Here is a 288358-nt window from a genome sequence, read left to right on the forward strand (position 1 = left end):
CCCTGTTCTTCTTTGGATAAATTCTAAATTTTTTAGCATAGATTTAAAGCTCTTTAAAGATCACTAACCTTGACTCATTCCTTAAAATTCCCATCTTCCCATTTTCCAGCCAGAAACTTCAATGTGCCATGCTTTTTCAAACTTCCAAACCTTGTTCCTTCTCAACTTCACTCACACTCATGGCTTTAATGAACAATATTATAAGAATGATACCATATATAGATCATCAGCATGGACCTCTCTTCTGAACTCAGGATCCACGTATGTGGAATATGGTCTACTGCCATCTTCACTTTTTAGTGTATCTCTATGAACTCATGATATACCAGTCTCCATGCTATGTTAAAAATATCATCATTTGGAAACTTGGTGGCCCACAGGTCCCAACTAAACTTCTGGTGTATGCTTTGTTTGCCATCACAATGTCTTAATTTTTAAAAATTGGATGCTAATATTAAAAATGTGGAAAATTACATATTGAAGTCCAGATTTCCATTTTTTCTTAAAAAGCTAGAAGACCTGGCCACATTGAACCCTCTCTCCTTTATGGCAGTAATCAGCTGGGTTTGAGTGCTGACTGTCCTCTTTAGATGGCATGTGTATGCCAGTCTTGTTTCCACCACTCTTACCTTTTGGGGTCTGCCTGCCTGAATTCTTTAGCCACTTGTGTTTGCAACCCCTAGTCTGCTGTGATTTTGCCTGCCTCTCCTTTCACCTTCATGGAATCATACTTTCTGAGGTTTCACTATGCTTCAGTGACACTATTTTTAGTCCCTTGAACACCTTTTCCTCCCTATTTTAGGGTCTTCACACGTGTCATTCCCTCTGCCAGGAAAGCTCTTCCTCCTCCTCACCCCAACCCCAACAACACAGACACCTGGACAATGCCTACCCTCCTTCTCCACTGGGCTTAGAGTTATTTTCTGAAAAAAAGTGTTCCTGACACCCTTCGCTAGTTTAGTTCTCCATACTGTACACTCTCATGGCACTCCATACATTTCCTTATTACATTATATAATTTGATAAGTACTTCCTGAGTATCAGATATGTCATAATTGTAGTTATCTAAATTCTTGCTTAGTTATAGTAGTTTAATGGTTCTTTCTACTCTACCTCCCAAGCATCTATATATATAAAAAGCCAGTGGCCAGAACGCCGGAATGCAGGAATGACTAAATGACCGGTCACCAGGAGGTGCATTGATGGGTCCCGCCCGCAGCGGAGCAGCAGAGTCTGGTGTCCCACGGCGATGTGGTGGAGTCTGGGGTCCCACTGGTGCGGAGGGTCTGGGTCTCGCGTGATTTTGCATGTGGGGCCTCTAGTAATTACATAATTGCTTAAATTCATGCAGCTTAATGTGGGTATGGTATGACTCCCTGATGGGTGGCCCTCCCACTAAAGTTAAGAAAGATACAAGACCATGGGAATTATGTGTATTTTCTTCATTGCTCTATTCCTGGTGCCTAATATACCCATCAGGTGCTCAGTAAATAAATTTTGAGTACATGAATTAATGAAAGTAGAACATAGGATGCAGTGATTAGACATAAAGAGTAAGTAGGGTTCTAGCCCGTTTGGCTCAGAGGATAGAGCATGGGCCTGTGGACTGAAAGGTCCCAGATTTGATTCCGGTCAAGGGCACATTCCCGGGTTGCAAGCTCGACCCCCAGTAGGGGACATACAGGAGGCAGCCAATCAATGATTCTCTCTCATCATTGATGTTTCTATTTCTCTCTCCCTCTCCCTTCCTCTCTGAAATCAATAGAAATAAATTTTTTTAAAAAAGAGTAAGTAGGGAGCCAGGCCATGTTGCTCAGTGGTTGAGCATTAACCCATGCACTAAGAGTTCGCCAGTTTGATTCCCAGTTAGGGCATATGCCCAGTTGTGGACCTGCACTCAGGCGGGGAGCATGCAAGAGGCAGCCAATCAATGTTTCCCTCTCATCAATGTTTCTATCTCTCTCTCCTTCTCCTTTCCTCTCTCTGTAAAATTCAATTTTAAAAAAAATCTTAAAAAAAAAAAAAAAAAGTATGGACCCTGGAAACCAAGATGGTAATACTTACCGCCTCCCACAATCACATTAAACTTACAACTGAAATACAGAACAGCCATCATTCAGAACAACCATCATTTAGAACCACCTGAAATCTGGCTGAATGGAAGTCCTGCAACTAGAAAAGTAAAGAAGAAAGCACACTGAGACTAGTAGGAGGGATGGAGGGGTAGAATGGGGTGGTCTAACACCCACGTGTGCTATTTTTTAAATCAGGAGGGATATCTTGGCTATGGAGGCTTCCTATGAGGAACAAGGGGTCCCAGTCCCACACCAGGCCCCCAGCCCAGGGTTCCAGAGCTGGGAAGAGAAGTCCACGTAACTTCAGGCTGTAAAAAACCAGTGGGGATTGTGGCTGAGTGACAGACTGCTGGAGATCCAGGCAGTTCCTCTTAAAGGGCCAGTGCATGAATTTACTTGGACTCACTCCCTCTGAGCTCCAGTGCTGGGAGAACACCTTTAGGGGATCCAGGGACATATGAGGAGGAACTGGATTGTCTGGCATCAGAGCAAGAACTCTGGGATGGCTTTCTCCCAGGCAGGGGTGCTTGTAGGGATCATTGTTGCTATGCTGAGACCTCCCCTGTTGCAGAGCTGACTGGAAGCCATATCTAAGTTTCCATCAGCCTGGTTCACACTGTTTACTCCACCCTGGTGATTCCCTGAGACCCCGCTCCATCCAATTTGCCACCCCACCTAAGCTGTTTGCAGCAGCCTTTCTATATGAATGGCCTGTCCTGGCTCAAGCTTCAGACTTTCCTAAAATCTCTCAAACAAGCAGCATCTGGCATCAGTGTGCCTCATACTTATCAATAAGAGGCCCAAGACAGCTTGGCCTCCTCTGGGCATTTCACAAGTAGCAGTCATCTGCAGATCACTCTGTGGCTCCTGTAGAGTGGACCCAGGCAGTGACTGACTTTGCACCTCCAGGTAGGCCCAGTGGACAGCTTCAGACCATACCAGATTACAACTTTACACATCCACAAGAGACACGCTCAAGGGGCAGACTCAGTGAGCACCAAAGCCCCAATGAAGCAAGTCCTGCTCCATAGGGGTATCTCTTGCACAGCAGTTCTTCCACTCACAGCTGATCCCCATAGCCAATTGGCCTGGAGGTCGATTCCTCCCAGTGACACCAACAGCAATCAAGGCTCAACTACAATAAGACTGTGTATACAGCCCACACAGGGATGCACCTACAGTGCCACCTCAGATGAATGGGGAGTCTGAGCCAGTGAGCCCTATAGGACACCTATTACAGAAGGCCACTCTACCAATTCCAGGAGATATAGCAGTTTACCTAATATATAGAAACAACACAAGGAAGCAGCCAGAATGTGGAGACAAAAGAAATATGTCACAAATGAAAGAAGAAATCTCAAAAAAAAAAAATAAATGAACTAAATGAAGTGGAAGCAAGCAAACTATTACAGAGTTCAAAACAGCCTTAACCAGTTTGGTTCAGTGGTTAGAGCATCAACCCATGGACTGAAGGGTCTCGGGTTTGATTTCTGGTCAAGGGCATGAACTTCAGTTGCAGTTTCCCCAGTCCTGGTCAAGGCACATGTGGGGGGCGACCAATCATTATGTCTCCCTCATGTCAATGTTTCTCTCTCTCTCTCCCCCTCTTACATCCCTTCAACTTTCTCTAGAAATCAATGGGGTGGGGGTGGGGGTGGACTGGATATCCTCAGGTGAGGATTAAAAAAAAGAAAGAAAGAAAAGAAAAGCCAAAGTTAAAAACAATGGCTGTAAGGTTGCTCAAGGATATTAATGAGAGCTTCAAGGGACTCAGTGAGAATTGCAAGGATCTTAGTGAGAATTTCAATAACCTTGGTGAGAACATCAAAGACATGAAAAAGGACCAGTCAGAAATTATGCATACATTAACTGAAATAAAGAATAATTTACAGGGATTCAACAGTAGAGTAGAGGATTCTGAGAATCAAATTAACTATTTGGAATATGAGGAAGCAAAAAACACCCAATTAGAAGAGCAAAAAGAAAAAAGAATCCAAAAATAGGAAGATAGTATAAGGAGCCTCTGGGACAACTTCAAGCATACCAATATTCGCATTATGGGGGTGCCAAAAGGGAAGAGAGAGGGCAAGATATTGAAAACATATTTGAAGAAATAATGACAGAAAACGTCCCCTACCTGGTGAAAGAAATAGACTTACAAGTCCAGGAAGTGCAGAGAGTCCCCAAAACAAGAGTAACCTAAAGAGGCCCACACCAAGACACATCATAATTAAAATGGCAAGGGTTAAAGACAAAGAGAGAATCTTAAAAGCAGCAAAGGAAAAACAGTTCGGAAGAAGGAGAAGGAGAAGGAGAAGGAGAAGGAGAAGGAATAGGAGAAGAAGGAGAAGAAGGAGGAGAAGGAGGAGGAGGAAGGAGAAGAAGAAGAAGAAGAAGAAGAAGAAGAAGAAGAAGAAGAAGAAGAAGAAGAAGAAGAACTATGAACAATAAAATGCTAATAAATACATATCTACCAACAATTGAATCTAAAAATCAAAATAAACAAACAAGGAATCTAATGAACAAAATAGAATGGTGAATGAAATAGAACCAGAGGAATGGAAACAGGAACAGACTGATGAATCTCAGAGGGAAGGGAGACGGAGGGGGGACCTGGAAGAGATTAACCAAAGAACTTACATGCATATATGCATTATCTATGGGCACAGACAATAGGGTGGTGAAGGCCTGGAGTGGGATGGAAACCAGGTAGAGGGGAGTAATGGGGGAAGCGGGGGAGAGGATATCTGTAATACTCTCAACAATAAAGATTTAAAAACAAATCAGTATGTCCTTATAACCCTCACATGAACACCTTGTGTGTGTACACCTGGTAATTAGGAAACAAACAAACAAAAGAGTAAGTAGGGAGGTGGGGACAACAATTCCTGGCTTCTGAATTGAGTACTGTATGGTTGGTGGTACCATTAACTGAGATAAGGTTTCCTTGGAAGAATAAAAGCCTGTGAAGCAGGATTAATTTCATACTGATGTTGAAGTATTTATGAGACTGCTGAGTGCAGACATCTGGTACATAGTTGGACATATAAAGCTCAGAAAACCATTGAAGGTGGGGATTAGCATCTTTATTTTGCAGATTTGGTGTTCTACAGATCTGAGGCATGTACAATTAATAAGCAGCAGAGATAGTACTTAAATCTAGTTTGCAGGCCTGCGGTCTAATACTTTCCATTCTCTTCCTCATTGCTATGATGCTTGTTATACTATAAAGAACATTATTCATTTAAGATCTCTGCCCTTCTAAAATATTCATTCTTACCAAAACCTATAAAATAATAAATTTTAAATTATTATCTTCAATTTCTACTCACCAGGTGTGTTTTATTTAAGTTAACAAGGATTTATCACCTCATAATGGTGAGACAAACTTTGAGAGAGAGAAAATCCTGATGATTTTAGAAGTCCCTAGTCCCAACTGTTCTGAGACCCAGTCAGTTCTTAATTTGAGGGCAATAATTCACCCTTAGTCTCATGTACTGATATGAAATTGCATAATGCTTTTCTGCCCAGAATCTAATATGTCTTCAAAGAATATAGAACAGTGTGGCCTGGTGGGAAAAAAATATGAGCTCTGAGTCAGAGAGATCGGGATTTGGATTGAGGCCTTGCTATTTACTACCACAGGGAAGAAGGAAACTTTTCCTCTACCATCTCAGGTTCTGTTTCTGGAGGCATGTGAATTAAACTGAGAAAAGACAGAGTAACAGGAGAACGGGCATATGTTCGTATTGATGTTAGTATTTCTACATTTGCAGGAGCTTCACAGAAAAGAAGTAGAAACCCAAAGAGGTGATTAGAGCTGGGAGCTTATATACCATTTTAACAAAAGGCTAGTGGAGAAGTGACTAGACAAAGGAAAGAGGGTTTGGGCTCTTAGGGATAGTAAATTGTGACTCGTAGGGATAGTAAATTGTGAAAGATGACTAGGAACTCCATGGTAGGTAAGGGTTGTTTAGTAAGGTTTTTTAATGTAGCCTCATGTCATTTCCCGTGGTAAGTATCATTCTCTTACTGGTATGGGAGTGGGGAGCCTTTACAAATGGAATTTTATGTCATCTTTATAAAGGGTAATTTATGCCCTGCTTTTGGGCAGCGAGGGGAAGGGCAGATAGCTCCTCCTGTGTTTGCTGTTTCTCAATTGCCTTAGGCTCAAAATAATTAATACACCACAGTGGCATATTGTGGGTTGGCATGCCTTGATCCCCTTCACTACATAAGCCTTAAACGCTTAGTCCATATGCTCACCTGTAAAATATTTAAGTATTATATAAAACACCTAATTCGCAGTGGCTGGAACATAGTACATGGCCAATAAATGGTAGCTACCATCATTATAATTATTATTAAGAGTAAGAGAGTGATTGAAAAGTTGGAGTCCCATATGCTGAGGAGTAAATAGAACAGGGAGAAACCAAGGCAGGGAGATAGACTGAGAGAAAATCAGGACAAAGAAGCTTATCTTACTAAGGTAGTAAATGAGCCTACAGAGGAGAGATAGCACTAAAGGATTAAAAGTTCTCAGTTAATAGTATGTTGGCATGTGAGATTTTAGAAATGAAATATTTGCCTGGGCATGGTAATTGGAGGGACTTGCTGAAGAGGGGCAAAGGTTAAAATTGTCAGAGCTAAAGTTAAGGTCCAATGAGGTTTGGGTACAGGACAGGGTCTTCTACATGAACAATGAAATGGCCTAGGATAATGGTGGGCCTTTCAAACAATTTTGTCATCAGTTTCTGCCTGTCTTCCTCACTAGATTGTGAACTCCTTGAGGCCAGGAACAGTGCCTTATTCATTTTTGTATTTTTATTTCTAAAATAATGATGGATATATAGCAACATATTAAAAATTAGATGGATGACACTATCTGGTGTGTTATCTTTCAGAATGAGAAGACAAGCCACAGACTGGGAGAAAATATTTGCCAAAGACATGAGTGAACCTTATTTCCTGGCCAGGTAGCTCAATTGGTTAGAGCATCGCCCCTATATGTCAGGGCAAGAATCAACCAATGATTGAATTAATAAGTGGAACAAATCGATGTCTCTCTTCCTCCTCCTCCTCCTTCTTCTTCCTCCTCCTCCTCCTCTTCCTTCTCCTCCTTTTTCTAAAATCAATAAATAAAGTTTTTAAATAAAGACTGAGCCCTAATGTAAACCATAGACTTTGGGTGATTACAATGTGTCAGTGTAGGTTTGTTGACTGTGACAAATGTACCACTCTGGTGGGGGATGTTGATAATGGGGAAGGTTGCACATGTGTCCGGGCAGAGATATTTGGGAAACCTCGTACCTTCCCCTTAATTTTGCTGTTAACCTAAAACTACACTAAAAAATATAAAGTCTGGAAAAAAATACATATTTTATAAAAGTATGTTATCCAAAATATACAAAGAACTCATAAAATTCAACAATAAGAAAACAAGCAATGTGACTTAAAAAATGGGACACCTTATCAAAGAAGATACATAGAGGGCAAGTAAACATATGCAAAAAGGCTCCACATCATATGTCATTAGGGAAATGCAAATTAAAAGAACAATGAGATACCACTACACACATATTAAAATAACCAAAATGCAAAACACTGACAACACCAGATTTTGGTAAATTTATGGAGTAACAGGAACTCTCATTCACTGCTGGTGGGAATGTAAGATAAAGCATAGATGTTAAAACTATTTCTTTCTTCCAAGAAATGATTTTGGAATTATAGTTTTTTTGCATGTAATAAGCAATCAAGACATGCCTGTAGGTAACAGTTGGGAAACTAAGTGTTAAGAGAAGAGAGGATTAGCTTCCCCATATTAGGAGAACTAGGTTTTAGAATTGTGCCTTGTAATTCCATGGGCCCTTGCTGCTGCTCAAACTAGGAGAGAACTTCAACTGACTCCTGTCTTCAAGCCTGTTCTGCAATCTCATAGTCTGGTGTTCTTATTTTCTAAATAAAAACAAAACACAGACTCAAATGATTTAAAATAAGAGCATTTAATTAAAAAAAAAACTTGCATAGCCGACTGTGGAGAAAGAATTATTTTAATGATGAATAGGTTATTAATGCTGTTTTAAAACTATAGTCAATATAATTTAGTTTAATAGTTTTATTATTCCTGGAAATTTTAAGTATTTTTTTTCTCTTTTTTACTACTGTGCTACTTCTATTTAGACTATAGATATATAGAGTTATATAAAAAGAGTTCTATAGCCCTGGCCGGTTTGGCTCAGTGGATAGAGCGATGGCCTGTGGACTGAAGGGTCCCTGGGTTTGATTCTGGTCAAGGGCACATGCCTGGGTTGTGGGCTTGATCCCCAGTGGGGGGTGTGCAGGAAGCAGCTGATCAATGAATCTCTCTCATCATTGATGTTCCTATCTCTCTCCCTTCTCCCTTCCTCTCTGAAATCAATAAAGAAATATCTCTATATATAAAAGCCTAAGCGATCGCATGACCCAATGACCAGTAGACTGGTCGCTATGATGTGCACTGACCACAAGGGGGCAGATGCTTAATGCAGGAGCTGCCCCCTGGTGGTCAGTGCACTCCCACAGCCAACCTCCCATGGTGCCTCCCCCCGGCTGGCCGGCCCTGATTGGGACTGGGTGAGATGGCCCTGATTGGCTCCAATCACCAGCCAGGCCGAGGGACCCCACCTGTGCACGAATTTATGCACTGGGCCTTTAGTAGTTTTATACAGATATTACAGACATCTAGAATTAAAATGCTGTTGTAGTTGAATGAGTGTTGTGCTGGGTATTGGGCTACCAGGTTTTAATTCCATCTTTTCCATTGATTGGCTATGTGACCTTGGAATTCTGTGAACTTGGGAGATCAAAAGCTCCTTATTTCCTCATAGCCTACATTGTTTTAAGGTTCCTTCAAGTTCTAAATGTTTTTTATTCTAAAGCTTAATATAAAAAGTAAAAGGATGTGTACTGGCTCAGTAGATGAGAAGTTGAGAATGTGGGCTTTATTTATTCATACAATGGAATTCTACACAGAAATATATATATATATATATTTGGCTGGTGATTGGAGCCAATCAGGGCCGGCCAGCCGGGGGAGGCACCATGGGAGGTTGGCTGTGGGAGCACATTGACCACCAGGGGGCAGCTCCTGCATTAAGCATCTGCCCCCTCGTGGTCAGTGCACATCATAGCGACCAGTCTACTGGTCATTCAGTCATGCGATCGCTTAGGCTTTTATATATATACTAGAGGCCCGGTGCACGAAATTCGTGCACGAAGGGGGGTTGTCCCTCAGCCCAGCCTGTACCCTCTCCAATCTGGGACTCCTGGAGGGATGTCGGACTGCCCATTTAGGCCCGATCCCGGATCGGGCCTAAACGGACAGTCGGACATCCCTCTCACAATCCAGGACTGCTGGCTCCCAACTGCTTGCCTGCCTGCCTTCCTGATTGCCCCTAACCGCTTCTGCCTGCCTCTCACAATCCAGGACTGCTGGCTCCCAACTGCTTGCCTGCCTGCCTTCCTGATTGCCCCTAACTGCTTCTGCCTGCCAGCCTGATCACCCCCTAACCACTCCCATGCCAGCCTGTTTGCCCCCAACTTCCCTCCTCTGCCAGCCTGGTCACCCCTAACTGCCCTCTCCTGCAGGGTTGATCACCTCCAACTGCCCTCCCTTGAAGGCCTGGTCCCTCTCAACTGCCCTCCCTTGCAGGCCAGGTGCCTCCCAACTGCCTTCTCCTGCTGGCCATCTTGTGGTGGCCATCTTGTGTCCACATGGGGGCAGGATCTTTGACCACATGGGGGCAGCTATATTGTGTGTTGCAGTGATGATCAATCTGCATAGTACTCTTTTATTAGATAGGATAGAGGCCTGATACAGGGGTAGGGGCCAGCTGGTTTGCCCTGAAGGGTGTCCCTGATCAGGGTGGGGTACCCTGGGGGCGTGGGGCGGCCTGAGCGAGGGGCCTGTGGTGGTTTACAGGCCGGCCATGCCCCCTGGCAACGCAAGCGGAGGCCCTGGTATCTGGAATTTATTTTCCTTCTACAATTGAAACTTTGTAGCCTGGAGCAGAGCCAAGCCTGGGGCTCCCTCCGAGGCCCGAAGCCATTTGTGTTGGGGTTATAATTGAATCTTTGTTGCCTTAAGTGTGTGAGCCCGGCCTGGGTGTGGAAAGCTTTGCTTCCCCTGTTGCTGGCGGCAACCCTGGCCTGCTCTCTCAAGCTCCATTCTGCCGCCATTTGTTTGAATTTGTTTACCTTCTATAATTGAAACTTTGTAGCTTGAGTGGAGGCTTAGGCCTGCAATGGCTGGCAGAAAGCTTGGCTTCCTCTGTTACCTAGGAAACCTTGCTCTCTGTGGCTGTAGCCATCTTGGTTTGGGTTAATTTGCATACTCGCTCTGACTGGATGGTGGGCGTGGCTTGTGGGCGTGGCTTGTGGGTGTGTCGGAGGTATGGTCAATTTGCATATTTGTCTATTATTAGATTATATATATATAACACATTTGTTCCTGTAAATGTATGGTGTCAGAGTTTAACTGTGAGCACCAACTAGGCCCGGGAATCGAGCCTGCAGTTGAGCTATGTGCCCTTGACTGTCACTGAACCTGGGTCCCTTCAGTCCATGATATTTTCTTAATGTTGGCTTTATTTTTTAAAGCCTGAAGCATACCAGAAGTTATACTTTTGAAGCTAGACTAATTTCTTCCACCAGCAACATTTCATCAAAAAGAATTCTCAGTCCGGCTGGTGTGGCTCACTGGTTGAGTGTCAACCTATGAATGAAAAGGTCTCCAGTTCAATTCTTGGACAGGGCACATACCTGAGTTGAGAGCTTGATCCCCAGTGGGGGGCATGCAGGAAGCAGATGATCAATGATTCTCTCTCATCATTGATGTTTCTATCTCTCTCGTCTTCTTTCTTCCTCTCTGAAATCAATAAAAATATGTTTAAAAAACAGAATTTTCAAATTATTGTGATAATGGAACACATACTATGTGTTATTACATATTATATATAAACCAAATTTCATCTATCACCAAAGTTGACTAATTTCACTTTATTTCCTTACCCCTACCCACTTTTATTGGAGATGTTAAGAATAATATTTTTCATGACCAGCTGAAAAATAACATCCTTTCTCTATTGCTAGTACTTAATCTCTTTTCTTCCCTGAGTAATAGAAATTCCTTTAAAAATAGCCTCTTCTTAATTTCTTTTCTTTCCTCTGGCTAATACTCAGGGTTTTCTCTTTGTCCTCACAATTCCCCTCCTCAGCATTGTGAAATATATATACTTATAAAATATATTTATGTAAGTATATGTATATAGCAGTTAATATTAAAATAATAATCATATTATCTTTTGTAACAAATTACTCCACAATGTAGTAGTTTGAAACAACCACCATACGTTGTCTCATAGAATTTACAGGTCAGTAATCCAGACAGAGCTTAGCTTAGTGCTTTTGGCTCAAGGCCTCTCAGGAGGTTTCATCCAGGCTGTTGTTTGAGATTGTGATCATCTGATGGCTCAACTGGGGGAGACTCAACTTTCCCTCTGCTCAGTCAGTTGGCAGGATTGAGTTCCTCATTGGCTGTTGGCAAGAAGCCTCCCTCAATTCTTTGCTGTGTGGTCCTCTCCAAAGAGTAGCTCACAACATGGCAACAGGCTGCCCTAAGTGACAGAGAGCCCAAAATGAATTTACAACATTTTGTAAATTAATGTTGGTACTAATACCCCATGACCTCTGCTGCATATATTCACTAGAAGTCACTCAATCTAGCTTACACTTGAGGAGAGAGGATTACACAAATGCATGAATACTAGGAGGTAGGGATCCTTGAGGGCCATCTTAGAGGCCATCTACCCATGTGACCATTTTTAGAAATGCACAAGTGAAGGATGCACAGCATTCTTCCTTATGACCTGTCAATCACATATTCTCTCATGTCACTCTTCTACTGGCTGCTATGACATTCTGCCCCCAAAATGATAGCCATTGCTATTAGCTTATTATTAAACTAGAGGCCCGGTGCACAAAATTTGTGCACTGGGGGGGGGGGTGTCCCTCAGCCCAGCCTGCACCCTCTCCAATCTGGGACCCTTGGGGGATATCTGACTGCCGGTTTAGGCCCAATCCCTGTCCAAGGCCCAAACAAGCAGTCGGACATCCCTCTCACAATCCGGGACTGCTGGCTCCTAACCGCTTGCCTGTCTGCCTGCCTGATTGCCCCTAACCACTTCTGCCGGCCAGCCTGATCACCCCCTAACCACTCCCCTGCCGGCCTGATTAACACCTAACTGCTCCCCTGCTGGCCTGATCGCCCCTAACTGCCTCTGCCTGCATGATCACCCCTAACTGCCCTCCCTTGCCAGCCTAAACTTGCCCCCAACTGCCCTCCACTGCCAGCCAATTTGGTTTTGATTGGTCGGTTTCTATGCCAGTCAGCATCAAAAGCTCCACCTCCTAGGCAGCCATTGGCTCCTTACAGTTAACCCAGATTTGGTTCTGATTGGTTGGTTTCTATGCCAGTCAGTGTCTCTGGGCCTATCAATGGGGCCTGATCAGAAAGGTGGGGCTGATCAGCAGCCCCAGTGGAGGCCTGGAGAGAAATGGAGGCACAGCTGCTGACCAGGCCTGGAAAGAAAGAGAGAGGCAAGTGCTGATCAACAACTGCCACAGAGACTACGGTTCAGACCCTGCCTCTCTCTTCAGGCCTCTCTCAGGACCTGATTTGCAGCCCCTTCAGCAGTCAGTGCTGGGTCACCATGCCTGCAGCCGTAGCAGTCAGTGTTGGGTCGCCACGGCAACCCAGCACTGACTGCAGGACTGACTTCCAGTTAGTCGAGCCTCCTGGTCATTGTGGATGTGACGGACCCAGGGTTTTTATATATTAGGACTAGAGGTCCGATGCATGAAATTCGTGCATGGGAGGGGCGTCCCCTCAGCCCAGCCTGCACCCTCTCCAATCTGGGACCCCACGGGGGATGTCTGACTGCCGGTTTAAGCCTGATCCTGGGGATCGGGCCTAAACCAACAGTCAGACACCCCTCTCACAATCCAGGACCACTGGTTCCTAACTGCCCCCTCCACCAGCCTGGTTGGCCCTTACTGCCCCCCCCGCGTCAACCTGGTTGCCCCCAACTGCCCCCCTGCTGGCCTGGTCACCCCCAATTACCCCTCCTGCCAGTCTGGTCACCCCTAACTGTCCCCCCACCGGCTTGGTCACCCCCAACTGCCCCCCTGCCAGCCTGGTCATCCCCAACTGCCCCCCTGCCAGCCTGGTCACCCCACGCCGCCTACTGTTTAGTCATTTGGTCATCCCTCACTAACCCCCCTGCCGACCTGGTCGCCCCATTCAGCCTGCTGTTCAGTCATTACTGTTACTGTGATGGCATCCCAGACAATTTGCATATTACTCTATTATTAGTATAGATCGATATTGGGTATGAAAAGATTAATACAAAGGGGCACCCCTATTTAGATGAGTTTTTCCTTAAATTGGGATGAGGTAAACACAATGAAATGACTATTTCATAAGGAAAACTTAGGTAAGTATAATGTATTTTTGTATCAGCAGTGTAGACCCTTCCAGAAGAAAAAATAGTTAGAAATGACACCCATTCCTTTACCTTACTCTTCGCAACTGATACAAGAACTGAAATGATGCCAGAAGATTCTCTAAGTAATAACTTTTTTTTCCAGTTATATTTCTCAATGTGACATTATCATCCTGAGTTATGAAGGCAACCATTTTTCACTGGGACTCGTCAACACTTGGAAACAATAAGGTATACTGCCAAAATTAAATTAAAATAATAAAATTGGGGATCATAAAGTGTAACCTACTCATTTTTAAATGATGTTTCCATGTCACAGACAGGTTACAAATGATTTGCCATACTTTCACTATGTTACATTTGCAGTAGCCAGACTCTGAGATGGGACATTAGGTCTCTAATACCCAGGCCAGTCTTCTTTCCTTTGTGCTATCATGGGCACAGATTTATCAGCACACTGTCTGACTTAGGCAGACATTTTTGTTTATATATATATATTGATCCATCTTGTTTGAACTAGATTATAAAATCATGTCTTTTCTTATTCTAAATTCTGATTATGTAAAAGGGATATCTGTATTGTTATGTGTGCTGATATTTGGTTATATAAGGTAGGGAAAACATTTTAGAATGGGAGGAAATATTACATAAGAGCATGAACTTTGGAATCAGGCAGTCCTAAGCAGAGATTCTATTTAGTAGCTGTGTCATGCTGGGCACATTATTTAACCATGCTAAGCCCTAGTTTTCCTACCTATAAAAACAAAGAAAACAGTATCTTCTAAATAGACTCATTGGGTGGATTAATGCCTGACACACACTAAGAAAGAAGTATCTGTTTATTTCTATTTATTCATCCACTCAACACTCAGTGTTACAAACTTGAATTATCTTTAAATGGAAATCACATAAAAGGGATATGGAGTCCTGTATTTGGACTGTTAACAATTGGTATATTGCTTGGTAAACAAAAATGAAACCCTAGTTTAGGATGGTTTCCTCCAAAATATTCTGCGCTTTTCACTCTGGTTTAATCCTACACATGCCTGTATCAGTATACAGATTTTTCTTTCCTCTACGAAAGCATTTGCAGGGGAGAAAAAACTTTTGGTCTACCCTCTTTCAGTGGGAGGGTGGGAATGAAACTAACAAGAAAGATTAACAGGAGAAAAAGCATATAATTTTATTATTTATGTACATAGTTCACAGAAAAGAAGTAAAACATAAAGAGATGGTTAGACTTGGGGCTTACATACTATTTTTAAAAAATATATCTTGATTGATTTCAGAGAGGAAGGGAGAGATAGAAACATCAATGATGAGAGAGAATCATTGATCATCTGTCTCCTGCACATCCCCTACTGGGGATCAAGCCTGCAACTCAGGCATGTTTGATTCATGCGTTGGCCAGAATTGAACCTGGGACCCTTCAGTCTGCAGGCTGACTCTCTATCCACTGAGCTAAACCAGCTAAAGCAGGGTGGGGGTTCCCTTGGGGCGTGGGGTGGCCTGGGCGAGGGGCCTGTGGTGGTTTGCAGGCCAGCCACACCCCCCAGCGACCCAAGCGGAGGCCCTGGTGTCTGGGATTTATTTATCTTCTATAATTGAAACTTTGTAGCCTTGAGTGGAGCCAAGCCTCCTGCTTGCTCCTTGGCTGCAGCAATTTTTGTTGGGATTTATTTATCTTCTATAATTGAAACTTTGTAGCCTTGAGTGGAGGCCTAGGCCGGCCAGGGTGTGCAGAAAGCTTGGCTTCCTCCATCGCCGGGGGCAACTCAAGCCTCCTGCTCTCTCCAGCTCTGTGGATGCTGCCATTTTTGTTGGGATTTATTTATCTTCTATAATTGAAACTTTGTAGCCTTGCCCTAACCGGTTTGGCTCAGTGGATAGAGCATCGGCCTGTGGACTCAAGGGTCCCAGGTTTGATTCCGGTCAAGGGCATGTACCTTGGTTGCGGGCACATCCCTAGTATGGGGTGTGCAGGAGGCAGCTGATTGATGTTTCAATCTCATCGATGTTTCTAGCTTTCTCTCCCTCTCCCTTCCTCTCTGTAAAAAAAAATCAATAAAATATATTAAAAAAACAAAAAACAAAACTTTGTAGCCTCTAGTGGAGGCCTAGGCCCCCCAGGGTGTGCAGAAAGCTTGGCTTCCTCCATTACCGGGGAAATCCAAGCCTCCTGCTCACTCCGTGGCCACAGCCATCTTGGTTGGGTTAATTTGCATACTCATTCCTGATTGGCTGGTGGATGTGGCTTGTGGGTGTAGCAGAGGTACAGTCAATTTGCATATTACTCTTTTATTAGATAGGACTAGTATCCATGTGCCAGTAGCTCACTGCTGCCGTCCAGTAGCTCTCCGCCCACTGCCCCACCCTCCTGTAGCTCCCCTGCCCCTCTCTCATAGCTTGCTGCCCTGCCCTCTCCTGTAGCTCTCCACTGCCCGCTTATAGCCAGTAGCTTGCTGCTGCCCTCCTGTAGCTCTCTGCCTGCTGCCCCACCCTCCTGTAGCTCCCTCTGCCCCCCCCGCCCCCCCCCATAGCTTGCTGCCCTGGCCCCTCCTGTAGCTCTCTGCCACCTGCTTGTAGCTCGCTGCCCCACCCTCCTGCTGATCCGTGATCCAGTCGTTACACAGCCGGTCATTATGTTTCATGGTGTAACAACCATTTGCATATTACATCTTTATTATATAGGATAGATGCCACCCCAATACATTCATTTAAAAAAAAAAAGAAACATCAATTTTGAGACATGGGACCTTATACTAAACTAGAGGCCCGGTGCATGAAATTCATGCATGGGTAGGGTCCCTAGACCTGGCTGGCAATCAGGGCCGATTGGGGCCTTCCGGCTGCTGGCCAGGGCCTTCCTTCCCCTGGCTACTGGCTGCTAGCTGAGGCCTTCCTTTTGTTTCATGCCACCCCTTGGTGGTCAGCACACGTCATAGTGAACGGTCAAACTCCTAGTCCAGTGATGGGCAACCTTTTGAGCTTGTTGTGTCAAACTTTGCCAAAAAACTGAGCATAACTCGAGTAGTGTGTCACTTTGAGGAAAAAAATAACTCCAAGACTCTAGTTGCAAATGTTTCATCCTCAGGGGCAGCAAATGTTTCATCCTCGGCATGCGGCCGCATGTCATCAGAAATGGCTATGCGTGTCAGTGCTGACACGCGTGTCATAGGTTCGCCATCACTGTCCTAGTCAGTTGAACTCCTGAGGGGACAATTTGCAAATTAGCCTTTTATTATCTCTATAATAAAGGACCCTTGCTGCCGGAAGATCCTGCAAGATGGAGGGCTGCAGGTGGTGGAGAAGCAGAACCTGAGCAAAGAGGAGCTGATAGCCAAGCTGCAGGACTGTGAAGGCCTTATTGTCTGCTCGGTCACTAAGGTGACCGCCGATGTCATCAACGCAGCAGAGAAGCTCCAGGTTGTGGGTGGGGCTGGCACCAGTGTGGACAGCATGGATCTGGAGGCCACCACAAGGAAGGGCATCCTGGTCATGAACACTCCCAATGGGAACAGTCTTAGTGCTGCGGAGCTCACCTGTTGGATGATCATGTATCTGGCCAGGCAGATTCCCCAGGCAACGGCTTCGATGAAGGATGGCAAATGGGACTGAAAGAAGTTCATGGGAACCGAGTTGAATGGAAAGACCCTGGGAATTCTTGGCCTGGGGAGGATCGAGAGAGAGGTGGCCATCTGGATGCAATCCTTCGGGATGAAGACTGTAGGGTATGACCCCATCATCTCACCAGAGGTCTCAGCCTCCTTCGGCGTTCAGCAGCTGCCCCTGGAGGAGATCTGGCCCCTCTGTGACTTCATCACTGTGCACACCCCTCTCCTGCCCTCCATGACAGACCTGCTGAACGACAGCACTTTCGCCCTGTGCAAGAAGTGCATGTGCGTGGTGAACTGTGTCCGGGAGGAACCGTGGACGAGGGCGCCCTGCCCCGGGCCCTGCAATTGGGGTAGTGTGCAGGCGCAGCGCTGTTTGCGTTCATGGAGGAGCCGCCTCGGGACCATGCCTTGGTGGACTACAAGAATGTCATCAGCTGCCCCCTCCTGGATGCCAGCACCAAGAAGGCCCAGAGCCGCTGCAGGGAGGAGATCGCTGTCCAGTTTGTGGACATGGTGAAGGGGAGAGCCCCCATGGGAGTCACGAATGCCCAGGCCCTTACCAGCACCTTCTCTCTGCACACCAAACCTTGGATCGGTCTGGCAGAAGCTGTGCGGACTCTGATGCGAGCCTGGGCAGGGTCCCCCAAAGGGACAATCCAGGTGGTAACGCAGGGCTTATCCCTGAAGAATGCCAGGAACTGCCTGAGCCCCGCAGTCATTGTCGGGCTCCTCAAAGACTCTTCTAATCATGCGGATGTGAACTTGGTGAATGCCAAGCTGCTGGTGAAGGAGGCCGGCCTCAATGTAACCACCTCCCATAATCCCACTGTGCCAGGAAAGCAAGGATGCAGGGAAGGCTTCTGGAGCGTGGCCCTGGCAAGTGCCCCCTACCAGGCTGTGGGCTTTGTCCAGGGCACCACACCTGTGCTGCAGGCACTCAACGGAGCTGCCTTCAGACCAGAAGTGCCTCTCCACAGGGGTCTGCCCCTGCTCCTGTTCTGGGCTCAGCCCTCCAACCCTGCCATGCTGTCTACCATGATTGGGCTCCTGGCAGAGGCAGGCGTGCAGCTGCTGTCCTACCAAACCTCGGTGGTGTCCAATGGGGAGACCTGGCACGTCATGGGCATCCCTCTCGCAATCTGGGACCACTGGCTCCTAGCCGCTCACCTGCCTGCCTGCCTGCCTGATCACCCCTAACTGCCTCTGCCTGCTTGCCTGATTGCCCTAACCCCTCAGCCTGCCTGCCTGATCGCCCCTAACTGCCTCTGCCTGCCTGCCTGATCGCTCCTAACTGCCCTCCCCTGCTGGCCTGATCTCGCCCCCAACTGCCTCTGCCTGCCTGATCTCGCCCCCTGTGGGATCAGGCCTAAACTGGCAGTTGGACATCCCCCAAGGGGTCCCCGATTGGAGAGGGTGCAGGCTGGGCTGAGGGAACCCCCCTCTGTGCACGAATTTCGTGCACCGGGCCACTAGTATAGGATATAAAAGGCTAAGTGACCGGCTGGTAGGTATGATGCACACTGACCACCAGGGGACAGACACTCAACACAGGAGCTGCCAAGCGACAGCAACTTTGCAGAGTGCCCTCTTGCACTCTGGGACTCCTTGGGGGATGTTGGACTGCCAGTTTTGGCCTGACCCCTGCAGGCCAGGCCGAGGCACCCCACCTGCCGGAGGGACCCTGCTCACTCCACAGATGCCCTTTGAGCCTAGGCACCGCCCCAGGTGCGGCCGGCCAGGGTGGGACCATGGGAGGTTGGCTCCAGGGCGCGTTGGCCTGTCTCTCCCAATCCCACCCTGCCGACCACCTTCTAATTAATTTCCTTTCAATGTGCACAAATTCGTGCCCCCGGCCTCTAGTTGATATATAATTGACAAATAATATTGTAAGATAATTAAATCCTATGTAATAAAAGGCTAATATGCGAATCGACCAAACAGCAGAACAACTGGTTGCTAGGATGCGCACTGACCACCAGGGGGCACATGCTCAATGCAGGAGCTGCCTCTTGGTGGTCAGTATGTTCCCACAGGGGGAGCGCTGCTCAGCCAGAAACCCTGAGTGCAGCTCTATGGATATCCAACTGCCGCGGGGAGCGGGCCTAAACCTTCAGTCAAACATCCCCCGAAGACTCCTGGAGTGCGAGAGGGCACAGGCCAGGTTGAGGGACACCCCCCACTCCAAGTGCACAATTTCATGCAGTGGGCTTCTAAATGATAAATAAAATTATAAGCAGCGATGTGACTTTTCACTTTTTATTAACTAGCGGCCTGGTGCACGAAATTCATGCATGGGTCGGGTCCCTAGGCCTGGCTGGCGATCAAGGCCGATTGGGGCCAGGCCGATCGGGGCTGGAGAGGAGGCAACAGTCACCGGGCCGGGTGCAGAAGGAATGGATGCTGGATGCCAACATCGTCAGCACCCCGCCACCATGCAGTTCCCTGCCTCCCCCTCTCCTCCTTCACTCGCACTGCGCCACCACTGCGGTGGGCTGATCGGGGCCTGCTGGCCAGGGGGAGGGATGGGGTACGGGAGGTTGGGGACCGGAGGGAGCCAGCCTTTGGCCTCCCTGGGAAAGGGGCCACCCATCTCCGGTTCCCCGTCCCAGCTCAGGTGCCGGCAGGGACTGTGGGAGGTTGGCTGGCTTGGGGAGGTTGGCTGTGGGAGCACACTGACCACTAGGAGACAGCTCCTGCATTGAGCGTCTTCCCCCTGGTGGTCAGAGCACGTCGTAGTGACCGGTCATTCCAGTTGCTTAGGCTTTTATATGAATACTAGGGGCCCGGTGCATGAAGATTCGTGCACGGGGGTGAGTCCCTCAGCCCGACCTGCACCCTCTCCAATCTGGGAGCCCTCAGGGGAGCCCTCTCCAATCAAGGAGTTTCTGTCTGTTTTTGCAATCATATGAGTGAATTGTCTGAGACCCCAACCCAGTTTGGTTTGTTGCTCACAGAATAATAGAGGCTTTTTTTTTTTCCTTTGCTTCATTGGTGGAGATTTCCTGGAAGTTTTAGGATATCTTCCCTTTAACTTTTCCTAGACACTCTGATTTTACTTATGTCTCTCACCTTTGCTTTCCCTCCACCCCCCACCGCAACAGTAACTTTCTCCAGGCTCACTTTGCTCTAGTGTCTAGGACAGTGGTTGGCAAATTCATTAGTCAACAGAGCCCAAATATCAACAGTACAACTATTGAAATTTGAGAGCCGAAAACTGACTTCTGCGCATGGGCCACGAAGTTTCAATCACACTGTACGTGCGCGCCCCCACGTATTTTGTGGAAGAGCCACACTCAAGGGGCCAAACAGCCGCATGTGGCTCGCGAGCCGCAGTTTGCCAACCACTGGTCTAGGAGATCTGTCTGCCACCAGAACTATGATTCCCAGCATTCCTGGTGCTCCCCGTGCTCTGGCTTCTGCTTCCAGTCCTGGGGCTGCCACCAGAACTACTATCCCCAGAATTCCTGGTGCTCCCGGCGTTCTTGGTTTTCCCTTCCTGCTCTGTCTCTGTCCCACAGCCTCCCACTCTGCCAAGTTCTCCAAGCCGCCAGCTCTGCCTCTCCGCTCTCTGTCTGGCGGCTTGGGGAGGTAAGTTCCCCAAGCTGCTCTACTCTCTGCCAGCTCTCCCGCTCTGCTCTCTGCCTGGTGCCTGTGTATGCAAATTAACCCGACATCTTTGCTGGGTTAATTTGCATACTCACTCCTGATTGGCTGGTGAGCATAGCAGAGTTATGGTCAATTTACATGTTTCTCTTTTATTATATAGGATAGATATTCATTTTAAAGTTTATTGTCTTAGCAAAATTTATAATGCTGGAGTAAAAGGTTTCAGGTGCCCTGGTTTCACACTAGTGTTAGGACAAAGAAAGGGCTGTTTGAAGCACCATTTATTCAAATTGCAAAGCCATTTAAATTGTGTTTATTATTTCAAAAATGATTTGGTAATAGCTAGCACATACGATGAAATCTGTGTTAAGTGATTTTATTTGAATTACCTCGTTTACTAGCCACAAAACCCTATGAAAAACTACAATCCTTCCTCTTTCTCTAAAATCAACACATATTAAAAAAGAGAGAGACAAACAAAAACACCTAATTGGAGCAACTGGCATATGTAAGCTGGATGGTTTTTCTTTCATTTCATAACACAAACCTCAAGTAGCTTCCAGCATGACCTGGTAACCATTACTATACCTCTTCACTACGTTCACACTCTTCAAGGTGTTTCTTTCACCTTAGTTGCTGACCTTGCCTCCAATTTCACTGAGAAAAATAGGACCAATCAAGAAGGATGTCCTTTATAGTCCCTCCCCCCAACCAAACCTGTTAGCCCATCTGTACATGCCCCATCTTCTTTGTCTTCTCTCTTGATATCATGTAGAAATGCCCCTGCTTCTCTCAAAGGCACTCTTTCCACTTGTCCCTTAGATTCCATTCCTTCTCACTGCCAGAAGTATTTTGCTTCTATATTATCGTTTTTCCTTTCCCCTATGTCATTAATATTCCCTCACTATTGGATCATTCCCATCAGTATACATTCTCTATATCTATCATTAAATAAATGCTAAAAAGATATAAAAGTAAAAGATACAAACAAGACTTCCCTGAGCTCACATTCAACTAGAATTATATTTTTCTGCTGTTCTTCACCTTAAAATTTCTCAGATACCAATCTGTCCCAAAATACTTCACTGAACTGCCTCCTACAATGTCAATATTGATCCTTATGAGGTTAATCCAATTAGCACTTGTCTGGCAACATTTGAGACAGTTAATCACTTTCTCTTTCCTGAAGGACGTCTTTTCTTGGCTTTCATAATACTATACTCTTCAGGTTTTCGCTTTCCTTACTCACGGACATTTTTAGAGACCTAACCTTTCTATTTGTAAGTTTCTCAGGGCTCAATATTGGACCCTGTTTTCTATTTACATTTTCTTTAGTGATCTCTTTTTTTAAAAAAAATAAATTTTATTGATTTCAGAGAGGAAGAGAGAGGAAAAGAGAAATAGAATTATTGGTTGGCTGCCTCCTGCATGTCTCACACTGGGGATTGAGCCTTCAACCCCGAGCATGTGCCCTAACCTGGAATCCAACCGGGACCTCCTAGTTCATAGGTTGACGCTCAATCACTGAGTCACACCAGTTGGGCGATCTTTTTTTCTTATGGATTTAAATACTAGCTATGTTGATGACGCTCTGAAGTCATCTCTAGGCCAAAATTCTCCTCTGATTTCCAACTACTTATTTGATATCTGTAATTGGATAACTGGGACCTTCTAATTCTTCAGGTTTTAGATAAAATTTTGCACCAATAAAGAGGACTTTCGTGATCACCCTGTAATTGCCGCATTTTTCTCTTGCCCGTTTCTCTCCATATTTCCCTATTTATTTTCTTTGCATTTATTCTGTTTAACTTTTTAAAATTTTGAATAAATAACCTATTTAAACATTTTTTTATTTATTGATTTAGAGAAAGAAGAAAGGAGAGAGAAACATCAATTTGTTGTTCCACTGATTTATGTATTCATTGGTTGATTCTTGTATCGGGGATCAAATCCTCAATCTTGGCATATGGGGACCACGCTCTAATCAACTGAGCTCTCCGGCCAGGGCCATTTAACTTTTTAATTTGCTTATTTAAAAAAAATTAACCCCACAATGCCTCACTTCTCTTTTGCTGAAATTAGTAGAAGCTGGTGTTAGTAAACTGATTTTCAATCTTACAATTCCATGAGAAATTTCAATATAGTTTGATAGCTAGTACTATTATGTTTCATATACTTAACATTTACATTTGTTTTAATGTACCCTCAACACTTAGATTTCTTTTTTTATCCTCACCCGAGAAGTGAGGATATTTATTCCATTGCTTCTTAGAGAGTGGAAGGTAGAGAGGAGAGGGAGAGAGAAACATTAATGTGAGAGAGACACATCGATGGGTTTGCCTCCCATAGGTGCACCGAGAGATCAAATCTGCAACTCAGGTATGTGGTCTTGACCAGGAATTTAATTCGAGACCCTCCAGTTCGCAGGTCGACACTCTAACCACTGAGCCATGCCAACCAGGACTACACTCAGATTTCTTATTGAATGGATACAGCTCAGCACATTCATTTCAGAAACTGTTAGAAAGAGACAGAGGTCAAGTTGTTGAAAAATTTCCACCAGAGATATTCCATAAAGAGGTGGCTGCTTGAAAACCAGGTAGGTCCGGCTGGCATGGCTCAGTAGTTGAGCAACGACCTATGAACCAGAAGGTCACAGTTCAATTCCCGGTCAGGGCATATGCCTGGGGTTTCGGGCTTGATCCCCAGTGTGAGGCATGTGGGAGACAGACAATCAGTGATTCTCTCTCATCACTGATGTTTCTCTCTCTCTCTCCCTTTCTCTCTGAAATCAATAAAAATATATTTTAAAAAAAGATAGTTTAACCTCGTTTAAATTAGCTAAACTTGACACTGGCTTTAAAAACACAGCTAGAATTGTTTATATTAACAGACACCCAGCAGGGGACCATATAGTCCATCTCACATAAGGCCCGTTTTGTTTTTTACACTCAGCGTTTGTCATGCCCTATGACAGTGATGGGCAACCTTTTGAGCTTGGTGTGTCAAACTTCGCCAAAAAACTGAGCATAACTCGGGTAGTGTGTCACTTTGAGGAAAAAACTAATTCCAAGACTCTAGTCGCAAATGTTTCATCCTCGGCATGCGGCCGCGTGTCATCAGAAATGGCTACGCGTGTCAGTGCTGACACGCGTGTCATAGGTTCGCCATCACTGCCCTGTGATTATAATCCCTTTTCTTGCCATTTCCTTTCTTCTGTGAAGCAGAATTATAACCAGGTTTTAAGTAGAAAATAGTATTACATGAAAGAAAAATATATGTATATATAGCAGTTTTCGTGTTTATTTTGTTTTGTTTTTTGTTTCTTTTTTTTACATGGTAGAGTTATGTGAATTGAAGCAGGCAAAAAGAATAGACATTTTTTTTGTCTACATGGGTTATGCATATTATGCATATATGCATACAAGGTCTTTGGTTGTTCACCTCCCACCCACCCACCCTCCCCTGCCTTTCCTCTGAGATTCCTCAGTCTGTTCCATGCTTCCATGTCTCTGGATCCACTCTGTTCATCAGTTTATTTTGTTCATTAGATTCTACATATGAGTGAGATCATGTGATATTTGTCTTTCTCTGACTGGCTTATTTCACTTAGCTTATTTCACTCCAGGTCCCTCCATGTTGACTCAAAGGGTAAGAGATGCAAGAATGGACATTTTGAGATTATTCTCAAATAATGAAATATCTAAACATTTAAAAGCTTAATATAATGCAGTTTCAGAAAATAGTCAAGTTTGAATATTATCAAAATACAAAAATGATGGTTTCTTCAGAGCAGTGTTTCTTCCAGTTACAAATTGCAATGATATGCTACATAATAAGGGTTTTGGTGGCTGGCTTGACATCCTTTCTTTGGAAAAAAAATGATTGGCAGCATTGTCAGTCAATGTAAAAGCCTACATAAAGGCAGTGGAATATAGCAGAAAGAACTTGGGTTTTTAGAGTTAGATTTGAGTATAATACTACTAGATAATATGGTTACTAGTTTTGTGATCTCGAGTAAATTACTTAGTCTTTCTATGATTCAGTTCCTATAAATAGGGATCATAATATTTACTGGATTATTGTGATTATTAGTTAAAATAACATATGTAAAATAACAAATACTCAATAAAAATGCCCTCTTTCAACACCTGATGAAATGCAAAGATTGACTTAATCGAGGATAAGAGGGATTTATTTATCAATCACATGGGGTAAATGTTAAGTTAGTCAGACAAAATGGGGAAAAAAATCTTAAAAATGTGGGTGGTGCCTGGATGGTGTGGCTCAGTGGTTGAGCATCCACCCATGCACCAAGAGGTCACCAATTAGATTCCTGGTCAGGGCACATTTCCAGCAGGGAAAGGGAGCGTGCTGGAGGCAGCCAATCAATGTTGCTGTTTCTCATTGATGTTTCTATCTCTCCCTCCCTCTCCTTTCCCCTCTCTCTAAATATATAAAATCCATAAAAATATATTTAAAATGTGGGTAGCTATCACCAGTGTTTGGGGACAATTCTCTCTTAGTTATCAATGGTACTGCCAGCAGTATTTGTTTTTCTCTTTTATTCCCCTTCCAATGATTAACCTATTAGTAGTGTTTTGAAGAAAAAAACACTAAAACTTAAATATGTACAGGAAGAATCAACATTCAGTTTGGGAGGCAATTTGCTAAGAATAAATGGGAAGTAAAACACTACAGAGAGGCAAATGGGCAGAAGCTGAATAAGTGGAAAACTATACTTGCCTCAAATATAGCAGCTCATTTTGTGGGACTGGAAACCGGGTGGGCCCCGCACTCAAGCAAGAATCAACCAAGGACTTGTATGCATGCATATGAGCAAAACCAATGGTCACAGACAGCAGTGGGAGGTGAGGGCTTGTGCTTGGGGGAGGGGATGGAGGGGAGAGGCCAATGGGGGAAAAAAGGAGACTCATGTAATACTTTAAACAATAAAGAATTAAAAAAAAAAAAGAATCATGACCAGTTTTGCACCTTTGTTTCTTTGGCTCCTGACTAGCCAAAGCCGACCGACTGTACGAACACCTAGCCAGATCCTGTTGGCAGACCTTCGCACTGTTTCAATAAAAATCGGAGGCCAGATGCACAAATTTAGTAATTTAAGAGAGAGTAAGTTGTGTGGATAAAATGATACCTATTTTAAAGGGTCGACTTGGGTTCGCATTTGGAAGTAATGACAAGACTATTTAAAAACAACACAGGGAAGTCATTCCATTGTAATTTTTAACATTTGTTTGCTTAGAACCCGGTACTTTCTAAAGCCTGTACGGAGCCCAGCCGGCGTGGTTCAGCGTGGACCCGTGAACCAGAAGGTCCAGAAGGTCACGGTTCTATTCCAGGTCAGGGCACATACCAGGTTGCAGGCTCCATCCCGTGTGGGGCTTGCAGGAGGCAGCTGATCAATGATTATCTCTCATCATTAATGTTTCTCTCTTTCTCTTCCTCTCTGAAATCAATAAAAGTATATATTTAAAAAAACCTGTATGGAAAGAGCCTTGATTCTTCACGCTGAGGTGTTTCTATGTGGAACACCTAAAACTGCTCCTATAAATTTCCCCACGGGACTTTCGTACTTTCTCCAGGTCACTCTAAAATCTAGACCCATGCCTAACCAACTCCTACCTTCCTCACCAGCTATATTCTTTAGCTCCTCCAGGTTCCAGTTTTCTAAATCTTCACCCTCATTCCTCGAATTAGTACAATCAAACTTTCCCTTCTCAGACCTCTTCCTTATTATTAACTCCAGGAAACTCCCACGAGAATCACGTGGCCAAACTTGTCCCTCACGGCGCTCCGTAATTCTCCTACTGTTCCACGCCCTTACTTACCTCCTGTTAGCCCCGCCCCGCCCATTCTCGCTTCCCCTCCCGCTCCCCTCTCCCACAGGCCTGCGCTTGCGCATCTCCACTCCAGGCGCCTTCCCTTTCCTGGCGACCAATCCACTTCCTGCCTCCGGCTCTCGGAACACTCCTCCCCTCAGCTGGGGCCCTGGCTCGAGGTGCTGGTTGTGGCTGTCCTATTGACTGCCTGTCTAAAAAAAAAATTTCTCCTCTCATCAAGGGGACAATTCGAACGAGCCACTAAGTGTGTGGCACTTATCTGAGCCTTTGCTCGCTATCTACCACCTCGTAGCTCAGCTAAGGGTAGCGGTGCGCTGGAGGATGGGCGACCCGAACTGTGTTCGATCTGGCAATGTAGGGGAGAGCTTCTTCCTTTCCGCCTCTCTCCGCCCCGCCCCCACTCGCAGCTTGTCCGCGCTGGTGAGTGGCGGGCGGGCAGGCGGGAGGGCCGGCGGGCGGAGGGAGGAGGGGGAGCTGAGGGAAGGCGGGCCCTCGGCTGCGAGATAGGTGGGGGGAAGGGAGGGGAGAGCCCGAGCTGGAGTTAGTGCTGGGAAACCCGGGGCTAATGTTGACAACAGGCTCGAGGTGAGTCCCGGAGAACCCCCTTCCCCTCCGCTCCAACGACCGGGGAGAAGTGGGTCTGAGGAGCACCGGCCTGGACTCCTACTCCCTGTGGTACCCAAGAGGCGACTCCTCACCCCAGCGCTCCGGGGGCGGCAAGCAGGAGACGGACCGCGGCTCCGGCGTCGTCCTCCTCAGACCTCTTCCTCGGAGGCGCCCACCAACGCCGGAGCCCCTGACCCGGGGCAGGCATGAGGGGCGCCTGCCCCACATGCCGGGGCTGGGCCTCGCGGCTGGAGGCGGGGAGCTTGCTGTGTCGGGGTGAAGGTGTTTGGGGGTGTGGAGTGGAGCGGGGGAGGTTGGGGAAAGCTCTTTAGGGAGCCGGGAGGGAGACGAGGGCGAGGAAGTGGGGAGGGTGCTTGTGTGGGAGGATGTGGAGTGGGGAGACCAGCCGGAGAGTTTCGGGCTTCGGTGTGAGGGACCGTGGGGTGTGAAGTTAGGGTTGGGGCAAGGATGGTAGTCGAAGGTGACCGTGGATACCCACAGGAAGGGGACTAGCGGCGGGGAAGCGTGGTAGGTATGGGAACGGAGCGAGAACAGGGGTTTGTGGGAGAGGCGTGTTTAGGGCAAGGGGTTTTGGTGTGTTTGGGAATGGTGGGCGTAGATGATCTGGTTTGCCTCTTTGTAGTCTGGTAAGCTGGTGCATCTTCACTTTGCCTTCATCCCAGGGCTCCTGGTACTCTTGTTAGTCCTGTTGGAGAAGGAGATGACCACAGGATATCTGGTTTCCAGGTTGGCCAAGCAGAGCCAGCGGATAGGCTTGAGGGAACACACTGGACCGGACCTCCAGCTCTTTTTGTTTTAGGACTTGCACATAAGTGATGCTTCAGACCAAAGTGAAACTCACCCTTCTCATTTATCATAGTTTGTAGGTGTTTATAAAAATTGTACAGCTGGTCAGGAGAACCATTTTTGAACACCCGTGACATTTGTAAAAACCTTGAGTCTTTTATACTAAGGATGGTCTTTACTTCAAAGACTGGTACATAATGCCCCTTTGCTGTTAACACCCTTAGAACATTTGAATAACAGAATTAAAAGGTAAACAGCATTCTCTTACTCTGGAGTATTTTCAGAGCAGTCTGATTGTGATTTCATGCAGAGTCCATATGGTATTTTTAAAAGGCAGACACCCCTTCTCTGCACTCTGTCCCCCAGTACACTGCGATGGTACCTGCTTTACTAGTGAAGTAGTTTTACTTTCTTTTGGAAGTTCAGAATATATTTAGAAAACCAAATAAAACATAAAGCCCAAGGGCCCAGACGCTATTTTGGGAGCTAGAAAGGTGGTTTTAAAGTATGGGTTTCTTTTAGGGACCGTATGAATGTAATTGTAGTCAGTAAAATAACTGTAAGAGCTAACTATATTCTAATTAAAAGATTGCTAATTTTTACCTATTATTTCGAGATAGAATTTATTTAAAGTTCTAGTTTTTACCTGAAATACTTTTTGAAACACTTTAGATGAAATATTTGACTCTTTATTGAACATGGATTTATTAAAATAATTTAAAAGAAGTTTAGCATTTCATTAACTGTAATTTAATGCTCAGTTTTTTTTAATTGACATAATACAAGCACACTGATCTACATTATATCGTTTGTATATTTATTTTATTTGGCTTTTTAAATCTTAGAGTCAGGGTATATAGTGCAAAAGAGCACTGGACAGTGAGACTTGACCCAACCAGCAAACTAGTTAGTTGTGTAATCTTGGGCATGTCACTCTTCTGTTGCCACCTCAATGTAAAAATTGAGAACTGGAATAAATGAAAATCTAGTAGTCCTAACTCTAAAAGTCTCTTATAATGAACTTTAGTGTTCTGTGTGAGAGAATATAAATATTTATTAATGCCTCCTTTATGTTAGAAGTTTAAGAGCTCTCTAAGAAAGGTAGCAATATCTCCATTTTATTAATAAATAGATTCAGAAGTTGTTATCCAGATTGCAGAGTTGGGATGCACACTTAAATAAAGCCAATGTTATTTTTTTACATGTTGCATTGATACCTTTACCTGAACCTTTAGATTTTTGTCATATTTTTTTGTTCACTGAAATTTAGTTACAAGTATATACTTGGAGTATATGTTTGTAATATAAGGATAAAATGATACAAAGAAGATACCAGTACCAAGACTTAAGGGTCTTATTTAGAGTCTGTTTTAGTATGCTCTAGAACAGTATCTAATTTATGAATGCTTACTACAGTTTGGTGTAGTAGGCACTTAAAATTTTATTTAAAAAAATGAAAACTGTAGAGAGTCACAAACATTTGGGAGACTTTGTTGAGCTAATAAATGGTAATCCTTTATCCTGTATGAATTTGTCAGATTTCAAGTGAATTTTTTAATGTTTCAAGAGTATTTGGTATCTAATTTTATCTTAGAAAATGAGACATTAATTGTAAATTTATTAATTTTATTCCTTGTATTGCTGAAATGTGGTTTGTTGATGCTTAATATCAAAATACAAATTCTTTGTAAACATTTTTTACGCATAATGATGAATATCCTACATAATAAAATGCTAATATGCAAATGACCGAATGGTGGAATGACCTGTCACTATGATGTATGCTGACCACCAGGGGGCAGACACTCAATGCAGGAGCTGCCCCCTGGTAGTCAGTGCTCTCCCACAGGGGGAATGCCGCTCAGCCAGAAGCCGGGCTCACGGCTGGTGAGCACAGCGGCAGTGGTGGGAGCCTTTCCCGCCTCCGTGGCAATGCTAAGGATGTCTGACTGAAGGCTTAGGCCCACTAAGCCTTCAGTCGGACATCCCCCCAGGACTCCTGGACTGCGAGAGGGCACAGGTCAGGCTGAGGGACCTCCCCCCCAAGTGCACGAATTTCGTGCACCAGGCCCTCTAGTCATAAATAAGATTGTATTGGTATTAACTTGCCCCAGAACTATTAAGAATTAACTTAAGAATTAACTTGCCCCGGAACTATTAAGGTAGAATCTGCCAAAATTTAAAAACATAATGTAAAAACTGCTTAATCATTATCAGGGACTCTTTCTACTCTGAGATACATAATTCTGTGATTTTTCTTAATATCTATCATGAAGTCTTCCAACTCATCATTTAGTACTCTCAAGGTTCTTAATAACTTTGGTTAAGAATATGGGTTCATCAGATTCCATCTCTGTCACCAGCTATAGGGGCCTTGGTCAGGTTACTTGGTCAAGTCTCAGTTTACGCATTTATAAAATAGGGAAAATAATACCCACCTCATAAAGATTTCAGTATTAAACGAGATAAAGTGTATGTTTACTATGGACCAGTGAGTTGTAGCTATTAGTATTACCTCTTTGAAAAGTTTGCTTGCTTTAGGGCATAATATTTTCACATTAAAGATGGGTTTTTAATTGAAGCGGTATAAGAATTGATAACTATACTTTCCAGATAATATAAATGTTAACATGGTCTTGCCACATGTGTAAGTTATGCTCTTTCATATTGCAATGATTGCTTAAATAGGATTAACGTGGAGGAAAGTAAGAGACTAAAAGAGAAAAAAGGGAAGGAAGAGGTGTCAGAAAAGGTACAGAATGACATGTGCCTTCAAAAATTACTCAAGTGCTTCTGCTGGCCTGGGTTGTCTTTCTGTGATAACATTTTACTAAAGTGCTGAAATAAATGCTTTGTGTGTTAGTAAGTAATAAAATACTATTGCAAATGTTTTGTTTGATAATCTAGCTTTTATTGCTTTAATTTAAAACCTATATTTGAAAATATTTAAGAATACTGTGTAAGTCTTTAGTTTTTAATAAAGAACTAGGAAGTTAAATAGAAAATGTTTTGATTTTCTCATACAACTTGCACACGATTTAGGAGTTAAAACATGGAGCAATGTCCATAAAAATTACATTCTAAGTAGAGATATTTTTAGAAATGAGTTTGACTATTGTTATTGAAGAGATTAAAAGTCTAATTTGAGATAGTTGACAGTTTTTGAATTTGAAAGTTTCACAAGGTTAGAAGAATGAGATAACATTTTTGAGTCTTCTATTTTGTCAGTTGATTTGTAGGGGGCAAGAACTCATTTATGCTCCAATTTAAATTCTTCAATTGAATATTATGTGAAATAGTGTCACTAGGGTCTCTTAAAGGATATGAAATGTTGGGGTTAATACTGATTCAAAATGTTGTCTGATACATTACTAAAATATTAATGATTAAATGATATGTTATTTTGCAGTTGATAATGATTGAATTAGGGTGCTGAGTATATGGAAGGAAGCTCCTTATATTGAGTTCTCTACTTTTGTTTCTGTTTGAGTTTTTTGTTAATAAAAAAGTACTTAGACATAGGCATAACTAATAATGATAGAGTGTGGAAAGCGGCCAATAAATTATTTTATCACAGAAATAGTATTCATTTCGCATGCATTTATTTAATCTCTCACAATTGCCAAATTGCATTAATATGTTCTGCTTAAAACAATAGTGTCATATTGCTAAAAAAAAGTCACTGCATCTACAATACTGACATTCTTTTACTCTTACAGATTGTCCTGGGTAACATAATGCCAGCTGAGCGTAAAAAGCCGGCAAGTATGGAAGAAAAAGAATCTTTGCTAAACAACAAGGAAAAAGATTGTGGTGAAAGGCGGCCAGTGAGCAGCAGGGAGAAACCAAAAGACGAGATCAAGCTCCCTGCCAAGAAAGAGGTTATTAAGGTCCCTGAAGATAAAAAGAAGAAACTGGAAGAAGATAAGAGAAAAAAAGAAGACAAGGAACGCAAGAAAAAAGAAGAAGAAAAGGTAAAGGCAGAAGAGGAATTAAAGAAAAAAGAGGAAGAAGAAAAAAAGAAACATGAAGAGGAAGAGAGAAAGAAGCAGGAAGAGCAGGCAAAACGACAGCAAGAGGAAGAAGCTGCCCAGTTGAAGTAAGAACATTATTTTAATGATTGATGTGAGAAATGGGAAGATGGAAATATTTGGAAAAAGTGATTATTTGAAATGAAACTTGCGAGTGCAGTTCTTTAAGAGTTGGGAATATCTTGTATATTCTGTTAGTTTCACTGACTAGAGGCATACCTATGGTGCTTTAATTCTTTGAATTAAATAGTAGTCTTTAATGTGTATTTTTTGAGATAGAGGGTAATCTGAATTAAATTTTTTTTAAAGTTTCAATTTTTTATGGTACATTCTCTTTTTAAGTTGAAAAATCTTTAGTTCTTAATGGCTGCTATTTGTTGAGTTCTTACTATGTGCTAGGCACTAGGAAGTGTATCTGTACATATACTTAAGACAGTCCTAATGAAGTTTTATGATCCTTATATTAAAGATTAATAAAAGTTAAAGAGGTTAAGTAACTTGCCTGAGGTCATAGTAAACAGTGGTGCACTGGGATTTGAACCTTTGTCCTTAAGTATAATTCTATAATGCCACCCATTCTTACCTTTGTCTAAATTTATTTTTAACCTTGTAAATCTATGCAAATAATATAGTAAATGGTGAAAAAAGAGGTAGTCTTCATAGGAAGACTACTAGGATGAAGCGCAAATGACAGTTATTGAATGGCAGGAGCTCTTCTCTTTACATATATAGCTGTTTGCAAACATGAGTTGTTATGGATCTTTGGAGTAGCTCAGCCATCTACTTTCTTACAAAAGCTTTAGTACAGTACTTCTATTTAAAAAAAAAAAAAGATTTTTATTGATTTTTAGAGAGAGGAAGGGAGAGGGAGAGAGAAATATTGTTGTGAGAGCATTGATTGGCTGCCTCCTGCCTGCCCCCTACCTGGGATGGAGCCCACAACCTGAGCATGTGCCCCGATCAGGAATCAAACCGGCAACCTTTCAGTGCATGGGACCTCAGCCAATCAACTGAGCTACACTTGCCAGGGCAGTACTTCTATTTTTAATGAGGAATTGACCCTTAAGTCTGGAAGGCAATAGTAATGTATTCTAGGTTTGGGATATTCAGAACCATGATTCTTGAGAGTTTCTTGCCTTTTTTATTTTTTTTAAACAAATTCTTTAAAAATATTTTTTTATTGATTTTAGAGAGAGGAAGGGAGAGGGAGCGAGAGATAGAAATCATTAATGATGAGAGAGAATCATCAATAGGCTGTCTCCTGCATGCCATCTACTGGGGATTGAGCCCGCAATTTAGGCATGTGCCTTAATCTCCTGGTTCATGGATCCACTCTCAACCACTGATCCACACCGGTGGCGCTTCTTGCTTATTTTATATTTTCCTTTTCTTTAAAAATTCCTAAAGCTATTTAATTTCACTGTAACTTTTGTTCCCTCTCCCCTCAAATACAAAGAGCTTAAAATAACAACCAAAAACCCAACTTTGTTTTTGGAAAAATTCAACCATATGCAAAAGTAGAATGGAATAATGAACCAATACTCCCTCCCCAGCACCCCAATCTGTGCAGCACCAATAATTATGTACTCCCTCCTCCCCCCCCCGTAGTATTTTTTGTTTGTTTGTTAATCCTCTCTGGAGGATTTTTTTTCCATTGACTTTAGAGAGAGTGGAAGGGAAGAGAAAGGGGAAGAGAGGAGAGAGAAACATCGATGTGAGAGAGCCACATCAATAGGTTGCCTCCCACACAAGCTTCAACCAGGGTGGAGAACCTACAACCCAGATACATGCCCTTGACTGTCCTTGACTGGAACTGAACCTGTGACCCTTGGGTTTGAGGGTCGGTGCTCTAACCACTTAACCCACCGGCCAGGGTTCCCCTGGAGTATTTTAAAAGATCACATTATTTTATCTGTACATATTTCATTATATATCTTAAAGTATTTTTTTTAATATATTTTATTGATTTTTTTACAGAGAGGAAGGGAGAGGGATAGAAAGCTAGAAACATCGATGAGAGAGAAACATCGACCAGCTGCCTCCTGCACACCCCCTACTGGGGATGTGCCCGCAACCAATGTACATGCCCTTGACCGGAATCGAACCTGGGACCTTTCAGTCTGCAGGCCGACGCTCTATCCACTGAGCCAAACTGGTTTCGGCTTAAAGTATTTTTAATGCTGATGAAAATTCAGTTACTTAATGCAAATATATGCTGCACTCCTGCTCAACTTATAGTTTCTTTAAGTATACTCATTATTAATCCTGTGTTTGTGTGTGGCTCGGAGACTTCCAAGAAATGTTCACTTATCCCTGTTCCCAGTGATGGATGCAACTTTTGTTAACATTGTGGCTTGTAGTGGGAAAAAAAATCAGAACTACAGGTAGCTCAAGGATAGTTATCTCATGAAGATGAAAATCTACTTTTTAAGGAATAAGTATCTAAAAGTTATGTATTTTGGTATCTTAGAAACCTCAAAGTCAGATTATCCCCACTCTTCCACTCCTGCCCGAGCTATTTTACTATTTCTGCAATTTAAACACGTTTCATCTTTTTAGTAGAAATATAGGTAGATTTGTTTTTAACTATTCTTTTCAGGATACACTGAGTTTGTAGGGCTTTTACCATATAGTTTTCTTCTAGTTCCTTTCCAAATTTTTAAAGTTACACTTGAATTTTAAGACCCAAATGTAGCAAGGTACTTAATTAAAGGTTTGGTTAATGCTTAAGTACGGAAAAATGGTACTTAATGTCTCAAAACATTTTTAATGTATTTTTTTGGTTAATTCTCACCCAAGGATATTTTTTCCACAGAGAGTGGAAGGGAGGGAGGGGGTAAAAGGGAGGAGAGAGAGAGAGAGAAGAGAAGAGACAGAGAGAGAGACAGACATTGATGTGATGAGAGAGACATTGGTTGGTTGCCTCTTGCACACGCCCCAACTGGGGCTGGGGATTGAGAATCTGCAATCCTGGTATGTGTCCTTGACTGGGAACTGAACCTGAGACTCTTTGGTGCACAGACCAATGCTCTGACCACTGAGCAACACCAGCAAGGGCAGTTTTAGGTTTTTTATCCTTACCAATCATATTATTTTATACTAGAGGCTTGGTGCACAAAATTTGTGCACAGGTAGGCTCCCTAGGTCTGGCTGGCGATCAGGGCACAAGGGGCTTTCCTTACCCCAGCTACCGGCTGCCAGCCAGGTCCTGCCTTCATTCCGTGCCATCCCCTGGTGGTCAGTGCATGTTAGAGCGAGCGGTTGAACTCCCAGTCAGTCAAACTCCCAAGGAGACAATTTGCATATTAGCCTTTTATTATATTCTAGAGGCCCAGTGCACAAAATTGGTGCACTAATAGGGTCCCTAGTGGCTGCCGGCTGCCAGCTGGGGCCTCCCTCCCTTCCCTGGCTGCCTGCCACTGCCACTGCTGACTGGGGCCTTCCTCCTTTCCCCAGGCCAGCCCCGCCCCCTGGTCGAAATCCTGGACGACCTCCCATTCGAGGGGACAATTTGCATACTATGTTTTTATAATGGAGGATTTTTCATATTAAGCATCATGTGTTTTATCTGTTTATTTTTTTCAGCTTTATTGAGGTATAAATGCCAAATAAAAGTGCTTTATCCATTTAGCTTACCAGTTGGCAGACTGATTTTTAATTTAGTTATTTAAAACATCTCCTCTACCATATATGGTATTATCAGTACAGAGTTCTTATTATCTTAAGTCATTAATAAAATGTCTTAAAAACAGTGAAAGGTCCTTTTGCATTTTTTGTTCTTATAAGATTGTGATGCTGATGTGATTACTTTTTCATTGACTTTCACCTTTATGGGTTTTGGCAGTGATGCTTCGAAGTAAATAGGGTATTTTACTTGTTTGCTTTTTTTTTATTTAGAGAGAAAGAGGAATCTCTTCAGCTTCATCAGGAAGCATGGGAACGACATCAGTTAAGAAAGGAACTTCGTAGCAAAAACCAAAATGCTCCGGACAACCGACCAGAGGAAAATTTCTTTAGCCGACTAGACTCAAGTTTGAAGAAAAATACCGCTTTTGTCAAGAAACTAAAAACTATTACAGAACAACAGAGAGACTCCTTGTCCCATGATTTTAGTGGCCTAAATTTAAGTAAATACATTGCAGAAGCTGTAGCTTCTATTGTGGAAGCAAAGCTAAAAATATCTGATGTGAATTGTGCTGTGCACTTATGCTCTCTGTTTCACCAGCGCTATGTCGACTTTGCTCCATCACTTCTGCAGGTTTGGAAAAAACATTTTGAAGCAAGGAAAGAAGAGAAAACACCTAACATTACCAAATTAAGAACTGATTTACGTTTTATTGCGGAATTGACAATAGTTGGGATTTTCACTGACAAGGAAGGTCTTTCTTTAATCTATGAACAGCTTAAAAATATTATTAATGCTGATCGGGAATCACATACTCATGTTTCTGTGGTGATTAGTTTTTGTCGACATTGCGGAGATGATATTGCTGGACTTATACCAAGGAAAGTAAAGAGTGCTGCAGAGAAGTTTAATTTGACTTTTCCTCCTAGTGAGATAATTAGTCCAGAGAAACAGCAACCTTTCCAGAATCTTTTAAAAGAATACTTTACATCTTTGACCAAACATCTGAAAAGGGACCACAGGGAGCTACAGAATACTGAGAGACAAAACAGGTGATTTTCAAATGTTTCTCAGAATTGAGAATTTATTTTGGAGCTCATACTTAAAAATGTTTAAAGTCTTCATGCCTCTGAAAGAACTTGTGGAAAAGGGCTCATTGCAGGTGATTTCTTAACATTCCAGGAAACTTCCAAAGTGTAACAATTTAAGTACTCATGTTAAATGTGAGTCTATTCATAGATTTTGAGTCTGATTTTAAAAGAAAGCTGGCAAGCATATCGTGATTTTTACTTTGGATATGTTTTCTTCTTGTGATTTAAAAACTCACTGTTGAGGGATAAATTTTCTTTTTTTTCTATCACTTTAACTTAACTGCTATTCTTTTTCTGTGTTTAACTATTCCCACTCTTTGCTCTCATTGTTTTGTATTTTAATTTATTGATATCACTATTGATACTTGCTCTTTTTTAAAAAATGGGTTGTTCATTATCGGTGGTATTTTAGATCAGAAATTTAGAAAATAGTGTACCGAATTCACTATGAAAAATATTTAAAATACAACAATGTGAATTGCATTTATAGAAGTCTTTCTTCTAAGGATATCCATTTATAATTCTAGAGAAATGATGTATGTACATATGGTAATTAGTGAAGACACCTGATTTAGGTGCCACCTTTGTTCTTACAAGATATAGACTACTATGTAACATCTGTACCTAAGAGCCCTCAACAAACTACAAGTTAATAGTAGTAGTTGATTGGCTTTAGTTCAGTTTCTACAGATGGTGGATTTGGAGGAGGACTGAGGGGGTACAGAAAGGAGGCAATAGCAATAGCTTTTGGCTGAATACTTTGCAACTGTTTAACGTTTATGGTTGAAAGTGTGAAATTGCTATTGATCATGAAATAATATGGGGAGTACATGTTTCTATTTCCTTAAGACTGCAGTTGGGAAGGATAGACTCATTTAAGTAGTTACCAATAGAAAGTGAATGATTTAACCAGAAGAGTTAATATTGTTCATGCCAATAGTACAGTTAGGTCAGGGTCAAGATAGGTGCAGAGGCTATATGGGTAAACCTTTCGGTGGTTGATGGTTACTCAGAGGTGAGAATTTAAGATGGCAGTGGTGGTCCTCAATGTTTCTTAAAATTAAAATTAATCCTTATTTTGTGGTTTGAGTAGTGAGGACTGTTTTAAACTTTGAAGGGGCAACCAGAATGTATTTACATATTCAGTAATGAGTTAAAAAGGAAAACAGTGGTCCTTTATTAATAAATCTCACATATTTAAGGTTTCTTAATTATGGTTTACATAGTGTTTTGTCTTTTTTCCATATTTTTCCTTTTCACATATGTTCTACCTAATACATCACAACTGATTTTCTAAGTATGCTTTTATTTTTATTGGCTACTTTAAGGATTCTATGTGTTTGCTTTTGATTGGCCTCTCAGAAGCATAGAGGCTAGAGAGATTCTACAATGACTTAACTTAATCACCCTTCCAGTGTAGCAATCCATTTTACAGGTTATGTCACACAAATTTTTTCTCTAAAAACCTCTCCAAGGTGATTAGTGCTCTGAGCCATTCCAATATTGGACACATGTATTTGCTAGAAATTCAAGCTGAAATTTAACTCCCCATAAAATGGTTCCCTTTAACTTACTACTTTTTTCTAGTACAGATGGAATAAAGCTACTCAAACAGGGGCCATGACCTGTTTACCTGTTCACAGTGACTTAAGTACAGAAACTGAGACTAAGCATTTAGACATTTTAATAGCAATTTTCCATTGTCTTGCTATTGTTACTGTATTTTATAAGTGTCTGTAAGGACTGGAAAAAAGTTATTCCTTTATCACAGTTTGAGAAGCACAGACTTCTTATTCAGATATTACTCAGACTATCAAATACAGGATGGGCCAAAAGTAGGTACAAAGTTGTGAGTATGGGAAACACAGACTTTATTCTTGTATTATCATTTATTAATTATTGTATTATTTTCCATATGAACAACTGTAAACCTACTTTTGTCCCACCCTGTCTTTGCAAACTGCTCAGATGTTTCCCTTTCATGTTCTTTAGGCTAAATACCTCTGGTTCCTTCAGTTTGCTCCATGATTTTCAGATACTTCACTGTTCTAGGACATTTGTTTTGGATGCATTGTTTTTTTGCCTAGGACCTACAATTCCATTAGTTTTATAGCTGCCTTGTCATACTTTGGACTTTTTGTTAGGCTTATATACATCTAAAGCCTACTTTCTTTTTATTTTTTAAATGTATTTTTTATTGATTTCAGAGAGGAAGGGAGGAGAGAGAGAGAGAGAGAGAGAGACATCAGTGGTGAGAGAGAATCATTGATCGGCTGCCTCTTGCACGCCCCCTACTGGGCATCAAGCTGGAAACCCAGGCATGTGCCCTGAGTTGGAGTTGAACTGTGACCTCTGGTTCATAGGTCAATGCTCAACCACTGGCTGGGCTAAAGCCTACTTTCTTAAATGAACTGTTGCCAAGCCATTTCTTCATCTTGAGCTAGTGAAATAATTTTTAAACCTAATTTCAGACTTATCTCTTGTAAACTTTATTTAGATGTTTTTGGCATAGCATTTTAACCTAATGATAATTTTGAACATTGATTATATGTGTATTGTTAAGTGTACTTATCCACTGGTCACTTGCAGCTTGATAAGCAGACCTGTTTTTTCATTATGCAAGTCACCATGGGAATTTTATACAGCAGGATATAGTAGTGCTAAAGAGCACAGTTTTGTGGCTTTTCTCCAGAAACTTTCACACATTTAAATACAGAACCATTAATCTGTTAGAGGAGGTTGTTTATTTAGTGTAAATTGATCTTAGCAGTGTAATAGTCATTTTGTCATGGGAGATTGTCCACTTAGATGTAATAGTTTGGGGGATGTGAGAATCTTAATCACAATATGGAAAATAATTGGCATTTGGCTTAATAAATAACTTATGCTGTAGGATATCTTCACTTTGAGCAGCCTCTCGTAAAGTGATTTAAATACCTGACTGAGCAAAGAAGACTTGAAGAATGGATTAGTGCAGAGTCCCTACTTGGTCTAATGTTAGTCTTCTTACTTCTAAGAGGGCATATTACAGTGTACTGTTAAAATGACCAGTTTCCAACATTTTCTCCCTCCTAATCATTATCTAGTAGGTGTTTTGAGGTTTTTCTATATCATGGGAATAAATTATGGGCAGTAGTTTCCCCCAGTATGGTTTCTCTTAAGCATGATAATGCTAGTAATCTAAGTGGATATTTAAGACTCATATACAGTTAAATTATTTTAAGCCTTTATTCAATGTCTGATAATGATGGTTTAAAAAAAATCAAATATACAATTTGCAGTCTATAAATCCCAAGTGCTCTTCGTCATTTTAAGTAGCTTGGGAGATGGCAGTAACATGTACTCCCCATATTATTTCATTCTTAGGTTGTGAAGTCTTAGTCTATGCTCATTAAAGTCAATATTTAATTTTTGTTCAACCAGTTAAAAAAAGAGTAAAAACATCTGATATTTTCTTAAAGACATTAATGAATGATTGAAAGCCAGTACAGTAACTGAATGAGACTCACTGAGTCCCAGCTGTTCTTTTCTCATGTTATCTGGGCTGATACCATAGGTATTAGAAAGCTAGTTCTGTGTGTAAGCCCCTGAGGGATTTAGATATTAGCAATCGATACAGCTGACCCTAGGGTTGGGTGAATTCTATTAAATTTAAGTTCATAAGCTTTTTGTACTTAAAACAATATTTTTAAAAATACATTTTGGTTAAATGATCTGGAGAGTAATATTTACACATTTAAAAACATAATCTAGTAATATTTTCCAATTTAGAGTTAATAGCTTTACTTCTTGGTAGATTTTGTATTATATTCAATGCTCTATACTTAAGATATACTTTGTACTTTGAGATATTATTCTCATAGAAGCAATATGACCTAATATAACTTAATGTTAATTGTGTAACAGAATTGTTTCTTGCAGTATAGTGAAATGTCAGAATTTTTGCCTGAATAATTTTGAAGTGTCTTAATTCCTTTTTCCCTCCTAATTGATGGGAATGGTGGCAAGTTTCTCTATTCAATACTGGTGAATTACAACCTTCATAATTGCAAACAGAGTTCAGCAGCAGTAAGTGATTTGTATTAAAGTTTATTAAAAAAAAGAAATGAAGGTAGGATGTAGGCTTTCCCTCCATTGTTAATAAAATCAGGAGGGTTTTTTTTTTATTAATGCAAATTAAAGAGACATTACTAATGCTGAAACTTAAAAACACATTGACCTTAAATTAAATAGTGTTACCTTTCACTTTCCTTCCAGGTAAGTTGTACCTTACCTTTACAGGTAAATTGTTCGATAAACTGTGTAGTATTTAAGCACTATTAAGATGTTATGTCATTGTGCTTTATTAGACTCAGGGGCTTTAACAATTTTGTAACTGCTTTAAAATTGTTACCTCCTTGTAGATATTCTCTGATTTTTATTCAGTGACTTTGACATTGTTGTTTAAAAATATTAGATTGTCCTGGCTGGTGTGGCTCGGTTGGAGCATTGTCCCATACACAAAGGCTTGATTCCCGGTCAAGGCACATGCCCAGGTTGTGGGTTCGATCCCTGGTTGAGATGTGAACAGGAGGCAACTGATCAATCTCTCTCTCTCTGACCCCCAACCCTCATTCGTCTCTCTCAAATCAATAAAAATGTGTCCTCAGGTGAGAACTTAAAAATCCTATATAATAAAATCCTAATATGCAAATTGACCGAATGGTGGAACGACTGGTCGCTGTGATGTGCACTGACCACCAGGGGGCAGACGCTCAATGCAGGAGCTGCCCCCTGGTGGTCAGTGCGCTCCCACAGGGGGAGCACCGCTCAACCAGAAGCCAGGTTCACGGCTGGCAAGCGCAGAGGCAGTGGTGGGAGCCTGTCCTGCCTCTGCGGCAACGCTAAGGACCCCTCGGGGAATGTCCACCTGCCGGCTTAGGCCCACTCCTAAGCTGGCAGGTGGACATCCCCCAGGGGTCCTGCACTGCGAGAGGGTGTAGGCTGGGCTGAGGGACCCCCCACCACAGTGCACGAATGTTGTGCACCGGGGGCTATATACTAGAGGCCCAGTGCATGAAAATTCATGCACTGGAGGGGGGTCCCTCAGCCTGGCCTGCCCCCTCTCACAGTCCGGGAGCCCTCAGGGGCGGGAGGCGACCCAGCGATCAGGGGAAGGTGATGCCTCAACACACCTCTGCTGCTGCCACTGCCGGCATCACAGGCAAGCCTCAGCCAGCCCTGGTTACCTGAGCCACAGGTGGCTCTGGGCGGCTGGGCAGCCGCCATCCGAGGCTTGCTTGCACCTCGGGCTGGCCCTGAGCGGCTGGGCAGATGCCATCTGAGGCTTGCCTGCGCCTTGGGTATCAGCTAGGCAGCCGCCATCTGAGGCTTGCCTGTGCCTCGGGCTGGCCTTGTGCAGCTGGGGGGCTGAGGGGACTTGGGGACTCCGGAGGCAGGCGCCCCAGCGGGCCTGAGGGGACTGGGTGCCACCATCTTATGGCTGTAGCCTCCACCATCTTTGAAGGCGTGACAGTCAATTAGCATATTCCCTCTTTATTGGCTGTGGGCGCCGCCATCTTTGAGGGTAGGGCAGTCAATTAGCATATTCCCTCATTGGCTGTGGGTGCTGCAATCTTTGAGGGCGGGGCAGCAATTAGCATATTCCCTCTTTATTGGCTGTGGGTGCTGCCATCTTTGTGACAGCATCAGGGTCAATTAACATATTCCCTCTTTATTAGCTAGGACTGTGGTCAGCAAACTGTGGCTCGCAAGCCACATGCGGCTCTTTGGCCCCTTGAGTGTGGCTCTTCCACAAAATTCCATGGCCTGGGCGAGTCTATTTTGAAGAAGTGGCGTTAGAAGAAGTTTAAGTTTAAAAAATTTGGCTCTCAAAAGAAATTTTAGTTGTTGTACTGTTGATATTTGGCTCTGTTGACTAATGAGTTTGCCGACCACTGAGCTAGGATATTTGCCCAGCCAGCATGCTCAGTGGTTGAGCATTGACCCATGAACCAGGAGGTCACAGTTCGACTCCCAAGTCAGGGCACATGCCTGGATTGGGGGCGTGATCCTCAGTGTGGGTGGTGCAGGAGGCAGCTGATCAATGATTCTCTCTCATCATTGATGTTTGTCTCTCCTCCCTTCCTTTCTGAAATTAAAAATATCTAGCTATGCTCTAGTTTCTTTTCACACAAGATTATGAAAAAACCAAATTCTAAAATGAAACCAAAAGAAAATGTAAGTTAATACTCATGAAATTTAAGTTATTCTTATGAAAATTTGACAGTGTGCTAAAGGAGATGAAAAGTAAAACCTAGTAGTTTTCTTTAATTTTTTAAATATGTTTTTATTGATTTCAGAGAGAGAGGAAGGGAGAGAGAAACATTGATGAGAGAAACATCAACATCGATTGGCTGCCTCCTGCATGCCCCTCACTGGGGATTATGCCCGCAACCCGGGCATGTGCCCTGACCAGGAATTGAACTGGAGACCTCTTGATACATGGGTTGATGCTCAATCACTGAGCCACACCACCCGGGCTCTAGGAGTTTTTTATGGGTCTGCTTCATGATTACTTTTTCAAGATTTTAACCATGTCTTCTGTGTTATTTTGAATGACTCCATAGGTCAAAGCTAAAATGGATTTTCTGTTCTTGTCATGATTTTTTTTTTCTTTTTAATTTGAGTAATAGAAGATCAAAATAATATTGGCATTGAGGTTCTTGCCTTTTCAACAGTGGGCTCTGGCTTTTTCCCCCCCCCTCAGGAAAATACTGTTTTACATTGATGTTATGATCTTAAATGATCACAGTACCCTTGAAAGAAATACCTCTATTTTGAATGTGATAAATCAGATTTAGGATTAAAGAGCTTGCCCCAGTGTGACTTAGCAAGTGACAGAACCATTTTCTTTCCTGCCTCTTCATACTATATTTTTCACATCTTCCTTAGTAGTCATCTTCATCTGCATTTAGTACCTGTACTTGTTTTTAAAGTGTCTAGTAACTACATTAGCCACTCAGTACTTACCAAGTCATATCCAAACAAAAGAAGGACCCAAAAAAGGATATAAAACTAGCACCTTCAATATATCGAAAGCTTGCCTTTGACATATGCATTTGAGAGACATTCTAATTTCAGCATTAAGTATCAAGTGGATAATTTTAATTTGAAAGGCAGTACAGTCTGAAGCCAGACTTGCTTGGGCTCAAGTTCTAGATTTGTGAATTTATGTGTGTGAAAGCACTTAATAATAGTATCTGGCTCATTGTAAGTATACAATAAATGTTAGTTCACTATTAATATATTGCCTGCATAATCCTTCAGAAATTTTTAAAAAATATATTTTTATTGATTTCAGAGAGGAAGGGAGAGGGAGAGAAAGATAGAAACGTCAACAATGAGAGAATCATTGATTGGCTGCCTCCTTACATGCCCGTACTGGGGGCAAGCTCACATCCTGGGCATGTGCCCATGATTGGAATCAAACCGGGGACTCTTCAGTCTGCAGGCCGATGCTCTATCCACTGAGTCAAACCAGCTAGGGCCAGTATGATTTTTCAATGAGAATTTCTCTTTGTGCATCTTATGATTTGAAAATTTGTATGCTAACTGCATTTTAAAAATGCATTTTTAAAACTATAAAACAGTAAACAGTATACAAAATAAAAGAAGTAACAAGATTTATGAGATAATGCTTGATTTAAGAGTGGACTATTTGCTATTTTCTGTCAGCTTTAGTAATATAAAAACACTCCAGAAATCAAGGATTGATGTACCCTAAAGGTATTTTCAGACCATGATTTCTTACATATATTGGGTGAAGGGCTACTTTCTTATATTTTTGTTATAATGAATATGACTTGGAATTAATATTGTTTCATCGCTTTTCATATCATGTGATATGAGAGAATAGCTCATTTATAATACATTTAATAATGATACTAACTAAGTTAACTCCAATTATGACAGGGATTGGCAAACTTTGGTCCATAGGCCAGATTAGGTCCACCACTAGTTTTTTTGTTTTGTTTTTTTACTGAGGATATGCTTTTATTGACTTTTTTAGACAGTTTTTTTAGAGAAACATCAATGTGAGAGAGAAATATCTATCAGTTGCGCCCCAACTGGGGATTGATCCTGCAACCTATGTTTGTGACACTCCAAGCACCTGAGCCACCTGGCTAGGGCAATTCTTAACCCTTTTAACATAATTTGCTTCAGCATAAACACTTAAGTTTTTATTAATTAACATTTTTCCTAATAATACATTGCAGAACATATGAGTAGTATTTATTAAATCATTTAATTTATTTAATTTTAGTGACTTTTTTAAACTTCCAAATGACATTGTAATTGAAAGTTCTAACAAGCTCATTCAAAGTAATGTTAATCATTTCTTTCGTAGTTTCAATATTTTTAAATGCTTTGGATTTTTGTTTTACGCTTTAAAATTTAACCATAAAACCAAAAGAAACTTTGTTTTTGCCTGTAAAATTAGTCTGAAATAAATGGAGAGAGAAACTTCTTTATGACAGTATTTTTAGTTTTAAGGGAAATGCTTTTTAGTTATTATGGATTAACTATTATGATATTTTACTAATCTGTCCATACAATTATATGGTCTAATGTATATTTAAATCATAAGAAAATGATTGACAATTTCTCATTTTAGATCCTAATAGGCCATATTTTGAAAAAAAATTTGGAGCTAATGAATAGTAACTAATATATAAATACATTGATCTATCTTGTGCTTGTAATGGGAACCGATATTCTTAAAATAGGAAATGTTATTTGGAATGTTACAAGATTTACACAAAACTAGGTAGGAATGGAGTAAGATATGGAAATCTGGAAATTGTTTTAAATAAGCAGGAGTGAATAGATGTAGGCATAGTCTTTCTACTTTATTTTTTGTAAATTTTAAGAAGATAACCACAAAAAATCTTCTAAAGCATTTTCTTCCTTGTTCATAGGAAAACTCAAATGACAAGGAACTAAAACAACTTTATATATATTGCTTTTGAAAGTCACTTTATAATTTATAATTGACTTTGTGAAATCTGTCATATTTGCATTTAGATTTATAAATTTCAAATGTTACACTACATAAATATTTAATTATTTAAAAAAACTAGATCCAGTTATAGACATATCAACCATCTATACTAATATAGTACGATTTTTATTTCACTTTATATATTTTGAAAATTTTCAATAGTTTTGCATTTCTAATTAAGGGTGACTTATTAGTAAACTGTTTGCAGAGTGGAAGAGAAGTTGTGTCCTCTGCTCCTAGAGATGACCTGGGCTTGGTTAAGTGGATTGTTCAGTTAATAGTTGTTACATGGATAAATAACCAGTACTTGCACAGTAAATTAAGAATTGGCTATGTGGAAGATAAGTGCTTTTTCCAAAAGATAATGTTGATTCAAATATTTGTGAATGTTTAAAGATACTGGTTCTACTAGTATAACTTGTTGTTTTTGAAAATGAACTCATTTAGGTTATGTCAGGAGTTATTTTAAGTATTTTTGATTAACTGTGTTTCTGAGGGGAGTATGACTGTAATAAGATTAAATAATTTTTATTTAGTGGCCTAATGTTAAATTTTATGTTTGCAGGCATAATTGTTAATCATACTTATTCTTTGAAGAACCAATGTTAAAATGTAATTGCTTAGGTGAATTGTATACAAATTTTTAGTTTTTAGATATATCTTGAAAATGTTTAATAAAAATATGTTGTCAAAGAATATTGTGGTAATAAGCTTGTGTGATATATGGAACATTACATGATCATATGTATTTTGATAGGATTATCAGTTTTAATTTTTTTTAATAGGCGTATTCTACATTCTAAAGGGGAGCTAAGTGAAGATAGACATAAACAGTATGAGGAATTTGCTATGTCTTATCAGAAGCTGCTGGCAAATTCTCAATCCTTAGCAGATCTTTTGGATGAAAATATGCCAGATCTTCCTCAAGACAAACCAACACCAGAAGGTAAGATATTCTTAAAAACAAATATTATAATTTTTAGTAAGTACTATCACTAAAGGGTATTATTTGCCAGATGTGTATTGAAAATTTAAGCCTTTTACATGCCTTTAAAAATTTGTAAATGTGGTAGTAATAAGACCTAATAACCTTGAAAAACGACTTGAAATGCTCTGCTGAATGTAAAAGGTTTTAAATTTAGAGAATAATAATTAACTCATAATATTATGATGAGTTCCTTTGAATTCTTTTGTAACTAATGTCCTTGGTTTATATCCAAGGGGCCTGTTGTAAACCATACTTGAATTATAGAAAGATTCACTTTATTTACCAAACTAGAGGCCTGGTGCAGGAAAATCGTTCCCTGGGTTGGGGAGGCCCTCAGCCTGGCCTGCTTCCTCTGGCAGTCCAGGACCCCTTGAGGGATGTCCTTCTGCCGGCTTAGGCCGGGGCTCTCACAGTCCAGGACTTCTTGCTCCTTACTGCCCGCCTGCCGGGCTCCTTAGCGCTGCCGTGAGCCTGGCTTCTGGCTGAGCAGCGCTCCCCCTGTGGGAGCACACCACCAGGGACAGCTCCTGCATTGAGCATCTGCCCCTGGTGGTCAGTGCGGTCATAGCGACCAGACGTTTTGCCATTCGGTCCATTTGCATATTAGGGTTTTATTATATAGGATAGGTGATAAAATGCATTTGACCTTTGGAATTCTAGTATATCTATATCCTTGTTTTTAATCTGTTTGTTTTCAATGATATATTATCTTAAATTGTTATTTAACCCTTTGCACTCGCTTGCTTTTTTCATGGAGCTGCTACCGATGCTAACCGTGTTGAGTCACACTCGACATCCGAGTGCGAAAGGTTAAAGCTAAATCTTACCTTGCAGTTTGTGATATAAATTGTTTATGATGATGATGTATTTATTTATTTACTTATTTATAATCCTCACCCAACTAGTGAGGGTATTTTTTTCATTGATTTTTAGAGAGAGTGGAAGGGCGGGGGAGGAAAGAGAGAGAGAGGGAGAGGAAAGAGAGGGAGAAAGACATCAATTTAAGAGAGAGACATGGACTGGTTGCCTCCAGCATGCGCCCTGATTGGGGTTGGGGATTGAACCTGCAATCCAGGTACATGTCCTTGACTGGAAATTGAACCTGAGACCTGCTATGAAGGCCAACGCTCTTATCACTGAGCATGCCTACCAGGGCTGTTTATGATTTATGAGAGGAGTTATTTTTCATATTATTTCAAAGGTGTTTTAAACTTCCTTTTTGATTGTCCTTAAGTTGGTAGGTTCTCTAATATATTGCTCTAACCTGTCACACTAACTACTTGATAAAATAATTATATTTATGTTAGGTAGATAAGTATTAATAAATTAGTTATTTTTTTTGAAATAAATTATTAATCTTAAAACTATCTGGCAATCCTATTTACTTAAAAATTTTAACAGGAAGTATTTGTACAGTGTGTGTATTATGTGCCGTCGAACCAGCTCCAACTCCTGGTGACTCTGAATGAGTGATGTTAAGTGTCTTGTTCTCAACACCCTACTCAGTTCCTATAGACTCATGCCCATAGCTTCTTCTTTTTTTTTTAAACATATTTTTATTGATTTCAGAGAGGGAGGGAGAGGGAGAGAGAGATAGAAACATTAATGATGAGAGAGTATCATTGATTGGCTGCTTTCTGCACACCCCCCATTGGGGATAAAGCCCGCAACCCAGGCATGTGCCTTGACCGGAATCGAACCTGGGAGGGACCCTTCATTCTGCAGGCTGACGCTCTATCCACTGAGCCAAATTGGCTAGGGCCATGGCTTCTTTTATGGAGTCAATTATTTATTTATTTATTTTTTAAATATATTTTTTATTGATTTTTTACAGAGAGGAAGAGAGAGGGATAGAGAGTTAGAAACATCAATGAGAGAGAATCATTGATCAGCTGCCTCTTGCACACCCCCTACTGGGGATGTGCCCGCAACCAAGGTACATGCCCTTGACCGGAATCGAACCCGGGACCTTTGAGTCCGCAGGCCGACGCTCTATCCACTGAGCCAAACCGGTTTCGGCTTATGGAGTCAATTAATCTCATATGTGGTCTTCCTCTTTTCCTGCTGCCTTCTATTTTTCCCAGCACTCTCGTGTTTTCCAAAGCACCCTGCATTCTCATGATGTACCAAAGTAGGGCAGTTTTAGTTTTGTCATTTTTGCTTCCAGTGATGTTTCAGGCTTACTTTGCTCTAGGACCCACTTGTTCATCTTTCTGGCTGTCCAGGTATTGGTAGAGCTCTCCTCCAACACTATATTTCAAATGAATCAGTTTTTTCCTGTCAACTTCTTCATTGTCCAACTTTCTCATCTTTAGTAGTGATTGGGAAGAGAAGGGTGTGGATGACCCTTACCTTTGGTCTCTAATGACACATCTTTGCTCTTGGGGATCTTTCCTAATTCTTCCATTGCTGCCCTTCTGAGTCTCAGCCTTCTTTGATTTCTTGGCTGCAGTCTCCATTTGAATTGATAAGTGAACCAAGGTAAGCAAAATTTTTAACAATTTCAGTGTCTTCATTGTCTACGTTAAAGTTGTGTGTTTTTCTGTAGTCATGATTTTTGTCTTTAATGTTCAAATGCAGTCCTGCTTTGGCACTTTCTTTCACTTCCATCAGAAGTCTTTTGAAATCGTTGCTCCTTTTTGCCAGTAAGATAGTATCGTCTGCATATCTTAAGTTATTGTTATTTACTCTACCAATTTTCATTCCTCCTTCCTCTGAGTCTAGCCCAGTTTTTCATGTGATATGTTCTGCATAGAGATTAAACAAACAGTTAAAATGCAACCTTGTATGACACATTTGCCTCTAGGAGATTATTCTGTCACGATAGTGACTTCCTGTTCAAGATACAGCTTATTCATTAGGACAATCAAATACTGAGGCACACCCATTTCTTTCAGAGCAACCCATAGCTTTTCATGATCAGCACAATCAAAGGCTTTATTGTAGTGTATAAGACACATAGACTAACCTTCTGAAATTCTTTGGAGCACTCTATTATCCAGCAAATTCTTGCAATTAGATCTCAATACCTTTTCCTTTTCTGAATCCATCTTGAACATCTGGCATTTCTTACACCATGTAAGGTAGAAGCCATTATTATTGTACTAGAGGCCTGGTGCACAAAATTTGTGCACTTGGGGGGGCGTCCCTCAGCCCAGATTGTGAGAGGGCGCAGGCCAGGCCTAAGGACCCCACTGGTGCATGATCAGGGCCGGGGAGGGACGCAGGAGGTTGGCCAGCCAGGGATGGACGGTGAGACGGCTCCAGGGCATGTCCGGCCTACCTTGCTCAGTCCTGATTGGCTGGACCCCAATAGCAAGCTAACCTACTGGTCTGAGCATCTGCCCCTTGGTGGTCAGTGCACGTCATAGCGACTGGTCGACCGGTTGGCTGTCTGCCCCCTGGTGGTCAGTACACGTCATAGTGAGCAGTTGAGCGGCCTTAGCATTTCATTAGCATATTACGCTTTGATTGGTTGAATGGCCGACCAGACAACTGAACATTTAGCATATTAGGCTTTTATTATATAGGATCACCTTACACATCACTTTACTTGTGTGGGAAATTTGAACTATTGTTACTGTACTCCTTGGCATCTCCTTTCTTGATGATTGTGCTATACAGTAGGTCCTTGGGTTACGTCAGAGATCTGTTCCTACGGTGCGATGTACCACGATTTCGCCATTAGTCAGAACCCACCCTACATGAGCACCTACATCACTCACATGGAGCACATACACAGCAGTAATGAAGTGAGACAGTAAAAAAAAATTTAAAAGAAAGATAACAATTCCTGACCTTTACTTGTGGTAAATAAATAATAATAAACATAAAGCACATATGTACATACATCGAAATGACGGAACTTTTTTTTTTTTTATAAATAAATGGGAGAAGGCGATGTAACCATGAAATGACGTATGTCGAGTCCGACATAACCCAAGGACTGCCTGTATATTGAATGTTCTCAGTCTGTAGGCCATTTTGTTTTCCATATTGTTGCCATATCTTGTTAGGATTTTAACAGATTTAGCACTTGTGTCTTGAAATAATTCCATTGGTATTTCATTTACCCCTGGTGATGTATTTCTTCTCAGTACACTGAGGGCAACTTTCACTTCACTTTCTAGAATTACAGGTTCTTTCTCATAGTAATCTTCCTCAAAGGTATCTGTCATCCTTTTGTCTCTTCTGTATAGATTTTCAGTATACTATTTCCACCTTCCCTTTTTTCTCTCCTGGCCAGATAGTGATTCCTTGTTGGTTTGTTTAGCATTCCTAATCTACGTTTGAATTTACCTTTAATTTTTTAATCTTCTGGTAGAGAGCTCCTATTTTTCCTTTTTTGTTGTTCTCTTCTATCTCCTTTTCTTTATCTTTTATGTGATAATTGTTGAAAAACTGAATGCTGGATATTAACCCTGCTTTTGTCACCTTTTACTTTTGCCTTTCATTGGTCTCTAACAATTTTTAGTATTTCTTCCATTACCACCTCGATTTTTCCTCTCCTTTTTCTTCCTTCATTGTCTTAATTCTTCCCTAGTAATATTTCCAGTTTCAGTCCACTGTTCTTCTGGTTTTTGGCCAGTGAAGTTTAACAGTGCCATTTTTTTTTTTTTAATGTGGACTTTAAATCCATCAGGCATGTTATTTACATTTTATTTTTTTAGTGCTCTTCTTCACCTTTACTCTGTTTGAAATTAACAGTTCGTGGTCAGTAACACAGTCTGCTCCTGGTCTTGTTTTGGCAGAGAGAATGCAGCTTCTCCTGCTTTCAGTTACGTAGTCTACTTTATTTCTCTATTAGCCATCCCATGATGTCCATTTATACAGTCATCTTTTTGGTCATTAGAAGCATGTGTTTGTTATGGACAAGTTGTAGGTTTCATAGAAATCTACAAGCCAATCTTCTGTTTCATTTCTTAACACCTAGTCCACATTTTTCTGATGACATTTGATTCTGCTTTATCTCCTACTTTTGTGTCTAGTCATCTATAATTGTCAGCATGTCTTGTTTTGGTGTATGATTAAATTCTTCTTGGCTCCTTGTGGTGGCCATCTTGTGGCAGCCATCTTGTGATAACGTTGCGTGCAAGGGCCACCTAGGCTTTTATTAGTATACATTATTATTATTTTTTAAATATATTTTTATTGATTTCAGAGATGAAGGAAGAGGGAGAGAGAGAGATAGAAACATCAATGATGAGAGAGAATCATTGATTGGCTGCCTCCTGAACGCCCGCCACCTGGGCATGTGCCCTTGACTGGAATCGAACCTGGGACCCTTCAGTCCGCAGGCCGATGCTCTATCCACTGAGCCAAACTGGCTAGGGCTAGTATAGATTATTGACTATATTCCATATGCGTACTTTACATCCCTGTAACTGTTTTGTACTTCTATTTTTTATTTTTATGTTTTAAAAAATATGTTCTTATTGATTTCAGAGAGAGGAAGGGAGAAGGAGAGAGAGAGAGAGAAACATCAATGATAAGAGAGAATCATTGATTGGCTACCTCCTGCATGCCCCCTACTGGGGGTCAAGCACAAAACCCTGGCACAACCCTTGCATGTGCCCTCACCATAACCTCCTGGTTCATGGGTCAATGCTCAGTCATTGAACCACATCTGCTGGGCTATTTTGTACTTCTTAATCCCTTTACCTCTTTCACCTCCTCCCCTCTGGCAACCCCCCAGTCCACTTTTTGTGTCTATGAGTCTGTTTCAGTTTTGTTTATTTTCTGACTGGCTTATTTCACTTAGCATAATACCCTCTAGGTCTCTCCATGCTGTTGCAAAGGGTAAAATGTCATACGTTTTTATGGCCAAGTAATGTTCCTTTGTATGTATGTACTACAACATTTTTGTCCACTTGGATTGCTTCCATATATTGGCTCTTGTAAATTATACTGCAATGAACAAAGGGGTGCGTATGGAAGTTGCTTTTTAATTAAGGGTTTATGGTCTCTATGGGGAGATAATCCTATCTAATAAAAGAGTAATATGCAAATTGACCATCACACCAAGACAGAAGATGGCCGCCCCCATGTGGTCAAAGATGGCTGCCCCCATGTGGACACAAGATGGCTGCCACAAGATGGCTGCCACAAGATGGCCGCCATAAGATGGCCAGCAGGGGAGGACAGTTGTGGGTAGTTAGGGGTGACCAGGCCAGCAGAAGAGGGCAATTGGGGGAGACCAGGCCAGCAAGGGAGGGCAGTTGGGGGCGACCCAGGCCTGCAGGGGAGGACAGTTGGGGGGGACCCAGGCCTGCAGGGAGGGCAGTTAGGGGTGACTGGGCCGGCAGAAGAAGGCAGTTGGGAAAGACCAGGTCAGCAGGGGAAGGAAGTTGGGGGGGGGGCAGGACTGCAGTGGAGGGCAGTTGGGGGGAACCAGGCCTGCAGTGGAGGGCAGTTGGGGGGAACCAGGCCTGCAGGGGAGGGCAGTTGCGGGGGACCAGGCCTGCAGGTGAGGGCAGTTGGGGGGGGGGGGGCAGGACTGCAGTGGAGGGCAGTTGGGGGGGGGCAGGCCTGTATGGGAGGGCAGTTGGGGGGGGTGACAAGGCCTGCAGGGGAGGGCAGTTGGGGTGAACCCAGGCCTGCAGGGGAGGGCAGTTGAGGGGGACCAGGCCAGCAGGAGAGGGCAGTTGGGGGGGAACCAGGCCTGCAGGTGAGGGCAGTTGGGGGGTCCAGGCCTGCAGGTGAGGGCAGTTGGGGGTAGGGGGACCAGGCCTGCATGGGAGGGCAGTTGGGGGGTACCCAGGCCTGCAGGGGAGGGCAGTTGGGGGAGGGGTGACAAGGCCTGCAGGGGAGGACAGTTACGGGGTACCCAGGCCTGCAGGGAAAGGCAGTTGAGGGGGACCAGGCCAGCAGGGGAGGGCAGTTGGGGGGGACCAGGCCTGCAGGTGAGGGCAGTTGGGGGGGTCCAGGCCTACAGGCGAGGGCAGTTGTGGGGGGGACCAGGCCTGCATGGGAGGGCAGTTGGGGGGTGTGTGACAAGGCCTGCAGGGGAGGACAGTTGGGGGGTACCCAGGCCTGCAGGGGAGGGCAGTTGGGAGGGACCAGGCCTGCAGGGGAGAGCAGTTGGGAGCCAGCAGTCTGGATTGTGAGAGGGATGTCCGACCGCCCAGTGGGATCGGGCCTAAACGGGCGGTCGGACATCCCCTAAGGGGTCTCAGATTGGAGAGGGTGTAGGCTGGGCTGAGGGACACCCCCCACCCCCCTGCACGAATTTCGTGCACTGGGCCTCTAGTTATGATATAAGAGGATTGGGAGTCATAAAGGCTTAATGGAGAAGGGGAGACTTGAAGCTGGATGTTTTAGAAATGTCTAGGGTTATATATTTTTTATCTTGGTTTTAAGTTTCATGAAGGTAGGCTTAATATATCAAGTGGCTACTTACTCTCATATTAATTGCTTAAAATATTGAAGAGAAAATCATCTTTATCCTATGCTGTCCTCTAATCTGTCCTTGTTTAGAGCTTTATCTAAAACAATTTGTAATTTGATGTTAAAGATGGTTATGTGAATAGTCCAGAGTGCTTATTGATTGAAGAAGTTTCTGTTAGTTGAACACTCAAGATTCATTAGTTAGAAAATTGAAAATGTAAAATATTTTGTGACGTTTTAGCATGCTTAACCTGAAATAGTTTTAATTCTCTGTGATTTATTTTTTTGTAGAGCATGGGCCTGGAATTGATATATTTACACCTGGTAAACCTGGAGAATATGACTTGGAAGGTGGTATATGGGAAGATGAAGATGCTCGGAATTTCTATGAGAACCTCATTGATTTAAAAGCTTTTGTTCCAGCCATCTTGTTTAAAGATAATGAAAAAAGTTGTCAGAATAAAGAGTCCAACAAAGATGATTCTAAAGGTAAATTCTAGAGGACGAATTTTTACATTACGTGCTATAAAAATTAGTTTCAAAATAGTATTCGTAAAAAAATACTTTTTAGTTACTACTTTTTCTTTTTAAAAATATTTTTATTGATTTCAGAGAGGAAGGAAGAGGGAGAGAGAGAGAGAAATATCAATGATGAGAGTCATTGATCGGCTGTCTCCTGAACACTCCCTACTGGGGATCGAGCCCCCAACCCAGGCACGTGCCCTTGACCAGAATTGAACCCAGGATCCTTCAGTCTGCAGACCGATGCTCTATCCACTGGAGCCAAACTGGCTAGGGCTAGTTACTAGTTTTATAATATGAACCTTGACTCATTAGATTAAAGGCATGACAGAATAAAATATGGAATAGAGTTTGATATGCTTTCAATAGTGTCAAAACAATTTAATGTGAAATAATTTGAATATGTTTATTTATAATACAGTGAATTCATGTGAGTTCTTGATAAGATCTAAATTTCCCCTAGTTGGATTGTTAGGGACAGTGTTAGCTCTTTAGTGCTGTTTTAGTGGAATGCTCTTTCTAGGCTAGATATCTCTCTTTGTGAGGAAGAGCTACTTTAGAAAAATTAGAAGTTTTGAGATTATCAGCATGGTGGAAGGTCCTGAATGCCAGTCGTACCATGTTTTCTAAAGGGAATTCTGTGAAACCATAGAAATGAAGAAGAGATGGAAGGGCATGGTGATAGATTTGGAGAGAGAGCAGATAACTTTTTTAAAAGTAATTTCATATTCTGTTGCTTTTATTAGGGAACCCATTTAAAAAATAATAACTAATAATTTTTATTTAATAATAACTTTGTGCCAAATATCATTTTAGCACTTTATAATATACATAAGAATTTATTTAATCCTCATAATAACTCTGAGGCACCTACTGTTATCCCTATTTTTTAGGTAATGAAACTGTGGCACAAAGAGGTTACAGAACTACCCAGGGTTAAATAACTTAACACAGCTAGTAGACTGTCAGTGACTTGTGCTCTTTTTTTTTCTTCTTTTTTTAATATATTTTTATTAATTTCAGAGAGGAAGGGAGACAAAGAGAGAGAGAGAAACATCATTGATGAAAGAGAATCATTGATTGGCTGCCTCCTGCACACCTCCTACTGGGGATTGAGCCTGCAACCCAGGCATGTGCCCTTGACTGGAATTGAACCCAGGACCCTTCAGTCCGCAGGCCAACGCTCTATCCATTGAGCCAAACCAGCTACGGTGACTTGTACTCTTTTAAAAAAATGTCTATCTTTTTATTGATTTCAGAGAGGAAGGGAGTGGGGGAGAGAGAGAGAAACATCAGTGATGAGAGAGAATTATTGATCGGCTGCCTCCTGCACGCTCCCCATTGGGGATTTTACCTGCAACCTGGGCAAGTGCCCGGACCAGTAATTGAACCTTGACCTCCTGATTCATAGGTCGATGCTCAACCATTGAACCACACCGGTTGGGCGACTTGTGCTCTTAATTGCTGTGTTATACTGCTTTTCAAATTATTTTAAGATTAGCAATTTTTGTGTTTTATACTAAAATTAGGAAGTACTATACTTTGCTTTTGATGTATAAATATTATAATACACTAGCTTTCCCGTTGCAGGAAAAATCCTGCAATAGGATTTCCTGCTGCACTCTACCCCGCCTCCGCCCTGCCCTTGTCACCCGCCCCGCCTTCTCCAGCCCACCCGCGTTTCCCTTCGCCCCCGGCCCCGCCTCCGCCCCGCCCTTCTCCTCCCCCCCGGCTTGCTTGCTTCTTCGAAGCTTTACTCCCTTCTGCAGCTCTTGGCTTCTTTGGACGCTGTCTTGATATGCAAATTAGCCGCCATCTTTGTTGGGGTAATTTGCATACTCGTCCTGATTGGTTGGTGGGCGTGGCTTGGCTTGTGGGCGTGGCTTAGGTGTAGCGAAGGTGCAGTCAATTTGCATATTTGTCTATTATTAGATTAGATTAGAGGCCTGGTGCATGAATTCTTGTATGGGTGAGGTCTGGCTGAGGGGCTGATCAGGGCTGGGGCCAGCCGGGGGGAGGGACCACAGGAAGTTGGCTGGCCAGCCCTGCCCCGCGCAGTGCGCCTCATAGCGACCTGTCGTTCTGGCTGCTTAGGATTTTATATATATAGATACGTCCAAAACATTTCATCATTCCAGTACCCATTAACCCTTTGCACTCGCTTGCTTTTTTCTCGATTCCTTTATTCTACTTGGGATTTAATTTTTTAAATAACCCAGATTTTACAAAGCGCAGCAGTAGAATAAAAAAAACTGGAGTTTCTTTTCATACAAACTTATTTATTTGGATTTTTTTATATTTCAAATTATTGATACATTCAATAACCGTCACACTCGACATCCGAGTGCAAAAGGTTAAGCAGTTTCTTCCCATTCCTCGCTTCCTCCAACCGCTGATATCTACCAATTTGCCTTTTGTGTCTATGAATTTATCTATTTTGAATATTTTATATAACTTATAACTTGGAATCGCACAATGTGTGTCCGCTTATGTCTATTTTTATTTAATATCATGTTTTGGGGGGTATATCCACATTGTGCCTTTACAAGTACTCCATTTCTTTTTATGGCTGAATTATATTCCATTGTGTGTGTATACCACAATATATCCATTCATCCATTGGTGGATTTTTTGCACTGTTTCCATAGTTTGGCTATTGTGAATAGTGCTGCTGTGTATACATTCTTGTTTGAGTCACTGTTTTCAGTTTGTTCACTATATACCTAGGTATTGAATGGTGGTGTCATATGGTAATCTGTGTTTAACTTTCTTGAGGAACTGCCAAACTTTTCCACAATGACTATTTTACATTTTTATAGCAACATACAAGGGTTCAAGTTTCTCCATATCTTCACCAACATTTGCTATTGTCCAGTTTTCTTTTTGATTATAGCCATTCTTATGAGTGTGAAGTGGTACTTCATTGTAGGTTTTTTTTTTTAATATATTTTATTGATTTTTTACAGAGAGGAAGGGAGAGGGACAGAGAGCTAGAAACATCGATGAGAGAGAAACATCGACCAGCTGCCTCCTGCACACCCCCTACCGGGGATGTGCCCGCAACCAATGTACATGCCCTTGACCGGAATCGAACCTGGGACCTTTCAGTCCGCAGACTGAAGCTCTATCCACTGAGCCAAACCGGTTTCGGCTTCATTGTAGTTTTGCTTACATTATTCTGATGATTAGTGATGTTGGACATCTTTTCATATGTGTGTTGGCCATTTGCATATCTTCTTTGTAGAAATGTCTATTTGCCTGTTTTTTAATTGGCGTGCCTTTTTAGTGTAAGAATTTTTTTATATATTCTGAATACCAAACCCTAATCAGATACATAGCTTGCAAATATTTTTTCCCATTGTAAAGATTGTCCTTTTACTTTCTTTTTTTTAAAAAAAATATATTTTATTGGTTTTTTACATAGAGGAAGGGAGAAGGATAGCGAGTTAGAAACATCGATGAGAGAGAAACATCGACCAGCTGCCTCCTGCACACCCCCTGCTGGGGTTGTGCCCGCAACCAAGGTACATGCCCTTGACCGGAATTGAACCTGGGACCCTTGAGTCCGCAGGCCGACGCTCTATCCACTGAGCCAAACCGGTTTCGGCTTTACTTTCTTGATAATATTCTTTGATACAGAAAAGTGGTTTTTATTTTAATGTATACTTAACTTTTTAGAGCAGTTTTTGCTTCACAGAAAAATTAAATGGAAAGTGCAGAGTTCTCATTTTCCCCCACCCCATACAGGCACAACATCCTCCACTGTCCCATATCAGCATATCATTACCAAAACACAAAGGTTTTTAACTTAAATTTTTAAAAAAAGGATTAGTTTTGTCCTTTGGTGCTTGTTAGGATTGCTAATTAGAAGAACAGTAAAACAATTTCTTTTATAACATTCTTCTTCACAATCTTAAGTTAAAATACATTGAATCCTAAAATTAGGCGTTTTTTTGAAAAAGATAGTGGGGTCTTACAGTGAGAGAACCTTACAAGAGGCCCTTGTGGTACTTTGAAATATTAAAACCTCTTGATTGATCTCAAAGATAGTTTTATCTTAAGGTAATTACTTTATACTTTATGAAGAGTAGTATTGAAATATTTCAAGTATTTAAAAAAGTAAAAGGAATAGAATATTTTATAAAATACTCATTTTAGATAACTGTTATGTAGTTTGTCAGTTAAAATTTAAAAAAAGATATTTCCACATATATACTGTTGAAGCCTCCCCCTACCTACTGTAAGGACTAGCTCCTACAATATTAGTCACCTCGATATTTCTTCCAGTTTTAAGAGTTTGAAAAAGTATGATTTCTGCTATGTCTGGGTTTTTCCCTATCATGCAAGTTTGACTTGAAGGGTTCTAATATTTATTTCTCTTTCAGGAAGTGAGTTCAGGGACTCAGTCTCTCTTGTGAGACCAGGTACTGAGTACCACAGTAGAGACAAATATGAGCATAGTATCTCTATACTTATATTCACACTAGAGGCCCAGTGCACGAAATTCGTGCATGATAGGGTCCCTAGCGGCTGCGGCCTTCCTTTATTCTGTGCTGCCCCCTGGTGGTCAGTGCATGTCATAGTGAGTGATTGAACTCCCGGTCGGTTGAACTCCCAAGGGGACACTTTGTATATTTAGGCTTTTATATATATAGATTGTTGGGACTCAAAGAATTATAATTTGAAGCAGATAGGAATAGGGCTGTAAAAAAAAGTACAAAGTACTGTGACAAGACAGTGGAGTCATTTCACATGGAGGTCAGATAAAACCTTATAGAAGAAATAGATGGACCTTTGTGACAGACTTTGAAGCTTGACTTGGATTTTGATGAGATTTGGGGGTGGGCCCTTCTTTCCTAGATTAATATTGTACATCTTTAGTATCTCTCTCTTGTATATTTTTCTGTTTCCTTGATTCATGTCAACCCTGGATAAACTTAGTCATCGACCATATTGGTTTCTGTATCCAAATTGTTGAGATCTTTTAAAGATTATAAATTAGATAGGTTGATAACTTGATAAATTTGTGATCACCAATCTCAACCAGGTTCTCAACACTGCATGGAAACTTGACAGCATATCTGTCTTCAACTCACTCTTTCATGCTGCATAACACATTTTTATTCTTTCTCTAGTTTTCTGTTTCCTTCCTTAGCAAAAGATTATGCATGATACACTACATCGTAGAGAAGGTAGGAACTATCAGACAGTTCTCTGCTGATATTTATAAATCCACCTGCCTTATCTATAATAATAAAAATATAACATGCTAATTAGACCGGACGACCTTCCGGACAAAGTCAGGGCTGAGAGAGAAGCGTGGGTCCCGGGTGCCTGCTGGCGGCTGGAAGGAAGTCCGGGTTCCGGGTGCCTGCTGGAATCTGGAGGGAAGCCTGGGTCCTGGGTGCCGGAGGGAAGCTGGTTCCAGCAGCCAGGGAAAGGAAGACCTATTCTTGCACAAATTTTGTGCATCGGTCCTCTAGTTACTTAAATAATGTTTCTTCCTTGGGTGATATGGTGAACTTTTACATCTATCAAAGGCCAGTCCATTTTCTTTCTTTGAGTCTTGTCTCTCTCTTTCTCCTGAACCCTGTGTAATCCATTATCCCTTTTCTATGTCTTTAGTATCAATTTTTCTCACTTTCTCTCTCTGTCTCTACTGGATCCCGACCTTAGTATACAAACATTTTCTCATCTTTTAAAAACAAAACAAAACAGATAAAATCAAATAGTGAATACTTTGAAACCCCCTGGGCCTCTACTCTTCTTAGAGCTCTTTGAGTCCTCTTGAAAGAATTGGCTATACATGGAGTCTTCACTTTCTTACTTCCTCGTTCTCCAATTCATTCCAATCTGACTTAAACACCACCTCTACCCAAAGTTACCAATTATTTTTATGATGCTGTATCTCTAGGGCAATTCCCAGTCTTTGTGTCATTTGATCTCAAGCCATTCAAGTTTACTGCTTTCTTTTTGGATAATTTCTTCCCTATGGCTTCTGTGATACTAAACCCTCCTGATTTTTCTTTGTATTTAACTTGGGCTTCCACTTTCATATATCTGTTAAATTCCAGTGTTTCTTAGGATCCAGTGGAAGAAGAGGGAATAGTCAGTTTAATAATCAAGTCTACTAATTTAATCTCTTTTTAAAAGATATATATTTTTATTGATTTCAGAGAGGAAGGGAGAGGGGGAGAAAGAGACAGAAACATCAATGATGAGAGAATCATTGATCGGCTACCTCCTGCAAGCCCCACATTGGGATTCAAGCCCGCAACCTGGGCATGTGCCCTTGACTGGAATCGAACCTGGGACCCTTCAGTCTGCAGGTTGACGCTCTATCCACTGAGCAAAATCGGCTAGGGCTAATTTAATCTCTTAAATGTACCTCAGATGTACTTTATATTTACTGCTACTATTCTAGTCTAAGCTACCATCATTTCTTATCCTCCTACCTGGCTGCCCTGTGTTTGCTCTTGCTCCCTCTATGCATTCTAAAACATGATTTTTACTCTTCTACCTAATACTTTTTAATGACTTTACATTTATTTGGAGTATAATGTAAACTTAACATTGTCTCGAGGACCCTGCATAGTTTGGTTAGAGTCTTCCTCTTGCCCGGACGGTGTGGCACATTGGTTGAGCATCGACCTGTGAACCAGGAGGTTACAGTTTGATTCGGGGTCAGGGCATATCAAACTGATCCCCAGTAAGGGCTGTGTAAGAGGAAGCCAATCAATGATTCTCACCATTGATGTTTTTATCTCTCTCCCTCTCCCTCCCCCTCTTAAATTAATAAAAACATATTTAAAAAAAAAGTCTTCCTCTCCAACTGTATCTGCTAATGCATTGCTCTTTTTTCTCCTTTTCAAAAAGTCTGTGTAACAGCCAGTCTTCTTGCTTCATGGCCTTATGCATTGTTCTACTTTCTGCTTGCAATCCTCTCCTCACTATACCCCACTTGACTCTCAAGTGCATATTGGTTTAATTTCCTCAGATAGACTGTGCATTTTTTGAGAACAAAGGTCAGATTTTAAGCTTTTTCTGAATGTTGAATAGTTTAGTATCGTTCTGAATACATAGTGGCTAGTCAGCAAATGTTGGTTTTTGATAATCAGACATCAGGGAACACTAGAGAATGAGTATATGCGCCATATGGGCAGGGTTTTTGTCTTGGTGCTAAGGACACTAAGCATGTAGTAGGATTTTAAATTTTAGTTGAATGAAAGGAAGAGTGAATGAGAAGATATTAGTCTGTCTCCATTTAGAAGCAGCAAAACCAGTCTATACTAGAGTTTTGATTCTCTCAAATATGATATGGTATTAAGTATCAGTAAAACATTTCTGCTTTCAGTGCAGAAATTATGTGATTGGAAGACTGTAAGAGAAGATGAGGCTGAGAAATGTAACAATTTCATTTATACTGTAACTTCATCACTCTTAAGCATAAATTCTTGAACACAGGATTTTTTGTTTTTTTATTTATGAAAATTTCAAAGTAAGTCTAATGTAGTAAACTGAGCAGTAATTGTCAACATTATGCCAATCTTGTTGATTAGGTTCAGTTTCTTTTTGTTATCCTCGCTATTCATTTAGTTTTTTAATAATTTCTGGACATTTTGTTTTGTTGCAATTTTTTTATTTCCCCTAACTCCTGACATCTAAATTATAAGGATATTTTCCTAATTGGTCTCTCTATATACTATTTTTTTCTGTCTTTCAATATTATCTTGTATATTGTTGGTAAGTTAATTTTCATATTACATCACATTTAAATGTTATTCTCATGACCCAGCAAAGGTTATACTGCATAAAAGAAAAAGTCTGAACTCATCTTAGAGTTTGAGACCCTCCTTAACCTGAGTTTACTTTATCTAATCAACTTTATTTCCCCCTCATCTTTACCACAAATCCTCATACGTGTATGTCTCCATCCATCCATTTAGAAGTTATGGTCTTGCTTCTTAGTGAGCATATGTGTCTTATAAAATATGAATATATTAAATTTATACTCAAATGTTGCCAGGTATATATGTAGATTCTAAGACAAATAATGGAAATTTTGTGAATTTTTATCTTTTTTTGAAGCAGAATTTCAATATGACTTTTAATTCAGAGACTGTGATTCTTTGTCTTTAAGCAGAGGCAAAAGAACCTAAAGATAATAAGGAGGTATCAAATCCTGATGATTTAGAACTTGAGTTGGAGAATCTAGAAATTAATGATGACACTTTGGAGTTAGAGGGTGCAGATGAAGCTGAAGATCTGACAAAGAAACTTCTTGATGAGCAAGGTAAGCATTATTTTGCCGAAATTTTAAATTAGTTTTTCTACCCAAAGCTCTAGCCTAAGAATGTGGATCTTTACTCATTATTTCCTGTTTTCCTTTTGTTTCCAAACTATCATTGCTTCAGAATTTGACTTAGATCTGAAACATTGTATGTTCCAGTTTGTATGACTGTAAGCTTTAATGATCATTTAAATTCTATCTTAATAGATGTTTCTTATGCTTCTCTACTTCCTAGCATTATTCTGAATTTATTTTAATTCTATAATATAATCTTTACAATCCTATATAATAAAAGGCTAATATGCAAATCGACCGAACCGTGAAATGATTGTTTGCTATGACACTCACTCACCACTAGGGGGCAGATGCTCAACACAGGAGCTGCCTCCTGGTGGTCAGTGCGCTCCCACAGGGGGAGTGCTGCTCAGTCAGAAGCTGCTCATGGCTGGCAAGTGCAGCAGCGGTGGTGGGAGCCTCTCCTGCCTCCACAGCAGCACTAAGGATGTCTGACTGCTAGCTTAGGCCAGCTCCCTGCAGGGAGTGGGCTTAAGCCATCAGTTAGACATCCCCTAAGGGCTCCCAGACGGTGAGTGGGCGCAGGCCGGGCTGAGGGACCCCCCCCCCTCCAGTGCATGAATTTCATGCACCAGGCCCCTAGTCTTAATATAAATGTATCTGAGAGTTATTCAAAATGGTTGAGAGATAGCCCTGGCCGGTGTGGATCAGTGGGTTGGGTGTCATCTCATGCACTGAAATGTTGCTGGTTTGATTCCCAGCCAGGGCACCAAAAAAATAAAATAAATTAAATAAAATAGTTGAGAGATAAAAGACAACTAGTAGATCAGTTCATCTGTGATCATTTTATCTGTATTTATAATTGAGTAATGTTTTATATTCAATAATAATAAAAAATTGTTTTATTATTTAGGATTCTTTATTTAGAAGGTTATCTTCTGTTATATTACTTTTCTCTCTATTGGCTTCATTGTTTACTGCTGCAGATTTTCTTTCCCGGTGTCATGAATAGAGGGTGGGTGCCTCATGCTCAGATCATACCAGCTAGTGACATAAAGGGAAAGAGATTTTCTCCACTGTCTGTATAAGTGTCATGGAAGGACTTAGCTGGTGACCCAGGGGAAATGGAGGTGTCCTGTGATCTGGCAGCACCTTTCCCCATCAGAATCCCATGGACTTTCTTCAAAAGGCAGCAATGAGAGTGCTGTTAATTGAAGACTCGCAGGAAGGGATGCTTGGTAGATAAAAGTAACAGATTTACCATAAAACTACATGCAATTTATGATTAATACTTTGTGTCTAATGCAAAAGTTTGTCAGTTTATTGTTGATATATGAAAGGATGTAGTGACTTGGGGTTGTGATTCTAGAGATACTCAAACTTTCTAGGGCCAAATCTCAAAAAAATGCTTCATTTTTTTCATTGGTAAGAAAAGTGCTCTAGATTATCTATTTCCCAAATAACTAATAATTGCATATTTTTATTCTTATATTGCTTCTGTATTTTTTAAACCTAGAACAAGAGGATGAAGAAACCAGCACTGGATCTCATCTGAAGCTCATAGTAGATGCTTTTCTACAGCAATTGCCCAACTGTGTGAACCGAGATCTGATAGACAAGGTATGATTGTCTCAGTATAACTTTACTGAAGCACATACACCATGTAGGATAACTCTAATTAATAATCTCTGCAGTTTTTGGACTATTTTAGCTATAGAATGAACCATTTCTTCAAATGGGATCTTTTTTTCTTTTTTTTAAAATATATTGTATTGATTTTTTACAGAAAGGAAGGGAGAGGGAGGGGGATAAAGAGTCAGAAACATCGATGAGAGAGAAACATCGATTCAGCTGCCTCCTGCGCACTCCCTACTGAGGATGTGCCTACAACCAAGGTACATGCCCTTGACCGGAATTGAACCTGGGACCATTCAGTCCTCAGGCCGACGCTCTATCCACTGAGCCAAACCAGTCAGGGCTCAAATGGGATCTTATATTGGTATCCAAAATAAACACATAAATTTGGAGCCAATCTGTAGATGTTCAGTTTGGAAGTGGAACTGTCCCTAAAATCCTGTTTGCTTGACACCTCATCACATAGGGACCCCACAGTTTGGAAAGTAGAACAGAAACTTTTAAAAGCTCTGTAGAGTACTGCTGTCTTCCTAGGCACTTAATGGGGGTCTATAAGGTCAAAACTCTTTTCATACTAATATTAAGGTTTTTGTTTTTTTTTCCTTTTTCACTGTTTTCAATATTTACAAAAATGATTATGGATAAAGCCGCTGACATTTTTACACAAATCAAAATGAAGTGGTAGTAAGCTGTACTCGTAGCCCTTGTAGTCTTTGCTGCCATGCATTTGAATTTTTAAAAAAATGTCACTTTCACTTAAGAATCTCCTTGATGAATCCATACAAATTAGTGCTTTTATTTCATTTCAACTTTTGAGTACCTGTCCTTCTAATCTGACAAAATGGGAGGACAGGTAAAGCACTTCTGCTTTCTTAAAGTTGTCTGGGAAAAACAACTTATGTTTGAGTTGCAAGCTGAACTAATTTTTTTTTTTTCATAGAATACCATTTTTACTTGAAAGAACTGATGGAAGAACTGTGATTATTTTTTCCATCTTGGGTGTTTAGCCGACACTTTCTTTTTTTTCTCTTGTTTTTTTTTAAAGATTATGATAAGATTCTGTTTGTAATCACGATGACCATTAAAATAATCTTGTATTCCACTCCAAAAATTTCTGAAAGGATTGGAATAGATGTCAAAGTCACTCATTGCCTATAGTTAATGATGTTTAGAATTGGATATGTTATTTGAAACAGACTAAAACAGAATGGGTAGATCAGTAAAATTTTATTGATATCAAGAAAACAATATAACTCGTAAGTTATCCAATGATAAGTAATGTAATCATCTAATTCAAAGTGGATTGTAGTCCATCAATTTATAAGCTTTTCTTAGTTTAATTTCCCAATCTATTTTGTTAAAATACTCAGAATGGCCCTAACCAGTTTGGCTCAGTGGATAGAGCGTTGGCCTGAGGACTGAAAGGTACAAGTTCGATTCTATTCAAGGGCATGTACCTGGGTTGCAGGTTCCTTCCCGGCTGGTGCCCTGGTTGGGGCACATGTAGGAGGCAACCAGTCGATGTGTTTCTATCACATTGATATTCCTCTCTGTCTTTCCCTCTCTCTAAAAATCAATGGGAAAATATCCTTCAGTAAGGGTTAAAAAAAAACAAAACTCAGAATAGCTGACAATTTTCTAACATGAACAAGATGAATCTTACACTTCAAGTAAAACAACTAAAAGTATTTATTGCCAACGAACACATTCGAGTTGTCAACAAAAATTAGAATTTTGGAAAACTTAAGTCCACTACCATAAACTTGACAGCTTCCCAGTTGTTTTCTGAGGAGACTTTATCCATGAGATTTTTCTGATAGGTATGGTGGTGATATTAAATAATGTAATTTAAAAATAGCATGTATGTATTTGGAAGACCAGCATAACTCAGTGAACCATTGTTCTGAGTGATCAATGCACAATGCTAACCAAGTCTTGCTTGGTTGTTAAAGATCCACTCCCAGTGCAAGGTAGATTTTAATCCTACAGCATGGAAATTTGATAAGATTTCAGATTCCACATTTCTCCTAACCCTTAGGAACCTACCACTTATCAAAGACTATTTAGAAATCCCGAAAAGGATATTAAAATTCACCTCTTTTCCCAGCTATATATATGTGTAAAGTTGGATTTTCTTCATATAGTTCAGCTAAACACATCACAACAGATTGCATGCATAATAGATATCAGACTTGTTATCTTCTAAAAGAGTGCCACTCATCTGTCCGTAAATTTTTATTTTATTTTTATTTTAGTTGTTTTTAAATATGTCTTTTATTGACTTGAGAGACAGAGGAAGGGAGAGGGAGAGAGAGAAACATTGATGTTAGAGAGAAACATTCATCTGGTGCCTCCTGAACGAACCCTGACCAGCGATCGAGCCCACCACCTGGGTATGTGCTTTGATGGGGAATTGAACTGGAGACCTTTTGGTACGCAAGATGGTGCCTAACCAACAACTGAGCCACACTGGGCAGGGCAACATTTTTTTTTTTTTTTTAAATTTAGTTATTTCCAAAAACTGTTAACAGCTAATAGGTTTATTGGTATTTTTAAGTGAATTGGTAAATTTAAAGTTTCTCAGTTTTAATTTCTAACCGTAAATGCCAATAAATATAAGCCACATAAATGAAGTTCTCTCAGGTCCTGAATAATTTTTTGTTGTTGTTCTTAATCCTTACCCGAGGGTATTTTTTCCATTGATTTTTAGAGAGAGTAGGGTTGGGGATGTGGGGGAGAAGAGAGAGAAACATAGATTTTAGACACATTGATTGGTTGTCTCTCACACACACCCCAACTGGGGCTGGGGATTGAACTTGCAATCCACGTATGTGCCCTTGACCAGGAGGAATTGAACCTGTGACCCTTTGGTGCGAGGGCTGACATTCTCACCACATAGAAACACTGGCCACCTTGGGTTTTTAATAATTTTTAAGTGCATAAAAGGCTCTTGAGACCCAAAGCTTGGAAATTGTTGCTTTAGGCCGTGTTTTTGTCAAAGTGTAATGTAATCTTTTATCTTTTTTCCCCCCTCATAGCGTTTTGAGGGTCCCCTGTAGAGAACTACAGAAGTTAGGTTATTTTTTACTTTTGGTTTCTGCATCTCTTCTTCAGATAATTTAGATGTATTTCAATAACTATTTATATAATCAAACAGGCTTTAAACTCTAAATTGCCTTACTTTTTGCATTGATTACATCAATGTTTTCAAAACTGTAATTACAGATTTATTTCAGTTTTAGGTAGTCTAGCCCAGCTGGATGGCTCAGCTGATTGTACACCACTAAGGTTGTGTGTTTGATCCCCAGTTAGGGAGGGTACGGGAGGCAACCAATCAGTGTTTCTCTTGCACATCGATATTTCTCTTTGACCCTATATCTGTCTCTAAACAATCAATAAAAATATCCTCAGGTGAGGATTAAAAAAAAAAAGAAGCCTTTTTTTTTCTTTCTTTTATAGAGTATATCAGAAACCACCTCTTAAACAATTGTTTATTTTTCCAAGTTTGGAATATGACTAAATCTTTTCCCTGCTAAATTTTAATTTATTTATTGCATATAAATAGAGGATGAAAGAGAAATACCTTGATACTCCTGCTCCACCTCCCAAAGTCCATTTTGAGTACCATAATGAAAGCTGAAAGTGGGAAAGATGTCATCAGTTTTGTATGTTAGTAGCAATATTGTTATGAATCTTTATTGGAAAGTATCCGTATTAAGTGCTGTGGCCAATAATAGCCATATATTAAATTCTAAGTTAGCTTTCTGAGGGTCAAGTGAAAAATAGGGAGCCACTCTTCCCTGTTGGATTGGACCCTGGTGGATTCTTCTGGGAGTCAGCTTTCTCATGACAGGAATTTCTTCCATGTATGTTGTCAAAGGTCCAAATGGCTTAAGAGGGAAAAGTATTTGGGAAATAGGTAGAAACATCTAAGAATTTTTTGAACTCCATAATTAAGGTAAACTATATAACCCAAAATGAAGATTTCTTTTAGGTCACTTGGTAATGCTTATTTCTGCATGCATTTGATGATCAGAATAATTTGTTTTTACTTCATAAAAAAAAAAAAAGGTGTTGAGAACTTTCTTTCATTTACCTAAAACATTTTGAAACAAGTTTTTGAAAAACTTTTTATTGAGTTGTCAAGCAGCAGTTGTAACCAAGGCATCTCTTTTGCTTTCATTTCTCCCCATAGGGCAGAACCAGTTAAATAAATCTAAGAGTTAATATACATGTGAAGCTTTTTTTTTTCTTTTTAAATTTCTTCAGGTTATTAATTCTGGCAGTTTTCTCACTCCTGTAGTCGTTGACCTGACACATTTATTGAACACCTATTGTGTGTACCAGGCATTGATACACTTTACGAACTTTTAATCTGTGGAGAGTTTTGAACATTATACTGGTTTTCTGTTTGTTTTTCATCTAACTGGCCTTTCATTATTATGGTAGGAGAAGTGTTTATTGACTAATCTATTTTTATAAAATTTAGAGTACATATATATTTAAAAGATAATGTCTAAAATAGTTATTGAAGTACTTTTTATTTTTTGTGTTTCCTAATTATGTTGAAACCTAGGCCATTATTAGTCATTAAAATTTTTTTAAAATATACTTTTCAAAGATGTTGATATGCAAGTTGTTTTTTCTTTTTTCTTTAGGGGTGTGTGTGTGTGTGTGTGTGTGTGTGTGTGTATGTGTGAAGTTTTCTAGTTTTCTGAGTACATGACCCTTGGGATTTTTATTAGTAGATTCAGAATTTTTAATTTGAGTGAATTGCTTGAATTTTCAGTTTTTCTTTGTTATTCTCATTAACTATAATCTTTAATGTTATAAAATGTAAACTTCAGTGACATTTATTACATTTCCTTTATAAGCAGAAGAAAAAATTAAATAGATTTTGCTCTCTTGACTAATATTGATCTAAAGTTTTAGTCTTGGTGGATATTTTCAATGTGAGCTAGTTTCCTAAGTTTAAACATTATCAATTTCAGTTGTGCTATTTATTTCATCAAAAGTTTTAACCAAATGGGAGGTGTTTTATTATATTATCATCTACAGTAAAGAATAGAAATCCAGTGCAGCTACAGGAGGGTGTCAGGGAGCTACTGGCTACTACTGGGGGGTGGAGAGCTACAGGAGGTGGCAGGGCAGCAAGCTATGCGGCGGGGGGTGGGGGGTGCGGGGAGCTACAGGAGGGTGGGTCAGCGGGCAGAGAGCTACTGGAGGGCGGCAGCGAGCTACTGGCCAGCTACTGGCGTATGGATTCGTGCGCCGGGCTACTAGTATGTATGTAAGTTCTTTGATTGATCTTTTCTTCCCGCCCGCCCCGCCCCCCCTCCCCCTCCGACTTCCCCTAGATTATTTTTAAAAATATATATATTTTATTGATTTTTTTACAGAGAGGAAGGGAGAGGGAGAGAGAGTTAGAAACACAGATGAGAGAGAAACATCCATCAGTTGCCTCCTGCACGCCCCCTACTGGGGATGTGCCCGAAACCAAGGTACATGCCCTTGACCTGGAATGGAACCCGGGACCCTTCAGTCCGCAGGCCAACTCTCTATCCACTGATCCACACCGGTTAGGGCTCCCCTAGATTCTTTAGTCTGTTCCATCTTTCTGTCTCTGGATTTATTTTGTTCTTTTACACAAATATTAGATGTTAGACATGTTGATGAAATATTGAACGTATTTTTGTTATTAAAATATAGAACAATGAAGTACTATACTAAATAACAGGTGTGGGTATCCTCTCTAATAAAATGGTAATATGCAAATTAACCATCACTCCGCTACATAAGCCACGCCCACCAGCCAAGCCACGCCCACCAGCCAATCAAGGCGAGTATGCAAATTAACCCCAATCCAAGATGGCTACAGCCACAGAGAGCAAGGTTTCCCAGGTAACAGAGTAAGCCAAGCTTTCCATAGCAGTTGCAGGCCTAAGCCTCCACTCAAGCTACAAAGTTTCAATTATAGAAGGTAAACAAATTCAAACAAATGGCGGCAGAATGGAGCTTGAGAGAGCAGGCCAGGGTTGCCAGTGGCAACAGGGGAAGCAAAGCTTTCCGCACACCCTGGCCGGGCTCACCCGCTTAAGGCTACAAAGTTTCAATTGTAGAAGGTGAATTAACTGCCACAGAAATGGCTGCCGCCCCGGAGGGAACAGCAGGCTTGGCTCCGCTCCAGGCTACTAAGTTTCAATTGTAGAAGGAAAATAAATTCCAGATACCAGGGCCTCCCCTTGGGTTGCCAGGGGGCGTGGCCGGCCTGCAAACCACCACAGGCCCCTCGCTCAGGCCGCCCCACACCCCAAGGGAACCCCCACCCTTATCTGTGACACCCTTCAGGGCAAACCAGCTGGCCCCCACCCGTGCACCAGGCCTCTATCCTATCTAATAAAAGAGTAATATACAGATTGATCATCACTGCAACACACAATATAGCTGCCCCCATGTGGACACAAGATGGCCAGCAGGAGAGGGCAGTTGGGAGGCACCCAGCCTGCAAGGGAGGGCAGTTGTGAGGGACCAGGCCTGCAAGTGAGGGAAGTTGAGAGGGACCAGGCTTGCAAGGGAGGGCAGTTGGAGGTGATCAACCCTGCAGGAGAGGGCAGTTAGGGGTGACCAGGCCGGCAGAGGAGGGAAGTTGGGGGCAAACAGGCTGGCAGGGGAGCAGTTAAGCATCAACCAGGCTGGCAGCGGAGTGGTTAGGGGGTGATCAGGCTGGCAGGCAGAAGCGGTTAGGGGCAATCAGGAAGGCAGGCAGGCAAGCAGTTGGGAGCCAGCAGTCCTGGATTGTGAGAGGGATGTCCAACTGCCCGTTTAGGCCCGATCCTGGAGATCAGGCCTAAACGGGCAGTCGGACATCCCTCCAGGAGTCCCAGATTGGAGTGGGTACAGGCTGGGCTGAGGGACAACCCCCCGCCGTGCACTAATTTCGTGCACCGGGCTTCTAATTTATTATAGTCCTGTGATATGGTTTGTTTAATTAAGTTACTAAATCTGATTGCTGACCCTGAACCTTTCAGTCATTGTTGAGGCACTTACTCTTACATGTTCCTTGGAATAATCTATGCCAGTGGTCGGCAAACTGCGGCTCGCGAGCCACATGCTGCTCTTTGGCCCCTTGAGTTTTTAGCAAAGGCCAGCTTAGGAGTACCCTAATTAAGTTAATAACAATGTACCTACCTATATAGTTTAAGTTTAAAAAATTTGGCTCTCAAAAGAAATTTCAATCGTTGTACTGTTGATATTTGGCTCTGTTGAGTTTGCCGACCACTGATCTATGCCTATCTCTCTTACCTACTTTATCTTTATTCCTTTTTGATTATCTGGTTTAGTATTAGTAATTTATTTGGCTCCTGGTAACTGTTCTTGCAGAAAGCTTCTGATATCAACATTGATTTTTTTAACTTGAATGAGGTTAAAGCATTGATTGTGCATTTAATGTAATTATTTGCCAAACATTGCATGATCATCAATCTACCCACTCAAAGTTCTTTTTCTAACAATAGGTTGCAATTTAAAAGTTTATGAAACATGTATTTTGAGATAACATAAGGACAGAGGAGTTTAAGCTCAGTGATCTTTTAGTTTGGATATGCTTACAATACTAGTGTTTTAAAACCATTTGAAACATTTAGGAACAAGTGGAAATCCATTGTAGTATCCAGGGTTTCTGTTTTTAGTAGCTAAATGAAGATTTTTTTTTTTTTTAAGAAAAAGTTTGCTTTTTCTCCTATAGGCAGCAATGGATTTTTGCATGAACATGAACACAAAAGCAAATAGGAAGAAGTTGGTACGGGCACTCTTTATAGTTCCCAGACAAAGGTAGGTATTTTTTTTAAAATAAAGAGTAATTTGTTAGTGTTTTTACTTGAGTGATGATTGTAAGATCAAAGTTTTTATTTAGTTACTTCTTTAAAAATATTCCTTGTCAACAGACATTATTACTATAACTTGTTTCTCATTGATTTTTGTTCTTTTTGTCATTAGCTCTAAGTGGAAATATTTCTTCTGATGCTTTCCTATTATTTTAAGAGAAAATATAACCTATTTTAAGAGAAATGATAATCTTTGCTAGAAGCAGTTGGTTTACATTTTTGCTTCCGAGGAGAAAAAATATAATAAATGGTATATAAGTTTTTTTGGAGAGTTTTATTTTGTGTAAAGATTACACTAATTGAGTGTGTTCAGTTCTTGCTGTTGTATTTTAATGAAAAATTTCAAGTTATTTTGTAATTATGACAGTTTAGAATTGGAAGTCACATTAACATGTGTTGCTGAGAATTCAAGTAGTATATTCAATTGTGTGCGTTATGCTTATAGAGAATTCTAATGCTCTAAATTACACTAAATTTAATGCCTTACTTCATCTGCAAATTTCAGGACTACTTATAGATTATTCACCTTAGGAACTTGGAGAAGATTTATTTCTGTTTATTCAACAATAAATTATTAAAGAATTTTGTTAAATATTATGATGACTACATATAACATAGCCAAGATAAATACAAAAGATAAGAATTCTAAGGGATTTTACTAAAGATTTCTTAAGCAAGATTTTAATTTGGTTCATTCATTAATAGGGGCCCATTATCTTTTAATGGTAAGATTTCTCAGTGAAACCAAATCACTGCTTTTCTTTTTTTTTTTTGTATTGGTTTTTATCTCTTCTCAGCATCATTAATATGAGCATTAGGTTTTTTATTTTAGTGGGGAAAGGGAGATGGAATGGGCTAATACATGAGTAGATAACAGTTATCTAGTTGAGAAAGTAAAAAAGATCAATGTTTTTACTGCATAAAATTATATATTTCATCAAATGCAAGATGCTGTTAGTTACGAAGTGTACCATTATTTTATGTGCAATTAAGAGAAAAAAATATTGCCATTTTAAGGCTTTGATTAAGAAGCATATTTCACTTTCTTACACACAAATGTAGGTTTATAGTTATGAGTACACGAAACACCTAGTTTATTCTTGTGTTATTATTGTAATTATTTTCCATATGAACAACTGTAAACCTTTTGCCCCACCCTATATTTGTAAATGGGGAAAAAGTGCACCTTGAATTGATGAGAACTCAAATATTATTTTCCCCCATTATTTTGGACCAAATTTTTTAAAATAATGCTTTTTTTTTTTTTTTTTACCTTATACAATAGAATGTTTACTTTCACATTTTTCTGTTCAACTGTTTATTTGAATGCAGAAACGTGTATAACAATCGTCTGGAATTATTTAACAGAATAAACCAAGGTTAGCAAAAATAAAAGGCTTTGTTAACAAAAGAAATTATGCAATGATATTTAAGTAGTTTATTATAAAAGAGCATCTTGCTTCTTTGTATCCCCATTTCATTCTACTCCACCATTGCCTGCTCCTGTCTCCAAAAGAAAAAGTTCTCAAAAACTATGTACTACTATTTGGTTCTTATGCCAATTATTTCTTTATAGCTGAATTTATCTGCTTTTAGCTTAGCAGATTTCTGCAAATTAGAAGTAGTTGGAATCTGCTAGAATACATAGACTTGAAAGTAGTAGGAAGTGACAATTTATAGTTTGAAAGGAGAAAAAATAAAGATAGAAGTATTTAAAATGAATGTATAACATTCTGGAGCCATGAGGAAGAAACCACACAATCTTACATATCTGAAATGTATCCATATAATAATTTGATGTTTTTTTTTAAATCCTCACCTGAGAATTTTTTTATTTATTGATTGATTTTAGAGAGAGAGGACGGAAAAAGAAAAACACCGATGTGAGAGAGAAACGTTGATTGGTTGCCTCCCGTGTGTGCCCCAACCAGGAATCAAACCCATAACCTTTGTGTATACTGGACGATGCTCCAACTGAGCAATCCAGCCAGCACTAATTTAGATTTCTTTCTTTTTTTTTTTTTAAATATATTTTATTGATTTTTCACAGAGAGGAAGAGAGAGGGATAGAGAGTTAGAAACATCCATGATAGAGAAACATCGATCAGCTGCCTCTTGCACAACCCCTACTGGGGCTGTGCCCGCAACCAAGGTACATGCCCTTGACCGGAATCGAACCCGGGACCTTTCAGTCCGCAGGCCGACGCTCTATCCACTGAGCCAAACCGGTTTCGGCAAATTTAGGTTTCTTATAAATCAGCCTAAGTGATCAGGAAAGATTAAATTATGTTCTAAGTTTTTTAAAAAATACTTTTAAAATTGGTTTTTAGAGAGAGAGGAAGGGAGAGGGGTAGAGAGGTAGAAACATTGATGAGACAGGAACATCATCCATCGATCTGCTGCCTCCTGCATGTCCCACTCTGAGGTTTGGGCCTGCAATCCCTGGCATGTGCCCTAACCTGGACTCAAACCTGTGATCTTTGGTTCCTGGGTTGACACTCAGCCACTGAGCCATACCGGTAGGTAGGGTTGTGTTCTAAAATTTTTTCACTCATTGATTAATTCATTAAGACAGTGATTTTCAACTCCTGTGTTGCAAGAATTTTTAAAATAAAACATGCAATACCTGACTAGTCAGGGACACTGACCTCTTTTCCCTTAGATTGTCAAATAACAAGATGACAACAGCCAACATAATAGCTGTCTGGTGTGAATGAGTCAGAATTATGCCAATTTTTTTTAACAGATTGGCAAAAAATATATTTTTTGGTGTGTCGCAAAATTTTAGTAATTAGTTTATGTGCACCATGAGATGAAAAATGTTGAAAAATCGCTGCATTTAAGGGTTTTCTGTATACTGTGATTAGTGCTTAGGTAGAGTGGTGAACAAGAGGGGCTTGACTCTTGTATTCATGCAGACAATAGTTTGGATAGAAATACAAAGATGCCTAAGTATAATTACCAAGAAGAATCACAGTGTGCTTTCAAGTACATAGCAAGTGGAACTGATTGATTTATTCTTGGGTGAGAGAAAGCTGCCTGGAGCAAGGGCATTTTTTAAAAATATATTTTAAAAATAAATTTTTACTGATTTCAGAGAGGAAGGGAGAGAGGGAGAGAGATATAGAAACATCAGTGATGAGAGAGAATCATTGATAGGCTGCCTCCTGCATGCCCTCCCTTGGGGATTGAGCCCACAACTTGGGCATGTGCCCTGACCGGGAATCAAACTGTGATCTCCTGGTTCATAGGTTGATGCTCAACCACTGAGCCACGCCGGCTTGGCCGGAACAAGGGCATTTAATCTGAGTTCTGAGAAAGGAATTATCTAGACTAGGGGTGGGTGAGGAAAGGGAATGTTGAAAGCATTTCTGATAGAGGCAACAGTATGTGCAAAAGCCAGAGACTTGGTATCAAACTACTGCAAAACCTCTTTCTTGGTTTCTCTGGACATTGACATCTAGAATAAGCTGCAGGAAATAGGCCCTGTTTATTTATTTTATTTTATTTTTTTGGCCCTGTTTACTTCTTTATCTCCAGCATTTAGCACATTGCCTGACAGCTAGAAGATGATATTTAATGCCCCATTTCAACTTCTTGAGTCTTAATTCTAGCCACTCTTGCTTTTGTAAAATCCTAATCTGTAATGATTTGACTACCCTTTGCTCTCTCTACTTCCAAGAATCTCATTTCTATTCTATCTGTGGGATATCCTTTATTATTCTTCTGAAATCTCTGGCTCAGCCTTTAAGTCTTATTTAGCATCAAAGCTAAATAATATTCATCTTTGCTGAATAATTGTCCTTATTTCTTTTATGTAAATATAGGTGCTCTTTTATAGTGCTTTCATCATGTCTTCATATGAAGAAATACCACAATGTTGGTTTGCCGCCTATATCCCTACCAAACTGTAAAAACTATAAGCTCTTTAAAAGGGAAGACTAGACCTTTTCATGTTGTACATCCCCAACACCAAGTGTAGTGTTTGGTACCAAGTTAAGTGCTTGAAGATACTTGGTGAGTTTATGTTAGTTATGCAAATTTAAAAATTTATTTAGAAAAACAAGTAATCATCCACAGGGCTCAAAACCCAGAAGTATAAAACATTACATGCTGAAAAGTGTTATTTCTGTCCTTGTCTCCCCATCTAATTTCTACTCCTCCCAATAGGAAACCACTATCTTGATTCTTTTGTATCCTTCCAAAGTTTCTTTTGCATCTAGGACAAGAAAATGCAATTAAATTTCCTGATTTTTACACAGGGGCAACTTATTGCACCTATTAGTCTGAACTTCACTGTTTCCACGTAACAATATAGCTTGGAGATCTTTTCAGATCAATACATAATTTCCCTTGTTCTTTTAAAGATACATTGTTTCTTTTTTTATGTATCCTACCTAATAATGGACAAATATGCAAATTGACCGTACCTTCGCTATGCCCACGATTGGCCAGGAGGCACGGGGGGGCGGGACTCGGGGTGGCCGGGGTGTCCTATTGGGCTGGCGGGACGCTGAGCTCACGACGCCAGCAGCGGCGTGAGCTCAGCGTCTGCGCCATGGCTGTGCTGTGGCACAGAAGGAGCCTCTGGGGCAGGGAGCTCATGTCCCGCCACGGACCATCAAAAGTGGGGGAGCTTGGGTGCCTGTCCGCTCTGGCACCAGGTGCTGCAGAGGCTTCTGAAAGGCCTGGTGCACCAGTGATCGAAAGTGAAAACGTGGGAGATGGGTGCCTGTTCGCTCAGGCACCAGGCCTTTCAGAAGCTTTCGCTGCGTCAGAGGCTTCTGAAAGGCCTGGTGCACCAGCGGACAGGCACCTGGGTCTCCCGCGATCGAAAGCAAAAGCGTGTAGGGGACCCTACACGTGCATGATTTAATCATGCACTGGGCCTCTAGTGTACTATATTTAACTATTTTGGACATTCCAGTCTTTACCATTACAATGTTGTCTTTGTACTTCCCCTTTCTTTTTTTCTCTTCTTGATTTTATGTTAGCTAGTAGCTTACTCATTTTAGATTTTTGTTAACCAAAAGAAAGAAAGAAAAATAGTTTCTGGGTTTATTGTTTATGTACTTACTCTACTGTTTTACTATTTTCTTACTCATTATTTTTGGCCTTTGTCTTGATTAATTTCTTCTTTTTTAGTTTCTTTCATTTTTTTCTTCCTTTTTTGATATTTAATATGTTGTTGTCCTCTGAGCATGGTTTTAGGTATATCTCTTAGTTTTGACATGGGGTGATTTCTATGTTTGTTTTCTAGAAATTCTCCAGTTTTAGTTTCTTTTTCTTTTTAAATTTTTATTTGCCTATTTATTTTGGTTACCTAATGAGATGTTTGAGAGAGAACTGAAATTTCCAGATAGTGGGACTTTTTGTTTTGTTTTCTGACTTGGTTAATAATTTATATACTTTTTGCACTTCAATTAGAGAATACTAATTCTCTAGTATTCTCTAATTATTTTTACTTTTTATGAAATTTCTTTGTGGCCTATTATATAGTCAATTGTTATCAATACTCTCTGAGCACATTTTTAAAATGTTACATTCTTTGTTTTCATGTTGTAGAGTTAAATGGATTGATCAGGCAGGTTTACATTATTAAATAACTTTTATTAAGGTCTTGTGTTTTCTTGACTGTTTTTTTTGTCCACTTGCTGGGTTATGGGCTGAGAGAGATGACTAGAAGACGAATACAATTGATAATGTGTTGTTTTTTCTGGTAACTGCTATATGAAGATAAAACATATCTCATACTTTTTCATTATAAAGTGTTCTTTGCTTATTTAATGCTTTTTTGGGCCTGAACACTAATTTACCTGGTATTAAGGTTATGGTTTTCTGCCCCCTCCCTTTTTTTTTTCATTTATTCTGGTATGCTTTTGCCCTTTTATATTCAGTCTTTTAGAATCACTATTTTAGTTGAGTCTCTTGTATATTATTGAATTGAATTTTTCTTTGAGATCCATTCTGAAAATGTTTCTTACAAGTTAGACTATTATATTTTTTTACTAAGACAGATAAGAATTGAGTTCTTTTATTTGTCTTTTCAATTTAATTTTTTAAAGTCATGTGATCTGTTTGTATTATCTTACATGTAGGTTTATATGTTTTCTGATTTTAGGATGGTTTTTGTATATTTGTTTTAGTAGTTACTTTCATGATTATAGGTTTGCTTAGTGATGATTTATACAGTCTTACTGTTTGCCACCATGAGTATGATGATAAAATAGCCTATGTTCCCTTCCCTTTCTTCTCTTCTCACTTTCTCTCCTCACCCATCTGATTTTAATTAATAATGTTATCTTCCTTAATATACTTTTTACTCTTTTTTTTTGTTTTTTGTTAATCCTCATCTGAGGATATGTTTTCCATAGATTTTTAGAGAGAGTGGAAGGGAGGGGCAGAGACAGAGAGAGAGAAATATCAATGTGAGAGAGACACATTGATTGGTTGCCTCCTGCAGGTGCCCTGACTTGAGCTGGAGATCAAGCCTGCAGCCAAGGTACATGTCCTTGACTGAAATAGAATCTGAGACCCTTCAGTTCACGGGCCGATGCTCTAACCACTGGGAAACTGGCTAGGGCTATTTTTTTAACTCTTAAATGTGCTTAGACTTGTATTATTTGTCAGCTTTGAATGATATTGAACTTTACTGCATTACAAGTAGGCACGGCAGACTTACTGACTTCCCATCTCTTTCATTTTCCTTCCCTTCGTTTTATTTCTATGTTGATTACATATCCTGATCGGAACATAGCATTTACATTCTAATTTATCACTCTAATTCCCTCATTTGTTTTTATCTCAGTTCTAAAGTTTAAAACATTTTATGCTCTCTGCCAGTCCCTTTCTCTTGTTTCCCCAGTTATCTGTTGTTGTGCTGAAGTTCATCTTCTAGTAATTTTCTCAAGAAGAAATACCCCTTGGTATGTACAGATGATATATCTGTGGACTTTTTGCTTGGTCAGAAAAGTCTTTAACCTTTTGCACTCGGATGTCGAGTGTGACTCGACACGGTTAGCATTGGTAGCCTATCCCTTCCTTCCCTCCATCCCTCCTCCTTTATTTGGGCTTTTCTTACATTAAATAAGTTTGTATGAAAAGAAACTCCAGTTTTTTATTCTACTGCCGCACTTTGTAAAATCTGGGGTATTTAAAAAATTAAATCCCGAGTAGAATAAAGGAATTGAGAAAAAAGCAAGTGAGTGCAAAGGGTTAATTTTGAAGATCATCTTTTGTCCTTGATCCTCAGGTGTCTTTCTACCTTGCCTATAAAATTTGGCTTGACCCTGAGGATTATAACTTGATCCCTTAGGGAGGCTGGAATGGTAAGATAGTAGTCAACTGCTACTAAGTCTCTTCTCATTCTGTTTCTCATTCCCTTTTTCCAAACCCCCATATACTCATAGACCTTTCTCCATTCTTTGAATACAAGAGAAGACTGATAGTCTTCGGGGGAGAGGTAAGAAGGGAACAAAATGGGCCTAGAGTGAACAGGCCTAGAATATTCTCCTGGGTAGCCAGTTAGGTGGTATTAGGGGTAGTAGCAGGTTACTCTGTGAGCCCTCTGGACTTAGGGGCAAGCTGGGACACTTTGGGGAGAGGGGCAAGGAAAAACTTAAAACCTTCTTTTAGCTCCTGCTTTCACCTAGCTTCATTGTCCTCCCAGGCCCACCTAGTCGCTGTAGGAAGGACCTTTTAGTAAACTGTGCCTCCCTCTGTGTGTGGCATTTTCTCTCCCTCACCCTCCGTAAATGACATGAATCCTATTGAATATCTTTATTCTTTTTTGTGGCCGGGATTTCCTCCTTTATCCATCCAGCTCCTTCAGCTTGAGTTGACCAAAACATGTGCTAACAAAACAAGAATGAATTATTTAATAGTTACTTGAGTGCCTAGGAGTATGAGAAACCAAAAGTCTTATATATGTACTAGAGGCCTGGTGCACGAAATTCATACACTCAGGGCCTCCCTCAGCCTGGCCTCCCTCACAGTCTGGGAGCCGGGGAGTGTCCTAAGCCAGTAGTCAGACATCCTTAGCGCTGCCACGGAGGTGGGAGAGGCTCCTGCCACCACCGCTGCACTCGCCAGCTATGAGCCCGGCTTCTTGCTGAGCAGCGCTCCCCCCTGTGGGAGCGCACTGACAACCAGGGGGCAGCTCCTGCGGTGAGCGTCTGCCCCCTGGTGGTCAGTGCACATCATAGCAACTGGTCGTTCTGCTGTTTGGTCAATTTGCATATAACCCTTTTATTATATAGGACTAGAGGCCCGGTGCATGAAAATTCATGCACTGGAGGGGGGTGCCTCAGCCCAGCCTGCCCACTCTCACAGTCCGGGAGCCCTCAGGGGTGGGAGGCGACCTGGTGATCAGGGGAAGGTGCCGCCCCATCACACCTCTGCTGCTGCCACTGCCGGCAGTGCAAGCTTTGGCCGGTCCTGGGCGGCTGGGCAGCCGACATCTGAGGCTTGCCTGTTCCTTGGGCCGGCCCTGTGTGGCTGGGGGGCTGAGGGAACTGGGGGACTCTGGAGGCCTTGCCGTACACCTGTTGCCTCGGCAAGGCTGAGGGGACTGGACACCGCCATCTTTGAGGGCATGGTAGTCATTTAGCATATTCCCTCCTTATTGGCTGTGGGCGCTGCCATATTTGCGACGGCGTGAGGGTCGATTAGCATATTCCTCTTTATTAGATAGGATAGGATGTCTATAAATAGTCTGTGGTAGAGAATTTAGCTATCTTACCTAGTGTGTGTACTGGTAGTTTGGTTTAGGAAGCACTAAACTATCCTATTATATCCAGTCCCCTCAGCCCCCCAGCCACCAGGGCTGGCCCGAGGCACAGGCAAGCCTCAGATTTCAGCTGCCCAGCCAACACCTGAGGCACAGGCAAGCCTCGGATGGCGGCTGCCCAGGGCTGCCCAAGGCTCAGGTAACCAGGGCCGGCTGAGGCTTATGCTGCTGGCAGTGGCAGCAGCAGAGGTGTGATGGGGGCATCACCTTCCCCTGATTGCTGGGTCGCCTCCCACCCCTGCGGGCTCCCGGACTGTGAGAGGGGGCAGGCTGGGCTGATGGGACAACCCCCCTCCCATGCACGAATTTCGTGCACCGGGCCTCTAGTATAACTCATAATGTTCTTTATAGGTTGTTTTGGGAAAAAAGGCTTTATTGAGATATAATTCACATATCATACAATTCACCCATTGGAGGTATACAGTTAAGTGTTCTAAATATATGCAACCATAACTATAATCAAATTGTTAAATATTTTTGTCTGCCTAATAGAAACCTCATATCTATTAGCAGTCAATAATTCTCTCTCAGCCCATCCTTTCCCCTGCCCTAAGAAATCACTAATCTACTTTCGGTCTCCATGGATTTGCCTATTCTGGATATAAATGAAATCATATAGTATGTGGCTTTTTGTGCCAGGCTTCTTTCATTTAATATGTTTTCAAGATTCATTCATGTTGTAGCCTTGATTAGAATTTCCTTCCTATTTAAGGCTGAATAACATTTCATTGTATAGTCATACTGTATTTTGTTTACCCATTCATTTATTAGTTATTGGACATTTGGGTTGTTTCTGTTTAGCTATGTGAAGAATGCTGCAGTGACTGTTTGTATACATATTTTTGTGTACATTTTATGTTTTCAATTCTCTTGGGTACATATACCTAGGGGTGGAATTTCTGTGTCTTGGTAACTCAGTGTTTAACGTTTTTGTAACTGCCAAACTTTTCACAGTGGCTGCACCTTTTTACATTCCCAACAGCTATGATTGAGGATTCCAATTTTTCACCACCGCTTGATGTCTCTTGTAGCTTATAGCAATCCTAGTATGTGTGAAGTGGTATCTCATTATGGTTTTGATTTGCATTTCACTAATGGCTAATGATTTTGAGCATCTTTTCATGTGCTTATTGGCCATCTTAATTGGAGAAATGTCTTTAAATCCTTTGCCCCCCTTTTTAGTTATGTTGTCTTTTTTAGTTAAGTTATGAGTTCTTTATATTTTGTACCTATCTCTTATCAGACATAATTTGCAAATATATCTCCCATTTTATGAGTTATCTTTTGCTTTCTTGGTATCAGTTATATTACAAGTTTTAAAATTTGATTTAATCCATCTTTACAATTTTTACAGGTTTTTAACTTTCAGTTGTGTTCTTCCTTCATTAAAGAAATGGTGGTTAGCCGTGGCCAGTGTGGTTCAGTTGGTTGGAGTGTCATTCTGTGCAATGATGGGCTGTGAGTTCAATTTCCGGTCAGGGCACATACCTAGATTTCAGGTTTGATTCCTGCTTGGGGCATGTACATGAGGCAATAGATCAGTGTCTCTCTCTCACATCAATGTCTGTCCATGTGTCTGTCTCTCTCTCTTTCCCTCCCTCCCTCCCTCACTCCTTCCCTCCCTCACTTCTTCCTTTTCTCCCTCCCTCTTTCAATCCTCCTTCCTGTCCCTCTCTCCCTTCCTCCCTCTCCTGAATAAAAAAAAAAAAAAAATAGTGGTTAAAATAATCTCAAAAGGCTGGCATTTTATTTCTCAGCCTATTAATTTGAAGGACTCCACAGAAATGAAATCTAGAATTTCCCTTAATTGGATATTATTTTATAGTTAATTTATACACATACATAATTGAAATTTCTCAGAAGTGTTTATATCATCTTATCTAATAAAAGAGTAATATGCAAATAGATCATCACTCCAACACACAAGATGGCTGCCCCATGTGGACACAAGATGGCCGCCACAAGATGGCCAGCAGGGGAGAGCAGTTGGGAGGGACCAGGCCTGCAAGGGAGGGCAGTTGGGGGCAATCAAGCCTGCAGGGGAGGGCAGTTAGGGGTGACCAGGCCGGCAGAGGAGGGAAGTTGGGGGCAACCCGGGCCTGCAGGGAAGGGTAGTTGGGGGGGGGGGACCCAGGCCTGCAGGGGAGAGCAATTGGGGGGGACCAGGCCTGCAGGAGAGGGCAGTTAGGGGCAATCAGGCTGTCAGGGGAGTGGTTAGGGGGTGAACAGGCTGGCAGGCAGAAGCAGTTAGGGGCAATCAGGAAGGCAGGCAGGCGAGCAGTTGGGAGCCAGCAGTCTCAGTAGGATTGGGCCTAAACGGGCAGTCGGACATTCCTCTCGGGGTCCCAGATTGGAGAGGGTGCAGGCTGGGCTGAGGGACATCCCTCCACCCCCGCCCCCGTGCATGAATTTCGTGCACCGGGCCTCTAGTAAATGTATAAAGATTAGAACCAATACCTAGCACCTCAGAAAGCTCCCTCACCTGAGCAAACTACTGTGTATGAAGTCAATCAGAATCAGAGAAAGTACCTAAGAATCTCTTAGTTCCTTGTTTTAAATATAGGCAAACCTGGTATTGGTTTAGTTACTTTGAAGCCATATAGATTTAACCAGATTTCAGCAGATGGACATTCAGACTTTCTTTAGATTAATATAAACGGAATACTCTTCAGAGGTGGAATGCTTCCCTTGATTCTTAAACAGCTTTTCCTGATCCAACTTTTTTTTTAGGAGAGTTTGCTGGAATTTTTTTTAAGATAAAACACAAGTCAAATTTATTAGAGTTGTCCACAGTCAGGAATGGTGATCTTTTTGCTGGTCTTGCCATTCCTGGACCCAAAGCGCTCTATGGCTGTCACAATATCCATGCCTGCTTTCACCTGGCCGAAGACCACATGCTTGCCATCCAACCACTCAGCCTTGGCAGTGCAGATATAAAACGGAACCATTTGTGTTAGGTCCAGCTTTTGCCAAGGACAAGATGCCAGGACCTATATGTTTCAGGATGAAGTTCTCATCCTCAAATTTCTCCCCATAGATGGACTTGCCGCCTGTGCCATTATGGCGTGTGATATCACTGCCCTGGCACATAAATCCTGGAATAATTCTGTGAAAGCAGGAACCTTTGTAACCAAATCCTTTCTCCCCAGTGCTCAGAGCACGGAAGTTTTCTGCTTTGGAACTTTGTCTGCAAACAGCTCGAAGGAGATGCAGCCCAAGGACTCGCTGTTGATGGCGATGTTGAAGAACATTGGGGTTCACCAGGGTTGGTCATGGGCAGCTCCGGGTCGGCAGCGTTTGCAAAGCCATTTGCTGGAGTTTTTATGAGAGACATTCTAATTGAACCTCCTCCCTCTTGCTCAATTCGGAAATATGAAAAAACTGAGTTTGTGGGAAATCTATTAGTATGTTATGTCACTTGATGGCGCTGTTGCTCTGGGAACATCAACATTCTGAAAAAAGTCTCAGCATTTGGATATTGATTTCAGAGTAAATGACCCCAATCTTTTGCATATTATATTTCATGTTTTTTTGAATCATCATCTGCTTTAGTGTTTCCTAATTGATTGGTAAGAGTGTTGTGTCTTATTTTTTTCCAGACATTTTGAATACATAAAATTCATAATTTTCAACAGTTAAATTCTTTAGATTGCATTGATTTGATTCTTTCTTTTTTTTTTAGAGAGAGAGAAAAAGGGAGAGAGGGGGAGAGAGATATCGATGTGAAATTAAGACTGGATAAGCTGCTTTCTGCATGCCCCCTATTGGAGATGGAGCTTAAAAGCCAGGCATATGCCCTGACTGGGAATCAAACTGGCAAACTTTTATTGCACAAACAGTGCCCAACCCACTGAGCAACACCCAGCCAGGGGAATTCTTTAGATTTTAAAAAGAAAAAAGAAACTGGAAATTTCTTTTAGAAAACTGTTTATTAGATAAAAACCTTTAAGAATGCCTTTTCCCCTCTCAGTAACGTGTGTGTTTGTTTCTACATTCTTGTTATTGTACTATTACTTGATTGGATGTTTACTAACTTGATGATCATTAACTGCTAGGAGGATACTTAAATGTATGATTCAGGAGACCTTGAAAGTATAAGCAAGGTTTTATTATTGTATAAGGAAAAAACATCCTTTTAAAAGATTCACTCATTAACTCTTGGTAAAATAATTATCAGTCTCAGAAGATTATGAAATTCAATTTTCAAAGAACAGATGTAAGTTTATTTTCTAATTGAATTTCAGAAGAGTCAAATTAAATAATAAATCTAGCTTAAATTTTAACAGAAATTTGTTCTTTAAATTGATTAAAATGTTCTATTTATGTTTAAATAACTTCAATGTGCTCGATATAGAATTTGGCACTCCATTTTCTTTCAGGCTCATATTTGTAGAAAAGACAGAAAAGTACACTTGTGCAGGATTAACATTAAAAATATTATTTATGATATTAGGGATTTTATTTTGTGAAGTGATGAATGAAGAATCATAAAAGTTGAACATTTAAATAGGGCAGGATGACATTTAGTTTCAACTATCTATTTGTAAAAGTGGAATGGAAAAAGAGGGATATTAGGAACTTGTTAGTTTGAGAACTTGTTGTGTTTAATAGGGGGTAGAGGATTCTGAGAGAATGGAACTTCCATGTAACCAATTCCAATACAAACAAAACCCAGGATTACTAACTAGCTGGAAAGGCTTAAAAGAGGGGAATCTTTAAACTATGTTTTAAATTCCTACTGAAGCTGAAACCACTTACCTGTGTTGTTAGTGTACAGTTTTGAGCCTGAAGGGATAGCACACACTGCTTTATTTTAAAATAAATAGCTATACCTACCTTTCTTTTGGGGCTGGGAAAAAACTTTGAAGTTGATTCAGCTAATTGGAAAAAGAAAGAAATGAAGCAAAGTGTAAGTGTCTTGCCCAGGAAAAGAAGAAAAAGGAAATGACCTAGGTAAAAAAAATTTTGATGCTAAGTTATAATCTGAAATTTTTTTGAAAAATACATTGTAAAGACAACCATGATTAACTTTAAAATTTAAAAACTTGAGCTAGTTCTTAAAAAAATCTAAATACAGAAGCATTAGAAAACATAGAAGAACATTAAAAGTTTAAGAAATGAGCCAGATGATATGCTAGAGATATTTAAAAACCACTTGAAAATCTTAGTGAAACAGATAATTGTTTGGAATAAATACACAGTTTTAGAATGATTCAAGACAAAATAGATGAGTCATCATGGGGAAAAATGTAAAAAATTATCAGTTAATTTTGTCTTGAATAGATTAGTTTTATTGATTTTTTTTTTAGCCTTTATGAACAAGTAATTTTTCTGCTATATTGTTCATTCCAGAGCATGAAAAAGAAAACTTGTCATATTATAATATGAAGGTACAGGCAAAATTTGTAACAAAAACAAGCCAGGAAGTTAAAAGTATTGACCAATCTCACTTTTGAATTTTGTTATAAAAATTCTAAGTAAACCACTAACATCATATTTAACTAGAGGCCCGGTGCACGAAATTCGTGCACGGAGGGGGGGTTCTCCCTCAGCCCAGCCTGTACCCTCTTCAATCTGGGACCCCTCAAGGGATGTCCGACTGCCCATTTAGGCCTGATCCCTGGGATCGGGCCTAAACGGGCAGTTGGACATCCCTCTCACAATCCAGGACTGCTGGCTCCCAACTGCTTGCCTGCCTGCCTTCCCGATTGCCCCTAACTGCTTCTGCCTGCCAGCCTGATCACCCCCTAACCACTCTGCTGCCAGCCTGTTTGCCCCCAACTTCCCTCCTCTGCCGGCCTGGTCACCCCTAACTGCCCTCTCCTGCAGGGTTGATCACTTCCAACTGCCCTTCCTTGCAGACCTGGTCCTTCTCAACTGCCCTCCCTTGCAGGCCGGGTGCCTCCCAACTGCCCTCTCCTGCTGGCCATCTTGTGGTGGCCATCTTGTGTCCACATGGGGGCAGGATCTTTGACCACATGGGGGCAGCTATATTGTGTGTTGCAGTGATGATCAATCTGCATAGTACTCTTTTATTAGATAGGATAGAGGCCTGGTACAGGGGTGGGGGCCAGCTGGTTTGCCCTGAAGGGTGTCCCTGATCAGGGTGGGGTTCCCTTGGGGCGGGGGCAGACTGAGCGAGGGGCCTGTGGTGGTTTGCAGGCGGGCCACGCCCCCTGGCAATGCAAGCAGAGGCCCTGGTATCTGGAATTTATTTTCCTTCTACAACTGAAACTTTGTAGCCTGGAGCAAAGCCAAGCCTGGGGCTCCCTCCGAGGCCCCCAGCCATTTGTGTTGGGGTTATAATTGAAACTTTGTTGCCTTAAGCGGGTGGGCCCGGCCAGAGTGTGCGGAAAGCTTTGCTTCCCCTGTTGCCGGCAGCAACCCTGGCCTGCTCTCTCAAGCTCCATTCTGCCGCCATTTGTTTGAATTTGTTTACCCTCTATAATTGAAACTTTGTAGCTTGAGTGGAGGCTTAGGCCTGCAACGGCTGGCAGAAAGCTTGGCTTCCTCTGTTACCTAGGAAACCTTGCTCTCTGTGGCTGTAGCCATCTTGGTTTGGGTTAATTTGCATGCTTGCTCTGATTGGGTGGTGGGCGTGGCTTGCGGGCGTGGCTTCTGGGTGTGTCGGAGGTATGGTCAATTTGCATATTTGTCTATTATTAGATTAAATAGTATATTAAAAATAAAAATCTAGCCCTGACCTGGTGGCTCAGTTGGTTGGATTGTCATCTGTACATCAAAAGGTTGCAGTTTCAATTCCAGGTCAGGGTACATACCTAGCTTGTGGGTTTGATCCTGGATCAGGTGCGTATGGGAGGCAATTGATGTTTCTCTCACGTCGATTTTTCTCTTTCCTTGCTCTCTAAATTCAGTAAAAACGTATCTTCACATAAGGATTAAAATAAGTAAGTAAATAAATAAATCTAGCATGATCAAAGAGGATTGACTTTAGGAATGAAAAGATATTTAAATAGGAAACCTATTAATCTATATAATACCAGTAGTGAGAACTGTGTGACTATTTTATTAAAATTATTTTGGATTGATTTTGAGAGAGAGAAACATCAGTTTGTTGTTGCACTTATTTATTGATTTGTTGATTGATTCTTGTATGTGCTCTGACCAGGGATTGAACTTTCAACCTTGGCATGTCAGGATGACACATGCTCTAACCAAATGAGCTACTCGGTCAGGGCCTATGATTAGTTCCCCCATTAATTGGATAAAAGGTATATGATAAATGAGCTTTTATCTGACATAGGAAACTTGATCAAGTTTAATATTCTTACAAAAATAGGATGATGTTTTATAATATAGTGAAGAATAGACTAAAGTTAATAATATACTTAATTGTGAGATACGTGAGACATTCATTTATCTAACAAGTGTCTATTAAGCACCTACTATGATCTAGGCACTGTTTTGAGAGCTGGTAAACTGACTCCTATGGAGCTTACATTCTGATGGGGAAGGGTGACAAACAAAATAACAATAAACATAACAAGTAAGTAAAATATAATACTAGAGGCCGGGTGCACTGGTGGGGTCCCTTGGCCTGGCCTGTGCTCTGATGTTTCTCCCTTTCTCAAAAGCAATCTGGGACCCCTCGGGGGATGTTGGAGGCCTGGTGCACGAATTCGGCTGGATGCCCACAGGCCAGGCCGAGGGACCCCACTGGTGTATGAATCCGTGCACCAGGCCTCTAGTATGTACATAAGATCTTTGGTTAATCTCTTCCTGTTCCATGTTTCATCAGTTTGTTCCATGTTTCCATGCCTGTGCGTTGAGCATCTGCCTCCGGTGGTCAGTGCGCATCATAGCTACTGGTTAAACAGTCACTTAGGCTTTTATATATATAGATGTTAGAAGGTGATACATTTTATTTTTAAAAAACAGTGCAGGGTACAGGGATTGGGTTGGGTGAATTTGCAGTTTCAAGGGAGCATTCACAATGGGTCTCGAGGAGGTGTTATTAGGGCTGACTTGCTTCCTAGGGGAGTAAGCAGCATGAATAGTTATTTGGGGAATTAACAGCTGTACTGCAGCTAACTGAGAACAGCCAGTGTGATAGCTCCGAGGTAAGAGCTTGCCTGCTGTGTTGAGAATTAGTGAGGGGCTGGTGAGAGCAGTGAGCAGGAGACAATAGTAGATGAAGTCAGATTAGTTTATGAGGTCACAAAAGTACTATTTGAGAGATTTAGAATCCAAGTCTCCTAACTCCTAGCACATTGCTCTTTGTTATCCCATGACTTTAAGTCATCTTAATTTTTCTTACCTGTAGTTGTGGCAGTTGGAAGTGATGAACCTAAGCATACATTTAAAGTCCTATATTTGTATTTGGCAATTGATTATGTGAAAAAGAAAAAAAGTAAAACTTAATATTCTAACGGATAGAATATATTAAAATATGACATTCTAACTAAAGTTTGAAAATTTAGAAAGTAAATTTGGTATTAGTATGAATCACTTTATTATGCAAGAAAAGTAAATGTTTGCCTCAGGCAGGCTTTTTTTTTGTAGCAGTAGACATTCAGAAAATGATTACATATTTATGAGAGTATCTTACAGTAATATCTCATTTCTGTAATATCAAGGAGTAATGTGACCCACATGTGTGCATTTTTTGTGACAAGAGCAATGTGCTAGGAGTTAGGAGACGGGTTCTAAATCTCTCAAATAGTACTTCTGTGACCTCATAAATTGATAAAACTTTTAAAGTAATTTTTAGAAAACATTTTAAATAGAATTTACCATTAAATGTTTTGATTCAAATTTTTACATAATGGATTGTATTTTTCATTGTTTCTTATGATGCATTTAAAAAGCTTATTGAGTTACCTACTACAAAGCCACCATGTTGTTTACTTCTTTCAATACCTGTTCCCTTCTAAAATAGTAATTAATAATGTCCACCTCATAGAATGAACAAGTTAAATAATGTGTGTTAGATGCCTAAGACAGAGCCTGGCAGGTTAGTAAGAATTAAATGTTAATTTTTAAAAGAAATTTTAATGGTAAAAGAAATATAAAGTTTTTGAGGCTCTTGTAGGCATGAATTTGAGCACTTTCCTTTTCTTCACCCCATATTTTCCCCCTCCCCCAAATTTTTTAATTGTTCCTCCCCACAGAAATCTTTAGTAAAAGGCAAAAGAGCTATGTAATATGAAGAGAAACCAGAGTACCGTATTTTCTGGTGTATAAGACGACTGGGCATATAGAAGATTTTCCTGGGTTAAAAAGTCGTCTTATACATCGGAAAATACGGTATTCACCTTTCAAATTTCACCTGCAGTCTTTCTTCCTTCACTGTTGTCCCTTCTTCCAGCTAAGGCTTAATCTGTCCATGCTGGGAGTTTTCGAGATCTAATTCTAAGCCTTTCATGTTATTCAGACTTTTCTCTGATGATCAAACCATTTTCATGTAATATTCTATAGTGATAGATTCCGGGATAATTACAACATAGGATTATTTGTTTGTGGTCTAAGTGGCTTTAGGCTGTTGTCGTTTTGGGGCTCTTTTGTTGAATTTTTATAGTTTTTAGCTTCCTTCACTGCCAGCTCCCATTACTTGCTGCTGTCAGTGCAGCTGTTTGTTTGTTTGTTTGTTTATTTATTTATTTACTAGAGGCCCGGTGCACAAATTCATGCACCAGAGGGGTCCCTCGTCCTGGCCTGCAGAATCGGGCCGAAACTGGCTCTCAGACATCCCCTGAGGGGTCCCGGATTGTGAGAGGGCACAGGCCAGGCCAAGGGACCCCACCGGTGCACGATTAGGGCTGGGGAGAGACAATGGAGGTTGGCCAGCTGGGGAGGAACCACGGGAGGAGGGCTCCAGGGCATGTCCAGCCCATCTTCCTCAGTCCTGATTGGCCAGACCCCAGCAGCAAGCTAACCTACTGGTTGGAGCGTCTGCCCCCTGGTGGTCAGTGCACATTATAGCAACTGGTTGACTGTCTGTCCCTGGTGGTCATTGCATGTCATAGTGAGCAGTTGAGCAACCTTAGCATATCATTAGCATATTATGCTTTGAATGGTTGAATGGCTGACCGGTCGATTAGCATATTAGGCTTTTATTATATAGGATTAGTTTCTGGCTGCTTCTAATTTTCAGTATCTAATCTGGTGAGTGTTGATTCATTGCAAAATCAAGTTTTATAAAATAATGTTTATGGCAGGAATGAAAAGTAAATTTTAGCTCATGTGTTGATTTTGATTGGTAGTGGTTGCCTGGAGTATTGTGTTAAGCAGGATTCTGGAGCTGCATTCAAGTTTGATGAGAAAGTGCTCTGATAATAATATGGGGTGGCAGCACTGGTAACCACATATTTGCCATTTATTGTCTAAAGTAAGAATAAATAGGCACTGCACGAGAATTTGAGAGGGTTCTATAGTGATTAAAATACATAAGTTAGTATGTGGGTTGTGATATGGTTTTGACCCTTAGATGCCTTTTGGATTATTGGTTACCCTTTTACTCTAGACATTGAAGTTTCCAAATAACTTATCAATGGATAAGTAAAGTAAATGGTTTAAAAGGATTCTGCTTTGCACTGTTTAAGTTAACTTTGTTTACTTAGTAATTATGTAGTTAAAAATTTAGCCTATGTAAAAACTAAGTATTTTTTTCACTTGATATTTTATCAGAATTGCATACTAAGTAAAATTGCAAATGTGTGATTAAAGCACTGGGTGGAAAATGCTATATTGTTAATAAGCTTTCACAAAGCAAATTAAATTTCTGTGTACTTCATTATGATGGCAATAAATGAGAATGTCTGTATGATTATTAGTTTTTTAATTATTAATTTGTGAATATATCTGAGGAAGTTTAAATTTTTTAATGAATTATTTCTTCTTTCTTTCTTTTTACACATATCACATATAACTTTTGCAGGTTGGATTTGCTACCATTTTATGCAAGATTGGTTGCTACATTGCATCCCTGCATGTCTGATGTAGCAGAGGATCTTTGTTCCATGCTGAGGGGGGATTTCAGATTTCATGTATGTATTTAAGCATTTATTTTGTAATTTACATAGATACATATACTTAAAAGTTGAGTGAGGATTCTTTAGTTTAAGAATATGATTTATTATTGGTAAGCATATTTTTGAAATCTGATAGTGGCCTAACAGTTCAGAATATAGGTCTAAATTTTTTAAATAGAAATTTACTCAACAAAGCCTGAAATGATTAAGTGATATTACAATTTGGGGTTGAGCTGCTGCTGCTCTCTTATTTCTCCATTGTAGGTACTGCCATTTTGCTTTTGTAAAGTAAACATTCTCAAGAGAGCCAGCAGGTTTTCCCAGAAGAAACATAGGATTGGCCATTACCAGTCAGGGCACAGTGCCTATAGTATGCCTGTTTAGGTATTGGGGGTCCAAATATTTGGGACACATGAGGTTCAACAGAGGATGTGATCTCAGTGAATGCTGTTGTAGCCCATGTTTTTATTGATTCTTGCCTTAAGAATCTTTACCTTAGATAGTGGTGAATTCTTTAAAAAGTACCCTGCTAAAGTACTAGGGACCTGTTAGTAGGCACCTTCCTTTCCTTTCTGGTCCCAGGAATCTGCCTGTTAGTGGTTCTTCAAAACCCATATTACATAGTCATCTTGTGGAGGTGATAAAGATTCAAATATAGTCCTGAAAAGAGTAAAATGATATGTTAGAGGTGACTGAAAGTGAGCATTGGTAGGCTTTGCAAAGATGTGAAATTCAAGTGTTTATGTTGTTAACCAATGGAAAAATTGTGTTTACAAAATTTAGCTTTATAGTGAGTTGCTTGGAATGCAAATAAATGTTTGCTATACTCAGTATGCACTTTATTGCACTTGCTTTACACAATTCACTGCTGCTGAGCACTTAGAGAACAATTCCTGAGGTCAGGAATCTCACCTGTAGTTGGGGAGATAAGACTAAGCACTCACAGAAGCAAGAGAGAAATAAACATGTAAACCTTAAATATATTTGATATTATAAGGAATTGCATGCTTAATTGCCAAATGACTTGTTTGAGAGTCATTACCTTGAGTTCAGAGGAAGGAGCAAGTGTCAGTGATGGGCTTCTGGTTTGAGGTGTTAATCTGTTAATAGGATATTTGTGGTTACGATTTTTTTGGGCCGCTTCTGCTAAAGTATATTTCAGATTTTCATAGTATTAAGTAATGGCACGTTTCTATGTTTAAAGAAGTTTGGAAACACTGAGATCAAGAAAGTTAAATTATTTTTGTTGCATTATAAGTCTGAAAGCTTTGATAGGGTAATGTGCATTGTGAACCTTCTGGGGGGGGTTGAATAGGTAGTCACTCAAAGAACACACTTTGATAAATGCTGCTAGTTCAAGGACAGATGCATCAGAATTCATGATATTTTTGTTGATATACTTAATATCATCATACAAATAAGAAACTTTTACTAGCAGATAGTATGATTGTATTGTATTGAGTTATATGCATACACTCTTAACCAAATCCAAAATTAAATAAAATGCAAGTTGCTACACCAAGCATAATTAGTGCTTTTGGTGAGAAACTTAAAATTAAGAAAATACTGTTCATGCCGAAACCGGTTTGGCTCAGTGGATAGAGCGTCAGCCTGCGGACTGAAAGGTCCCAGGTTCGATTCCGGTCAAGGGCATGTACCTTGGTTGCGGGCACATCCCCAGTGGGAGGTGTGCAGGAGGCAGCTGGTCAATGTTTCTCTCTCATCGACGTTTCTAGCTCTCTATCCCTCTCCCTTCCTCTCTGTAAAAAATCAATAAAATATATTTTTTAAAAAAGAAAAGAAAATACTATTCATGTATACTTCCCCTCTCACCTTTAAAAATTGGGAAGAGAGTTGAAGGAACTGGCATACTTTTGTCACTAGAAGAATATCAGTGTTAGGAATATACTTTGGTAACCACTGCTCTTGGGGGTATTTGGGGGAAGAGAAGAAACACCTACTTTTTCCAAGATCTGTTTGTTCCCTACCCCCAAATCTGCACACTTTGCCAATGACTTTTTCTTAGGCTATAAATATGCTTAACACTAATATCCTTAAATGAAAATAAAATAATAGCAACAAGTAAACTTACCTCAAACAATCCCCCTCCCCCCATTCTCTTTCATTTCCTTCTTGTTCAAGTTTTTTAAAGTATACTTGTCTCTTCTACTACTGACATTTATCCTTTGTTCTATCATAGTACCCTGGCACAGACCACCAGTGTCTTCCTAATTACTTTATGTTAGTCGATATTTTTGCAAATTCTAAACTGCTGGACTCTTCTGCTTTTTAGGAAACTGTCATTCTGGCTCTACCACATGCTAGTGTTGTAACTTTGGCCAAGTTACTTAAGTGTTCCAAACTTCAGTTTCCTTGCCTATTAAATGGGGATAATAGTTGTATCTTTTAAAACAATTGTTTTTATGGATTAAATGAGATAATGCATATAAAGTTGATCCCACAGTGCCGGGACATAAGTATCATTATAATAATAATTCTTCTCTGCCACCACTTTCTCCTAGTTCTTACTTATGACTACATTCTCAATGTCCTTTGCTCTTTTTTCCAGCTGAGTTTATGTGTTGGTGTTCCCCAGACTTTCTTCCTTCACCCTCCTTTTTGATGGAACACATTTTACCTGGGGTTCAGTTAACATCTATTTCCCAGCAACCTCCAATACATATCTCTTGCCAGAACCTCTCTCCTGGTGCTTAGTAAGTTCTCATGTACGTCTAGTTAAATATGTTCATAAACTCATTAATTTCTTCTAAAAAATGTCTTTATCCTTCTCTTATATCAATTTCTATTCTCCCTGTAAATTTGTAATATATTTTATCTGATCACTAAGAGAAATACCTCAATTTTTGCTCCTCTGACATTTAGGAGCCAGCAGTCACCAAATTCTATTGATACTATTTTCTAAAACACCTCCTCAAATTTATGGTCTCCTATTCATACCAACTGCCACTGCTTTTCATTTTCCAGAGCTTGAAATATGAGAATAGCTTTTTAACCAGGTGTCCCCATCTCTGCCTTCTACCTAACTCCATCATATCGTCACATCTGATTTTATTTGACCTAGCTAAAGAATCTCGCCTGAGAAATAAAGCTGGTTAGCAAAACTGTATGAAATACATATAGTAGTCAAAGAAATTCTAGTATTCTAGTTAAAACAACAGATTTGCTAATTTGACTAATAGAATAGTAAAGCTAATAGAAATGAAACCATTCACATATACTATGATCGAAATTTGGAGAACGAATTTGGCAGTATGTTTCAAAACCCTAAGAGGTATTCATACATTGGACAACTCTGAGAATCTGTCCTAAAAATTCTATATACCCCCAAAGCTTTATTCACATTATGAATTGTAATAGGAAAAAGAAAACAGAAAATAACATAAAAGCCAAACAATGGATTAAGAAAATGACATAGAGCCATTGAAAATGGTATTTACCAAAAAGTTTTCATCTCATAGAGAAAGCACTTTTTTTGGGGAAAAGCAAGCTATAAAATCTTACACATAATAAACTTATAGTTACGTTAAAATGTGTTATCAATATGTTAGCAGTGACTGTCTTTGAATAGTGAGAAATATTTTTTCTTTTCTAGTTCTCTAAATTTTTAGCAGAGTCTGCTTCTTTGATAATGGAGGGGACAACTTTTACATAAATATAAACATATCACCCTCACTGATTGACATTTAAAAAATTTTTTAATTTTTCCCCATCACCATTAATCTCTCTTATACCCTATTCCACCTCCACCCCTGCAATCACCACACTGTTGTTTGTAACTGATTGACATTTTTAAAATTAGTGTTCTCTTAGCTTTTTAAGTAAGCCTCTCGGTTAAATAAGTTAACCACATATTCCAATATAGGTGTATTTATTTATAAATTAGTATGCCTTTACAATTGTACCATATACTTTATGTACTTTCTAAAACATATAAAAGGACACTGAAAATTATTATATAAAAACCAAAAACAAATAGAAGTTCCAATATGCCATACCCTAGTACCGTGGTCGACAAACTGCGGCTCGCGAGCCACATGCGGCTCTTTGGCCCCTTGAGTGTGGCTCTTCCACAAAATACCGTGGCCTGGGCGAGTCTATTTTGAAGAAGTGGCATTAGAAGGAGTTTAAGTTTAAAAAATTTGGCTCTCAAAAAAATTTCAATCGTTGTACTGTTGATATTTGGCTCTGTTGACTAATGAGTTTGTCGACCACTGCCTAGTAGATCAAAAGTCTTGCCCATCCTACTTTGTAGATTAGTGGTCCACAGAATAAATTTTTTTTAAAGGAAAATGTACTTATAGACTTAGTGCCTACTTAGTGTTTAGCCTATAGTAGATTTTCCAAAAAGTTAGTTGAGTCATTGCAAAAATAAATTTTATATAAAACAAAATGAGCAAATTATGGTGAATAGAAAGTATAATGTCTACTTAAGATGACGTTTAGGGGTGTGAGTATTCTTTCTTTAGAAGAATAATGAATGATAGGCCTTGGAAATTCTTTTTATATGTTGACATATCTGAAGAGTTTTTATTAATATTGCTTATGAATACTCAATCTCAGTTTCACCTGTCATTAATAAATGAGCTGTAAGCACCATTTTTGCTAAAGATGATTAATTATATAAGTAAAATTTTATACATTGAGCTAAAATATATATAAAAATTATACGTTGTTAATTCATCTGTACTTGCTTTTGCAGAAGTGCTTTGACATACCTTTTGATCTAAAGGAGTCAACAAATGAGACTGGAAAATATTGAATGAGGATTCAGAATGAGTTAGTCTTTTTTTTATAAGTTACAGTCTTTTGAAAAGCCTTTTTTTTCCCATCTGAAAATGAGGGAATAAGATAATTGATTTCTAATACTTCATTTAAAAATTCTATAATTTTGTTATGTCAGTGAGATTGTATCTCCTTAACCTCAAATAATGTTTAAGAGTAATTGTGGAAAATACATTATGTTACATGTTTTGAAAGCTGTAATGCTCAATAATACTTAAAATTATATGATACTCCACTGCAGTTGTTAAGAGCTTGTGCATCCAGAATCACCCAAGGAGATTTTTAAAAACATATATGTATTTCCCAGCCCCACTCCCCCTAAATATTCAGCATCAGTGTATCATTTTTGAAATGCTTTTTTACACTTTTTTAATTTCTATATTGTTTTAACTCTAAAATAAACACATGCTCAGTGTTCATGATTTAGAAAATATAAACATATAAAGTAGAAAGAAGGTAGAAAAACCACATAATTTCATCACTTTAAAGCAAATCCCGGTAATGTTTTAGTACATTTTCTTTACCTTTATTTCTCTGTAGTTTTTCATGGATGAATTTATATTGTATGTACCATTTTCCATTCTTTATTTCTCACGCAGAAACATTTTACAGTGTCATTTAAAACACTTCTTATGCATCATTTTAAAGGTTGTATAGCTCTGGCTGGCTTGGCTCAGTGGATAGAGCGTCAGCCTGCGGACTGAAGGGTCCCGGGTTCGATTCCGGTCAAGGGCATGTACCTTGGTTGCAGGCACATCCCCAGTTGGGGGGTGTGCATGAGGCAGCTGATGGATGTTTCTCTCTCATCGATGTTTCTAACTCTCCCTCTCCCTTCCTCTCTGTAAAAAAATCAATAAAATAAATATATTTAAAAAAAAAAAGGTTGTATAATCTTTTGTCCTGTATATTGCTTGCTTATTATCAAGTGAAGTGTAGTTATCATTACCACCACCACCACCACCATCATCATCATCCTTATTTTTATCCTTATTTTACCAAGTGAACCAACAAGTTCAAGGGGTTTATGTGAATTGTCTAAGATCATATACCCAAAAAATGGCATAGAGTGACCATAAAGGCTGAGATGTTCTGACCATAGATATTTTGTTCTTTCATTTCTACAATACATGCATAAAATTAAGCATTTTCATTTATTTGTTTACTCAGTAAACATTTAATGCCCATTTATTAGTGATAAAAATATACAAATATAGGTAAAATTAATAGTAGCTAATAGTTATTGGACTCTTCTTGGTCTTTGTAAGTACTGTTGCATGTGCTGTACATGTACCAATTCACTTAAGACTCACAACACCCCTACTAGGTATGTTACTTTTATTATTTCCATTACACAAATGAGGAAATTGAGGCATAGAATTTAAATAACAGCTAGTAAATTATGGAACTTGGATTTAAACCCAGCAAATCTTGCCCAGGATCCACATTTGTAATTCCTAGGAGTTCACAAAGTAAGAAAAATTAAAAATTTGATCAGACATATTTATGAAAGGGTCTTTATGAAGGCTGTACTCTTTTCTAAATTGCAAGGCTAAAACAGTCAAGTTTATTCAATATAATTTTGTTTAATATTAGAAACTAGAAACCAAACTAGGTTTGGTTTTCTGATGAAAATATAATTTTGAGGTTAAATCCAATTACATTATCTTGAGGTGTTTTTTCACATTGCATTGCTGTAATAGGGTTTTGTCATATTCAGTATTTCTTCAAATGTGTACCTAAGTAGGAGGTTATATTTGCAAAGGACTTGAACTTTGATATATGGCTGTGACTAGTGGTAAAAGAGAATAGTTATTATATTGGAAATTTCATTATCATGAACTTAGAATAAAAAATGAAATATATAGTTTGTCACTATAATACACTAACTGAGCCTTAATAATATTTTTGCTTAAATGAGCTTTTGATGTTCATTATTTGTAAAGCAGCATCTCCTAAAGTGTGTTCCTTATGATATTAATATAATGGAATCTTAACTAGTCATTGTTAACATTTCAAAAGGGGGATTTATGTTGCCAAATAAATTTGAGAAACAAGTTAAAAAGATTTCTTATTTTGTGATCCTTTTAGCCTTATAAAATGCATTATTTCACAATGGAACTGTTTTTGCAAAGCACATTCTGGCACTGGTGTTATACAGAGCTTATTTTGCCTTAATGTAAAACAATTTGAATATAGCAGGAAATTATACCAAATTTATTTAAAGTATTTAGAGTGAGTTCAGTCTCATTAAAATAACAGTTCTTACCAGAGATTTCAAAGTGTTAATTATCTAAGCAGTATCTCTTTTAATTTGTAGGTACGAAAAAAGGACCAGATCAATATTGAAACAAAGAACAAAACTGTTCGTTTTATTGGAGAACTAACTAAATTTAAGATGTTCACAAAAAATGATACACTGCATTGTTTAAAGGTTAGTGCTGAATTATTTGAATTATTTTTAATAGACAAATTTAAAGTTTTTGTTACAGATGCTAGAAAAAATGAAATAATTAAGAAATATTTGATTTACCCAAAGGAAGGCAAGAAGGGGGTAAAAAGGAACATTAAACAGGTGAGCAAAATAGAAAACAAATAATAGCCTGACCGACTTGTCTCAGTGGTTGACCTAAGAACCAGGAGATCACTGTTGGATTCCTGGTCAGGGCACATATGCTGGTTGCAGGCTCGATTCCCAGTGTGGGGCATTCAGGTGGCAGCTGATCAATGATTCTCTCTCATCATTGATGTTTCTGTCTCTCCCTCTCTCTTCCTGTCTGAAATCAATAAAAAATATATTTTTTAAAAAGGTATTTGCTTAAAAAAAATTAAAAACACCACCACCACTATATGTTACCTATAAGAGACATACTCTTTTTTTTTTTTTTAACATATTTTATTGATTTTTTTACAGAGAGGAAGGGAGAGGGATAGAAACACCGATAAGAGAGAAACCGATCAGCCGCCTCCTGCACACTCCCTACTGGTTATGTGCCTGCAATCAAGGTACATGCCCTTGACCTGAATCGAACCCAGGACCCTTGAGTCCGCAGGCCGACGCTCCATCCACTGAGCCAAACCAGTCAGGGCAAGACATACTTTTAAATACAAGGTTGAAAAAGTAGATTTACAGTTTGAATATGAGAAACACAGTTTATCTTTGTATTTATTTATTTATTATTGTATTATTTATTTGTATAACTGTAAACCTATTTTGCCCACCCCTTTATAAAAATTAGAAAGGCTAAAGTAAAAAGATGGGGAAAATATACCGTGGAAGCACTTTTTAAAAGACACCTGGTTTCATTATTACCAGACAAAGGAGACTTTAAGGGATGAAGCTGTATTAGAAATAAAGAAGGTTAGTTGGCCCTGGCCTGTGTGGCTCAGTTAGCTGAGTGTTGTCCCATGTACCAAAAGGTCGCTAATTTGATTCCCCATCATGGCACATGCTCAGGTCGGGGCTCAATCCCCAGTAGGGTCAAGCAAGAGGCAGCCAATTACATCAATGTTTCTCTCTCACTCCTCTTCCCCTTTTCTTCCTCCCTAAAATCAATAAAAACATATTTAAAAAAAAACCGAATAAAGAAGGTTAGTTGATAGCAATATAGAGGTCATTTTAATATGAAAGTGATACTTCCTGAATCAGTAATGTAGCTTCAAAATATATAAAGAAACAATTGACAAAAGAAATCTATAATAATAAAAGCGTAATATGCTAGTTAGACCAGATGTCCTTCCGGATGAAGCTGGGGCTGAGAAGGAAGCCCGGGTCCCGGGTGCCAGAGGGAAGCCGATGCCGGCAGCCAGGGGAAGGAAGGCCACGAATTTCATGCATTGGGCCTCTAGTAAAGAAATAAAAGAGAAATAAAAAAATCCACAATCATAGTGAGCGACTTGAAAACACTTTAATAGCTGAAAGAACAGGCAGACAAAATTTATAAGTACTATATATATAGAATTGAACAGCACAATTAACAGTCTTGATGTATTTGGCACTATACCCAAGAGATTCAGAATTTACATGGAAAAATATTCATGTTAGTCAAAACAAACAAAACAAGATATCAAATGATGTGATATGTCTGAATCTATTTTGGTTTAGAAAATATGCATAGAAATAGGTTGGGAGAATAAATACTACTAAAATGTTGTGGTAATGTGTTGTGTTTATAAATTTTATACCATAAGTCTTTTGTAGTCAGAATTTTAAAAATAAATGTTATTTAAACCAAAACAAAATAATTTAGAGAATGTAAGCTATGTATGTGATGTGTTTAAATATGGGGCATTTAATAGTACATTTAGAAAGGGCTTTGATACTAATTTCCATATATCTATCTAGAACAAAAAACATTAAGTATATTGAAGGTTTTAGAAAAGATTTTTATGGCAAACCACAAAAGATGTCCATCGATGAGGACTATTAAACTAAAAGACTAGCTTTTGTTTTTTATACTGACATTTTAAAAATTGTTACATACATTAGAAATATAATATTTTTTTTCTCTAATAGGCTTGAAGTATTGTCTTTGTGGTTTTTCATCATTATTATTATTACAGATGCTTCTATCAGACTTTTCCCATCACCATATTGAAATGGCATGTACCCTATTGGAAACATGTGGAAGATTTCTTTTCAGATCTCCAGAATCTCACTTGAGGACCAGTGTACTTTTGGTAAGGGTTTGAGAATTCTAGCAAGAGCTTGAGGTTGTTGATTTACTTCAGGGGTTAAAAATATTGACCATTGCCTGTTATCTTGCTCTGTCATAGAAACAAACTTTTCTACCTTAACTAGGACATCCTATATATATGAGCTGCCATTCCTGGACAGCCGTTGGTATTTTTCTCACTTGGCTCTTAGTGAGTTAACAATATTGTGAATGGGGATTAAGTTTAACCAAAGATAACTTTTAAAAAAACTTTATTGTTGAAATTATTACAGATGTAGATATCCCTTTTTCCCCCCATCAACCCCTTCTTGCCTGCCCGCGCCCCAGGCCTTCACCACACTATCATCTGTGTTCATGGGTTATGCACATATACATACAAGTTCTAATAAAAAATAACTTTTGACAAATGATACAAATGAGCAGGTACTCTTAATACTATTACGTTAGATTGGCATGCCGTAAGCACATAAATTATAAACTAAACATATAATTAAATTTTAAAATTAAAAAAACATAAAATATAAGTCTAAAAAATTACCTTGTGGGAGAAGTTATTTCTTAAGTTAATTAGAATGCCTAATGACCATCAAGTTTATTAATCAATTAAGTTATTATGCTTATTGGTAATATTCATGCAGTTTGCTGATAGCCTTTTGCAGGGTTGGTATTAGTGTTCAAGAGAGCTCTGGGCATACACTGTCATTACATCACTGTTGCTGTTACAAAAGTCTTGATTGTGTCATTTTCTCTAGGTATCTTATTTTTTTAGAATCCAGTTGTAAGCCTGAATTCTCTGCCAATAATATTTAAAAATGAAGAAACATGAGAATTTATTTCTCCTAAACAAAGATATTAATGTGAAGGCCATCAAATAGAATTGATTTCCAAATTCTCTTTAAGTTTATATCATACTAGCGTTCCCGTTGCAGGAAAAATCCTGCAATAGGGTTTCCTGCTGCATTCTACCCCGCCCCGCCTCCGCTACTCCTTTGTCCCCGGGGCCCACCTTCTCTGCCAGCCCGCCCTGCTCTCCTTCCTTCTCCCCCGGCCCCGCCTCCGCTCCTCCCTTCTCCTCCCCCCGGGCTTGTTTGCTTCTCCGCAGCTTTGCTCCCTTCAGCATCTCTTGGCTTCTTTCTAAGCTGTCTTGATATGCAAATTAGCCACCATCTTTGTTGGGATAATTTGCATACTCGTCCTGATTGGCTGGTGGGCGTGGCTTGGGCATAGCAAAGGTGCGGTCAATTTGCATATTTGTCTATTAGGTAGGATTAATCATATAATAGTTACTCCAAGTTCAAATTTAATTGTAACAAGGAGAAAATTCTTCCTACTCTTTGGCTCATACTGATAGGTTAAATGAGACACTGCAAATAAAAATGTATTAATTGAAACGTTGTTATTAACCAAAGTTACCCAATATATTTAATTAAATAAAAATGTAATAGAGATGCTAGGAAAGCTTAGTTTATATTATCTACTTTTTATTTATAACATTGAATCCTCAATATTTACTTTTTGCTGGGGAAAATATTTACTAATTGTGGTAGTATAGATGAACGTCATGTTACTAAAAATCAGAGTCCTTCCTGTCTGACTGGTTTTCTTGGCTCAGTGGACCTTTTCCCCTCTTACAGCAAAAGAAGCTAGCCTTTATTAGTGAGTCTCTTGCTTTCTGGATAGGAACCTTATTTATCATTTAACATTTTTGTGAGGCCTATGTGTCAGGCATGGTTAGGAGAAGTGGTACAAAGAATACAATTGCCAAAGTGGTCCATATCTAGTGCTAATTTGAATACAATGTTGTAAGTGCTTTAATAGAGCTATGCAGAGAACATTATGGGCTCATGGAGGAGGTACTTAAGCTAGACTGATAAATCAAGAAATATTTTCCCTAACAGCTTCATGGTATTCACTGAGTACAAACTCTTAATGTCAGACCCATCCTATATATCTTCCTATATAATAAAGAGGTAATATGTAAATCGACCATCACTCCAACACACAGGATGGCTGCCCCCATGTGGTCAAAGTTGGCCGCCCCCATGTGGACACAAGATGGCCAGCAGAGGAGGGCAGTTGGGAGGGACCAGGCCTGCAAGGGAGGGCAGTTGGGGGGGACCAGGCCTGCAGGGGAGGGCAGTTGAGGGGGGAACCAGGCCTGCAGGGGAGGACAATTAGGGGCGACCAGACTGGCAGGAGAGGGCAGTTAGGGGTGACTGGGCCTGCAGGAGAGGGCAGTTGGGGGGGACCAGGCCTGCAGGGGAGGGCAGTTAGGGGTGACGAGACCTGCAGGGGAGGACAGTTGGGGGGGACCAGGCCTACAGGGGAGGGCAGTTGGGGGGGACCAGGCCTGCAGGGGAGGGCAGTTAGGAGTGACCAGGACAGCAGGGGAGGGCAATTAGGGGTGGCCAGGCCTTCAGGGAGGATAGTTAGGGGTGTCCAGGCCGGCTGGGGAGGGCAGTTAGGGGCAATCGGGCTGGCAGGGGAGCAGTTAGGTGTCGATCAGGCTGGCAGGGGAGTGGTTAGGAGTGAGCAGGCTGGCAGGCGGAAGTGGTTAGGGGCAATCAGGCAGGCAGGTGGGCGGTTGGGAGCCAGCAGGCCTGGATTGTGAGAGGGATGTCTGGCTGCCTGTTTAGGCCCGATCCCACCAGGTTTGGGCCTAAACAGGCAGTCAGACATCCTTTGAGGGGTCCCAGATTGGAGAGGGTGCAGGCTGGGCTGAGTGACACCCCCCACCCCCATGCACGAATTTCCTGCACCAGGCCTCTAGTAGGGTATAAAGATGAAAAGATAGTCCATGCTCTCCTGGAGTCTACTAAGTCAGACAGAGGAGTAAATAGGCAGTTGGAATATATGGTGTAAAAGCAATATAGGGCATAGATAGAAGAGGCACTTAATCTAGTCTTGGTATGTCAGGATATGTTTCCTGGGAAAGTGGTGTTTATTTTAGAGACTAATCTGAGTCTTCAAGGCAGAAAAGAAAGACACATCTAGTCAAGCAGCTGCAGATAAAACGAGTGGCAAGCAACAAACTAGATTTAAAAAGAGCCCTGAGTCCTTTACCAGCCATTTCCCTCTACATACTTAAAACCCAGAGTTCTTACCATGTCAGCAGAATCTGTTATTACTTGGCCCTCTCTACCTCTCATATCTAATTTCATGCAATTTCTTGAGGGCACCTCAATGGCCTTCTTTTAGTTCCAGTAACATATAACTCTCTTGCCTCAGAGCCTCTGATCTTGCTATTGCCTCTGTTGTGAATGCTCTCTCCATGGCTCTTCTCAACCTTTCGTCATCTTTCAGGTCATAACTTAGATCTCACTTTCTTAGAGAGGCCATCCCTAACCCCCTCTACCTAAAGTATAAAGTAGGCTCCTCATAACTCTCCATCTTAGTGCTGTATTATTTTCCTTCATACCACTGATTACAATTATTATTTAAAAGATTGTTAGTTTTCTTGTTGAATTGTTTATTCTGTCTTCTTATGCCAGACTGTTAGTCTGTCTTATGCACTGGTAAGTTCCAGCACCTGGAATAGTGCTTAGCACATAGTAAGTGCTAAGTAAAATGTTTGTTGAATGACTGAACAAATTCAGTAATCTTAGTGCTTAGTATGATGCTATTTTAAGAATTGGTGCTATTTTAAGATCTTCAGCTAGTCAGTGTTTCTCAACAGGCATCTAGTGGGTAGAGGTCAAGGTTGCACAAAACATCCTACAATGCACAGGACAGCCCCAATTCCCCCACAGCAAAGAATAATCCAGTCCAAAATGTCAAGTTCAGAAAGCCTAACGTAGATGATGATTGACTAGATCTGTGTTTATAAGACCTTGGGGCTTTTAGTTTTCTTGTCTATAGAGACATGTCAGATTTACCTGGTACAGTATTGAATGGCACAAGCTCTGAGAATAATTTTTTTTCCCTCTCAATTGATGTGGGACAGCCAGCACCCCTTTATTCATATTTTGGATTTTAATTTCAGTCACTCATATATATGAAGCTTGTCATACTTAGAGTTCATGTAGTTTGGCAGAGTTATAAATTACATTTGTAGCAAAAGTTCTCTGAGTAAAGGCCTAAGACCAAGCAGTTATTACCTAATTTGTTATAAACATTTGATCAGTGGTATTATAATTAGTCTGCTTGCACACTCTTAGAAATACCAACTGGTTGTTTTTTTTCTTTTTCTAGACCTTTATCCTAAAATTATCACTGAGAATAGTAGTTTTGTTAGGAATAAAGAAACCTTAGAATGAAAGTATTTTGACTAGTGTAGACTTTTTATTTTAGGAACAAATGATGAGAAAGAAACAAGCAATGCATCTTGATGCAAGATATGTCACAATGGTAGAGAATGCATATTACTACTGCAACCCACCTCCAGCCGAAAAAACAGTGAAAAAGAAACGTCCTCCTCTCCAGGAATATATCCGGAAACTTTTGTACAAGGATCTCTCCAAGGTCACCACTGAGAAGGTAAATCTTAATGGAATCATGGAATAATGGTCAACTTGAGATTTGTGGTAATATAATATTCAACTAAATTCTTTTTCATCCTAATGATAATAGTATTAAAAGCAGTGTACTTTCCTTCTAGCCTGTGCCTGAAATTTTAGGTCAGGGACATATATTTCAGTTTTCCTAGATCAGTTTATCTATAAATTGCTTCAGTGCTTCATAAATTATAGATAAGAAATGCAAGTACTTTGCATTGTTCACATTTTGTAAATGGAGAAATTAAAGCAGAGCTGTTCAAGTCTCAAGAGTGAAGTTTAGGAGAGTTGGGATTAGATCCCAAGTTCCATTATGGTTGTCTATCTAAATCATGCTAAGAAATAATTTATATGATGATACATAATATATGGGACAATGTTTTATTTTTCTATTATGATAATAACTTCTTACTCTAATTAAAAGGGCCATTCTTCTAAATTGAATTTTGATGTTGTGTACATATATATATATTCATATTCTGTAATGAATTTGCCTTTACATATTTTTCTTGAGAGCAGGGGATCTTAACCTTGAATGGGTGTTAGGAAGCCCATGGCCCTCTGAAATTTCATAGTTTTGAATTCTGGGGCTGTCTGTATTTTTCTGGCGATAAGGTCTGTGGCTTTCTTTAGATTCTCAGCAGGAGTCACTTTCCAGAAAAGTTTAAGAACCACTGATCTGTTAATTGAGTTATTGTAGTTACCTTGCTAGAAACTTCACTTTTAAGTAAGATATGTTGAGCAAAACATTTCTTGGTTTATTCTGCAAGTTGAAACAATACAGTGTAGAACTTTTTTCTTTTTAGGAGATAAAGTAATGGAAATTAACTTCTGGACAGAGAACACATCAGGGGAGGATAAAAGGCATGAAATAATACATGGGTGGGATAAGAGGTAATAGGAATGATAGGGCAGCTTTGAAAATTGAAATCAACTTTCAGAGAGTTGGAAAAATAGTTGTTTGAAACAAAAGGATTTTGATAGCTGTTTAGAATTGACTAGAAGTTGAAAAATATAGAATGCTTATGAAGTTGAGATGACATTAAAATTGCCAGTGAATCTGATATGAGAAAATATTTAGTGTTTAAATGATGGATTGTGGATATAGAAATGAAAGGAATACTTTGCAATCTGCCAATAATATCTATATTCTTTCAGAATCAAAATGGATAGAACTTGATGATAGGTAGAGCTCTGCTAATTATCTTATTGACAGTAGGGTCTTTGAAATTGTAATACCTAACTTTTATGGGGTATTTACAATGTGGCAGACACTTTGCTACATACTTCACATGTTTTAACTTGTCTAATCCTTACAACAAACTAGTAAGTGGTTTTATTATCCCCCCTTTTACATATGAGGAAACAGGACACTGTAATGTCAGTCTTGATGTGATGTCTCCATTTTAAGTGATCTCTTAACCAATTTGCCTTGGGTTTATTTATTTATTGGAAATTTTTGATTTATACAATAAGTGTCTAAGATTATTTAGATTAAATGAAGCACAAAAGAAACATTATTTTTGGTGAACCTTGGGAATTTCTTTCAGTGACCTTAGTGTATGAGTGTATACTGTTAGCTTGATTGAAGACCTAGAAACTCAGGAAATATGGGGACATTATAGAAAGATGGAGGAAAAATGTGAATACCTTTTGTCAATAATTAGAAAAATCTCATGTTTAATCTCTAACATGAAAAAGCTGATAGAGGATCTCTGAAATATTTCCCATTTCAAAAGTTCTTTATCTGCATAATCATAATACCATATCTATACTATTGGGTATATTGGATTATATACTTGTCTAGTAATTTAAACAAAATTCTCTTGGTTTAGGTTTTGAGACAGATGCGAAAGTTGCCCTGGCAGGACCAAGAAGTGAAAGATTATGTTATTTGTTGTATGATAAACATCTGGAATGTGAAATATAATAGTATTCATTGTGTGGCAAACCTCTTAGCAGGACTAGTGCTCTACCAAGAGGATGTTGGAATCCATGTTGTGGATGGAGTTTTAGAAGATATTCGATTAGGAATGGAGGTAACACAGACTTTCTTTAAAGTTGTCAAGTTGGAATTTTGGAAGAATTTAAATAACTTTTAAATTCTATTATTGAAAAATAATTTGAAGACCTTCTTTTATCTATATGGTATCTTTTACTATTATCTCTTCAGAATTAGTGGTTTCTTAAACCCTGCTGTACTAGATTTACTATGCTTCTCTCAGGCTAATCCTGGGGTTTATTTTGCCTCTTTTTCTCAAGTCCAGTTAAGCTTATTTTGGAAGAATATAGTACATTTTTATTATTTCTAGGTTACTATTGGGAAAATAAATTTATTAATTAGAAGAATTTTAATCATTTGGTAAAATTTCCTGTAAGCAGATCCCTTTTTTTTGTAGGCTTATTGTTAATTCAAGATTATAGAGAAAATAAGTTATATGGGGCTGATAAGGGAGAATTACATCTTAATTGTTTAATAGACTATCAAATCAATTCACTTAATGATAGCATAATAATAAGTTTAATATTTAACATTTTTTATTAAACTTTAAAAAACATTTATTTGAATAACATCAATTGGCTGCCTTCCACATGTGCCCCAAACAGGAATCAAACCTGCCACCCTTTTGTGCATGGGATCAACTGAACTACACCAACCAGGGCAACTTTTTTTTTTTTTTTAACATTTTGTAGATACCCATTTCCTAAAGAGAGAAAAAGGATACTCACAAGTGACCACCTTATTAGAAAAGAAGCAAAGAACCCATTAGTTTTTCTCTGTTCAGTGTTTCTTCAGTAATTGATACTGTCAAGTGACAGAGGGGAATTTTGCCTCTTTTCAACCACATTACTGTTCTTTAATGCAAATCTTGTTTGTTTTTTTTCTTTTAGGTTAATCAACCTAAATTTAATCAGAGACGTATCAGCAGTGCCAAGTTCTTAGGGGAACTTTATAATTACCGCATGGTGGAATCAGCTGTTATTTTTAGAACTCTTTATTCTTTTACTTCATTTGGTGTTAATCCTGATGGCTCTCCAAGTTCACTGGACCCTCCTGAGCACCTTTTCAGAATTAGACTAGTGTGCACTATTTTGGATACTTGTGGCCAGTACTTTGACAGAGGTTCCAGTAAACGAAAACTTGATTGCTTCCTTGTATATTTTCAGGTATATAAGCTGAAATATGCAGTTTGGCACCATTTAATACATTGGTTGTGTTACAAAAATATTCAAGCAGAAACATTATAGCATTCACATATCACATATGAGATATGTCCATAATTAGACTAAATTTGATTTATTCTTTCTGCAAGGATGCCTTAGAGATTTTTAAAAGTTGATGAATTTTATCATATAAAGATTCTAATTGCATTGTAACTTTTATATGATTGTTAATTTTGAAAATTATTTTGTTATACTTAATAAATTTGGAATGGTAATTTATGAATTATATTTGGTACAGTAACTTATGAATTAAAAAACTTGTGATTTTTATTTATCTATATATTTATTTATTATATATATTTAATTTATTTATATATATATTTTTAATTTATATATATTTATATATATAAAAATGTATATATAAAAACCAAAACACAAATGTGTTTTGGTTTTACATCTAAAATTCTTATTTTTAAATGATTAACTTTTTTTTTAAAGAAAAAACTCACTCTGGGAAAAATGTTTTTAACACAGGAAGAAACTCTTGAGTTGTGCTTTTCATATCTTAATTTTAGTTAATTATGTAAGCTTATGATTTAGAGCAAGTATAGTATAAATTGAATTCAGGTACAAAAACGGAGATGTTTCTACAATTCCTTTAAAGTAGGTGTTCCAGAAGTTAACTTTGTAGGTTGGTTGTTTGGAACCCAATCACTATTTCCCATAAAATACTGAGTAGGGTGAACAATTCACTGTTGAATTGTCCAGATGTTATTGAAAGAAGTTATCAATAGTACCATTAAAGTCTATATGATCACTATTTCTAGTATTGTTTTCATTCATCCATTGATGAAGAAAATACATTTAAAACTAAAACTGGAGGTATAAAAAATACATCCACATAATGGCTGGTGTTAAGGGAGGGTAAATGTTCTTGGGGAAGAGCAGTTTATTAACTTTATTCTACCATGAGGAAGGGGATTGCACATTTGAGAATCAGATTCCCTTTGTCTCTGAGGACTGTCTTAGGTTGGAAACTGCCTATATTGAAATCCAGTTTTGTTGCAAAGTGTTAGCTGTAATTGTCAGCATCCAAAGTAGAATCTCTTTCAGAAGAGAATCCTTATTTGCATTTAATCTGACATCCCAGGTGGAGAGAAAAGAGCTATCCCAAAATATCCAAGAGACAAAGAGAGGCATTTTCCACATTGATTAACAGGAAGCAGAAATATGCGCAGGGTTAAACCTGAGGGGATGGAGTAAGAAGTGAGGCCTGGGGATGAGGTCAGTGTGTTCTGCCTAGACTATAGAGTGAACAGTTATGTATTGGAAGGCCAGGTAGAAAGGATCACCCATAGCAGTGCTTCTAAACTTTAATGTGCATACACATTACCTGGGAATAGTATCAAAGTGCAGATTATTATTAAATTGGTCTGGGGTGGGGACTTGAGATTATGCATTTCTAACAAGCTGCATTGAGTTCTTTAATTTTGAGTAGCAAGGACCTAGAACAAACTGGGGAAGAAGAGTGAAGCACCCAGAGCCGTGGTCGGCAAACTGCGGCTCGTGAGCAACATGCGGCTCTTTGGCCCCTTGAGTGTGGCTTTTCCACAAAATACCACGGCCTGGGCGAGTCTTTTTTGAAGAAGTGGCATTAGAAAAAGTTTAAGTTTAAAAAATTTGGCTCTCAAAAGAAATTTCAATCGTTGTACTGTTAATATTTGGCTCTGTTGACTAATGAGTTTGCCGACCACTGACCCAGAGGATTACCTGTTTATACATAAGTAAATTCCTGGGTTGTGCGCTTCAATTAATGTTAACTTACAAAGTATGAAACAGAATGAGGGACCCAGGGTAGGAGAAGAGAGGGAAAATATCCAAATAGTGCCACATACACAGTAGGTGTTCAATAAATGATTGTTGATTAATTTTTATATTTAAAACACCCATATATTTAGATACTTTAATTGACCTTTTTAAAAATCAAAGCAGGTGTTATAGGGAAAAGGATGAACATTTATCGAAACTATATCTTTGAATCTGGTTATTTTTGTAAACTTTAGCATTTAAACCCAGTTTGGGAGTGAGGTTTCTGACTTGTTTCGTTATCTGAAAATTCATTTGGTATTTTATTCACAATTTTTCCTTGTCTTTAAAAAGATTATAACAATTATAATAAAACAATATTTAGATTCAAGGCACCAAATGGCTTAGAAACTGTAGATGGAGGGAAATAATTGGAATTAGGATCATTGCTGTCGACCATTAATGAAAATGGTAGGTGTCTTGTACAACTTTTTAGCTTAGTTGTTATAGTTAGGTGATGTCACATTACAGATTATTATTTAAAGTATTTTTGTTATTAATATTTTATAGCTAAATTTATCTTTTATTTGTCATCAGCGTTATGTTTGGTGGAAGAAAAGTTTGGAGGTTTGGACAAAAGATCATCCATTTCCTATTGACATAGATTACATGATCAGTGATACACTAGAACTGCTAAGACCAAAGATCAAACTTTGTAATTCTCTGGAAGAATCCATCAGGCAGGTACAAGACTTGGAACGAGAATTCTTAATAAAACTAGGTAAGCAATTAATTACAGAGAGACAATGAAGGTGATATTTGGCAGATTGTTTTTAGAATTTGCTTTATAATGTTACCAGAGTTTACCTTTGTATACTTTCCATTTTTATATTGAGTGTTACATAATATTAGGTAAGACATATGGGTGACATATTTTTTTATTTCATTAAATAATCCCAAATTGGAGGTAAATACTTATGTAAGAATTGAAGCCAATGATAGTGATGAATAAATACAATCCTGTTGGCCTCTCTTAATTTTAGAATTTTTGGTTGCTAATATAAAATCTACTTTTAATTAGAGCACCTCTTACAATACAGTATGTAATTGTAACAAGCGTTATTTCTTAAGACATTGTAGGCTAGAAACTATAGAAGGGGAATACCTGTTAGAAGTTTGGAACTACCCTACAGAATTTCAGACCTTATTCACTGGGAGAGTTGTCTCTATTTCTAAGGACTAGAGAAAATGTGAGAAGTGTGCTACAGGAGAATTGGTCTGTTTACCTTCTCTGTGTCCTTTTGAGATTGTTGTGGAAGAAGAGGTAGCTCTTTAAAAAAATATATATGCTTATTGATTTTAAAGAGATAGGATGGGAGAGGGATAGAAATATCAATGAGAAACTCAGTCGGCTGCCTCCTGCACGCCCCCTACTGGGGATCCAGTCCTCAAGTGGGCATGTGCTCTGACCAGGAATAGAACTGAGGACCTGTGGGTTCAGGGGTCGATGCTTAACTACTGACCCACACTGGCTGAGTAGGAGTTAGCTCTTGAATAACTCTCTCACGAGGGACTGACTGTAGGAGCTAACTTTGTCTGTGGAAATAACTGGGATATGTAACCTTACTACTCTGATTTACTTGTAGATAGTTGTTAGCAGGTTTCATTTTAGTCATTTTAAAGTGACATATGTTTTGAGGCTGTTAAGCTAGTATTTTATTTCCTGCTAGCACTTGGGACCTATAAGTCTGTCTTTAAGAGATTCTTACCTTCACCAATTATATTAATTGTATAAATTTACTACATTGCATATCTGAAGAACTACTTTTCATGGTGAAAGCATTTGGTACTTTTCCCCCTCTAAAACTATTTTTTTATATTACATCCAGCATATTAGTAGGGTTTCCTTTTCCATAGGTAAATCCTCTTTTGGAGAATATGATTGCTGTTATCTATTTGAGCATTAATTTTAAAGGTGCTTCTGATTATGCAACTATTAACTTTTCTTACTACTCAGCCCATAAAGACATATGTGCATCTTTTTATACTTTGTCCCAAATTATCTACTTTCTTTTCCTTTTTAGACTTCTAGTTGTATAAAATTATCATTTTAAGCAAAGTGCTTATCTATGTATTTATTTCATTTACTTTTTATGCTTTGAAATGATTGAGTCTTAGTCTTGTTTCTCAAAGACCTTTATGAATGATGCTCTGTATAGTGGGCATGAGGGAATACTAGTTTGACACCCAGTTTGGTAGCAGTAAAGAGAGCAATGTGCTTTATCCTTTATTGACTGAAGTTTAAATTAAAGGACTTCAGACTCTCCTGAGGAGTCTTTTTAGAATATGGAACAGGAAAAATAGGTCAACGTTTGTAAGTGAAACTCTAAAGATGGTTGCAACCGGAAATTATGCTATGGAGTTGTCCCAATTTAATTCTGTTTTAAACAGTCTAAGTATCAGGAAGAAGAGCTACATGAATAAACCTACATTAAATCTATTTCCTGTTGATTAAATCCGGAAGATAATACAGTATCAAGAGCCTTTGCTAGTTTTTTTGGTTCAAGCACTTAACAAATTCATTATCTCAGTTTTATAGCAACAAAATTCTAGCATAATAGTTAATGGAAAAACACTAAAAATTTCTCTTACAATTATGCTTAATGTTAGTTTTAAATAATTTTTAATATTATTAAAAGTAATATATGTTCATGGCAGAAATTTTGAAAAATACCAAGAAGTCAAAAATCACTGATACTCCATACTTAAGGATAATTATCTATTAACATTTTGATATATTTTCTTTTATTCTTTAAATTTTTTCCTCATGTTTATACAGTTTTATAAGTGGATTTCCACCACATAATACATTATGAAATTTCTTCCTTACAAAAAGTATTTCTCTAAATCTTTATTATATTTTTTAAAAACTGGCTATATTTCTTTGTATAAATGTACCATAATTTGTTTAATTCCTGTTGACACTTAGATTATTTCAAATTTTGCACCACTATAAATAACACGCTTGAGTTATTTTCTTGTGCATTTTGATTTCTTAGTATAGACAGAATTATTGGCAAGGACGTTCTCTTTAAATTTAAGAACAAAATTAAGATGGTAATAAGCAATATTGTTTAATTCTGGTTTGGAAGTTCTCACTATTATTATAATAAATGAAACAAAAAGGAGGGAAATAAAAGTAAAAAAAGGAAAGAAGCCATAAGAATAAATTATATTATAAATTTAAAGAGTGTATTTCATAAATTAGAAATAAAATAAGTAGGATAGATAAAAGGCCCAGAAGTTTTCCAGTTAAATACAGAACAATAATTTATGGTGAGCCAGGAATGTTAAAGATAGGATAAGGGCAACAGGTGAGCATTTGGGAGGAAAATTGATAGGGAGCCACATCTTATATCACCAAACTCTAGGTGGATTAAAGAGTTAAATATTTACTTTTTCAAAGTTAAAAATAGATCTGATTATCAGATATTTTCAGAGGTTAATTTTCTCAAATTTAAAATGATAGAAGAAAGCATACGTATAGATTTAGGTTTTTAAAACATCTATATATATAAAAGGCTAAGTGTCCAACCACCCAACCAGCTGGTAGATATGACACACACTGACCACTAGGGGGCAGACGCTCAACAAAGGAGCTGCCCAGCTGCAGTAACTTGGCAGCTGCAGTTCTCAGGTGAGACATCCTGGAACCAGAGAGGAGGGAGTGTGGCCCTGCTTCCTTTCAATGTGCACGAATCCGTGCACCACTAGTAGTATACAATAAAAAATTAATATGAAAATAGTTTTCTTGCTAGGTTGTTAGCACTTACATAAAGAACACAGGTAAATTGGTAATAAAATAGAATACCCAAATAGAAAAATGAATAGGGCATAATCAAATAAGGGAGAGCAGGGAAGAGTTGGTGTTTTTATTGAGTACTGCCTGATTGTCAGAATGATAGAGGAAGGTAATGCTACTGATTTTTGACAGAAGAGTTTAAGTAAAGCCCAAATCAAAATACTAGGTTAAGCAATCAAGTCAACTCTGCTCTTTCTGACATGTTAAGTATATGGGGGAAATGCTCAGCATGTCTAGTAAACAGAAATGTAAATTAAAACACAATCTGAAAGGAAGTACTATAGTTTATTACCATCTCTGTTATGAGCATGAAAATGGAGACACCAAGCAGCTCAAATTTAAGAGGACAGTATTTGTTTTCTACAAGTACACTTAATTCTGACACACATTTAAATATTTTACTGTCTAGAGTTTGCATTTTGTCACCTCTATTTTTTACATATACATTTTAATCTGCATTGTTTACTTTAGATTGCAGTGACTTATGGTTCAGCAACTGGATCGTTATATAGTTTAGCAAATGCAGAATATTTTGAAACTAACTTGCAATGAAAATAAAAATGTTATTAAATAGTATGTATTTTCCTTACAAATTAGAAGTGTGGCTATCAAAACAAAGACTTATACAATATAGTTCTTCCCATGACACATTTTAAATGGACATAACAAGCGTGTGATGGTATGTGAGTTTATCACCACTGTGATATTTTTATTGAGAATGCTTAGATTTATACAGTCCTGATAACTTTTGTCCCTGATAACTTTTCCAATATTTTGCTTCTTCATGTCCCTATAAACAAATAAAATTTACATATAAAGTCTATTTCTTTCTATGAAAACTAATAAGTAGTAGGTAGGAAATGTTTAAGTTAAATGGAATTTAAATCTGAGTATTATTTTCCATGTAAAGTAGATCTCACTGAGCTTCATCCATCTTCTCAAATTTTTTTAAAATTTCCAAACTTGAATGTATCTACTTTAATCACACTGTACTTCCATATTTTTCTGTTTTTTTTTTTAAAATTATTTTTTAAATTGATTTCAGAAAGGAAGGGAGAGGGAGTGAGAGATAGAAACATCAATAATGAGAGAGAATCATTGATTGGCTGTCTCCTGCACAGCCCCTACTGGCGATTGACCCAGCAATCGAGCATGTGCCCTGACAGGGAATTGAGCCATGACCTCCTGGTTCATAGGTCCACGCTCAACCACTGAGCCACAATGGCCGGGCTTTGTCAGTGTTTAATTAATTGCTTAGACTTAGGACATTGGAGTAATTCTTTTACTTTTATTGGTTGGGTTATTAAAACTCTCTGGGCTTCAGTATTCCTCATAAAATGGAAGGGTTAAATCACATCATCATTCTTTCTGTACTAATTGGCTAAGATTCTGTGAGGAAACAACTATTTACTGAACACCTACTGTGTATTTATCAATATATGGCCTCTGGTAAGTTTTGAATATACGTATAAAAGAAGTTCTTTGTTTTTAAGGGTCTTCTAATCTAATGTAACACTTCTGAAATTTTAAAAGATATTACATGGTATATATATTCTTAAATGTAAAGTGCTCTGATAAACTCTCCAAGTGCTGTAAAAGCAAATAGGGGGAAAGTATTGGATTTTATATTGAGAAGAGTATTGATGAGTAAGATTGCAAGGTAGTGTGCTTTTTAATGACAAGAATCTGACCTCACTATAGCAGAAGGCGTGGGAGAAAACATGGGAAAGAGATCCGATGAAGCCATATTATGTGCCTCTTGAAAGTAGAGAGGTAGTTTGGTATTCAGATGATAAGAGGAATTGAGTAGATAGTGAAATGTGGATGAACATGGGGAGGTAGAAGCAAATTCAAGCCAGGGAGTTCCCTCAGGAGGAGAATGCTGTTACTGAACGAAAAAACTAAGTTCTGTGGTGACACAGCTGCTAGGTGTGTCACCATATTGCTTTGCCTTTCCTTAGTCTTAATTTGCAGACATTCAAATAGATAGTCAAATGTGATTTCTCCATTAAAGTGACAATTTTATATCTGAGTTTTTAGAGATTCTTGAAATATTTATTAAAATGTGGAACTGAAAAAAATAAGTGGAATCGAGGTACATTTTATATGGTTGAGGTGCATCTTATGTGCTGCTACTTTTTGCCTTTGATTTTTTGAGACTGAGATAAACAGTTTGAAGCTCTAGAAAAGGGGAAAATGTGTGTTTTTTTCTTTTTTGTTAGTGACTAAGAAATATATCAGCCGAAAGGAAGTTCTGTTTAATTTTTTAAATGTTTATCAAAATAGTTTTAAATTCTGTTCCTATTTTACTGTTGTTTTGAAAAAAAAAAAAAAGGCTATTGAATTTTCTTAATACATACTTTTAAATGAAGTGGTATTGAAAACTTGCCTTTATCTTTTTAAAATGTATTTTTCTACTTTCCTCTCACTGCAAGGCCTAGCAAATGACAAAGATTCAAAAGATTCTATGACAGAAGGAGAAAATCTTGAAGAGGATGAAGAAGAAGAAGAAGGAGGAGCTGAAACAGAAGAACAATCTGGAAATGAAAGTGAAGTAAATGAACCAGAAGAAGAGGTGATGACTTTTATTTATAGCAAATAGGTACATTTGTACTAGAGTATTTTGACTATATGAGCAAAAATTTCCTTTATAAAATAAAATCTACCCCTCAGTTGTATTATAGTAAACTAGAGGCCTGGTGCATGAAATTCATGCATGGGGGAGGGGGGTGTCCCCTCAGCCCAGCCTGCACCCTCTCCAATCCGGGACTGCTGGCTCATAATTGCTCGCCTGCTTGCCTGCCTGGTCGCCCCTAACTGCCCCCCTCCCCCTGCCCTTGCTGGCCTGATTGCCCCTCACTGCCTCCCGCTGCCGGCCAGGTCACCCTCACCCCCAACTGCCCCCTCCCTGCCAGCCTGGTTGCTCCTAACTGTGCCCCCCCTCACCTCCCCCACTGGCCTGGTCACCCCTAACTGCACCCCCTGCCAGCCTGGCCGCCCCTCATGGACCCCCCCCCCCCCCCGCCAGCCTGGTTGCCCCACGCAGCCTGCTGTTCAGTTGTTTGGTTGTCCCTCACTAACCCCCCTGCCAGCCTGGTCATAGGCAACCATCTTGTGAGGGTGTGAGGGTTAATTTGCATATTATCTCTTTATTCTATAGGATATAATTAATAGTATCTCTGGATTAATTAAGGGTTTTTTAAGAAATAAATACTGATCATAGGATTGTTTTTATTATTTAATCAGAGAGGAAGGGAGAGGGAGAGAAAGATAGAAACATCAATGATGAGAGAGAATCATTGATCAGCTGCCACACTGAGGATCAAGCCCACAACCCAGGCATGTGGCCTGACCAGGAATCAAACCGTGACCTTCTAGTTCATAGGTCGACCCTCAACCACTGAGCCACACCAGCTGGGCTGTTTTTATTAAGACTATCTTTTTAAAGTAGTTTTAGATTTATAGCAAAATTGAGGGGTAGGTAAGGAGACTTCCTGTGTACTCCATGCAGTATCCCAGACATGCACAGCCTCCTCCTTCAATCTCCTTCACCAGAGTGGTACATTCACACATTGATGAACCTACAATGTACAAGTTCTACATTGACACATCATTAATCATCCAAAGTCTGTAGTTTACATTAGGGTTCATTCTTGGTGTTGTATAGTCTATGGACATGTATTATTATGGTTAGGATTTTTATTTAGTAAGCAATTTGAAGAAAAAAGTTGTTTGATCTCCTGTGTATCTTAATCTCACTTTTGAATATGAACTTTTAACCTGTGGGTTTTATGAAAAAAAATTACTGACTACATATTAATGAACTTAGCTTTTTTTCTCTCAGATATAATGGTATATGAAATCTGAAATTCATCATGCAGTATGATAACATGCCCTGTTGTTTTTATGACTCTATTAGGCTAAGCCATATGAAATTGATCTTCTACCATTTGGACCTACCAAAATGTCATTTTTTATATAGGTTAAGCTAAGAGTTTTAATTATTTCCTTTTTACTTCTAAACCTGCTTAAGTTTTAAAAGTTTCAGCTAAAATAATAGAATGTATGAGATTTGCTTCATGATCTGGAGGTAGACTGGGGAATGTTAGGGGTATGGAAGAAACTAGAAACTGATCATAAGCTAATAGTTGTTCAGTTGTGAAATGCGTAACTAAGGGTTCATTAAGTATTCTGTCTCTATTATATATACTTAAATTAGAAAGTTAAAAAATAAAAAGCAGGATGCATAAGAATAAAAAATAATGAAAATAAAATTTAAACCTTGGAATTAGCACTTTCTCATTTGTTTTAGTTTAAGCATAAGTTTATAATTATTAAGGTTAATATTAAGGTGTATTTGTGTGTGTGTGTGTTCCTTGGGTGCTTAAAGCATTTAGGAGAGTATGATAATTTAGAAGTGTTATTTAAACTTTTCTGAGCTTTGGGTTTTTCATGTATAAAAATGGGGACAGTAAAGCTTATCCTTCCTTCTTTAGAATTGGGTAAAACAAAAACAAAATGAAGTATGTGAGAGCACCTTCCAAACTGAGATGCTTTTATGCAGTGTAGTGCTTTATAAAATTCTTTTTTCTTTTTTTTTTCTTTGTAGTGCTTTATAAAATTGAGTCACTGCTTTCAACTGGTAATGATGTTAAAATGAATTATTGCTTTTCTTTGCAGAATTGGATGGATATTAAAAACCAATTATGACCAATTCAGGCTCTTAAGTTAGTTAGGGAGGAGGAAAATACACAAGGTTCAGGAAACCCATTCTTTGTGGAATTCATGGAAGAGATTCTACAAAGGATCTTTGTATTATTAGGTCAGTGGAAGATAGTGAAATGGGATTTCAGCTGCTGGTATGTAGTAACTGTTGCCCGCTGACTTTGCCCTACATTTGGGAATAATAAACAATTATACAGACGTTTTAAAATCATTTTAAGGCATGTAAAATGTAATAACCCTTTCCAAAATGTTTTAATCATCTAATGTTAAATTTCAGGAGGGTTCTGATAATGATGAGGAGGAAGGAGAGGAAGATGAGGAAGAGAATACAGATTATCTTACGGATTCAAATAAGGAGAATGAAACTGATGAAGAAAATACTGTATGTATGGCTGAAAATTTGCTTCTTGAAATTGTGCAACATTTTCATAGTATTTCAGTTTTATTTTTTATAATTATTGAAAACTATTTCTTTAGGTGTTTATTTTCAGTTTGTTTTCCTAAATACTTTTTTTTAACAAGTTCTTTTAATATTTAATAATGTTATATATTTTACTCAACTCATTCCTTAAGTATGTTAAACAAGTTAAGTTATCAATACAAAAGTCTCTGTTATACAAAACAATGTTACAATTTCTGGTCTGATTTCTTATTTTTTGTTTTAATAAGGAGGTGATGATTAAAGGAGGTGGACTTAAGCATGTACCCTGTGTAGAAGATGAGGACTTCATTCAAGCTCTGGATAAAATGATGTTAGAAAATCTTCAGGTATGAAATGTTGTTCTAGTTCAGAATATCTTCTCAATATAAAACATTGCAGCACATTCAGTTCTGGTTAATAGGAAGGTCTCTACTATCTAAATATTTGCCTCTGCAGCATTTTCCTTATTTGTACAGTTTGCAGCTGCCAGTACTTGGATTTCATGTCCTGATTTATACCTTTCTTTAAGATAGTGTGGGAATAAATATAAGACCTGGAATAGAGTAATTTCATTGTACCAACTTTCACCTTTTCTTTCTGAATCATCTCTAAGACCCTTTACTTGCAGTTTGTTTAGGAGTCATACTTTGCAGAAGAAAAGTATTTAGGGAAATTTAATTTTGTAAATTTCTAAGTTTGATATATAATTTGAATAACATAAATATTTAGAGGAATATTAGTTATTTGATGTTTAAAGAAGTGTTAATTGTTTAATGTATTCATGACATTAATACACTGGATTTTAGAAAAAGCTCCATCATGCCAGTAATTTAGAGTAATTATGTTTTCCTATAGAGTTGAAATCCCATAGACTGTTTACTTGAGCCCTATACATACTAGCTGTTGTTAAACACTTTGGTGACTTGACAAGAGTGCCTTTGTTGGAATGGTGGGATGAAAGCTACTTGGGGTGGGTTTAATGGAAAATGAGAAGGGACGAGGTGAAAATGATGGCTAACAGATGTAGCTAACTCTTAAGGAGTTTTACTAGAAAGGGAAGAGAAATGGGGAGGTAGCTAAAGAAGGTCAGAGTTAAAAGAGGAGGATTATTATTGAGATTAAAGATACTAGGAAAAAATATTAGAGTCTGTATACTGGTGGGGAATAATCGTTTAGAGAAAAAATAATGGATTTTACTTATATTGATGCTACTAAGGCTGAAAGCTATGATAATGTACAAATTACTATTATAGGTATAGTAGGCCAATTTGCTTCTTGCTACCTATATAAAAATTTGTTGATATATCTAGAAAGCTCTTAATTTAGTAAATAAATCTTATGTCACTTAGGAGCACAAATCAAATAAAACAATCATTATGATCTACGAGAGGCCCGGTGCACGCAATTCGTGCACGGGTGGGGGGGGCGTCCCCTCGGCCTAGCCTGCACCCTCTCCGGTTTGGGACCCCTTGGGGGATGTCCAACTGCCCATTTAGACCTGATCCTGGGGATCGGGCCTAAACCGGCAGTCGGACATTCCTCTCACAATCCTGGACCGCAGGCTCCTAATCGCTCACCTGCCTGCCTGCCTGCCTGGTCACCCCTAACTGGGCCCCCCCCCCCCCCCCGCCGATGGGGGAGTCAGTCCTGGGTCCCGGTGTCCCGCAGCGGGAATCAGTCCTGGGTCCCGGTGTCCCGCAGTGGGAGTCAGTCCTGGGTCCCGGTGTCCCGCAGCGGGAGTCAGTCCTGGGTCCTGGTGTCCCACAGCGGGAGTCAGTCCTGGGTCCCGGTGTCCCGCAGCGGGAGTCAGTCCTGGGTCCCGGTGTCCCGCAGCGGGAGTCAGTCCTGGGTCCCGGTGTCCCGCAGCGGGAGTCAGTCCTGGGTCCCGGTGTCCCGCAGCGGGAGTCAGTCCTGGGTCCCGGTGTCCCACAGCGGGAGTCAGTCCTGGGTCCCGGTGTCCCACAGCGGGAGTCAGTCCTGGGTCCCGGTGTCCCGCAGCGGGAATCAGTCCTGGGTCCCGGTGTCCCACAGCGGGAGTCAGTCCTGGGTCCCGGCGTCCCGCAGCAGGAGTCAGTCCTGGGTCCCAGTGTCCCGCAGCGGGAGTCAGTCCTGGGTCCCGGCCGCAGTAGCGTGACGGTGGGAGGGATCTGTGGACCCCGGCTGCCCGTGGCACAGCAGCGGGAGGGAGCTGTGGGAATGGAGCCATGCTGTGATTGGACTGGCTTCATAGTTCCTCCCCCCCCCTCGTCCCCACCCCCGGCCCCACAGGCCCGGGGAACCAGAGCCATGCTGCGATGGGACTGGACCCTATCCAAGGGGTCCCAGATTGTGAGAGCATGCAGGCTGGGCTGAGAGACACCACCCCCTCCCAAGTGCGTGAATTTTCATGCACAGGGCCTCTAGTTTATAGATAATTTACAAATCAAGATTCATCTAACATGATCCTTTCAAGTTTTAAGTAAAAAAGTTTATAAATCTTATGAACCTAGGAGAATTTCAAGAAAATCTAACAAATTAGAACTTAGAAATAAAAAACAATAAAATCTTTATTACCATTTTGCTTGATTTGCAAGTCTTTTGCAAATATTGAGCCTTTATTAAAAGACTATTTAAATTGTAGTAAAGCCATTTGAAAACCTTCATGGCCTTTCAGCATTACCTGCTTAGCTTTGAATAATCATATTTAGCTTTTTCCTCATTTGTGCTCCATTCATCAGACATAGAGGTTTATTTGGAGTTCCCTAAATGGCATTGTGCTGTTTCATATCCTTAATTTTGTACCTGTTTTTTCGGTGCCTAAATTTCCTCTATATCCCATCGGCTCAGAAGAAGTCGTATGAGGCCTTTAATGTTGTCAAATGTCCCATTTTTATTCAAAGTTTTGTGAAATCTTAGCACCTATCCATTCCCAATCAGTCAACTCCATCTCCAGCACAGCTTATATAACTTGGATGAATCATATTTAATTAATGAGTTCTTTGAGAGTAGAGACTGTTCTATTAATATCTCCAAGCCTAACACAGTAAGTCTTCAGTGAAGATTTGTTTAAATAAATTGGTTGGTAAATCTAGTGTAAATATTAAAAATAATTGATGTTAACAAATAGGAACTTAATCTGAGCATTAATAGATTCCATTTATTTGTAAATTTGAATTGAGTACTTGCTGTGTGTAAAGCATCACTATAGAACACTCGGGAAAAGGGCATATACAGTGATGAAACCCACCAGTCTTGGGCGGGGAGACTCACAGATAAACAGGCAGTTATGACATACGAAAATTATGAGGGAAGGTGTATGCTGTGATTATGAATGAAAGGGCACAGTACATTAGAGGAATAGGGAAATTTAGTAGAAGCAACAACATTGTGTGTTTGGCATGGAGGGGCTGGAGTGATAACCAGGAGCCAAGTCACAGTTCTTCACGGGTTAAGGGTTTTGGGGCCAGTGGTTTCATCTGCATTTCACAAAGATTACTCAGACTCTAATGATTGTTCTTGAAGAAATATAACACTGAATGAATTGTTTGCAGTTTATATTGACATATATCGGTGTGCCTTGGAGTATTTATATTTTTTCATTTCTGTCTTTAAGCAACGAAGTGGCGAATCTGTTAAAGTGCACCAACTTGATGTTGCTATTCCCTTGCATCTCAAAAGTCAGCTGAGGAAAGGGCCCCCACTTGGTGGTGGAGAAGGAGAGGCAGAATCTGCAGATACGATGCCATTTGTCATGTTAACTAGAAAAGGCAATAAACAACAGGTAAGTAACTGCCCACTGTTTTCATAATTGATAGTTATCAAGTATAAGGAATAACTATTTTTCAGGTTCTAAATTGATTTTTGCCTACAAGGGGAAAAGAATTGCCAGTATTCAGTGGTAGAAATAATTTCATCTAGTATATATTCAGAAGACACATCTCTGACTTGTACAGAATGGTATTTTTGAATGGAAAGGACATGTATTTCAGTAGGAAAGGTTCCTAGGTATGCTCATAGTGGGAAAGGAAAAGATGACAGATACAGCTCAAGAAAATGCTTAGGCCCTGCCCAGGTAGCTAAGTTGGTTAGAGCGTTGTCCCTATACACCAAGGTTGCGGGTTCCATCCCCAGTTAGTGCATATACAATAACCAACCAATGAATGCATAAATAAGTGGGGCAACAAATCGATGTTTCTTTCTCTCTCTTGCTCTCGCTCTCTCGCTCCCCCCCCCCACACACCCTCTTCCTTCCTCTAAGAAAAAAATGAGTAAAAATTTTAAAAAATGAAATATGTTGATAATGAAAAAAAAGGAAAATGCTCAATTATTACGGTTTTTCTTAAAAATAATTGTTTTTTGACCCTGAATACTTCTCCATTCTTCTTAGATTGCTTCCCTCTTCTTTCCTGTACTTCACAGATGGCCCTCAGAATCATTTCTCTGACTATTAAGCTGTTACTTCAGGGATTCATACATTGACAGCTTACATCCTGCTGAGGGAGATAGACAAACATCATATACTTGCAGATAGTGAAAAGTGCTATGAAGAAAATAAAGCCCAGCTCTCAGACACAACTCTAAGATATATCATGCATTACCAGTGCTGTAAGAACATTTTTGAAATCAAGCTGCTGCTTAGAGTTCATAGAATCTTGTGATAATTGACAGCATTTTCCTGTTTAGTGGTATGTAAAATAATCTTATAATAGAATCTTAGATTCTATGAAATAGGGTAGCTACCACAGCTTCTCTTAGAGTCCAATACCTGGCTCCCACACTCATTCAAATAGTCATTTAACAGATATTTATTGTTTACTTGCTACACCATGCACTATTCTATGTGCAGAACATACAGCAGGCAAGCAAAGTCCCTCCTCTCTTTGGGAGATTTCATTCTCTTTGTGGAAGGCAGACAATAAAATACATAATGTCAGGTTGGTAAATTGCTATGAAGAAAAATAAAGCAAGGTAAGAGGATAGAAATCGACTGGGTTGGGCCATGAGAGGGAGATTGCTATTTTAGGTGGATGATCAGGGAAGACCTCTAATAAGGTATCTCCTATCTGGAAGGGATATTCTTTTTTTTTTTTTTTTTTTTTTCATATATGTTATTGATTTTTTACAGAGAGGAAGGGAGAGGGATAGAGAGCTAGAAACATGGATGAGAGAGAAACACCGACCAGCTGCCTCCTGCACGCCCCCTACTGGGGATGTGCCCGCAACCAAGGTACATGCCCTTGACCGGAATCGAACCTGGGACCTTTCAGTCCGCAGGCTGACGCTCTATCCACTGAGCCAAACCGGTTTTGGCTGGAAGGGATATTCTGTTCCCTCCCTACCAGTGCACCCTCAAAGAGATGATTGCCTAAATTTTATCTCTGCTTTTGTTACGTAATTTCGTATTTACACAAAGGATCAAAGTTGCACAGTAAACCATTATTTTGCTGTAGTGCAGGTAAATCTTGTGATTCAAGAACTATATGTTAATTAGAATGTGGAATGAACGCTGGAAAGGATTTATATCATGACTCATTTAATAGTTAACTTTGACTTATGTTCAGAGCCCTGCTGTAACTTTTTCAGACACTGTGTTCATAATTCCTTTACAGTCATAAGGTCTCCCTTCATTCTCCAGTTATGGTGCGTTCAGGAAAGTTTCACCCTGTTTCACCCTCAGGTCAAGGTTAAATTCTCGCTTGTCCTCCACTCATTCTCTGGAAAAATGAGGAATTCTTTGAACTTTGCACAATTGCTGTCCTCAGTGCACATGGAACTGCTAGTTTACCACAGTTACCAGGATATTCAAAGTTCAGACTTTTTGCTTTTCTTGGGACTAAGTTCTCTGTGATCGACTTCTATTTCTGTCATCACATTTTAGGTCTGCTTCATTTTATTTTTCTTTAAAAGCTTTCAGTTCTTAATATCAGATGTTTGGGCGCCATAAAAGGGTGTTCCTCTCCTTTCCCCCTTCCCTCCCCCCTCTCTCCTCCCCTATACCCTCTTCCACCTCCACCTATCCTCACCCCCAATCACCACACTGTTGTGTCCATGAGTTTCTTCTCTATTTTTTTCTTTTTTGCTCAATACCTCTATCTCCCCAACACCCTTGCCACCCAGCAGAACTGTCTGTCTGCTTTTTGTTAGTCTGTCTCTATTTTGCTTGTTAGTTCAGTTCATTAAATTCCACATATGAGTGAAATCATATGTTGCTTATCTTTCTCTGCCTTGTATTTCAATTAGCATAATATTCTCCAGGTCCATCCATGCTGTTGCAAAGAGTAAAATTGTCTTCCTTTTTATGGCTGAGTAGTTTTCCATTGTATAAATGTACCATCGCTGTTAAAAAGGTGTGTTTTTTATTGTGAAGGGCAATACGTGACAACTTTAGTTAGCAATACCTTGGTTCCTGTTCCCTTGTAGCTCTTGCAGCTACTGAAGGAATATAATTACACAGAGTAAATAAGTTTTTCATTTGTCCCTTCCTTTTGTGAGGCACACATGAAAATTCATTATACCTTTGTCAACTTGTTTACCCCATATGACCTTTTCAGAATGGATAGGCATAAATGAAATAAAAAACCTCTCTTAAAAATACTTTTGAGCTTTGAACAATAAATGTATTTCAGCAGACTTAAATTCTAACTCATATGGTTCAAAATAAGACAGTGTGCTTATTTCTTAAAAGGAATATTTTTAGTTTAAACTGGGTAAATTATATACTGTGTAACCCATGTAACTTTATACAAAATGAGTAGAAGTCCTTCTTAAAATGTGAAATTTTGTTTAATTTTTAAGAAAACAGTTTTATTGAACTTTATTAAAAAACATTCTCAAACATGAAATGAGAGTTCAGAATACTTGGTCATTAAGTACATTTTCAACTCAAACTTTATTTGGAATTTTGGAAAAGGTTCAACTTTATGAACATTATTTGAAGAAACATCACTGGTCTTTTGTGGTCTGAAAAAGAAAATATATTTTGTTCAGGTTTTTATTTCTTTATTTGAGTTTTAGGTGTTGGCCCTTTTGGTGCAACGGTTTTTCTAGAAATGTGAAATGTGTTGCCTTTATAGGAATCGTTGGTTCTTAAGTGAAAGATCTCTTTGTGTACAAATTTGTGCTCAGAAATAACTTTCTCCTGTAGTCATTAGGAAAATAAAAATTTATACCACTGAGGTGAGTAGGTAGAAAGAAAGAAGGATAATTCTATTGATAATTTATTTCTAGGTTTAAATATTTATAAATTAGAATACTGAGTTGAAATAAAATGTTTTAAATTAATAAAATCATGATGTTTTAAAGCTATTTAATTATTTTAAACAAATGCACAATATATTTATTATAGTTTAATACTTGTAAACAACCCTTTTTTCAGTTAATATTTATAAGGAATCATTATTTGTTTTACATATCTTTTGACTGGAGTAACTGATATTATCTGTCATAGTAACTTGGGATTATGTATATGTGTTTGGATACATATATGTATTTTTTCCCAATTTCAGCTACAGTTATGAAGTAGCTTTATTTTTAAATTTATTTATTTTTAATATATTTGTATTGATTTTAGAGAGGACGGGAGAGGGGGAGAGAGAGATAGAAACATAAGTGATGAGAGAATCATTGATCATTGATCGGCTGCTTCCTGCATGCCCCACACTGGGATCGTGCCTGCAACCTGGGCATGTGCCCTCACTGGGAATTGAACCGTGACCTACTGGTTCATAGGTTGATGCTCAACCACTCAGCCATGCCAACTGGGCTAAATTTATTTTTTATTTTGACAGTTTTACAGATGTTCCCCATTTCCCCCACACTTTTCCTCTTACACCCAGCCCCCTCCCCCACCCCAGGCCTTCACCACACTGCTGTCTATACCCATGGGCTATACAGATATGCATATAAGTTCTTTGGTTAATCTGTTTCTGTCCCTTACACCCACCTCCCCTCTGAGATATGTCAGTCTGTTCCATGCATTCATACCTCTGGACCTGTTTTGTTCATCAGTTTATTTTATTAATTGAAGTAGCTTTAAAATACAGTGTAAATCACCATTACCCATTATCATATTCCAGGAAATCTAGTTGAGTGACTATAGTTTTTGCCATCTAACTTGCTATAAAGTAGAACCTCTCTTTTAAAAGTATCTTAGCAGCTTTATGGCAAAGGCACTGGAGAGGGTGGCATCAGCAAATTTGTCTCTTGTGCTCCCTGTATTTATTACCTTCTCTTTTCTATTCTTTTAAAGCACATACTACTTGAGAACTTTCCCTTTTCTAAAACTTGTGTCAGGTCATAAAGTGTTTTTGTCTTTTATTTATAACTAGAGGCTAGAGGCCTGGTGCACGAAATTAGTGCACGGGGGCGGGGGGTGTCCCTCAGCCCAGCCTGCACCCTCTCCAATCTGGGACCCCTCGAGGGATGTCCAACTGCCCGTTTAGGCCCGATCCCAGTGGGCCTAAACTGCTCGGCTGCCTGCCTTCCTGATTGCCCCTAACCGCTTCTGCCTTCCAGCCTGACCACTCCCAACTGCTCGCCTGCCTGCCTTCCTGATTGCCCCTAACCGCTTCTGCCTTCCAGCCTGACCACTCCCAACTGCTCGCCTGCCTGCCTTCCTGATTGCCCCTAACCGCTTCTGCCTTCCAGCCTGGTCACCCCCTAACCATTCCCATGCCAGCCTGATTGATGTCTAACTGCTCCCCTGCCGGCCTGGTCACCCCTAACTGCCCTTCCCTGCAGAATTGATCGCCTCCAACTGCCCTCCCTTGCAGGCCTGGTGCCTCCCAACTGCCCTCCCCTGCTGGCCATCTTGTGGTGGCCATCTTGTGTCCACATGGGGCAGGATCTGACCACATGGGGGCAGCCATATTGTGTGTTGGAGTGATAGTCAATCTGCATATTACTCTTTTATTAGATAGGATAGAGGCCTGGTGCATGGGTAGGGGCCAGCTGGTCTGCCCTGAAGGGTGTCCCGGATCAGGGTGGGGGTTCCCTTGGGGCGTGGGGCGGCCTGAGTGAGGGGCCTGTGGTGGTTTGCAGGCCAGCCACGCCCCCTGGCGACCCAAGTGGAGGCCCTGGTATCTGGAATTTATTTACCTTCTACAATTGAAACTTTGTAGCCTGGAGCGGAGCCAAGCCTCCTGTTTGCTCCGTGGCTGGGAGCCATTTCTTTTGGGGTTTGTGTATCTTCTATAATTGAAACTTTGTAGCCTTAAGTGGAGGCCTGGGCCAGCCAGGGTGTGTGGAAAGCTTAGCTTCCTCCATTGCCTGGGAAACCCAAGCCTCCTGCTCTTTCCAGCTCCGTGGCTGCGGTCATTTCTGTTTGGATTTGTTTACCTTCTATAATTGAAACTTTGTAGCCTTGAGTGGAGGCTTAGGCTGGCAAGGGCAGGCAGAAAGCTTGGCTTCCTCCATTGCCTGGGAAACCCAAGCCTCCTTCCTGTTCCCTGTGGCTGTAGCCATCTTGGTTGGGTTTATGTGCATACTCGCTCTGATTGGCTCGTGGGCGTGGCTTGTCTGTGTAGTGGAGTGATGGTTAATTTGCATACTACTCTTTTATTAGGTAGGACTAGAGGCCTGGTGCACAAATTTGTGCACTTGTGGAGTCCCTCAGCCTGGCCTGCAGGCTCAGGCCAAAACCGGCTCTCTGACATCCCCCAAGGGGTCCTGGATTGCAAGAGGGCGCAGGCCAGGCCGAGGGACCCCACCAGTGCACGATTGGGGCCAGGGAGGGATGCAGGAGGTGGGCCAGCTGGGGAGGGACCGCGGGAGGGCTCCAGGGCATGTTCAGCCTGTCTTGCTCAGTCCCGATCAGCTGGACCCCAGCAGCAAGCTAACCTACTGGTTGGAGAGCGTCTCTCCCCTGGTGGTCAGTGCACATCATAGCGTCTGGTCGACCAGTCGACTGTCTGCCACCTGGTGGTCAGTGCATGTCATAGCGAGTGGTTGAGTAGCCTTAGCATTTCATTAGCATACTGGAGGCCCGTTGCACGATATTCGTGCAAGAATATGCCTTCCTTCCCCTGGCTTCCCTCCCAGCTGCCCGGGAGCCGACAAGTCCCCACTCCCGGCTCGCCCGGGAGCTGGCAAATCCCCGCTCCTTGGCCGCCTAGGAGCCGGCATGTCCCCGCTCCCTGGCCGCTCGGGAGCCGGCACCTCCTCGCTCCTGGGCCGCCCAGAGCCGGCAAGTCCTCGCTTCTGTCTGGAGCACCACCCCAGTAGCTCTCTCCGACGCCCCCTTCCCCTCATAGCAGGCTTCACTCCACTCCATGCCTGCATATGCAAATTAACCTCCATCTTTGTTGGGTTAATTTGCATACTCTGATTGGCTGTGGCTGTAGCGGAGTGATGGTTAATTTGCATGTTTCTCTTTTATTAGGTAAGATTACGCTTTGATTGGTTTAATGGCAAACTGTACACTTAGCATATTAGGCTTTTATTATATAGGATTATATAGGACCAGAGGCCTGGTGCACGAATTTGTGCACGGGTGGGGTCCCTGTGGTTGGCCTGCAGTGATTGGGCCGAAACCCACAGTATAACGCTGCCTGCAGCTCCTACTGCCGTTCCCGCTCATCCCGGTCCCACTGTGCCTGCTGTGGGCTCACACCCAATCAGTCCCGATTAGGAGAGGCTCGCACTGCCATAGCAATGCTTGCCAGCCATGAGCCCTGCATCTGGTGCCCTCCCAAGGGGAGTGGCCTGCAGGTTTGGGCTGAAACCGGCTCTCCAACATCCCCCTAGGGGTCTCAGATTGCGAGGAGGCGCAGGCCAGGCTGAGGGACCCCACCGATGTATAATTGGGCCAGGGAGGGACCATGGGAGGGCTCCGGCGCATCTCGCTCAGTCCCCATCAGCCGGACCCCAGCAGCAAGCTACCCTACCGGTTGGAGTATCTGTCCCCTGGTGGTCAGTGCGTGTCATAGTGACTGGTTGACCAGTTGACTATCTGCCCCAGGTGGTCAGTGCACGTCATAGCGACTGGTCGACCAGTTTACTGTCTGCCCCCTGGTGGTCAGTGCACATCATAATGAGCAGTTGAGCAGCCTTAGCATATCATTAGCATATTACGCTTTGATTGGTTGTTCGGTTGTTCTGCCATTGGGTCTATTTGCATATTATCCTTTTATTATATAGGATTATATAGGATTATTTCCCTTTAGAAGTTACTTAACTTTCTAGAAGAAATTGTTAGTCTTAGAAATGAATAGAAAGCCTATATTGTTCACATTTTTTATCAGATCATTCCAGAATTGTTTTTGCAGTATTTTATGCTGTTTCATTAGTATGCTTGATACCATCATCATTAGGCTTGACATTACTCATTTATGAAGGAAATTTTAAATGTTGTTATCAGGAACCTAATAAGGGGGGAAAATGGCCACTATTTTCTTTCTGAGTGTGTTAATATGACAGATAAAAGCATATTAGAATTGCAGCTTGTGATTTCATGGTGATCAAGAAATTATCCATCTACACTTCTTATTGGGGTGGTATGATTATTTTGTAAAACAGTACTCACTTGCTCTGTGTTTGCATATATTTACCTTTGCCATCTCAAATAAGTCATTTGATACTAGGAACAGAGAATGTCTTAAAAGCTAATAGATTAATAGATATTTTTATATTCTACTGAGTCAATACCTAACATTGCCTAGAATTTCTACCATAATAAAAATAAAGTAATTGTGATAAGAACAATAAGTTAAAATTTATTGATTTCATACTATACTTTAGATGTTATTTTATATGCAATCATGTCTTTAAAATTAATATATTTATGTAGCTCTGTCTTTGTTGATTTATACTAACAAGCTACGTTTTATTTACCTATACCTCGGATATATCTGCTAACCAGATTTCTCAATGGTTCTATTAAGAAATTACTCCAAGTCCACATTCTGGAAATTGTTCTCATAGTTATAGTCTTCCTTTCTAGAATTCATAATTATAGTCTTCCTCTCTAGAATTTGACATTATTCCCTCTTGTGTTATAGTAATTTGGCCTAGCTCTCTTTACAATGTCTACTTTAATGAGGCTTTTTTTCTACCAGTAGTTTATAGCACCTGAATTTGAAATACAGGTGCAACAGAATGCTTTCCACACAAATAGTGCTGAAAACAATTCATTCTGAGCTGAACTTTTTCATTAACTTGGGCAACTTCTGTCAGATACAGTGCATTCTGCTATAGATCACTACACAAGCCTAAGGACAGGCGTATGGATGTAGTTACGGATTTCAGTTTCTGCTTGTTGGTTGTCAATCTCATTTTGCTAGAAGGTGATTTTTAAAAAGTGACTTGTGGGTTTATTTTGCTAGTAGTTTTATTTTCAGAATGTATAGGAAATAGTGAGGAAGACTGTTATTCTGAACTTTAATACATTTAAATGCATTACTAATAGGTAATATTTATGGAGTACCCATTATGTCCTAGGCACTATCTTGTGCACTTTACATATTTTTTACATACTCATTTAATTCTCACAGCAACCCTAAAAGGTAGTATTGATCTCCTCATTTTACCTATGAGAGAAAGAACATTCTTAACTGATTAACTAGGTCACATTAATAAGTGATAGGGCAGAGGTATGAACCCAGTCTGACTACAAAAATCCAGCTCTTCCTGGCAAGTATGTGTTTCATAAAAGAACTGATTGTAATGTAGAAATGAAAGGAAACTTGGAGAAGGGGCAGAAAAAAAAAGAAAGTATAGAATTCATAATTGTGAAAGAAGGAAAAATTGACCATCATCAGACCATACACACAAGAATTGGGCAATAAGCAGCCTGCAACCAGCAATTTTTAAAGGCGATATGATTCAAGAAAATGAGGTGCTTTCTTAAAAGGCTGTGTCCAGGATCATGGGGACAAGTAAGGGTAAATCCCACTGCTTGTGGAGAGGGTGTGGGAAAAACACCATTCACTTTCCTTTTTTATCAAGAACAAAGATTTCAAAAAAAAAGAACAAAGATTTCAACTTGAAAGGGCAAATTAAAGATTGAGTAAAATCACATAGTGTCAAAAGGGATAATTTATTTGCTTTAAATGAGTCCCAGTTTTCAGGCATAAACAAATTATATTCTCAAGGACTGAAAGACTCATAGTGGACAAATATTTCCTTTTGCAAAGAGCAGGAAAAATAAATTATGAGAACTATATTGTCCAGTAAAGTTAATGTCAACTTTTAGCATAATTCTAGATTGAGTTTTAAAATAGATGATTTTGGTGATTAGGAAAAGAAAATGAAAACTGAAATATTACTGTATGCTCACTAGAATGGCTAAAATAAGGATGTGCAGGAACCAGAGTCCTCTTCCACTACTAGTAGCATGTAAAAGGTGCAGCCACTTTGGAAAACATTTTCAGTTTCTTAAAAAGTAAAACACACTAGCTAGTTCCAGCATTTTTCATTTAAAAGAAAATAAATGTGTACAATAAACTTTGTACGTGAATGTGCAACTGTATTTGTAATAACCCAAAACTAGAAACACCAAATGCTATCAACAAGCAAATGGATAAACAAATTGTGGTATATTTATACTAGGGAATACTATTCTACAATAAAAAGAAATGAACTGTTGATACATACAACAACATGGATGCATCTTGGAATCATTGTGCTAAGTAAAAGAAGCTGGATAGCCCTGGCCAGCGTGGTTTAGTCGTTAGAGAGCTGGCGTGTGCCCTGAATCGTTTCAGATTCAATTTCCAGTCAAGGGCATGTACCTGGGTTGTGGGTTCGCCCCTTGTCCTGGTCAGGGCGCGTGCAGGAGACAATCACTTGACGTCTGTCTGTCTGTCTCTCTGTCTTCCCCTCCCTCCCTCCCTTCCACTCTCTGACAAGCAATGGAAAAAATACCCTCAGGTGAGGATTAACAAAAATAGAAAAACAAGAAGCTGGATAAAACAATATGGATTGTATAATGTATATAAAATTTTAGAAAGTGCAAACTAATCAATAGTGACAGCAGGTCAGCAGTTACCTGGGGGTAGGATAGAGGAAGAGGTGGGTTACAAAGGGGCGCAAGAGGAACATTTAGAAGTGATGAATAAGCTCATTATCTCATGTGTATGCCTATGTCAAAACTCATCAAAGTGTACATTTAAAATATGTACAGTTGACTGTATGTTAAGTATACCTCACTAAAGTTTTTTTAAAAGATGGTTTGAGCTCATAATAGAGAGTAATAGTTGCAAAGAGTTTGTTATATCAAACTTAGTTCAATTGGGGAGAAGGGATGAGGTCTATGCTGGTAGCTAAATGGACTACCTTAAATATATTTTTGTCTCGCTATGTGGGATATTTAATTATCTGTATTGTGATAAATACAAAATGTAGTTAGTTGGGTTTATAGATAGTTTCATGACTGCACTTAATATTTTTCACTTCATTGTATCTGGCCTTAGTGTTCTGGGTATTAACATTTTAAGAAAAACATTGACTATGTATATCATAAAAGAGAATAAATACTAAGAAAATACATCTGAGATATTACAGAGAATCAAATTGTCAACTCAGATTCAAATGAATTAGCATTCTTTTTTCTTTTTTTTTTTAATATATTTTATTGATTTTTTACAGAGAGAAAGGGAGAGAGAGTTGAAACATCAATAAGAGAGAAACATCAATCAGCTGCCTCCTGTACACCCCCTACTGGGGATGTGCCCGCAACCAAGGTACATGCCCTGGACTGGAATCGAACCTGGGACCCTTGAGTCTGCAGGCCAACAATCTATCCACTGAGCCAAACCAGTTAGGGCATGAATTAGCATTCTTATGCAGTTTTAAGCTTTACTAATAATTTTAAGGATGCAGGCATTTTAAAGGCATAGGTCACGCAGGCAGAAGTTTGGGATCCTGAGCACAGCTCTCCATGCCCTTCCTTTCTGCATCAGACATGCCTTTGGTTCAGAATCTTAGAGGAGGTCTCTATAATGAGGGGTGCAAATTATACACAGCGGAGAGAATTTAGGTTACAAAACATCTCCATTTATTACTCAGATAGTTGCATAGCTTACTTAACAATTTCCAGGGATCCCATAAATTCATAGGTTTTATCTTATTTTGTTTACCTTGCGCAATTATAAACCAAGGACATCCTGCTAAAAACAAAAATATTCCATAGATAAGGACTCTCTTCCATAACAGAAATAGATCTTGTATGTCAGTTCCTTAACTCTTCCTTCTTTCCAACATCACAGCTATCTTGAGAACTATGAAGGTCTGTTAATACTGAAGGTGGACTAGATTTGTTCAGTATGGTTCAGGAGGGCAAAACTGGTTCCAGAGGATAGAAATGAAAAGGATACAGATTACAGTTTGCTACATAAAGCCTTTCTGACAGTTATATGAGAAGGTCTACAAAATGGAAATGCTCTCATTGCTAGGTGTGCGCTGCCAAGCAGGGTGCAGGGAAGAGGAGCTTCTGCTTTTCATGGAGGTTGAACTTGATGGCCTCCACTTCCCATCCAAATCTAATAGGTTTGTCTCTAATGAAGTAGTACTATTTTCTGTGTATGTTCTTAGATTTTACTGTTTTTACTGACTTACGGGAAAGGAAAGACATTATTTTTTTCTAAATTAATTTAATTCTACTTGTTATTTTATTTGAAATCTTTTTTTTTCCCTCTTGATTTTCTCAAGTCATTTGTGATTTCCTTTTTTTCCCCCCGCTCAGTTTAAGATCCTTAATGTACCCATGTCTTCCCAACTTGCTGCAAATCATTGGAACCAGCAACAGGCAGAACAAGAAGAAAGGATGAGAATGAAAAAGCTCACACTAGATATCAATGAACGACAAGAACAAGAAGATTATCAAGGTATAAAATCACTTATAGGACAGAAGTAGAAAAATTTTATTCTTTTAGGTCTTTTAAAATATAGAATATAAACGTTATGTTGATCTTTTCATACCGTTTTTATATATAGTTAGTCTGAGAAGTTGAATGTTTTTTGTAGTCCATTCTATCTTCATTTTTCTCTCACCTATTTGTAAAATAAAAATAATTGTCATCATAATTTGCTAATTCCATAATTCAATTAGATTCCATACCAATAGAGCTATGTTTGCAAGTGAGATAATCCATTTTTAATCATGTCAGCCAAACTGTGAGCCAATTAACTCAACAGATATTTATTATCTCTTTTTGCCTGTTTGGGAATCCTGGTCTTGAGGAACCCATGTTCCTTCATATTTGAGGGTATGCTCAAATTAGGGCTCTACTTTTATGTAGACACTAGAGGCCCAATGCACGAAATTCGTGCAAGAGTAGGCCTTCCTTTCCCTGGCTGCTGGCATCGCTTTCCTCTGACACCCGGGACCTGGGCTTACCTCCAGCAACTGGGACCCGAGCTTCCTTCCAGCCACCAGCAGGCTCCCAGGACCCGGCCTTCCCTCTCAGCTTGGTTTTGCCTGGAAAGTTGTCTGGAAGGATGTCTGGTCTAATTAGTATATTATGCTTTTATTATTATAGATACTTAACATTCTTGGATTAACTGGAACCTTATGCAAAGAATCCATGGATACCTCATAAGCCATCTTTTTGGCATCTCTGTGGCACCCAGATTTTAAAGCCATAATATGATTGCTTATATAATATTGTACTGACAAACTGCTTTTTAAAAGAAATTTTATTTTATTGATTTCAGAGAGGAAGGAAGAGGGGGAGAGAGATAGAAACATTAATGATGAGAGATAATCATTGATTGGCTACCTCCTGCATGCCCCCTACTGGCGATTGAGCCCACAACCCAGGAATATGCCCTAACTTGAATCGAATTGTGCCCTCCTTGGTTCATAGGTTGATGCTCAACAACTGACCAATACTGGCCAGGCTGACAAAATGCTTTTTTGTGCAAGTGATTGTTGTGTAAATAAATACTCAGTTTTCTGTCTTTAAATCCCACTTCTAGCATCTCCTCTTCCAGTTGATGGACAGCATTCTTTTTTTAAATAATATAATTCTTTATTGTTGAAAGTATTGCATATGTCCCCTTTTTCCCCCCCCCCATTGACCCCCTCCAGCTCAGGCCCACCCCTACCCCAGAACTTTACTCTCCCCCCACCCCCCCATTGTCTGGATAGACAGCATTCTTAATAATCTATACATATAAATGATGCACAATGACCACCAGGGAGCAGACGCTCCGACCAGTAGAGGAGGGAGCCTGATTCCTCATGGAATCGGCCGTGGGTTAGGTTGCTGCTGGGGCAGTGTCAGACCCGAATCTGCTTCACCTGCATCCTGGACCCATTGGGGGATGTTGGAGGCCTGGTGCACGGATTTGTGCACTGGTGGGGTCCCTCAGCCTGGCCTGTGCCCTTTTGCAATCTGGGACCCCTCGGGGGATGTCAGAGAACTGGTTTTGGCCTGATCCCCGCAGGCCAGGCCGAGGGACCCTACCGGGCCTCTAGTAAACAATAATAGCTAATACTCAGTATAACTATGGGCCAGATACTGTTTTATGTACTTTTTCAAAGCAGTTAATCCTCACAATTCTATAAACGATTATTATCTACATTTTATATTTAGGGAAACTGAATTCAAAGTCCCACAACTAATTAACAGCAGAACTGGGATTTGAACCAATATTATCCTGTTCCAAAAACACTATGCTTGTAATTACTGTATCTCATACTGTTTTACTGCCTCTCAAGATACTTACATAAAGGCCAAATTGACAGTAATGGAGACATTGGATTTTAAAGAGTGCATCTCATTTCTTGATGTGATCTTTCAGTATTTAATCATTTTAATCTGTTTAATGGTCATTTTTCTTTAGTCAGCAACCTGACTGAACTAATACACTTGATCTCTCTAGGGTGTTATAGACTTCATGGGAGAGAACATTTACCAGAGTTCACTACCTTTTCTATTTTGCTCCTCATGACAGAAATGCTGCAGTCTCTTGCCCAGCGCCCAGCTCCAGCAAACACCAATCGTGAGCGGAGGCCTCGTTACCAACATCCAAAGGGAGCGCCTAATGCGGATCTAATCTTTAAGACTGGTGGGAGGTAGGACCGTCTCTCTCATTTCTCCCTTAGCTCTTCTGTGAATAAATTAGGTAATTCTGGATTATAGTTCATGATAAAGACCTAATTATTAGCAAAATAGAAAAGTCTTTGTGTTGTAGGTATTTGAGAAAAGAAAACTTATTTATAAAATAGTTACAGGTTTTTGGTTTTTTTCTTAAGTCTTGATTTCAGCCACACTGATGTTGGCTTTCACTCTTCCAAGGGGTCTTTTCTGTTTTTAAGTTTTTTCTTTTGCATTTTTAGAGAAGACTGGTTTATAGATTAGTCTGAGAGAAATCATAGGCTTTGTGTTAGTATCTCTCTGGTCAGTGTTTAGTCATCTTAATGTTTACAAAAACTCAAAACCTGCTTGCTATACTTTCAAGCAAGCAAGCAGGTTGAGTTTGTTTTGAGTTATTTTGTTTGTTTGTTAAATGATGAAATGTCCTGCTGGGATTTATGTCATTTCTACTTGAACTTGAATTGCTAAACCTTAAATAATTAAAACTCTATAAGGAATTTCACATAGAACATGTTCCCTAATAAAGCCTCTTTTTAAAATCTACTTTTAAAGAATAAAATTATTCAAAGATTTTCTGGGACCTCATCTAAAACTTATACCATCAACTCAGTTTTCTTTCTTGTTGTCAAAGTGCCATTGGCTTTGCTGCTCCTACTGAGCTCTCTCTTGAGTGTTAGTATTGAGGCTGAGGATATACAACAGACCCAAGATGTCACCTTGTTTTGGGGCCCAGATGAACAGGTGTAGAAGGAAGTGTGCTGGGAGTAGTAGTAGGAGTAGCTCATTGTTGAGGAGAGTCTCGAAAATGCAGATGTTCTTTAAGCCTATATCTTTTACTCACTAATATACTTGTGTGTTCCTGATGATGGTTTTCTTTGAACTGTATGTTCGCCTAGGACACTTGAATAAAATTGAAATTTAGAAAATTGGTTTGTCATGACTGTTTAGGGATCTGTTTTTAACGTCTACTAGCTGTAATGTTTTTAGAAATTCAAGTTAGAAATGCTGAGGGGGGTGGAAAGAAATGCTATATAAACCCATCTAATTAAGCATAGTAAGATATTAGGTTATATTTAATATCCAAATTTCATTAAAGTTCTTTAATAAAACCTTTTATTGCTGCCAAAATGTAGAAGCAGCTAGCTAGGTTAACATGCCATGGAAATATTAGTTTCCTGCTTTTATGTTTTTTTAGAGTAGCTTTAAATATATACCACAGTATTCTTGATAATACCTGTTTCCTTTTTTGGTCTTATGATTGGAGGAAAGAACTGTTAGAATATTCTTATCTTGATGTTCTCTATCAAGTTCACCTGTCCATATTGCAAGTGTAGCATCTTCCTAATTTCTAAATGCATTGGGTGATACACAATTGATATCTGCAGTAGGGTTTGCTCCTCTCAACTTACATGCATCCAGCACCTACCAGGGATTCAGTCCTGCACTATGGAAAATTGAAAAGTCAGGGGGAAAAAAATGTGTTAACCCTCTATTTATATAGTCCACTGGGAAAACCAAGTACAGGTAACTTGAGAGAGCTAATTCTGCCCTAGTCATATATTTCTTTAAAAAAATCATTGATTGAAAGTCTGTTAAGTACCAAACATTTCTTATGCAGTAGGGAACAAAAATATTGGAAAACAGTAGTGTAAACTTACATGCTATAATGGATGTATATATGAGCACAAAGGCATGCCTTTCTTAATTTGGCACCAGTTTTTCAGTCATTTTAAAAAAATTTTTTGTTAAAATTTGTTTTTCTTTCCTCCCTGCAGCTCTGCCTGCCCCTAGTTAGGCAAAGGCAAACTTGGAAGAATTGGCCACATTTGTTCTTTCTCACCTCACATTGTGAGGCTAACTGAAGTCTGCTGTCTTCCTGCCTTTTCACTGAAACTGCCTTTCAGCCACCAAGCTGCCTCTGAATGCTTCATTCAGGAGTCTTTTAGGCTGTCAGAGCACTTAGCATATGGACCTTTTCTTCTTGGCACACTCTCTTCACTTCACTTGGCTCTGCTGTCTTCTGGTCTTTCTTTTCTTTCACTGACTCATCCTACTTCTCTCTCCTTACTCCTTTCTGGACTTGCCTCTGCCTAGAGATGCTGTGTCTTTATTTTCTGACTATATATCCAACTATCTTCTAGATAGCCACCTAGATGTCTCATAGGAACATAAACCTCAGTGTGTCCCCAACCCCCAAGCCACTCTGCTTCCCTGTTCTCTGGCTTAGTGAATAGAAACACTGCCCACCCAGTTGTCCAGACTACAAATGGAGGTTTTTAGTTTAGATTCCTCTCTCCCTCAATTTCCATATCTAGTTAATTAACAAATTCTCTAATTCTGCTGTATGGCTCTTACACTTTCCTATTTTATTCCACTTCTACTGCAAGATCCTAGATCCAGCTACCATCACCATTGCATTATTGCCAGTAGCCTCCTGATCTACTTCTCAGTCTTCAATTTCAACCCCTTCTATTTTATTGTCTCTGCTGTACCCACAGTGTTCTTTCTTAAATGAAATCTGCTGTCTGATTATGTGAGCTCTTCAGTGGGTCCTCATGGCTTATAGGATAAAGTCCAAACTCCTCCACTTGGGTAACATGTTGAGAGTGTACTACCTTATTGGTTTTATCTCCTGCTATTCCCCCATGCCCCCCACTCCCAACCAAGCTGGCCTTTTAGTTCTTTTACCATCTTTTCACCTCCCTCTGTTTGGAACCCTCTCGTGCTTTATCCCTGGGCAACACTGCTCCTCCAGCAGGTGTCTGCTTGGTATTCTAAAGTCTGACATAGGTCAGTATGTATTTGCTGCCCTGGCTCAGGGTCTTTCCAAAGACACTGCCAATCACTTGCTAGCTTGCCTATGTTCCCCGTGAGGTTGAAGAATGGGGGCAAAGGCAAAGCTTTTAGTGCCTAGCACATAGATGCTTAGTAAATATTTGTTAAATGGACAAAGGGCCTTTTACAAGTCTATGTGTAGTCATTTAATAAACTTTTTCCACATGTTCTGCTCCCTAGTTCTTCTCCCTCTTATTTCCTGATTTTGTGAGAATCCCAACTCTTGAGCTCCCCTCTGTACCTGGTTTAAATATCTTTTTAAAATCATAACTCAAAAAATAAAATCCTAACTTGTCCATCACTCTTGAAAATGGCTCTCTGCCAACTATTGTGATATTTCCAAAGCCAGTGCTGATGTTACAGTGTCCTTGTGATAGCAGTGTAGAGGAATAAGCAGACATGTAAATAGGAGTTTTTTAGTCTGTTGAGCACCAAATGTTTTTTAAACTTGTTTTTAAGTGAACAAATGTAGTCATACTAACTGATGGGGTGAATTTTCCTGGTGGTTTGGCGCCTCTTTGTTTTCTTTTCTTTTTAACGCTGGGCCAGACTTAGCAGAAAGATGTATATGTAGAGCAGTGGTTCATCAGATGTCTTCAGGAGAACATGCTGAGTGGGGAATTCCTATACAAAGGAGTGAAAAGAAAATTCTGTGAATGAGGTCTCAAAAACTGTTTTCAATTTGACTCCTAACTTGGCTAGTGCTTTTAAAAAACGTTATTAATATTGTTGATGTTATATGGCAGATAAAGGGAAGTTTATTTAGAAACTGGTTATCAAAGCAGCTTAATGTTTTTCTTACCTGTGGATTTTGATAAAGCTCTGAGGTGTTATAGTTTTTTTCATTTTCTAATAAGTTAAAATCTCAGTCTTTCTCATGGGGTAGTAATGCTCTAACATTTGTTTATAAGCATTTGTTTATAACAAGTTAAAATAGCAGCAGAACAAGGTTGTTTTCCACTCTGCTAGTGTTGAAAAAACTATAACTTAGCATCTTTGGTAGGTGTTAGTACTAATGTGGTTATATGCTGCAAATTCATATGGATTACATCCCTGCTGCTTAAACTTTAAAATATGTATTTTAATAATCTTTTATTAAACTGCTGGTTCTGATTAGTTTCTAACAAGCTCCCAGGTAATAGCAAAACTGAGTAGCAAAGGGTTACAGACTATCAGACTTTTTTTTAACCATCTTAAGGAGAGTGTGCATATGTTATTAGATATTCTCTTTGTGTTCTTACTGTAAGGTTAAATAAGTGATAGTTTTGTTAAAAATAGAGTCCCTCTGGAGTCCAGAGTGTAAATTGTAAGTACTTTTTGGGCTCTTACATTTTTAAATCTCTCAGAATCATTGTTTGCTTATAAACTAGTCAAGTGGCACCCCTACACTATAAGTGATATAACTGTGTCTTATTTACCAAGGACTAGGATCTTTTTTTGCCTATCATTCATTGAATTTACTTAAAGTATTCTTTTTTATGATTTTTAAAAAAAATTTCTTTGATTAAGGTATTACATATGTGTCCTTATCCCCCATTGCCCCCACCCCCCACCCCCCCTACTCATGCTCTTTACCCCCCTGTTGTCTGTGTCCATTGGTTAGGCTTATATGCATGCATACAAGTCCTTTGCTTGATCTCTCCCCTTACCCCCACCCTACCCTACCTTCCCTCTGAGGTTTGACGGTATGATTGATGCTTCTCTGTTACTGGATCTGTTTTTGTTCATCACTTTATGTTGTTCATTATATTCCATAAATGAGTGAGATCATGTGATATTTATCTTTCTCTGACTGGCCTATTTCACTTAGCATAATGCTCTCCAGTTCCATCCATGCTGTTGCAAATGGTAAGAATTCCTTTTTTACCGCAGCGTAGTATTCCATTGTGTAGATGTACCACAGTTTTTTAATCCACTCATCTGCTGATGGGCACTTAGGTTGTTTCCAAATCTTAGCTATGGTGAATTGTGCCGCTTTGAACATAGAGGTACATACATCCTTTCTGATTGGTGTTTCTGGTTTCTTGGGATATATTCCTAGAAGTGGGATCACTGGGTCAAATGGGAGTTCCATTTTTAGTTTTTTGAGGAAACTCCATTCTGTTCTCCACAGTGGCTGCACCAGTCTGCATTTCCACCAGCAGTGCACGAGGGTTCCTTTTTCTCCGCATCCTCGCCAGCATTTGTCATTTGTTGATGATAGCCATTCTGACAGGTGTGAGATGGTACTGCATTGTCGTTTTGATTTGCATCTCTCGGATAATCAGTGACTTTGAGCATATTTTCATATGTCTCTTGGCCTTCCTTTTGTCTTCTTTTGAAAAGTATCTATTTAGTTCCATAGCCCATTTTTTGATTGGGTTGTTTTTCTTCCTTTTTGTTAAGTTGTATGAGTTCCCGGTAAATGTTGGAGATTAAACCCTTATTGGTGATAACATTGGCAAATATGTTCTCCCATGCAGTGGGCTTTCTTGTTTTTTGTTGATGGCTTCTTTTGCTGTGCAAAACTTTTTATTTTGATGTAGTCCCATTTGTTTATTTTCTCTTTAGTTTCCATTGCCCTAGGAGCAGTATCGGTGAAGAAATTGCTTCAGCATATGTCTGAGATTTTGCTGCCTGTGGATTCCTCTAATATTTTTATGGTTTCCCATCTTATGTTTAAGTCCTTTATCCTTTTTGAGTTTATTTTTGTGTATGGTGTAAGTTGGTGGTCTGGTTTCATTTTTTTTTGCATATATCTGTCCAATTTTCCCAGCGCCATTTATTGAAGAGACTATCTTGACTCCATTGTATGTTCATGCCTCCTTTGTCAAATATTAATTGAGCAGAGTGGTTTGGGTAGATTTCTGGGTTCTCTATTCCATTGATCTATGTGTCTGTTTTTGTGCCAGTACCATGCTGTTTTGAGAACAATGTCTTTGTAATACAGCTTGATATCTGGTATTGAGATCCCACCTACTTTGTTCTTCTTTCTCAGGATTGCTGCAACTATCCAGGGTCTTTTTTTATTCCAGATGAATTTATGGAAAGTTCGTTCTAGGTCTGTGAAATATGCCGTTGGTATTTTAATGGGAAGTGTGTTGAATCTGTAGATTGTTTTGGGTAGTATGGACATTTTAATGATGTTGATTCTGCCAATCCATGAACATGGTATGTTCTTCCATCTGTTTATGTCTCCTCTATCTCTTTTTTCAGTGTCCTATAGTTTTCCGCATATAGGTCTTTTACCTCCTTAGTTAGGTTTATTCCTAGGTATCTTAATTTTTTTGGTGCAATGGTAAATGAGATTGCTTTCTTAGTCTCTCTTTCTGTAAGTTCACTATTAGTGTATAGAAATGCCATAGATTTCTTGGCGTTAATTTTGTATCCTGCTACATTGCCGAATTCATTTATTAAGTCTAATAATTTTTCATGGCGTCTTTAGGGTTTTCTATGTACAGTATCATGTCATCTGCGAATAAGGACAGTTTTATTTCTTCTTTTCCAATTTGGATGCCTTTTATTTCTTCTTCTTGTCTAATCACAATGGCTAGTATTTCCAGTACTATGTTGAACAGGAGTGGTGAGAGTGGGCATACCTATCTTGTTCCTGTTCTTAGGGGAAATGGTTTTAGTTTTTGCCCATTGAGTATGATGTTGGCTGTGGGTCTGTCATATATGGCTTTTATTATGTTGAGGTATGATCCTTCTATTCCCACCTTGTTGAGAGTTTTTATCAAGAAAGGGTGTTGGATTTTGTCAAATGATTTTTCTGTATCAATTGATATGACTATGTGATTTTTAGCTCTCAGTTTGTTTATGTGATGTATCACATTTATTGATCTGTGGGTATTGTATTATCCTTGCATCCCCAGGATAAATCCTACTTGGTCATGGTGTATGATCTTTCTGATGTGCTGCTGGATCCGATTTGCTAGAATTTTGTTGAGGATTTTGGCATCCATGTTCATGAGGGATATTGGCTTGTAATTCTCTTTCATTGTGTTGTCTTTATCTGGTTTTGGTATTAGGGTGATGCTGGCTTCATAGAATGATCTTGGAAGTGTTCCTTCCTCTTGAATTTTTTGGAATAGTCTGAGGAGGATAGGTTTTAGTTCTTCCTTGAATGTTTGATAAAACTCCCCTGGGAAGCCGTCTGGCCCCAGGCTTTTTTTTGCTGGAAGCTTTTTGATGACTGCTTCAATTTCTTCCATAGTTATCAGCCTATTGAGATTTTTAGATTCTTCTTGATTGAGTTTTGGAACGTTGTATTTTTCTAGGAATATGTCCATTTCTTCCATGTTGTCTTGTTTGTTGGAATAGAACTGTTCATAGTATTTTTTAACAATCCTTTGTATTTCTGTGGGGTCTGTTGTTATTTCACCTCTTTCATTTCTGATTTTGTTTATTTGGGTCCTCTCTCTTTGCTTCTTGGTGAGCCTGGCTAGAGGTTCATCAATCTTGTTCATCCTTTCCAAGAACCAGCTCTTGGTTTCATTGATCTTTTGTATTGTTGTTTTTTGTGTGTGTCTCTATGTCATTTATTTCTGCTCTGTTCTTTATTATCTCCTTCCTTATGCTAACTCTGGGCTTTTCTTGTTGCTCTTTCTAATTCTTTAAGTTACAGAGTTAGATGATTTACTACCATTTTTTCTTGTTTTTTGAGGTAGGCCTGTAGAGTTATAAACTTCCTTCTCAGGACTGCTTTCATTGTGTCCCATAGATTTTGGATTGTTGTGTTTTTATTGTCATTAGTTTCCAGGATGTTTTTAATTTCTTCTTTGATCTCTTTGGTAACCCAGTCATTGTTTAATAGTATGCTGTTCAGCCTCCAAGCGTTTGAATTTTTTGGATTGTTTTTATTGTAGTTTATTTCTAATATTATGTCATTGTGGTCTGAGAAGATGCTTGATATGATTTCAATCTTGAATTTGGGGAGACTTTGCTTGTGATCCAATATGTGGTCTATTTTTGAAAATATACCATGTGCACTTGAGAAGAATGTATATTCTGTGGCTTTGGGGTGAAATGTTCTGAAGATGTCAATTAAATCCATCTGCTCTAGTGAGTCATTTAGGATTGCTGTTTCTTTGCTGATTTTCTTTCTAGAGGATTTATCCATTGATGTCAGTGGTGTATTAAAGTCCCCTACTATGATTGTATTGTTGTCGATCTCTCCCTTGATATCTTTCAGGAGTTTTTTTTTATGTATTTGGGTGCTCCTGCATTGGGTGCATATATGTTTGTCAGGGTTATATCCTCTTGTTGTATCGATCCCTTTAGTATTATGAAGTGGCCTTCCTTATCTCTTGTTATGGCCTTCACTTTGAGGTCTATTTTTTCAGATATAAGTATTGCTACCCCAGCTTCCATTTGCCTAAAAGATATTTTTCTATCCCTTCACTTTTAGTCTGTGTGAGTCCTTTGTTCTCAGGTGGGTCTCTTGTAGACAGCATATATATGGGTCATTATTTTTATACATTCATCCACTCGATATCTTTTGATTGGAGAATTTAGTCCATTTACATTTAAAGTTATTATTGACTAGAGGCCCGTTGCATGAAGATTCGTGCAAGAATAGGCCTTCCTTCCCCTGGCTTTGCTCCCGGCCGCCTGGGAGCCTGCAAGTCTTCGCTCCCGGCTGGAGCGCCGCTCCTGGAGCTCCCTCCGCCCCCCTCCCTCCCCCTCATAGCAGGCGTCCCGCCTCACCCAGCCGCTCTGGGCCTGCATATGCAAATTAACCCACCATCTTTGTTGGGTTAATTTGCATACCCACCCCTGATTGGCTGGTGGGTGTTGTGGAGGTATGGTCAATTTGCATATTTCTCTTTTATTAATGTATATCGGTACTTGTTTGTAGCCATTTTTATTTTTTATTCCTGTGTTCCTTCTTACCTTTTTATTTCTTCTTTTTACACCAGTCCTTTGAGCATTTCTTGGATTGCTGGCTTAGTGATGATAAACTCCCTTAGCCTTTTTTTGTTTATGAAGCTCCTTATTTCCTCTTCAAGTTTGAATGATAGTCTTGCTGGATAGAGTATTCTTGGATTCAGTCCCTTGCTTTGTATCACTTTGTAAATTTCCTTCCATTCTTTTCTGGCCTGATGTGTTTCGGTTGAGAAATCATTTGATAATCTAATGGGAAATCCCTTGTATGTAACTTTCTGTCTCTCTTTTGCAGCCTTTGTCCTGATTCTTTGTCAAAGATTCTCTCTTTGTCCTGAACATTTGCCATTGTAATTATGATGTGTCTTGGTGTGGGTCTTTTCGGGTTCATCTTGTTTGGGACTCTCTGTGCTTGTGTGACTTTTTTCTTCCTCACATCAAGGAAGTTTTCTGACATTATTTCTTCACATAGGTTTTCCAACTCTGTTCCTCTTCCTGTACTTAAAGTATTCTATTTTAGACCATTGCTTTCTCTTGATTTCAGGGGAATTTTATCTTCTCTTTCTTTCAGGGAATACTTGTGTTAATTGACCTTTTTACCATTTAGTTCAGTTCTGCATGAATTATGGATATGTCCAGAAGAATATGTACTTTTTTATATTTGGATTTTTATTCTTTGAAAGTTTCTTGCTAATGTACTTGTCTTGTGGAAAACTAATTGTTAGTTTGCTAGAGCTGCCATAAGAAAGTACCACAAACTAAGTGACTTAAACATCAGAACTGTTTGCCTCACTGTTCTGGAGGCCGGAAATCCAAAGTCAGGGTATCTACATAGTTGGTTCCTATTGCGGGCTGTGAGGGAGAATTGTTCCATGCCTCTCTCCTAGCTTCTGATGTCTTGCCAGCAATCTTTGGTGCCCCTTGTCTTCTCCATCATCATCTGATCTCTGCCTTCATCTTCATGTGGCATTCTGCTTGTGTGTGTGTCCAAAATCCCCCTTGTACTAAGGACATGGTTATACTGAATTAGGGGCCCTTCCTACTCTGATATGGCCTCTTCTTAACTGATTACATCTGCAATGACCCTGTTTCCAAAGAAGGTCACATCCTGAGGTGCCAGGAATTTAGACCTCAACATGACTTTGGAGTACACAGTTCAACCATAACAAAATCACGAATTCTTAGCATCTTAGAAAGTAGTTGTAGGAAAGATACTTGGATCACTGTCAGAATTGCTTTTTTTAGTGCCCCCTTTCAGGCTCCTATTGTCTTAATCCAATAGGAGTTTGTGTGTTCTTTAAAAAGCACTGATTAATTTACAGTAAACAATGGCTGATGGTATTTAGGGGTTCTTTTCTTACCAGAGGTTTGTCCTCGTTACTAGTTCTTTAACATTGCCCTGTTTGTGCTTCTAGGAGACGTTGATCCAGCAGCACGTGTCATTTCATTAGGTCCTGTATCTGATGTTGTGGATAGTGGAGTCCTCCAGCAATTGAATGAGAGCAGTGGACACATCTCAGCATGTCGGTCTAGAGAGTTGCGAATCTGAACAACCTGGGACAGGCTGGGGCCATGAGGCAGAAACAGCAGCCTCTGCCAACACCGGAACAAGCCGCTTCCAGATAAGGCATAAACGGCCTTTTGTAATGGAAATCACGTGAGGGTTAATCTTCTCTGAGAATGGCAGTCAAGAAATGAGATGGTTAACTTGACTACTGAGCAGTTACACCCAGAAGAGCGTCAGTGAGATGACTGAGCCTGAGAAGAAGTGATTGTAATGGTAATGGTAAGGGGGAAATGAACTTGAGTTTTAAACTTGATTTGAGTTACAGTGTCTCTGAATTGAACATCCCATGTTGGAAGAAGATACATTTGGGGGCTCCAGAACTACAGTAGGAAAGTATAGCGCAAGCAGTAAAATCTTCTAGTAAAAACTTACATGCAGGACAACAAAATGATGAAAAATATCAAAGTACCAGATAATCCACCAGGAAGGCTTTTGTTTAGGAATTTGTTTCAAGAATTTGGAACAAGGGATGAGGGACAAAAATCAGTTTTATCCATCAGAGTCAGTGATATAAAATTGCCTATTTGGGTAAAAGAAAAATGTGAAAGACTGTTAGTATTACAAAGAGCATGGATTCAGATGACTTAGGGAAGTCACACCAGCCTGAGAAGAGGGATTCTGAGCCCATTGTAAGTATCATTGAAAACAAATGTGCCAGTCAGCATGTCACAGAAAATGGACGAAGGACAGTAAGAAGTGGATCAGAAGATTTTGTTGACCTTCATGGGTTTACAGCCTCTGTCTCTAAACAAAGTATGGAAACAGTAGAGCTTTTATTTTGCTTTTGTTTTTGTTTTGTTTTGTTCCTTCTCCCTTCCCCCAAATAGAAATGAGGGTTCTTAGTCTGTTTCTGGCAATCTGTTAATTTATTAGGATAGTTGTCTTTCGTTTGCTTTTCAATAGGCATAGTACATTTAGTTAAAGAGCACATCTGTATGCTACAACTTGATTACATCTTTTTTCTAGCTATTTTGCATTTTTTCTTTTACCATGTTTCAGTTTCTGCATGTAGAATTAAATAAGAAACAAAATTTGTAAAGTTGTAACATTTCACATGGAAATGCTGCCCAATCTTCACCAGCTTCAGAAATCTGACCTTTGCCGATGCTGCAATAAAGTGTTGTAATTTAAATATGCTGTAGTTGGATTTTATTTGGTTTTGGAAACCTACTAAATGGATAAATCAGTATCTTCCAAGGTCATCTTCATCCTTTATGAAGTTGTCTCAGAGACGATTTCTTCAGCATGTCACTAGTATTGTTGCTCTCACTTTAGCATTCTGTATTTGCGTTGTTTTCCTGGGTGCCTGAGTCATTAGGTTACCTTTGGGTCAGTACAAAAAGTAGCCTGTGGAGTCCAGTGGAATAAATAGGCTTAAAGCTAATTAGAAAATGTTGGCACAGCACGTCTAACATGAGGAGTGTTTATGTTTTTACCAGAATGTGTGCAAACCTGGGTGATAAAAGCCTTTGTAAGGCAGGCAACTCAGAAAGGAATCACAAGAACCATTGTTTTCCATTTCTTTCTAGGTGTTCATTCCAGGGCTGACTTACATAATCCAAAGGAGTGCCTGTAATCAGTATTGCTAAAATTTTTTAAATTCAGCTGAGAGTCATTAGAGTTTGAAAAGAAATAGAATTCTAATTTTAAAAGAAAGTTTTGAAAGTCCTTAACCAACTGTTAACCCTATTCTCCAAGACTTCTCACCATCTTCATTGCTGACCTACATGCTATTTGTTACTATTTTGTGTTGGGGAAAATGGTTTACAAGTTTTATCATTTCTGTTTTAAATTGTTTGGGGGAGCCAGAGATAATTATACTGTATATTATGCACAACTCAGAGGATATCTGAAAGTCAGCTGTAATTCACCTTCATTTGCCTTTCATATGTCATCTAGACAGAACAAATGTAGTGTGTTTTGGGAACCATAAAGAAAGATCAAATAAGATGGTACATTATTCAGTTAGATTACTATAACAAAATAGCTTACTGGTGACCAAAAGAGTAGTGATATGTAAGGTAGATTCTATGTTAACCACCAAGAAGCTTGCTTATATTAAAAAAAAAAGGAAAAAATGAGGGGAAAGCCGCCTGATTTTTAGAAAATATTGTTATTCTTATAATTTTGCCAGTCTTGTGGACCGCTCTTTAATCCTCTGATTCCAAAAGGATTAAAGGGCAAAGCTAAAAAGACCTCTGGGAACCTAAGAGTCTGTCCCAGTGAAAGCTGCCCAGGCCCTTGCATATTCTTAGTCTCTATACTTGACCCATGGAAAAAACCTGGTGGCTAGACAGAAGAATGGATACACACAGCACACAGGACATAGAAGAGCCAAACAACAAGCAAGACTAGAAAAGTGAACACATAAGCAAAACACAGAAATATAAAGAGGAGAGATCCTGGCCCAGACCCTGCCAGGCCCTGGGGTGGTGGTCCTGGAACGGGTGGAATGTTAACATTAGAAGAAACCCTCAGTTTGCAGAGGTGTGAGGGCTTAACTCCTTTCAGTGCTGTGAGATCAGTCATTGGTGATGTCAGAGTTTTTTGTAATTAATAGAAATAACTTCATTAAAAGAAGGAAATAGGCCTAGAATGGTGAGGCCACCAGCAAAGAAAAACAGACCTCAGATGTCTTAATAACTACAGCCATGTCATAAAATACCTTTGTAATACTCATACTGGAAAACCTGAGGTAATGGTTAATTTTTTGTTTGTTTGTTTTTGTTTTTATTGATTTCAGAGAGGAAAAGAGAGGGAGGGAGGGATGGGAGAGAGAGAGAGAGAAACATCAATGATGAGAGAGAATCATTGATCAGCTGCCTCCTGCACACCCCTCACTGGGGATTGAGCCCGCAACCCAGGCATGTGCCCTTGACCGAATCGAACCCAGTACCCTTCAGTCCGCAGGCTGATGCTCTATCCACTGAGCCAAACAGGCTAGGGCTGTTTTTTTTCTATTTTTTAAAAATAATGTTTTTAAATAAAAGGCAGAGATGAAATATATCTCAGGTTCCCTTCCAAAATGGCTTTAAAGTTTTTTACATTCAGTTTTTTACTTCCAGCTGTCCAGAATCCAGCCAGTATGTTATTTAGTTGCAAGTGAAAGATGCCCAATTTAAATTCTATTAAACTCATGGGAGGTTATTGTAAGGATCCTAAAGTTTGAAACCAAGACAAGAGTATTGTTGGGCTTTAGAAATGACTAAATACAGTCTGAACTCCCGTGTGCTTTCTGTTTCTCAGCTTTATTCTTCCTCACTGTCTTAGTCTGTTCTGGCTGCCATAACAATACCACAGACTGGGCAGCTTAAACAGCAGGCATTTATTTCTCACAGTTTTGGAGGCAGGAAGCTCGAGATCAAGGTGCCAGCATTATCAGTTTCTGGTGAAGCCTTGGCCTGCAATTGGCTGTTTTCTCAACTGTGTCCTCATATGGCCTTTCCTCTCTGCAAAGGACACCAGTTCCATCGGGTCAGGGACCCACCCTCATGACTTCATTTAACCTTGGTTACTTCCTCAAAGGCCCCATCTCCAAATATAGCCACACTGGGGGGTGGAGCTTCAACCAATGAATTAAAGCAGGGGGCGGGGGGAGGGAGATACAATTCAGTTCATAACACTAACTGTAAACTTGGCTGCCAAATGTCCCTGACTTTTATGTCTTGCAGGTACAGAAGTGACAGGTGCTCTGCAGCAAAATCTCCATACCCACAGAACCGCTGGTCCCACTTGGCATAGAGGTCTGTCCTTGGACCAGTGATCTGTGGTCAAGGGGATGGTATGGCCACTCTCCAGGATCCTTCATAATTACCTGGGAGGACCACTTCCTACACTCACTATGCAAAATTTGGCCTCTCTCGGGTATTAAATGTGGATTTTCCACATAGCTGTAAGCTTTCTAAAGCTTGGTTTTTAAAGAATTCTGAATTTTTTATCAGTACAAGCTCTCAGTAAAACATCCCTTTTACTCTATGGCTGGCCCCTGGGTGTAGTTGTCCCAGCTTTCAATCTGGTGTTCTTCCCTAGACATTAAAACAAAATGGAGATGGAGTCAATTTAAAGTAAATTTAGAAATCCTTAGCATGTTACAAGTAAAATAATATTTTTGGCATTCTTATTTAAGTGTGCGTGCGTGTGTGTGCGTGTGTGTGGTGTGTGCGCGCACATTCGTGTGTGCGCACATGCGTGTGTATGTGTTTGTGTGTGTGGGAGTTTTACTTTGGAAGTCCAAAGGAAACTTTACCATCTTCTGTTATCTCTAAATATGCTTCTTTCTGGAGGAGTAACAAAATTGTTGGATTACTTTTCAAATGTTTGTTTCCTTGGAAGTGGTTCTACTTTATAGTTATTGGAAAAGCATTTCAAATTCTGTTGAGTGTGTGCCTCTATGTGTATAAGGTCTCATGGTTTTACCCTTTTTTTTGGCTTCCTACATGATACTGTATAGTCAGTTTTATTTGGGATGCATGGGCATATAGTGTAATATGTATAGATCATGTATCATAGGAATGTACACTTGAAACCTATATAATATTATTAACCAACATTACCTTCAATAAATTTAAGAATAAAATAAGATCAAAATATTTATATAAATACTTGGCAACTATTGGAAGAGAAAGATTGGTTGACAAATCCTTGTTGGTACATTCTGTATCAGAGACTGATATAAGCACTGGGGATACACTGGTGGGGAAAAAATCCCTGTCCTCGTGTAACTGACATTCTAATGGGGGAAACAGACAAGATATGAAAAACTCAGTTAAATTAGTGATGATACCTGTGAAGTGCTTATTGCAAGGAGTGGCACATAGGAAGGATTTGTTTGATGATAGCTACTGTTATTATTACACATTTGCATCTGCTGTTTCCTCTTCTGGGAATATCCTGTTCTGTATTACTTGGCTCATGCTACTTACCTCTCAAAATTCAGTCCAGACTTTGCCTCTTCTAGGAAACCTTGCTATGTCCTCACTAGTCACCATTTGATTTAGGTGCTTTACTTGAGCTTTATTAAGATGCCTCTCTGCCTGCCTGCCCACCCCAGGGAGGGAGTAGATGAGGTTTAATGAAGTGTGGTTGCTCTGCTGCTGTTTTGCAGAAGAGAAAAGCAGAGCCCTTTATTTGGGAGTACAAGGCTAGGAATGGAGGATTCCTGTGAAGTGCTCAGCAAATGCTTCCCTCCAGACCATGGGAATTCTGAAGTATCTGCTCAACCCCCAGAAAATGCACGTGGCCATGTTTTGAACCACCTGCCCCTGCCACATTCAGAACAGGACTTTTGCCCTTGACCCAAATTCTGCCTGACCATTGCTCTTACTTGCCTCGTCTGGCTTGATCAATTGAGTTTCAGGAGTTTGGAAAGTGGAAACAGGTCCCACTAGTCTGCCATTTCCCGGTCCTTACTGACTCTGGATGGTGGCAGGGCAACTTCGGGGTCAGTGCTGGCAGGAAATTTCTCATCTGGATTGATGGGTAGAGAATGTCATTCTAGTTTCATGAACTGTTTGCTTTGTAATGGAAGAGGTGAACAGGTGAGCTTCATGTATTTCCCCCAGAGCTCTGTGCACCTGTATACACTTGCCATTAGGGAGCACTCAGGTCTGCTATATTTTTTTCAGTAGAGGCCCAGAGGCAAGAGATACCTACTAGGTTCTGAGGGGCAGTGAAGGCGCCAGGCTGACTATGGTCATTCACTCACTCATAGATGTCTATTGAGCACCAGCTGCAGTATTTCCTACCTGTCTGACCTTGGATAGTTATTAACCTATAGACCACACTTTTCTGTAAAATGAGGATAAGTTATTAGAGTTGTGTGAGGAATCAATGGGATAATGAACATGAGGGCCCTAATACAGTGGCTGTTGTATAGTTAGTGCTCAGTAAAGGTTAACTGATAGTAGTGATAGTATTACTACCACAGCTTCTCTGTACCAGGTACAGTGTTGGATACAAAGTTGACCAAGCTGACTTTGCCCTTGAAGAATTCATAAACCCTTCAGGTGTGCAAAGAGTGAATATAAAGTTCAATAATAATTTCCAGTAAACAATACTTGATTGCCCACAGAAAAATGTGCCTGAACAGCAAGCAGCAGGAATGCCATCTTTCAGGCCACTCTGACCTGGACCGAGTCCTGTGTCCTTGCCAAATAGAGAAATAATGTCCCCATTCCCCAGAAAACACTGACCAGTTAGATTCAAGCATAAACCTTTTATTTTCGCATGAATTTTTTTCCTGTATGTTTCTTCCTCGATAACAGGGGTTGGTGCTTGATTTGAATATTAAAGACAAATGCATGGTAGTCCTAGTTCATATGACTCTAAAAGTATCATGGCAGTTTCTGAGTCCAGTATCTCCAATAAGAGTGAGCTATCGGATCAAACCACCCTGAGGGTTTTTCTAAGATATATCATGGATGGGGGTCAGATGGACAAAATTCCAGAATGCCCTTTGGAAGAGACGGGGATCCTCAAAACCACATAGGCTGGTGACTTGTCTATTAACAGACAGAGTGGGCCAGGAAAATGCTCCAAAGTCATCTTCAGATTGAAGTGGGTTTTTGCTGGGCTTCTTGAGGGTGTTGGCAAAGAAAAGGAAGTGAAAGGAGCCAACCAGGAAGCAGTTTGACATGAGAAAGCAGAATTGTTTTTCAATTTAATCTGTTTGACCCCTTGCTTGTGTGTTGAGCACAAGGGCATGAGGGGATTGGTTTTCAAATCAGTGAACCCACATTTACTAGGATTTCTGTGTGCAGCGGGGCCATTGATTTAAGCATTGAGACTAGGAGGAATTGTAGGGAATGATCCAAATCCTTTAGTAATTTATAATCTTGTTCAAATCTACACATGGAATGTGTACCCTCCCACATCAACACAAGACCAGCTACCACACTGCCCCATACCATGATCCCAGTGTGGTGGGGTGCTGGCTGTGAACTAGACAGAGCTGACTGGTCCTGCCACTTACTGGGTAAATTTCTTAACCTAAGCCTTGTTTAACTCATTTGTACCATGGAGAATAGAATTATGAATCTTCTAGGTGGTTGTGAAAATTAAATGGGAAGCATTCATTCATCACTCATGAGGTCACAGCGATATACAAGGCAAAATCTTGCTTCTATGGCACTTAAACTGAAGGAGAGGGAGACATACATAATGAAAAGTTCAGAAAAACACCAAGTAGAGATAAGCTACGATGGGTACTGTGATGTGCCACCCAGACCGTCTTCTCTGGAGGCCTTGCTCTGGGAGCAGTATTGGCAAGGAGCCTTGAGCTGTCAGTTCCTTCTGGGATGGGCTCCGTCCGCCACAGATGTTGCTGGAGATGGCCTAGGGAGGCCCACATTGCAAAGATTGATCAGTATGCAAGTACAAAGACCTGGCCATCCTGGATCCAAGTCCAGGGTCATTCCAACTGCAGAGCTCCACACGGGAGCTGTTGTTGAGCCTGTATCGCAGCCAACTTGCCCCTCTGACCCTCTTCCTGCTCCCCTTCCACAGTTGTTGATCCCACAAGAGCTCCCTAATGAACATCCTGTGCTCTCAGGGTCTGCTTTCCTGAGACCCAGACTGCAACCCAAGTGCTCTGTTGGGTGAGGTGCTGTGACTGTTTGGCCTCTTGAGATTGGGCCTGTAGAGAAAGAGTCCTCTCTGCAAAGACAGGCTGGACTGTCTTGAAGATGGGGAAGCAGATTCCAGACAAGATGAGGGAGAAAAGGAAGAGCATGGCTTGTTTGAATAACTGAGGGAAAAAGTGAAAGGTGGAAGAAAGAATCCGAAGAGCTTTGAGAGGCAGGGCCCTTATCAGAGAGGACTTTGTCAGCCAGCATGAGAAAGTTGGATTTTCTAGGTATGATACAATTGATTTGATCTGATTTTAAAGGGTCACTCTGGCTGCTGAGTGGAGAGGGAAATTGAAGGAGCTAAAGTAGGATTGGGGAGACCTATGAGGAGGGAACAACCAGAGACAATGGGGGTGATGGTGGAGAGAAGGGGACAGATTCAAGATACATTTCCCAAGTAGAGCTGAGAGGGCTTGATGATGGAGTCTGTGTAGCAGGGTTGGTCTGAAGGGATTGTTGGGATCCTGGCCTGAGCAATTGAGTGGATGGGGTATTGAGAAGGAGTGCACACAGACAGTCCCCAGGTGGTGTGACTCATTGAAAGGGAGAGCTGTCAGGAGGCTCCCGCTTCCTCCATTTGAGTAATTTGCAGTGCCTGGCTCCATACCTAATGTTTTTACAAGCTGCCAGTGAAAATGGCCATGGTTAAATGGACCTGGTTCCTGGAGACATCCTAGCCTGCAGGTGGGCAGGCAAAGGTCTTGGCCAGAGAGCTGAGATGACTTTGCTCTGGTAAAGGGAAAAGGAGGTACAAGAAGGGGGTGGGAATGCTCTTTTTTAGAACTACTGTTCTATGCGAAGCCTTTAGAGCTTCGGCCCTGCCTGTACTCTTTGAGCCCGGGCCTGAGGAGTGAGGGTAATGCTGGGTCACTGGTGAGAAAGGGGCTTACCGTAAACTGATCTCTCACTCTGCTGGGCCTGACCTGGATTTTCCTTTTCCTTTAATTTGACTTTTGTTTGTTTGCTTTGCCTCTTTTCCTGAGAGACTCTGGAGACATAACAGAGGCAGCCCAAGCTGAAGGTGTCCGTGATCCTTGCTCACCTGCATCAGGCTAGAAGTATGTTTGTGTTTCTACATAATATGATCCCATGTATAGTCATATAACCCCATTACAATCTAGATACAGAACCGTTTTCCTTGCCAGAGAGGAGCTCTGATGTGCTACCCTTTGTCACCTGGGATATTAGAGGTCCTAGAGAAGCAGAAAGAATAGGCTATATATAGATAGATTTATAGGAATTGGTTTATTCAATGATGTAGGCCAAGAAGTCTCACAATCTGCCTTCTGCAAACTGGAGATACTGGAAAGCAAGTGGTATATTTCAGTCTGAATCTGGAGGCCCTGGAACTGGGAGCACCATGTCTGAGGACAGGAGAAGATTAATGTCTCAGGTGAAGCAAAGAACAAATTTGCCCTTCTCCACCGTCTTGTTCTATTTAGGCCCTCAACGAACTGGATGATGCCCACATTGGGAAGGGCGATAGATATTCTTGACTCTATTAATTCAAGTGCTAACACAGAGAAAACCAAGTCCTCAGTACTAGGGTCCTGAGAAGGCATGGTTTGTGGGGAAGCGCAGGACTTGGTTGGCATGTCTGTAAGGAGGATTCTCTGAAAGGTCGGGGGCCTCTGAGGGGACCTTATCGAAGGCGGCAGCCCCTACCTTGACTTTTCCAAACAAGTCCGATCCCCCGGGGTGTTTTGCTAGAATCTCTCTGTTTAGTCTTTAAAGACCCGACCTTGTAGAAGCATATACTTTCTCAAGGATGCTTACCCTGCTGGTTATATCAGAGGTTAATTTGAGTTCAAGCTGTTGTTACAATAAAAAGCCAATGAGGCAGGTGCACAGGACTGTTTTTACCTCTCAAGTAAAACAGTCCCTTAGCCTCCCTTTCACAGAAGCCTGTGCCAGAGTACTCTGTTCATCCATCGCTCAGGGCCTGCTGGTCAGCCCCGGCAGCTGGTGCCCCGTGTGAGGAGGCCAGGAACACAATGAAACACGGTGAAACCCTCGAAAATGAAGAGGAAGAAAAGGAACGTAACTGCGCAGTAAGTCATTGGAGCCTGCTTCAGATTTCCAAGTTCAAGGGAATTCTTTCTCAGCTAAGGTTTCATAATGGGACAACAGTTGTCCACAGAACAGCAGCAATATATCACAGTGCTGAAACAGTTATTAAAAGCAGGTGGTGCCTGGTGTTACAGAAGAACAACTAAAAAAGTTATTAAAATTTGTTATGATTTATAATCCTTGGTTCCCTGATGCTGGAATGCTAGACCTTAATCTCTGGAAGCAAGTGGGCAGGAATTTAAAAAGAAATTAGGCTCAGGGAAAACTAGTGCCCTTAGCATCATTAACTATGTTAGCTCTTGTTCGAGCTGCATTATGCCCACTTCATATGGAGGATCAAAAACCTACAGAGCAACAGGAGGATTTACCACTGCCCCCTCCTCCTGAAGCAGAGCCTGTAATATCCAAAGCCCTGCCGCTGGAGGAAATATTTCCCGATCCTCCGCCTCCGGTGTGGGAAGGCTCATCAACTGAATCCTCAGTTATGGGGTCCTGTGTCAGGCAAGCCATGTTAGAAGGAGAGCTTTTGTCTTGCCCAGTTATGTAAGACCAACAAGGTAATAGAATTTATGAGCCGCTCTCCTTTAATACCTTGAAATAAGGAAAAGTGTTAGAGAAAATGGGGCTAACAGTCCATTTACAAAAGGACTCCTTAATGCCTTGTCTGAAAATTATCACATGACTCCTTGGCACCGGCAGATTTTAGCAAAAACAACTCTGGATGCCAGTCATCATCTCTGACGGAGAACAGAATATAATGAGATCTGTGCACAACAGGCCGTTTGTAGGTGTTCACTAGCCACCCAGCTGTCATTCCCAGGCACTGAAAGACATCTTCTGAAAAATCCATGGAAAGGACTCTGGTTTATTAGGTTGTGCGTGTCTATAAATGTTGCTCATAGAGTGTCTTTGTTAATTGTTGGTTTGTGTCTTTGTTGTTTGGTTTAATTTGTTTAAAAATGAGGCATATTTCACTTTGCTAGAGGCCCCAGCTACTTGTAACAGGCTGAACTCATGACAGGGATTTCAAGAACTTCCCAGCAGCTGCCAAGAACTCTTATTCTTGGGGACCTTCCTGCTCTCCCTCTCAAGACATCAGCCGTTAGAAACTCTTAGCTAGTAGAAGTTCTTGTCTGTCTGTAATGTAACTTGGTTACTGATTGATGTTATTTAATATACTAGATTCATATAAAATAAAATTCTAAGACTAATGTTCCAGTCCACCCTTTTGTGAGTACTTTCATTTACTGTATGTTTTTTGTTTTTGTTTTTAAAATCTCTTCTTATATTCAAAATTTCATATTGTTAATCTATTCAAAAAGAGAAAAAAAATATGGGAAATAATTATTTAAACTCCCCAAAAATTTATCCTAGGAGGCTAGAGCTACAGAAATACCCTTGAATAGCTGCAGAAGTGGCAGCAGCAGTAAGGTGGGGGTGGGGGAGTACTCTCCTTGTAAAGAAAAAAAAAAGGTACTTTTACACTAAAGCCGTTAAAGGCCCAGGAGTTACTGCAGTCCTGGGAACAAACCCCAGGACCTGCCATCTCCCCCCATACCCTCCCTTCCTCCAGCCTCCTGAAAGTTGTCAAGGTCATGCTATCTCTCTGATGCTTCTTAAGAATGTATGTTTTCCATTAGAAAAAATAAGCCTATTTCTAAAAGTAAAGGGAAAAAAAGAAGCTTTTTCCTGTATTTACCTCAGAAGCAAAGTTTTATACACACACACACACACACACACACACACACACACACACACACACACACGAGGGGCACAGTGCACGAATTCGTGCAGGGGTGGGGTCCGGTCGGCCCGGTCCCAATCGGGGCGGATTGAGGTCAGGCCTGTTGGGAGGAGGAGACGGCAGGAGGTTGGCTGGCCAGCCTGCCTCAATCTGCCCTATCAGGGCCAGGTCGGCTGGGAGGAGGGGCCATGGGCCGATTGGGGTGGCAGGGGCTGATGGGGGTGGGGCTGGCCATGGGGAGGGGCTGTGGGCAGTGGGCTGGCTGGCCCTGCCTCTGATCAGGGTGGGGGGCAGATCAGGGGTGGGGCCGGCCAGGGGGAGGGGCTGCAGGCAGTTGGCCAGCTGGCCCTGCTTCTGATCAGGGTGTGGGGGGGGGCGATCTAGGGTGGGGCCAGGTGGGGGGAGGAGCTGCAGGAGGTTGGCTGGCCAGCCCCGCCCCAAAATGGGGTGGGGAGCATATTGGGGACCAGCAGCCTGGGGGAGGGGCCATGGGTGGTTGGCTGGCTGGCCCCACTCCCTATTGGGGCAGAGGGGGGCGATCAGGGCCAGGGCTGTCCGGGGGGAGGAGCTGCAGGCTGATTGGGGTGGTGGGGGCCCATTGGGGGTGGGGCTGGCCGGAGGAGGGGCTGCAGGTGGTCGGCAGGCTGGCCCTGCCCCCTGTTGGGGTGGGGGTGTGATCAGGGGTGGGGCCGGCCAGGGGGAGGGGCTGCAGGCTGATGGGGTGGGTTGGGCCAATCATGGGTGGGGCCGGCTGGGGGGTGGGGAGGAGGGCCGCAGGGAGGTTGGCTGCTGGCCCCGCCCTCGGATCTGGCTGGTTCACTGGCCACAGTGGGCACCATAGTGACCAGTCGATCTGGTCGTTCTGGCATTCCAATCGCTGGCTTTTTATATATATAGATTATTAAAATAATTACATTATATTAATCAGAAACTTGATTACTTAAAATAAATACTTAACACTGTTTAATCATCATCATAATAATCATAACATATAATAATATATTTGACTACCTTCCCAGGGTTTAAATTTTAAAATTTACTTTCTTTTTAAAGGAAATTTTATACTTAAAATACATGGGGAACTCTGCCAAATAAGGAAATAATAATTATATTCTATTTATATAGGCATATTAAATAAATTCTAATGTGCTTTCGTTTATACCTATTGTTATAAGTTATTATGAAATATTGTGTTTTGTAAGAAGAAACAATTTTATTATAGAACTAAATAGAAAATGATTAGTTTTTGTAACTTTTATTAAAAATATTACTAATTCTTAAACTTTTTGTTTTTCAGATATAAGGAAGCATTTTTAAAACAATTCAGTAAATTAAGTATTTCTCTCAGCAGGCAGTCTGGCCTGTGGCAATCTGACTAATGCTACTGTGCCTCCCATCCCTCCGTGTAAGCAAAATAAGCGGTGGGACCCCTCTGCTGTGGCGTTCCATTGGGAAGTTTGTCAAGGAAATCATACCCATTTGACGGTCCAGGAGACCTACAGGTTGGAGCCTACATGGTCATTCGCAAGCCAACCACATTGACATTCTGGCATACCATACATCTAACGCTAATTACATTGGTTATGCAGGCATACCCGAGGTTTGGATGAGGGAGGGATGAGTTCCCCATGACCTCAAGTACCAGGTGTGCCAGTTCAGGAAACTTTATGGAGATTAGGCCATGTTTTCAGCCCTTTGAAATTGTGGCACGGTGACTCCCAGAACTCCTCTGGCCACTTTAGTTTAACTTTTGCTAATAATCTTACTGACAACAGCCTGACTTGCACCACTCACCCCTATGTCTTTGTTATGGGCCCCAATCTACTAATAAACCATAGTTCATCTTTTCTAATACAGGTTGGAGAAGGAGCTTATCTTTTTGCATCTTCTATTACCACTCAGAGTATTACTTCATTGAACATCAGCACTATTGTGGTACTTAGAAGACAAGCAGAAATCCTGATACCCGTTCATCTCACCAGGGAATGGCAAGGCTCATCAGCTTTCAAAGTCTTAGAAAGCATTGAGCCAATTACGGCCCAAAAGGTTTTTGGGAATGCTCATCGCAGCCATCATCTCAGCTTCTGTTATTCTTACTACTGCCAGCGTTGCCATGGCAGCCCTTTCTGAGTTAGTGCAGACGGCCACATTTATAGACAAGATGGCCTATGATATAACAAAGGAATTCACTATACAACAGCACATAAGTAAAAAAAAAAAAATATTAGCTAGACTACAGGCAATAGAGGCAGTCATTGAATATCTAGGGAAAATACAGGACCCTATAGTATACAGGCAAGTGCTTAATTGTGATTAGGAGCATAAACACATATGTGTCACCCCTTTAAAATAGAACAATAGTCACCATCACTGGATTGATGTTAAAAGGCATCTATAGGGAGTCTTTCATGATAACCTTACTAAAGAAGTAAACATGTTGCAAAGGCAAATTAGAGAGTCCTTACTTGCTATCAGTGAACATAGAAAGCAGCCTACTACTTGGAGTACGGTCAAGGAGCATTTAGAGTAGATAGACCCCCACCACATGGTTTCCTGAAACCAATTGGTATCTGATCAGACTAACCATTGCTGTTATTGTAATTCTCTTTGTTTTTCTTAGTCTACAAAATCAGAACTCGAGCAGTGAATGCGCTTTGCAGACCCCAACCTTCGAAAGCAGAAAGTTCGCTGCCTCCCTCTGTCTACTACAGCCAGCAAAACAAAAAGGGGTGGTTTGTGGGGAAGCACAGGACTTGGTTGGCATGTCTGTAAGGAGGATTCTCTGAAAGGCCGGGGGCCTCTGAGGGGACCTTATCGAAGGCGGCAGCCCCTACCTTGACTTTTCCAAACAAGTCCGATCCCCGGGGTGTTTTGCTAGAATCTCTCTGTTTATTTTTTAAAGACCTGACCTTGTAGAAGCATATATTTTCTCAAGGATACTTACCCTGCTGATTATATCAGAGGTTAATTTGAGTTCAAGCTGTTGTTACAATAAAAAGCCAATGAGGCAGGTGCACAGGGCTGCTTTTACTTCTCAAGTGAAACAGCCCCTTAGCCTCTCTTTCACAGAAACCTGTGTCGGAGTAATCTGTTCATCCGTCGCTCAGAGTCTGCTGGTCAGCCCGGCAGTGGTTGGGTGAGGGCATCTGGAAGCCTTCCCAAAGAGATGAGTTGGGAGGTGCATGAACTCACGGAGGCCAGGAAGTCTGTGAGTGTCCTGACATTTCAGTACTGGAACTGACAACAGAAGAGGTTGAACTCAGTACTGCTGATAAAGTGCAGGCTTTGCTGTGCTTCTCCAACAAGGTAGCTCTCCTCTCCATCTCCCCCCCCCCCCGACCCCCTCCCCCAACCCCGACCCCATGAATGGGAAGCCAGGCAGCCTCCAAAGGGTCCTGTGCCACCACAGGCTGTATCTCACTCCCTTTCACTCCAGGATGCAGAGCGGATGGGAAAACTCCCCATTGTTCCAGGGAAGGATGCCAGGAGAAAGCATGTAAAACTCTTGTCCTCGGGTGCCTGGGGCAACTGCCACCAATGGGGATTCTGTGGATTTTTCTGTATTAAGAACCTGACCTTCATTTGTTCCTAACTCCAACAACCTGTTCACATTTTTAATGCACTTATCCAATGCCAGCTAGGTGCAAGGTATCTTTTGAGGCATGATATGGGAAAAAATAGACTAACAAGGTCCTTATTCAGACCTTTGTAATTTACAACAGAGGGATGAGTTTCAAATACTAGGTACTTAAACCCTGGGAACAATGTGAGCTCTGTGATAAGAGAGGCATAAATCAAATACTATGATAGTTCCAGGGAAGGAAACAGCATGTGTGTGTACCCGAATGTGTAAGTCTGTGTAGGTGGGCTTGGTTGGGGCAGGTGGGATGGGGTGGGTTACAGGTAGTGGAGCACAGGCAAGCTGAGCACTAAAAGTTGTATAGGATTTTGACAGACAACTGGCAGGAGCTTTGGGGATACCTTAGAGCAGTGATTCTCAAACTCTCATTGGACATGAGCCACTTGAGATCTTGTTAAATACAGATTCTGAACAATGGGTCTGGCATAGGGCTTGAGAGTGTCGACAAGCTCCCAGGTAAAGCTGATGCTGCAGGTTGGAGGGTCACTCTAAGTAGGAAGGATGTAGAGAACAGCTTATATGATTTGGCTGGAGAATAGTGGGAGAGAAGGAGAGAAGAACTGAAAAAGTAGTTAGGGGCCAGATTCCAGACTGAGGAGACTGAACTGTATTTGGCAGGCAGTGCACAAGCTCTGAAGGTATTTGGGCCATGAAGTGAGCCAAGTCAGACTTTAGCTGAAAATCACTCAAAAGGAGAGACAGCAGGGACAACTAGAGACACAGTTATTTTTTATCTATCTGTCCATCCATCCATCCATCCATCCATCCATCCATCCATCATCTGTCCACCATCCACTAACATTTATTAAGTAAATATTGTGCCCCAGTCACTAGGGAAGGATAAAGAAAACCCAATTTCATTCCACACTCTCCAGGGGTCCCAGAGCCCAGTGGGATTGATGAACCCCATATTATGTGTGCAGGTTCTACAGGAGCTCAGAAGAAGGGAGCCGGCAAGGGGCTTCCTGAAGGAGAGGACCCTTGAGAGCTTTCAAAGAGTAAGTGGGAATTATTTGGATAAAGAAGAGCACAGTTAGAGAGATCGTGAGTAAAAGCCAGTGGCAGCAGCACAATGCATATGGGGAGCTGCTGGGAGTTTGGGGCTGAAGGAGTTTGAGGCCAGTGAGGGCTCCAGAGGTGTAGTCACAAACAGCAGGGACCAGCTCTGGTTATGTCAGTGTACTGGAGGCTCATAGGACTGACTGGAAAGTTGGAGAACCCAGCTTAGGCACCCAAAGTCAGGCCCTGTCCCCACATCTCTGAGTGAGTAAGGTGTGGTCAACTAAAATCACAGCGCCTATTTTTGGAAGTCATAATGGTAAGTAGAATCTATAGAACATTTATAGATTTATAGACTCTACAGAACGTTTATAGAATCTATAGAACATTTATAGAGGCACCGTGCTAAGTGCTTTACACATGTAATTATAGGGAATTCTCCCAGTAACCTTAGCAGGCGACCCTACATTAAGATGAGGAAACAAGACTTCAAGAGGCTCTGTAGTTGGCCTGACATTGTCCAGCTACCAGGTGCTGGGGCCTTGATAGAAGTTAAGTCAGCTGCTCTCCAGAGCCCAGGTTCATAAACCACTCAGGGAGAATAAAAAGGGAGGGGCCAGGTCAGCTGTGGACCAAGGGAGTGGTACTCAAGGTCATAACTGGGGGATGGGCCTCTGTTAGCTAAGAGCCTTGGTAGTTGCTTTGGGCCAAAAAGATGTAACCAGCAAGGTTTGGAAGGAGATCACCAAACTGACATGGCCGTAGTGCTTGTCATAGAGATGACTTTGAGGTATGGATTGGGGGACAGGAAAGACCTCCCGGAGAGGGGCACTGATGAAGCATGCAGTGAACCACCCCTACACACATACACTAGAACCTGCACACATAATATGGGGTTCATCAATCCCACTGGGCTCTGGGACCCCTGGGGAGTGTGGGATGAAATTGGGTTTTCTTTATCCTTCCCTAGTGACTGAAGCACAATATTTACTTAACAAATGTTAGTGGATGGTGGACAGATGATGGATGGATGGATGGATGGACGGATGGATGGACAGATAGATAAAAAATAGTCTCTCGCTTTTCCTCTCGCTCTGGTACCCTAGCCCTTCAGTTCTTTGTGGCTCCGGTCAGGGGCCCTTTGTCAGTGGAGAGATTGGGGTGGTGAGTAGGGGCGGGTGAAGGACAGCAATTGATCTATACCTGAAAGAACACTGCAGAAGAAACTCACTGACACAGACAATATAAAAAACAGAGCTCCTGCTCAGAATCTCTGGAGGGGTTGGGGGTTGCTGATTTTCCCACCAGGGTTCAAGCCATCTCAACAACTCCAGGATGACAGAGGAGAAGGGCCTGTCTGCCTGGGCTGCTATAATCAAGTGTCATAGACATTTAGTTCTCACAGTTCTGGAGGCTGGAAGTCCAGAATCAAGGTGCCCGTGGGGCTGGGCCCTGGTGAGGCCTCTCTCCTGGCCTTGCAGATGACCTCTCCTGTGTGTGTGTGTGTGTGTGTGTGTGTGTGTGTGTGTGTGTGTAGCAGGGAGAAATCTGGTGTCTCTTCCTCATCTTATAAAGATCCCAGCCAGTGGATTCGAACCCCACCCAAACCACCTCATTTAACTTTAATTATGTCCTAGGAGGCCCCATCTCTAAATAGTCACATTGGGGGTTTATTTAGGGTTACAATATGAATTTTTTTTTTTTGGGGGGGGGGATCCATTCAGTTTGTAACAGGGCCCAAGAGACCTTCTAGTCCAGCCTCCTTCCTCATTTTACTGATGAGGAAACGGAGGCTCAGAGAGGTTTGCTCAAGGTCACACAGCTGGTTAGTCCTGCTATGGGTGTGCCCTGCTGGGCTGTATGTAGTGAAGCCTATGAGCAGAGGGGGACAGGCCCACCCTGAAACCTGGAGGATTTAGCTTAAACCTCAGGAATTCTTCCTGTTTGAAAAAGGGGTGAATCACTGTGTGGCCAGCAGCAATTACGGGTTTCTTCCTCCAAAAATGGCAGAAAGTTTGGGGAAGGGGCGGGGAATAGACTTCATAACTGCTTAAAGATCCTTCTAGCCCCGCCAGCGTGGCTCAGTGTTTGAACATCAACCTATGAACCAGGAGGTCACAGTTCGATTCCTGGTCAGGGCACATGCCTGGGTTGTGGGTTCGATCTCCAGTAGGGGATGTGCAGGAGGCAGCTGATCAATGATTCTCTCTCATCATTGATGCTTCTATCTCTCTCTCCCTTTCACTTCCTCTTTGAAATCAATCAATAAAAAAAATATTTTTATAAAAATCCTTCCAGATTCAGGTTTCTATGACAACATTAACTAACTACTCAACCGAAACCATCTGAATCCAGAAGTCTTGCCAGGAGGAAATAGTTACTGAAAAAATGTCCCTGTGCATACCTTTGGCCCAGCACTGCCCTTTGGGGTGAAGGCAGTGACTGGGCATATGTAGGGCTGTTTACCTTGGTTAGGCAATGCAGATAAGTTGTCCTGTTCGTATTTGCAGATGGAGCTAATGTTTGGGTGGGCAAGGCCAGGCCAGAGCAGGCAGGAGGAGCTGGCACCAGGTCAGGGTCCTCCATTGGGGCCAGAGGTGAAGAGGGAGGAGCAGCCACAGTCCAGCTAAGAGGCCCTATTCCCACCGCAGGCATCCAGGCGTCCTTTTTCTGTCTGCTCCGTGCTCTCCTGGACTTCTCTGTGTGTGTCAACCCTTAACTTCCTCTTTTAAATGTTCTCTCTCTCCTTCTGCCCCTCTGTCCTCACAACACACCCCTGACAGCAAAGTTCTGCACTGACCCAGGCCCAAAAGACTTCTTGTTGTGCATAAGAAAATATTTTCATTAGAAAATGAACCTGGGTAATCCCTTTCAGACCCACAAATGCCATTTTCAAGAATATAGGAAATTCTGACTTGTTGGGTAATGAGAGTGACTGTCATTCGGAACACCATCACCCCTGACTTGCAGGGGAGAGCATGGTCTCTGGAGAGGTCACCTCAAGACCTAAGAATCACTCGCTCTGTTCTTGGTACAGCCTTGTTATGACCTGTGCTCAGTATTTGCTAACTCAGTGTAACAAAGCCTTTGCCTCCCTTGAGAAGACTAGGAAAGACAGGCAGAGTCAGGAAGGGCATCGCTGGACAGCTGCCCAGGTCCTCACTGCCCCCCCACTCCCCCCGCCCCACACCTGTGAGGGCACAGCTAACATAGATCACATCCTCGGTTTATAAAGAGATTCAAGAAGACTTTTTGCAGAACACAAATCAGTTCTCTCAGAACCTGCTTATGGGGTTGAGAGAAAGTCACGTTCTGTGGGACCCCACGCCTAACCCCACACCACATCTTCAATGGAAGGGTTGCCTTTCACCAGCTGGCAGATGAGGAACTGACATGGCGGGGGAGGGGGAGAGGGGGAACGGGGGGGGGGGTGCAGGAGCGGGGGGGGGGGGGGGGCACGATGTCTAGTGATGCAGGACCAGGTTTTGGATTTTACTCAGCCTTACTGTCCCGGGAGGCAGCTCCAGGTAAAGACTGTTGCTTTGGGAAAGGTGGTCAAGGGTGCGTAGTGCTCATTCCACGGGGTTTGGTTTACTAAAGACGTGAGTGCAGCGAGCAGAGTGGCCTCTGCAGAGGCCGGCCAGCTTCCTGCTGAAGTGGCAGAATGTTTCCATCCTTAGGGCTGCTTGGTTTACTGGGGTCTGTGTGCCCCTGCGAGCACAGCTGTGCCTTTGCCACGCCCCCGCCCCCCAGGTTCCATCCTGTGCGTGACCTAGATCTCAGAGCCGCAGGAACACGTCACCTCTTCGAATGAGCTCTCGTATGCCTTTGACCAACATGTTCCCCAGGTGGGGCAGGCTGTCTGGAGGGTGCCCCCCGCCCAGCCCTTGGACCTTAGATCTGTGGATGCAGCCTCACCAGCCCATTGTGTCCCCCGGGGCATCTTGATCCCCACCCACAGGGTGTTGGGTGGGGTGGGGGAAGCTGGTGTCAGATGAGAGGTTCTGTGCCCAGTCCTGCTTCCTTACTTGCTGACCTTGGACCTTGGGCTCTCTATACTTTAACTTCCAACCAGTGTCACACGCCTGTCATGGGAAGGAATTCAGGTGACCCATGTAAACCCTTAGCGCAGCGCCTATCAATCACCGGTCCAGGTGGACTCAGGACTGGGTCTGAGCTGTCTGCAGCCTCACTCGGCAAGGAAGACAGGGAGTCTACATCTGCATGTAGGGGGTTCTGGAGGGCTTTGTCGGATGGAGTCTTAGGGACCTAACTTTGGCACAGTCTTACCTTGGAGGGGGCTTTGTTGGCCCTACACCATAAACTTGGCTTGAACAAGCGGACTCCTTGCCTGCCCCCTTTGCCGACTGAGGCCTAGGGGCGCTAGTAAGACCCCATCACTTTCCAACAGGCCCAAAGACGTCTGGAAGGGCCGCTGGGGTCCCAGTGACACACTCGGCAGGCTGCTCTAAGTTCAAAGGCGCCAGCTCGATCCCTTCCCAGACCCCTGAGAAATGGCAATGCAGCCGCAGCTGGATGGATGCAGCAGCCAGAAGCGGAGACAGTACAGGGGGCAGGAGAGGGGCTTTCCAGCAACCGTCCTCTGGGTCCTGTGTTTAAATCCACAAGACCAGGAGCTGTGAGGTCATTTCTGGCCCGGCCTGTAAGGCACCTTTAGGGTGGCCTGGCCACCTGTACCGAGGCCGCTGCCTCCCTGAGGGCGGGGCCCAGGCAGCCCAGGTGCTGAGGCTTAAGGAGGAGGATGGGTGCCTGGAGGTGAAAGGGTTTCCAGGGGAAGCAGCCCAGGCTGATCGTTATGGTGGCCTGAACTCCCAGCCAGGTCCCAGCTGGGTCTTGGTCTCCCTGGGGCTTCCATGCCTTCTCCTGGCAAGGGGACTCAGAATGGAATGTTCTGGGACCAGCAGGTGTGTAACAAATGCTACAAATGCTTGCTCAGTGATGTCAGAGGATCAGGCTGGCCCCAGGCCAGATACCAAGGTGAAGGCTGACTGCTAATCCCAGCTTCCCTTCCTCCTCTTTGTCCTTTCTGCTGCCCTTGCCCATCATGGTCCTCTTGCTTTCTCCTCTCTCCTGACCTTGAAACTTTTCCTCAGGAAAGGCGTCGGGCGTCGGGGTGGGGGTGCATTTACACATAGTGTAAACGACTGACCACACTTCAGTGTTTTTCTATTTCCCTTTCTGTCTTTTCTGCAACCTTGACATGACCTTAGTCTTGGGTTTCTGAAACTGGGATAATGAATCGCTGCGGATATTGGTGGTGGGCCAGGGGGTAAACAAAGCTGTAGGATAACCTGGGACACCTTTCTCATCAATTTTATTAGGTGATGAGAAAACAAAGATCTCTTGAAATAGTTACAAATATGTTATAGAGTAGAAAACAGTTGCCTGAATTATAAAGACAAATAACAAAGTCTTAACTCGCCGAAACCGGTTTGGCTCAGTGGATAGAGCGTTGGCCTGTGGGCTCAAGGGTCCCAGGTTCGATTCCGGTCAAGGGCATGTACCTTGGTTGCGGGCACATCCCCAGTAGGGGGTGTGCAAGAGGCAGCTGATCGATGTTTCTCTCTCATCAATGTTTCTAACTCTCTATCCCTCTCTCTTCCTCTCTGTAAAAAATCAATAAAATATATTTTAAAAAAAAAGTCTTAACTCCATAGACAGCAGTTAAATTTATTTCCTCAAGACTCAGAAAAGCATAGTTCCCACATGACCACTCCGGCCACTGACGGTAGAAACATTCCGTGATGGCAAGACAACCCCCTCCGGTCATTGCCAGTCAGTCTTGTTGGCAGATGACGGGTTGGTAGTGACTGCTGGTGTACAAGACTTATATGCCTTTCTGAACATTTACGTAATACTTTTTAAATTAAGGTTAGACCTCCTATAAGCGTAAACTCATATCATCCGTTCTGAACCTAACACAGAGCTTAAAGGGCAGTCACAAGAATGTTCTGCATTTTTGAGCATGTGTTTCCTTAAAGACTTAACAGTTTTAAGAGGTGCAAACATGACTGAGCCAGGTGTAAAACTGAGAAATTGCAGGGAAAAACTGTTAATGAACCCTAAGCGGAGAGCATAGGCTACAAGGACAAATAACACTACAAGGATCACAAAGATGGGCTATGAATATCAAAGCAAAAGAAGGATGCTTGGCAACCAGGAGAGAGGGCCACCACCAGACAGGTCAAACAGAGCAGGGCGTGAAGAGTCAGGAAGCTGCAATCAAGGCCGTCAGGAGCCCATTGTGACGGGGGTTCCACGGGGACCCACGACCTGTCCTCATTCCACACCCACATCTGCTGCAAACACGGTGCATCTTTGAAAGGAGAAAGTGCCCTAGTGTTTCAAAGTCAAAGCCACAGTGACTGACTTTTGACAGAATCTGCTTTTATTTCCCAAAGCTTCTATTTACTCTCAGATGACTATGTATCGCTCTCAAGATTTCCAATATTATAATTAGTAATGGATACCGGAAGAATAAGATTAATGGCATTTATGGTGAGATAAGTAAATACAAACACACTGAGGTTTTGTTAAGGACTCCCTCTGATTTCACTTCTGGAGCCCATTCCTGGAACTGGAACAAGGACGGAATCAACCCCAGCAGGGTGACTGGAACCATCCTTTGGAAGTACTCCTTTTTCCTCCCGAAATCCCCCTGCATCGCCCACCCAGTGTCCCCTCAGCACCCCAGCTCCAGGGCTGATGGTGACAACGTTTCTTTGTGATGCCTGAAGGGCTTCACACTGCCCACCCGAAGCATCTGATTCGAGCCCACAGCGGCGTCCTGCCTGCCTTCCTCTCCTCTGGCCCTGGCTGTGCTGTCACTGCTGTGGTCACAAGGTGGCCAGAACATAGCACGATGGGAAGAAAAGCAAAACGGGTCAGCCAGGTACTCATAGGACCCCTCTCTGGATTGAGTGCCTGTGTGAATTCTCGGTGTGTGTGTGGGGGGTGTCCATGCGGGGATAATAATTTTTCTCCCTCTTGTTTATAGAAAAGCCAAACACAGGAAAGCCGAGAATTAAAAAGAAGGAAAACATTCATATCCAGATTGCAGTTCTGAGCAGAGAAAACTGGGTCCAGTTGAGACCTGAAAGTGCTAGGGCTGGAGAAAAATACTTTCCTGCTCATTCTGAGCAGCTGAAATGCACTACTGGTGCAGCAGAATTGCTAGTCGACACCCCAATATTCATTCTCTTTTATTTATTTATTTATTTATTTGTTTGTTTGTTTGTTTATTTATTTATTTATTTATTTATTTATTTATTTATTTATTTATTGTTGGCAGTACGGTATTACAGATGACCCTCATCACCCTCTTTACCCACCTCCACCCAGCCCCCACCCCACCCCAGGCCTTCCCCACACTATTGTCTGTGTCCATGGGTTATGCATATGTGTTCTTTGGTTAATCTCTTTTCCTCCCCTACATCCCTCTCTCCTTTGAGATCTATCATTCTGTTCCATGCCTCTGGACCTATTTTGTTTGCCAGTTTATTTTGTTCATTAGATTCCACATATAAATGAGATCATTTGACATTTGCCTTCCTCTAACTGGCTTATTTCACTTAGCATAATAATCTCCAGGTCCATCCATGCAGTCGAAAAGGGAAAGAGGTCCTTCTTTTTTACAGCTGCATAGCATTCCATTGTGTTAATGTACCAGCGCTTTAAAAAAAAATGGCAGCACTTGTCATTTGTTGATTTATTAATAGTAGCTATTGTGGCAGGTGTGAGGTTATACTTCATTGTTGTTTTAATTTGCATCTTTCTGATGATTAGTGATTTTGAGCATTTTTTTCATGTTTCTTGGCTATCTGCATGTCCACTTTGGAGAAGTGTCTATTTAGGTCCTTTTCCCATTTTTCAATTGGATTGTTTGTCTTCCTGATGTTGAGTTGTATGAGTTCTTTGTATATTTTGGAAATTAACCCCTTATTAGATGTATCATTGGTGAATAAGTTCTCCCATACAGTGGGTTCCCTTTTCTTTTCTTTCTTTTTTTTTTTTTGGTGGTTTCTTTTGCTGTGCAGAAGTTTTTTATTTTGATATAGTCCCATTTGTTTATTTTTTTCCTGTTTCCCTTGTCCTAGGAGATGTGCCGGTGAAAATTCTGCTACATGAGATGTCTGAGATTTTACTGCCTATATTTTCTTCTAAGATTTTTATGGTTTCACAACTTACATTTAAGTCTTTTATCCATTTTGAATTTATTCTTGTGTATGGTGTAAGTTGGTGGTCTACTAGTAGTTTCATTTTTTTTTTTTTTGCATGTACCTGTTCAATTTTCCCAGCACCATTTATTGAAGAGACTGTCTTTACTCCATATGCTCTTGCCTTCTTTGTAAAAAATTAATTGAGCATCAGGGCTTGGGTTGATTTCTGGATTCTCTGTTCTGTTCCATTGATCTACATGTCTGTTCTTGTGCCAGTACCAGGCTGTACTGATTACAGTTCTTCATTTTCAAGGTTGCTGAGGCTACTCAGGGTCTTTTTTGGTTCCATATACAGTTTTGGAATATTTGTTCTAGACCTGTGAAATATAGCATTGGTATTTTAATAAGGATTGTGTTGAATCTGTAGATTACTTTGGGTAGTACGGACATTTTAATGATGTGAATTCTACCAATCCATGAACACGATATATACTTCCATTTGTATCTTCCTCTATTTCCTTTTATAATGTCCTATAGTTTTCTGAGTACAGGTCTTTTACCTCCTTGGTTAAGTTTATTCCTAAATATCTTTTGTTGTTGTTCCAATGCTAAATGGGATTATTATTATTATTATTTTATTATTATTTTTAGTTTCTCTTTCTGAGAGTTTATTATTGGTATATAAAAATGCCATTGAGGGAACAACGAAGATGGTGGCATAGGTAAACACCTGAACTTGCTGCCATGCACAACCATATCAAAACTACAACTAAAAGACAAAACAAGTATCATCCAGAACCACAGGAAGGCTGGCTGAGTGGAAATTCTACAACTAGAAGGAAAGAGAAAAGTGCATTGAGTCCGGTAGGAGGTGCGGAGGTGTGGAAGTGAAGGGCGGAGGTACGGAGGCGCACACGAAAGGGGCTGGCAGCTGGGTACACTGTTGTCTTTTTCAATTGGGTGGGAGATACAAGCTCCCGACTGCTCTGAACTCCAGTTCCGGGAGAGACTCTGGGGACCCAGAATCATACGGAGAGAAACTGGACTGTCTAGCACTGGCCCGGAATGTGAGGGTGGCTTTCTCTCAGAGGTGCTTGCAGTGATCATTGTTCCTTCACGGTGCCTCAGGACACAGAGATCTGGGGGCCTCTTCAGGACAAGGCTGATGGGCAGCCATTGCTGTTTGCTCTGCCCTGGTGATTACCTGAGACCCCACCCCACCCAATTTACAACCCCACCCAATCTGTGCGCAGAGACTTTTGCATATGAATGGCCTGGCCTTTTGCAATCTAAAACCTAACAAACTGCAGCTGGGTCAGAGAGCCCCAGAGCCTCTAAAAGAAGGCCCAAGGCTCCACAGCAGCTTGCATTGCTTCACAGCTGGGCCTCATCTGGGCACCTCCAAACCCCAAACAAAGAGGAGGAATCTGCAGATCTCTCTGTAGCTCCTGCTGGGTGGCCTCAGGCAGTGGCTGACTTTGCGCCTCCTTGGAGATCCAAGAGCCATTGTACCCAGGGGTCAGAGTGAGATCATCCAGATTACAACTCTTCACATCCATAAGTGACACACTCAGGGGGCAGACTCAGTGAGCGCCAAAGCCCCACTGAAGCAAGTTCTGCCCCATAAGGGTGTCTCCAGCACAGAAGTTCTCCCATTGTAGACACAACTGGTCCTCACAGCCAATTGGCCTAGAGGTCAATTCCTCCCAGTGATACCAATAACAATCAAGGCTTAACTACAAGACTGTGTGCACAAAGGGGTTCACCAAGAGCTTCCACCTCAGGTGATTGGGGAGGCTGAGCCACTGGGCCCTATAGGACACCTAGCACACAAATCCACTCTATCAACACAAGGAGGTAGCCAAAATGCAGAGACAAAGAAACAGATCACAAATGAAGAAATGGAGGAAAGCAAACTACTGGATATAGAGTTCAAAACCACGGTTATAATGTTATTCAAGAATCTTCTAGAAACCTCTGAGAAATATAGTGAGACCCTCAATGAAAAAGGACCAATTAGAAATTAAGCATACATTGACTAAAATAAAGAATAATATACAGATATCCAACAGCAGACTAGAGGATCCCAGGAATCAAGTCAAAGATTTGAAATACGAAGAAGCAAAAAACACCCAACTGGAAAAGCAAAAAAAAAAAAAGGAATCCAAAAATATGAAGATAGTGTAAGGAGCCTCTGGGACAACTTTAAGCATACCAACATCTGAATTATGGGGGTGCCAGAAGAGAGAGAGCAAGATACTGAAAACCTATTTGAAGAAATAATGACAGAAAACTTCCCTACCTGGTGAAAGAAATAGACTTACAAATCCAGGAAGCACAGAGAACCCCAAACAAAAGGAATCCAAAGAGGACCACACCAAGACACATCATAATTAAAATGCCAAGGGCAAAAGACAAAGAGAGAATCTTAAAAGCAACAAGAGAAAAACAGTTAGTTACCTACAAGGGAGTACCCATATGATTGTCAGCTGATTTCTCAATAGAAACTATGCATGCCAGACAGGAATGGCAAGAAATATTCAAAGTGATGAATAGCAAGAACCTAAAACCAAGAATACTATACCCAGCAAAGTTATCATTCAGAATTGAAGGTCAGATAAAGAGCTTCACAGATAAGAAAAAGCTAAAGGGGTTCATCACTGCCAAACCAGTATTATGTGAAATGCTGAAAGGTATTCTCTAAGAAGAGGAAGAAGAAGGAAAAGGTAAAGATAAAAATTATGAACAACAAATACATATTTATCAACAAGTGAATCTAAAAATCAAGTGAATTAAAAATCTGATGAACAGAATAAACTGGTGAATATAATAGAATCAGGAGCATAGAAAGGGAGTGAACTGACAATTCTTGAGGGGGAGGGGGTGCGGGAAGAAACTGGACAAAAAATGTTACACCTAGGGACAAGGACAGTGGTGGGGTAAGGGCAAGGGGTGAGGTGGGAACTGGGTGGAGGGGAGTTATGGGGGGAAAAAGAGGAACAACTGTAATAATATGAACAATAAAGATTTTTTTAAAAAGCAGCTCCCATGAAAACAGAAAAAATAATGCCATTGATTTCTGGGTATTAATTTTGTATCCTGCTACTTTGCTAAACTAATTTATTAAATCTAGTAGTTTTTTGATGGAGTCTTTAATGTTTTCTATGTACAATATCATGTCATCTGTGAATAATGGCAGTTTTACTTCCTCCTTTCCAATTTGGATGCCTTTTCTTCTTCTTCATCTTTTCTGATCACTGTGGCTAGGACTCCCAGTACTATCTATATATGTAAAAGCCTAAGCAACCGTTATGACTGAATGACTGGAACAACCAGACCACCGGCTGGTAACTATGATGCGCACTGGCCCAGACCTTGCTGCCGGGCCCGGACAGCCCTGAATCGGGTTCACCCACACCCCGGACCCAGACGGGAGGGAGGAGGAAGCCCAATTCCTCGTGGAATCGGCCATTGGTTAGCTTGCTGCTGGGGCCCTGACAGCTCCGAATCTGGTTCACCTGCACCCTGGACCCAGACAGGAGGGAGGAGGGAGCCTGATTCCTCTTGGAATTGGCCATTGGTACCTCCCCTAGGCTGGCCAGCCCCGCATCGACCCTGATCGCTGGCCAGGCCAAGGGACCCCACCCATGCACGAATTTGTGCCCTGGGCCTCTAGTGTTAAATAAAAGTGGTGAAGAGGAAATCCCTGTCTTGTTCCTCTTTTTTAATATATATATATATACTAGTAGCCCGTTTGCATGAAGATTCGTGCAATAGACCTTCATTCACCTGGCTGCCTGCACCAGTTTTCTGCCGGCACCGGGGACCCAGGCCTTGGCTGTGGCCACCGCCTTCTGCCTTCTTTCAGGGTCGGGGCTTGGCCCCGGGCGGTGGCCTTGGGCTCGGCCGCACCCAGCGTCCCTGCTACCGATCGCAGGAGCCGACCCAAAGTGGTTTCCTGCGATTGGTGCAGGCTCCCCGCTGGTGCCCAAGGCCAGGAAAGCCTCGGGCGGCTTTCCCGGTCTTGGGCTCCGCCACACCCCAACATCCCTGCAACGGTTTCCTGGTGGGCGTGGCTTTGGTTGGTGGGCGTAGCGAAGGTACGGTCAATTTGCATATTTGTCTATTATAAGGTAAGATATATATATATATATATATATATGTATATATATAATTGATTTAAGAGAGGAAGAGAGAGGGAGAGAGAGATAGAAACATCAGTGATGAGAGAGATCATTGATTGGCTGCTTCCTGCACGATCCCCACTGGGAGCATGCAGGAGGCAGCCAACCCAGGCTTGTGCCCTTGACCAGAATCAAAGCTGGAACCCTTCAGTCCACAGGCCAGTGCTCTATCCACTGAGCCAAACCAGCTAGGGCTTTTTCCTGTTTTTAAGGGAAATGCTTTTAGTTTTTACCCATTGAATATGATATTGGCTGTAGGTTTGTCATATATGGCCTCTATTCCCATTTTGCTGAGAGTTTTTATAAAAAATGGGTGCTGGATTTTGTTGAATGCTTTTTCTGTGTCTATTGATATGACCATGTGATTCTTATGCTTCATTTTATTTATATGATGTATCATATTTATTGATTTGTGAATATTGTACTAGCCTTGCATCCCTGGAATAAATCCCATTTGGTCATGGTGTTTGATCTTTTTAATGTATTGCCAGATCTGATTTGTTAATGTTTTGTTGGGGATTTTAGCATCTATGTTCATCAGGATTACTGGCCTGTAATTTTCTTTCTTTGTAGTGTTTTTCCTCTTCTTGAATTTTTTGAAATAGTTTAATTTTTTGAGGAAACTCCATACTGTTTTCCACTGTGGCTGCACCAGTCTTCCCTCCTTTTGAATTTTTTAAAGTAGTTTGAAGAAGATACATGTTAGTTCTTCTTTGAATGTTTGGTAATACTTGCTTGTGAAGCCATCTGGTCCAGGGCTTTTGTTTACTGGAAGTTTTTTTTATTACTGCTTCAATTTCATTAGTTGTTATTAGCCTATTTAGGTTTTCTGATTCTTCCTGATTAAGTTTTGTAAGATTGTATATTTGTCAGAATTTGTCCATTTCACACAGGTTGTCCAAATTGTTGGCATATATTTGTTCATAATATTTTCTTACAGTCCTTTGTATTTCTGTGATGTCAGTTGTTACTTTGCCTCTTTCATTTCTGATTTTATTTATTTGGGTCTTCTCTCTTTGTTTCTTGATAAATCTAGTTAAAGGTTCATCATCTTGCCCTGGCTGGCATTGCTCAGTGGTTAGTGCATTGGCCCATGGACCAAAGGGTCATGGGTACGATTCTCAGTCAAGAGCACTTACCTGGGTTGCAGGTTCTCTCTCTAACCCTGGTTGCAATCAATTGATGTGTCTCTCTCACATTCATTTCTCTCTCACTCTCTCCTTCCTTCCTTCCTTCCTTCCACTCTCTCTAAAAATCAATGAAAAAAATACCTTTGAGTGAAGATTTTAAAAAAGGTTCATTAATCTTGTTTATCTTTTCAAAGAACCAACTCTTGGTTTCATTGATCGTTTGTATTATTATTATTTCCCCCAGTTTTTATGTCATTTATTTATGCTCTGAGCTTTATTTTTCCTTCCTTTCACTTACTCTGTGCTTTTCTTGTTCTGTTTCTAATTCATTTAGTTGTAGGGTTAGATTTTTAATTTGAGCTTTTACTTTTTTCTTGAGGTAGGTCTGTAATGCTATGAACTTACCTCTCAGGACTGCTTTCGCTGTGTCCCATACATTTTGGGTGGTTGTGTGTTCATTTTCGTTTGTTTTCAGGAAGTTTTTTTATTTCTCCCTTGATCTCATTGGTATTCCATTCATTGTTTAATAACATGCTATTTAGTCTCTGTGTGTTTGAATGTTTTTGAGTTTTTAAATTGTAGTTGATTTCTAATTTCATGCCATTGTGTTCCGAGAAGATGTTTGATATGATTTCAATATTCTTGAATTCATTTAGACTTATCTTATGTCCTAACATGTGGTCAGTCTTTGAGAATGTTCCATGTGCATTTGAGAATATACATTCTGCAGTTTTGGGATGAAATATTCTGTAAATATAAATTAAATCCATCTGATCTAGTATGTCATTTAAGGTCTCTGTTTCCTTGTAGATTTTTTTAAAAATATATTTTATTGAGTTTTTACAGAGAGGAAGGGAGAGGGATAGAGAGTTAGAAACATCGATGAGAGAGAAACATCGATCAGCTGCCTCCTGCACACCCCCTACTGGGGATGTGCCCGCAACCAAGGTACATGCCCTTAACCGGAATCGAACCTGGGGCCCTTGAGTCCGCAGGCCGACGCTCTATCCACTGAGCCAAACCGGTTTCGGCTCCTTGTAGATTTTTTTTATCTGAAAGATCTATCCAGTGATGTCAGTGGGGTGTTAAAGTCCCATACTATGACTTTAGTCCATTTACATTTAAGGTTATTGTTGTTGTTTTTTTAATTACTTTATTGATTAAGGTATCACATATTTGTCATCAACCCCCCCCCCATTCCCATCCTAAACCCCCCCACACGCATGCCCCCATCACCCTGTTGTCCGTGATCACTGGTTAGGCTCATATGCAAGCACACAAGTCCTTTGGTTGATCTATCCCCCTTGTCTCCACCCTCCCCTACCTTCCCTCTGAGGTCTGACAGTCTGATCAATGCTGTTCTTGTTTTTCAGTCTATGTTGTTCATCATTTCCCCTAGATGAGTGAGCTCATGTGATACTAGGAATACACTTATAGGAACCGAAAATGAGACAAGCAATAATGGTTATGCTGAGAGGCAAATGAATCAGTCTATAGTGAGTTTCTTTCTGGCCAACAGTTCTTTTGAGTCCCGATTTCTATGTCCAACAGTTGTTTATGTGTACATAACAGCAATGATATATCAGTTCTGGATGGTGGACAATTGGTGGTAATGCAGGTCCGACCCTCTTTGGTTTGGTCCTGGGCAATCTGCAGTGACGCACATCTGCTGACTGCTAGTATGGCAAGGCATGGTCAGCGTCTTCCATCTCTGGACTGTTTCTCTTCTGTCTTCATGGCTGGAGCACTCCTGTCAATTCCTCTCTGTTGCAGGAATCCACATGGTCTCAGAGTTGTTTTCTGAAAATATACAAACATATTCTCGACCAAAAGTTAATAAAGGAATATTTTCTATAAATTTGACTTGCGATCCTTTTTCATTTTTTTGCCCAAACAATTTTCCTTTGGCTTGTTTTGATACCATGTATGTTTTACCTGGGTGTCTTGCTGTTAGCATTACAAATGAAAGTTAATTTTCTAAAGTAAAAATTTTCTAGATGTAATTTATTTACAGGATATTTTTCCTTACATGATATTCTTCTACTATCCCCCCTTTTTGGGTTTAAATATTGGGAGGCTTTTGGAAATTTTATGCTGTAATCTTGATAGCTTTTAAATTTTACTTTTTTGCACTAAAATGTGACTGCTTTAGGTTCATTATATGTTACGCAATTTTACCATGAGATGAACTACCAATAAAAATTTTAATTAACATTTTAGAAACAGCTTTTTTTGTCCAGTACAATTGATTTTTCTAGAGTATTTGCTTATTTTGATTGGCCAATTTAAATTAGTCTGAAAACTTGACTACTATTTTACTGTCAAATTTAATACTCTAACAACCATCTTGTTTTACCCTGTAAATATTAGTGGAAAGGATTATTTGCCTTCTTGAGTAGGCCCCTGAGCATTCCTGGTGCTAGGCTGGATTTAGATATCATAGACCCCAGTTCCCTGGATCATGGGTGCAAGACAACTCCATCAAGTCTTGTTGCAGTGAGAGGGCATCTGCTGTTGGCCAAGTCTCTGTTACCTGGGTCCCAATTTGAGCTGGGCATGTGAAGCTGAGCAGCCATGGGGGCAGGAGATCTCCCTCAGCAGGGGTGAGGGTTCAGGCCCCTGCAAACTTGGGGAGGGGTGAAGGTCTGTGCCCCACCTCTGTTGACCCCCAAGTTCTCTCCAGATGGCCCCTGTGCGACTGTGCCTGTCTTAGGTTGTTCCTTCCCTGAGGAATCTTACCCATCTCTGGCTAACCAGCCATCCTCCGGGGCCAAGCAGGGTGATGTGAGGTTTAGTTCTGTCTCCTTGGTTGCCTATGCCCCCATGGCCTCCACACCCAGCACCTGCCTTGGGATCCCCTCTCCTGGTGGCAGGGTCCCAGCACTGATCACATATCTTGTGGAACCCAGGTTTCTTCTCCAAGGAGGCCCAGCTCACCCCACTGGGCGAGAGACAGATCCATGGTACCAGCCATCACGAGGTTTCAACCTTGGCATGAACAGAAGCTCAGGCAACAGCTGTGGACAATTGGATTGTGAGAAGCAGGTTCCTCTTGGCCAAAAGGGCAAGAGGGGCCAATTTATAATGCTCAGGTGCTTTCCCAGGGGGCCCTCTACACAGTGGAAGGGATTAAACCCTTTCATGTCCTTTTTTTTTTTTTTTTTTTTTTTTTTTTTTAATATATTTTATTGATTTTTTACAGAGAGGAAGGGAGAGGGATAGAGAGCTAGAAACATCGATGATAGAGAAACATCGACCAGCTGCCTCCTGCACACCCCCTACCGGGGATGTGCCTGCAACCGATGTACATGCCCTTGACCGGAATCGAACCTGGGACCCCTGAGTCCGCAGGCCGACGCTCTATCCACTGAGCCAAACCGGTTTCGGCTCATGTCCTTTTTAAATTGCTGCCAGACATTCAAAGAATTAGTTTGTAAGTTTGTTTGGGATAATTGTATAATATGCTGTTTTAATTCTAAAATATCTAGAGATGTGTTACGTTTGTCTCCAAGCACCAAATGATTTTTTTTTTAACCCCACGGGTGTGAGGAACTATTATAAGTAATGGGGGTGATCCAAATCTGGGAAAAATTTTAATGACAGTGTAGAATAATATCATGTAAGGATATTCTTTGTTCTAGTCCATGGCAATTCCCTTTCTAACTGGCTGTCCATTTCTTTTTGTATAGACAAGGTCTTAGTTACATTTTCTGCACCTCTACTGGGGGCACATAGTGATAGTAGTGACACCCTTTCTTTGGTGTCCACACAAGCCAGAAACCTCTCTTTAATTGTACATACAAAGGGGCATTGTTTTGATTTTGTGTCATACAAAAGGGAAGCTGGGTGGAGACCCCTGTGTATTTATACTTTCTTGCCCCACCCATGGACCTCCTGGATGACCAAGGTGTTTGCTATTATTGGTAAGTACATTAGTCAGGGGATCAGCCCACATAAGGGGTCTTACCCATGAAGAGTCAGGAGCATAAGTCCAAAATACTTACCCTCTTGTCCCAGGTAAAATTACCTTACATCTGATGATTGCTAGCATGGCTGGAAAGGCGTTCTCGTGCATTCTTGGTTTTCTGGTTACCTCACAATTTCTTCCCTGAGATTTGACATTTGATTGATGTTTCTCTGTTTCTGGATCTATTTCCCCCCCCATCAGTTTATGTTGTTCATTATATTCCACAAATGAGTGAGATAATGTGATATTTATCTTTCTCTGCCTGGCTTATTTCACTAAGCATAATGCTCTCCATCTCCATCCATATTGTTGCAAATGGTAAGAGCTCCTTCTTTTTTACCGCAGCGTAGTATTCCATTGTGTAGATGTACCACAGCTTTTTAATCCACTCATCTGCTGATGGGTACTTAGGCTGTTTCCAAATCTTAGCTATGGTGAATTGTGCTGCTATGAACATAGGGGTGCATATATCCTTTCTGATTGATGTTTCCAGTTTCTTAGGATATATTCCTAGAAGTGGGATCACTGGGTCAAACGGGAGTTCTATTTTTAGTTTTTTAAGGAAACTCCATACTGTTCTCCACAGTGGCTGCATCAGTCTGCATTCCCACCAGCAGTGCACGAGGGTTCCTTTTTCTCCGCATCCTCACCAGCACTTGTCATTTGTTGACTTGTTGATAATGGCCATTCTGACAGGTGTGAGATGGTACCGCATTGTTGCTTTGATTTGCATCTCTCTGATGATTAGTGATTTAGAGCATGTTTTCATATGTCTCTTGGCCTTCCTTCTGTCTTCTTTCGAAAAGTGTCTATTTAGATCAGTTGCCCATTTTTTGATTGGGTTGTTTAAAGGTTATTGTTGATAGGTACTTATTTATTGCCACATTTTTCTTTACACCTATATTCCTCTCATTCTCGAATTCTTCTTCTTAAAGCATTCCCTTTAATATTTCTTGCAATGCTGGTTTGGTGGTAATATACTCCTTTAGCCACCCCCGCCCCCTGTTTTTTAATTTGTCTGGGAAGCTCTTTAATTTGCTTTCAATTTTAAATGATAGCCTTGTTGGATACAGTAGTCTTGGACTCAGGTCCTTGCTTTTCATTACTTTTAATACTTCATGCCATTCCCTTCAGGCCTGAAGTGTTTCTGTTGATAAATCAGCTGACATTCTAATGGGAATTCCCTTGTAGTTAACTTTGTCTCTCTCTTGCTGCCTTTAAGATTCTCTCTTGGTCTTTAACCGTTGTCATTTTAATTATGATGTATCTTGGAGTGAGTCTCTTTGGGCTCATCTTGATTGAGACTCTCTGTGCTTCCTGAACTTGTATGACATTTTCCTTCACCAGGTTAGGGAAGTTTTGTCATTATTTTCTTTAACAGGTTCTCTATTCCTTGCTCACGTTCTTCTCCTTCTGATATCCTTATGATACAATGTTGTTACATTTCATGTTGTCCCAAAGCTCCCTTAAACTATCCCCTTGCTTTTTAATTCTTTTTTCTTTTTGCTGCTCTAATTTTTTTTCTTCTACCTTGTCTTCCAAATCACTGATTTGATCCTCTGCTTCATTTCATCTACTTTTGATTCTTCCAGTGTATTCTAGATATCAGATATGGTATTCTTCATTTCTGACTGGTTCTTGTTCATAGTTTCTATTTCCTTTTTCATGCTGTTATAGTTCCCGCTAAGTTTCTTGTAATGATCAGGAAGTTCCTTGAGGATCCTTATAACCATTATTTTGAGCTCTATATCTGAGAGAAGTTTTGCCTCCATTTCATTCAGCTCTTTCTTTGGAGTTTCCTCCTTTCTTTCACTTGGGGGTTATTTCCGTGTCTCTCCATTTTTAGCATCCCTTTGTATTTGTTTCTATGTATTAGATAGAACTTCTATGCCCCGCAGTCTTTGTGGGGTGGCCGTATATCATAAGTAACCTATGGAACCCAGTGGTGCAGTCTCTTTGATCTTCTAAGCTGGATGCTCTAGGAACGTCCCATGTGTGGTTTATTTCAGCTCTCTGGTTGTAACTGGGTCTTAATTGTTGTTGTCCCATTTGTGGGTGGGATCTCCCCTCAGGCTGGCTGACTGTGAGGCTCAACCCTGACCACATAGTACGAGCTGTCATGCAGGTGCTGACAGAACAAAACAAAACAAAACAAAAACATACACAAGGCCCCTACAAAAACAACAATAACAGCCCTAACCGGTTTGGCTCAGTGGATAGAGCATGGGCCTGTGGACTCAAGGGTCGTGGGTTCAATTCTGGTCAAGGGCATGTACCTTGGTTGCGGGCACATCCCCAGTAGGGGGCGTGCAGGAGGCAACTGATCAATGTTTCTCTCTCATCGATGTTTCTAACTCTCTATCACACTCCCTTCCTCTCTGTAAAAAACCAATAAAATATATTTTAACAACAACAACAAAAAAAAACAACAACAATAACAACCACAAAAGAAAGAGAAAAGAGAAAAAAAAATGTATAAGAAGAATAAAAGGGGCGGCGGGGGGAGGAGGGGAAGAATATAAAAGAAAAGAAGGGAGAGAAAATATAAGAATAAAGAATAGGAAAAGGAAAATGCTATAAACAATCTCCTATGGTCAAGGGCCAGAGCAGATGACCTCCCTCTGACAGCCACACGTGTCTCCTCCTGCTTTTCACAGAGTGGGTGGCCTTGCTCCTCCCACTTCATGTTAGCTTCTCTGAGAGACCACCCTCCCCTGAAATGGATGTCTTTGTCTCGTTGTCCTTCCATAAGTAATGTTTACCTCTCTCCAGGAGAAGGCTTTTCCTGGTGAGGTCCTGCTACCCCTGACCTTTCCTCCCGAGTGACTGAACAGGTTGTAGAAGGGCTTTTCTTGCCCAGAGGACCTGAAAAATAGGTGGAAGATTCTCATTCACCCAGGTTTAGCCCTGACCATCAAGTCCACGCCAAAATCCTATTACTTTTCCTTTTCTGCTTTCAATGTGGAATTTCCTGGCCCAGGGAGTGTCCGCGTGGAAGGAGCTCCCCACTGTCTCCTCCTCTGCCCCATGTACGAAACGCATGAGCAAAGGCCCGTTACAACACCTGCTCTGTTTCAGCTCCCTCTTCCGTGAAAGGAGGATAATAAAACCCTTCCGTGCTGTTTGATTCTTGAGGTCTCTGCCATTTGAGGGCGGCAGTTCTCTTGGCTTATTCACTTAGAGACAACCTCAAACTTCTACAGAAAAGTTGCATGTAGGATGTACGTATTTTTCCAGAGCCATTTGGGAATATATTGTTGACATGATGCCCCAAGACCTCTGAATATTTTGGCTTGTATTTTCTACACACAAGGACATTCCTCTACATGACCACAACACAACCATCAAATCAAAAAGTTAATGCTGCCGAAACCGGTTTGGCTCAGTGGAGAGAGCGTCGGCCTGCGGACTCAAGGGTCCCAGGTTCGATTGCGGTCAAGGGCATGTACCTTGGTTGCGGGCACATCCCCAGTAGGGAGTGTGCAGGAGGCAGCTGATCGATGTTTCTCTCTCATCGATGTTTCTAACTCTCTATCCCTCTCCCTTCCTCTCTGTAAAAATTCAATAAAATATATTTTAAAAAAAAGTTAATGCTGCTCCATTCCTACCATGCAGCCACGGTCTCCCACTCAAGTTTCCTGTCTTCCCAATAATGCCCTTCTTTAGCAAAAGGATACAGCACAGAATCATGTGTCCCACTTATTTGTCACATCTCTTTAGTCTCCTTCAATCTGAGATGTATTCCTGGGTCTTTTATTGACGGGAAGTTATTAACCTTAACACTTTGGAGCATTGCAGACTCAGAGTTTGAGCTTCCTGACATCGTACTTAGATTCAGGTTGTGAATCTTGGGTAGGAATAGCTCAGACATGGTGCTGTGCTCCCATCGGGTCCTCTCAGCTGGTGCATGGTTTCCATGGGTTCTATCACTCATGTAAGTGATCCCCTCATTAAAGTCTGTCTGCTAGGTTCTCAAATGAAGCAAGTTTTTATTTGTAATTATTAAGTATTTTGTGAGGAGGTACATTGAAACTCTGTGAATGCACAGTTACTCATCAAATAAGTACAGTTAATTAATTCTAAATATAATTCTAAATATATCTAATTAACATAATTAATCAATTAACATATGTGTGGACTCATAGTTTTCTATTTCATCCCATGGGTCATGATTCATTATTATTTATCTTGATGCCCAAATTGTCCCAGATTTAGTTGGCAGAGCCCATTTAAGCTGGCATCTGTATGCTTTTGACATCTCCCTATCATTCTTTGAACATTTCCTGACTCTCTGGCACAAAAATATGTCCTAGGCTCATCTTGTAGGTTCCCTGTACAAGCTCTGGAACAGGTCATCTCTCTTAGGAGTGCTGGTTCTTTTTAGTGGAGCACCAGTGGTCTGACTTAATCAGGCTCCTCCTGAGTGCTTGGACTCCCCACTCTGTCTTTATAGAATGCAATTTGAGCAAGAACCCTGCTAAGTCAGAATGTCAAAAGCCTACCCCCCTCGGTATCTGACCACCTTCGATATCTGATCAGATTCCTCCTCCCTTATTTCCTGGCATGCCTTCAGCAAGAACCGAACTGAGTTGGTCCAGCAGGAATGCCCCTTCCCCTTGGTATTTTCGTTAGTAATTTTCCATCCTCTGACTTCCACCCTGCTCCTGGATTATAAACCCCCACTTACCCCTGTTGGAGTTGGACTTGTGTCTGATTTCTTTCCCCTTTCATACATCTCCATTGTAGGCGCTCTCCTTGAATGGTCTGCCTTACTGTCCCCAACAAGAGTCACGAATCATTTTTTCTTTCACAATGATATTCAGAAGCCAGTATCTGGGCGCCAGGTATGCTCATGGATATTGCATTGTCAGTGGACTGAGCTTGGGAACATGCATCTACACACATTTACATCCATGTTTATTACTACTTCTATCAATGTAGATCGAAAACCTTGAGTGTACATCAACATCTTCGTTTCCAACCCAACATCAAAAGGGTCATTTTAGTTCTCTCCTTGCCATGTTGTAGCCCACTGCTCAGGTAGGGAGAAAGCTGGCTCCCATTATCCTTAATAGGTCGGCTTATTTTATCACTCCCTCTGTATGTGACTAACTTCTCATTATGCTGCTCCCTCCTCCATGAGGATGCCATCCCTACACCTGCCCTCCCCAGGCTCTGACACCTGTCATAGGCCACCTGCTCCACAACAGCTCTCCTAACCCCCTTCCCTCTTAGACATTATACCCCCAGCCCCACGGATTCCTAACCTTCCTTGACCCCCAACTATGGTTTTTGGACAACATGGTGAGGGAAGGGAGAGGGTGGAAGAGTCTATGAGTGCCTTTGGTAACACAGCACATGCTAGTCAGGGGTGACAGTGTCTGAAACCAGAAACCTGTGGTGACACCTCACGTGGCTGCCCCCCTGGGACGGAGGCTTTCTGGCTGGGTTCATCTGTGGCCCTGTCTGTGCTTCTGAAAAAGAATAGCCTTGTACGCACTCAGGAAAGGAACAGGTCTTTTTCTCCTTCTGTGCTTTCACTTTAGCTTCAGGTCTCGTTACACTTTAATGATCTACCAGCTTCAGGGCTAGTCAGGAAAATTTCCATGTCTTCCCCTGGTTATTCATGCTTTCTGAAAGCAGGCCTGGTGCCAGCAGCTTCTAGTCTGAATCATCTAAGCTTCACGTTTGCAGCACTCGCCCCCAGGAATCCAGATTCCAGTGCTGGTCGCCACAGGGAGCTGGGAGGGCTGGGTTGTTTTAGGATTTCCCTCAGATCCTCTCACAGTTTGCCCTTCTGGGATATAGTTTCTCTTTCCCAGAGGAGGGAGATAAACCAGGTGCCAGAGGACAGAAAAGATTCCAGGAAGATCATGTAGAGATAATCTGAGACTGATGGAGACTGGCTGCCCTGGAGGTCACCAAGTCAGGGGCCCATTTCCATGAGGCCAATGAAGCTTAAAATTCAGGGCCTCTTGCTGACATGGGCACTTCCAAAGCCCGTGCCATTAGGAGTCACAGTTTTGTAGTCTTTGTCTTGAAGAAGGCCCCCCAAATTGTCTAAGCTGCAGGCCCCACAATCTGGGCCAGCCCTGGACCTAATGACTCCCACCCCTCTGAGTCCCAAAGGGAAAGGACCCAGTGACAGGACCCTGTGTGTGGGAAAGTAGCTCAGTGTCACAGTAGGCAAAGCTGGTGGGTTCACTCTCAGCTCTGACATTTACCAGTGTGGAATTCTGGAAGTTACCTCACCTCTCTGTGCCTCAGTTTCCTCCAGTCAAGGGCTGATGTGAGGATTAAATACATTCATCTATATATATGAACTCTATCTATCTATCTATCTATCATCTATCTATCTATCTATCTATCTATCTATCTATCTATCTATCTATCATCTATATCTATCTATCTATCTATCTATCTATCTATCTATCTATCTATCTATATCTATCTATCTATCATCTATATCTATCTATCTATCTATCTATCTATCTATCTATCTATCTACCTACCTACACACTTATCATCTATCTGAAACACGGAGGGAAACACAGGAAGCATCCCCAGAACAGCACTTAGACATATCCTCTATCCACTGAGCCCTCTTTATGAAATGCTGCCATGAAAGTCACATGTCCTGCAGCTCTTGCTCTTCCCCTCATTCCTCAAGGCCAAAGATTGTTCCCTAAGTTCTTTGCCTTATTTAGGGAAGGTTTGAAAGACTTATAAGGGTTTCAGACCATTTCAATTCTAGGATCATTTGTCCTGGGCTGCTTTTCCAGGGAGCAATTTGGCCTCGCCCGGCCACACACACTTCTGTGTGCACATCAGGGCTGGGCCTGTGCTGCTCCTGGCTCTCGGCTCCAGAGCCAGGAAGGGCCAACTATCCCCTTCTGGGGTGGGGGTGGGGAGCGGGTAGGAGAAATTGGGATGACTTGGAAGGGATTAGGATTAGGGTTTGGGGATAAGGATTTAGAAATGTTTGCTGGCTGGGAAAGTGAGGTGGTTGTTAACCGGCTTGTGGAAAAGCCTCAAACACCAGCCTCAGAAGACTCTTAGCTGGTTAGCTGGGAGGTGGCTCTGGCTTTGGCCTGGGAATTCCAATCCGCCTACAGGAAATGGGCCATGTGAGAATTCTGACCCCTCTTGTCCAATCCCCCCCTCTCCTCCCACCATGCCGCCTCACCGCCTCTTCCCTGCGGCCAGAAGCTGAGTGCTCAAGCACTTGAACTACATGTGCATTTCTGCCTTCTTCCTGGGCCAGCCTAGCGACACCAAGAATGAGCAACAGACATCGTTGGCAGAGGCCACCTGCCCCAGGCCCTGGCAGGGCCCACAAGCTCAGCTCCTCCTGGAAAGAAACCTTCTCTAGGTGCCAGCCTGTCATCCCCAGTGCCTTCTCTTTTCATCCCCCTTTCCCCATGCGTGCCCTCCAGGCTCTCCACCGCCATTTCCTCCACGGCTGTTCCTCCTTCACGCCTCCTCACCCCCAGCCTGGCTTCTCTGCCCACCCATCAGCCTCTCTTCCTCCACTCCTGCTTCAAGCCAAGGGAACCAGAAGGGCTGTGGCTCTTCAACTAGTAGGGGAAGTCCTATAATTTTCACCCAAAATGAGGTACTTTTGAAAATAAAAGGGACTGTGGACCAACCAGCACAGATAGGGACTGCCCAGCCACACTAGGCTATCTGGTCACCCTGCTCCAGCGCCACTCAGCGAATGCTCTCACCAGCCTGCACGGGCCTTCTCCCTTTTCCTTCTGGAATTACTGCAACACTTGCTTCCATTCAGCGCAGGCAGAGCTCCTGCCTCCTCTGACCTCTCCTAGTCACTTGAGCCAGGTTATCCTGGCTGGCTAGACCAATTATTACATTTTCAGGAACTTTACAGGCCAGCTGTTCAACACAGCCATCATCTTAAAATTAAATGAGATGAGTTTATAATTAAATATGGTAATAAATGCTCTCAATTCATCATTTTCTAATTTCATTGCTACTTTCATGTTCTTAATGTTACTTATTTATGTCCCCTGTGTCTGTTTGGTGGAAACAGCACAGACTGATTGACTACTTTGCTTGTCTTCCCAACTCGGTGTTCAGTGACATCAGGTTGGTAGCTGGAAATTGGCCACAGTGAGTAGTCAGACCATTGGCAAATGCTTTACACTGGGGCTTGATTTATTGTTCTGATAATTGTCTATACATGTAAGACAGAAAATGTTAATAATGCAGATTAAACTTAAAAGCATATTGTTTCTGTAGTCATTACATTGTGAATAACATGAACAATAAAGGGAATATCTCCTGGCATTGGAAACTGTTATCAGAATCAGCAAAGAAGGAAGGAGAAACCAAGATGGCGGCATAAGGTATACACCTGTACGTGCTGCCTCTCACAACACACCAAAACTACAACTAAAAGACAAAACGTCTATCACCCAGAACCACGGGAAAGCTGGCTGAGTAGAAGTTGTACAACTAGAAGGAAAGAGAAAAGAGCATTGAGACCGGGTAGGACGTGCACAAGCGCGGAAAAGCAGAGGTATTGAGGAGCGCGAATCGGGCTGGCGGCTGGCGACTGGGTGCGCTGTTTTTTTCAATCGGGAAGGGAGACACAAGCTCCCGACTGCTCTGACCTCCAGTTTCCGGCAAGACTCTGGGGACCCAGACTCCTACGGGGAGAAGCTGGACTGTCTGCCATCAGGTCAGAAAGTGAGGGTGGCTTTCTTGCAGAGGTGCGTGCAGGAATCATTGTTTACTGCGTTGGGGCGTGGGACGCGGGGACACGGAAACGTGGAGACTCAGAGACGGCTGACTGGCAGCCATCGCTGTTTGCCACGCCCCAGTGATTCCCTGAGACCCCGCCCCATCCAATTTACAAACCCACCCAAACTGTGTGCAGCGGCTTTTGCATATGATTGGCCTGCCCTATTGCAGCTTAACCTAACAAACTGCAGCTCCCATTAGACAGCTCCAAAACTTCCAAACCCCAAGCAAAGAGGAGAAATCTGCAGATCTTGCTGTAGCTCCTGCTGAGTGGCCTCAGACAGTAGCTGACCTGAACCCCATTGGAGATCCAGGAGCCAGTGTACCTAGTGGGCAGTGTGAGACGACACCAGATTTCAACTCACATACATAAGTGACACATTCAAGAGGCAGACTCAGAGAACACCAAAGCCCCACTGAAACAAGTCCTGCCCCATAAGGGTGTCTCCAGCACAGCAGTTCTTCCATTATAGACACAGCGGGTCCTCACAGCCAATTGGCCTGGAGGTCAATTCTTCCCAGTGTACCAACAGCAATCAAGGCTTAACTACAAGACTGTGCACTCAGCCCACAAAGGGGTGCACCAAGAGTGTCCACCTCAGGTGATTGGGGAGGCTGAACCACTGGGCCCTATAGGTCACCTACCACAGAAAATCACTCCATCAACACAGGGAAGCAGCCAAAATGTGGAGACAAAGAAACATGTCATGAATGAAAGAAATGGAGGAAAGCAAACTACTGGACATAGAGTTCAAAACCACAGTTATAAGGTTACTTAAGAATCTTGTAGAAACCTCTGAGGAACTTAGTGAGACCTTTAAGGATCTTAATGAGAATGCCAAAAAAATGGAAAAGGACCAGTCAGAAATTAAGCATACACTGTCTGAAATAAAGAATATACAGAAATTCAACAGTAGACCAAAGGACCCCAAGAATCAAACCAAAGATTTGAAATATGAGGAAACAAAAAACACCCAACCAGAAAAACAAAAAGAAAAAAGAATCCAAAAATATGAAGATAGTGTAAGGAGCCTCTGGGACAACTTTAAGGGTACCAACATCTGAATTATGGGGGTGACAGAAGAAGAGAGAGAGCAAGATATTGAAAACCTATTAGAAGAAATAATGACAGAAAACTTTCCCTACCTGGTGAAAGAAATAGACTTACAAGTGCAGGAAGCGCAGAGAACCCCAAACAAGAAGAATCCAAAGAGGACCACACCAAGACACATCATAATTAAAATGCCAATGGCAAAAGACAAAGAGAATCTTGAAAGCAGCAAGAGATAAACAGTTAGTTACTTACAAGGGAGTACCCATACTACTGTCAGCTGATTTCTCAACAGAAACTATGCAGGCCAGAAGGGAGTGGCAAGAAATATTCAAAGTGATGAATAGCAAGAACCTACAACCAAGATTACTCTACTCAGCAAAGCTATCATTCAGAATTGAAGGTCAGACAAAGAGCTGTAATGCTACAGAGACAAGAAAAAGCTAAAGGAGTTCATCACCACCAAACCAGGATTATATGAAATGCTGAAGGGTATTCTTTAAGAAGAGGAAGAAGAAAAAGGTAAAGATAAAAATTATGAACAACAAAGTGACAACAAATACATACCTATTAACAAGTGAATCTAAAAATCAAGTGAATAAAAAATCTGATGAACAGAATGGACTGATGAATATAACAGAATCAGGGGCATAGAAAGGGAGTGGACTGACAATTCTCGGGGGGAATGGGGTGTGAGGGGTGCGGGAAGAGATTGGACAAAAATCTTACACCTATGGATGAAGACAGTGGCAGGGGGTAAGGGTAGGGGGTGGGGGGGGGCGGGAATAAGGTGGAGGGGAGCTATGGGGGGGGAAAAGAGGAACATCTGTAATAATCTGAACAATAAAGATTTATTAAAAAAAAAAGGAGGAAAACATACTTGAATCATAGTTGCATTGTGGGTTAACTGCATTCATTTAGGGCCGTGGTCAGCAAACTGCGACTCGCGAGCCACATGCGGCTCTTTGGCCCCTTAAGTGTGGCTCTTCCACAAAATACCACGGCCTGGGCGAGTCTATTTTGAAGAAGTGGCGTTAGAAGAAGTTTAAGTTTAAAAAATTTGGCTCTCAAAAGAAATTTCAATCGTTGTACTGTTGATATTTGGCTCTGCTGACTAATGAGTTTGCCAACCACTGATTTAGGGTGACTCTTCTTTGTTTAGTAAGTGTACATTATATCTTTACCAGGTACTATTCGCAAGATGCTTTTAGAAGTGGAGGCCTGACATTTAAAAAAAAATATATTTTTATTGATTTCAGAGAGGAAGGAAGAGGGAGAGAGATAGAAACATCCACGATGAGAGAGAATCATGGATCGGTTGCCTCCTGCAAGTCCCCCATTGGGAATAAAGGCCACACACACACAAAAAAAAGAATCAGCAAAGAAGTTGCTGATGACATTAACAAATGAGTGAAATTATGAAATTCATAATGCTGAAACCAAAAGAGGTTTCATTTAATAAACACAATTAGTATGAAAGTGAGAAATAGTTTACCCGCAGATCACATCCAAGATTTAAGGACAATACATTTATTGGGGAAAAAGCTGACGGTGATGCAAGTCCATTTGTTAAATCCTAGGTTTGGCAAAAATTGAATGCATTCTGTGAGAACCAATGGCTGTGTGGAATTTACAGTGTATTGTATATTTTCAGCATTATTTGTAAATTGTGTGTTACACATGCTTTATGCCTGTAAATTTCATAGAAAACACATGCACGTATAAACATGTATACGTGGTTATTCAGTCAGTTGTTAAACACTAGCCTGCATAACACTGCCCACCACCTTGTCCAGGTTGGGTCAGGTACCTCCTTTGCTGCTCCCACAGAACTGTAACATTACACCCTTCTGTCTGTCTCACCTACTGAACTTCTTGAGGACAGGGGAATCTTTGTAGCTCCACACTGAACACAATACCTGGCAGAGATTAGGTGCCCCTCCCCAAATGTAATGAATGAATTCATGGATTTGACAGCTGAGTGGGTGAAGGTGACATGGCACATTCTCCTGGGCAGGGACTGCACTTCGGCCCTCTCATGGTGAGGTGTGGCGTGTGATGAGTTCAGTCATGTGATGTGTGTGTAGGAGGGATGTTGGCCACTTTCAGGCAAGACCCTCCAGATGCCTCTTTCTTCGGCAGTAGCAGGGACCCTAGAAGCCACGTGTTCCTGGGAGTGTGGTCATATGATGGAGAGGTGCCTGACCCACAATGTGCCTTTGAGTAAAATAGACTGTTATTTTATGAAGTCACTAAGATCATGGGTTTTACGTGTTACCACAGCATAGCCTCAGCTATGCTGACTAATTCAGTGAGGAAACTGAGATGTGGAAGGTGACGTGGGCCAGGTTGCATAGCTTGTTGGTGGCAGGGCCAGGCCAAGAGCCGGTCTTCATTTTCCCCATACATACTGGCTCCCCCTACAAGTTTTCAGAACTGAAGTGTGAATTTGAGGTGGGTTTTGTTTAATGCCCCATTTCAGAGAATAAGTGGCTGGGGCCCACTCCTGGTGAGTCCTTCAGAGGTACCAGCCGGCAGGCACACCCACCAAACATCCTCTGATTAGAAGATCAGCAGGTACAGCTGGTGCTGGGGATTAAATCTACCATTACCTGTCATTAGCCTGGCTGTGGTTTCTCCCACAAGCACCCCTCCCTTGCCCTGTCATTTATCACTGCTCTCAACTTACTGGGATAGGTCTGGTTCTCGGACGGAGAGAGGCCCAGCTTTGGAAGTGACACTCTCAGAGCACAGCGCTTGGGGCCTCTCAGAAAAACTCAGTTCTTTCCTGCAATGTCTCCCCTTTGCTCTCACACTGCTACCACACCCCCAGCACTTCTGACACCAGATGGGTGTGAGTTTTCCCTACACCGAGCAACTCTGTGACAGCAGCTGGGTGTCCTACAATCTAATTCAATTCTGACACTTAGATCTACCTGGAGGCCACGTCAGACCCCACAGGTCAAGGGTCCCGTCCAAGAGACTGACCCCCATTAGATGCCAATAGCGAGGAGTAGGGCCCCAGGCCACTCACAACTTCTGTCTGACTTGGCTATAAATTGGAGTTTTCTATAGCCCCCTCCTTAGCTTTGGTTAATTTGCTAGAGTGACTCACAGAACTCGGGGAGACATATTTACTGGTTTGTGAAAGGACGTGATAAAGGACACGGATGGACAGCCCGGTGAGGAGAGATACAGGGCGAGGTCTGGGAGATCTGGTGCTCTCACCACGCAGGGATTTGTAAGGGTCTGGGGTGCGTGTCAGGGACAGAGTCGGAGAGCAAACTTTACAACAAGAGATGCTCCTCGTGCTCCTTTTTGGGAACTCTGTGCCAGGAACCAAATTCTGAGGCCAATATGCACTGAGTGGCCAGGTTATTATGATCTCTGAATGCATAATAATCTGGCCACTCAGTGCGTGTGTGTGTGTGTGTGTGTGTGTGTGTGTGTGTGTGTGTGTATAATTAGAGGCCCGGTGCATGAATTCGTGCATGGGTGGGGTCCGGGCAGCCTGGCTAGGGAGAGGGGACATGGGCAGTTGGCCTGCCTGCCTGCTGGTTGAACTCCTGGTCGAGGGGACAATTTGCATATTAGCCTTTTATTATATAGGATATACACTGAGTGGCCAGATTATTATGCGTTCAGAGGTCATAATAATGTGGCCACTCAGTGTATGTACTTTCTCTTCTGTCACAGGCCCCAAGGGCCAAGCAGAAGAGAGAGGGCCCCATTCACAGCTGGAGAAACCTTAGCTCAGTTCCACAAACATTTATTAAGTGTGGATTTTGAGTCAGGCCTAGGCTATTTTGTATAGTATAGTATGTATGGCACAGTATAGCAAGCACATATAGTATATGTATAGTGTAATATAGTACATGTAGTATAATACGTGTAGCATAATATAGTATTAGCATAGTGTGGTAGTATAGTATTAGTATAGCATAGTGTAGTATGTATAGTATAATGTGCATATTATACTAATATAATAATGTTACTAATATAGTATTAGTTTAGCATAGCACAGCATAGCATAGCATAGCACTCTTTTTGTCTTGTTCCTTCCTCTCCCCAAATGTGGCAATTTTCCATTTCTTTGATTGCAAACTGTGATGCTAGAACCATCTGGCTAAAGTCCTGAGTGGTGGGGTGAAGTGAGGGGTGAGCTGGGGTGGGGTGAAGTGAGGGGTGAGCTGGGGTGGGGTGAAGTGAGGGGTGAGCTGGCTCATTCCTGACTTCTGCCTACCTGGTGATGACACGGCCTTCCCCGTGCTGGGCCCACCCATCCTGCATTTCATTCACATCTCTCTCCCAAGCACTGTTCTTGGCTTTGCTATTGTTTCTGCCTTCACCTCTAGGATGTAAGCTCCTTAAGAATAGACCTGTTTTGTCGTTGTTTCTGTTGTGCTGTATCTCAGTGTCTGGAAAGGTACCCGAGTGTTTGTTGAGTGAGAGCTAGACTGCAGGTCACGTGGGCAGGGACTGCACCCCTTGCTCATGGCCCTACCCCACGCAGGGTTTATATCAGTGACTGCACCTAACAGATGCAGCCCATCCTAATTGCGTTAGTTCCAACTCGTCTTTGGGTCTTTGCACAGGCCGTGCCATCTGCCTAGAACACTCTCCTCACCTTTAGTCCCATTAACTCCTGCGTACCCTTTAAGTCAGCTTGGCCACCTCCTCTGACCAGAAGTCTTCCCTGATTGCTTCCCCCTCCTCTGTCCGCTGTATTTTCCCTTCACGGTATAGTCATGCCTTCTTGCAAATACTTTATTTGTATATTTTCTCCCTCTACTGCCAGCTTGGGAGGATAGGACCATGTGTGCCCTGGACACCACTATATTCTCAGCCCCTGGAGCACACATAATAGGTGCTCCAATACTTGCAGGATGAATCAATGGATGGCAACCACAGCCAACATGTGATGTCTTCATCCATTCAGGGAGACCCAGGGATGCAGTGGGAGATGCAGGCCCTTGTCTAGTTGAAGGTTCCCATGATCATCTACCCCAGGACTAAGAAAGTGGCCCAAGTTTATTTTTTCTCTCTCCCCATCCCTTTCCTCAGATAGCATTATCTGCTTTCTAAATTATAAATGTAACATATCTGTATACTAGTATATAAAAGCATAAACGACTGAACGACCGAATGACCAGTCAACCGGTCACTGTGATGCGCACTGACCACCAGGGGGCAGATGCTCAATGCAGGAGCTGCCCCCTGGTGGTCAGTGAGCTCCCACAGCCAACCTCCTGCAGCTGACCAACCTCCTGTGGCCCCTCCCCCTGGCAGCCAACCTCCCCCACCCCCTCCCCCCGAGCCGGCCAACCTCCCGTGGCCCCAATTGGCCCCGATTGCCAGCCAGGCCGAGGGACCCCACCCATGCACGAATTCGTGCACTGGGCCTCTAGTATTCATTATACAAGATTCATGAGCTACTTTTGTCTTTTACTGTTCACACACCTATTCTATAGAAGAGCTATTAATTGAATACCTATTGTGTGCCAGATGCCACACTAGGCACTGGGGAAGCAAAGTTAGGTAGGACCTGGTCCCTACCCTCCCAGAGATTACAGTGCAGCACCTATTCTGCATCTTAGACGACTCTGCCCAACTGTGCACCTTAGAAGAAAGGACCAGTTTTCTGTTTACTAGTCCAGTGCATCAGAATCACCTGGGAAATTTGTTAAAACTGTATTCCTGAGTTCCTGCTCCAGAGTTTCTCATTCCATGGATCTGGAGTGAGTCTGCTAACTTTCTTTTCTAAAAATGTCCTAATGATGTTTATTTTGCCGTCTAGGGGACTACACTATGTGAACCATTGCCCTAGACCCTACCACTCTTTCTGTTTCCGGAAATTTTGCACATCCATTGTTTCATTTAGTCTCTGAATCTCTCACCCAAGCACCTAAATTGCACACGAGTGGTGAGAGCTAAGGTCAAACCTTAAGCCTGAGGCTTCCCATGGAATGCTGTCCGCTCGGAGTGGTCCCAGGTGGCCTCTGCGCGGTCTCCCGCCGAAGGGATGCTAAGAAAGCTGGGATGGGCCCAGGTGGAGGAAGAGGTTGCATGACAGAGGAAGGGGAGGCGGGGGCAGGGGGGGAGGGAGGCAGAGTCTGTTGCTCCATCCTGGAGGGAGAACTGTATCTGGGCAATATGGGTTGAGAAGCAGCCACTTGGAGGAAGAGCTATAGGGTCCCTTTACCTAGACCACGGAGGCGAGGAGGGTGGAGATGATGCTGCAAAGGAAGGGGGCGTGCTGGGGGACCTACTGACCCAAGGCAGGTTTAATTGGGGCCTGGGTTATTCCACCTGCTTCTCAGAGACCTCTCTGAGTTCAGGCTGACAAGGCCACCCTCCTCCTCCAGGTTCTGCCCCGGCACCTCCTCCCAAGGGCTGGCTCAGAGGGCGCTGGATGGGGTGGAAAGTCTGAGGGCCGCAGCCCGGCCAGCCCAGCAACTCAAAATAAATACTTCCTCCTCGGCAGCCTCGAGGCGGCCAAGTGGCTCTGGCCGGACAATCCTCCAGTGTTCCCTGGAGCCTTTGGGGCGCTAGGCTGGGCTGGGCACTTCCTCATCTGGGAGGAGGCAGGAGGAAGGGCCCCGCTCTGAGAGGTCAGAGGAAAGAGACACGGCAAAGTGTGAGCTCGGATGGGGGAGTCCTCCAATGTTGTGTATCTAAGCAGGAAGCCAGACCTGGCCAGCCTCAGGGAAGGAAAATAAGCTCTGGAGACCTATTTTTAGAAAGTGGCAAAACCCTGCTTCCCAGTAGGCAGTGGAACTTAACTCTGAAGCTTACTTCTTGCTGAAGTAATTGAAGTGACCGCTGGACTGCGTGTGAGAACGGGCTGTGTGATCAGTGGAGCCTTCTGAGGCCGAACGGGAATTACAGTGCTCCTGGCGGTGGCACGGTGAGGGTGAGGGTGATGGTGGTCATAGTGATGGTGGTGATGATGGTAACGATGACAGGGATGGAGATAATGGTGACGATGGTGTTGATAACAGCGATGGTGATGACGATAGTGATGATAATCGTGGTGATGAGGAGGTGATAGTGAAGGTGTGTGCCAGGCATACACTTGACATATTGGTCTCATTCAGTCCTTACTACTTCCTAGGAGGCAAGTATGGTTTGTCCCCATTTTTTTCAGATAAAAAAAAGTGAGTCTCAAAGAGGTTAAGTCACATAACTAACAATTGTAGGACTGGGATTCAAACTCAGGTCGGGATAACAACAAAGCCTGCTCTGTATGAACCCATGAGAAAATACCAGGATTGGAAGAGGTGACCTTGAGTCCAATTCCGGCTGCTTTCCTCTCGCAGAGCACTCACCAGTCTGCTTGCACCCCCCCCCCCCCCCCCCCCCCCTCGCCCCGCCCGGGAGGAGGTCGGAGCTCACGTCTGGTGAGCAGCTCTTCAATTTGCAGCCAGCTTTAAATGCTATATGATTCCCACATGGAGCTGAAACTTCTCCACGTCATCTCTGTGGCCACACGGAATTATCTGTTTACGACAGCCCTTTAAGCCTCTGGAGGCGGCTCTCAGAGCCTCTCAAACACTCTATTTGCAGGTTTGAGAAGCTCAGTCCTTTCGGCTGGCCCTGCTCCTTCTAAAGCGTCACGGGTCTCAGTGAGCCTGGGATCGAGCAGACTACACTTAGAGCAAAATAAAGCTTTGAAGGTGGATCTGGTTTCTAGAAAGAGCAAATGGTCATTTGGAAATAAGACTGTCTGGATTGGATGACTGAACTGAGAAAAAACTTAGTTTAAAAGATAAAATTGAGCAAACTGGCACTGAAATTCCTTGAAGAATTTTTCAAAACCATAATTTAAACAATAGCAATATTACTAGATGAAGTGTAGGACCTGGCAAGGCAAGGAGACGCTTCGTTCTCTGAAAGCAGGCACATTCCTGGTACAACATAGACAAAAATTCCAACGGTGCCACTGACAAATATTAGCAGAGCTGCAATAATTTAGGACATGACTGCAGAGAGCGCACCAGTTTGTACTGCGGTGTCATGGCGAGGCTGTGGCTCGAGGTTTAAAATGGTGAAGGCAAGGCGAGCCTAGCACCGTGCTGAGGTGTTTGCCTGAGCTGTGGCCTCTGCGGGGGTGAGGCTGGGGCCTGGCGTGGGCCGTGGTCGCTCTGCTTGCCCTGCCCGGAGCACTCCTGCTCAGAGCGGCCAGGCCCTGGACTTCCCACCGGAGCCCGCTTGCCTTTGCAGTAACATGCACAGCTTCGGAGGGCTGCCAAGGAGCAGGCTGGGCGGCCTCCCCCGTGAGCTGCTCCCTTCCTCTTTCTAGTTCTGTGCTGCCCACTGGAATGCTCTTCCCCCCAAGCCTGACTTTGCAAAGACATTCTTCACCTGTCTTTCCTTCTTATCCCTAAACACAAGTGCCCGGTCCCTATCGGCTGAAACCTAAGTACACATCAGGGAGGAGCCACAGTGAGTGGCGGGTAGAGCGTGAGGACAGTCCAGAAATGACTCCATGGGAGACGAGAAAGGCTCCGTGGAAGAGACAAGGTGGCAGTCTGGGTGACACTGAGGAGCTCAGCCCCACACGCTCAGGAGAAGGGACAGGAGGTAGGCATCAACCCTGCACCCCTTCTCAGAAGGCACAGGAAGCAAGGAGTTTGCAGCCCATGCCGTCAGGGCATGGACCCTGTAGCCCCCAGAGGTCCTTGGGAAGAGGAGAGAAGCCTGCATTTCCTCGTCGTGATGGGTGCTACAGCCCCGCCGGGCAGGCAGTCACGAGGCAGCGTTCAGCACCACTCCCAGCAGATGGAAACGGCGCGACAATGGGCTGATTTGTGAATAAATGTCATTTCAGCTTCATCTCCTAAGCTTCATAAATGAAGACAAGTTTCAGACAACTTTTTTACATTGTGAACATCTTAATTCAGTTCATTTGGCTTTTAGGGTTGGACTGAAGAATAAAGAGCTTTACTAGGTTTGCTGGGTTGTGAGTTTGGAAGAGCATGACCAGGTGCACCCCGAGCTCTGAGTTCGCTTCCCAAACAAGGTACCCGGGCCATCAGAGCCCTCACCGCTGTCAGTATATCCCCCCGGGAGGGGCGGGGCCCTCCTGAGCCTTCCTACTCTTTGGAATGGTCTTTATATGACAGAGTTATTGCCCCCAAATTCAAAATGCTTAGACACCAAACAAATGGCCAAGCAAAAGGATAAATTTGGTCCTAATTCATGGACCAGGAAATTGTTGTACAACAGGAGAGCTAGTTGGATGTCCAAGAGACCATGTAGCTTCACAAATGCGGACACGTTTCAAACAACTTTTTTTTACATTATGGAAATGTAAACTTGTCAGGGGTGTGGGTTCTACGAGCAATTACCTCATTCTGTGACGGCCACAGAGCCCTGGGCGTGCTGTGAGTGACAAGGACAGGCCTCTGCTGCAGGTCCCAATGCTCAGGGCGAGTCAACAACAACAAACCAGAATGCCAAGGGCAGAAACCAGCCAGCCTCTGAAGGAGGCAGTGTGGGGGAATGTGCAAGCGTGTAACACGTGCAAGCACACACACACACGTGCACAGAGCTCCCTGTTCTCTGGAGCCCTTTACGCCCGACACATGGATTCCTTGTTCATTTAGCCCCACCCCTTACAAGTATTTCCAGAACTTAGGTTACTCCCCTCGGCAGCTCTGCTTCACACACAAATACCTGGAGTTTATGAAGTGTGACCTGTTTATCAATGACTGCGCTCCATTAACCTCAGCTTCCAGCCCAGTCAGACCAGCACAGCTGCCACCTTTTCTGGAGGCAGGGGAGGAGGAGTAGGGGTGATCACCGAAACAGAACTAAGTCACCAAACTAGGAGCTCCAGCACCCAGAAAGGAGACCCCAGGCCCTCCTCAAAACTGGAAATTACCCTGGCTGGTTTGGCTCAGTGGATAGAGTGTCAGCCTGCGGACTGAAGGGTCCTGGGTTTGATTCCAGTTAAGGGCACATGCCCGGATTGCAGGCTCAGTCCCCAGGAGGGGGCATGCAGGAGGCAGCCGATCAATGATTCTCTCTCAGCATTGATGTTTCTCTCTCTCCCTCTCCCTTCCTCTCTGAAATCAATAAAAACAAAAACAAAAACAAAAAACTGGAAATGCTCGCTGACCCTCTCTCAGAAGCCATGTTCTGCTGGGGAAATAGCTGGCCTCAAGGATCTTGAAGAGCAGCGGGAATCAGGAAAACCTACATTAAACTCAACCAGTGAGGCTGGGGGATTCCTCCTGACTCGGCTTTGCTCTAGCTCCCAGTGTGTCCAGAGCAGAAGGGCAGACAGATCTAGGGGACTGCCAAGGAACCAGGAGGTGAAGAGCATCCTGGGAGGATTGCTCAATTCTCTCGGAGGGGATGGGTGCTGCTCCCACCTCCAGCTCCTTAGGGCGATTTATGGGACCCCCCCCCCCCAAACCCCTACCCAGGTCAGAGAATTACTGCACTTGTCGCTTAGGCTTTCCAGGTCATTTCTAGAAACCATCATGTTCCCCCTTTTTAGCTCATCGTTGAACAGAAAGTTCATGCTGTTTAGATAAGAAGCCAGCTTGGAGTAAACCTTTACAGAGCCAGGTGACCAGGGCTGAAGTGATGGTACCCTATGAGGCAGGCCCTACCTGGCTCTGGGGTCATTGGCCCCCTAGCAGGACAATAACCAGGAGGAAGAGTGAGCTGCTAGTGACAGAAGTGACTGGCATTTTTTAAGTCCTATGCATTTGGAATGTGTACAATTTATCTTTCTTTGAATAAAGAGACGCACAAAGGCTAGTCATTTTTATGTCAAAAGTGTAGGACGGGGAGTGCACTTTGGTTATTAAACTTTACTTGTGTAGACAGGTGGGTGTTTACCGCCTCACCGCCCCCCCCCGCCCCCCCCTGCAGAGCTCTTACTACCAGAGAAGAGGGTGATTGTGGCATTTCTGGCTCAGGAGGGAAGGCAGGAGCCGGGAGGGACTGGGTCAGCGGTGCCCACGCCCAGGCAGTCCTCTATTTCAAATTCAGTCACAGAGTTCCAGTTTTCCCAGGATAAGGCACCGCAGAGCTCAGCTTTCTCTTTTCTCAGATATCTGAATACAGGGCTTGTCCAGCGAGTAGATTAGAAAAAGATATGGAACTCGTTCCCCATACTTTAAAGCAGGGAAAAAGCCTTGTTGTGAAGAGAAGAAACAAAACCTGTTTGGTGACTTGTCATTTCAATGAAAACACAAACCTTTCACAGGTGAGCATTCCCCATGCTCCTCCCCTTCCTCCTGCCACCGAGGAGCGGAGGGGGGGGGGGGGGAGCACAGGTCACAGGTGGGGGCAGGCAGAGAAACAGAAAACAAGCCGTGCTCCTTCAGAGAACACAAAGGTTTGGTGCAAACGTTTAAGAACCCAAGGGAGCAGTTTATTAAGCTTGTCTTGTCAGGGGGATAAAATACACTCAGAGATGCCTTCTATGTTTTCTTCTTGTCTGACCACTGTGGCTAGGACTTCCAGTACTATGTTGAATAAAAGTGGTGAACCCTGTCTTGTTCCTGTTCTTAGGGAAAATCATTTTAGTTTTGCCCATTGATGGGCAAATTTATGGGCCCCCCTCACCCCTGCCCATATAATGTTGGCTTAGGTTTGTCATATATGGCCTTTATCATGTTGAGGTATGATTCCTCTATTCCAGGGATGGGGAACATCCGGCCCACGGACAATAGAAGGCCCAAGAAGTCATTTGGTCCGGCCCTGCCAAGACTTTAGGGATGAGTTAAATGTTTGACCAAATACAGCAGGCTAATTTTTAAGCTGATAATTTTGTATGGCCCGTGAATTATGTTATAAATATCCAAATGGCCCTTGGCAGAGAAAAGTTTCCCCACCCCCAAGTCTATTCCCACTCTGATGAGAGTTTTTATCAAAAATGGGTGTTTGATTTTGTCGAATGCTTTTCCTGCATCTACTGATATGATCATGTGATTTTCCAAAATGGAAAGAAGGATGTAAAATTGTGATTATTCACAGGTGACATGATATTGTACATAGAAAACTCTAAAGATTCCACATAAAAAACTACTAAATTTAATAAATGAATTTGGCAATGTAGCAGGATACAAATTAACACCCAGAAATCGATGGCATTTTTATACACCAATAATAAACTCTCAGAAAGAGAAACTAAAAAAAACAACCCCATTTACCATTGTAACAAAAAAAAAAATTAAGATACTTAGGAATAAACTTAACCAAGGAGGTAAAAGACCTGTACTTGGAAAACTACAGGACATTGAAAAAGAAGACAGAAGAAGACATAAACAAGTGGAAGAATATACCTTGTTCATGGATTGGTAGAACTAACATTAAAATGTCCATACTACCCAAGGCAATCTATAGATTCAATGCAATCCCTATCAAAATACCAATAGTATATTTCACAGATCTAGAACAAATACTCCAAAAATGTATATGTAACTAAATTGCCACAGCAATCTTGAGAAAGAAGAACAAAGTTGAAGGAATCACAATACCAGATATCAAGCTATACTACAAAGACACTATAATCAAAACAGCCTGGTACTGGCACAAGAACAGGCATATATACCAATGGAACAGAACCGAGAACCCAAAAATTGACCTAAACCCTTATCCTCAATTAATATTTGACAAAGGAGGCAAGAGCATACAATGGAGTAAAAACTATCTCTTCAATACATAGTATTGGGAAAATTGGACAGATACATGCAAAAGAGTGAAAACAGACCATCAACTTACACCATACACAAGAATAAACTCAAAATGAATAAAATACTTAAATATAAGTACCGTATTTTCCGGCATATAAGACGACTGGGCGTATGAGAAGACCCCCAACTTTTCCAGTTAAAATATAGAGTTTGGGATATACCCGCCCTATAAGATGACACCCAGCGTATAAGACAACCCTCGACTTTTGAGAAGATTTTCCTGGGTTAAAAATTCATCTTATACGCCAGAAAATACGGTAATAAAACCATAAAAATCCTAAAAGAAAACATAGGTGGCAAAATCTCAGAATTTTCATCAATATAGCAAATAGCAGAATTTTCATCAATATATCACATAGGGCAAGAGAAACAAGGAAAAAAAATAAACAAATGGGACTACATCAAAATAAAAAGCACAGCCCTGACGGGTTTGGCTCAGTGGATAGAGCATCGGCCTGCAGACTCAAGGGTCCCAGGTTCGATTTCGGTCAAGGGCATGTACCTTGGTTGCGGGCACATATCCAGTGGGGAGTGTGCAGGAGGCAGCTGATCAATGTTTCTCTCCCATCGATGTTTCTAACTCTCTATCCCTCTCCCTTTCTCTCTGTAAAAAAAAATCAATAAAATATATTTAAATAAATAAATAAATAAAAAGCACAGCAAAAGAAACCAGCATCAAAATGAAAAGAGAACCCCACTCTATGGGAGAACATATTTGCCAATGATATATCTAATAAGGGGTTAATTTCCAAAATATGTAAAGTACTCATACAACTCAATAAAAGGAAGACAAACAACACAATTTAAAAATGGGCAGAGGACCTGAATAGACGACACTGCTCCAAAGGGGACATACAAATGGCCAGGAAACATGAAAAATGTTCAAGGTCACTGACCATCAGAGAGATGCAAATTAAAATGACAATGAGGTATAACCTCACACCAGCCAGAATAGCTACCATCAACAAATCAACAAACAAGTGTTGGCGAGGAGAAAAGGAACTGTGGTGGGAATGCAGACTGGTACAACCACTATGGAAAACAGTGTGATTTCCTAAAAAAATTAAAAATGGAACTGCCATTTGATCCAGTGATCTCACTTCTAGCAATATATCCTAAGAAGCCAAAAACACCAATCAGAAAGAATATATGCACCCCTATGTTTATAGCAACATTATTTACAATAGCTAAGATCTGTAAACAGCCCAAGTGCCCATCAGTAGATGAATGGATTAAAGGACTGTGGTACATTTACACTATGGAATATTATGCAGCAGTAAAAAAAAATTATTTAAAAAAATATTTTTATTGATTTCAGAGAGGAAGGGAGAGGAGAGAGAGCTAGAAACATCAATGATGACAGAATCATTGATTGGCGGCCTCCGGCATGCCCCCTACTGGGGACTGAGCCCGCAATGACCGGAAGCAATGACCAGAATCGAACCAGGGTCCCTTCAGTCTGCAGGCTCATGCTCTATCCACTGAGCCAAAGCAGCTAGAGCAAAAAGAAGGATTTCTATGTCTCTGAAACAGCATGGAGGGACCTGGAGAGTATTATGCTAAGTGAAATAAGCCAGTCAGATCTTGTTCTTTAGGTTCCATCTAATGCACAAAATAAACGGACAAACAAAAAAGATCCAGAGACATTGAAGCATGAAACAGACCGACGATTCTCAGAGGGAAGGGGGGTGAGGGGAGGGCATATATGCATAGCCCCTGGACAGACAATAGTCGGGGGAAGGCCTGGGGAAGGGGCAAGAGCAGGGTAGAGAGGGGTAATGGGGGGGGGGGGGGGGGAAGGGACATCTGTAAACTTTCAACAATAGAGATAAATTTAAAATAAAACCAAAACAGTGCCTCATTCTGCCACTTCCACCAGGGAAATGGCATAGCAGTTACGAGTTTCTTGATAACAATAAATTGTTTTCATATTTATCTTAGTTCTCTCTCTTCATTAGTCTTGAATAAACATAAAGAACTGATTTCTTAGATCCTCTGTACAAATACACCACCATCAAATCCTCTGAAGCGTCAAATTTCACATCGCTAGAGATGTAGGAATTTAATATAGAGAATACATTTCTGATTTTTTACAAATAAAAAGGTCAATCCTAAGGGCTCCATAAGGCCTTGTTTGTCAACTACACGAAGCTCTTCATGAAAGCTCATTGCACGTGGGGAGCCCACAGGGGAGCTCACCTCCCATCAGGGATTCTGAGGGAAGAAGCCTGTATTGTCAAAGTCAGCACCAGGAGCCAGCACACAGCTCGGGTGGGGCCTGGCTGTGCACATCCTGAGACTCAGAGACATGCAGCCGGGAGGCCACAAAAGGAGAGTGTGGGCTGGAGAGAACAGCACAAATCCACATTTCTGCTGGTTTTGTGAAAATAAGTGTGCACATCAAGAACCAAACATAGGAGGGGGAGGAGGAGGAGAGACTGAACAGACCCTGTTACCCTGGCAACTGCCAAGTATGACAGTCTGCAGAGGAGACTCTAGTTGGGCCATTTACACATACCTTTTTAAAAGCAAAAGAATTTCCCCCCTCATTTTAAGATAAAGAGTTTCAAAGACTGATTTACAAATATCACTTGAAAAAAAACTGGGCACTTAAAATTCATCTTTCCTTTTGGTTACAATTTTGCTTTGAATTATGGTTCTTAAAATTTCTTTGAAGGTGACCCTTTAAGAGTGTCCTATCATGTAGTATGGCAAGAAAACGAATGTCCTTCAGCAAGTTAGTTGTTGTTGTTAACACGATACATACACAGACAGGTTACTTCATTGGCAACTATAATTTGAACCTCAAACAAAATGTATGGTTTTAATTTCTAGGGTTTGAACACAAGAAATGACCAGAGCAATAGGTAGAAGTAAATACAAGAAATTATGAATAAATATAAGGAAAGGATATAACATTTAAAAGAAAATAATTGAAAATAAGTATAAAATGCAAAACGAAAGTTGTTTGTATATAAGATAAATCTAAATTTATTTTTCAAAATTATCATTATGAAAACAAATATGCTACATATAGTCAAGTTCACCTTAATCAAATGACATCATAGGATAAGATAAAAATAAATCAGCCATATCAAGACTCTCTATTTTAAACACTGTGTATGGCATCTCACTTTGTAAAAAGATAATATAGCCTTCAATAATCCTTTAACCATATCCAATATAAAGGAGTAGAATAAAAACTACTTTAATACCTATTTAAAATAAGACCATCAAGAAACTGGCTAAGATACTAAATACTGTAATTCTAAGGAAAAGAAATTACAATCATTTTCTGTAACTTACAAGGCAAATTGAACACTATGAAAAAATGTCTTTCACATCACATTTGAATTTAAATAATACTCACCAGGAAAAAAACAGATTCTGTGACAGTGGCTGAGCCATAATAACAAAAGGGCGTGATATCTAAGTGTGGCCCTTCCCAGCCTATTTTTAGAGGTTAAAGACGCCAGCCATAAATAGTTTGATAATAATGCTTGTGGTTACAACTCAGCATGTAAGACAGTCTGGGAGTAAACCAGCTCTTTTCATGCTGTCATCTAGTTCGCTGTCTTTTCCCTTTTAAATTAATCCTGAGACCTTGCCCACAGGACACAGGGGATCTGAAGAATCTTTTGTTTCCTCCTGCTTACTAGCTACCTTGGAACATGCAGAACTAAAATTAATTCATAAATTAAAATTAGGTTAAAATCAGGTGGATAAATTAAATCTTTGAAAATGTTCTTCATTAAAAATTTTTTAAAACTATCTTGCTTATCTGCAACCTTACTCGGAATGTTACTTTAATTGGGAACAGGACACACACTGCGGAGGAAAAAGCACTTGGATTCACCGAAATATCCTGGAGATGTGTCCTTAAAAGACTTCCATGTTAGGAAGTAACAATTTCTATGTCATCTATCCCAATGCTGAGTGTCTATCAAGAGAATAGGGTTTTAAGAAGTTTATATATAAGTAATGATGAATGTATATGTGCCAACACAATACCTATATATGTATATGTTTCTATAAACGTATTTTATACATGTATATACACAATAGACGCTCACGCACATATCCCCCAACAACAGAGACCTTTCAGCATGATGAGACTTGCTTTCTTGAAATTACCACCTTTTCCACACTCAACCTTTCTATTCCACTCACATAACTCAAACTTATAGTGCATCATTTTCTAAAGGTTTCATTTCAATTTTCAATAAAAAAACAACAACTAGGCAATCCAAATTATATTAAGAAACAAAAGCATATTTAGGGCTAACATATTACCCTATACCCTTCAAAAAGAAAAAACGAAACATGTTATTGTAAGACACTATGAAAATTTAACACTCAGTTTTAATATTTTCTTAGAAAGGAGAGGAAATCCCTAGCTTAGAGAATTGAGTATAAGAGATCTAAACTGGCCTTCATGTCCATTTGCTTGGGATCAAAGGCTAGGTTAGAGACTCAAGAATAGCAAATTGGACCCAATCCCCCTTCTCCTGAATCTACAAAATAGATGGCAGTTACAAATCATAGAAATCTATAGGTCTTCAAGGTTATTATCTGAGTTCTTAGAAAAAGGAAGCTCTAGTGCTGGACCTTGTTTATAGAAGGAAATCCCAGCTCAAAGGTAGGATGGGAGGGGGCAGACACCCAGCTTGGACTGCTGAGTCCTGGTACCCGTCATTGCTAGACCGCAGCAGGGCAGAGCTGTTGGGACTGTTGTGATGGCTCTTTACGACGCACAGCCATTTTAGGCCAAACAAACCTGGCCATCCACATCCTCCAGCCCCCACTCATTCTCCATCACAAGTTCTCTTTCAGCAGGCCGAGCTTCCGCAGGGCCTCCCGGCGAGCTTCCTCAGTGGAGCCTCGGCCAGCAAACTGGACAGTGATGCCTTGGGGTCTGAACCCCACGGCCCTGGGCAGCGAACCTGACCGCTTCCTAGCATCCTGACTGCAGTCTGGCTGACGGTGCTCATACAAGCTCTTGCTGGCGTTCTGGCGTGCAAGTTTATTGGTAAGAGCCGGGTCCGGGCGGAAAGTGACAGTTTTCCCAGTAGAGAAGAAGGCACCGGGCTCACTCTTTAGGACATCATGGATGTTCTGGAAGCCATTCTCCAGTGGTGGCGTCTGCTCTGTCTGCACGCCTCTGGACTGCTGACTGCTGGTCGGTCCTCCTGCCTGTGTGGACACAGCTTCCTGGACGGGGCCTGGCTTGCTCTGGCCACACGTCCCCTGCTCTGGAGAGACGCTTCTCTTCTGCTCCGGGAGATCACCCTTTCGGGCCCGATCCTCCCATTCTCCCACGGAGAAGAAAGAGACTCCGTTAATGTTGGCCAGGACCCGGGCTTTCCGCTCCTGCACGTTGACCGCGGCCTTGGAGATGGTCTTGTTGAACTCCTTCCCGGCGCTGTTGGTCACACTGATGTTGCTCGGGAAGCGGTGGATCTTGGGTGCGGGCTGTGCCGTATGTCTGTGCCACAACAAGTGGTCTCCGTTTCGAGGGGCCATGGAAGTCAGCGTCCTCCCTTCTCCAGGCCTGCCCTCCTTGGAGGGGGAGGTGGGTGAGAGTGCTTCATTTCCTGCCAACTTCTCAGAAATTTTCTGGGCGATAACAAGCGGAGTAGGAACTGAACGGGGCAGTTTTGGGTGCTCCGCTGGAGGAGAAGAAGAGAGCTGCTCTTTCCTGGGGTGGGCTGGCGCTGTGGTGACAGGCAGGGAGGGTGGCCGAGGAAGGGCCTCTGGACCGGTGCACCCTGGTGGGGGAGAAGCCTCCACATCCTGGGCCCCGCATTCCAGGACGGCAACGTCTTCCTTTCCAACAGGTCCCGCCCCTGAGAAGTAGGCAGAATCCTCATAAGGTTATGTAACCTTATGTAAAAATATTCACATTACATTTCCCCCTGAATTGAAAAGGGTCTCAAAGGGACATAATACCAACTTCAGCAGTACCTCCTGTAAACTGAACTTCTCTATCCCTGTCCCCTGGGCTAACAAGAGAGAACGGAATACATGGTTCTCATAACCACAGGACGAGAAGAATGAACCAGTGATGGTGAAAGACTGCCAAGGCAGAAATGGTCAGTACCTGGGAAGTATACCGAAAAAGCAAGCTCCTTAGGACCCATCCGCCTGAGCCATTCATAGGAAGAAATAGTAACTTGCCTTAGCAGGGGTTGTTACAAAGGGGAAATGGAGGCTGGGAGGTGATGTGGCACATCAACAACTCCATCGCTTTCCTCCATGAAATAGAAATGTTTCCCGACAGCCCCAGGTAGAGCTTAATATGCCAGCCTTGGAGCCTTGACTAGATCCTGAACATACATTGGTCGCAGATCACCTAATACTTTTCTGGACTTAGGTTTATACACGTGTCTCCAGCTGCATAACTGTAGGCTGCCTTATTTACCTTTGTACTGCAGAGTCTCACACAATGCCTGCCAAAGAGGAGGCCCTTAAAATTGCTATGAAAATGTCGAAATTGATGGGCAAGGTGGCTTATTTTCAAAATGTGTTTTCCTTGGTACCAGCCTATGATCTGACATTTTTAAAGGAACAGCTGGTTCAAATTTATTTTAGGAATTATACTTCAAAGAAGTGTGATAAAAATGGGGAATTCATATTAAGTCTCTTCTTTGAAGAGATGGCTGCAAACTAAGCTCCATCTTTGGAATCTATAACCGTAGTATGTAAAATTTTTGTGTAACACACAGCCCTGCTTAAAAAAAAAAGGGGAAAAATATTTCTAGAGGCTCGTGACAAATGGCAGGATTTTGTAAGTAGCCGAGCAAAATAATTTTCTATTTTTTCCCTCATCATCACTAATCCTTATCCCCTTGACCACATTTATTTCCAGTATTTTTTCCAATTAGGAAGGAAAATGGAAGAAAATTTTCTCCTTGTGCCTCTGGTTCTATCACAGGAGTTGGTGAACAGACCTCCCTTTCGATGCCGCCCTGAGTTAGGCAAGGTACAAAGAGGATGGCGAGCTGAATTTTCCTTCTGATCATTTCCTGTTTTCCTGAACCAGCTGACTTTTCAGTTTAAATACTCCCACCTCGGCAACCATGCTACAGCTGTAGGGATATAATCTTGCACAAAAATTGAGATCAAACTTCAAGGGCTAAAATACAAGTACCTCCTATGGTATGTTTTCTTTCTATAATCAATTGTTACCTGAAGCCATTTTCAGTTTTCTTTATATATATAAAGTTCATCTGTATGACAAATAGTTTCATCCTTAACTCTAGCCCTTTTGGAATTTCCCTTCATGTGTTGTCATCCTAATGTGCTAAGAAAACATCCACTTAGTTGGACAAACTATGAAGATGATGCTTCTAACCTACAAAAATCTGGTAAGTCCCAACAGCTCCACACTGGCAGACACAGAAGGCAGTGCCTGTGTCATGTAAAACACTAACAAAGCAAGCCGGAGTCTGGGGACTGGCGCTTCACTCCTCACCTGCTGTTTCCGTCACATCCGGGAGGCGCTCAGGTTCCCCAGCTGCATATACTGGCTGCACTAAGTCAATGACATCTTCTGGTTCCAAGTGGCCGGGAGTGCTTCCTTCCAGAGACTCTGGGGGCTGGCAGTGTACCCCACTGTCACACAGGACTTGCTCCTCAAAGTCGTCCTCCAGGGAATCAATAGTCTCTTCAAAAAACAGGATGACATCCTTTTCCTCATGGGTGAGGTACTTCAGGCTCTCGTCATCCTATAGAATAGGTGTGCGGATTGGGAATGGAAGAGAAAACAGACAGTGGTTTCAGTGAAGGAGCAAACCAGGACCGAGTCTAGATCAATACAGAGTCTAGGGTAGGATGCACAGCACTCTAACACCTCCCACTTGGGAAGAGTCTGCCATTCAGATGAGCTCACTGACAAACCTGTGCCTCTATGTCCCTCACCCTTTTACCTATGTGAAAAAGAAGGCTGCCCAAAAGGTACAGAAATAAAAGATCTCAGACCCTATGATTAGCTCTAGTCTTGTGGTTCCTAGTGAATTAATGACGAGAAAACAATTCTTCTCCAGTGCCTCCTTGGGAACGCTGTTTGCACTTACTGCTTTCAGACACATTTGCTTCTCCCTAATAGCAACGTGGGTAATCTCTGGTTAAAGATGATGAACTCACATATTTATGTCTTCCTCTAAAGACCTTACGAAAACAATAATGGGATTTATTTCTTTAAGAAGGCACAAATCACCAAGACAAAATAATAGGAAAAGTTGTGACAGCAACACCATATGGGAAGTTAGATAGCAGGACAGTTGTAACTGACTCAGAAAGATGAATTTTAGTCAGCAGCAGGGTACTTGAGGGCTTCTCTCAGCCTGGAGGCTCCTCTGAAGCCCAGGCACTGGGGTGCTGAGCGGTTCTGGAAGTATGGAAAAGATGACATTGTCAAGAGCAGAATAGGTTAAAGGCTGAAAGAGAAGCAATTATGTTACCCAGGTAGAAAACTAAATATTTTTTCTTAAAGAAAATAAAAGAGTGATTTGAGGTGGGAAACATGACGCAGAGTTGACAGTGAAGGACTGTACTGAAAATGGGGAGTGAATGAAGCCAAATTAATACTCTACATAAAAGACTGGAAGAGTCTTCTCTGGGGATTTGAATGATGCAAGGGCCAAAAGACGCTAAGACCACAGGTCCTCAATGAATGAGCTCAGCCAGATTACTCTACAGTGCAGCCCAGTCAACAAAACCTAGAAGGGAATTTTTAGTCAGGTTCTTAACATTCTAATCTTAAGTATTTGCAAGCAGCTGAGAAAAACCTCTAACATGAGAGACAATATCAAAACAAAACAAAAAAATAAAGCAAATTATAAGAAACAAACTATGCAGAATGATGAAAATTTCAAAAAGATGATCATTAATATCCTGAGAGATAAAAATACAATGCTATTAAAAAGTAAAAAACAAAAAAGAGTTCTTAGAAATTAAAATTATGACAGCAGAAATGGAAAACTAAATAAAAGCCTAGAAAATAGAGACACTGGCAAAGTACAACAAAAGTTTAAAAAAAATCTTTTTAAATAGAGAAGAAAAGAAAACTAGAGGATAAGTGTGAGAGGGCCAACATCCAAGTAATGAAAGTTCCAGAAAAGGAAATCAGAAAAAAACAGAGGGGAAAGAACTATCAAAATAAATAAGTAAAATAATGCAAGAAAATATTCCCAAACAGAAGGATCAAAAGGGGCCATCAGAATAAACTAAAGAACAAGAATAACAGAATAACATTGTGACTTTTCACTACACCAAAGACTAAGAAAAGATCCTAAAAGCTTCTCAGTGAAAAAAGAGGCCACATAACAAGAGATCAGGAATCAAAACAGCACCAGACTTCTCAGCAGCAATATTGGAAACCAGAAGATAATATTGTCATTCCTTCAAAATTCTGAATGATCTATAGAGCTTCCGGTCAAGATTTCAAAAAGATGATCATTAATATCCTGAGAGATAAAAATATAATGTGGTACTCACGTCCTCCCACAACCAAATCAAAATTACAACTAAACTACAGAACCATCATTGAAAACTGCCTGAAATATAGCCAAACAGAATTCTACATCTAAGGATATAAAGAAGAAGCCACATTGAGGCTGATAGGAGGGGTAGAATGTGGAATGGGCTGGTTGCACACCCATGTGTGATGGATAAAAATGGGGAAGGATATTTTGCCTGGCGAGGTCCCTGCTGAGGAGCCAGAGGTCCCAGCCCACACCAGCCCCCTCCAGCCCAGGGTTCCAGTGCCAGGTAGAGAAGCCCCCATAACTGCTGGCTGTAAAAACCAGCAGGAAGTGAGGCTGAGTGAGAGGGAGTGGTGCTAGAGTACAAGGAGTGTCTCTTTTTAAAATTTTTCTTACTTTATTTATTGATTGATTTTTAGAGTGAGAGGAGGAGAGAGGGAGGAAGGGAGAGGGAGGGAGAAACATTGATTTGTTGTTCCACTTATTTATGCATTCATTGGTTGATCTTATATGTGCCCTGACCGGGGATCAAACCTACAACCTTGGGGGATGATGCTCTAACCAACTGAACTACCTGGCCAGGGCCCCGGGAGTTCCTCTTAAAGGGCCCACAAAGAGACTTGAACTCACTCTCTCTGAGCTCCAGCACTGGGGCAGCAGATTGAAAGGGACTTACTGGGAGGGACTGAAGTGTCTGGCATCAGGGTGAGAGCTGGAGGGGCAGCTTTCTCCCAGACAGAAGTGCTGGCAGAGGCCATTGTTCCTTTTCTGAGCCCTTCACTCACAGTGCTGGCAGGTGGGCACCGTATCTGAGACTCCATCAACCTGGCCATCACTGTCCTGCCCTGGTGATTCCCTGAAACCCGGTCACCACCCACCTTGTGGGCCCACCCACATTGTTTCCAGTGGTTTTTTTTTCCATACAAATGGATTGTTGTGGCTTATGCTTCAGACTTTCCTAAAATCTCTCAAAAAAGCAGCATCTGGTCTCAGTGTGCCCTGTACCTCTCATGAAGTGGCAGCCCACCTTGGTTTGTAGCTTTGCCCCTCCTGGGCACTTCCAAGCCCAGCACAAGTAACAGCCACCTGCAGATTGCTTTGTAGCTCATGCTCAGTGGCCCTGGGCAGAACACAGGTGGTAGCTGACCCTGGCCTGTATCTCCTGGGAGGCCCCAGAGCCAGCACACCCAGTGGAAAGCTTCAGACTGAGTCAAAGTGTCATGATCTAACCACTTCCATAAGCAGCACACTGAAGAGGTGGACTCAGTGGGCACCAGAGTCCTGCTGAAGTAAATGTGAGCCCTTAGCACAGTTGATCCTCCACAGTGGTTGGTGGTCACAGCCAGTCTTTGCAGCCAATTGGCCTGGGAATAAATCCCTCCAATTGATTGCCAACAACAATCAAGGCTGAACTACAACAGGACGGTTTACATAGCCCATGGATAGGGGTGCTCACTTGGAGTACCCAACTTGGACAAACGGGGAGGTTGTGCCACTGGATCCTACAGGACACCTACTACATTAGGCCACTCTGCCACTCAGAGATGTTGTAACTCTACCTAACACATAGAAACAAAGACGGGATGGCTGCCAAAATGAGGAGACATGACCCAAATGAAAGAACAGAACAAACTCCAGAAAAAGAACTAAATGAAATGGAAACAACCAATCTACAAGATGTAAAGTTCAAAACACTGGTTGTAAGGATGCTCAATGAACTTAGGGAAAGAACTCAGTGAGAACTTCATCAAAAATATAGGAAAGAAAACAAAACAAAAAGATATAGAAAACATAAGACCAGAGTTGGAAAACATAAAAATGAACCAGTCAGAAATGAAGAATACAATAACTGAAATGTAGAATACATTATAGGGAGTCATTAGAGTAGATGAAGTAAAGGATCAAATAAATGATTTTGAAGCAGAAAACATTCAATCAGAACAACAAAAAATAAAAGAAAAAAAATAAATGAGCATAGTGTAAGGAGCCTCTGGGACAACTTCAAGTGTGCCAACCTTCTCATCATGGGGATGCTGGACAGAGAGGAGAGGGAACAAGAAATTGAAAACCTATTTGAAAACTTCCCTAACCTGGTGAAGGAAATATATATACAAGTCCAGGAAGCACAGAGTCCCAAACAAGATGAAACCAAAAAGGTTCACACCAAGACACATCATAATTAAAATGCAAAAGGTTAATGACAAAGAGAGACTCTTAAAAGTAGTAAGAGAAAAGCAGTTAGTTATCTACAAGGGAACTCTCATAAGACTGTCAGATAATTTCTCAACAGAAACTTTGCAGGCCAGAAGGGATTGGAAAGAAATATTCAAAGTGATGAACAGCAAGGACCTATAACCAAGGCTACTTTACCCAGCAAGACTCTAATTTAAAATTAAAGGAGAAATAAAGAGCTTCCCAGACAAGAAAAGCTGAAGGAGTTCATCACCACCAAACTACTGTTACATAAAATGTTAAAGGCCTTCTTTAAGAACAAAAAAAAGATCAAAATATGAACAATAATGTTAATAAATACATATCTATCAACAATTGAATCTAAAAAATAAAATAAATGAATAAGCGGACCAGTAACAGACTCAAAGATACAGAGAACATTTTGACAGTTGCCAGATGAGAGGGGGGCTGTGAGGATGGGTGAAAAATGTGAAAGGATTAAGAAGTACAAATTGGTAGTTACAGGATAGTCATAGGGATGTAAAGTACAGTATAATATTGTAAAAACTGTATGGTGTCAGATGGGTACAAAATTTATCAAGATGATCACTTAGTAAGTTATATAATGTCTAATCACTGGGGTACACACTTGAAACTAATATAATATTATATATCAACTGTAATTGAAAAAAATGACTTAGAATTTTTAAAAATTCCAAATGAATTCAGAACTAAAATTTTATGCCTAACCAAATTTAAGTTAGGTTTGAATGAAGATGTTTTTAAGAAATGCCAGGCCTTTGTCAAGAAGCTACTGCAAGGGGGTGGGGAGTAAGGTTGTTCCCGGAGGGGAAAGAAAAAGATAAAGGAAAAGATAAAGGAGCCAGGAAACAGGAGAATGAGAGGGAATCCTTGGACAATGGTAGTATCCCCAGGATGTCAGCTTGTGCAGTGAATAACTAGTCTAGTTCAGAGGAGGCCAGAGGGCTACACAGAACATGAAGACAGCAAATAAAACAGAAACAATTATGAACCATAGAAAAACATTTAAAGCTATGAGAAAAAGCATATATCTACAAGTCAACTTACCTGTAGCAATACACACACACAGGAACACACAGATATATTAATTCTATTAGTATTTATAGTAGCAAGAAAACAAGCAAAACAAGAAACAACTAAAATGTCCAATAATAAGGTATTATGACTAAGTAGATCATGGCACATTCACAGATGGAATATTATATAGCCATTTAAAATGATGTTTTCAAAAGAATATAATGTTTCCCCCCCAAAAAAAATAATTTTCATGTTTCATTGTTCCCTTCAAGTCCTTGTCCACACACATATATATTTTGCATAGATAACACGTACAAGTTATTATTATTTTGCTTTTTACCTGTATAGTTATAATGATTACTTTTATATGTAGTCTTCTCTCAGTAACTAATGACTGTGATAGTTATATTTATTAGCTGGTTTTGCAAATTCAAGAATACAATGTTTAGTGAAAGTAATGCATATAGAAAAAAGAGTTGTTTTGATGATTTAATTTAAATGTATACATACTTAATATGAACACACATACTTAAAGGATACTTTAAGGATACTTAAAGGATATATAGTCAAATGTCAAAAATGAGGGGAAAGGAAGGTAAATTACAAAGAAACAGGTATGAATTAAATGTCATTGCTTATGCTGAGTGGGAGACGGTAGAAGTATTCATGGAAGACTGATGCATTTCATAAACCTTATGAAACTATTAGACTAAACTGTGCTCATGAACTTTGATAAAACAGCAAAAACTATGGTGGAAGCAAAGGTGACTAAGAGCTGCTCCACCTGGTATAGAGCAATGCTTTACCTGCTGTGATCCAGAGGCACTCATATGCCCTCCTACCCAAGCATCTAACTTCCAGGGTCTGTAATCTTCACAATTTGAGGTCTTTTTGTTGTTGTTGTTATTAATCCTCACCCAAGAATATTTTTCCATTGATTTTTAGACAGAGTGGAAGGGAGAGGGAGAGACACACACAGAGAGAAACATCTATGTGATAGAGACATATCTATTGGTTGCCTCCTGCATGTGAGCAAGCCTGCAATCGAGGTACATGCCCTTGACCGGAATCAAACCTGGTACCCTTCAGTCTGCAGGCAGACATGATATCCACTGAGCCAAACTGGCTAGGGTGAGTGGCTTTTCTTTAGTTTAAAGCATAGTATACATTTGTTTGGGGGATGACTAACACAAAAATACATGCACATTTCTCAAACTAGCCTGGTCATATGAGCTGAAGGAATGATGACTTAGGAAATTCTCTACAGCATGGGTTAGGTAAGCAGATAGAACAGAATACTGCTAAAATGGATAAGCAATATATATCCATTGGATATAAGTCTGTATATAATCGCTGGGTCATAAGATACGTGTATGTTTTGGTAGATACAACCTAATAGTTCTCTGAGAGGCTGTACCAATTTACAGACCTTTCTGCAGGGCTGTCACTGTAACCAAAATGTTAACCTCCACCTCACTATGTCTGTCTGTTTTGGCCCTCTGATGAGCAGAACATGAAACTTCCATAAGAAATTAAGCGACACTATTCATTTAGTGATTTTTCTAGATTTTCTTGCAGATTCGTGGGATTACCTGGAGGGTCACATTGTGTGGTGCAGAGCATTCCTGCCTTATCTTTTCTCCGTGTACCTTATTCTTGCTGTCCCCTACCCACTCAGCACACTGCTCCTAACTCTGCTGCTCTCCCAGATTCATTTCACCTTTTCTTCTTTCCGTGCAGAGTAGTTTACCACAGTGATTCAACAAAAAATCCTTGCAACTAAAATTATTAGGGCTTCTCACTGCAACAAGAATTGTTTGAGTTGTCTTGTACCCATGGTGTGGGGAAGTGGGTTTTTGATATCTAAATCCAGCCTACCACCAGGAATGCTCAGGGCCTACTCAAGAAGGCAAATAATCCTTTCCACTAGTATTTACAGGGTAAAATAAGATTGTTGTTAGAGTAATAAATTTGACAGTAAAATAGTAGTCAAGTTTTCAGGCTAATTTAAATTGGCTAATTGAAATAAGCGAATATTCTAGAAAAATTAATTGTACTGGACAAAAAGCAGTTACTAAAATTTTTATCAGTAGTACATCACATGATAAAATTGCATAACATGTACTGAACCTAAAGCAGTCATATTATAGTGCAAAAAATTAAAATTTAAAAGCTATCAAGACTACATTATAAAATTTTCAAAAGCCTCCTAATATTTAAATCAAAAAAAGGGGGAATAGTAGAAGAATATCATGTAAGGAAAAATATCCTGTAAGTAAATTACATCTAGAAAATCTGTACTTTAGAAAATTAATTGTAATGCTAACAGCAAGACACCAATGAAAAACACACATGGTGTCAAAACAAGCCAGAGGAAAATCATTTGGGCAAAAAATGAAAAAGGATCACAAGTCAAATTTATAGAAAATATTCCTTTATTAACTTTTGGTCGAGAATATTTTTGTATATTTTCAGAAAACAACTCCAAGACCATGTGGATTCTGGCAACAGAGAGGAATTGACAGGACTACTCCAGCCATGAAGACAGAAGAGAAGCAATCCAGAGATGGAAGACACTGACGATGCCTTGCCATACTATAAGTCAGCAGCTGTGTGTCACTGCAGGTTGCCCAGGACCAAACCAGAGAGGGTCGGACCTGCATTAAAACCATTTGTCCACCATCCAGAACTGAAATATCATTGCTAACATCTACACATAAGGAACTGTTTGACATTGAAATTGGGTCTCAAAAGAACTGTTGGCCCAGAAAGAAACTCACTACAGACTGATTCATTTGCCTTTCAGCATAACCATAATTGCTTGTCTCATTTTCGGTTCTTATAAGTGTATTTCTAGTAGCACATGATCTCACTCATCTAGGGGAAATGATGAACAACATAGACTGATGAACAAGAACAGACCCAGAGACAAGGAGGCATGGATCAGACTGTTGGACCTCAGAGGGAGGGTAGGGGAGGGTAGGGATAAAGGGGAGAGATCAACCAAAGGACTTGTGTGCATACATATGAGCCTAACCAGTGGTCAAGGACAACAGGGGGGTGGGGGCATCTGTGGGGAGGGGTGTGGGATGGGAATTGGGGGATGAGGACAAATATGTGATACCTTAACCAATAAAGAAATTTAAAAAAAGAATTATAATGAGATTTAAAAAAAATTATTAGGGCTGTTGGCATAACACATATCCTTGTAGTCAACGACTACAACCATCATGGATGTTGTTAGGATAACATGATAATAACAACCATAACAAAAAAATCCCCCACAAATAAATTAAAAAAACAACAACTCTGTAACCACAATTATTTGTTGAATTAAAAGTCTAGAGAAATAATGCTCTCTGCCTTTTCCCTCCTACTGTGACCTTCCCAAATTCAGTGTTTCAATAGGGCTACTCACAAGTTTTTTATAATCTACCTTGGTTAGGTATTAATTTCCCTTTGTTGTATAGACAGTAGAATTCAATGGGCAACTGGCCTGTAATAGACCTACAACTTAAGACACATGCCAACTTCTCACATTAAGGGAGGGACACAAATAAGAAGCGAGCATATAACTCACGCATCTAATCCAACCTAAAAAAGCAAGGAATCCCAACATAAGATTTCATTTGGAAACTAAGCTTAGGAAGGGGAGGTCCTACACAACTGTTTTATGTTCTGTGACAAAGTATAGGACTCATAGGCTGAGAGATGCAACACACAGATCAATCGGTCCAGCTCCGTCATTTGAAGATGTGAAAACTGGATTCAGAGGCGATGAATGACTTCCCAAGGGCTGTAGACTACTTCATAGAGGGGCCAAGACTAGAACTAGTACTGTGCTTGCTTTTTGTTTTATTCTACTTATTTCCCTTTCTAATCACATATTAATCCAAGACCCACGCTTGGACACCCACACAGGTCGCATACATCATGTCCTGGCATTTTCCCTAAAGCTCACAGTTTTACCTCAGTGTTCTTGTGCAACATGAGATACCAATCAGTTCTAACCAGGCGGCTCTGTGATCAGAGTCCCAAGTCCTGGAAGGCAGATTCCTGCATCCTCAACCTATTTGAAGCCCCTCTCTCTCTAAGTTTAGAGGCTGTAAAATACGTGGGGTGACTGGAATATATCCCCAGGTACCTTCAGTCTACCCTTGAGCCTTGACCTAAGCAGCAGGGCCAAAATGGCTGTGGGCTCAGTCTGTTGCCTAATTCCCCAGAGATGAAGCAGCCCTCCAAATGAACCCAGACTCTGCTTGCACCTGGTACAGGGAAAAAAGTGGGAATAGAAAAACCCTGGTACCAAGGGGCAGGGAACCAGGAGATTTAAGGCCAGGATATTTAAAGAGGCACCTGGCCCTTGTCCAAGAAAGTCCCTATCTACTCCTCCCATTCCCAGGAGATGCTGGCACTGCCCTTCTCAGTCAGACATTAAAAAGGAAAGCCCTGGAGAAGAGCTAGAGCACAAAAAGCAAGGCTGTGAGAACAGACAAATCAACAGAGCCAGAGAGCTGGAGGGAAATGGGGAGTGACTGCTAACTGGCCCTGGGTTTCTTTAGGGGTGATGGACACGTTCTAATGTTCTAAATGTGATGACGGTTGCACAACTCTGAATTACTAAGAACCATTGAGTGGCATACATACTGTACGGTATGTGAATTATATACCAATGAAGCTGTTTTTATATCTATGTATGTTTATTTTATCCTCACCAGAGGATATATTTTTCCATTGATTTTCAGAGAGAGTGGAAGGGAGGGAGGAGGGGGGTAGAGGCAGAGGGAAGAAGGGAAAGAGAGAAGGAGAGAGAGAGCAAGAGAGAAACACTGATGTGAGAGACACATCAATTGGTTACCTCCTGCATGCACCTGCCCTGACCAGGGCCTGATATCAAACTGCAACCGAAGTATGTGCCCTTGCCCAGGAATTGAACCCCGCGACCCATCGGTCTTCAGGTTGACACTCTAACAACAACCGTCTAGGTCAGTGGTCGGCAAACTGTGGCTCGTGAGCCACATGCGGCTCGCGAGCCGCAGTTTGTCGCTCTGTTGGCTAATGAGTTTGCCGACCACTGCCTTAGGGAAAAACACTTAAAAACTATTTTAATAATGTACTAATGTCTTTAACCTGAAGTCAAAACTTCTGGGTAAGGGTAATGCCTTACGCAGTGGTCAGCAAACTCATTAGTCAACAGAGCTGCAGTTTGCAGACCACTGGTCTAAGTCACTGTTATATATATACTAGAGGCCCGGTGCATGAAATTCGTGCCTGGTGAGGGGCTCCCCTCAGCCCAGCCTGCACTCTCTCCAATCCAGGACCCCTTGGGGGATGTCCGACTGCCGGTTTAGGCCTGATCCTGGGGATACGGCCTAAACCGGCAGTCGGACATCCCTCTCACAATCCTGGACTGCTGGCTTCTAATCACACATCTGCCTGCCAACCTGGTTACCCCTAACTGCCCCCTCCCTGCCAGCCTTGTCACTCCTGACTGCACCTCCCGCCAGCCTGGTCACCCCTAACTGACCCCCCTGCCGGCCTGGTCACCCCCAACTGCACGCCCCCTGCTGACCTGGTTGCTCCTAACTGCTCCCTGCCCCACTGTCCTGTTTGCCTCTTACTACCCCCCCGCCAGCCTGGTTGCCCCCAACTGCCCCCTGCCAGTCTGGTCGCCCCTCACGGCCCCCCCTCCCCCTGCTGGCCTGGTCGCCCCACACAGCCTGCTGTTCAGTCATTTGTTTGTCCCTCACTAACCCCCCTGCTGGCCTGGTTGTAGGCAGCCATCTTGTGAGGGTGTGAGAGTTAATTTGCATATTACCTCTTTATTATATAGGATATGCAAGGTCATGGCCTAGTGGCCCATGTGGAGGAGGAAAGAAAGCTGGAGTCCTAGTAGTGGTGGTCCCCGCCTGATTGTTGTGCTTTCAGAAGTAGAATTTGTTAACTTATTTCCCAAAGAACTAAGTGGATAGAAAATGAGGATAAACAAAAACAATAGTTTTCTTGGGAAGGTTTGCATTGAAGAAACCCTAAGTTTGTCCCTATTATTTGGAAGGTAGCAGGCTGACAGCAGACATATTTTTTTAAACTTTCCTTTCTATAAATGGTGTTTTTAATGCATCAATGTGGAGTAAAAGGAAGCCCTTTAAGGCTACAAATCTCCAGATGCTAAAAGAATTGCATAGAAAACCATATGTTACACATTCTGCCTGCCATGTTGACTTCAGGTAATGGCTACAAGTCTTTAAGAGAAAAAGTGATGCATTTCTACCGAATATGCATGTTTTGAAGAAGTAATTTCTACTATGTTTAAACTAGAAAATTAAAAATGCTAAACCTACCAAAGGAAATGTATGCATGTTGTCCAAGGCTCGGTGAGGAGAACAGAGTCTTCCTCCCATTGGTGCCTGTGCAACCTGCACAGATGATGGAAAATGTCCATTTCCCACTGGCACTTTGAGAGGAATATCCTGACAAGTTGGATAACAAACCTTTCCAGTGAATGTAACCAATAATTAGAAAAGTCAACAATCCTAGATATACCTGTGGGAGTAAAGATTTGGGATAGGAGTGTTCATTGTTTTTTGGAAATGGTAGAGAGAAAACCCTTGTTTGTTTGAACAAAAAAATTGAGAAGTCTTAAAATACTCAGACTAAACTAACCCTGACCTTAAAAAACTACTAACTGTAGTTCTTAAACTTTTCCTTTTGTTTTGCTTTTCTTTTAAACGAAGAAATTTGGTTTTACTGCAGGTAAGACAATTGTGGCAGCTCCTTGTGAAGGAGAAGACAAGGACCAGCAGACACATCTCTATTCCAAGTGAATAAATAAATCATAAGAATGATTATAATGGCTGAAAATAGTTCTTGAGATGAACCAAGGTCTCTTAACCAGTAGTCTCCTAGGCAGGCAACCTTGGGCATTTGTTCTGGAGGAGTGTGATTTGATATTCACATTTTCTTCCTACAGACCCCAAAATGATCTCCCTGACGCTTGAGCAAGGCTAAGCTGATGAGAGAATGCCCTGCAGCTGAAGCAAAAAAGGGGCAAAGGAAGAAAATAAAAGTCAGCCTCTTTTAGTTCCTCACACAACTTTAAATGCTCTACTCACCCCAGCAACCTCATGAGAAAGACCCTGAGTGCATGTGGCATTTCCCACAGTTCCAGGACAGGGTTTAATTATGGTTTTTTCTAACTAGTCATTGTTGTAATTTTTCACTATTGGCTAACTTAAACCTGTACTTCTGGCCGGAAAGAGACACAAACAAACCAGTAAGGGATGAGATATGTGTACAGTTTTGATTATAGATCTAAGAATAATGGCTTTGAAGGATTACAGTTGAGCCCCATGGCTGCCTTAAACTGGCAGTATTATAGAGAGATCTTGATTGAGACGGAGCTGCCATAGTGCGTGGCACCATACCTCTACCAGAGCCCTCATAAGCTTGGGTCACACTGTCCTAGAGCTTCCCCTGGCTGTCTTGTGAGTTCCTGGAAAGATTAAAACCGGGTTTTATTCCGTCATCTATTAGTTCTTATATGTAGTAAGCATTTACTAAATGTTTATTGAACTTTTATAAAAGCTATTTAACCTGTCTTAAAATGGCTGTTTTGACCAGCAAGTTTTTGGTTCAATCTGGGTAAGGAGACAGAACTGAAAGGAAGATGGGGTTACTACTGACCAGGTCTGCTTCTCCTTTCCAGCCTGTTCTGTTTTCTCTCCTTGAGATCATCTAGCAACAAGAGTGTCAGATTCTCGTGTGCTCCTTAGACTCCAGTCCAACCTGACCATGAAGACAGCATTCCCCCTGCCGGCTTTGCCTTCTTATCCCATGACTAAGGAGTGTGGCCAAAAGACATAGAAGGCTCTGCAGAAGGAAGGGATTAATCAGGAGCTGACAACTGCTGTCTGATCACAGACTCATTATGTGACTTTCGGGCCACAACATTTGTCAGCTGAGTGAGAAGGAGGGTTACTTGACAGTTCATTGGATATTAAATTTCCAAAAAATCAATAATGAATTTGGATCATTGTTTTTGCCCAAGTTAGAGATAAAAATGAACAGGAGGTATGCTTGTGATTTTGGGATGTTTTCAATCCATCCCAAAGAAGCAGTTATATTTCTTAATTTCTTAAGACCTATGGGCAGTAAGAGCATCCCACTCTTCAACCAGCCAAAGCATATTCTTTTCTAGAGGAAGCTCCAGGTGCACGCAGGGAAGAGAAGACTTCATTCAAGTCTACATTCAGAATACGAGCCAAAGAACACTGGAAGTATTCCATGGTGTCACTGTACCACAGCTTTTTTCACCATTCATCCACTGATGTGCACTTGGGCTATTTCCAGATCCTGGCTAAGGCAAATAATGCTGTGATGAACATAGGAGTGTAAAGAAGAAAAAAAGAACACTGGAAGGAGGCAGCATTCTGTCCCTGGCAGTGGCACCCAAGGTGTTTGTAAGATACATAAGTGTTTGAGATACTGGCCTTACGAGGTTAAGAACATAGGAAACCTCACACGCAAAGCTTCCTTTGTCACCTTAAAGAGCTATCATTATGAAGGGCTCTGAATCCTTTTTGAATCTCTTATTTTGAATCTGAATCACCTCTTGAGGTAGTAGGTTCTAGAACTACACTACCAACTTTGCAAAGACATGCTACTTTGTATTGTATGAAAGCTTCTCAAATTTCAAAGGAAAAAACACATTCAAAAGGTATCCTCTAAGTCAAGTATTTCAGAATTTGGCCAATTTGTTCTCCTTCTAATTAAAACTTTCATTAGAAAAGGTTCAGAACAAGAATTCCTTATAAGTAGAACAAAATACATACACAAACACAACTAGCCCCTTGAGTGACTTCACACACTTCCCTATATGGATAGCCATGACAACTCTATTTAAGCAGCTATTTTAATTTTTAACTTGCATTGGCTCAGGAGAAAAGTTCCTAACAAACAAAAGATCTGTCATATAGCAGGCAACATTACAAGTGTTTAAAAACTTTTGGATACTCTCATGTAACATCAGGCATTGTCTTTTATCTTTTTTAAAAACAGCTTTTGCTTAAAAGAAATACTTGCAGTTGGAACTAGGTTATCTTTTACTGAAAGAGCCTTCCAAGAGGTATACTGAGGCCTAAAAACGTTGTTACTAATTTTTTATGGGGTCAAAAATTAAAGGACAGAAAATTGAGAAACTGTTATGGTTGAGTCTCACTCTAAAGAGACAAGTCATAAAAAGACCCAGTGATTTAAAATGAAATCATATAGTTCCTCTCCAAATTTAGACTCCCCCAAAATACAGTATGAGGGTAAGATTTTTTTTTTTTTAAGTTTAAGAATCTGTACCAGTGTAGATAGTTCACTGATTCAGGGCACCTAGATGCTAAGAGAGTGCTTTGTGAAAGTCAAATGTTCTATAGTTATGTGGAAAACTTTAGTTGCCATTTAAAATAAATGTCAAAAGGAGGCAAGAGCATACAATGGAGCAGAGATAGTCTCTTCAATAAATGGTGTTGGGAAAATTGGACAGGTACATGAAAAAAAAAAAAAAAGAAAGAAAGAAACTAGACCACCAACTTACACCATACACAAGAATAAACTCAAAACAGATGAAAGATTTAAATGTAAGATGTGAAACCATAAAAGTCCTAGAAGAAGCCACAGGCACCAAAATCTCAGATATCTCTCATAGCAATAAGTTTACCGATACATCTCCTAGAACAATGGAAACTAAGGAGAAAATAAACAAATGGGACTTCATCAAAATAAAAAGCGTCTGCATAGAAAAAGAAACCACCAACAAAATAACAAGAGAGCCACTACATGGGAGAACATTTCTGCCAATGATACATCCAATAAGGGGTTAATCTCCAAAATATATAGGGAACTCATACAACTTAACAAAAGAAAGACAAACTATCCAATTGAAAAATGGACAAAGGACCCAAATAGACACTTTTCCAAAGGGGACATACAGATGGCCAAGAGACATATGAAAAAATGCTCAAAGTCACTACTCATCCGAGAGATGCAAATCAAAATGACAATGAGATATCATCTCACATCTGTCAGAATGGCTACCATCAACAAATCAACAAATGGCAAGTGTTGGTGAGGTTATAGAGAAGAGGGAACCCCAGCACACTGCTGGTGGAAATGCAGACTGGTGCAGCCATTTTGGAAAAAAAGTATGGAATTTCCTCAAAAATTAAAAATGGAACTCCCACTTGACCCAGTGATCCCACTTCTAGGAATATATCCTAAGAAATCTGAAACACTCATCAGAAAGAATATATGCAATCTTCTGTTCATAGAGCAGCACAATTTACAATAGCTAAGATTTGGAAACAGCCTAAGTGCCCATCAGCAGATGAGAAGATAAAAAAACTGTGGTACATTTACACAATGGAATACTACATGGCAATAAAAAGAAAGAACTCTTACCATGGATGGAACTGGAGAGCATTATGCTAAGCAAAATAATCCAGTCAGAGAAAGATAAGTATCACATGACCTCACTCATATGTGGAATATAATGAACAACATAAACTGATGAACAAAATAGATCCAGAGACACAGAAGCTTGAACAGACCGTCAAACCTCAGAGGGAAGGCAGGGGAGGGTGGGTGGATGGGAAGAGATCAACCAATGAACTTGTATGCATATATGCATAATTCATGGACACAGACAATGGGGTGGTGAGGGCCTGGGCAGAGGGGAGGATGGGAGTAGGCTGGAAGAGTTTAATGGGGGGAAAAAAGAGGACCTATGTAATACTTTCAACAATAAAGATTAAAAAAAATAATAATAAATAAAATTAAATTAAATGTCAGATTTCTCCATGATCCTGTTCTATCTAAGGGAAATACACAACTGTGGAAAAATAACCAATGACAACTAAAGTTAGCTCAATTATTTAATAAAGGAAGGTGCTTGAAAATAGTCAACAGGTCTAAGTAGAAGGTATTGCAACACTACTGGAATGTATCTTCTATCAGAGTGAGACACAGGTAGTCAAGTGGGGTATAAGGCAAAATTATGCAATCATATACATATCATCTATATATACATACTAGAGGCCCGGGATGGGGGTGTCCCTCAGCCCAGCTTGCACCCTCTCCAATCTGGGACCCCTTGGGAGATGTCCAGCAGTTGGACATCCCTCTCACCATCCGGGACTGCTGGCTTACAACCGCTCGCTTGCCTGCCAGCCTGATCACCCCCTAACAACTCCCTTGCCAGCCTGATCGATGCCTAACTGCTCCCCTGCAGGCCCAATTGCTCCCAACTGCCCTCCCCTGCCAGCCTGGTTGCCCCTAATTGCCCTCCCCTGCAGGCCTGGTCACCCCCAACCGCCCTCCCCTGCCGAACTGGTCGCCCCTAACTGCCCTCCCCCCAACTGCCCTCTCCTGCAGGCCTGGTCCCCCCCAACTGCCTTCCCCTGCTGGCCTGATCGCCCACAACTACCCTCCCCTGCAGGCCATTTTGTCATGGCCATCTTTGACCACATGGGGGCGGCCATCTTTGACCACATGGGGGCAGCCATTTTGTGTGAGGGCGTGAGGGTCAATTTGCATATTACCTCTTTATTATATAGGATATATAAAAGGCTAAGTGTCCATCTGTACAACCAGTAGCTATGATGTTCACTGACCACCAGGGGGCAGGCTCTCAACGCAGAAGCTGCCATGACGTGCACTGGCCATTTAAAAATAAATGGCACCATGGACCTGGTGTTGACAAACCAACACTCAGCTTCCCCTGAGTGGGACACAGGCCCCACCACCACCCCGGAGCGACACACCACCAAATCACAGCCAATGCTGCCAAGACCCTATGGCACAAAATGCAGCCCACAGCCCAGCCCAGGCTGGAAACAGTTGCTGTGGGCACCAGGTAATGACATCACGTAGCAATGCCCAGCTTCCTCTCCCTAGTCACTAGCCTCCTTGGAGTTTCTTCAGCCCAGGAACCCCACTTGCTTTACAGCCAGGTGCAAACATTTTACAGTTTAACCAAATGTTTGTGAAGCGTTTTCCCATGCCTCATCTCATTTGATCCTCACAGAAGTCCTGGAGTAGGTAGATAGGAGGCTCAGTAGAATCCTATTTTCTTTTCATTTGCCGGAAAATGAAGATTTAGAAAGTTTAGAAACTTGACCTGACTAAAAAGAAGTAAGAAATAGTGGAAGTTGAAAATGACTTCAAGTTTTCTCACTGCACAGAATATAGTCAAACACTGCTACAGTTAAATATTTTACCTTTTATTCTCCCTGCATGATCTATAATAATAATCTGCTTTGTGTTGATATTTACTGCTGTGTTGCTGACAAATACCTGAAAGAAAATTTGGGATGCTTCACTGGGCTGGAAAAAGTTTAGCTAAATCAGAAAGCAGGGCTAATTAAGCAAGTTTATTCTATATATATCAAAAGCTAAGTTGACTCGTGCATGTGCAACACATATAAAGCTCTCGCTGGCGCCAATTGCATGCGTGTGTTTCAATCTGTCATTGTTGATCGTGAATTTGGTTGACACTTCTATTATAGAGAAAGGGTGAATAGCGATATTAAAATATTTCTTCTAATTAATTTCCTTTCAATGTGCACGAATCCATGCACAGGACACTAGTAAGAATGTAATTCAATTATATGCTTCATAAAAGTAGAATCTGTAATGCTGTTTCTACTTTGTCCTATACAATGATGAATACACAGATGAATAAAACACATTACAGTATTACTTTAAGATTTTACCGGATAGAAAAAAACTGTAGAGAACAGGCATTCTTTAATTTAAATTCAAAGTGATGCCCATAGTAAGATTAGCAGAATTAATACATTTGTGAGATAATGGGGGAGGGGTGTTTTCCTTTACCATCTTATCTTTAGTGGTCAAAGGAAAAAATTCAGAAGACTATTGACAAGAGATAGAAATATAACAGGGGGAAAATGGACCCAAACAAGGTGATGAAGGCAGGATGAAGTGGAATCATGCTCTACCTGAAGTTATAGGGCACTTGAAAAAGAGAAGCTGATATTATAAGCACTGATTAGATGCTGGACATTTTATCTTTATAATATACATAAATACCCCTTGAGAAACAATTATTCCATTCACCCCTTTCTTTTAACTAGTGAAGGAAGCAACTAATGAGGAGAGTGACTAAAACTTTTCCCAGGTTACAAAGGAAGGCAAATTTGAATTTGAACCCAGGCATGTCTTTAATACCCTTGTGTTTAATACTATTCTGAGGTGATTTTCAGGATACTGATTGGTTAGTGAAGAAAAAAAAGCAACTTAAAAATAATGTATAAGGATATTTTCTGGATTTAAGAAAAATTATAAATATCTTGGGGAATGTCCTCTAATCTCCCTCCTAAACTCCATTGTAAAACCTATGCAGGCCAACACTGAAGGCTCAAAAAATCCTTCTACCATAGCACAGGCTGTCCTCACTTCACCCACACTAACTTCCTGGTGTTTATAAATGTATGAGATTTATAGTTTTTTCCAACCAATGAACCTAATGATAGTTCTAATATAGAATATTACCAAAAAATACATCCATGATAAAAAGTTTTATAATAAGCCACTTTTCTTTGTGACTTTGGAGCTGAAATGTCATAGCCTTCCTTTCAAACAAGAGCTTTTTTTTGTCTTTGAAGATGTATTCCTATGTATGACATCTTGACAAAGAGTCAACATGTTGCATATTCCCTAAATTTGCCAGATGACAGACTTTAAGATCCCATTTGCCTGCACGTACATCCTATGAAGAGCTGTATTTTATATGGCACTATCCTGTAAGCTACCTGAATTCATTTTCCAGACTTGCTTCTTCCAGGTAAGATATATTGCAGGCACTCTGGCAGCTTCCATCCCTCCAAGGCACCTCTTTTCATTTTCTGCTGAACCTTCATGTCAGTCAGTGTGACACGCCACTCGGATCACCCGCTGGAAATGAAGAAACTGCTATCCTCTCTGATGGGAATGCTGCTGAAAGGTGGCCCTCCACTGTCAGTCCTCTTGGGAGTTGTCTTGAACTGAAAAAACTGTCAAGGTCATGCCTCCTTCCAGAGGGGTCCTGCACCCAGAGGCTGATCACTGACTGGGTATTAAGGCTCCACTCTTGACCCAGTGGGGACAACTAAGGGGCTATCCCAGCCCCAGAGCTTTCTAAGCAACAGCTAAGGCCTTTGTTGGGTCTACTTCACAGCTCAACTTCCCTCTCCACTCAGTTCTGCCTCCTCTTCCTTCCAGATGTTGATCCCAGGAACAGTCCTAATAAGCCTCCTGTACTCTAACCTCCTAGCCTCCATCTCAGAATCGGCTGCTGGAGAGACAATCGGCAGTACCGGTCCTGTCATAATGGATCACAGTCACCACAATGCAGGCTCTACTGCTGTGTCCTTAACACCTAGGGCAGTGCTTCAACATTTGAGCAGACGTGTAAATAACACACACAGAAGACTCAGTAGGTCATATAGAATAGTCAATGAATGCCACACCTCAATGGATATGCTTATAGAGATCAGTCAGGTCCTATCTGGAGCATGTGAGTTTGAGCTACCACATAGGATTTGGTAAAAATAGGCATTAAGTGGTTAATATGAAGAATGCACCCTTATAAGATTAGAATGGAGATACAAAGTAGCAACTTTCCTTCCCCAAGTCCAAAACACTGGACATACCTGGGATCAATTCTCTTCTAGGAGGAGACAGAAGGCAGGTATTATTTCAGTTCTCTATCAAGAGGCCAACACATATGAAAATGAATGTTAAAGGCAAAAAATAATCCAAATACCCTGACTCCTAATAATTGGGGTTAATTTTAGGGCTCAGAGCATCTGAAGGAAAATCGTGTTTTCACTAGAAGTAAAATCGAAGGTTAATTCCCTCTTGTCCTTCCCTCTATGAATATAAAGGTCTCAATCCTGAAAGATGGATATCCCGAGGAGTGGGGCGTACAAAAAGCTCATCTCTTAACTTTAAAACTGAATACTCCTTTTATGAAAGTTCCCAAAGCTTGTTGATGGTATGTAAGGGTCTGGGTTTGAAATAAAGGGATACAAAAGCATTTATATTTGTAAAGGAGATAAAAATCTGTTTTAAAGTGAGTTTGTTTTTACCATATGAGGAGTTTCTCTTCCTTCAGATCTTTTTTTTAAAAAATATATATATGTATATTTTATTGTTGATAGAATTACAGATGTCTCCCATTTCTATCCCTCCACTTCTCTCTGGTCTTTTGAACTGAAAGGCATCAGGCCCTGCCTGAGTGTGTCACTTCCCTGGGTCTAAGCAGCCATGTTATTGGCTACAGTGAGCTTCTCTTCACTGCTGTGGATAATGCTCTACATTTGAGCAAAATTTAAGATGATTAAAAATTAAATGCCAGCCCTAACCGGTTTTGCTCAGTGGATAGAGCGTCGGCCTGCGGACTGAGGGGTCCCAATTTTGATCCCGGTCAAGGGCATGTACCTTGGTTGTGGGCACATCCCCAAAAGGAGGTGTGCAGGAGGCAGCTGATCAATGTTTCTCTCTCATCAATGTTTCTAACTCTCTATCCCTCTCCCTTCCTCTCTGTAAAAAATCAATGAAAATATAAAAAAAAATTAAATGCCATTTCACAAAGCAAGTATTCTAAAACATCAAGCTAGTTAACCCAAAATAATGTGATAAGATGTTCCTTAAAGGGAAGGAAGTTGGGGCAAAGCCAGCCAACCAAAGCACATCAAAGCATTAAAGGAAACCATCACTCACCAAAGTGAGACTTCTGGAGCGAGAACTGCTACTTCGACTCTCCAAGCTGCCCCCTCTGCTCAGGTCACTGAGCCTGCAGCCGGGTGACAAGTCAGAGTCCATCTCTGAAGAGTCTGATTTCTGGTGGTTTATTGGCATCCCCACATAAATGTCGGCCAGCGGCTTGATCACAAGGAGAGGGGAAGAGGCCCGTGTTCCATTCTGAAGTCCTGGATCACTTCTAGAGAAACCAAGCACAAGCAGCAAGGGTTAGTGAGCCTCAGGAGTACATGCCTTATCCCCCAAATGGAAAGCTCAGCATGAGTAAGCGTCATCTAGATTTAGGGCCCCAACCGTTAAGGCAAAGATGATCAGGAACCCCTAAGTCAACTCGTTTGGTGATGCTCATTTCCATTCCTCCTTTATATCCTTCTCCGTGATCAAGATTGTCAGAATTATCTTTAAGGAAAGACAGATGTGCTAAAGGTGACTTTGGTGCAGGTGATGTGATAGGATAACGTGCTGGCACCTTCCTCTGCACTTAGGCTCGGTACGTCCATGCTCTTCCACGCTCAGACTCAGGCTCTCTCTGTGTGCTTTATCAATTCTGGTCTTTTCTGCTTCAAACACCACAAAAACTATAGCTCCTTTTCCAGCTTCACCACAGTTCAGAGTTTAGGTGAAGTGACAAGAGTTGTAAATTACTAATACAAGTTTGGCTGACATCCCCAAGATTCTGGACTCTTTGGAAGCCATATACTATTTTAGTTTCTACATAAAATATTGAGGTCCCATAATTTAATACTATCAGGAAGTTCATGTTTTTACTTTCAGGAAGAAAGACGCTGAAACTGTCCCCTGTAAGGCCCTCAATTTCATACAGTCCACTGACTCTTTTAAAAAAAATTTAATGTATTGGGGTAACGTTGGTTAATAAAATTATATAGGTATCAGGTATACAATTCTACAACACATCACTTGTGTATTGTATTGTGTATTTACCCCCATACGTCAAGTTTCCTATCACCATTTCTCCCCCACTTTACCCTCTTCCACCTCCCCCCACCTCCCTATCCTCTGGCAATTGCCATACTGTTGTCTGTGTCCATTAGTCTTTCTTTACTTTTTATTTTTTTTAAAAATATTTTTATTGACTTCAGAGAGGAAGGCAGAGATAGAAACATCAGTGAAGTAGCAGTGATGAGAGAGAATCATTGATTGGCTGCCTCCTGCATGCCCACTACTGGGAATTGAGCCCACAATCTGGGCATGTGCCTGTGACCAGAATTGAACCTGGGATCCTTCAGTTTGCAGGCCAACACTCTATCCACTGAGCCAAACCATCTAGGGATTTTCTTTACTTAAAAAAAAAAAAAAGTACATTGAAAGTTTGCTTTTTAAAAAACAATTGATTTTAGAGAGAAGATGGGGATAGAAAGAAACATCAGTTGCCTCCTGCACTTGCCCCCAGGGATTGAACTGCAACCTGGATATGTGCCCTGACTGAATATTGAACCCTTTTGGTGTACAGGATGACACTCCAACCAACTGAGCCACACCAGCCAGAGTGAGTCTTTCTTCTTTTTTCTTTGCTTAATTCCTTCATCCGTCTCACCCAGCCCCCAACAAACCCCAACCCCAGCCAGCTGTCTGTTGTCTATATTCATGAGTCTGTGTCCACTTTGTTTGTTAGTTTATTTTGTTCATTAGATTCCACATATAAATGAAATCATATTTGGTACTTGTCTTTCTCTGACTGGTTTATTTCACTTAGCATAACACTCTCCAGGCCCATCCATGGTGTCACAAAAGGCAAGATTTCCTTCTTTTTTATGGCTAAATAGTATTCCATTGTGTAAATGTACCACAGCTTTCCCCCCCTTTTCTTCTATATATATGCTAGAGGCCCAATGCACGAAATTTGTGCAAGAGTAGGCCTTTCTTCCCCTGGCTGCTGGCACCGGCTTCCCTCTGGCACCCAGGACCTGGGCTTCTCTTGCAGCCCTGGCTTCATCTGGAAGATCATCTAGAAGGCTGTCTGGTCTAATTAGCATATTACGCTTTTATTATTATAGATACACTAGAGGCCCCGTGTGCGATATCGCGTGGCCCTGCCCACCTGCGCGCACCCTGCCCATTGCCCCGCCGCGCTCGCAGCCCCGCCCACCCGCCTGCCGTGCTCACAGCTGTGCTCACAGCTGCGCCTGCTTTGCCGTGCCCACCCACCTGCTGCCCTGCTCGCCTTCCGGCCACCAGCCTTGCTGCGATCGGAGCCTGTGGGCCGCGGGGGAGGGCCCGAGAGGTGCTCCATACACCTCATGGTGACCGGTTGTTTGTTTGTTTTGGTTGTGACACCTCTTGGCCTTTTATTATTATTATGATATTACTGATTTCAGAGAGGAAGGGAGAGGGAAAGAGAGAGAGAAACATCAATGAGAGAGAATCATTGATCAGCTGCCTCCTGCATGCCCCCAATTGGGGATTGAGCCTGCAACCCAGGCATATGCCCCAACTGAGAATCAAACCATGACCTCCTGGTTCATAGGTCAATGCTCAACCACTGAGCTACACTATCCAGGCTGTACCACAGCTTTTTAATCCACTCACCTACAGATGGACACTTGCGCTGCTTCCAAATCTTGGCTGTTGTAAATAATGCTGCAATGAACATAGGGGTGCATATATTCTTTCAGATTAGTGGTAGTTTTCTTTGGATATATTCCCACAAGTGGAATTGTTGGTCATAAGGCAGTCCAATTTTTCATTTTTAGAGGTACTGCTTTCCACAGTGGCTGCACCAGTCTGCATTCCCACCAACATTGCATGAGGGTTCCCTTTTCTCCACATCCTCACCCAACACTTGTTTGTTGATTTCTTGATGTTAGCCATTCTGACAGAAGTGAGGTGCTATCTTATTGTGGTCTTAATTTGCATTTTCTGATGATTAGTAATGAAGAGCATCCTTTCATATGTCTATTGGCCATCTGTATGTCTTCTTTGGAGAAGTGTCTATTCAGGTCATTTGCCCATTTCTTAATTGGATTTTTTTTCCAGTGTTGAGTTTATAAATTCCTTACAAATTTTGGATATTAAGTCCTTATCAGATGTATTACTGAATATATTCTCCCATTCAGTGTGTTGTCTTTTCATTGTTTTTATGGTTTCCTTTGCTGTGCAAAACTTTTTAGTTTGATGTAGTTTCATTTGTTTATTTTTTCCCTTGCCCAAGGAGATATCTCGGAAAAATATTGCTGTGAGAAATGTCTGAGATTTTACTGCCTATGTTTTCTCTTAGGATTTTTTTTTTTAATGAAACACAGCCAATTTTATTCAAATTCTCCAAAATTTATACTTAATATGTTGTTTCTGCAATGTATGTCACCCTTTATATAATGGCTTTATTATCTTCACTTTATAGTTTTGTTTTGTTTTTCTTTACAGTTCTTCAGTATAAGCCAGAGTCTTGAGTTGCCCAGTTAGGAGCCTCTGACCTACTATTCTGATTTTCTTCTCAATATTCATGGCCAACATCTGGCTTCTAAGTGAAAGGCTTTTGGTCTTTTCAATCACTTGCTGATAGGGTGAGACTGCATTGTTACCCATAACCACATGACCTAATTTGGAATCAATCTTGGCATCCAGTCTTGCATTTCTAATCAAATTGACAATCCACCTTTCCGCTTCTTCTGGAGTCATGTTCAGCTTATCTGCCAACATATTAATGCTAATACACTGGTGGATGCGACAAAAAAGTCTCAAATATGAAGAGACGAGCATTTTCAATAAAATCCTCAAGACAAGCTACCAAGAAGAAATCATTCACAAGCACAGATTCACATTCCCTCAGCTTTTTCTGAGCCCCATCAAAGTCAAAGTTAACATATAAACATTCAACAAACTCTGTAATTGGGTCTTTATATGTGTAAGACTCCTGTTGAATAACTTTGACTAGATCTTTTAGCACCTGCCGGCGTTTTTGAACATCTTTGTTTGTTATGACTGCTGTAGTTAAATAGCGAAGAATATGTGGACACATCGTCTGAATTGCATTAAGATACTGTGGCTGGTAAAGGAAGAGATCAATAATATTATCGCGCCCTTTGGGGTGATTGAAGAAAACAAACAGAGACCAATGAATGAGCCATGTTCGCTGCTGAAGAGACTGGAGAGGAGAACTCACAGAGTTATTATCTATGGTCTCTTTTAACCGTGTGAGGTCTTCCATGGCTGCACCCCAATTCTGCATTAAGATTTCAAAGGTCAGTTTTCCCCAGAGTGAACTCAAAGCATTTCTATCCGTTGTTGGAACCAACACTCTAAAGAAGTAAAGATATTCTGCTGCTCCAGAGTAATTCCCACATTCATATTGGAATTTTGCATATCTGTAGAGTGTATCTAAATATTCTTGCCTAAAACCATGCTTGTCTGCCAAGTAGTCAAACAGCATCCGACCATCCCTGGTTGACTGCATTTGCCTTGTAGTTTCTGGATCTTCAAACATCTTCACAATTGGTTCTGTTTCTGCCTGAAGCTGTTTCAGTTGTGCAACAACTGTGGTTCTTTTCTCTCTCAAAGCATGAGGAATACCATCAGAATAAAGGTTTTTGTATACATCCATAGCAAAGTCTACCATGTTGCTATCACTAAGGAGATCCAATTTTCCTTGTAATAATTCTTTTTCATTATAAATCTCCTTTACGGAGAGAAACTCAAGCAACGGAAAGACTAGATGCCGATCCAAAAAGTGAGCGATGCGAGTAGTCAAGTCGTACTCCACCATCTTGCCAAGAAAAAGGTTCTCTTAGGATTTTTATGGTTCCAAATATAACATTTAAGTTTTAATCCATTTGAGTTTATTCTTGTGTATGGTATAAGAAGGTGATCTAGTTTCACTTTTTGCCCATACCTTTCCTATTTTCCCAACACTATTTATTGAATAGTCCTCTGACTCTTTCTTTTAATAGGAGTTCAATTCAGCTTCTGAACAACAGACAATTGATTTCAACAAAACCTTCTAGAAGACCAAAGAAGACTAATAGAAAATAAGCCTCCTGTGGATTACATGTGGCCTGATATTATGGCAAGTGAAGTAACCTGAAAATACTGCCAGGATGCCTTCTGAGCCTCTTTAAGGATACTGAGGGGCACGCGAGTTAAAATAACCATTGGTACAATTTAGTGTATGTATGTGTGCATATGGAACCATGCTCATGTGTGTATTAATTTTTAATAAAAATGTGACTAATTATGGAGAAAGCTCATTCAGTACTGCATACCTTTAGGAGGACCTTGTTATTTAAGACCACTGTGAAATCTTCTCAGAGAAATCCTGAAAACATTAGAACAGATTAAAAAAGAAACTATTCCCTACTCCATTTCTCATCATTTTTTTCAGATGTATCAGCACAAGACACATAGCAATTTAAGAGCAAGGCTGGGGAACAGAACATTCTGAGCATATATACTTTCTATAAGTTGCCATTATTCCCAATGGTAAAAATAAAAAGACTTAAGAAAATGTTAAAAGTTTAAAGTTTGTTTACTAATAAGAAAGCCTAAGCAATAAACAGACTTTATATAAGCCACCTACACAGCCAATAATGTGCAACTCAGAAATTAAGACATCCCTGGTGAAACTCACCACAGTATTCAGTTTAGTAAGTTAAATGCCTGATATGACTTTAGAATACACACAGACACACACACCACACACATAGTGGACATACCAGTAAAAGTGTGCTGGTGACAGTGGCCGGTGACAAAGCAAGGCAAAGGCAGAAGTGGACGTCACAGCTACATCCTTGGAACCTGTGATGAGCTTCAGCCCAAAAAAAGTGGGAGGGCAAATGCAGAGAGGACAAACCAATGTTTGGGTTCCTTCTGGTCTGTAGATTCCTTCCCACGGACTCAGCTCTAATTCATTCCTAGATTAAGTAAATCATTGCTCCAAGGAAAGTAGGGGGTTGAGGGACAGTAAGTCTTTCCCCCAACACCACAGTGAGATGAAAGTCAGGGAAGTGAATACCCATTCACCTACACAATGAAGGAACCCGGTGGAACCACCTGATGGGTGGGAAAGGGTTTGGAGCTTGGCTACAGGTCTGTGCAGTCAGAGCCACACTCTAAGGCCCTCACAGTGTGGTTGGAGGGCGGTAATTTACCACACCAGTTAAGAGCACACCATTTTCTTGTGTTTCTATAATTTAAAAGCTATTCTGACACTGTGAAAGTATAATGTTGGACTTTTATAAATTATTCTTTTGAAGGAATGTGAGAAAGCTTACAAGAATTCTGCAGAAGGCAGAGGTTATGGGGGAGAAATTGAAAACCTTGGTTCAATATCCTTTACAGGCGCAAGATGTCAGTCTTTGAACTCTTAAGGAATGGAGAACTAGGGGCTCCCAAGTCCTAGTTCCCAGGAAATCAAAATACAGAATTCTATGGGAGGTCCACTGTGGAGACAGCAGAGTTTTCTGAAGAGGAAGGGCAAGGAAGCAGCCTTCTTCTCTGCTCTGCCCTGGAAAGGGAATGTGATGAGAAAAAGAAGCAGGGGACAAGAAGCAGATGGGTCTGACGGCAGTGACCACAGCTGTGAGTCTATGAAGGTCATTACCATTTTAAATATTTAGTCTCAAGGAATAACTCTTTGGGTCTGCAAACAGTGCACACTGTAAAAAATGGAGCTAGGGTCAGACTAAGATAGCCCCACAGATGAAGAAATTGACTTTTACCAGGAGAGCAGAACAAGTATCACTAAGAAGTCATGGCAATCCTAACACAACGGGAGCAGAAATGTGAGCCACACACGTGCATTTTTCTATTTATTCTCTTCTACTTCCTGTGTTTACTTCTCATTATTTACCAGTAACATCTTTTTTTTTTTTGGGGGGGGGGTCAAGCCTGGTTTATCCATTGAGCAAAGAGAACAAGAGAAGGTGACAAGAGATCTATAGTCTTAGTAAATCTACATCTGTCAAGCATGGCTGCTCAGGAGGCAGCCGCTGTCCAATCTGAAGGTTCTGGGCTGGGGGATCAGGTGGAGCTGAGGTTAGTTAGATTAGCGGACCCTCTGAAGTGAGTACACTGAAGCGAAGAAAGGAATGAATGCAGCTCCTCTTTTTCATCTTCCCCTGGACATTCCAGAAAGACTTGGGATGACCTGGATGGTATGCATAAAGCCCTCCTTCCACCATCACCTCACTCCATCTAAGTTCCAAATAGCCACAATCAGGTCTATAGAGCAGCCCCAATAACTCAGTCTTTCCATCATTCACCTGAAAATTCTGGTTTGGCCAAACCCCAAGGCTGAATTATGTCAGTCAAAGACCTGCCCACAGGCACAGTGGCTGTCAGCTTCCACACACAAAAAGCCATCTTTGACTCCTCCCTCCTCCCACCACTCACAATCAACCAGCTACAAAGCCCTGTTGCTTCTTCGGTGCAATGTCAGTTGTATCCACTCTTTTTCTAGTCCCACTAGTTCGGCACCATTATACCACATGTCTACATTACTGAGATAGCCATCTAGATCTCCTCGCATTTGCATTCTTCTCTGTACTTTTCCTTTATTCTTCTGCTGGATTAATCTTGAAATACCACTTTGATGTCACCACTCTCCTAAAAGCAATCAACTTCCATCCACTCCCCATAGGCTTCAGAATCAAAGTTTCATGCAATCAATCAGTACTTGCTTCAATTTGAGTGCTAGCTTCCTTTCTAGACTAAGCATATTCTTTTGATTAGTTGTTTTCCTGCTTCACACTGGGTAAATTCTAGGTCATTAATTCTGCCACATGGGGCCAACTGTAATGGAAAACAAATGTGTAAACTGTATTCAGTGTCATCATAGGGACAATGGCAGCCCAGAGGACGACGTGCAATGCTTCCTGAGAGGGTTCAGGGACTTCGCAGAAAGGTGACAACTAGGCTAAGCCCTCCAAGATGTTTCAGGTTTAAGGAGACTGCTAATTAAACAAACTGTGGTTGGCACTCCAAACAGATAAAAAGAATAAGCAAAGGCAGGGTCCTCAGTCCTAGTTCCCAGGAACTGAAAATATAGAATTCCATGGGAGGTTCACTGTGGAGAGAGCATTTTTATGGTTTCACTTTTCATATTTAAATATCTGATCCAACCTGAATTTATTTTAGTGTAGAGACCTACTTCCCTATCCCCAAGCCAAGGTTTCCTAATCACTAAAATGCCAAATATTGAAAAAAAATCATCTTTCCACTGTCTTGAAATGCTAAATGTTATTTTATACTAAATATTTATGTCTTAGATTCTATTTCTGAATATCCTATTCTGCTCCACTGATCTTTCTATTCATTAGGACTCAAAAATTCAAATCTTAAGGTGAAAATTTCAATGGATCTACCTATATAAAAATTAAGGATACCATAGACAATGTTAACAGAAAAGTGGCAGGCTGGTAGAAGGGGTTTACTGTGGCTAAGAAAATGAACTGATAGCTAGAATATATGAAAAAACTCTTGAAAAATCAACAAGAAAGACAGGAAACTCATTAGAAAAAAAGGAACAAGAACTATGATTAAGCAGAATACAAGAGAGAAAACCCAAGTGACTAAACAAAAGAAAACTAACGTAAGGTATTATTTACACCTACTGTATTGACAACTAAAAAATTACAAATATCAGCAAGGATGTGGTAAAATTGGAATCCACATGTACTACTGTTGGGAGTGTTAAACTAATACAACCATTCTCTAGACTAATCTGACACTAGTTAGTGAAATTAAACATGTCCTGTGAGCCCCAAATCCCACTGCTCTGTCTACTCCAGAGGAAATCTCTCTCAGGAAAGGAGGGTAACACTTGCAAGGTTGGTGATAGTGTTGCTTGCTGCAGAGCAGTGCTGGCGGCAACCTAGGTTCATAACCCACTACAAACTCTAAGAACAAGTAGAAACCTGATAAATGCTTTTACTGTGGAATACCATGCATTAGTTGGGAGCAATCAAATGGACAATGGCATGCACAGATATTAATATGTGTTGAGCGAAAAGTTGTAATTGTATTCTTAGCACAATTCCACTTACATAAATTTAAACCAGACATAACACTGTATTGTACATCCATGCCCAGGAACATATGCCAATGGTAGGGATGAGTGGGTGAGTGGGGTGCACCACCTGATTATACTATAGTATCACCTGGTCTGTTATTCACTGAAGGCCTCCTGTTTGTCACGCACCTGACTCCTATTGCTGGAAAAATGGAAAAGAATTATTTGAGTTTGAAAAATAATCACTTATTGAATCATTTTATCACCTGGGAATCTTCGAAGAGCCCAGCATCTAAGAAGATGATATAGGACTGATCAGTTCTAATTTAATGAGGAAAAGGAGAAGACAATCTAAACACTGGGGGCACTTTCAGATGGAAGTGCTGACAATGGCATGGTCTTAATAGGAAGAGAAAGGAACCATGAGGATGAACTTTTCTTGGATCACAAGTGAGCTAAAAATTTACCTGGGAAAGGTTGACCTGATCCAACTTATGAAAGAATCTAAGCAGGAACTATAAATAGGTTCCCTCCCATTCAACTATAAGGCTTGGTACCTTGTAGGTGGGGGGAAAGAAATCATATCCTGTAAGACTTAGATTCCCAACAGGCAGGCTAAACAAAATCACAGGGGTGATTATTGTCTATGCTAATTCTGAACATGAATAGGAAACTTATCCACCTTAACCAAGTGATGTGGAACTAATTTTGCTTAGCATGTCTGTAACACACTTTTAAAGAGAACTGCTCCAACTCATTGCCACGGTAAACGCTTCACGAAAGAGAATATCCAGGTGCGGATCCTAGGATTCTGAACTCCATGGACGCCCTGATACAGGGTTTTAGGCCTTCATCCCGGTCTAGTCACCCACTATTAACCACAGCTTAGCGGGGAAAGGGGTAGAAATAAGCTTCTTAAAAATCTCCCCCCTCTCCTTTCCATGTCAGACTCTACACGAGGGCAGGATCAATGCTCCACCTAAGCCATGCTCTTAGATCTCTCATTCTCTTCTACTTCCATTCACAGGAATTTTATGAAGACTTGTTGCCAAATCTACAAAAACAACCTTGGGACAGAAATTATCTTTAAAGCTATACCATAAGAAACCCTAACAACCAAGCCATTATAAAGAAAAAGATAGTTTGTTTTTTTTTTAACCTTCATGAACATTAAAAATGAAGGAGTTACCAAAAAAGGGGGGATAGTAGAAGAATATCATGTAAGGAAAAATATCCTGCAAATAAATTACATCTAGAAAATCTTTACTTTAGAAAATTAACTTTCATTTGTAATGCTAACAGCAAGTCACCCAGGTAAAACATACATGGTATCAAAACAAGCCAAAGGAAAATCATTTGGGCAAAAAAAATGAAAAAGGATCGCAAGTCAAATTTATAGAAAATATTCCTTTATTAACTTTTGGTCGAGAATATGTTTGTATATTTTCAGAAAACAACTCCGAGACATGTGGATTCCTGCAACAGAGAGGAATTGACAGGAGTGCTCCAGCCATGAAGTCAGAAGAGAAACAGTCCAGAGATGGAAGACGCTGACGTTGCCTTGCCATACTAGCAGTCAGCAGATATGCGTAACTGCAGATTGCCCAGGACCAAACCAGAGAGGGTCGGACCTGCAATACCACCGTTTGTCCACCATCCAGAGCTGAAATATCATTGCTGTTATGAACACATTAACAACTGCTGGACATGGAAACCGGGACTCAAAAGAACTGTTGGCCCAGAGGGAGGCTCACTACAGACTGATTCATTTGCCTCTCAGCATAACCATCATTGCTTGTCTCGTTTTCAGTCCCTATAAGTGTATTCCTAGTATCACATGAGCTCGCTCATCTAGGGGAAATGATGAACAGCATAGACTGAGGAACAAGAACAGCAATGATCGGACTGTCGGACCTCAGAGGGAAAGTAGGGGAGGGTGGGGACAAGGGAGATAGATCAACCAAGGGACTTGTGTGCTTGCATATGAGCCTAACCAATGATCACGGACAACAGGGGGAGGGGGGCTTGCGTGTGGGGGGGATTGGGAGGGAAACTGGGGGAGGGGGTTGATGACAAATATGTGATACCTTAATCAATAAAGTAATTTAAATAAATAAAAAAAAATAAAAATAATGGAGTTTTACTAGTACAGTGGAATTGTTTCTGAGCCATGAATGGGCTTTTTCATATGGTTAAGCAGTGGGTGAAAATAAAGAGCATGACCATCTTTGGTGAAAAATACACACTCTTTGATGAAATAGTCAGTGAACACAAAATACTAGCATTGTTGGCCTTAATGCTAGTAGCTCTAGACAACATTTGTTCATCTCAACATGTATTGATGTGATAGGCACTTTGCTCTGATTTACTTAAACATTAAAGAAGAAACTTTTAGTGTTTCTCCCTGGTTCTGTGTTAATTCCTGTGACATGTGTTGACAAAAATGAATTTTATAATAAGAAATTAACTAGGTGATGGAGCTATAAATGATGCCAATACTCTTTTATATTGTTTTATTAACCCAATGCATAAGTTAAAAGGAAACTGAGTACTGAAGTTCTTTCTTTATATTATTCACCTTTGATCAGGGCTTTAAAAACATTCTTGACTAAATTAACCATTTCATTTCTCACCTAAAAATAATGTATAGACAAGCTCCATAAAAATGAGTTTAGTCTAGTTATCACAGCACATCTGATAATTCTGAGCAAAACTCAGTTCAAGCTCCTATTTTACACATGAAGTACAGTCTCTGTAACCTTCCATCCCTCACTGTACCAAAGATGCACATATAGATATGCGTACTCTACTAGCTGACCTAGTAGAGAGATACAAGTAGTTGTTGGTCCTGTAGTTAATTTTCTTCCAAGTTTCCTACTGTCCAAAACTTTGCTAAAAATAAAACAAATGTTCAGTCCAACATTCACCAGTGAATTTCAAGTAGTACTTAAATTATCTCTTTAACACCCTGGATTACTTTTGATACCACAGGCCTGTTCATTTTCCTAATCTATGCTTCCAGGGAACCTATCAGCAAGAACAGAGGGCTTGAAGTGTCTCTTTAGAACCTGCCCTAACCTCACCTCGTCAACCTCCCTTCCCACAATATAAATCCTTTATCCAGCCTGGTGCCCTAAATGCTCTGCTCAGCTGTGAGCCACATTTTGACTGCTTCCTCTGTCACTCTCCTCTCAGTCTTCAAAGACTGTCAAAAACTGCACCAGACCTTGTCAAACCTTCTTTCACAGCGCTCCTCTTCACTGACCTCGATCATCACATCTGGTTTCCTATGCATGTAATTTTTTTCTCTCAAGACTATAAGCTCCTTGTAGGCAAAGCTCTCTCTCTTTTAATGTAGCCACAGGATTTTGGAAAATATTTGTCACAAAATATAGACTTAATTACCCATTACTTAAACATAATTTCTATTTGAAAATTCTAAAACCATCTTATTTTTTGTAAAAAACAAACAAACAAAAAACTAGAGTCCTTTAAACAGACCTGTGATCTAAAAGGAAAGCTTAAACACTTAGGAGTGTTTCAAACATGTTCATATTGTTGTGGTGACTGTCCTTTATCCTTTATCCCCTATATTACATATAGAGGCCAAATCCTTCAAATTTAGGAGAAATTACTCTCATTTAATCTATGGATTTCAATCAAGGGCAAGTGGGAAACAGAAGGTGGGGGGGGGGGGGTGGCAACTTTAAATACAGCCATAGAAGAGACACTTCACTTAGCTTCACAAATAATAATATGTGAAAAAACTGGTACTGATAAAAAACTGGTACACCAGACCCACTAAACCAATAATGGTCCAAATGTTAACATGTAATAAATATCACCATGAATGCATGCCCGTGTACATCTGCAGATGCAACCCATGGCCAAAATTAACTTCAAAAATGGATCTCCACACAAACAGGCTGAAATAAAATAAACACGTAGTAACCTTTCTTTAGTTTGGGCTGTTTCTCAAAGTCAAGAAACCAAAAACCTTGGAAAGAAAAGAATGCTTCCAAAAATATTCAGTAGGCAAACTAGGACTGTCTTTCTGCACCGCAAATCAAAGGGAAATCCACCTCAGCTTGAGGCTGGTGGTACTGGGAAGGTGGAGAGTGCAGAGTTAGTTTTGTTCTGGAGTTTTCAAACGTTGATGTGCTTAATGGTGTAGCATCTGCTTCCTGATGCTGCCTTTTCTCTGATTGGGTGTTTTCTCTTCTTCTGAAATGTCTTCAGTAAGAATTTAGGACCTTAAGCTCTAACTGGCACTGAAGGGTATTAAATACAATTAAACATTTTAAAGGCTAGTAATTTTACTTCTCCAGAGCAATTACTATGCTTTCATTTAGATTTTTTTTTTTAAAGCTCTTTCTGAACAATGTAGAAAAACAAGGTTGATTTCAGACTGTCTCAACAGTGAATAGTTTCAACTATTAATAGGAGGCAGTATTTTCCTCAGGGCCATACACCACATGAAAGTAAGTGATTCGCCTACACTAAGCAAACAAGTTCAGGATAGAGGCCTTGCCTAGGCAGGCTGGTTCGCAGCCCCTGAGGGAAGAAGTCTCCTACTACCAGTTTTCTGTCTATCATTGAACAGAAAATGTGGAAATTAGATTTTCCTAACATAGGACCTCGTTGTTTTCAGGTAAGGTTCTACGTTAGGAAAATCTAATTTCCACATTTTCTGTTCAATGATAGAAAACTGGTAGTAGGAGACTTCTTCCCTTAGGGCCTGCATGGGGGCGTGGAGGGGGTGCAATAGGGGGATAAGGACACATATGTAATACCTTAATCAATAAAGAAATTAAAAAAAATACCTGGCTAGATTTCAGTTTAGTACCTGGTTAACAAAACATATGACCCAGGAGGAAGCAAACAGACAGACACTACCAAGGGGAAAACCTAGTTCTATAGGATGAAATGTAGACCCTTCAAAATTTTATTCTTAGCTCATTAAAAAAAAAAAAAAAGACATTCTACATGCCAATTGCTTTTCTGGATTCTTTAGCAAATTAAAAAAAGAAGAAAATTCCAGTTTCGGTTGTTCTGTTGTTAAACAAGTTTGTATGCTTTCTCTTTATTTATTCAGCAAAAACTACCAGAGCTCCCACTAAGTGCTACTCTGGTGAGATAAAATGTAGTACTTCTTATTTAGAAGCAATAATTATACCTTATTGTTGTATAATGTTGTTGTTTTTTTCTGAGAAGCTCCAAATTCTTAGCTAATTTTTTCATTCATTGTCAAATAAAAACAAAGCTGATGAGAGCATGTTCCTTTAGCACTGGGATTTATAAACCCTGTCAGACTGGAAGCAGACATCTGACTTATACATCTTATCTCAAACGGAACAGATTTAAATCCAAGCCAGGGAATGCGCAGCTCACACAAGACCTGCTGGGTCAATCCACTGCATCAAACTTTAATCTTATCTTCCAAAATCTCTTTGCTAGCCCTGTTCAGGGAAAGGGAATCAGAACATTTAACCTGTGGCTGTGTATACAGAGGCTCCCTTCTCCCCAGACTCTCCTTTGGTACTGCCTGGAAACCTAGTAACAAATAGCTCAAATTACTCATTTCAAATCCAGGCCTTTGGGCACAAACTCATATCCCAATTTTAATAGAGAGGAAGAGATAAGAGACTTTCAGCACTTTTTCAAGAAATGGGGACAACCAAATGTTTGTTGAAAAAACTGGATGACTCCAACTAAGAGTTAAGATGATACTAATGTCAGACATTCAAGGACTTCAAGGACTGCCTATTAACCTCTCTGGGAGAAAACACAACCTTTCGGTAGCTCAACAGTGGAGTCTGACAATTACGTAAGTCATGACAAAGGCCTCTTGGTAAACTTCACCACCTTGGAAAACCAAAGCAAAACTAACATCCTGATGAAATGAGAATTAGCTGAGAAATACTAATAAAAACACTATGTTTTTATGTGAATTTTCAAATTCACTATTTTAAAAAATTATTTAAAATTATAATTGGCATACCATATTATATTAGTTTTAGATGTACAACACAGTGGATTAGACATTTATATAGCTTACAAAAGGGATCACCACAATAAATCTAGTACCCATCAGACACCATGCATAATTATGATATTATTGACTATGTTCACTATGCTATACTTTACATCCCCATGACTAACTTTATAACTGGCAGTTTGTACTTAATCCCCTTCACCCCTTTTGCCCATTTTGCTCCCCACCCCCACCAAGTCTGGTAACCATCAACTTATTCTCTGTATCTAGGAGTTTCTTTCTGTTTCATTTGCTTGTTCTATTTTTTTTGGTTCCACCTAAAAATGAAATCATATGGTATTTGTCTTTCTATGTCTGATTTATTTCACCTTAGCATAATATCCTTTAGGCCCATTCATGTTGTCACAAATTGAAAGATTTCATTACACTTTATGGCTGAGTAATATTCCATTGTATATATGTACCACGTCTTCCTTATTCATTAATGTATTGATGGGCACTTAGGTTACTCCCATATCTTGGCTATTATAAACAATGCTGCAGTGAATATAAGGGTGCAGATATCTTTTTGAATTAGTGTTTTGGATTTCTTGAGATAAATACCCAGAAATGGGACTGCTGGGTCATAAGGTAGTTCTATTTTTAACATTTTGAGGAACTGCCACTGTTTTCCATAGTGGCTGCACCAGTTTACAATCCCACCAACAGTACATGAGGGTTCCCTTTTCTCCTCATCCTCACCAACACTTGTTCTTTGTTAAATTTTTGGTAATAGCCATTCTGACAGATGTGAGGTGATCTGCATTTCCCTGATGACTAGTGATATTGAGCATCTTTATATGTACCTCTATGTCCTCTTTGGAGAAGTGTCTACACAGGTCCTTTGCCCATTTTTAAAAATTATATATATTTTATTGATTTTAGAGAGGAAGGTAGAGAGAGAGAGATAGAAACATCAATGATGAGAGAGAATCATTGCTCGGCTGCCTCCTCCACGATCAAGCTTGCAACCCGGGCATGTGCTCTAACTGGGAATCAAACCATGACTTCCTAGTTTCATAAGCTGACACTCAGCCATTGAGCCATGCTGGCCAGGCTGCCCATTTTTTTTAATTAGATTGTTTTTTTGATGTTGAGTTGTATGAATTCTTTATCTATTTTGCATATTAACCTCTTATCAGGTGTATCATTTGCTAATATCTTCTCCCATTCAATAAGTTGCCATTGCATTTTGTTGGTGGTTTCCTTCACAATTATTAGATTGAATAATGTAAAGCTGTCATTTGTGTAGTTCAAAAATAGTTGAATATCAGTAATTTTTTATGATTAATTTAATGTTTTGGCATTGAACTGATAATTAACATTGTAAAAAAGTGAAGTGTTTCTTGAAATGAAATTTTGATTTAAATATGGTTTTATTACATGTTGATACTAAAATATTTTTCCTCAGAAGGTATCTCTAAAATCATAATAGAGATCAATAGGAAAAAAGTCTAATATAGAATATTTTCCTCACATACATTGTAAATATATATGACTCATAAATAAATATTGAGCTCCTGCTAATATATATGCATTAGCAGGAGCTCAATCATACATTCACTGGTTATCCAGTGTGTGGGGGGTACAAGTTAGCATATGAGGAAAGTGAGGTCCAATGCCTGCAAGGTGATTTGGCAAGTCAGAAAGAACTGGATCTATTCTAGGTCATTAGCTCTCCACTCTAGAATAAAATAAAAGTTTTAAAAACTTTTTTGCACCAAAACTTCTATTTGACATTTGGCATTTTTGGTGTCCTCTCCTTATTTGTATCATCTTTCTGTACTCCCTTTCACAGCCATGATCATACCACTCAACTTCAAGTTATTCCTTCATATACAAATGCCTACTGCACAGTAAAGCCAAATACAAATCTGCTATCACAACCCTGCACATAAACCTTCAGTGCTGAATGCCCCAGAGTCAAGGCTAAGCTCTTCATCACGATAATCAAAGCCACAATTCTACCATTCTAATTCCCCACCCTCCTTCCCTTGTGGCCCAGCTCCAATGCTACATTCTCCAACAGATGTTCTGACACCCATGAAAGAAAGTATCTCTGTCTTCTGCTCCCAAAAGACTGTGGGCCTCTGGTATCAACTCCTATTTGACATTTATTTTTTCTCCTTTACTAGGTCATAGTTTTTCAAGGGCAGGGAACACACCTTATTCATTTCTATATTATCAGTTGTGCTTCCCATGGTCGGAATGTAAATGTTTGTGAAAGCTCTTAAACCCTCTGAATCACTTATTTTTAATTACATATTTACTGTTGAAAGAATTACTTATGCCCCCTTTTTTCCCCATTGACCTCTTCTAGCTTGCCCTTGCCCCCTGCCCCAGGCCTTCACCAGCTATTGTCTGTGTCCAAGGGTTATGCATATATGCATACAAGTTCTTTGGTTGATCTCTTTCCACCCACCCACCCTCCCCTGCCTTCCCTCTGAGATTCTGCAATCTGTTCCATGCTTCTGTATCTCTGGATCCATTTTGTCCATCAGTTTATTTTGTTCATTAGATTCCACATATGAGTGAGATCATGTGATACTTGTCTTTCTCTGACTGGTTTATTTTGCTTAGCATAATACTCTTCAGGTCCTTCCTTGCTGTCTGTTTCAAAGGATAAGAGATCCTTATTTTTTACTGCTGCATAGTATTCCGTGGTATAAATGTACCCCTATTTTTTATTATTTTTTATTAAATCATCTACGGATTGGGATTTGGGCTGTTTCCAGATTTTAACTATTGTAAATTGTGCTGCTATAAACATAGGGGTGTATACATTCTTTCTGATGGGTGTTTTGAAACCCTCTGAATCTTTACAGAAAATACTATATGCACCATTTTGGAAGGTAGAAATCAACCAAACTAACCAGTTTAGTCTAATATATAAGAGAACAGACTTTTTTTTTTGTACACAAGATAATTCCTTTAAGTAGATTGTGCAAAATGAACTTTTTAAAATATACTCACAGAATTGGATTTGTAAAGGAAAGCTGTGGTGAATCATTAATTCATAATCTCCAGTTTCAAGGTCTGAGAGGGGCTAAGACAGCCACTTAATCCTGCCCCAAATTTTACTGACTAGGAAACCAAGATCCGAGGATCACACAGCTATTTAGTGATGATACCTGAGGTGGATCCCCTCACTTTCAGGTTAGAACTGCTCTTTTTCCCTATGTTAGGTTCTACTGACCTGTTAATTTAAATAAATAAATTGTAAGCTGCAAACATCAAAAACAGAAGCACAGGAGGACTAATTATATTGGTATGCACCATTACTATCTCAATGCTCAGCACACTGTAGGTGCCCTAACAGTCTACAAATATCACCCAATGAATAGAGGAACACCCCAGGCCTTTGGATCAACAACTGAAACAAGCAAAATTTTAAACATTTCAAAGCACTAGTCAGACAACTAGTTTCCTAGAAGTAACAACAGAAGCCTGAAAGAGAAAACAGAAAAAAAAATAGCAAAACAACAGAGTGAATATTTGAGAAGGAAGATCATATACAAACTAAGCCCTATAAAAACAACTAAGCTTAAGCTAATACAAAAGAGAATCAAATTGCTCAACAAATATTTCTCCAAAGAAGATCTGTACATGGTCGACAAGCACATGAAAAGATGCTCAACATTAGTAGTCATTAGGGAAATAAAAATCAAAACCAAATGAGATACTACTTTATGCCCACTAGAATGGCAATTAAAAAAAAAAAAAAAAACCCTTGGAAAAATTACAAGTGTTGGTGAGGATGTAGATAAACTAGACCCCTCCTACATTACTGGTGGGAATGTACAATGGTGCAGCTACCATGGGAAACAGCCTGGTGATTTCTCAATAGGTTGAACATTGAATTACTATATCAATCAGGAATTCCACTCTTAGGTTTACTAGCAGACCCAAAAGAACTGGAAACAAGTGTTCACACAAATGCTCAGAGCAGAATCATTCACAATACTCAAAAGGGAAAACTGAAATGTTCATGAACTGGTGAATGTATAAACAAATTATGGTACATCCATCAATGAGATATTCTTCAGTCATAAAAACGAATGAGGTACTTATACATGCTACAGTGTGGATAAATCTCTAAAGCATTGCTAAATGCAACAAACCAGACACAAAAGGCCACATACTGTATAATTCCATTACGTGAAATATGCAGAACAAACAAATTCATGAAGAGAGAAAGCAGATTAGAGGTTGCCAGGGACCAGAGTAGGGGGGAAATGAGGAAGTGACTGCTTAATAGATATGGGTTTTCCTTTGGGGGTGATGAAACAGTTTTGGAACTAGATAGTAGTGATGGCTGCATAACATTGTGAATATACATTTATTTACACTTTAAATATGTGCAGTTTATTGAATGTCAATTATACCTCAGTAAAGATATTTAAACAACAACAAAAAAAAAAGATGGGAAAAGATACATCAAACAAATAATAACAACAGCAACAATGAAAAGATCACTTCTGGCTATATTATATGAGGCAAAATAGATTTTGAGTAAAAAATCCTCAGTAGTGATAAAAGTAACTATGTAATGAAAGTTCAATTCCTATTAGACTTTGTATATCTAACAATATAAACTTATAAATGCATATTGTCAGATACTAAAATATAAAGTTGTATGCACAGGTAATCTCAGAGTACCAGATGTTGTCAAATCCCCCATTATAGTGGGATCTTTCAATATAGCTCAGTTATTAACAAGTTAAGAAGATACAAAGTTAGTGATGAATAATGCAGTTAATAAAGTTCATTGAATGAATATCTGTAGACCTCTACAGAAAAAAATAAACACATATAATGTGAGTGTACTGAATTCCACTGATTTATATACTTTAACATGATAAATTTAATGTTATGTGTATTTTACTGAGAGAGAGAGAGAATATCAAGTCTTTACAATGCTAGGGTCTTTGGAAATATGCAGTCTGAAGATATGCATCCATAAAGAACTACCATATCCCGCTCCAATAAGGCAAAGCGCAGTGTTCTGCCCTATACATTTCTTTACCTGTGTGCATGGACTGTAACCCAGCACCTACTTTCTTAAAACAGGCTTCAAGATTAATTCTGTGAGTCCCCAAGAAGGACAGGGCATTATTTTTTAAAAATATGTTTTTTTTTAAATATATTTTATTGATTTTTTACAGAGAGGAAGGGAGAGGAATAAAGAGTTAGAAACATCAATGAGAAAGAAACATCGATCAGCTGCCTCCTGCACACCCCCTACTGGGGATGTGCCCACAACCAGGGTACATGCTCTTGACCGGAATTGAACCTGAAACCCTTCAGTCTGCAGGCCGACGCTCTATCCACTGAGCCAACCCGGCCAGGGCTAAAAATATGTTTTTATTGATTTCGGAGAGGAAGGAAGAGGGAGAGAGAGATAGAAACATCAATGATGAGAGAGACTCATTGACCGGCTGCCTCCTGCATGCCCCTTATTGGGGATTGAGCCCACAACCTGGGCATGTGCCCTGAATAGGAATCGAATTGTGACCTCCTGGTTCATAGGTCAACTTTCGACCACGGATTCAAACCGGCAAGGCAGAACAGGGCATTACTGAGCGGTGCAGCTTCACTGTGGTTCTCTACAGAGGCTGTTATCAGCGACTCCACTACATCTGACCTCACTGTGTTGGTGCAAATAGAGGCTTTTCTACCAGGGCCCCGGGCTCCTTCAAAGATCCAAGAGGAGAATGCTGCAGGATGTTAGAGGGAGGGAGCGTTGCAGAGCCCATCATCCTTAGAGCACAGTAGGAAGCCACCATCACTGCCACCAGAAAGAGCATGGAAACTGAAATGAAATGCTGCCCTTCACCAGCACAGGAGAGCTCAGGTTCTGGGATGCTCCTAGGATTCCCTGGCACCTTCCCCCAAATGGCCTCTGTGCCACTGGCAGCTGTCCCACAACCATGTAGATAAGATGCACTTGGACTTTTTGTTCCAGAGGATCTCCTGTTCTCTGCTTCACCCAAGCCTTCCACCTCTCTCCCTTCAGACTTCAAGGCTTCCAATCCACCTCTTGTAGTTATTCGAGATGACGGTTAGAATCAACACGGGGTGACAACTATAGGCTCCTTAGGTGTCTGAGAACTTTGGAACCAGGGCCAGGTGTATCTCCAGCTCCTGAGGATGGCTTACTTGATCTGGTTTTAATCAGTTTGGGCCATATGGCTGTTATCTAGATATGTGTGTATGCTCAGTGACTAGCTCAGGGCTCCGCACACTAGGTGCTCAAACAGTCTACAAAGATGGCTGGATGGATTAATGAACAGCAGAGCCTGCACCCAAACAGGCAAAACCATCCCCCCCGCCCCCCCTGCCACAAAGAGGCCATCAGGGAGTCAAACACATTCAAACTTTCTTAAAAGCCTCTCTCTTTCTAGCCTTCTCTAAATTAGTATTCTCATTTTGGCTTTCTGATCTCTAGTAACGGAGAAAATGTGTTACTTTCAAATGACTAGCAGCCACAAATTTCAGAGGAAAGCTCATTTGAAGTGCTGTTACCAAGAACTATATCCAGTCACTTAAAAATGGCTATTACTGATCTGGGCAAGAAAATACACAAGATTCCATACATACGTTGTCAAGTGTGGCAGGAGATTTTAGACAACTTCCACCCTTCCCACCCAGTCCCAAGTAAATAGGGCATTTGTTTGTATTTCCACATTGACCTCATGAAGGAAAATACCTCCTCCACCTAGAAAAACAATCTAGCATTCAGACATGGAACTTTGAGGGCAAACTTCGCAGTGCGTGTTAGAGCACTAAGTATGTCGTCCTTAAAAAAATAAAGCAGAAAGGTATCTTTAATAAAGGTTTCTCCCGAGAGCATTTTCCTCAAGTTTACACTTATATCTGGTTTACTATTTCTATACCTTTCAGAAAGACAGGTTAAAAAAAAAATGTGTTCTCCAATTTTATTTTATAGAAGCAGCCGTATTCCTATAGTCTCCAGCAACAGACCTGAACAGTCCAATCTGTTCAGGGGAGGAAAAAGACACACACACAAAATCATTTTCCTGAACTCATATTAAGTTTTCTGCTCTGCACCAACTCTTTTTAACTTGGCAAAGAGTTAAAAGTTTTCTGAGGTTAGTTCCTGCGGTTAAAAAAAAAAAAAAAAGAAAGCTAAATGCTTAAATTTAGACTCTGTAAAACAATACTGGGAAAGTTTCAAAGCTTTGGAGAAATACTGGAATCTATTTGATTGCCTTTTATTAAATTGCATCACACCGAACACATTTTCTTCTCTTTTTAATCCCTCCTGCCCCGGCTCATTGGCAGATCCTACACGTGCCTGCGTGATCCAGTTACCTGTTGGGGGTCAGAGGTTGTGCAGCAGGGGTGGGGACGTTTGCAGCAGGACCTAAGTTTAACAGGTGGCTTTAGCCTCCTCCTGCCAACATCAGGCTCTCACCCTCCTCCCCGCCTGGTAAGGGACACAGCACCTACGGGAGTTCGAGGGCCGAGGGCCCCGGCGGCAAGTGGGGCGACGATGCCCTCCCACCGTTCCAGGAAGGACGGCGGGGGCAGGGGAGGAGGGTTAGGAACACCCCGGGCCCATCTGCGCCCCAAGCTAAACACGTACCACGGACCACCCAGCGCCCCGCAACAGGACAACCCGGGAGCAGAAAACACCGCGTCCTCCACACCGCCCTCGACAGGGGTGCACTCGAACCCCTGAAGTCCCAAAAGAGGGACCGGGTTTCCCGTGAGTGAGGCCACCGGGTTGACCACGGTCCCTCGGATTGCGCCAGTCTGTCCTGACGCCCAGGACTCGGGACAAGCGATGCAGAGGAGGAGGAGAGCGCGCAGGAAGAGATCCACGCAAGGACGGCACCGCAGGGAAGAGTGGGAGGCGCAGGCAGCGGGTCACCGGAAAAGGGGGTCACCCTTCTCTCCCTAAAACCCACCCGACCTGAGCCTCCCTCATCACACTCCCAATGCCGCCCGGCTCGCCGACGCGCCAAGGGAGGCGACCGGCTGCCGGGACGTCACCCCGTCGCTGTAGTCCCGCCGGCGACGGAAAAGTCCCCACTCACCTGGCAGAGGCCCTCTCCCCGGGGACCGCAGGTGTCCGCCCGGCCCGCCACCCGGAGCCCTCGCGCCGCCGGACAGCCGGTCGGCTCGCGCGCGTCTCGCCAACAGTCCCCGGCCGCCCCGCCGCGCGTTCTCCCGGCCGCCGCGCGCGCACACCCCACCGCTCGCTTCCCTGCCCCGCGCGCTTCTGCGCGCTCCCCGCCGGCCGCACGCTCGCTCCCGCGCCCTGCGCCGCCCCGCGGCGCGCTCACTACCCACGCGCTGCCCCGCGCGGTCAGCCTCACCCCCAGGGCGCGCTCCGGCCGCGCACCCACCAGCCGGCGCGGCCCCCGGACGCACAGCGCGCGCCCGGGCTGTTGGGACGGCCCCGCGCGGCCGCCTCTAGCAGGGACCCTCCGTCTCCGAGCGAGGTCTGCATCCGAGACCCCCCGAGTGAACCCCCGACCCGCCGTCTCTGAGTTCTACACGCACAGAAAAGCGATGGGGGTTTGCGTTTGAGGTTTTGAAGGAATGGCGCATCCCCCACCCCCCACCTCCACCTCTGTCAGCTTTGAGAGGTTATTTTGTATTTCATGACAATGATGATAACCACTATGTATCGAATACTTATTGCCTTAGGATAAGGCATTTGACAGAACACACATTATTTGCTTTTAACCCTCGGAACAACCCCCTGACTTCGTGCCCCCACTTCACAGAGGAGGAATCGAAGGAAAACCGGTTCAGAGAGGTGAAGGAACGCGTCCAAGCGTTTTGACCCCATTGCTTGGTGCTGTTTTCTCCTCGACTCTATCACTGGAAATATCGACTGAGCTAAGAGCTGGTCGTGGGAGGCTTTGTAAGGTGGTGGAAGTTAGTGTTACCGGTGTTTCCATGGGGGTGGAACGGCTCTCTACAGAGGGAGAAAGCGAGAGTTACGGGTTTTGTTAATTGTAGAAGTTGCTGTATACTCAAACGGCGTTCATTATAATCACCTGTATTCCAACATGCTCTTTGTGTTTATCCCCATTTTACAGAAAACTCAGGAAGGAAGTGGTTGGCTGCACAGAATGGCTGAGTCACTGGCAGCGCTCAGGGCTGAGCCCCAATTCCTTAGTCCTTAGATCATTTCTTTGCCCTCCCCAGGAAGAGATACCTGATTAAAGGGAAGAAAACTTTTTCTCTAATAACACATTGGCCTCGTCTAACTCCCAGCATCTTTAATTAATGTTGGCAAAGCACTTTAATCTACCCAACGTGCTAGTTAATTAGGCAGGTATTATTATCCCCCTCTTTCTGAACCAACTCCAGGAGAGAATCGATTCTGTCAGTCCTTAATCCTCGATGCATAATGGGCCTAAGCTTTCTGTGTACGTTCTTTCCCTCCTCTTAAGTGTTGTTCCCTGTTGTGTTAAATACTAATTCATTCATCATGCGTTGGCTAAGTAAAGGTTAAATAATATTATGCACTCCTGGATGAAAGTTATATAGGCAACCCCTATCTTTAAGAAACTCAGATAAAGGAAAAAAGACATTTTGATAAGGGCTTCCCAGAAAATTTTTTTCTTTTTTTTTTAAATATATTTTATTGATTTTTTACAGAGAGGAAAGGAGAGGGACAGAGAGCCAGAAACATCGATGAGAGAGAAACACCGACCAGCTGCTTCCTGCACACCCCCTACCGGGGATGTGCCCGCAACCAATGTACATGCCCCTGACCGGAATCGAACCTGGGACCTCTCAGTCCGCAGGCCGACGCTCTATCCACTGAGCCAAACCGGTTTCGGCAGAAAATTTTTTTCTTTTTGTACTTCTTGCTTGGGCAAGCTTTTAACATATAAATATATTTCAGCTTAGTTCTTTTAAAATTGTAAATGGTAATTTACACATTTTTTTTGTGTGTAAAATTTAATTTCTTGCAGGTGGAGAAGAATAAGAAAGAAGAAATAGAAGGATGATGAGATTAGGCAGGAAGAAGGACAAAATAAAAAGGAAATAAAGGAGGGGGTGAGGAAATGAACAGGGAAGAAAATGAGACTGGGGTTTCAACCAAGAGACAGCAGGGGACAAGACGGCAGCCCCTGCTAGCGCATCCCAGATCTTGGTGGCAATTACGAACAGGTGGCCCTTCCTCTGAGCTAGAGCACAGGCTGGCTTCCAGTCCCCTCTGCACCCCTGTCTAGGCCCCTTTGTACCAACTGAACACACACAGAGGGACTAAAAGAGAGAAAGGATATAAAGTGAGGTAAAACAACAACATCACAAAACCCACAAGAAGTGGCTTAGAAGGGGAATTTAAAGAGGGTTATTCATGAAAGTACTTAGATAATGTGTGTGTGTGTGTAGGGGGGGAGGTGAAGGGGGCGAGGAAAACAGAAAAAAGAAACACTTGGAAGGTCTTTGTATGTGCTATTGTTACTACTTTAAAACCCATGAAATTTATAAAATTTTGCTTTTAACTTTTTTAAAAAAAGATGTTTTTATTGATTTTAGAGAGAGAGGAAGGAAAAGGGAGAGAAAGAGAAACATCAATTGGTTGCCAAGTCAGTGACCTTTTGCTGATTGGGACCAACCAACTAAACCACACTGGCCAGGGCTTCACCCAACTGTTTAATAAATGTCTTCTGAGGGCTGGCCTTTGCTAAGATTGCTGGTAATACATGACCCCCAAATGTTAGACAATTTCTCCTATAAACTTGTGTCAATTAAAACTTTTAAAGTAAACTAAAGGAGTTAAGCTAAATACATTTTTACGTTATGAAAATTATTATAGTGCTATATATAAAATTGATTTGAGAAAGGGCAGTATCTGTGATGGCCATTAGAGAGAGGCAGACAGGAAAGGAAAAAGAATGGCTGGTAAGAAATTTTGTGAGTTTTTTTTTTTGTGTGTGTGTGTGTATTTTTAATAAAAAATTATAGCACTTTAGAGCTGCAAGGGGAGATGTCAAAGATATGATTTTGCTTTATGACTCATCCATTGAGGAGATGTATAATCTTGGGCTATTTATTCTTTTTGACTCAGTTCCTCATTGTACAATGAGGCTACTAAAACCTACTTTGTGAGACTAAAACAAAATTATTTTAATGTTTCCCTGAACAAATAGCAAATGAGAAGAGTTAAGAAAATTATGAAAATGAAGAAAAATGTGATAAATTTCCCTGTTTATTATTGAAACACTAGAGGCCTGGTGCACAAAACTCGTGCACTTGGGGGGGGTTGGTCCCTCAGCCTGGCCTGCACCCTCTCGCAGTCCAGGATCCCTTGAGGGATGTCTGACTGCCGGCTTAGGCCCGCTCGCTGTAACACTTTGCAGACATCCTTAGCGTTGCCGCAGAGGCAGGAGAGGCTCCTGCCACCACTGCTGTGCTGGCCAGCCATGAGCCTGGCTTCTGGCTGAGCGGCGCTCTCCCTGTGGGAGTGCACTGACCACCAGAGGGCAGCTCCTGTGTTGAGTGTCTGCCCCTTGGTGGTCAGTGTACGTCATAGCAACTGTTCGGTTGATTTGCATATTAGCCTTTTATTAAATAGGACAGTATAGGGCTATAATAATACTATCTAATAAAAGTAATATGCAAATTGACCATACCTCCATGACACCCACAAACCACGCCCACCAGCCAGTCAGGAGCAAGTATGCAAATTAACCCAACCAAGATGGCTGCAGCCATGGAGCAAGCAAAAGGCTTGGGTTTCCCCGGCAATGGAGGAAGCCAAACTTTCTGCCCACCCTGGCCTGCCCTGGCCTCCGCTCAAGGCTACAAAGTTTCAATTATAGAAGATAAATAAATCCCAACTGGAGAAAGCAGGAGGCTTGGGTTGCCCTCGGTGATGGAGGAAGCCAAGCTTCCTGGTCTGCCTTGGCCTCCGCTCAAGGCTACAAAGTTTCAATTAGGGAAGATAAATAAATCCCAACAAAAATGGCTGCGGCCTCAGAGCGAGCAGGAGGCTTGGGTTTCCCCGGCAATGGAGGAAGCCAAGCTTTCTGCCCATCCTGGCCTGCCCTGGCCTCCGCTTAAGGCTACAAAGTTTCAATTATAGAAGATAAATAAATCCCAGATACCAGGGCCTCCGCTTGGGTCACCAGGGGGCGTGACCAGCCTGCAAATCACCACAGGCCCCTCGCCCAAGCCACCCCATGCCCCAAGGGAACCCCCACCTTGATCCGGGACACCCTTCAGGGCAAACCAGCTGGCCCCCACCCATGCACCAGGCCTCTATCCTATCTAATAAAAGAGTAATATGCAAATTGACTGTCACTCCAACACACAAGATGGCTGCCCCCATGTGGACACAAGATGGCTGCCACAAGATGGCCAGCAGGGGAGGGCAATTGGGAGGGACCAGGCCTGCAAGGGAGGGCAGTTGGGGGCAAGCAAGCCTGCAGGGGAGGGCAGTTAGGGGTTACCAGGCTGGCAGAGGAGGGAAGTTGGGGGTGACTAAGCCTACAGGGAAGGGCAGTTGGGGGGGACCCAGGCCTGCAGGGGAGAACAGTTGGGGGGTACCAGGCCTGCAGGGGAGGGCAGTTAGGGGTAACCAGGCCTGCAGGGGAGGGCATTTAGGGGCAATCAGGCTGGCAGGGGAGTGGTTAGGGGGTGATCAGGCTGGCAGGCAGGTGAGCAGTTGGGAGCCAGCAGTCCTGGATTGTGAGAGGGATGTCTGACTTCCTGTTTATGGATCGGGCCTAAACAGGCAGTCGGACATCCCTTGAGGGGTCCCAGATTGGAGAGGGTGCAGGCTGGTCTGAGGGACACCCCCCCGCCCCCTGCCTTCGTGCACTGGGCCTCTAGTTTAAAGTATAATAGAAGAATAATGAATATTGAATGATGTAAATAATGGAATGGAATAGATAATCCAGAAAAAATAGTGTTGATATAGTGTAGACTTTACTATGTGGTAAAAGTTATCTAAAATAAATAATAAAGAGATGGCTTCTCAATAAATGGGCTTGAGAAAACTAGTAATTTGAAAAAATAGTCAAGTGTGTTCTTACCTTTCATTGTGTGCTAAAAGAAATTTCAGCTACATTAAAGAATTTTAAAATTAGGAAAATTTAGGCAAATCTTTATGTGACCTCAAGATGGAGGGATAAAAAGAAATGGGTAAATCATACAGGAAATGACCATTTGACTGGATTACATAAAAACTTTAAAATTCTGACAACTAAAAATAGTATGAACAAAATTTGAAAAGGAAAAAACCTCTACAGAACTATACATGATAAACCTGACAGTTAATTTTATCCTCAATATAAGAGTATACAAATTGATAAGAAAACTAATAACTCAATGGAAAAATTTCCTCAAAAAGAAAAAAATGGCTAGTAATTAGCTCTCTGTGGTATGTGTGTATAATTATATTTTAAAGTGTTTGCACTACCTAGTGATTAAAAAATTAAAAATTTAAAATAATATATATTTGCACCTATTAAATTAGAAAATATTTTCTTAAATTTTAATATTCAATACTGGCAGGAGTGCATAGAAATGAACAATTTTATATATTATTAAGTGGGAACATAAGTTGAGATAATGTTTATTGGAAAGCAATTTTTAAAAATATATATTTTTTTATTTCAGAGAGGAAAGAAGAGGGAAAGAGAGAAATATCAATGATGAGAGAGAATCATTGATTGGCTGCCTCCTGTCCTCCCTGCAACCCTGGCTCAGAGGTCAACACTCATTGAGCCACACCAGCCAGGCTGGAAAGCAATTTTGTGAAATATTTGAAGAGCCTTAAAATGTTTATATTTTGGCTCTATAATTCTATACCTAGGGATTCTCTATAAAGAATCAGGAATGAGCACAAAGATTTGTGCATAAAGATACACTATCTCCTTTTTTCCTAATGTTAGAAAATTCAAAACAATCAAATCATCCAAAATTAGGTGAAATTAAAAATGAGAAATTTTAATTCCTCAAGATGGGAAAAACCCCAAGATGGGGAAAACCTTATTGGCAATTCTTTGATAAGCTTAAAATATTTTATTCAAACTTCTAGGTCATTAAATTGGTTTTTAAAAGCTTTCCCACAGAGAATCACAACAGGAAAAGAAAAGGGAAATCACACCAGATGCTACTGCCATCCACTGTGAGTAATCAAATGTTGTGGGATTTTTTTCCCCACTCTTGTCCTAAAATTGCCACTGAGGACCAAAGGTACTTACCATTTCTCACATTACAAATTCAAGAAGTCACTAGGAACTAGCCATCTCCTCAGAATTTACTGACAGTTAACACATCTGAACTGGCTCTACCACCTACTATACCCCAAATCCATCCCCTTTTCCCAATGAAGAAGAGGCTTGAGGGTCCTAAGCTCTGTGGAGGGGCAATTAGCACTCATTGGGCAAGGGGATGAGGAATATATTCCTTTTCTATCCACCAGATAATCTCCCTTCTAATTATTTCCAAATCAACTGTTTAGGGTCTTTACATCAATATAAAATCCCTTTTGCCACATAATGCAACATAACCAAGGTTCCACTCACATTTAAGGGGGCTGGAACCTTGGGGACCAGCTTAGAATTCTTCTTACCATAAAAAGAGAGGGTTTCCTTTCATTCCACAGCCAGGTAATAGGGGGTGGGGAGTCCTAAGACAATCACTCATAAACATGGGGGTTCAGCAAGCCAGGAATATTGGGTACTTGCTAAGGAGCACACCCCACAGTTACCCGCAGGCCATAAGGACCTAAGTAGGATGAGGGGTCATAGTGAACATTCTGGGAGCCAAGGAACATGGCACAAAATCTCCTTTCCATTAAGGTTTGGGGCAGATTGAAAGACACATGCCTGCTCCCAGGCTGGTGTTTTCACAGGAGTATCCACTCCATCAGGGTTTGAAGGGTTGCAAGCACACTGAGCCTGGAAAGACGATGGGGCAGCTTCACCCACCCCAGATCTCCAAGTCCTTCCAAGCATATGAAAAGGGACCTGTTGGCTCCTGGGGCTCAGGAATACAGAAGCTATCTGAGGGCAGACCCAGCAAGCTGCTGGAGAGCTGATGGGCCAGGCAAGTGAGTTTGAGATGAAGTTTTCAAATGCCTAGGATTGAATCTTTTTTAAAAAATTCTTTTTATTGTAGTAAAATATACATAATAGCCCGGCTGGTGTGGCCCAGTGGTTGAGTGTCACCTATGAACCAGGAGGTTACCGTTTGCTTCCCGGTAAGGGCACATGCCCGAGTTGTGGGCTCCATCCCCAGTAGGGGGCATGCATGAAGTAGCCGATTGATGATTCTCTCTCATCACTGATGTTTGTGTCTCTCTCTCCTTTTCCCTTCCTCTCTCTGAAATCAATAAAAACATAGTTAAAAAAACACTAAAAAAATTATATATGTGTGTCTATGTGTATTTATATAACATAAAATTTACCATATTAATGATTTTTAAATGTACAGTGGCATTGATTACATTCACAATGTTGTACAACCATCACACCATCTATCTCCAGGACTTATTATCCAAAACAGAAATTCTACAGCCATTAAACATTAACTGCCATTTCCTCTCTGAACAACCCTTGGTAGCCACTATTCTACTTTCTGTCTCTCTGAATTTTCCTATTCTGTGTACTCCATATAAATGGAATCATCTAATATTTGTCCTTTTGTGTTGGCTTCTCTCACTTAGCATAATGTCTTTAAGGTTCATCCATGTTATCAATCAACATGTATTAGAATTTCCTTCCTTTTTAAGGCTGAATATTATTCCATTGTATGTATAGGTCACATTTTATTTATCTATTCAGCTGTCAATGGACACTTAGGTTGCTTCCATCTTTTGGCTGTTGTGAGTAATGCTGCAGTGAACATGGCTGTACAGCTATCTGTTTGACTCCCGGCTTCAATGATTTCGGGGTATTTGTCCATAAGAGGAATTGCTGAATCATATGGTGATTCTATGTTTAATATTTTGAACATAGAAGTCTAAGCTGGTCCCCAAGGTTCTAGTCCCTTTAAATGTGAGTGGAACCTGCAAATATGATGGGATGTCACTGTTTTCCACAGTGGCCGCACCATTTTAAATCCCCAGTCCCGCCTCTCCATATCCTTATTAATACTTATTATTTTTGTGGGTTTTTTGGTTTTAATAATTAGAACGGAATCTTAAGTACAAAAATGAGACTGGTCTTATAACCAAAAATGTTAGGGAAATTATTAAATCTGGCCAGGTTGATCACTGATGTACTGCTGCTCTATGGGAAATGGGAATTCAACAAACTACGGGGAGGGGAAGGGGCAGATGCTGCCAGCTATAAAACCATTTCATGTTTACACACCAACAAGTTGAGAATCCTGAATAAACCAGTTTTAGGAATAAAGTTCTTTTTCTTAAAATGTTTACTAACTTTGAAAATGATTCACATAAGAATGTAGCAGGCTAACTATTTATTGCCTTCACCATTTCACCTTTCATTCATTCCCTAAACTCCTGCTGTTTGGGGTTGTGAGGGAAGAAGAAACTTTCCTCTACCTTCAAAATTCTTTCCTCTGGTCTAATAATCCAATAGACATGAAACAGATTAGCAAAAGAAAATGACTAAATTTAATTACATACACATGTATGGGAACCCTGCACACATGAGAGTCAGACCCCACATACATGAGAGGTTTAGAGACAGAAAGGGAAATTGAAGCAAATAAGACATTCGAACTGGAGATGAGGTAATGCACCTTGGAGCTTCAGAGGTAATTACAGGGAGAACATATGTTCAGTAATTATCAGTTTGCCTTACCACATGTAAAAAGTAATTTCTGGTGATAACTCTTATCCTGGACTAGGCTCCTAATTTTAATTCTTCTAGATAGTTAAGGGTCGGGGGAGGGAGCAGAAGTTTCTCTTGAACCAGTAGGGTCTCAGTTGCCTTTAGCTCAAAATAATCTGCATACCACTGAGGTACATATTGGGATGGCTCATTCCAAATCCCTACAGGGTCTATTTCTATATCGTTCTGAAGCTGTATTCTCTTAGTTCTTGTACTAGCTTTCAGTCATCCCGCAGTCTGGACCATCCATTAAATGTAAGTATTTTTTCCAAAGTTGAGTGTTCAGCAGAATCACACTCTCTCCTGGGGCAAAGGCATTCATCACCCTGGCTTCAAATTTACTTCTGTGGGGATGACCTGAGAAATCTCCACCCATGGGCATTATTTACTTAACAAGCTGAGTGCCCATTCTGGTTCGGTTTTCTGCAATAACAGACCTTCGTTAGTCCAGGGCCACTGCCTAATAGGGAGAGCTTCTCTAAAAGCAGTTTATTTTTTTTAATTGAAATATAATTGACATAAAGTATTCTCTTAGTTTCAGATATGTAACATAATGATTTGATATTTGTATATATTGTGAAATGATCACCACAATAAGTTTAGTTAACATCCATCACCACACATAGTTACAAGGTTTTTTTCTTGTGATGAGAACCTTGAAGCTCTACTCTCTTAAGCAACTTTCGGTATGCAATACAAGATTGTTAACTATGGTCACCATGCTGCACCTTACATCCCCGGGACTTACACTGAGTGGCCAGATTATTATGATCTCTGAATGCATAATAATCTGGCCACTCAGTGTGTGTGTGTGAGTGTGTGTGTGTGTGTGTGTGTGTGTGTGTGTGTGTGTGTATATATATATATATATATATATATATATGTATTAGGGGGAGGGAACATGGGCGGTTGGCCGGCCTGCCTGCTGGTCGAACTCCTGGTCGAGGGGACAATTTGCATATTAGCCTTTTATTATATAGGATATACACTGAGTGGCCAGATTATTATGCGTTTAGAGATCATAATAATCTGGCCACTCAGTGTATTTAACTTATAATTGGAAGTCTGTACTTTTGATCCCCTTCAATCATTTCACTCACCCCACCCCACCCCAGCAGTGTATTATTAAAGCAAAATCAGTAATAGAATAACACATTATGATTTTTGCCAAAATAATTTTCAGCCAATTAGTTGAAAAAAACCATAAACATTGGATATGGGGTGGGGGAGACTATTTACATATATTTTAAAAATACACAGCCTTCATGCACTTGCCCAGCAAAGAGATACCCGTACGGTGGCAATGGCTGGATATCTCTAAATAAGTGAAAAGTATCTAGTAACTGAAACAGGAGGACCCACGTGTGCCAAGGCAGTGTGACATTTCAGCACCAGCCTGTGGCTGCCCACCCCTCTGGGCTCTGATCGCTATCCCCCACAGGCCTTGTTTGCTATCTCGCAGGCCTTCCATTTCACCAGGGCTTGCCTTCCAGGAGCAGCCAATACTGCCCTCGGGGAAGGAGCCTTCTTGGCAGCTGGTTCAAGATTGTGAAGTGATGACCCAGTTCTCTTCAAAGTCAAACTGGGAGGGGACAATGCTGAGGGGCAGAGATAGGAGGACCCGACCCCTCAAGTCCTGCTGGAGCAGCCCTGAATTTCAGAGACGGGAAGACCCGTCCTCCCCACAGCGTTTGTTTACTAGGCACAGGCTCAGACGTTTTTTTGTGGGAGACTGAGAATGACAACTTCTGACCCTGCTCCTATTAAAATTCCAATGTCAATTACACATTACAAAGCCACTGAATTTTCTCCTCCCCCCCTCCCTCCCCCCGTGAGTGGAAAAGGACCAAGAGGCTTGGCATAAAAAAACTTGGGGATCTATTGCAGTTGTAATAATGACTGAATTCCCTTGTTACTAGTAAGCAGACAAGTTGGAAGTAAGCCCTTGTTTGTGAGATGTTACTGCCACCTGATAAGTACTCCTCACAGTAGAGTCCAGCTCAGACAGTCAGTGGCTCCCCAAATTCGGCCCAGCCCCAAATTCAGCTCTGCATTCCTCTGACTGGTTCCCAAATACCCTCTTTACTTGGATCCCTCACTCACTTCTTCTGTGGCCAGAATAAATACTTCCCATGCTGTCCCTGCCCCCACCCCTTGCCTGGCTGCTGACACACTGACCTGTTAAAAGACGTAGCTGGTGCTTGAATCTCAGCTTATATGCTGCTTCCTTCATGGAGATTTCCTGAGTGTCCTCCAAACATCTCTCTCTCTCTCTCTCTCTCTCTCCCTCTCTCTCTCTCTCTCTCTCCCTCCCTCCCTCCCTCCCTCCCTCTTTGCTTGATTATTCTGTCTGGTGCTGTGGGTGTTTCTATGCCTGTCTTCCTTAGTGCCCCCAGTGGATCAAATCTTTGCTGTCTACACCCAGAGCCACTTTTTCATTCCCCTCAGCACCTGGCACATGGAACACACTCACCATTTTAACAATTAAGCTTCTTTGGCGTAGATAGAAACTAAATTAAAGGGGCAAGGAAGAGACTAGGGGGTCAAGAAGTGGAGGCAGAATGTTGGAGGGGAGAGACAGGAGAGCAATGCACTGATGGCTCAAAGGGCAGCGGGGTTGAATGTAGACAGTTTTTCAGCAAGTTTGATGGATCCAGGAGCAAAGGACACTGCAGGAGATTCTGTCATTGGCGGGTGTTGCCCCGTAAAAAGGCCCAGAGAACTCGGGCAATGGAGCAGAGTGTTAGTGTCTCAGAGCAGAACCCCCTCAGAAAATGCCCTGTAACAAATGCACTGTCCATATTCTTGCCAGAGCTAAATCCTATCCATGCGGGTGCTGAGGAGGGGAAAGGCCACCGTGTCCAGGGTGATCACAGTCCGCTCCAGGGGTCCCTGTTGAGAAGCCACTCAGCAGGGTTCCGGATTAGAAAATAGCATGGCCTCAGGAGACATTCCTCCCAGCCCAAGTAGATATGAGCCTCTAGCCTATTTTTTAAAATTTTCCAGAAGAGGGATTTTATTCCTTTCTTTTTTGGGGAAGGACAAGAGCAGGGCGAGGTTTTTTCTTAGGTTAGTTAAGGCTGTGTCAGTGAACGGCTGGACAGTGTTTGGGAGGCCCTGGTCCAAGGAAGGCAGTTAGCACTGCCGTCCAGACCTGAGCTCTCTGGACCTAAAATAGTAGAGAGGACCCTGCCATTTGCTGTAGCCACTGGGCGGATATGATTGTGTATAGAATTTTCCTTGTGCTTTCTGGACTCTGCAAACAGCCCAGTGGCAAGGATGGTGAGTGGGTTGTGGGGGGAGAAGAGGCTTTCTTCCAGAATCAGGGTGAAGTCACATAGTGAGAAAGGAAAGACTGAGAGACCCGGAGTTGCCCCACACAATGGGCCTCAGACTGTAGGCCAGGAATAACCACAGTGTGGGGGAGAAGAGCCCCAAATAACTGGAGGCAAATCCTGACTAAAGGCTATTCTTTCAGAAATGTATGCAACCCTGGTGATGAAACCTGAAATGGAGCCTGAGTGATTGCCTCACTCAGAGATCCTGGCGAGCGCTGCCAGCTTTGCCAGGAGTCAACCAGCAGAAGAAACAGAGGCTCTTGTTATTATTTCCGTGGTGGTGCAGTTTTTCCCCTTTAATTCTTTTTTTAAAATATATTTTATTGATTTTTTTTTACAGAGAGGAAGAGAGAGGGATAGAGAGTTAGAAACATCAATGAGAGAGAAACATCAATCAACTGCCTCCTGCACACCCTCCACTGGGGATGTGCCCGCAACCAAGGTACATGCCCCTGACCGGAATCGAACCTGGGACCTTTCAGTCCGCAGGCCAACGCTCTATCCACTGAGCCAAACCGGTTTCGGCCCCCTTTAATTCTTAAACGCTTTTTACTTTGCAGTCAGCTGCACCAGTCGGCGCAGTCCTTTGCCTGGGTCTACAGCTTCTTGGGATATCATAGTGTGTGTACCCATCACCAGAGGCCCCATCCAGGCTAATCGCCTTGTGGGCAATTCAGGGTACCCCACACAGAACCCAGTTCTAATTCTGACAAAACAAACAGACCCATGAGTTAGTTGTCTGAGGGGCTGCACTGTGTCCTGCCTACCTTTTTCCAGGAGAGCTTCAGACTAGAAAACCTGCCTCGTAAAAACCTGATGTGGTTGATTTGAAACAGCTTTAGGGGCAGTGTTGAGGAAAGGAGTCAAGGGCCTTCGAGGGATTCATTTAAATCAGTTGTCATTGTGGGCTAAGTTGTGTCTTCCTCCCCAAGTTCATATGTTGAAGCCCTAACCACAGTACCTCAGAATGTGACTGTATTTACAGGTAGGGTCTTTAAGAGGGGGATTCAATGAGAATGAGGGTGCCCTAGCCAGTTTTCTCAGTGGTTAGAGTGTTGGCCCGTGGGCTGAAGGGTTGCGGGTTCAATTCCAGTCAAGGGCACGTACCTCAGTTGCAGGCTCGATCCAGGCCCTGGTCGGGGGTGTGTGGGAGGCAACCAATCAATGTGTCTTTTCTCATATCAATGTTTCTCTCTCTCTGTGTCTCTCTCTCTCTCTCTCTCTCTCTCTCTCTGTCTCACCCCCTCCCTTCTCTCTCTAAAATCAATGTAAAAAATATCCTCAGGTGAAGATTAACAAAAAAAAGTGTTTTTTTTTAAATAAAAATAAAATGAGGTCCTTAGGGTGGGCCCTAACTCAATATGGCTGCTGTCCTTATTAGAAGAGGAAATCAGTACACAAAGACAGAGGAAGACCATGTGAAGACACAGGGAGGAGGTGGCCATCTATAAGGTGACAGGCCTCAGAAGAAACCAATCCTGCTGGCACCTTGACCTCAGACTTCAACCTCCAGAACAAAGTGTTGGTAAGCCCCCCCCCCCCCCGCCCCCCGTCCGTGGTACTGTCCAATGGCCCTCAGATTTCCTCACTTTGGCGACTGCCTCCGACTTTTACTCTTAAGGCTGCCCTGATTGAAGGAGAAAATGATGTTTTAAAATTATGGACTCAGTTGTAAAAGTGAGTTTAAAAATAGAATAAAATCTCCAATATGGAGTTCTCAGATAAAGTCCTGTCTCTTGGTGTCAGATCTTGATTTTTTTTTCTTTTTAATAAATCTTTATTGTTCAGATTATTACAGTTGTTCCTCTTTTTTTCCCCTGCATAGTTCCCCTCCACCCGGTTCCCACCCCATCCTCTGCCCTTACCCTCCATTGTCCTCATCCATAGGTGTACGATTTTTGTCCAATCTCTTCCCGTACTCCCCACACCCCTTTCCCCTCGAGAATTGTCAGTCCAATCCCTTTCTATGCCCCTGATTCTATTATATTCACGAGTTTATTCTGTTCATCAGATTTTTTATTCACTTGATTTTTAGATTCACTTGTTGATAGATGTGTATTTGTTGTCACTTTGTTGTTCATCATTTTTATCTTTACCTTTTTCTTCTTCTTCCTCTTCTTAAAGAATACCCTTCAGCATTTCATATAATACTGGTTTGGCAGTGATAAACTCCTTTAGCTTTTTCTTATCTGTGAAGCTCTTTATCTGACCTTCAATTCTAAATGATAGCTTTGCTGGGTAGAGTAATCTTGGTTGTAGGTTCTTGTCATTCATCACTTTGAATATTTCTCGCTACTCCCTTCTGGCCTGCATAGTTTGTTGAGAAATCAGCTGACAATCGTATGGGTACTCCCTTATAGTTAACTAACTGTTTTTCTCTTGCTGCTTGTAATATTCTCTCTTTATCTTTTGCCCTTGGCATTTTAATTCTGATGTGTCTTGGTGTGGTCCTTTTTGGATTCCTTTTGTTTGGGGTTCTCTGCGCTTCCTGGACTTGTAAGTCTATTTCTTTTCACTAGGTAGGGGAAGTTTTCTGTCATTATTTCTTCAAATAGGTTTTCAATATCATGCTCTCTCTCTCTTCTCCTGGAACCCCCATAATTCAGATGTTGGTACGCTTGAAGTTGTCCCAGAGGCTCCTTACACTATCTTCATATTTTTGGATTCTTTTTTTTTTTTTTTTTTTGCTTTTCTAGTTGGGTGTTTTTTGCTTCTTTGTATTTCAAATCTTTGACTTGATTCTTGGGATCCTCTAGTCTGCTGTTGGATCTCTGTATATTATTCTTTATTTCAGTCAGGGTATGCTTAATTTCTAGTTGGTCCTTTTTCATATCCTTGAGGGTCTCACTAAATTTCTCGGAGGTTTCTAGAAGATTCTTGAGTAACCTTATAACCGTGGTCTTGAACTCTATATCCAGTAGTTTGCTTTCCTCCATTTCTGTCATTTGTGACCTGTTTCTTTGTCTCTGCATTTTGGCTGCTTACCTGTGTTGACAGAGTGGCTTTGTGTGCTAGGTGTCTTATAGGGCCCAGTGGCTCAGCCTCCCTAATTACCTGAGGTGGACACTCTTGGTGCACCCCTTTGTGGGCTGTGTGCACAGTCTTATTGTAGTTAAGCCTTGATTTTTGTTGGTATCACTGGGAGGAATTGACCTCCAGGCCAATTGGCTGTGAGGATCAGCTGTGTCTACAATGGGAGAACTTCTGTGCTGGAGACACCCTTATGGGGCAAGACTTGCTTCAGTGGGGCTTTGGCGCTCACTGAGTCTGCCCCCTGAGTGTGTCTCTTATGGATGTGAGGAGTTGTAATCTGGATGATCTCACTCTGACCACTGGGTACATTGGCTCTTGGATCTCCAAGGAGGTGCAAAGTCAGCCACTGCTTGAGGCCACCCAGCAGGAGCTACAGAGAGATCTACAGATTCCTCCTCTTTGTTTGAGGTTTGGAAGTGCCCAGATGAAGCCCAGCTGTGAAGCAATGCAAGCTGCTGTGGAGCCTTGGGCCTTCTTTTAGAGGCTCTGGGGCTCTCTGACTCAGCTGCAGTTTGTTAGGTTTTAGATTTCAAAAGGCCAGGCCATTCATATGCAAAAGCCTCTTCGCACAGCTTGGATGGGGTTGTAAATTGGGTGGGGTGGGGTCTCAGGGAATCACCAGGGCGGAGCAAACAGCAATGGCTGATCATCAGCCCTGCCCCAAAGAGGTCCCTGGGTCTCTGTGTCCCAAGGCACCGTGCAGGAACAATGATCGCTGCAAGCACCTCTGAGAGAAAGCCGCCCTTGTGTTCTGGCCTGATGCCAGACAGTCCAGTTTCTTCCCATATGAGTCTGGGTCCCCAGAGTTCTGCCTGGAACTGGAGTTTAGGGCAATTGGGAGTTTGTATCTCCCTCCCGATTAAAAAGGACAACAGCATACCCAGTTGCCAGCCCTTTTCCGCGAGTGCCTCCGCACCTCCGCACCTCCACACCTCCTCCCAGTCTCAGTGTGCTTTTCTCTTTCCTTCTAGTTGTATAAATTCCACTCAGCCAGCCTTCCCATGGTTCTGGATGATAACTGTTTTGTCTTTTAGTTGTAGTTTTGATGTGGTTGTGCGAGGCAGCAAGTTCAGGTGTTTACCTTTGCCGCCATCTTGGTTCCTCCCCAGATCTTGATTAGTATCTTAAAACAAAATCAACAGTCCAATATAATTTAGAGAAGGGTCAATATTGGAAATTCTTCTGAGTGGACTTAGTGCTCCCTGTAAGTTTGGGTCTTTATTTCTCCATGTGTAGGACTGTGGGTCATGCTACCTACTGCCTCCTTGCTCAAAATACTGTCAGGAACATTCAAGATAAAAAAAAAAAATTCAGGTTCCCTGCCCTGGCCAGTGTGGCTCAGTTGGTTGAGCATTGTCCCATACACTGAGAGGTTGCCGGTTCAATTCCTGATTAGGGCACATGCCTGGGTTGTGGGCTTGGTCCCCAGTATGGACAGGCAGAGGCAGCCAGTTGATGTTTCTCTCCCACTCCCTTCCTCTCTCTAAAATCAATAAAATCATATTTAAAAAATATTCAGGTTCCCAATAAGTAATGGATATGTATCTAGTGTCAACATACTTCCTAGTGCAAGAGGGAAGTACAGTAACCTGAGATGTAAGTTCCCCCCTTTAACTGTTGAGATTGGAAGGGACTACTTGTGTTTTTCTTTTTAATGAGAAAACACTCATTTTGCTCTTTAGATTGTTATAATTTTCTTTTTAATAATAGGTCTGGAATTGGTAGAAATTCCCTGAAACTGTGGAAGGAATGGCTTCTCATTATAATTTTGATAATTATAGCTAACAACAGTTCACTTAGTTGACATCATTTGGAAGAACTGAAACTTATCTCTGAGTGTCATTGTTGTAATAGTTCATGTTTTGATAGAATCTCTTCAAAATCCATCAGACATGCATTTTTTTTTTCTTCTTAAACATGGTCCACTGGGTACAACTTAGATGTTTTATTCCTCAGGGTCATCATAACATTCCTGTTATTCTGAGGAGTAACTTGGTGATGTTGCCCTTGAGGTTAAATGATCATGTTTTAATCTTCTACAGGTGTCAGTAGCTCTGGTGACAGTTTTGAATGCTATCTCAGCCTGCTTTACTGCCTTTCCAATGGTCCCTGATTTCTTTTTGAGGATCCATGTGTTTCTATTTGGGGCTCAAAGATTGAAACACTTGAGCTCAGCTAATCCAATTAGCACATTGCATTCCCCTACCTAGGCATGTAATTTGCCCAGAGGTGAGCAATGCCCCCAAGCAGGTCCAATCAGAGTGATGTCAGCCTCTCTAGCTCATGCTGATCTTTCTCTGGATGTGAAGACAAAGCATATAGCCTGGGTCTATCAGCAGTCATCTTGCCACCACTGGTGAGTCAGCCTTAGGATGAGGCTGGTATCAAAGGAGGCAGAATGGAAGAAAAATCAAAACAACACTTTGGTGACGTTCTCTAACCACCATTGCCTAAAGCTCCCACTACCTCTGGATTATATTTTTTATGAGACTTTACATGAAAAATTTTCTTATTCATTAAGCCAGTTTGAGTTAGCCTTTCTGCTTTGTGCATCGAAGAGAGTCCTAATTGACTCATAATGTAAAATAATTTAGTACTTGGACTTGGTATAAAACCTCTTTGGTAACTCAGAAGATATTGTTGGTACACTTTCCGGTAGTACAAAGGTATCCACTTATTCTTTAAATTGTATGTATGTATTATATGCACCTTGTATAGATGATAGCCTATCTAATAAAAGAGTAATATGCAAATTAACCATCACTCCGCTACACCCACAAGCCATGCCCACCAACCAATCAGAGTGAGTATGCAAATTAACCCTAACCAAGATGGCTGCAGCCACAGAGAGCAGGAGGGAGGCTTGGGTTTCCCTGGCAATGGAGGAAGCCAAGCTTTCCACACACCCTGGTGGGCCCAGGCCTCCACTCAAGGGTACAAAGTTTCAATTATAGAAGGTAAATAAATTTCAACAGAAATGGTGGCAGCCATGGAGCTGGAAGAGCAGGAGGCTAGAGTTGCCCTGGGCGATGGAGGAAGACAAGCTTCTGCAGCCCTGGCTGGCTCAGGCCTTCAATCCAGGCTACAAAGTTTCAATTATAGAAGATACATAAATTCTAACAGAAATGGCTGCCACCACAGAGCGAGCAGGAGGTTTGGCTCTGCTCTAGGCTACAAAGTTTCAATTGTAGAAGATAAATAAATTACAGATACCAGGGCCTCCGCTTGGGTCGCTTCGGGGCGTGGCTGGCCTGCACACAACCACAGGCCCCTCGCCCAGGCCGCCCCATGCCCCAAGGGAACCCCCACCCTGATCCAGACACCCTTCAGGGCAAACCAGCTGGCCCCCACCCATGCACCAGGCCTCTATCCTATCTAATAAAAGAGTAATATGCAGATTGACCATCACTCCAACAAACAAGATGGCTGCCCCCATGTGGTCAAAGATCCTGCCCCCATGTGGACACAAGATGGCCACCACAAGATGGCCAGCAGGGGAGGGAAGTTGGGAGGGACCAGGCCTGCAAGGGAGGGCAGTTGGGGGCAATCAACCCTGCAGGGGAGGGCAGTTAGGGGTGACCAGGCCAGCAGAGGAGGGAAGTTGGGGGCAAACAGGCTGGCAGGGGAGCAGTTAGGCATCAATCAGGCTGGCATGGGAGTGGTTAGGGGATGATCAGGCTGGCAGGCCGAAGCGGTTAGGGGCAATCAGGAAGGCAGGCATGCGAGCAGTTGGGAGCCAGCAGTCCTGGATTGTGAGAGGGATGTCTGACTGCCAATTTAAGCCCCATCCCAGGATTGGGCCTAAACGTGCAGTTGGATATCCCTCGAGGGGTCCCAGATTGGAGAGGGTGCAGGCTGGGCTGAGGGACACCGCCCCCCGTGCATAAATTTCGTGCACTGGGCCTCTAGTTTTACTATAAAAAGAAAATAGTTGATGTTTTATACCCATCTAGGCAGAATAACCAATAACATTTATTTTAAAATATTTATTGAAGGTCTATTTTATGTCAAACATGTTCTAGGTCCTAGAGATATAGGCAGGGAATAAGAAAAAAACCCACTAAAAAGATAAATTTTAAAAAAACAACATATATATAGTAATGTCAGGTAATGATAAGTGCTATGAAGAAAAGCAAACCATGCTAAAGGAAAGACAAAGATGTACTGGTATTTTAGGCAGCATGGCTGGAAGGCCTCTGACAAGATGATATGTGAGTAGAAGCCTGAAGAAGGGCATGAGCCTTGCCAATATCAGGAGCGGGGGCCTGATGCAGCGGGGATCTCCCTTTTCCGTGGCCAGCATGGAGAGAGATTAAACTGGTTCTTGATAGAGGCGTCCGGGGATTGAGAAATAAAGAAATAAAGAGACACAGAAGTAGATGCAAGCTGGGTCCCGGGTGGGTCGCTGACCTCCTCTGCTGGAGAGACAGACAACTCCCTGAGCCACGCAGCACATTTATTTATACTCCCATATACAAGGCGGGTTCACTGGAAAACTTAAGATTAAAGGAGCTTGGGAGGGCCCAGGTCTATTTCATTTCCTCTTTTCCTGTGCTAGACTGGTTCCACATCTCAAAGCCCTCTTCCGGAACCTAGACAAAGGTAAGCCAGGAAATGACAACACCTCCGCACTCCTGGGGCGGGGTGCAACTGACATGACTCTCTCAAATATCTTGGGCTTAATCAACAGCAATCTAAAGAATGTCCATGTGTCTTCCCAGGGGGCCCTCTACAATCCGGGATCTGGGAAGAGCTCTCAGCAGTGGGTACTGTGTGTGCAAAGGTCCTGAGGTGGGAGTGAGCTTGAGTGCTCTGGAAACAACCTGGAGGCTGGTGGGCTGGAGTGCGGGGGGCGGGGAGGGGTGGTAATCAGAGAGGCAGCCAGGAACACAGCCTCCTAAACTATGGCAAGGACTGGTTAAATTCTGAGGGTGAGGGGACATGTTCAGAGGATTTTGATTAGAGAATCTTAGGCTTTGACTCAGCATTCAGAGGACGACTGCTGCTGTGTGACGTGTGTAGAGAGAAAGGGTGGACATGGGGAGGTTGGTTAGGAGGCCCTTTTATTATTCCAAGTGAGAGAAATAGTGGCCTAGACTCTGTTGTAGCAGTAGGGATAGTGACAGGTGGTCAGACAGACCCTGAAGGTGTCTGGGAAACTATCAGGGAACATGGATTGGATGTGACAAGAGAGACAATGAGAGGACTCAAGGATACCTTAGGAACCCTTGGAAGAGGAGCAGGTTTGGGGAGAGAATCAAGAGTTGTGTTTTGGACCTGTAAAATGGGCAATGCCCAGTTAGCTATTCTAGTGTGGCTTTAGTAGGCAGATGGATATACAAATGTGGAATTGGGAGAACATGGGACAGTGTTTAGAGAAGCTTTATTTAGCCTTCCCATCGATCAGCCTATCAGTGACAGGTGGAAAACTAAAGACAAATCAATGGATGGAAACTTCGTGAGAACACTGGTGGTCTTTCCTACAATTTCCAAAATGTAGTGGCTCGAAAACTTTGGAGGGAGCTCCTGAGGTTGACTGGTTCCATATTTGATCAGGAAATCATGCTATTGGAGGATACTACATGGATGACACGAAAACCCTCTCTGTGTGCAGGATCCACCACTACAAGGCAATTTAAACTGCGCTCTGATGCTGCTTGCTTCAGCAACCTTCTAAATGGCAAAATGCACAGACCTGCAAGTGATCACACAGGTTGTTGCATTTTGTCTTTTGTCCCCAAAGTCCTGAGCACTGTGGATTCTGTCCTTCTGCATCCGATGCCATTCTCCCTGCTAAGTGACTTGGGAGCCTATAAATACAGCAGCAGTATTAGGAGCAGATAATGACCCTGCCTGTGACTTTGGAGAATGTGGGAGTCCCTGCCCTGGTGCTTGATAACCTCTGACCTTCGTCCTCCAGCTCTGTGCAGCCTAGGCTGTGCTAACATGAAACCATAGGCCATGTTGATTCTGGGGCTCTGCCGCTTCCATTCTGTTAGACACATTTATACCTTAGCCCTTGGACTGGTTCTCTGTAAAATGGTTTAATCTAGATTACAAAATGAACACGATATGTAAATGTTCCAGGAGTTCAAATAAAAAATGCTCGCTTAACCAGTAGAATCCCTTCTCCATTTTTTCAAAGGGAGAAGGCAAGAAGAAGAAGAAGCATGACAGAGCATTAATAACTCTTCAGATGGTCCCGGAGAACTCTTCCAGTGGAAAGATTAAAGGGTCCCTTGAGGCACCCCGCCGAAATATCCCCCTGTAGTTTTGCATTCAAATTAACTAATAAGATGAGCCTCTGGTCTCAGTTTCCTGTCTTTGGTTATAATTGCTGTTGCAGACTTCCTATTCCTTTCCTGCAGCCCTTCCTTCTTTGGCTATGATAAATATTAATGCCTTTAATTTTTCATTCCTCCTTTGGGTCTGGAATTCTGTTAAGAGTGAAGTTTTCTTGTTTTCCAGTCCGCCGTTTTCAGCAATGAACAATTTTCATTTTCTATCACAGATGTTTCTAGGTTAGTTTTTAATTCAGACCTTCACTTTTGTTTTTCTTTGTTCTAAAAAAAAAAAAAAAAAATGAGAAGCTTGTCGGGGCTCTTTTTCATTGTTTTCCCTTTAGAGTCCCTGATTTGGGCTTCCAGGGGGTGGGTCATTTCCCTGAAATTATAGGTGACATTTTTTTTGTGTGTGTAGGAGTATGTGCTTCTCCCATCCCCAGATAAAGATGTATTTTTGTTAAAATAAGTTCAAAAACCCTGCTTAGCCCTAACTGGTTTGGCTCAGTGGAGAGAGCGTCGGCCTGCAGACTGAGGGGTCCCAGGTTCGATTCTGGTCAAGGGCATGTACCTTGGTTGTGGGCACATCCCCAGTAGGGGGTGTGCAGGAGGCAGCTGATCGATGTTTCTTTCTCATTGATGTTTCTAAGTCTCTATCCCTCTCCCTTCCTCTCTGTAAAATATATTTAAAAAAAACACACACCTGCTTAATTATTTTAAGGATTATTGCTTTTGGCAAATCTGGTGATTTATTCTTACCATACCTGGGAACAAACAATCATATCTTCTAGAGATTGTAGGGGGAAGGCTATTTCCTTTTCTCTTAGAACCAAAGAGAATTTGAACCAAAAATGATTTCCCCTTCCCCACACCTCTTCCTCTTTCTACAATTGTTAGAACAGATTTCTCAAAATGGTAGCTAATCTACCCCAACCCTCACAGCTAGGTATTTGCAGAGCTGGGACTAGAACCCAAGTCTTTTGGTTCTTGGTTCAGTATTCTGTTTGCAGTCCATAATCCATCAACAGCAAGATAACATGTCGCATCCCAAATTCGTCTCTCTCTATTAGGGTGCACCAGCTCACTCTCTTCAACAGAATCAATCTCATTCCAAGTCCCTAAGTAAAAGCATCTAAATAATCTTTAGTAATGGAAAAGAAACCTTCCAAACTATGTAAAGGGTCTGTATGTCATAAACTTAAGACATTATATCTTGTCCTTCCCAGCCTACAAAGAACATTCTTTTGCTGATTGTAGACTCCAGTCATTGCAGTTATTACTTATCTCTTTGCATCCATGCTCCTCATTTCTCCCAGGATTTTAGAGGCCCTGAAGAGAAGGACCTTCTCTTGAATGCATTTCTATCTCAGAGAATCTAACACACAGTCATTTTGTTAATGCAGATGTTTGTGGAACAATTAGCACTATTTACACATTCCATTACATTTAGGACATTATCTAGGTGTCATCTCTGTGGACCATAATTTATAAGTTCAAATACCTTCAAGGGTCAGGCAGGTACTTTAAATTAATGAAGCAAAACAAGTATAAAACCATAGGGGCAGTGAAAACAACATAAAACTGGGAATTTCATGCCCCATTACATTAAAAATTTTTTAAATGCACTTTAGAGACCAATCTTCCAGCTATAGTGTCATTAAAAGGTCAGCAAATACTCCTCTCCTGCCCCCTCTAAAAACAAGTATAAAACTGGACAAAACTGTCAAAATCAACCCTTTTAGGGTCCTGGTAATTGGCCAAAGGCATATAACAAGTTGAGAAGCATTTACTCTTACAAAATAGCTAGGGGCTTTGTCTTGAATATCACTGTACTAGTATGTCCTGCATCTGGAATGGTGCCCAATATCTCTCTGTTTCAGTGTACCCAAAACCAATTCAGTTTCTCCCAATACTCTTATATCTTCTAAGATTTCATCTAATTTGATCTTTTGATTTGTCATCTAAGATCAGCATGTCTTTCAGATCGTAGAGTAGTAGTTATTCAGAATTAAAGACACAAGAACCACAAAAACCTGAAAGAGAAGTTCTAATGTCCAGTGAAAAGTCAATGATGATTTTAATTTGGGATGAAAACATTTAATGTTAAAATACCTTAACTGCAAAATGACATCCTAATTAAGTTATGAGAAAGTATACCATCTGAATTCTATAGGAAGGTAGAATGCATCTGTTTTTATTTGAGTACCCAGAATAAAGCATTATATATAACTAGAGACCCGGTGCACGAAATTTGTTCACAGCGGGGGCGGGGGTGTCCCTCAGCTCAGCCTGCACCCTCTCCAATCTCGGACCCCTCAAGGGATGTCCGACTGCCCATTTAGGATCGGGCCTAAACGGGCAGGCGGACATCCCTCTCACAATCCAGGACTGCTGGCTCCCAACTGCTTGCCTGCCTGCCTTCCTGATTGCCCCTAACCTCTTCTGCTTTCCAGCCTGATCACCCCCTAACCACTCCCCTGCCAGCCTGATTGATGCCTAACTGCTCCCCTGCCAGCCTGATTGCCCCTAACTACCCTCCCCTGCAGGCCTGGTCACCCCTAACTGCCCTCCCCTGCCAGCCGGGTCCCCCCCAACTGTCCTCCCCTGCAGGCCTGGTTGCCCCCAACTTCCTTCCCCTGCTGACCAGGTCACCCCTAACTCCCCTCCCCTGCCAGCCTCATTGCCCCTAACTCCCCTCCCCTGCCAGCCTCATTGCCTCTAACTGCTCTCCCCTGCTGGTCTGCCCCCCCCCCAACTGCTTTCCCCTGCAGGCCTGGGTCCCCCCAAACTGCCCTCTCCTGCAGGCTTGATCATCCCCAACTGCCCTCCCCTGCCAGCCTGGTCACCCCTAACTGCCCTCCCCTGCTGGCCTGATTGCCCGCAACTGCCCTCCCCTGCAGGCCCATTTGCCCTCATCTTTCCCCCTGCCCTGCAGGCCTGGTCACCCCCAACTTCCCTCCCCTGCAGGCATGGTTCCCCCCCCCAACTGCTCTCCCCTGCAGGCCTGGGTCCCCCCCAACTGCCCTTCCCTGCAGGCCCGGTCGCCCCCAACTTCCCTCCTCTGCCAGCCTGGTCACCCCTAACTGCCCTCCCCTGCAGGCTTGATCGTCCCCAACTGCCCTCCTCTGCCAGCCTGGTCACTCCTAACTGCCCTCCCCTGCTGGCCTGATTGCCCACAACTGCCCTCCCTTGCAGGCCTGGTCCCTCCCAACTGCCCTCCCCTGCTGGCCATCTTGTGGCGGCCATCTTGTGTTCACATGGGGGCAGCCATTTTGTGTGTTGGAGTGACGGTCAACTTGCATATTACTCTTTTATTAGATAGGATGGGATTGTGTCTGGTTTCACTTTGAAAGATGGCCCATCTTAACAGGTGGGTAACTGAATGGTACTCCATCATTTGAAGGCACAGGAACAGTTATTAGAAGGCCTACAGTAGAGCTCCACACAGCTACATGGCAATACATCCTGGAGTGCTCTCAAGGGGTCAAGCACAGTTCTAGGAGCTTGATATCATCACTTCTCTTTATAACTATGAGTTACACAGCAGCACATAAAGAGTAACCTCATTTTTGTAGAATAAAATATTATGTTTATATGAATACAAAAGGTTTAGGAAGAATAAACATAAAAATATTAATAAAAGTTCTGGGTTTTCTTAGCATAAGTGAATGACTTTTCTGTATTTTCCAATCTTTTACATCAAATGCTTATTAATACTGTCACCAAAAAGCGGGAGGGTTTAAAAATAGCTGCTGGAAAGAGTAAAGATCTGTTGCACGAGGTTTTTCCACAAAATATTTCCAATTCCTTACCTACTCACTCCTCAGGGGCAGGGAGAGAAAGGGGTCACTTGAGAGAGCACCCTTAGACAGCAAATTAGCAAAGCTCATAAGATCAGAACATAAAAGGCATGAAACAAGAACTACAATAAAAACACTCAAAAACATTCAAACATATAGAGGCTAAGTAGCATGTTATTAAACAATGAATGGGTTACCAATGAGATCATAGAAGAAATAAAAAACTTCCTGGAAACAAACGAAAATGAACACACAACAACCCAAAATCTGTGAGAGACAGTGAAAGCAGTCCGGAGAGGGAAGTTCATAGCACTACATACAGGTCGACCTCAAAAAACAAGAAAAGTTTATAATAAACTATGTAACCTTACAACCTAAAGAACTAGAAAGGGAACAACAAGAAAGGCCCAGAATAAGTAGAAGGAAGGAAAGAATAACAATCAGAGCGAAAATAAATGACATAAAGACTAAATAAATGAATAAATAGATAAATAAATAAATACAAAATATCAGTGAAACTAAGAGCTTGTTCTTTGAAACGATAAACAAGATTGATGAATCTTTAGCCAGACTTATCAAGAAACAGCCGGGACTGGTGTGGCTCAGTGGATAGAGCGTCGGTCTGCGGACTGAAGGGTCCCGGGTTCGATTCCGGTCAAGGGCATGTACCTTGGTTGCGGGCACATCCCCGGTGCGGGGTGTGCAGGAGGCGGCTGGTCGATGTTTCTCTCTCATCGATGTTTCTAACTCTCTGTCCCTCTCCCTTCCTCTCTGTAAAAAAATCAATAAAATATATTAAAAAAAAAAAAAAAAAAGAAACAAAGAGAGAGGACCCAAATAAATAAAATCAGAAATGAAAAAGGTAAAGTAACAACTGAGACCACAGAAAAATAAAGGATTGTAAGCAAATACTATAAACAACTACATGCCAACAAGCTGGACAACCTGGATGAAATGGACAAATTCCTAAAAGAATACAATCTTCCCAAACTGAATCAGGAAGAATCAGAAAACCTGAATAGGCCAATAACAACTGATGAAATTGAAGCAGTAATTTAAAAATTCCCAGCAAACAAAAGCTCTGGTCCAGACAGCTTCACATGAGAGTTTTACCAAACATTCAAAGAAGAATTAACACCTATCCTCCTCAAACTATTCTAAAAAATCCAAGAGGAAGGAACACTTTCAAGCTCTTTTTATGAGGCCAGCATTATCCTAATTCCAAAACCAGATAAAGACACTACAAAGAAAGAAACTACAGACCAGTATCCCTGATGAATATAGATGCTAAAATCCTCAACAAAATATTAACAAATTGGGTCCAGCAATATATTAAAAAGATCATGACCAAGGGGGATTTATTTCAGGGATGCAAGACTGGTACAATATTTGCAAATCAATAAATGTAATATACCACATAAACAAATTGAAAGACAAAAATCACATGACCATATCAATAGATGCAGAAAAAGCATTCAATAAAATCCAACACCCATTTTTTTAATCCCCACCTGAAGATACTTTTCCTTTGATTTTTTTTTTAGTTTCTATGCTAACCTGCCCACCTCTGCACCACTAAACTGCCTGCCTGCACTCTTTCCATTGATTTTAGAGAGGTTGGAAGAGAGGAAAAGACAAATATTGATGTGTGAGAAACACATCGATTGGTTGCCTCCTGCACATGTCTGACCAGGGCCCAGGCTGGGGAGGAGGCTACAACTGAGGTGCAGGTGCGTGTCCTTGACCAAAATTGAACTTGAGACTTTTCAGTTCACAGTCTGACACTCTATCCACTGAGCAAAACCGGCTAGGGCCCAACACCCATTTTTGATAAAAACTCTCAGCAAAGTAGGAATAAAGGGATCATATCTCAACATAATAAAGGCCATATATGACAAACCTGCAGCCAATATCACACTCAATAAACAAAAACTAAAACCATTTCCCCTAAGAACAGGAACAAGACAGGGATGTCTGCTTTCACCACTCTTATTCAACATAATACTGGAAGTCCTAGCCACAGTGATCAGAAAAGAAGAAAACATAAAAGGCATCCAAATTGGAAAGGATCTGCAAATAAAAATTGTCATTATTTGCAGATGACATGATATTGTACATAGAAAACCCTAAAGACTCCACCAAAACACTACTAGATTTAATAAATGAATTTAACAATGTAGCAGGATACAAAATTTACACCCAGAAGTCTATGGCATTTTTATACATCAATAATGAACTCTCAGAAAGAGAAACTAAAAACAAATCCCACTGCCACAGAAAATTTAAGCTACTTAGGAATAAACTTAACCAAGGAGGTAAAAGACCTGTACTTGGAAAACTACAAAACATTGGAAAAATGGATAGAAGAAGATATAAAAAGTGGAAGAATATATTGTGTTCATGGATTAGTAGAATTAACATCATTAACATATCTATACCATCCAAATCAATGTATAGATTCAATGCAATCCCTATTAAAATTCTAACAGCATAGTTCATAGATCTGGAACAATTATTCCAAAAATTTATATGAAACCAAAAAAGACCCTGAATATTGAGAAAGAAGAACAAGGTTGGAGGGATCACAATACCAGATATCAAGCCACTGTAATCAAAACTGCCTGGTACTGGCACAAGAACAGACATATAGACCAGTGGAACAGAACAGAGACCGCAGAAGTCAACCCAAGTTCTTATGCTCAGTTATTATTTGACAAAGGAGACAAGAGCATACAATGGAGTCAAGACAGTCTCTTCAGCCCTGGCCGGGGTGGCTCAGTGGATGGAGCGTCGGCCTGCGGACTGAAAGGTCCTGGGTTCGATTCCTGTCAAGGGCATGTACCTTGGTTGCGGACACATCCCCAGTAGGGGGCGTGCAGGAGGCAGCTGATCGATGTTTCTCTCATCGATGTTTCTAACTCTCTATCCCTCTCCCTTCCTCTCTGTAAAAAATCAATAAAATATATTTAAAAAAAAAAAAAAAGACAGTCTCTTCAATAAATGGTGTTGGGATAATTGGACAGGTACATGCAAAAAAATGAAACTAGACAACAACTTACATGATACACAAAAATAAACTCAAAATGGCTAAAAAACTTAAATGTAAGTCATGAAACCATAAAAATCTAGAAGAAACTATAGGCAGTGAAATCTCAGACATTTCTCATAGCAACATATTTGCCAATACAACTCCCAAGGCAAGGGAAACAAAGGAGAAAATAACAAATGGGACTACATAAAAATAAAAAGCTTCTGCACAGCAAAAGAAACCATCAACAACAAAAAAAGGGAGCCCCCTGTATGGGAGAACATATTCACTAATGATACATCTGATAAAAACTTAATTTCCAAATTTCCATACAACTTAACAAAAGGAAGATAAACAACCCAACTAAAAAATGGGCAGAGTACCTAAATAGACACTTCTCCAAAGAGGACATACAGATGGTCAAGAGACATCTGAAGAAATGCTCAAAGTCACTGATCATCAGAGAGATGCAAATTAAAATACAATAAGGTATCACCTCGCACCTGTTAGAATGGCTACCATCATTATATCAACAAGCAAGAAGTGCTGGCAAGGATGTGGAGGAAAGGGAACCCTGGTGCACTGCTGGTGGGAATGCAGACTGGTGCAGCCACTGTGGAGAACAGTATGGAGTTTCCTCAAAAAATTAAAAATGGAACTCCCATTTGACTCAGTGATCCCACTTCTAGGAATAAATCCTAAGAATCCCGAAACATGAATCAAAAAGAATATATGCACCCCTATGTTCATAGCAGCATTACTTACGGTAGCTAATATCTGGAAACAGCCCAAATGCCCATCAGGAGATGAGTGGATACAAAAGCTGTGTACATTTACACCATGGAATGCTATACAGCTATAAATAAAGAAGGATCTCTTTGAGGCAGCATGGAGAGACCTGCAGTGTATTATGCCAAGTGATGTAAGCCAGTCAGAGAAAGTAAGTATCTTGTGATCTCACTCATATGTGGAATCTAATGCACAAAATAAACTGATGAACAAAATAGATCCGGAGACATGGAAGCATGAAACAGACATGAATCTGAGAGGGAAAGTGGGGGTGGGGGAATGCAAGGGGAGAGATTAACCAAAGAATTTATATGCATATATGTATAACCCATGGACACCGACAAAAGTGTGGTGAAGGCCTGGTGGGGCGGGAGCGGGGTGAAGGGGGTCAGTGGGGAGAAAATAGGGGACATCTGCAATACTTTCAATAATAAAGATACATTTTAAAAAGAGTAAGTTACCAAATAGTGCCTGCATTTAACAACATACACACAAGTAAAAGTGCATGGCTTTGAAAATTAAAGAATTTTAAACTTGTTAAGCCCAAAATATTGGGAAGAATTATTAGGAAAACAGATTTGAAAAGATTTGCTTGAAGAGAACACTAGAGAGCAGTAAGAAAAAACCTTCTACTTCTGTAACAGTGGTCAAGTCTGGGAGAGCCAAGAGAAGCTAACAGGAGTAATGAGATTTGAACTAAGCAAGAGTTTGATTTTATGATAGAAATGAAGACCTTGAATTTGCCACTGATGACTAAATATTCCCTAGGAGGACTTTATGATCAGTGTTTTACATGGTCTGGAGTAAAATTATTTATTTTATTCATTCAATACCCATTCAATATCTGAGCCCTTACCACACACCACACACATTTTTAGATGCTGGGGATGTTGCTCTGACCAAGATAAACAAGGTACCTATTCTCATGAAATTCATTTCTAGTAGAAGGGTCAACACACAGCGTTGCCCATCACACCTCATACTCATGGCTCAGGATGGCTATTGATCTCCAGCTATTGTATCTTCATTCCAGACAGCAGGGCGAAATAAGATGAGAGAAATTTTTTCAGAGTATCCACATAGCACAGTGCTTACATATTACTGGCCTAAAGCCTAGTCACATGTTCACATCTAGCTGCAGGAGAATCTCAAAAATGTAATCTTATTGCTGAGTAGCTAACACAGAAGGGAGAACTGGGTATTGGAAAGTAACTAGCACTCTATGCCACAATCTGTAAGGAAAGATTAGAAAAGTTTCAACTTCAGGAATGATCATGATAAAATTTCATAGCCCTTTGCAAGCATATATGAGAAACTTATACAAGCAGGTCTGCAGTAATCTTTTCTGAAGCAAATAAGACAGAAACAAAGGAGAGAGGCTTAAGCTACAGAATGAAACTAGGTTAGGTGCAAGAAAGATTTTACGGCAGTCAAGTGATCAGGATGACATAGTGTATGTGACTAATAGGGTTCCATATTGAGTGTTATGACTAGTGGTTCTTAAAGAACAGAATTTTATATGTCAGTAATATGTATATTTCTCCTTGGCTGAATATCATCATCATATTCTCAAAGGCATATGTGAACAAAAATGCTTAGAATTACTATACCTGATGTGATGTGAAACAACTCTCATTTCCAACTTCAAAAAATTCTAATCAGGATTTTTTAGTAAGTGGGGCATTCAGTGGTGCTGATATTCACGTTTTAGTAAACTGTCCAGTGCCTTTTCCACCTGTTTTTTTCCACACCTTCTAAACTCTTCTCCCATCTTCTCTCTTCTCACAGCATATAGATTTCTTTCTGTCAAGTGAGATGAGAATGCTAATTTATTTGACATGATGCTCTGAAAAAAAATAATGAGGGTGTTAGTTTGCCATACCATCAGGGCAGTTAATGCTTATTGGACAGGCCAGTTTCGGCCCCGATGTCCACTGTGATTATAGTCCCAAACCCCAGGGCATTTTATGAGACAAGTTCTAAGAAGGGCCTGCAGTTACTGAGAGTAGGGATTTCTTCCTTCCTTCCTTTTTCTTTCTTTCTTTCTTTCTTTCTTTCTTCTTTCTTTCTTTCTTTCTTTCTTTCCTTTTCTTTTCTTTTTCTTTCCTTTCTTTTTCTTTTTAGGTGGTCAGTAAGTTTATTAAATGTCAGTAGGAAAAATGCCTTTTTTTCTCTCCGGTGAGTTCAGTGAGGTGTGTGTGCACCACACATTTAATGGTGTCTAGCTGGCTAGCTGGCTTAAAATATCCCTTTAAAAAAAAATAAACTGAGTCTTCAAAGTTGAGTACAGATTTGTCAGTCTGTTCCATGCTTCATGTCTCTGGTTTGTTCGTCGTTTCCTGAGCACTACAACAGTGCTCAGTAAATAAGTTAATTAATTTTATGTTCTGAAAAATCCAGCTGTAAGAGAGAAAAATTAACCATCTTTTGATTCTACACAAAATAGTGCAAGTAAACTCTACAGATAAAACAACTTAATTAACAGTTTTAACTTCTGCCTTCCCCAACATTCTTAAGAGAACTAGGCCAAACGCCAGCCGGAAGCCTCAGGACGGCCTGCCCGGAGGGTTCCCTTTAGTTAAGAGGGGCTCTCGGTGCCTCAACTGTTTGAACTAACAGTGTGGTTTGTATTAAGCGTGGGCTTTCTTGCTGAGGTCTGGAACTTGGCTGTGTGCCAAGGTACTGGATGCCCACATGATCAGGAACAAAATCTCGAGACACTGAGTCTGAGCTGGCAGCATTTCAGGTGTCCCAGGACTCAGTGCTGGGGAATTAAGTGCTCCCCTGTGACTCCCGGGAAAGGGGAATTTAGGGGCCAGTGCTTGATTCCCCCTGACTTCTCCCCTGGAGACCTCACAAATTTTGCCCTGTCCTCCCCCGCAATAAATCAAAGCCAGGAGTCCTCCTAATGAATCTGCAAGCCTGGGGGTCTTGGGAACCCCAATCTACTTAGCAAAACAAAGTCAATGTTTACTCTTGCCAGTTTTTCCTCCCTTTGAACACAGAAATGGCTAAACTTTTTTCTAAAATTGATTTCAGAGAGGAAGAGAGAGGGAGA

General features: G+C 41.4%; 4 protein-coding genes, 1 long non-coding RNA gene and 2 pseudogenes across 12 annotated transcripts; 2 read left to right on the plus strand and 5 right to left on the minus strand.

Moving 5' to 3' along the window:
• The first annotated feature begins 231 nt into the window (after positions 1-231).
• On the plus strand, positions 232-27588 carry LOC103294060 (D-3-phosphoglycerate dehydrogenase-like). The gene is given in 4 exon segments (XM_054715655.1): positions 232-261; positions 16877-17534; positions 17537-18369; positions 27406-27588. Coding segments are annotated over 4 exon segments (1704 nt in total).
• On the plus strand, positions 27188-149767 carry UPF2 (UPF2 regulator of nonsense mediated mRNA decay). 8 transcript variants are annotated; one of them, XM_054716578.1, is made up of 23 exons: positions 27188-27287; positions 31835-32214; positions 36044-36823; positions 46691-46851; positions 54571-54768; positions 62748-62768; positions 62945-63094; positions 64623-64726; positions 72486-72571; positions 92310-92418; positions 99524-99637; positions 101767-101883; positions 106170-106355; positions 108208-108411; positions 109265-109540; positions 111941-112124; positions 117641-117780; positions 120208-120312; positions 120600-120698; positions 123944-124111; positions 136010-136151; positions 138226-138346; positions 148484-149767. In XM_054716578.1, exons 2-23 carry the CDS (start codon positions 31853-31855, stop codon positions 148491-148493), a joined length of 3837 nt encoding a protein of 1278 aa, XP_054572553.1. In that variant the 5' UTR covers positions 27188-27287; positions 31835-31852; the 3' UTR covers positions 148494-149767. The 8 variants fall into 8 exon arrangements, with proteins under 8 accessions (XP_054572553.1, XP_054572554.1, XP_054572548.1 ...); XM_054716579.1 differs by lacking the exon at positions 27188-27287 and adding an exon at positions 27755-27836; XM_054716573.1 differs by lacking the exon at positions 27188-27287 and adding an exon at positions 30503-30977.
• Positions 84190-84663, minus strand: LOC114234744 (peptidyl-prolyl cis-trans isomerase A-like; annotated as a pseudogene).
• On the minus strand, positions 90524-90591 carry LOC114234764 (U5 spliceosomal RNA; annotated as a pseudogene).
• Positions 93037-94522, minus strand: LOC129149177 (uncharacterized). Its single transcript, XR_008556165.1, has 3 exons — positions 94496-94522; positions 93446-93503; positions 93037-93063 (listed from the first exon to the last, which is right to left on the minus strand). It is a non-coding gene; the product is annotated as an uncharacterized LOC129149177 (long non-coding RNA).
• A 59281-nt stretch (positions 149768-209048) lies between the features above and the next one.
• On the minus strand, positions 209049-256328 carry PROSER2 (proline and serine rich 2). The gene is made up of 4 exons (XM_028158892.2): positions 256287-256328; positions 233189-233408; positions 212179-212431; positions 209049-210550 (listed from the first exon to the last, which is right to left on the minus strand). Exons 2-4 carry the CDS (start codon positions 233324-233326, stop codon positions 209520-209522), a joined length of 1422 nt encoding a protein of 473 aa, XP_028014693.2. The 5' UTR covers positions 233327-233408; positions 256287-256328; the 3' UTR covers positions 209049-209519.
• LOC103294059 (eukaryotic translation initiation factor 3 subunit E-like) lies at positions 236471-237948 on the minus strand. Its single transcript, XM_054716581.1, is given in 3 exon segments — positions 236471-236674; positions 236677-236917; positions 236919-237948. Coding segments are annotated over 3 exon segments (1332 nt in total). The 5' UTR covers position 237948; the 3' UTR covers positions 236471-236612.
• Positions 256329-288358: the final 32030 nt, after the last annotated feature.

Source organism: Eptesicus fuscus, chromosome 5, assembly GCF_027574615.1.
Source record: "Eptesicus fuscus isolate TK198812 chromosome 5, DD_ASM_mEF_20220401, whole genome shotgun sequence".
Taxonomy (NCBI): Eukaryota; Metazoa; Chordata; class Mammalia; order Chiroptera; family Vespertilionidae; genus Eptesicus; species Eptesicus fuscus.

Coding starts and splice junctions, on each gene's coding strand:
- UPF2 (XM_054716573.1), top strand. Junction 99,638..101,766: donor ATACACTGCATTGTTTAAAG/GTTAGTGCTGAA, acceptor TTATTATTACAG/ATGCTTCTATCAGACTTTTC. Junction 136,152..138,225: donor AGAACAAGAAGATTATCAAG/GTATAAAATCAC, acceptor TCCTCATGACAG/AAATGCTGCAGTCTCTTGCC.
- PROSER2 (XM_028158892.2), bottom strand. CDS start 233,326: ATGCCAATAAACCACCAGAAATCAGACTCTTCAGAGATGGACTCTGAC. Junction 212,432..233,188: donor GCTCCAGAAGTCTCACTTTG/GTGAGTGATGGT, acceptor CCTATTCTATAG/GATGACGAGAGCCTGAAGTA. Junction 210,551..212,178: donor GGATGTGACGGAAACAGCAG/GTGAGGAGTGAA, acceptor CCTACTTCTCAG/GGGCGGGACCTGTTGGAAAG.